Source organism: Dendrobates tinctorius, unplaced genomic scaffold (assembly GCF_039654945.1).
Source record: "Dendrobates tinctorius isolate UK_male_01 unplaced genomic scaffold, ASM3965494v1 ptg000060l, whole genome shotgun sequence".
In the NCBI taxonomy this organism is placed as follows: domain Eukaryota; kingdom Metazoa; phylum Chordata; class Amphibia; order Anura; family Dendrobatidae; genus Dendrobates; species Dendrobates tinctorius.
The window spans coordinates 86742497-87030854 of NW_027361728.1; the positions used below are offsets into that span (position 1 = coordinate 86742497).

Genomic DNA, 288358 nt, shown 5'->3' on the forward strand with positions numbered 1-288358 from the left:
AAACCCTCTAATTACCTCTTTTGGGATAGTGTATAGACTTATTCTGTTTGATAGATGATGGGCACTGTTCCCCTTTCTATGCAAGATATAATGCTTGTTATATGGAATATAAATACAGGAAATATATACATTAATCTCGGCATATGATAGTTCAGGTGTACTGGGGCAGGTTCTGCTTGTATTAGCATTTGTACTATTGCACTCTTTTGATTGTCCTTTACACTTGTTCCCCATTTTTGTCTTGTCTTGTCCATAATTTAATAAAGAGAAGTAATTTTATCAATACGGATCTATGGTCGCAATTTTCTACTGTGGTTTCCACAATTTTTGGTCCATGTAGTTTCCAGTAGCGGAGAGTCTGGACTGACTTACTGAGATTGAAATATATACGAAGATTTAAAAGTACCACAACACTGTATACTGTTGTACACTTCAAATACCTTTCCCTTTTTCTACTTTTTAAATTCTGGTGTAATACATAGAGAGCCTGTGAGTGTCTGTGTCTGACTCCAGAAGTTTAGACGGAAATTTACAATTACCCCTAGACTGGATATACCTGGTATGTGCTGATACAGTACCTTTGTTCAAAATTTTTTATTACGGTATCATCCAAAGTGAGTGAGCGTGTGTGGTTTACGCCTTCTATAATGTATATACGGTGAATGGGAGAGGCCAATTTTTACCCTACACTCGATATAGCTTGTATCTTGTTATACAGTACCTTTGTTCGACATTTAGTATTACGGTCAAATCCATACTGAGTAAGCGTCTGAGAGTGACTACGGGACTATGCATACGGAGATTTCAATTGTTCCCTACAATATATATACTTGCCATCTTGTTATCCAGTACCTGTTTTACAACATTTTTTATTATGGTCAAACCCAGACTGAGTGAGCGTCTGAGGGTGACTCCGGAAATATATACCAAGATTTCAAATGTGGCCAAAACTGTATACAGCTGTACGCTTCTGATACAGTAACCTTTTTGCTATTTATATTCTGATGTAATCCATAATGAGCCTGTGAACGTCTGTCTGTAACTCCAGAAATATATTTGGAAATTTAAGATTACCCCAATACTGTATACAGCTGTACGCTTGTGTTACATTACCCATTTACAGCTTTTCATATTCTTGTGTAATCCATACTGGGCCTGAGAGTGTTTGTGTCTGCCTCAAGAAATGTAAACGGAGATTCAGAATGTTTACACTATACTACTGTATATATACCTTGTATCTGGTGATACTGTACCCTTTTTCAACTTTTTATTTTATTGTGTAATCCATACTGAGCCTGTGAGCATCTGTGTATGACTCATGAAATATATACAGAGATTTACTGTTATCCCTAGACTGTATAGAGCTGTACGCTTCTGATGCAGTACCATATATCTGCTGGTATTTTGGGTCCATTTTCCAAAACTTAAGGAAGTATGGTGGAATTAAACGCAGACGTGGGCGTGGGGGGCCACCTGGTACTGATGGTGGTGGTGGTGCATCTGCTGGTAGTGCTAAAAACACAATAGCAGCTAAGGCAGGAGGTGTTGAGCCTGCATCATGGTGTAGTTCTGGAAGGCCTGTAAGGCTCCCTTTTCTGGGAGTAGGTAGACTGCTTTTAAAGCCGGAGCATCAGGAACTGTTTTTGGCTTACATTTCTGAAACATCCTCCAGCTCTATCGCCTCCTCTTCTGTAGTTTAAAAAAATGCAAGCACTGAGTCATCAGTGCCGGCTTCCGGTCAGGAGCAACCCCTTTCCTTGTGTCCTTCACCCACACCAAAAGTGAAGGATGCGGCAGCACACACTTCAGATTACTCCAAGGAGCTCTTTTCACATACCATGCCTGGGTTCATTAAAAATGGGGCCCATCATATACTGGAGCATTCCAAATGGGGGACATCAGACACTGGAGCAGCATTTACGTGGCCCATTATACACTGGAGCATTAGAAATGGAGCCCATTATATATGGAGCATTATTAGGACCCTTCACACACTGGAGCATCATCCATGAGGCCCATCATATACTGGAGCATTCCAAATGGGGACATCAGACACTGGAGCAGCATTTACGTGGCCCATTATACACTGGAGCATTAGAAATGGAGCCCAATATATATGGAGCATTATTTGGGCCCATAAGACACAGGAGCATCATCCATGGGGATCATCATATACTGTAGCATTATGTGGAGCTCATCATATACTGGAGCACTCCAAATAGGGGACATCAGACACTGGAGCAGCATTTACGGGGCTCATTGTACACTGGAGCATTAGAAATGGAGCCCATTTTATATGGACCATTATTTGGGAACATCATTCACTGGAGCATCATCCATTAGGCCCATCATATACTGGAGCATTCCAAATGGGGGACATCAGACACTGGAGCAGCATTTACTGGGCTCATTGTACACTGGAGCATTAGAAATGGAGCCCATTATATATGGAGCATCATACACTGGAGCATCATCCATGAGGCCCATCATATACTGGAGCATTCCAAATGGGGGACATCAGACACTGGAGCAGCATTTACGGGGCACATTTTACACTGGAGCATTAGAAATGGAGCCCATTATATTTGGAGCGTTATTTGGGCCCATCATACACTGGAGCATCATCCATGAGGCCCATCATATACTGGAGCATTCCAGATGAGTGACATCAGACACTGGAGCAGCATTTACGGGGCCCATTATACACTGGAGCATTAGAAATGGAGCCCATTATATATGGAGCATTATTAGAGCCCATCATACACTGGATCATCATCCATGAGGCCCATCGTATACTGGAGCATTCCAGATGGGGGACATCAGACACTGGAGCAGCATTTACGGGGCCCTTTATACACTGGAGCATTAGAAATGGATCCCATTATATATGGAGCATTATTTGGGCCCATAAGACAGTGGAGCATCATCCATGGGGCCCATCATATACTGTAGCAATATGTGGAGCTCATCATATACTGTACGGAACATTATATGTGACCAATTATTCTGTATGGAGAATTATATTTGGCTCATTATTCTGTATGGCGCACAATGTAGTGGCCATAATACTGTATGGAGTAATATACTGTCCTTTTTTTGAGCTATTGTACAATTTAAACTCGATCATTCATGTCATGTAAGCAGTGAAGTATTTGTCATTGTACTATACCTATATTTTTTTGCCGTATCGGAGCATCATGAGTTGTGGTATGTGTTAAAGGAGAGCACTGACACTCCTTGGCCCAGGGCACACGAAAACTTGGAGCCAGATCTACCCCCCCACAACTTTAGCCAAATAATCCCCAGTTTTCAATGCATAACTATTATTATGAAGTAAATTAAGGTTGACAAGCTTCAGTAATAAGAATTGATGTTTTTGGCATTGAAATGGGCACTGTAGGTGTGTTTACTGTCCTCCACTCCCTGCCGACTTTGCTTCCCCATTGACTTGCATTGGGTTTCGTGTTTCAGTCGGCCTCCGACTTTTACCTATAGTCGGCCGATTTCGTTCGACCCACCTTTTGTGAAAGTCGGGTTTCATGAAACCCGACTCGACCCTAAAAAAGCCAAAGTCGCTCATCTCTACTGACGAGTATACTCGCTCATCCCTACTTGTGATTAGTGTCCTCTGGGCAGACTTAGCAAAGATTATACATCTCTTACAACGCCAGTTACCAAGCTGTAGGCAGACGATAAAGGATCGCACCATTCACTATCCTCATTCTTACCACTCCCTACACACTGACACAGTCCATGCACACAACTCTGCCCTATATAAGTCAATGACATGCTTCCTGATTTGGTTCTTGATGTAAAGCATATCTCTGCCATTCACATATTATGTAAAAAAAATAAATTAACTTGAAATACAATCAGTACAAAAATTAGGAAAAATACCATAACAAGAATATGTTTAAGAAAAGACATTTATTGTTGGTACTGAAACAACGAATAAGCTGATAGAACTAATTTCAAAGGTTTTATTGACTGTGGAATCCTTTGACTTATAATATTGTATTTGTTGGGTGCGCTGATCGCCAGAGTGAAGCGGAAAGCATGCTATAATATCACAGTTCTGTAAAATCAATGCCGAGTTTGAAATATTTATAAGCTGATCTTTTACGTAATCATAAACTAAAGCTAGAATATTGACCTTCATGTGTCGCTATGAATGTTTTTTTTCTCGTGACATATTGTGCTTACAATCTATCAACATCCACAGCACTAAATCACATGCTTCTAAACTGTAATGACACTGAGGATAATAAGCAAATTAATTTCAAATGCAATTGCTGTCTTATTTTGAGTAGAAATCTGAACAATAAAATAAATAAAATTTCAAAACACATTTCATAATCCTTAATGTGAACATACATTACAGACTAAAGCAGATTAAAAAAATTCAAACCTAAAAATAGTTTGTGAGGCGTGATTGTTACAGTTACGTAATGACATGCCATCATTGTCTGGAATGAAACCGACTGTGTTCAAAATATTTGGCTGAGACACAGAATGATCGTTCTGTAAAAAATTTTTTGTATGAAACATTTTTCATCCTTCTATTACACACTTCACTTTTAGCAATACACTAGCCCTTATTCGCAAAATTAAATGGCTCTTTGAACAACTATAATATAACTCTAAGGGTATGTGCACACGTTGTGGATTCGTGTGCGGATTTTCCAGCGTGGAATCTGCAGAATCCGCAGGTCAAAATGCCTGTATTTAACCTGCGGATTTCCTGAGGATTTCTAGCAGATTTAGAGCGAATTTCGCCTGCATTTTTACACCTGAGGATTCCTATAATGGAATGGGTGTAAAAACGCTGCGGAATCTGCACAAAGAATTGACATGCTGTGTTTTCCATAGGATAGCATGGTACTGTACATCACTTGGAATAATGCTGAGGATCGGCAGGTCCAAATCCGCTGCGGATCCGCACACGTATCCGCAACATGTGCATGTACCCTAAATAGCAGAATGACCATTTACCAGTCGAATATTCCTTCAAAGGTTGTTTAAGCATCAGCTTATCTAATTGTTACTAGCCTTCCTTGTAAGGTGGGGCGTCTAAGCCCTAGGCCTGGCTAACCAGCTTGAACCAGAGGCATCAGTGAAGTGGAGCGGGACTACAAGTGGATCAATGAGGACCAGGACAGCAGATAATTTTTAATTGATAGGATGGAAATATATCTCTGGCCATAATAATGGAAAATTACTGCCTTAAAAACTGCTCCACTGGGAACCACTGATTTCAAATTACCCAGGTAATGGGGGCGTGTCTGGGAGCCGCACTCGATGGAAGCATAGAACTTCTGCTCCTGAGCCTGCCGTCCTTATAGAGAGGATTATATGCCCAACTGACATACAAATTGGCTAAAAAGAGGGAGAAGACATCGGCCAGAGTTCCACTGAAGATAGGGAGGATTCTACATCATCTTACCTTCTAGAATCACCACGTGAAGAGGGAAGCACATGTCACTGTGCTATTAAACAGACTCTGGCGCCATCTTGATAAGCTAGATAAACAGCCTGCACTTCGCGCTCTCTGGCCTCCGCTGCGCAGAGTGTTGAAGAAGGAGATCCAGGACTCTGATATTAGCTCAGGAAGAACGCCCAACGGAGGAGGTTAGTGAGGAGAGTTGTGTAAGGACAAAACACTGACAAGCTGGTGCTGCAGCAACAGGGTCCTAATGCCTGCACTCAAGGGCTGCAAACATGTGCTGAGCTTTCTGCAACACAGCTAAAGCACAGAAATAAGGTGGATTCAGGGTTTACCAAAGTAAAATTATCTCCACACGCTGCCTGTTTCTACCCTGACAATCTAAATACACTTGCAGGGACTTCGTCTGGTGTGCACTACATCACACTTTCCTCTTTTTCCTGTACCTCAGCAAACTCGCTTAATAGACAGCATGCCTTCAAAATCACAAAGGCAGCCATCTGCTAGGGGAAACACAAGGGGTCGGGGGACATGGTCGGACACTCCTGAAGGGGACCTGAGGGGCGCTTTGTCGTTCTCAGTACTGGCCTCACTTAATGACACCGAAGGGGCTTCACAGGACCCTATGTCAGATGCTGATTCCGGAGATGCAGATCTCCAACTAGACAACAAATCTCTGGAGCGATATCTCAGGCACCTTCCAACTAAGGAGGATTTCAAGTCCCTGGTGTCCGAGGTGAGGGATGCATGCAGGGCAGAGATTAAGTCCATGCGTCAGGATGTTAAGCTCCTTGCAGATAGAGTTGATGCTGTGGAAACAGAGCACGATGCCACTAGACAATATGTCTCAAAACTGCAGCGCCACATAGTTTCATACGCTAAAGTGCTGGGCGAGACAAATAAACTTTTGGAAGACTTGGACAACAGAGGGCGCCGCAATAACATTAGAGTGAGGGGTATCCCTGAATCAGCTGGTTCAGAAGATCTGTATACAGTACTCGAATCCATTTTTAATTTAATACTGGGTCAAACTTCATCCCATAAAATAAAGCTGGATAGAGCACATCGGGCCCTCCACTCCAAGGGAGCTCAATCTCAGCCCCGAGATGTGATATGCTGCGTCCATGACTTTCAAACAAAAGAATCCATCATGTCCAAGGCTCGTGCTCTCCATAAGCTTGAATTTAATGGAACCTCTATCCAACTGTATCCTGACTTGTCGTGGATCACCCTTCAAAGGAGAAGACATCTGAAACCACTTCTCACCGTACTGAAAAATAAAAACCTACAGTATCGCTGGGGGTACCCCTTTGCTCTCATTGTTGTGAGAAATGGACAGTCAACTACCTTACGCTCCTTCAAGGACCTTCCGGCTTTCTGCTCTGATCTGGAGATACCGCTCCCCGACTTGACGGACTGGGACTTGGTCTTGCCTCCCATGTCACCTCCGCCAATCTGGCAGAATGTTGAGTCCAAGAAGAGAGGTTCTTCTTCTCGGGAGATCACACAACTGGATCCATCTTGATCAAATATGCCTCCGCAACCTTTTTTTTTTTTTCGAAAGCTGGGATCTGACTGATCCTTTCCATATGACAGTCTAAAGTTTATGACTACACATCCTCTCTGACATTTTGGTAATTTCTTTTTAGCTGTTCTTCTGTTTTGGACGGTGGGTAAATGACAGCATAGTATATTTTGTTCTTTAGTGTTTTGCACTTACGGTGTTTTGGGTGTCTCTTACATTGACTTCCTCACAAGGGGGGGCAGTTCCTTCTTTTTTACCCAGTTCCTTTCTAGAAAAAATGATTAGGAAAGGTTGTGTATGCCCACCCTACCCACAGAGGGGAGAGATGAGGAGACAGACTAGCTCTTTTCCTCCTCTCTCTCCTCATTCTTTGGTAAAGCCATTGTTGTATTTTTTGGATTCTATCTGTAGTAAATTATTGTACTGTTTTGTCTTTGTCTCCCCTCTTTCCTTTTGTATCTCCTCCTACAGGTTTGTGGGGCATATGATGGTATTCTCTTGCACTCTCAAAGAAGTTTCGGAATTTGATGATTCTCAGAGGAGAGAATCACTCCATAGCATCCTGGGTAAAACGTTGTGCTCATTGTTTATTTCTCTTTTCTACCAAGATAATGGCTAAAATATTAACACTAAATGTAAAGGGTCTCAACTCTAATACTAAGAGGCGTATGGTCCTCAATGAGTTTCGGGTACTTCGTGCAGATATAGCTTTTTTGCAGGAAACCCATTTAAATCTTAGTGGAAATTGCAACTTTGCCAAACATTTATATCCCAAAATTTACTTAGCCTCTCCGGTCAAGAGAGAGGCTATCCTAATTTCTAGAACATGTCCTATACAAATAACATCAGAGATATTAGATCCCCAGGGAAGATATATTATATTACAAGGCACATACAAGGATATACCAATTACGCTATGTAATATATATGTACCTAACACCTTACAAACTTCCTTCCTTAATCGAATATTTTTGAAATTATCCAGACTACCCCTGTCCGCCTGGGTTATTGGAGGGGATTTTAATGTTATTTTTTCAGACACATTGGATAGACTCTCCATACACAGAATGCAGCCAAACAGATCTCAACGTAGATTATCTGAGGACTTTAGAAAACTAATACGCAGGTTTGGCCTTTTTGATCTTTGGCGTATTAACCATCCCACACAGCAAACCTACACCTTTTTCTCCCCTCCGCACGGTACTTATACTAGAATAGACTTCTTTTTTGGCAATATACAAACACTCAGACTGACATTAGACACAGATATTGGGATAATATCGTGGTCAGACCATGCACCTGTAATGCTCACCCTCACTCAATCCTCAGCACAGACTAAAGTATGCCATTGGAGACTCAACGAGACCCTGCTTAAGAGACTGCAACATAGAGAGGAGTTGGGGGGGAAGATAGCTGAATATTTTGACATTAATAAGGAGTCAGTTTCTGATTTTTCGACTGTGTGGGAAGCACACAAAGCTTTTTTCTGGGGTGACTGTATGGCCCTTGGTTCTCATATTAAAAAGGATAGAGCTCACCAGACGGGCTTGCTTGCTGCCTGGTTGAGAGATCTTGAAGCTAAACTTGCCGTTACCCCATCCAAAAGAATCTTAAGGGATATTGTCTCTACGCGCTCCCAATTAAAAGACATTATTAACTACAAAACGGAAAAAATGTTACTTTATAGTAGACAAAAATACTATGAAAAAGGAAATAATTCTCACACACTATTGGCGAGACAGCTCAGGGATGACAAAAGTCAGTCTTCAATATATGCTCTCAGAGATGAAAAGGGAACAATAATATATGATCCTGTTAAAATTGCAAATATGTTCCAGGGATATTTATCTAAGCTATATAACTTACCGAGCAATTTGCCACCGGACTCAGATGTGGGGAGGGGAGTTATGCAATCCTTTCTCCAAAAGTGCAATCTTCCTTCACTTACTTTAGAAGCTTTGTCTTCTCTTAACCGGGATATCTCGCAGGAGGAGGTTTTGGATGTCTTTTCTCTTCTTCCCAATGGTAAATCCCCCGGTCCAGATGGACTAACGTATTTCTACTATAAAACATGTAGCACCATACTAACCCCGCACTTAGTCAAGTTATTTAACAAATTCTTGACAGGCTTGCCAATTCCACCCACCATGCTTCACTCTTATATCACCCTTATTCCCAAACCAGAAAGGGACCCTTTAGAATGTGCCAATTATAGGCCTATAGCCTTATTTAATGCAGACTTAAAATTTTTTACCAAATTGCTGGCTCTACGGTTGCCTACCCTGCTTCCCCATTTAATTCATAAAGACCAAGTGGGTTTTGTTACATGCAGACAGGGGGGAGATAACACAAGAAAGGTAATCGACCTTATTGAAGTGATCAATAAAACTGAGAAATCAGCACTTTTACTTAGCTTAGATGCTGAAAAGGCTTTTTATCATCTTGGGTGGCCATTTATGTTTCAAACACTGGCTCATTTTGGCATTTCGGGACCTTTTGTAACCGCCCTAAGAAGTTTATGCACACATCCATCGGCGGCTGTAAGGTTACCCCATGCATTATCTCAGCCTTTTCCAATCTTTAATGGCACCCGTCAAGGTTGCCCACTCTCTCCGTTACTCTTCGTTATGTGTATAGAACCACTAACTGCGGCTAAACGCCTTGACCCGAACATTGGGGGAGTGATGGTTAGAGATAAAGAATTTAAACTGTCTTTATTTGCTGATGACGTGCTCTTAACTCTGACCCAGCCACATACAACCCTACCCAGTCTGCATTCACTTTTAAAACAGTTTGGCCAACTCTCGGGTTATAAAATAAATAAAGCAAAAACGGAGGCTCGTCCCCATAATATTCCAGACAGGTCATTAAGCTCCTTAAAAGGTAATTATAACTACAAATGGCAGGATACTGCCCTGAAATATTTGGGAGTGCAGCTGACCTCTAGATACAACTTATTATTCAAACATAATTACCCCCAATTGTTTTCGGAACTGAAACAAATACTTAATAAATGGAATAACTTACCACTATCCCTATTTGGGAGAATATCAACGGTTAAAATGGCAACTCTCCCTAAGCTACTATATTTATTTGAGACTCTCCCCATTGTGGTCCCTCATGGAGACCTGAAGGGTATTCAGTCTTCTATCATCCATTTTATCTGGGCCCATAAAAGGCACAGGATCAAAAACCAAATTATGTTAGCTAGCAGAGATAGGGGAGGTTTGGGTGTTCCAGATATCACCAAATATTATTGGGCAACTCATTTGAGATGTATCCCAGCCTGGTCTGCACCTAGAGCATTCTCTAGGTGGATGGAGATTGAGAAGTTGTGGATGGCTCCAATCCATCCCAACTCTTATCTATAGGCAACTACCTCAAATAAACTTGACTCGCACACGTTCGGACCAATAGCTTTCACTAAGAGGATTTGGAATACCTGTATGAAAAAATTCCCACTGATGTCGAAATGCTCTCCACTAACCTCCTTTTTGTTTAATGCCAAAATACCAGACAGCTTTAGGGGGAATTTGATTAAGTTGTGGTTTGATAAGCGACTTTTTTGTTTTGCTGATATAGTTGATAGTCACTCTAGATCCTTGTTACCTTTTGATAAGATACAATCGGGCTATGGCTTACCTTCAAACTCTTTCTATCGGTATTTACAAATTAGGCATTTTATGCAGTCTCTTTACTCCTCCTTAGTAGTCTCCGAACCAACTCGCTTTGAGAGACTCTGCAGGGCAGGAGTATCGACCAAGGGTCTTATATCTGATATCTATAGGATTTTATTGGACCCGTATCCGGAGGAGTCTCCAAGACACTCCTATATGGACAGGTGGGAGGATTTTTTGGGGGAATCTCTTTCTCCGGGTGTGTAGCAGAGGGTCTGGAGGAGAGCAGCTAAGACTTCCACTAATTATACGTATAAGGAAAACCAGTTTAAATTACTTATGTTTTGGTATCATACTCCTTCGTTATTGCATAAATTTAATCCTAATATATCTGGGCAATATTGGAGGTGCGGTTCTGATGATGGAGACCTAACCCATATTTTTTGGACTTGTTCAATTATACAAGGGTTTTGGAGTAGGGTCAAAACTTTAATCTTCGAAGTCACGGGGCTTCATTATCCATTAGACCCTAAATTCTACTTGCTCAATATCCCCCCATTCCAGATTGGAAGTAGGATTCAGCGGATTCTTTTACATCTGACCACAGCCGCAAGATGTTTAATAGCAAGGAAATGGAGGCAGGCTTACTCTCCGTCACTTAACGAGTTGCATTCCCGCATACAGGACATACGAAGTATGGAACATCTCACTGCTTTAATAAATAATACGTTTGAAAGTTTTCAAGCAACGTGGAATCTGTGGGATGTATACTGGGCTTGGAAGGCTTAGTATCGATATTTACTCAGCAAAATGTGCCATCTTTCCCTGGGATCTTTCCTCCCTCCCTCCCTCCCTCGTGTTTCACTGTCTTGTCAATTATATTTGTCTCTATTATGTTTGTTAATTGTTTTGCATTGAATGTTTACATGCATTGTATCTTGGTGTGTTTTCATTCTATAAATTTCTATTGGAAAATCAATAAATATCCAGTTATAAAAAAATTACCCAGGTAATGACCACCACTGTAAATGGTTTGATAATCTGCTAATATGTCATAGCTGCTGGACATTAAAGGAGTTTTCCCATGAACAAAGTGTTAGGCGCCGGGATTCTCCTGCTGCATGAGATGGGTCTCAAGCCTTGTCTGGTGCTGAGGTCTGTTATTCAGGCTCGGCTGCTGGGATGACTGCTCAGCACAGACTTTGGTCCCAGTGCCTTGCCCAGGCCCATGCTACATGTGTAGTTACTGCTGGCTCTCCAGCTAAGCCTATGGTGACCACTAATTTACACGTGCAGTGCTGTGCTCTGAAGCCTAACTCCAGATTTTACCCTACTGAGTGTCAGGGTCCTGACAGCGCCGGTGTACAGCCTCTGCCAAGCAGGGACTCACCCGCACCGTAGGGACCCCTGGGGACAAGAACAGCTGGAAAATAAAGATGCACAGGACCTGAACGTAGAAGTTTAGCAAGCCGGCACAGGACCTACGGTCATGTGAATGGTCATGTGACAGCAAGGGGGTGGGGCTTAGCATCCTGCTTTCAAAGAAGGTAGAAAACTCAAAGTCGGGCAAAGCGGGGGTCATGCACAGTACAGGCAAGCGAGGTACAGGAGGGATAAACAGACAGGAGGTCAGACAAAGCCAAAGGTCATACACAAGATATCAGTAAAGTACCAGGTATGAGACAGAATGGATAGTCAGGGCCAAGCAGAGATCAAAACCAAACAGATGTAGAAGGTACCAAGCAGAATCCAAAGCAATATCCAGAGAACAGACCGAGTCATACACAGAGAATCATGCAACCAGAACACAGCACAAACACACTCAGGGGTCACCACAAAATGCCAAGGGCGAAAGTATAACTGACGGGGGATGGGAGCTTCCTGAGGCTATAAGAAGCCTCCCCAGAACCAATGAGAGGTCACCATAATAGGTCCCAGGTGTGCAGGTGAGAGTCTGCACTGAGGTCAGAACATTAACCCCAGCAGTGCCGGTCACCCAGCACTGGTATCATGACACTGAGCATGTCCATGATATGATGCCTTCCCATTGATGCTTGGACATCAGGTGCTCTGGTGGTGTGGCAGCTTCAAGTTGGTCCACAGGCAAGGTCCTGTCTGAACTTAAGCGAGGTATAAAAAACTCTCAATGGCGCACGCCTGTGCGCTAGTGTCATGTGTGTTCTGTGTGTTGGTGGCTACTTTACCACCCTGTGTGTATGTGTGCTGCTAATAGCACTGTGAATGTTGGTCCAGAAAGGCAGTGTAGGGTGGGAAATTCCTCTTGAACTTAGCATCTGCACCGGGCACCCTCAGGAGCGTGTGCTAAAGCACAACCGTGTGTCAGAGCAGGGTCAACCACCAGCTTAGTCTTCCCTGGGGGGTTAAGTTACAGGGACCCCAATTAGCATTTTTCTATATGCCTGTGCAGTCCAACAGTCTATAGTCCTTTTTGCTTTGCTTCATAGTACCACTCAGTGGTGTAACAGAGGTTGTTACTTTGCGCTCTATGCACACTGATTAACATTTAACTCAGTGTGCTTTAAGTGTTTTCTCGCAGCCTTGCTCCACCATTGTGCTAGCTGTGGTTTCTCCATCACCGTACGGTGGACCCTGGGTTGCAAATGCACCTTATTATAATTTCTTATTTGGTGTGTTCCGCCAATCCTAACGGTATTCTAGCACCCGGGTCTGGCTAGCAATGGCGGACGATCAGCATCTTCAGCGGTACATCCAGCAGCTTGAGAGCAGGTTGACCACTTTTGAGTGGGCGTATACAGCTGTGGATCTTACTGCATTGGTAGTACAAACAGCCACCAAAACCGCTACTAAGGTTACTGCTGCGGTTTCTGTTTCCTCTATGCCACGTTTTTCACTTTCCAAAAAATTTTCTGGGGACAGCAGGGCTTGTAGAGGGTTTGTGAATCAGTGCTCAATCCACCTGGAATTGCTGGCTTCACAATTTCCAATATAGCATACCACAGGGGAATTTACTATTTCCCTTTTGTCAGGCAGGGCATTGGAGTGGGCTATGCCATTATGGAAACGAGAAGATCACCTGATCCGTAGCGCCTCTCGTTTTCTGGGTGACCTGAAAGAGGTTTTTTGGAGCCATAAGTAACTCATGATACCACGCTGCAACTCCAGGCTTTAGCTGAGGGTTCATCCTTGGTTAGCCAGTTTGTCATTCAGTTTCGTACTCTGTCTGCCAAGTTAGAATGCCCTAATAAGGTCCTAATACCGATATTCTGGAGGGGATTAGCAGATCATGTCAGGGATACTTTGGCCACTAGGGAGATTCTAACTACCCTGGAGGAATTAATATCAGTGGCCACCCACATCGATCTGCGGCATGTTGAGCGTGGTTTGGAGCTAGCCCATACTAAACCCCGGGTTCAGGGCTAGTGCTGGTACTGGGATATCATATGTGAGTAACACCAATATGTGCAACAACCTGTAGAATATTAGACTAAATTCCCATTTAAACAAAACAGCCTTGGCAGTTAAACAATCTTCACTTGACTATATGCAAGCTGATCGGCATTTGGTTAAGGCCTCTTTTGACAGGATTCTGATGAGAATTCTGTATGCAGAGGGCTATCATTAATAAGAACATTCTGAGCGCTTAGAAAGTTGTAATTATCGGCAGCACATCTCCTGTTTACACAGGATGATGTGCTGCCAAAAGCAATGATTTTTAATGTTGGTATGAAAGATCCAATCATCTGATGAACAAATGTTTTACTTGTGTTTCAATTGATTGCTGGCATGTTTATACAAGTTGGTAATTGGCAAACAAGTTCTAACTTTAGCTCTACACATGGTCATTTGTTATGTAATTCTTTCTACATGAAAAGATACACTATACTTTAGCATATCACTTGTGAATGCCAACAAGCATGAATCCTCCTTTTTCCTGTAATCACCATACTTTTTATTGATTGCCACCACCTTTTCTGATCCACCCTGACTTGCCTCCCATACCTGTCCTCTTATTGATTTTGATCCATACCATGTTACATACTAAATATTTTGCAACGGTTTTCTGACCACTTAAGTCTGCCAACCTCTTTGACTACCTCTTGTGAAAGAGTAGCCTACACAATTTATATGAATATCTTTTTCATCAGAATGCATTATTTTCCCCTCAGATGTAACCCAGCTGCTCTGGTGTAAATCCTGAAAAAAAAGTGCTTGGGCTATAATGCTTAAAGTGGTGGGAAGCAACGGAGCTGTAAAGCATGTTCTACATTTGTGGGTGTAATTATAAATTATGATTATAATGGCATGGATAGGTAAATAGGAAGTCTAGTAAGGAATTGTGACGTGACTAGACTGGATAATTAGCAAAAAGTAAATCCAGTACACTCAAGAGGATCTTGGAAGGTAAGAAACTATATTTAGTGCAAGAACTCAAAAAATATACTATCATACACTCCCACAGGATTTTAAACCAGGTTTCCTACTACTTCTAGGTCACATGCTTGAAGTGGCCCACTGTCTACGAAAGTGAACAAGCTGATCAGGGAGTCATTATCCTTATATATTTGAAAGTAGTACTTACCACACACCTAGTGATTACACTGTCTAAGATATCTCTTTTAAAAATTTCTCTGTGTACCCTACCAAGCAAAAAGTGTGCCAGGCACTATTTCCTGGTGCCCTCTCACGGTGACACCACTGTCACCTTTTTATGCTGTTCTGTTGGAAATAATAGTATGTTTTATCTAGTTAAACATTCTAAGAATCTTTAATTCTCTGTTACTTATAAATCATTTTAGCATATGAATGCACAAAAACTTAGGACAGTCTTCGTTATGAGTAGGAGACATTATTTTAATGGGTTAGGTATTGACCATTTTTGCTGGTGTAGTATCACTAAGGCCAGGTTCAGATTGCGTTAGTGCAGTCTGTTCAAAGTATGCATTAAACGGACTGCGCTAGCGCAACTGCCTTTTTTGGATCGTGTTATGCGATCCCGCAGTGACTGACCCTCGGACGCTGCAGATCACGTCCGAGAGTCCATCACAGAATGACGGCACATCGCTAACGCATGCCGATTATGGCATGCGCTAGCGATGCGCTCGTCTACAGAAGTCTATGGGTGCATTAACGCATCCGTTATATAGCGTTAATGCCGCTATGTAACGGATGCATTAAATGCACCCCCTTAACGTAATGTGAACCCAGCCTAATACTGTAACATACAGACACCACAGCACTAATGCTATATAACCTACTGTGCTACTTACATGCAAGAATCAGGACTTCAGGCCATGGAGAAAACTTCCATGCTTCGCTAGGAAGGAATAAGCAAATGTTACATGGCAACAAAGGAGAAACTGGGATGCAACTGTGGTCGGACAGATTATATCATTCATGCATTTTTTAAATTAACTCTTTATATGAAATGTCCCACAATCAAAACTTCCCATCACTGGTACCCCGATCAACCATAAGAATACTCTATGAGACTGGTGGAGATAGCCAAGCAAGCAAAAGATTTAATGTACATGTAGTAACTATACACAGAATATTCAATACTGTTTGATAACTGCCTGTCACTATAAAGCCAGTTGAAAATATTATTTTTGGTGAAGACATTTTAAAAGCTGAATATGAAAATCATATTTATTTTCATCTTGGACTTTTACATGTTTCAGTTAGATGTAAGTATTAATGTAATAATGCCTTTCAAGTTTTCTATGCTGTGTTTTAGAGTTAAATCTAGACTGATGTCTAAAAAAAAGACATACTACAAAGGCAAAGCTTTTATTTTCTATATACAGAGATCTTTAAGGAAACTGGGAGCATTTTACACTACAAAGGCATTTTCATCCAATATACCCATTAAAAAAGTTTAGGACTCCTTTATAATATAGAGTTGTTTTCATTTATAGTGCTTGAAAAATAAGAATATTGGGAAATGTATTCTGTGTAGCTGAGGATTACATTGCAATTATTTGTATTTTCCTCTTGGGTTTTGATTTTCTTTAAAACTATTGTCTTCTTATTTATTTTCAATTAATGCTTTCCTGTATGAAATAGTGAAATGATTAGTTAGTTGTATTCCACTTATTACAAAGTAGAATGTTTGATTGTGTAAATAGAATCAGGGGGGTTAATAAAATGTGTCAAATATTTGCAATATTTAATGGAAACATATCACAATGTTATTTGCTGCCCTTCTGAGCACAAACGGATAAGAAATTCTGCTGTGTGCAGAATTAAGTGTTAGGGGTAGGAGAAGGTGACTGAGCAGAACTCTACGTCCAGCTGATGGTGTCGCTGTAAGAGGCTACATTCATTTGCTATGTTTGAGATTTGAGATGGCAAAGGAAGCCAAATATAACCTGTTCTTGGTAGTACTACTGTGAGGATAGTTGATGCCAACAATGTCCTTATTAGCTAACACATTCTTATCCATGATTATATTTTTTTTTCTATCACTCTACCATGTCCGTTGCTCGTGCCACATTTGGGTTTAGCATACATTTTTGACACAAATATAACCTTTTTTGTTTCTAAACTGTAACAAACTTGGACAACTTTGAAAAAATATATGGAAGAGAATTAATTAAAAATGTTCACAGGTCACTAAAAGGGGCCATTGGGCCGTTTAGATTTAATCCCTTCAATAACAGGTTCCAATTTCATAAAAATACTTTTCTTTATTTTTATTAAAATTCCCACTCATTTAACTTGACAGTTTAAAAAGAAGATATTAAATCTGCCTGCCTAATAACATGCTTCTTTCCTAATACAACTGTTATCTGCAAAATTGTAATTATTTCTCTGTATTGATGGCATAGAGAATCAAAGATTGCAGAGGGAACACTATGGGAATGACCAAAAATACCAGGCTGTCACCACCATCAAAGACCTCGTAGTGGAAGAGCGATGATGCAAACTTGCTTGCAGTAGTAATGTTGTTCTGACATGCAGTAAAGTAGAACAAATACTGTTCCTTTCTCCTCATGAATTAGCATAGTTATTCATAGTTAGCATAGTTCAGTCATCATTTGCATGAGGACAGGACAGCCAGCTTTGTATATCTTGGCAGGATTAATATCGTTTTCTCAGGATAGTTGTTTTACGGCCCTCATGACTTCAACTTCAGTGAGAAAAACATTAAAGTCCTTGTTGATCGCTACCTGGGGCAGGTGAGCAATGGCCTCATTTTTTACATCAGCTGGGCTATTAAGGCTCCTGTTGAAGTTCTCAGTCCACCATTGCAGAATCTGTTTCTTTCCTGTCAGCAGCTTAGATCTATCTCCATTAAGGAGAGATGAGATGTTGGAGGATTGGGGTCCATATACAGCGTTTAGCACATCATAGAAGGTCGTTGATGTCTGCATAGCAATGGATTTCATCAGCCTTCTTTCTAAACCAGTTATACTGCATTTCATGTAACTTTATCTGTACTTTTTTCTTGTGCTGACAAAGGTATCTTTCTTGGCTAGCAACGTGGGGTTGTTTTGATGCGCTTTCCACTGTTGATGTTTCTCCTAGGAGTCCCTTTATTTCGTCATTGTTTTCTTCAAACTAATCTTGGTTACTTTAGGCTGCTGGTCCAATTAAAGGGCAGTATTGTAGATATCATATTTAAGAATTGTCCACTGTTCATTTACGTCGGTCTCGCTTGCCTGTGGTGTGTCTGAGAGTCTGCTGTCAGGGTCATTGGCAAATTCCCCTGCAACTCTTCTGCTTGACATCTTGTAGACATTCAGTCTTTTTGCAGTCTTCTGTCCTTGAAATTTCCTCAATGGCATAAAGTGAAGACTGCACTTAGACACAACAACACAGTGTTCGGTCCAGTCGGCACCACACATGGCTCTCATTACTCTAAAGTCTATCCTATCCCTCTTCCTGGCGATGACGAAGAAATTATATTCCAGTGCCTTGAGCACAGGTGCATCCATGATGTTCTCTTGTATGTGCCTAGACAGGGTGTTAGTGATTATGAGGTTATGTGTGACATACGTCTTGAGATGCAGAAAGCTATTACTGTTGCACTTGAAAATGCCATGTCTCCCAGTGACTCCTTCCCAGTTATTAAAGTCTGTTTCCAATCTGCCATTAATATCGCCAAGTATAATGAGCTTGTCTGACTGTAGGATTGCTGAGATAAATGTGTCAAGTTTATCATAGAACTTATCCAAAGGTTATATGTATTTACCATGGTGGCATCATAGGCACTAATCAGTGTAGCATGCTTATTGTTTGTAAGAGAAAGCTGACGTGTCATTAGGCGGTTACTGATTCCATCCAGAAGCTGGGCAAGTTTATGGACAAGGAGAGATTTGATAGCAAATTCCATGCCTGCTTTTCATTATTCAGTGCTGCCTCAACCACTCCAGAAAAGTCTGTATCCATCACTACGCTCTGTCAGTTGGCACTTATCTGCTAATAGGTTTTTGCTGAGAGCTGTTATGTCCACTTTGTAGTGAGTTAGCTCCTTAGCAACTAATACTGTTCTTCTCTCTAGTCTGTCTGCCTTGATACTGTCTATCAGAGTTTTCGCATTCCATGTGCCAAAGTTGAGTACCATCATTTTCTTCTTTGAGTGTTGACCACTAAGAGAGAAATCCACCAGCTGCAGTAGGCTGGTCAGAGTAAGGTGAAGCAGACTAAGTTTGAGGCACCTTTTCTAGCCCCTTCCCCAATGGAGGTGAGCAGAGAGATACCAAAATGGGCTGCTCAGACACCCAGGGGGCTGCAGAAATCCACTGCTTCTTCAGTCCCGTGGGTAGCGACTCTATGCCCTGGGCCACCTGTGTGTAGGTTCATGACTACAGCTTCAAGAGATTCCACATCTGCTGCTTTACAGCTCCTTCATCGCCACAGGACTTTGAAGCATGGTGTTTGCATGGTCATGATTTGCACTTAACTCGGATTAAAGTGATGAAGAATTGAGCAGGTTTTCAGTCTCATTCTTTTGTCCATGCTTATCGGTGGCAAGAACTAGTCGAGACAACTAGAGATAAGGTCTGGATGCAATGGATGGACGTTAATGTCCTATATGTGTCTTGGTGCTCCCTCTCAGGGCTCCATAATGCTTTGCTAGTCATCATTTTTCTGTCTGTTTAATCTTTGACGGCTTCTTCTGCAGAGTCCACTGAATCCAACCTTCAAATGCATGGGTAGGTAAACCCTTAAAGTCACCGTGGACCTCAAAACCAATGGATACTCTGGTTTGGCCCACCTGCCAAGGCAGTGTTCCAGGGTTTACCCACTGCCACATGCTAGAAGTTACTTGGAGGTACAGGTGAGAGTTGAGCACCAGATAAGGACCAAAGATGGGTGAGCTACCCTGAAAGAACACAGCAAGCCCTCCACCATAGGTGCTACCTCTATGTGGACAAACCATACTCTACATCTGGTATCAAGACATTAAACAATACAATTTTCACTTGCTGTGATAAAAATGTAGCGCATATAGAGCTTCCCATGGAGATTGTTGGATGAATCATTCATTTTCTTGATATAGACAGTTTAAATTCTCGGACCACCAACTTTTAAGGGAACCGGGGTTCAATATATCAAGTTATTCAGAAGTAGCGATGAGTGAATTTGTTTGGATTTTGTCCCCGAATCTGATTTTGACATATTCGAGCTATATTTGAACACTATTCGCTCCAAATGTTTGACTTATGATCAGTTTTGAACATATTCGGTAATTTCTACTCCCATTGACTCTAATGACGTTCAGCAGTGTTCAACGAATACTGAAAAAACAATATTCGCTTACGATCATATTCGGAACCAAATCTGAACAAATTCGCTCATCTCTATTCAGTAGATGAAGAGGATGCCAAATTACCATAAGTAGAAACTACACAGTTTATTAGAGTTATATATGCAACCAAGCCACTTATCTTAAATATTTGTTGTTAGATTGCCCCTTTCAGTTGGACAAAATAAAAGGATCACTGTCAGAAAAGTATTTGTATTAAGGCTTACTTTCCCTTAGAATCACCATATAATGAATACTATACTACTTTAATATATTTTATATTTCAATTATCTAGAAAGATCCTATTAAAACTTTGCCAAAGCGTCTTGGCTTTCAATCTCAAATTTGCACAAATAAAATTACTGAGAATGTTGTTTAAAGTGAAGATTCTTTTGCTTGCATGACTTCTGTTGAAATTAATAAATGAGAACACATTGCATGATGTACAAAGGATGGTCTGCTGACTCATGGTAATAATAAACAAATTCTTAGCTGTGCCAAGTATGTAAGCTGCAGACACTCCTTCCCAGCTACAAATCAAATCCATTTCTCCGCACAGAAAATAGACAAACTTGGCAATGTTCAATGTGCAGTGAACCAGTATCTATATAATAAGTGTGTCTAATGAATGTTTTAATGCTGTTACAAATTTATTGAGTTTGTATGTTTAGCAGATATTAATAGGCCAGATGTGAGATGAATTTACAGTATATTCTCCCAGTGGATCCAGAGCTGTTGTATGACTTTAGGCACAAGTCTCAGAATTTACATGTATATTGAATATATTGTAGATGGGTGTCAAGAAATTAGGAACTAGTTAAGCATTTTCTCCATGTCTAGCTTGATTGCAAATCATAAGTGCATTAACAAGATGACTACACAAGCACTGTGGGATATGGATGGTCTCAGAGGTTCTATACCTTTGTGTCATTGACAATTTTTCAGTTTAGTAACTTTGTAAGTGCTGTATTTATTTTTACATATATTTGGTTATTTAATCTTTTTTTTGTATAGCATTTTATTCAATTTTGTTTTCTTCATACTGGAAAGGCAGAATAAATACATCTAACCTCAAACCCCAAATTTTGTCATAAGTCTGATCTACAAGACCAAAAACACTCTCCAGATCTGATAGTAGTCTAGAAGACACTTCTTTAGGGAAAAATCCTGTGTCCAAAGCAGGTCCATATTTGGCACTAGGCACAAAAAATCCATTGGGTAGGATGGCAGGTTTCAGAGGTTTGGTGCCAGAAACCAAAATTTCTTTTCATGCTTCCTGCACACAGCCTTTCTTTGATCTGGAAGAGGATGGCTGCAAAGGAGTACTGCTGTGCTGTCAGTGCAGTGATTGCCACTGCTCTGATTGGTGGGACAGTAGTCTTTCACGTATGAAGCACCACTGAAGAATAAATGGTGTAGACTGTTCTGGTTACTTCCCCCACTCCAGTTCAAATTGTCCCATTACATTTTATTAGGTAAATGCACAAAAATTCATGAGTAGCTCTGTTTTGTACTGGGCCGATGCACACGTGAGATTTGGTTGCAGCATACTATGTTTGAGGGTATCATGAGGGCAGGGTGTTGGCAAGTGTCATCTGCTGGAAAGCGATGTGCCTCTACCTCCCTTTGCTGAATCAAAAAGCAAAACTGATGGTGCAACAGATAAAATTGTTGCTGCTGAGTTTCTGCACTGCTCTGAATAGCAAGAATAAGTGCTGTTTAGTACACACAACTGAAATGGATGAGAACTTGTAAGAACTTTTGACAAATAGAATGTTTCAATCAGCACTCAGATAGAAAGAGTAGCAGAAAGTCAGAGGAGGCTGCTTTACAAGAATATCAACAGGAGGCTGCTGGAAACATCACCAGTTCATCAGCAACAGGGTCCCTATGATGTAAGCATGTATACTTGTGTATATATACAGGGTGGGCCATTTACAGTATATGGATACACCTGGGTGGGCCATTTATAAAGATGCATCCAAAATGGCCGCCATGGTCACCACCCATCTTGAAAAGTTTTGCCCCTCCCATATACTAATGTGCCACAAACAGGAAGTTGATATCACCAACCATTCCCATTTTATTTAGGTGTATCCATATACATGGCCCACACAGGGGTATCCATATAGATGGCCCACCCTGTAGTATGGCGCCAATTCATCAAAGTGTTTACAGCAGAATACCGGCATGAAATGCCTTCAAATGGCACAAAAAGTGTTGTGCAACATGAATATGTATATGGTTTATGCAGTAGTGATATATACTGCTCAAAAAAATAAAGGGAACACAAACAGCCTGTGGCAAATGGAATAGTGTTCCCTTTATTTTTTTAAGCAGTATATTTATGTATATTCCTTATCTACTAATGATATATTCTGTATATTCGTGGGTGTGAATTTTTCAACGATCATATATATATATTTACCATATATATGCAATGCAAGTTATTCATCTGTGATTTATTTATATATATACTGTATATATATATTTATATATATACAGTGGGGCAAAAAAGTATTTAGTCAGTCAGCAATAGTGCAAGTTCCACCACTTAAAAAGATGAGAGGCATCTGTAATTTACATCATAGGTAGACCTCAACTATGGGAGACAAACTGAGAAAAAAAAATCCAGAAAATCACATTGTCTGTTTTTTTTTCATTTTATTTGCATATTATGGTGGAAAATAAGTATTTGGTCAGAAACAAGCAATCAAGATTTTTGGCTCTCACAGACCTGTAACTTCTTCTTTAAGAGTCTCCTCTTTCCTCCACTGATTACCTGTAGTAATGACACCTGTTTAAACTTGTTATCAGTATAAAAAGACACCTGTGCACACCCTCAAACAGTCTGACTCCAAACTTCACTATGGTGAAGACCAAAGAGCTGTCAAAGGACACCAGAAGCAAAATTGTAGCCCTGCACCAGGCTGGGAAGACTGAATCTGCAATAGCCAACCAGCTTGGAGTGAAGAAATCAACTGTGGGAGCAATAATTAGAAAATGGAAGACATACAAGACCACTGATAATCTCCCTCGATCTGGTGCTCCACGCAAAATCCCACCCCGTGGGGTCAGAATTATCACAAGAACGGTGAGCAAAAATCCCAGAACCATGCGGGGGGACCTAGTGAATGAACTGCAGAGAGCTGGGACCAATGTAACAAGGCCTACCATAAGTAACACACTACGCCACCATGGACTCAGATCCTGCAGTGCCAGACGTGTCCCACTGCTTAAGCCTGTACATGTCCGGGCCCATCTGAAGTTTGCTAGAGAGCATTTGGATGATCCAGAGGAGTTTTGGGAGAATGTCCTATGGTCTGATGAAACCAAACTGGAACTGTTTGGTAGAAACACAACTTGTCGTGTTTGGAGGAAAAAGAATACTGAGTTGCATCCATCAAACACCATACCTACTGTAAAGCATGGTGGTGGAAACATCATGCTTTGGGGCTGTTTCTCTGCAAAGGGGCCAGGACGACTGATCCGGGTACATGAAAGAATGAATGGGGCCATGTATCGTGAGATTTTGAGTGCAAACCTCCTTCCATCAGCAAGGGCATTGAAGATGAAACGTGGCTGGGTCTTTCAACATGACAATGATCCAAAGCACACCGCCAGGGCAACGAAGGAGTGGCTTCGTAAGAAGCATTTCAAGGTCCTGGAGTGGCCTAGCCAGTCTCCAGATCTCAACCCCACGGTTGGGCCTCCACAGCCCTTAACAAAAGCTGTCGGTGTTCCTCAACAGCTTGGGTCACTCTCCTGAGTGACCCCAGGAGGTCTTCATGACTTGGGATTGCTATGGTGGGAAATGGTCAATCTTAAATTCTGTAAATGCAACAAAATATATGGTACTTTTTTGTTAGTAATCACTTACGGTTTCTCGGTCCCTCCGGTTCTTCAGAGGATGACGGGCTGATGTTCCAGCCGGATCCTCGTGCATCCTCTTCGTCACTAAGCGCCTCCGGTGACTCTGGCTGTGGCTGTGGGTCTTCTAGTGACCCAACATTGCTTGCAGTGTCTGTAGGAAAAAACATTATTACCAATTGCACAGGTAAAATGTGGGTCTGTGCAGGTGTAAGCTGGGACTTTTCAGGGACTATACGGGGCTTGGTGTGTCTGTGCAGGTTCAATGTGGGTCTGTGCAGGCCTTGTCTGGGACTTTTCAGAGACTATACGGGGCTTGGTGTATCTGTGCAGGCCTTGTCTGAGACTTTTCAGGGACTATACGGGGCTTGGTGTGTCTGTGCAGGTACAATGTGGGTCTGTGCAGGCCTTGTCTTGGACTTTTCAGGGACTATACGGGGCAAAGTTCATGTTTCCTCGGGTGTCGGAGTTTGGAGGCAAGTGAAGGTCTGAGCTAAATAAACGTTCTCCAAAATGAGTATGCTCCATCAGAAACCCTTCCGTTCATGCCCACATCCACATAGATAAATTTATAGTTTGCGTTTACAAGGGCCATCAGGATGATACTAAAATATCCGTTGTAATTAAAGAAATAGGACCCGCAGTTGGGTACTTGTGTGATACTGACATGTTTGCCGTTCAAAGCCCCACCACAGTTAGGAAACTGCCAAAGTTCCTCAAAATCAGAGACACTCTTTTTCCAACCCTCCTCCGTATTTGTAAAGTCCATGTAGCTCCATAGACATTGGAAAATCGCTCTGCATGTCTCCGGAATAAGAACGCTCAGCAGGGGCCTTGAAATAGCAGCTTAAAAATGCAGGTCCTGAAGTGAGCAACCGGTGGCCAGGAATCGCAGCGTCACTGCCAATCTTTCATCTGCGGGGATGGCAGCACGCATTTTTGTATCCATCCATTCAAAATGTGGAGTAATTTTCTCCAGTAAATAGATGAACGATTTCTCAGACATCCGCAGATAGTTCCGGAAATCATGTGGATTTTTGTCCTGCAACTCTCTCACTAGTTGCATGTGTGACAATTCGGACCTCCTCTGCAGCCATTCTCTGGTCCACATGTGACATTTTCTTTTAGAACGCCTCTCCAGCATCTAGAACTCATCACGATGGCGAGCTTCCTCAACCGAAAAAGGCAGCCACCACAACTGAACACTTTGCCTTTTTCATGATGGAGCAAACTGAAAAAAAAAAGGAGAAATATTATAAAAGTTTCAACAAATCAAAAAACGCAAATATTATAACAACATGCAACGTATGATGCAAAATTGCATCCCATCCTATTACCGGGCATGCCAGTAAACGTGCTTTGACCAACTAAAATGGCTGACCATACAAAATCCTATGTACACAGATAGAAGCCAAGCCCTCCCTCCAGAGTAATAATAGCTGATAATCAGGTCTCCTAGAAATAAAGCAAATGGAAACGAATTTCAGATGCCAAAGATACATACCGTGAACACAGAGTTTAGGCGTCCAGTTAATCAATGTGGAATCACAGCCGGTGATCGCTACTAGGACAGCCGGTGAATGCTACTAGGATGGCCGGTGAACGCTACTAGGTTCAGCAAGCCAAGGACACACGCGGTCAGTAACAAAGAACTGAAGTGCTACTATGTCACCTTATTGTCATGATACATGCAGGATTATGTCAGATAAGAGCACAGGTAACCTTTTTTTTCCTCTCTCTAAGCTTTGTGCTTAGATAGTTTTGCCCCCGGTGGCCAGTATGGTCATTGCACTGTGTCTTAGAGATATTTTTGCCCCGGTGGCCAGTATGGTCATTGCACTGGTGTTTTAGAGATAGTTTTCCACGGGTGGTGGTTAGTGTAATTGCACGGGAATCACTATTAGGTGTGTTTACTCAATAAAGGTGTGTCAGTTGTGCTCACTGACGTTGGTGATATTGTTGGGCTTTTCCAACCATGCTGGGTGAAGGAAGGAGCTAAGAAGAGTCCAGGACAACTCAGTCAGAGTCCTGGAGTGGCAGCTATGGCGTCAGCGAGGAGTTCGTGTAAAGCATGGTGGAGTGGCAGCTATGGTGTCAGTGAATAATTCTTGCAAAGCTTGGTGGAGTGGCAGCTATGGTGTAGAGCTGCACTCAGGTGCTGGACTCTGTTGCTGGAAGCTGCACTCATGTGCTGGACTCCGTTGCTGGACAGCTGCACCCAGGTGTTGGACACGGTGGGAGGAAGATGCACTCAGGTGTTGGACTCTGTTGCCTGGAGCAAGTGCATCAGAGCAAAGCTAAGTGTTTACCTGTTTGTCACTTTTCCTCATTTTGGTGTTAGTGCAGCGGTGGGGCCAGTGCCTGCACCACCCAGCTCCCTAGTAAGGATAGGAGTAGGGTGTGCTATGGTGACAGGTATCCTGATCGGCGACAGGTGAGGAGCCTGTATAGGGAACTTTAGGAGTGTTAGTGGCACTGACTCAGGGGAGTGCAGGAGGTCTCCACATCCCCTGTTCCCTATCGCAGGGCCCACCGTTGTAAATGTTTCCCTATCCCCTGTGTATTGTTGTATTAGTCACCGGCCTGCGGGCCGCATCACACTGGACGGGGCATGTGACACTTATTTTAAAGGCAAGGCCACCAATCAGGATGCGCTAGCAACCAATCAGAGCTGAGAGGGCGTGAAAAAGGGAGCGCAATCTCCGCCTGTGTAAATACAGCGTCAAACAGTACATCCCTCATCGAGGAGTGAATCGTCAGAGAACCTGCAATGTGACAGGGTCCCAATGACTGCCGACATCGTTACAAAGGTTGCTACGGCGTGCCAGATCAATGCTGCGTCGTTGGGTAGATCGGACTGTTTGACATCTCACCAGCGACCACATAGCAATGCAGCAACGATCCCTACCAAGTCATATCGATGTTGGGATCGTTGTAGCGTCGCTATGTGTGACGGGGCCTTAAGTCCTTCTTTCAGCCGTGGGATGACCTCTTATTGGAGGTCAGAGGTCACATGCTCAGGTCCTATTGCTGCTCCGATTGGACCACTGGGAAGGTCCTGGAAGGCTGGAACTATAAAAAGTTTGCATGGCCGCCCAGCCATGCGCTGGTATAAAACTTTACTCGTGTGTGCGTGGATGTATGTATGTCTCTGGTGACTGACTCATTAAGATCCCCTACCCTCTGGTTGTGCACGTAGCAGGCTGTTTGAGATAGCTATCGCTAGTCTGTGCCATCCAGCACTAGGCACGAGTATACTGCGTCAAACTAGCAACGACTGCCAGTGTGAAGATGTGCGCAATTTGTGTGCTTTACAAGCCCTAGTTAGGGTGGTTAGTGGCGTCCTCCAGAGCGGTACTGCATGCAAGTTGTGTGCTAAATCTATTAGCGTATTCTCTCTCTGGCGCCACAGTTACAGCACCAAGCGCTAGTGGGTCTAGAGGGACACTAACGCTGAGAGTCCTATGACTGCACACTAGCGCTCACTTTGCCGAGGTCTGTGAGTTTAACAAGCTAAGGCATTTACATTCCATGTTAGTGAGATTCTGTGAAGAAACAGAGTCCGCCTCTGTACACACGGGTGATGTTAACCCGCGTGTGTTCATCTATTATACCACGTCGGAGATGTGAAGGAGAGTGTGTCAAATGGCTGACTACGGCCGTTTCACGCTACTCGAGCGCTTCCACGGGTCCACGACCCGTGGAAGCGCTCGAGTAGCGTGAAACGGCCGTAGTCAGCCATTTGACACACTCTCCTTCACATCTCCGACGTGACATGTAATTCAGTGTCAATAAACATTCATCATTATCCCGCTGAGTGCGACCTTTTTCTCTTGGAAACTACATTCGTCTTGCTACGAGGTCAAGCACCCGGGAGTCCTGGATGTGAGCTCTCCGCCTGCTGCCAGCCACGGACCTTAGCATGGTAACAGCGGTGCCGTCCAGTTTCTTGCATTGACTTCATATATATATATATGCCACACACCGCTGGTGTGTATAACACATATATATATGTACAGTATCTATACCCCCAGTACATAAAAAAATTCCAGCATCCAGATCAGTAATTAGATTAAAAAATTTTTTATTCCTTTATTCCAAAATTTAAAAAAATCATAAGATTCTCCATCATGATAAGAGACGCATCAGGACGTGTAGTTGGACGCGTTTCGGACAAAAAACCAGTCCTTATTCTAAGACAACACATAATACAACTGAACACATGCTTATAAAGGGAAACAAAGGAAGTCAGGGAACAATCAAGACTAAACATAGCCAGCTGATTAATAGGAGGTAGCAAGTCAAAATCACACTTACAAAACACTCAAAATCTCACTCCTAATATTCATACCCGTTGGAACTCTGCTTTGTAACAATAACATCCATTTTGCCTCTCGGTGTAATAATAAATCATTTAAATTTCCACCTACCCTTTTTGTCTGCACCTTCTCTATGGCATTAACCCTAAAGTTGCTGAGATCTCCTTTATGTATATGCAAAAAATGTCGAGAAGCAGCAGACAAACTGCGTGTGGTAGTGTGACCTACATCATAAACGTGCTCAGAAATACGACGTCTCAAGGTGCGTGAAGTATTTCCCACATACTGAATATTACAATCCACGCATGTTATGACATAGATCACACCAGTAGAACCACAGTTCAAAAAAGATTTTATTTTAAATTCCTTTCCATTAACAGAAGATACTATTTTTTCTGTGTTCCACATAAACCTACATAGCCCACAGTTTTTCTGAGCACATTTAAAAGATCCACAAGTGGGTAACCAATTAGTTATACTTGCTGAACTGTCTGAAAAATATTTATTAGCATGGCTATTGACACTAGTATGATCACTAGGAGATACCTTATTAGCAATAGTTTTATTCCTCCTTGAAACAAATCTAATCCCATCCTTCAGTATATTCTTTAATGTATCATCAACATACAAAATAGGGAGGAATTTTTTAATAATATGAACAATCCTGTAGTAGTCAGTACTAAAATTAGTTGAAAAAACAATAGGTGACCGACCCTCCACAGAATTTGGTGTTTTTCTGCTTTCCTTCTGCAAATAATCCTCTCTACTTTTTTCATCCGTTCTATGCTTAGCTTTCTGAATGTCTACCTTAGTATAACCCCTCTTTATAAAACGTTTACCAATGATCTCACATTGTTTATCGTATAAATTAGGCGTGGTACATGTTCTTTTCGCTCTTACAAACTCCCCTGTAGGTGTATTAGCTATAACATGACGTGGATGGCAGCTAGATGCGTGTAACAGTGAATTGCCTGCCGTAGGTTTTCTAAAAATATCACAATCAATCTTTTTTTCTTCCAAATTTACCGACAAAAGAATATCCAAAAACGAAATTGTCTTGGCATCAAATTGATATGTGAAACGTATATTGCATGGATTATTATTAATATAGAACATGAAATTCTCAATATTAAAAACATCACCATCCCACACAATTATAACATCATCAATAAATCTCAAAAAAAGAAAAATATCAGAAGAAAAAGGATTTTTTTCAGAAAAAATGTACTCCTCCTCCCACCAGGCCATAAAAATATTAGCAAGAGACGGTGAAAACTTGGAACCCATGGAACAGCCTTGCACCTGTAAATAAAGATCATCCAAAAAAGAAAAAAAATTGTTTTTTAACAAAAAATAGGTCACTTCAATCAAATACATCTGTAAATCTTCTGAAAAATTACTGTATTTCTGTAAATAAGTAGTAAGAGCCAAAATAGCCAAATCATGTGGGATGGAAGTGTACAAACTTTGTACATCACAAGTGAGCCAGCAAAAGGAACTTCGCCATTCCACCTGAGAAAAAATGCTAAGAACATGCTTGGAATCCTGCACATAGCTAGGTGAAATAGTGGCTAGAGGTTTTAATCTTGCATCCAACCATTCTGACAAATTTTCATTAAGAGATCCTATGCCCAATATGATAGGACGAAACAAAGGTGGAAAAACCTCCTTATGAACTTTTGGAAGTGCATGTAACAAAGGAACTCTGGGATATAAAGGACAGAAAAATTCACATTGTTTTTGATTAATAATTCCCAAACTAAAACCCCTATGTAACAATTCCTGTAATTCCATTCTGATGTTATCTGTAGGGTTATAATTAATTCCCTTGTATACTTCACTATTAAAAAGCATAGCCCTCACCTCTCTTTCATACAGCCCAGTATCTAATATGGTCACAGATCCCCCCTTGTCAGAATTTCTTACCACGATATTGACATTAGCAGATAACAAATCAAGTGCCTGTTTCTCAGTATGAGAAATGTTAGAACGACCATTCTGATTAGCATTATAGATTTTCATAAGTTCATCCTCAACAAGAAATTGAAAATCATCCATAACTTGCAATTTTGACTGCTCAGGATAATATCTAGGATTAGGGACTCTAGAGGAAAAATTAACATCAGTTAAATACATTAACTTAGAACCAGATTCAGACAAGTCCCTCAAATTCTTTAGGGTAACTTGCTCCTAGAAAGAAGTAGGCATAAATTCCTCAGGAACTTTATCAACATATTCATCATTGATATTGGAAGTTTTTTCACGTTCCACATCTTCTGCAAAAAAATGTCTCCTAAGAGTCAATCTTCTCATAAAGTGATTAACATCAAGCATAGTGTTGAATAAGTCCATTTTCGCTGTAGGCACAAAATTAAGACCCCTTTCAAGGATATTAATTTGATCATTCGATAAAATCGATGCAGAAAGGTTCAGGACTGTAAAATTATCAGTTGTATCTAAGCATGCTTGTTCCGCGCTGATCTCCTGAATTCTCTTATGATGGGAGTGTTTCCTCCCTGATCTCCTCTGACGTTTCTTTTTCCTGAACAGTTTTTTGAAAAACTACTGCTTTGGGAAATCCGCTGCCCCACATCCCGTGCACACATGGAACTGTTAGATGGTAAATTCTCAGTATCAGAAGTGTCAGTATTAACATCCGTATTATCCATATCCGTTGAGGAAAAGCTTACCCTATTATCTCTGCGTTTGAGAATAGAAGGGTGAATGTTATTACGTTTTCTTCTATAATCATGCCAGTCATAAATATGATTATTCTGGTAATCAGTTTTATCTCTTCTGAATTTCTTTTCCTTTATCACTGTAATAGAGTCCTCCATTTTGCTCAGATTGTCATAAATTTTATCTCTAGCCATTATAAAAGAAGAAGAATCTTTATATTTCACCAAATCACTTTCAATCATTTTAATAGATTCCTCCAAAGTTAACATCTTGGCTTCCTCTCTCTTCACAATCAAATTCATCAGCTTAGTAGAACAGTCACTAAGAATGTTGTCCCATTCTTTTACAAATTCAGGGTCATATTCCGTAGTAGGGCGCTTCTTAATGCGCAAACCTCTTGGAATCATATTGCTGCTTATATAAGCCTGTAAGGTTTTGTGGTCCCACCACACCCTGAGTCGTGATGACATAAGTTTTTCAAGTTCCCACATAAGTGGTTTCAAATCCTTTCCATCCTCAGGTGTAAAGGCATGGATAGTAGAAAAAATGTTGGCAGCCTTGTCTAGTCGTTGCCGACTGTTCACATTGAAAAAATCATCACTGATAATGTCATCAGAAATATTGGTAGCTATCTCCAAATTCATATTTATGAATAATAATGGATATGTCACAATCAAATTAAGGGGAGCACGAAAAATAGGGAATCCAAACAGTAAGGTAAAAAAAGAAAATTTTTTCAGCTCACCCCAAAGAAGACAGCTATAAGTCCGATCGGTGCACGGAATGTGGAAACAGGATCCCTCTGCAGCAAAGCGTAATATGGAAAAAAATTCCAGCATCCAGATCAGTAATTAGATTAAAAATTTTTTTATTCCTTTATTCCAAAATTTAAAAAAATCATAAGATTCTCCATCATGATAAGAGACGCATCAGGACGTGTAGTTGGACGCGTTTCGGACAAAAAACCAGTCCTTATTCTAAGACAACACATAATACATCTGAACAACTGACTTCCTTTGTTTCCCTTTATAAGCATGTGTTCAGATGTATTATGTGTTGTCTTAGAATAAGGACTGGTTTTTTGTCCGAAACGCGTCCAACTACACGTCCTGATGCGTCTCTTATCATGATGGAGAATCTTATGATTTTTTTAAATTTTGGAATAAAGGAATAAAATTTTTTTTAATCTAATTACTGATCTGGATGCTGGAATTTTTTTCCATATTACGCTTTGCTGCAGAGGGATCCTGTTTCCACATTCCGTGCACCGATCGGACTTATAGCTGTCTTCTTTGGGGTGAGCTGAAAAAATTTTCTTTTTTTACCTTACTGTTTGGATTCCCTATTTTTCGTGCTCCCCTTAATTTGATTGTGACATATCCATTATTATTCATAAATATGAATTTGGAGATAGCTACCAATATTTCTGATGACATTATCAGTGATAATTTTTTCAATGTGAACAGTCGGCAACGACTAGACAAGGCTGCCAACATTTTTTCTACTATCCATGTCTTTACACCTGAGGATGGAAAGGATTTGAAACCACTTATGTGGGAACTTGAAAAACTTATGTCATCACGACTCAGGGTGTGGTGGGACCACAAAACCTTACAGGCTTATATAAGCAGCAATATGATTCCAAGAGGTTTGCGCATTAAGAAGCGCCCTACTACGGAATATGACCCTGAATTTGTAAAAGAATGGGACAACATTCTTAGTGACTGTTCTACTAAGCTGATGAATTTGATTGTGAAGAGAGAGGAAGCCAAGATGTTAACTTTGGAGGAATCTATTAAAATGATTGAAAGTGATTTGGTGAAATATAAAGATTCTTCTTCTTTTATAATGGCTAGAGATAAAATTTATGACAATCTGAGCAAAATGGAGGACTCTATTACAGTGATAAAGGAAAAGAAATTCAGAAGAGATAAAACTGATTACCAGAATAATCATATTTATGACTGGCATGATTATAGAAGAAAACGTAATAACATTCACCCTTCTATTCTCAAACGCAGAGATAATAGGGTAAGCTTTTCCTCAACGGATATGGATAATACGGATGTTAATACTGACACTTCTGATACTGAGAATTTACCATCTAACAGTTCCATGTGTGCACGGGATGTGGGGCAGCGGATTTCCCAAAGCAGTAGTTTTTCAAAAAACTGTTCAGGAAAAAGAAACGTCAGAGGAGATCAGGGAGGAAACACTCCCATCATAAGAGAATTCAGGAGATCAGCGCGGAACAAGCATGCTTAGATACAACTGATAATTTTACAGTCCTGAACCTTTCTGCATCGATTTTATCGAATGATCAAATTAATATCCTTGAAAGGGGTCTTAATTTTGTGCCTACAGCGAAAATGGACTTATTCAACACTATGCTTGATGTTAATCACTTTATGAGAAGATTGACTCTTAGGAGACATTTTTTTGCAGAAGATGTGGAACGTGAAAAAACTTCCAATATCAATGATGAATATGTTGATAAAGTTCCTGAGGAATTTATGCCTACTTCTTTCTAGGAGCAAGTTACCCTAAAGAATTTGAGGGACTTGTCTGAATCTGGTTCTAAGTTAATGTATTTAACTGATGTTAATTTTTCCTCTAGAGTCCCTAATCCTAGATATTATCCTGAGCAGTCAAAATTGCAAGTTATGGATGATTTTCAATTTCTTGTTGAGGATGAACTTATGAAAATCTATAATGCTAATCAGAATGGTCGTTCTAACATTTCTCGTACTGAGAAACAGGCACTTGATTTGTTATCTGCTAATGTCAATATCGTGGTAAGAAATTCTGACAAGGGGGGATCTGTGACCATATTAGATACTGGGCTGTATGAAAGAGAGGTGAGGGCTATGCTTTTTAATAGTGAAGTATACAAGGGAATTAATTATAACCCTACAGATAACATCAGAATGGAATTACAGGAATTGTTACATAGGGGTTTTAGTTTGGGAATTATTAATCAAAAACAATGTGAATTTTTCTGTCCTTTATATCCCAGAGTTCCTTTGTTACATGCACTTCCAAAAGTTCATAAGGAGGTTTTTCCACCTTTGTTTCGTCCTATCATATCGGGCATAGGATCTCTTAATGAAAATTTGTCAGAATGGTTGGATGCAAGATTAAAACCTCTAGCCACTATTTCACCTAGCTATGTGCAGGATTCCAAGCATGTTCTTAGTATTTTTTCTCAGGTGGAATGGCGAAGTTCCTTTTGATGGCTCACTTGTGATGTACAAAGTTTGTACACTTCCATCCCACACGATTTGGCTATTTTGGCTCTTACTACTTATTTACAGAAATACAGTAATTTTTCAGAAGATTTACAGATGTATTTGATTGAAGTGACCTATTTTTTGTTAAAAAACAATTTTTTTTCTTTTTTGGATGATCTTTATTTACAGGTGCAAGGCTGTTCCATGGGTTCCAAGTTTTCACCGTCTCTTGCTAATATTTTTATGGCCTGGTGGGAGGAGGAGTATATTTTTTCTGAAAAAAATCCTTTTTCTTCTGATATTTTTCTTTTTTTGAGATTTATTGATGATGTTATAATTGTGTGGGATGGTGATGTATTTAATATTGAGAATTTCATGTTCTATATTAATAATAATCCATGCAATATACGTTTCACATATCAATTTGATGCCAAGACAATTTTGTTTTTGGATATTCTTTTGTCGGCAAATTTGGAAGAAAAAAAGATTGATTGTGATATTTTTAGAAAACCTACGGCAGGCAATTCACTGTTACACGCATCTAGCTGCCATCCACGTCATGTTATAGCTAATATACCTACAGGGGAGTTTGTAAGAGCAAAAAGAACATGTACCACGCCTAATTTATACGATAAACAATGTGAGATCATTGGTAAACGTTTTATAAAGAGGGGTTATACTAAGGTAGACATTCAGAAAGCTAAGCATTAGTGTTGAGCATTCCGATACCGCAAGTATCGGGTATCGGCCGATACTTGCTGTATCGGAATTCCGATACCGACTTCCGATATTTTTTCAATATCGGAATTCGGCATCGGAATCGGAAGTTCAGTTGATTGACGGCCTGACATCATCATGATGCGCGGTGTGTGCGCATCATGATGCGCTGTCATTTCGGGCCTTCCGGGGGTCTCTGCCGGCCTGCCGGGGGGCTGTGCCGGCCTGCCGGGGGGCTGTGTGGACTGCCCGGGGTCTGTACCGGCCTGCCGGGGGGCTGTGCCGGCCTGCCGGTGGTCTGTGCACCCTGTGGGGGTCTGTACCGGCCTGCCGGGGGGCTGTGCCGGCCTGCCGGGGGGCTGTGCTGATGTCCGGGGGTCTGTGCAACCATCGTCCGATGGGACTACAAGTCCCATCGGGCGATGCCTGCTACCATGACAGTGATTGACACATTAGCCAATGATGGGACAGTAGTAGTCCCATCATCCGGCTAATGTGTTAAATGTTAAAAAAAAAAAAAAAAAAATACTACATACATACTACATGCATGCTACATACATACTACATGCTACATACATACTACATATATACTACATACATACTACATACATGCTACATACATACTGCATGCTACATACATACTACATACATACTACATACATACTACATGCATGCTACATACATTCTACATATATACTACATGCATGCTACATACATACTACATGCTACATACATACTACATATATACTACATACATACTACATACATGCTACATACATACTACATACATACTACATGCATGCTACATACATACTACATGCATGCTACATACATACTACATGCATGCTACATACATACTACATGCTACATACATACCACATACATACTACATACATACTACATACTACATATATACTACATGCATGCTACATACATACTACATGCTACATACATACCACATACATACTACATACATACTACATACATACTACATGCTACATACATACTACATGCATGCTACATACATACTACATGCTACATACATACCACATACATACTACATACATACTACATACATACTACATGCTACATACATACTACATATATACTACATGCATGCTACATACATACTACATGCTACATACATACCACATACATACTACATACATGCTACATATATACTACATGCATGCTACATACATACTACATATATACTACATGCATGCTACATACATACTACATGCTACATGCTTGCTACATACATACTACATACATACTACATGCTACATACATACCACATATATACTACATACATACAATACATTCATACAATACATACATAGACATACAGTACATATAACATAGAGTAACATACTTACCAATACTTGTCACATTGTTCCCCGAAGCCATTGTCTTTTCCGGAATAAATATTAACATAACAAACCACAAAAATACTCACCCACGATCCGAAGCAGTCCACGAGTGTGTCCCACGACGATCTTGGGTAGAGAACTGCAGCATCAGATGATGCTGCCGTTCTCTACGGGCTGCAGGAATCCAATGACGGAAGGTAGGTATCCTTCCGCACTGTATTCCTCCGCCACTTAAAAAAAAAAAAGTCCCTAGTCTCACTTTATGCCATTGCTGCGTGGGAAATTCCCACACAGCAATGGCATAAAGTGAGACTAGGGACTTTTTTTTTTTTAAGTGGCGGAGGAATACAGTGCGGAAGGATACCTACCTTCCGTCATTGGATTCCTGCAGCCCGTAGAGAACGGCAGCATCATCTGATGCTGCAGTTCTCTACCCAAGATCGTCGTGGGACACACTCGTGGACTGCTTCGGATCGTGGGTGAGTATTTTTGTGGTTTGTTATGTTAATATTTATTCCGGAAAAGACAATGGCTTCGGGGAACAATGTGACAAGTATTGGTAAGTATGTTACTCTATGTTATATGTACTGTATGTCTATGTATGTATTGTATGAATGTATTGTATGTATGTAGTATATATGTGGTATGTATGTAGCATGTAGTATGTATGTAGTATGTATGTAGCATGCATGTAGCATGCAGTATGTATGTAGCATGCATGTAGTATATATGTAGTATGTATGTGGTATGTATGTAGCATGTAGTATGTATGTAGCATGCATGTAGTATATATGTTATGTATGTGGTATGTATGTAGCATGCATGTAGCATGCATGTAGTATGTATGTAGTATGTATGTAGTATATATGTAGTATGTATGTAGCATGTAGTATGTATGTAGTATGTATGTAGCATGCATGTAGCATGCAGTATGTATGTAGCATGCATGTAGTATATATGTAGTATGTATGTAGCATGTAGTATGTAGCATGCATGTAGTATATATGTAGTATGTAGCATGTAGTATGTATGTAGCATGCATGTAGTATATATGTGTTATGTATGTAGCATGTAGCATGCATGTAGCATGCATGTAGTATGTATGTAGTATATATGTGGTATGTATGTAGCATGCAGTATGTATGTAGCATGCATGTAGTATATATGTAGTATGTATGTTGCATGTAGTATTTATGTAGTATGAATGTAGCATGTATGTAGTATGTAGTATGAATGTAGCATGTATGTAGTATGCATGTTGTATGTATGTAGCATGTAATTTTTTTTTTTTTTTTTTTTACATTTAACACATTAGCCGGATGATGGGACTACTACTGTCCCATCATTGGCTAATGTGTCAATCACTGTCATGGTAGCAGGCATCGCCCGATGGGACTTGTAGTCCCATCGGACGATGCCTGCACAGACCCCCGGAGCCTGCACAGACCACCGGCAGGCCGGCACAGCCCCCCGGCAGGCCGGCACAGCCCCCCGGCAGGCCGGCACAGCCCCCCGGAGCCTGCACAGCCCCCCGGCAGGCCGGCACAGCCCCCCGGCAGGCCGGCACAGCCCCCCGGCAGGCCGGCACAGCCCCCCGGAGCCTGCACAGCCCCCCGGCAGGCCGGCACAGCCCCCTGGCAGGCCGGCACAGCCCCTCGGCAGGCCGGCACAGCCCCCCGGAGCCTGCACAGACCACCGGCAGGCCGGCACAGACCACCGGAGCCTGCACAGACCCCCTGGCAGGCCGGCACAGCCCCCCGAAAGGCCCGTACAGACCCCAGAGAGGCTGTACAAGGGCAGGAAAGGGTTTTTCTTATTCCGATACCGGAAGTCCCATAGACTTGAATGGGACTTCCGGTATCGGAATCGGCGATACCGATACTTTTTTTAAAGATCGGCCGATACCATCCGATACGATACTTTGAAGTATCGGACGGTATCGCTCAACTCTACTAAGCATAGAACGGATGAAAAAAGTAGAGAGGATTATTTGCACAAGGAAAGCAGAAAAACACCAAATTCTGTGGAGGGTTGGTCACCTATTGTTTTTTCAACTAATTTTAGTACTGACTACTACAGGATTGTTCATATTATTAAAAAATTCCTCCCTATTTTGTATGTTGATGATACATTAAAGAATATACTGAAGGATGGGATTAGATTTGTTTCAAGGAGGAATAAAACTATTGCTAATAAGGTATCTCCAAGTGATCATACTAGTGTCAATAGACATGCTAATAAATATTTTTCAGACAGTTCAGCAAGTATAACTAATTGGCTACCCACTTGTGGATCTTTTAAATGTGCTCAGAAAAACTGTGGGCTATGTAGGTTTATGTGGAACACAGAAAAAATAGTATCTTCTGTTAATGGAAAGGAATTTAAAATAAAATCTTTTTTGAACTGTGGTTCTACTGGTGTGATCTATGTCATAACATGCGTGGACTGTAATATTCAGTATGTGGGAAATACTTCACGCACCTTGAGACGTCGTATTTCCGAGCACGTTTATGACGTAGGTCACACTACCACACGCAGTTTGTCTGCTGCTTCTCGACATTTTTTGCATATACATAAAGGAGATCTCATCAACTTTAGGGTTAATGCCATAGAGAAGGTGCAGACAAAAAGGGTAGGTGGAAATTTAAATGATTTATTATTACACCGAGAGGCAAAATGGATGTTATTGTTACAAAGCAGAGTTCCAATGGGTATGAATATTAGGAGTGAGATTTTGAGTGTTTTGTAAGTGTGATTTTGACTTGCTACCTCCTATTAATCAGCTGGCTATGTTTAGTCTTGATTGTTCCCTGACTTCCTTTGTTTCCCTTTATAAGCATGTGTTCAGATGTATTATGTGTTGTCTTAGAATAAGGACTGGTTTTTTGTCCGAAACGCGTCCAACTACACGTCCTGATGCATCTCTTATCATGATGGAGAATCTTATGATTTTTTTAAATTTTGGAATAAAGGAATAAAAATTTTTTTAATCTAATTACTGATCTGGATGCTGGAATTTTTTTCCATATTACGCTTTGCTGCAGAGGGATCCTGTTTCCACATTCCGTGCACCGATCGGACTTATAGCTGTCTTCTTTGGGGTGAGCTGAAAAAATTTTCTTTTTTTACCCCCAGTACATAAAAGTATACACAGTATATATACATATTTACATAAAAGCCAAAAAAGCCAACAGCTCCAAAGTCTTTAAAAAATTGATAAAGTGTGCATTTACTACAGTCACATTGTCTCAGCAAGGACCCTTTCTCAAGACATATATATATATTTAAACATACATATCACAAGTGAACAAATCCATAAATAACATATTTTATGGCATCATAATTGATGGTCAACTATAACCAAGATTTTATATTGATGTTTTTGTTAACATTAATAGTTATTAGGGCTGCTCAACAGTTAGCAGGTCATGACAATAATTAACAAGTGTAAATGAGCCTTCATGGGTCGTATTCAAACTTAATGCCCTGGACAGTGTGAGCTCTAAATACAGCAGGGTCTCATCACATCCTCTGAGACTTATCTACTATTTTTTAAAACTTGGGATAGCAAGATGGGTGGTAATTTTATGTTTTTGTATCCATTAATACAATTTATTTTAAGCCATCCCACTTTTGTAGGGAAGGAGCAATGTGGCTGCTTTTTGCAGTCAACCTTCACTATGTAGTGTCTTCTTATCTAGCTGGTATCTTTTCTTTCAGTTATCTGGGCCCTTGCATATGTCTAAAGGCTAAAGAGTCACCGATTTTGTGATGCAGCAGCGATATTGCTAGCGATATCGCTATGTGTGATACTTACCTCCGACCGGCTCCCCCGCTGGCTATCGCTGATCGCACGAGAACGTCCTGGACTGTTTCTCGTCGGCCGCTTCCTGCTGGCACCGACGAGCGACGCATGGACGTGGGCGGGAGGACGTCTTCATCGCCGCGTCTGACAGGTAAGTAACGACCGCCGACCGCTGCTACGTCGCTGGTGAGATCTGCCTGTTTGGCAGCTCACTAGCGACCATTTAGCGATGCACCAGTGATCCTGACCGGGTCGTATCGTGGTCGGGATCGCTGGTGCATCGCTAAATGTGACGGGACCCTTAGTTTGGCTGGTGCTGATGCCATCTATCTACTGTATATCTATCTTTCTATCATGTCAATTAGCAATGTTTGAAAATATTATTTTTCATTTTTCATAGTAACATAATAAAATGAGAATATTCTCTGCAAACAAGAACATCCATTAAGAATTAGGGTTCAGGACTATGAATTAGAATTCCACACTAAACATCTCATCTTTTGTTCCCTGACTGTGAGACATTACATTTTCCATGTGACATTTTATTGATTGCTAATCAAAGGTGGCCTTGACAACGGCAATTTGTAATCATGGTGCTTTGCTGATAACATCAGTTTATTTCAGTTTAGATTCAGTTTAGAGAGACCCTTTGGTGTCTTGTCTAAAACTGCATTTAGACAGCCCGATTGTGGCCGTTAAGCGTTAGTCTGCTACATGTAAGCTGATCATCAGACGTTTAATAGCCTGTTTAGAAGTGCAGTAATAGAACATTTAGTGCACATAGACTGTCATTGTTCTCGGCAGCACATGTCCTGTTTATCTGTTTATACAGTACATGTGCTACGGAGAACGATGATTTTTATGCAAGTTTAAAAAGCATTTCACCAGATAAACTAGTGTTTTGCTATTTTATCAGTTAATTGGCAACCTTTTTACTCTGGTCAATTATCAAGAAGGAAGCAGAGATGAGCAGATCTCTAGAAATTCCAATTCACTAACTTTTCTGAATTTTTTCTAGAATATTTGATTCATACAAATAAATTCACACATATCTTGTTCTGCCTTGTTCCACGTATGACGCTGTGTGGATTCCAGCATATTGCTTAACCTTTCATCCACTCCCAGAAACAAGACTGTGTAGGTGCTTAAATCTGTTATTTATTGGAATGATATGGACAACCATGGGAGATGATAACAGATGGATAATTCAGCAGATTGTTGTACAAAATGTGGATGATTCAGGTAAAAACTACAAGAGACAGATAATACAGCATGTCAGTACAGGTAGACAGTACACAATACACAAGAACTGGCAGGTAATAGCAATGCAAGGTATTATCACAACAGTAGCAATGATGCAGGATGCTGTTATCATGCATTATATAAGAGCTGGGAAATATAACATTCCCAACAGCAAAGGAGAAAGATGTCTAAAACACCTAATGGTTGCAAGCTTGTACTGACTGAACAGAGGATGCTTAACTAGGGGATGCTTATAACAAACATGTAGTGAAATAACATCACAGGAGCTGAGCATGCATTGCAAACATCATGGAGGGCTGCATTATGACTGCTATCACAGATGCATAACTCATTATTGCATTAACCTTACTGGAATCCGCTTGTTATAGGCAAGGGTTTGCAGAGAGCTGACATGAGCAGGTGTGAGCTACTCATGAGACTGCTGGAAAAATGGTTCTGAACAATTAACCATTTGGGGAACAGAAAATTCCAAACACATGAATAGAAGAGAAGGGCAACTTATGACACCTAATGGCCATAGCTGTAACAGCACTTAAAAATATCTAGCTGCACAGAATGGGCAGAACATATCTCAATACTGAAAAGCTTCTGATTGTTCAGAAAATGCACATGAGACACAGGAGAGAGAGGACACTTTTGATCATAAGAGCTTACGCTCTACTGGAGACTGCCCCCTGAGGAGGCAACAAGCAAAGCACACATCGGGGCTTCGGTGCAACAGCTAGGCATATCAATTATGGGTTAGAGATTTTTTCACTACTTGTCCATATGCATATATGGCATTATATAATTGCTACATTGCAATGAGGGTGTCTGGCACAATTTCACAGGCTCAAACATTGTATGAACATTCTTTTCCCATTTTTGGAATTTTTGTGAGGAAACCTTATTATGTATGTTTTTTACATTGATTAATATATAAGATAAAGATTCTGACCTGGGCTTTTATGGTTTTCCCACTTTTTCTATTATGCTAATCACCTACCGCCGCTCCATGTTTGCACTGCTGCCCGCCTGTATTTTATTACAGATTAATTGGTGTATGGATTTATTCACATTATTATTGTTCTGTTTATGTGTACTTATTAATCAATAAAGATGTCTTTTGTAACTTTAAACATGAGCAGTCTTTAGTGTATATATATATATATATGTATATATTCTCACATTGAGGCCTATCCATACATTTACTGGGATGCTTAAACTCTCTATTGTCCTTTAGTTAATTCTTGTATAACTCTTTGAGAGAATTCTGTGGTTTAGGATTATGTACCTTGTAATACACCATCTTCTTTGGTATGTTCTTATAGGATAGTGAAACTTAGGCCATGTTCACGTGATCACTATTTGGTCAGTATTTTACTAGGGATGAGCGAGTATACTTGTTAGGATTCGGTATTCGGCGAGTAATGCGGTACTCGCGGTACACGAATCCTGGCGAGTATTCCATTACTCGCCTCGCAATATTCGGCATAGCCTGCACAGTCCCCGCACAGCCCAGCACATTCCCCGCACAGTCCCTGCACAGCCCACCACAGTCCCGCACAGCCCTGCACATTCCCCGCACAATCACTGCACAGCGCACCACAGTCCCGCACAACCCTGCACAGTCCCCGCACAATCACTGCACAGCCCACCACAGTCCCACACAACCCTGCACAGTCCCCGCACAATCACTGCACAGTCCACCACAGTCCCGCACAACCCTGCACAGTCCCCGCACAGCCCAGCACAGTCCCGCAGAGCCCTGCACAGTCTCACACAGCCCTGCACAGTCCCTGCACAGGCCAGCACAGTCCCACGCAGCCCTGCACAATCCCCGCACAGTCCCACACAGCCCAGCACAGTCCCTGCACAGCCCAGCACAGTCCAGCACATTCCCACACAGCCCTGCACAGTCCCCGCACAGCCCAGCACAGTCCTACGCAGCCCTGCACAGTCCCCGCACAGCCCGGCACAGTCCCTGCACAGTACCTGCATAGCCCAGCACAGCCCAGCACATTCCCACACAGCCCAGCACATTCCCGCACAGCCCTGCATAGTCCCCGCACAGCCCGGCACAGTCCCCGCACAGTACCTGCACAGTCCAGCACAGTTCCACACAGCCACCACAGTCCTGCACAGCCCTGCATAGTCCCGCACAGCCCAGCACAATCACGCACAGCCCGGCACAGTACCTGCACAGTCCAGCACAGTTCCACACAGCCACCACAGTCCTGCACAGCCCTGCATAGTCCCGCACAGCCCAGCACAATCACGCACAGCCCGGCACAGTCCCTTACAGGCCAGCACAGTCCCACACAGCCCAGCACAGTCCCGCACAGCCCAGCACACTCCCACACAGTACCTGCACAGCCCAGCACAGTCCCGCACAGGCCAGCACAGTCCCGCACAGTCCGGCACAGTTTTCGCACAGTCCCTGCCCAGCCCAGCACACACACACAGCCCATTACTCACATTTCCCATTGACTTACATTGGACTCACTACTCATTACGAGCACCTGAGTATTAGGAGGTACTCGTAACGAGAACAGCGAGTCCGAGTATTTCACTACTTGCTCATCTCTATATTTTACATCATTATTTGTAAGCCTAAATTCTTGAGTGGGTGAAAAATACAGAAGTGATGACGTGTTTCTAATATACTTTTCCTCTGATTGTTCTACTCCTGGCTTTGGCTTACAAATATTGATGTAAAATGCTGACCAAATACTGAATGTGACTCTGGAGATGGAAATGACTCTGCCGCACAAACTGTTCTCCATGGGGAACTACTGATCTCTGATGGTCCAAGAACTGACCACCACAGTACAAGGTATGATAATCTGTAAGATGTCATAGCTGGAGAGCATTATGACAAATTCTGCTGAAGGTGGGCAGAAAGACATTTGCTTGAACGGTGTGGAAAAAGGTGCAAATTTTTTTGGGTGACTCATATCTCAAAGCTTTCGAATTTGCGTTAAACCTTGTGTTAGGTGCCAGGATTCCAGGATTCTGCCGATGCACAGGATGGATCTCAAGCCGTGTCTGGTGCTGTGGTCTCCCATTCAGGCACGGCCACTGGAATGACTGTTCAGCACACACTTCAGTTCCAGTTCCTTGCCCAGGCTCGTGCTGCATGCGTAGTTACTGCTGGCCCTACAGCTAAGCCTATGGTGACTATTAGTTTACACGTGCAGCGCTGTGCTCTGGAGTCTAAGTTCAGATTTCACCCTACTGAGCATGTCCATGATATGGTGCCTTCCCATTGGTGCTCGGACATCAGATGCTCTGGTGATGTGGCTGCTTCAGATTGGTCCACAGGCAAGGTCCTGTCTGTCTGGACTTGAGCAAGGTATACAAACCTCTCAATGGCTCATGCCTGTGTGCCAGTATCATGTGTGCTTAGTATGTTAGTGGCTACTGTACCACCCTGTGTGCACATGTGCCGCTAATAGCACTGCAAGTGTTTTTCTAGTCAGGCAATGTAGGGTAGGAACTTCCGCCTGAAAGCATCTGCACAGGGCATCCTCAGGCGCATGCTAAAGCACACCGTGTGTCAGAGCAGGTTCAACCAACAGCTTGGGGGGTTAAGTTATAGGGATTATAGGGACTCCAATTAGTATTTTGTTTTCTATAAACCTGTACAGTCTAACAGGGTATAGTCCTTTGTGCATTGCTTTTTCGTACTGCTCTGTGGCGTAACCGAGCTTGGTACTCTGCGCTCTGTGCACACTGTGTGACATTTAACTCAGTGTGCTTAAAGTTTTTTCTCACAACCTTGCTCCACCATTGTACTAGCTGCGGTTTCTCCATCACTGCACAGTGGACCCTGGGTTGTGAATGCGCCTTATTATTATTATTTCTTATTTGGTGAGTTCTGCCAATCCTAACACCTTGAATTTGAGGAAATTCGACTTGAATTCGATCATCTGCCGCATCAATCTGCTTTTCTTTAACCCCTTTCTGACATCAGACATAATATTCCATCCATGTGCCCTGGGCCTATTTGATTCTAACAGCTGACACCTGGCACTAAGTGTCGGAGTGGTCAAAGACCGCTTTCGACACTTTAACCCCTGAAATGCTGTGATCAAACAAGATAACTGCATTCTGAGAGCAGGCAGAACGCTGACATCCCCTATGCCTTTGGATCAGAGACCCTGCGGCGTGATGTGGGGTCCCAATTGTTGCCATGGTGACCAGATGTCATCATGACGACATCCGACTCTCCAGAGATGGGAAACTTGGTGATCATGCTCAATGCATGATCAGCAAGTCTCTGTCAGTGCAGAGCTGACAGTTTCTGCAGCATGGGGTTGCGGCTTCATCTCCATTCTGAAGAAGTGATCAGCCTGCAAAAAATGATTGTTCCATAGCTGGACTAAGTAAAAAGTTAGAAAAAAGTAAAAAAAATTGTTTTTAAATATTTGTAAAAATATTTTTCAAAAATCAAAAATAATTACAAAATGAAAAGATATTGTATCAAAATAAATATTTGAGTGAATAAAGAAAACAAAAAACAATAAATGTACATACATTTGGTATCACCGCGTCCACAGTGACCCGACCTATAAATCTGTTCCACTAGTTAATCCCTTTAGTGAACACCACAAAAAATTAAAAAAATGTTAGGTATCTGGGTCCTTCTATGCCTATGCAGCAACCCAGATTCTCACATTTGTCTCTAGAGGCTAAGTCCTTTTTCCCAGCTTCTGAGCATGCTCATGGGACAAACTCTCATTAGAGTTCAGGAGTCAGGTGCTCAGGTCCTGCTCCTGATTTCATTGGTTCTGCTCGGGGCTCTGGAGATTTCCGGAAGGTCCCGTACGCTATAAAAAGTGCACATGGCTGTTCTGCCATGCGCTAGTATGTCTATACTTGCTGCTGTGTGTTTGATGATGCTTGGACTGGTGACTGACTCATTAAATATCCCCCTCCTTGGTTATTACGAGTGTGTGAGTGATTAGGTCAGCTAGTAGCAGCCCTAGCGCCAGCGCGCTCAAGCTCCATCTAATGCAGCAGCCAGCGTCCTGCTTTGCGCATGCTATATTGCGCTTGCAGTCCGTTTTGGCGTCCGCAGTTGCGACGCCGTGCACACGTCCAGTCACGGTAAGTCTGTTCGGCTGCAGTGACGTTAATTAACTACTCCGGTCTCTGGCTGCCGCACGTGTGCCGCTGAGTTTCTGGGAGGTAAATACAGACTCAGTGTTTTTGTATTTGTGTTTATGTTTGCAGCTCTGTGAGTGCAACAGAGCTTGCTTTTGTGCACCAGGTGCATTTTAACCCTGTACACATTACCGTCCTTGTGCTCTTCCTATTTAGCAGCGGTTATTACACCTGCCGCACGGTGGACCCCGGGCGGCGAACACGCTTTAATTTATATTTTTTAAGCGTGTTCCGCCGACCATAACAAAAACAAGGCAAAAAGCAATGCTTTATCATCATACCGCCGAACAAAAAGTGGAATAAAATGCGATCAAAAAGATGGATATAAATAAACATGGTACCACTGAAAACGTAATTTTGTCCTGTAAAAAAAATGCCATACAGCTCCGTCAGTGGAAAAAAGTTATGGCTCTCAGAGTAAAGCGATGCAGAAATAATTATTTTTTCTATAAAATAGTTTTTACTGTACAGAAGTGCCAAAACATAAAAAAGTATAACTGAGGTATCACTCTAATCGTACTACTGACCGAAAAATAAGACTCCCTTATGAATTTCATCACACATGGAGCAGCATAAGGGCCCCCCCAAAAGTAAATTCCTGAATTGCTGGTTTTGTTTGTTCTGATTCATAAAAATCAGAATAGAAAGCGATCAAAAAATGTCATGTGCCTAAAAATGGTACCAATCAAAATATCAACTCGTCCCGCAAAAAACAAGACCTCACATGACTCTGTGGGCCAAAATATGCAAAAATGATAGCTCTCAAGATAAGGTGATGCAAAAACTATGTTTTGCAATAAAAAGCGTATTTTAGTGTGTGACAGCTGCCAAACACAAAATCAGATATAAATCTAGTATCGCTCTAATCCCACAAACCCGAAGAGTTGCCTAATCACTTATACCGCACGAGGAATGGCATAAAAAATAAATAAAAACAATTATTCACATGCTGTTTATTTTTTTCATTCTGCCTCCCAAACATCGCAGTAAGGCTCGGTGCACATTTATCCTGCGCTATGCGCTGAGAGCTTGAACCACGATTTCCATGTAAATCTCTGAAATCCGTGATTCAGACGGTACCTCTGGCGGAAGAGGCACCATCTGACCTGTGATCCGGCGGTGTCTGTTTTTTTAAGATTGCATAAAAGTGCCGTCGGCTACAGTTTTGTGCACTTCTGAAAAGAATGTCACCGCTGAACAGAGGCCAGATGGAGTCCAGAGTAATTCTGCTGCTTCATTATAGTAAATGGATCCCTCGGGGGTTTCATCTGTATCATGTCACTCAGAGATTTAGATGATGTACAATAATAAAATATATTGTGGTACCGTGTTAGCCAGAAAAATCGATGTGAATACTTTTCCGCATAATGATGACAAAAGTATTCTCAGAGTGATACCTTTATTGGCTAACCAGAAAATAATATGTTTGCAAGCTTTCAGAGCTCCTTCTTCAGGCAGGATAACATATGAATTAATAAGAAAAAAGCACAACATTTAAGGGATACTACACATGTTGTGCTTTTTTCTTATTAATTCATTTGTTATCTAGCCTGAAGAAGGAGCCTCTGTGCTCTGAAAGCTTGCAAACATATTATTTTCTGGTTAGCCAATAAAGTTATCACTCTGAGAATACTTTTATCATCATTGGGCGGAAAAGTATTCACAGAGATTTAGATGGAAAACCCAAAGTAAGTGCACAGCATAGAGCACTAGATAAATTGGATCCCAAACATTTTGTAAAATGTTCCCAATAAAAGCTTCAACTCAATCCCCAAAAAAAGCAATTCCCCACTCAGGTCTTTCATCTGTTAACGGAAATATAAAGGCTTCCATGCTACTAGTAGCACAAAGGCTCTGAAAAAAAGCGAAATGGCTCCTCACTCGCCAAAAGAAATTCACCAAATTCTCCACTCTCAAATCCAAATGCCCCCCCCTCCCTTCTGAGCCCCACAGTGTACCTAAACAACATATTGCGTCCACGTTTGACTTGCCTCCCGAAGCATAGGCTGGGCATGTACTGGTGACTGTAACATACTGGTTACTACAGCATGCTGGTCACTACAACAGCAGTTTGCAATTTTCATTTGGCAATATTCATTGCTGCTTGTTTCTGGAAAATACCCATGGAGTCAAAATTGTCACTACACTTGTAGATAAATTCCCCAAAGGGTATAGTTTCCCAAGTTGGGTCACTTGAGGGGGGATTCTGCTCTTTTAGCAATTAGGGGCTAGGATGCTAATAGTGCGAGTCTCTCTGTATTGCTAAGTAGTACTGTGCAGCACATATGGGGTATTGCCACGTTCAGTAGAAATTGTCGGACAAATTCTGTTGTCATTTTTACCCACTTTTTGTATGAAAATGTGAAATATGGGGCTAAACCAAAATTTTGGTGGTAAAAATGTAGTTATTGTATAAAATTCTGTGACACACCCATGGTGTCAATATGATCACTGCACCCATAGATGAATTTATTGAGAGGTGTAATTTGTAAAATGAGGTCACTTATGGGGGGTTCTGCTGTTCTGGCACCTCAGAGGCTCTCCCAGTGGGACATAGCACCCGTAAACCATAACAGTAAAATCTGGTACGCCTTGCCTTCTGAACTTTGCACTGTGCCTCAAAAATATTCCCTGATTACATGTAGAGTATTGCAGCACTCAGGAAAAAATGGACCTCAGTTTGTTGTAAAAAAAAATCCTATTAGCCCTTAGAAAAATTAAAAACTTTGGGCTAAAACAACAATTTAGTGGTAAAAATGTAATTCATTTTTTCTTCACCGCTCAGTGGCATAAAATTCTGTAAGGCACATGTGGTATTAATATGATCACTGCACCCCTAGATGAGTTCATTGTGAAGTGTAGTTTGTAAAATGAGTTCACATATAGGAGGTTTCTGTTGTTTTGGCACCTCAGGGGCTCTGCCAATTTGACACCCTCAAATCATTCCAACAATATCTGAACTCCAATATGGTGCCGCTTCACTTCTGAGCTTTGCACTGGGCCTCAAAAGTAGCATTCCCTCACATATGGGGTATCGGCATACTCAGGAGAAGTTGCACAACAAATTCTATGATGCAATTTTGCCTATTACCCTTCTGAAAATGCAATATTTTATGCTGAATACATATTTGTGGGGAAAATTTGATTGACTTTCACAAATTGTGTGGTGCAATTTCTCATGTTTCTTTTATGAAAATGCAATATTTTGTGCTGAAAACATATTTGTGTGGAAAATTAGATTTTTTTTACTTTTACGGCTCAACGTTATAAACTTCTGTGAAACAACTGAGGGTTCAATATGCTCACAGCACATCTATATCATTTACCTGAGGGGTCTAGTTTCAAAAATGGTGTCACTTGTGGAGGATTTTCACTGTTTTGGCACATCAGGGGTTCTCCAAATGCAACAATGCGGGTGCCAATTGTACCAGCAAATTTTGCATTCAAAAGCTCAAATGGTGCTCCTTCCCTTCTGAACTCTGCAGTGCACCCAAAAAGTGGTTTTCTTCCTCATATGGGGTATCTGCCTACTCAGGAGAAATTGCACAACAAATTGTATGGTGCAATTTTTCCTGTTGCCCTTATGAAAATGCAATATTTTGTGCTGAAAACATATTTGTAGGGAATTTTTTTTATTTTCACTGCTCGACGTTATAAACTTCTGCGAAGCACCTGAGAGTTGAAGGTGCTCACCACATATCTAGATCAGTTCTGTGAGGTGTATAGTTTCCAAAATGGTTGTCACTTGTGGTTTTTTTTCACTGTTTAGGCACATCAGAGGCTCTTCAAATGCGACATGGCGTCCAACAATTGTTCCAGCAAATTTTGCATTCAAAAAGTCAAATGGTGCTCCTTCCCTTCTGAGCTCTGCCATGTGCCCAGTGTTTTTTTCCCTCATATGGGGTATTGGCATGCTCAGTTGAAATGACACAACAAATTTTGGGGTCCATTTTTCCTGTTACCCTTGTAAAAATTAAAAAAAATTGATCTGAAGTTTTTTGTGAAAAAAACTCAAATGCTATGTTTTTATTTTTTTTCAAAAAATTCCTGTGAAGCACCTAAAGGGATAATAAACTTCTTGAAGATGGTTTTGAGCACCTTGAGGGGGTGCAGTTTTCAGAATGTTGTCACTTTTGGGTATCTTCTTTCATATAGACCCCTCAAAGAGACTTCAAATGTGATGTGGTCCCTAAAAAAATGATTTTGTAAATTTTGTTGTAAAAATGAAAAATTGCTTGTCAACTTTTAACCCTGTAACTTTCTAACAAAAAAATTTTGGCTCCAAACTTTTGCTGATATAAATTAGACATGTGGGAAATGTTATTTCTTAACTATTTTGTGTGTGTTAGGGCTGGGGGAACGCACCAAATTATAAAATAATTGTAGGTGCGTTCACAGCCCGGGGTCCATCGTGCAGAGGTGGTACACTGCTGCTAAGTAATGGCGGAAGAATTAAGCGGTGTGAAACCAGTCACACGTGGGTTACGTTACCCAATGTGAACAGGGGCGAACTCTGTTAATGCACAGAGCTGCACAACCGCTGAACGTAGATGCCGGAGCCTGTTAAGCTCACAGAGCCCGGCCAAAAGAGCGCACAGTCTACGGCCACAGAACTCTACCCCAAGGATACGGGGTTAGAGTCCTCCTAGGCCCACTGAACGTGCGGCGTTGCTGCCGCGAACGCCGCTATAGACGCTGGCTATGGAGCACGTGCACTGAGGCATGCCGAGTCCCTGGTGAGGGCTGATGCCTGACTCAATCTGTCATACCTACACCTAAGTCTGGGTGCTAGCAGGCTAGGCTGCACAACACATGCGTACCAAGGGAAGGGGTTTCTTAATGAGTCATTCACCAGAGACATTCATGCATGCATACATCACTCACTCACTCCACATAGTCTGTAAATACAGTCTTATCCTAGCGCATGGCCAAGCCGCCATGCGAACCTTTTATAGCCGCGAGCATCCGGGACCTTCCTGGCTTCTCGGATGGGCCAGTCCGAACAGGAGCAGGACCTGAGCACGTGACCTTCAATCTCCAATGGGAGATCCCTCCACGGGCATGCTCAGTGGCCTGACATGAGGACTTAGTCCCTGGAGAATCGCGCTGCTGAGCAGCATGCATAGTCAAAGCTGTACCAGAGGTGACAGCAGCTAGCAAACCCACGGAGTTGGCCTGGGCAGAGCGCCGGGACCGACGACTCTGCTGAGCAGGCTCCACTGTGGCCGAAGAAGAATGGGAGACTGCTGGATGCAAGGCTCTGGATTCCTGCTGTGCAGTGGCAGGAACCCGATGCCTAACATTACCCCCCCTCCCATCTGAGCCTCGCTACGCTCAAACGCCGCAATGAGGAGCGGAGCGTGGATGTTCTCAACTGGCTCCCAGGTCTGAGCCTCAGGACCATGACCCTTCCAATCCACCAAATAAAACTTTTTGCCCCGCATCACCTTGCATCCCACGATGGCATTGACCTCAAACTCGTCCGAAGACAAGTCTGATGTCCCGGGAGATGACTCGGAGAACTGGGACAAGTGAACAGGCTTAAGGAGGGACACGTGGAATGTATCAGAGATAGCCAAGTGTGGTGGAAGGGCCAGGCGGTAGACCACAGAGCTGATCTGCTCGAGGACCTTGAAGGGGCCAATGTAGCACGGTGCGAGCTTAGCGGACTCTACCCACAGCCTGATGTTTCGGGCTTAGAGCCACACCAAGTTGCCAGGGGCAAAAGTCAGAGCAGGGCACCGGTGTGCATCAGCAGAAGTCCTCATTCTCTCCTTGGAATCCCGGATAGCATCCTGGGTGCGATCCCAAATGTCGCATGCCTCCACCGCCCAGTCTGCCACCCTGGAGTCTGTGGATGACACGGGGCATGGGCACAGGGACGCGCGGATGCTGGCCGTAATTTAGGAGGAATGGGGTCTGACCAGTGGAGACGGCCACAGCATTGTTCAAAGCGAACTCTGCCCACGGCAGCAAGGATGCCCAGTCATCCTGCCTGGCCAAGACAAAATGTGAAGATATGTGATCAGGGTCTGGTTGGCTCTCTCTACCAACCCGTTCATCTCGGGATGATAGGCCGAGGAGAGATTCAGCTCAATGCTGAGCAGGGAACAAAGCTCTCTCCAAAACCGGGACGCAAACTGAGGACCCCGGTCTGTTGTGAGTTCATTCTCTTGTTCACCAGTTGTGAGTTCCCCTTCCAGACTCCCTCTGGTGGTGACAGGAGGTGGTGAGGCTGGTTTGATCGGTGGAGGTCTGCCACCTGAGAATGAGGATGACGATTGGACCTCAGGATTCTCAGATTGGACAGCCGACGCCCTATTCAGTTGCTGGTGCTTCCTTCTGGCTTGTCAGCTCTTGGTTTTCAGCTCTGTTCCAGTCATCTAAAGCTAAGTTTTTCTGCTAATGTTCACACTTGATTTTGTTGCTCTGTTCAGTGTTTTGTGTGGTCAGCCAGCCCCGGCTGGGGGCTGTGCTGAATTTCCACTCTTATTTATCAGTATTTTGCCAATTGGCTTTTTGTCCCTTACTAGTTCAGTCTCTTTTTGCTCTGTCTCAGAATATTTCAGAGTGCTGATATAGTGGGAGAAGTCTAGTGACTTCAGGGTTAATTTTGCTATCAGAAGTGTTGGACATGATTTTTGTAGGGTTTTTTGAAGGTTGCAGACAGTGTCTTTCCTTTCCTTTCCTTTCCTTTCCTTTCCTGTCTAGTTAGTTTGGGCCCCATCATTTGCTCAGCCTATTTTCCTGCCTGTGTTTGTGCCTTCATCTTGTTTCACCATCAATACATGTGTGGGGGCTATCTATTCCTTTGGGGTCTGCTCTGGGGCAGTTAGTTTTCCCTTTTCTTGCTTTAGGCTTATTTAGTCCTCCGGCCATGAGGAGGTGTCTAGGAACATCATAGGCATGCTCCACGGCTACTGCTAGTTGTGTGGTAAGATCAGGGATCTGCAATCTGCATAGTTACCAACCTCTCTGGTTTTCTGTGACTTAGCTTGTTTTGCTTTTTTCTCCTCGGTGACCCATTCATAACACCGGTCACTGACAATCTTGTCCGGCATGGCATGCAGGCTGAAAACGTAAATGAACAACACTGCCAGGCCCCGCGCAGAAGGTAACCCGGGAGAGAGGTACCAGGTGCACCATCTTAGAGAAATGGTCGGTGACAAACCAAATGACTGTGCTGCCACTAGACTTGGGTAGCCCCACCACAAAGTCCATACCGACCATCTCCCAGGGCCTGTCCGTTACCGGCAGAGGAAAAATAAACCAAGTGGGCAGCTGCTGAGAGGACCTATTCTGGGCGCAAGAGACGCACGCCTAAATATAGTCCCTGATGTCACGGGCCATATGTGGCCACCAGTACGTCCTCGCCAGAAGCTCAGAGGTCCGTTTTGTCCCGAAATGTCCACCCACCATGGACGAATGAGCCCAAGAGAGGACCTCCGGTCGCAGACGGGCAGGGACAAATGTCTTGCCCAGATGTACCAACTCAAGGGCAACCGGAGCCACAGTCCTCAGGCTCTCGGATGGGACGATCAGCTGAAGCTCCTCCTCCTCTTCCTCCAATGACACCACAGAGCGGGAGAGCATCGGCCCGGACGGTCTTCTCCCCGGAGAGAAAATGGAGGGTGAAGTGGAACTGGGAAAAGAACAAAGACCATCTGGTCTGACAAGAATTTAGCCACTGGACTGTTTGTAAATACACCAAGTTTTTGTGGTCGGTGAACACCTGAAAAGGGTGGCGAGCCCCCTCCAGGAGGTGTCTCTACTCCGAGAAAGCCAACTTCATCGCTAGCAACTCCCTGTCCCCGATGGCATAATTCCTCTTCGCCGGTGTGAAGGTCTTGGAGAAAAAGAAGCATGGGTGCTTCCGACCTTACGTGTCCTTTTGAAACAGGACCGCTCCAGCACCGACGGAAGAGGCATCCACTTCCAGAATGAAGGGCTTATCTACATTGGGGCGATGAAGAATGGGAGCGCTAGCGAAATGGGACTTAATGGAGGAGAAGGCCTTGGAGACCACTTCCGACCACAACTTGGGGTTTGCACCCTTCTTGGTGAGGGCTACCAAGGGTGCTACCAAAGTCGAGAAGTGGGGGATGAATTGGCGATAGTAATTTATGAACCCCATAAAGCGCTGCACCACTTTGAAAGAATGAGGTTCCTGCCAATCCATCACCGCCTGTAGCTTGGCAGGATCCATGGCCAATCCCCGGGCGGAGATGATATAGCCCAGGAAAGGCAAGGACTCCTGCTCAAACACACACTTCTCCAACTTGGCATAGAGGGAGTTTGCCCGCAGGCGATCAAAAACTTTGTAAACACCTCTCCGGTGGGAATCAATATCTGGAGAGTAGATGAGAATATCATCCAGAGAGACTACAGCCGAGGTGGTAAGCATATCCAAGAAGATATAGTTCACAAAGTCTTGGAAGACGGCCGGGGCATTACAGAGGCCGAAGGGCATCACCAGGTATTCATAGTGCCCATCCCTGGTGTTAAATGCCGTCTTCCATTCGTCCCCATCATGGATGTGAATCAGGTTGTAAGGCCCCCGCAGATCAAGTTTGGAAAACACCCTCGCTCCCCGTAGCCTACAAACAGCTCTGATATCAGGGGCAGAGGATACTTATTCTTAACGGTGATGGCGTTAAGACCCCTGTAATCAATGCAAGGACGTAGTTCCCCACTCTTCTTCTTGATGAAGAAGAATCCCGCCCCCGCTGGTGACACTGACTTCCTAATGAATCCTCTTGCCAGATTCTCCCTGATGTATTGAGACATAGCCTCTGTCTCCGGGAGAGATAGGGGATAGACTCGACCCCGGGGAGGCTCAGCACCAGGCAAGAGGTCAATAGGACGGTCATAGGGGCGATGCAGTGGAAGGGTCTCTGCCGCTTTTTTGGAGAACACGTCCGCATACTGTCGATAGTGTTTGGGGAGCGAGGAGAGATCTGCGGGAACCTCGGTGGAGGCAACCTGAACGCACTCCCTCAGACATCTACCCTCACATGATTTACTCCACCCAATAATCCTCCCTGAGGACCACTCTTTATGGGGGGAGTGGTACAGCAACCTGGTGACCCCTAGAAGTACCTGGTCAATACACTCGGGCATGTCGAGGAGGGATATCGTCTCCTGATGAGATGGCGCCACTGAGAGTAACAAGGGGCGGTCTTGTGGGTTATCTGTGAGGGTAGAGTGGCGCCGTTCACCACTCTGACGGTGACTGGTGTAGACAGCATAACCAGGGGTATAGCGTGCCGTTGAGCAAAGGCTGATGACATAAAATTGCCCTCTGCCCCGGAATCCACGCAAACCTCCACCGCCAGACTGGAAGAATCAACCTCAAGTGTCCCCTTAAAGGACAGCTTGGAGGAAAATGCCGCTGATTCTAATGTGCCACCTCCTATGGCCACTAGGCGCGAGCGTTCTCCCAGCTGCTGTGGGCACCGGTTGGCAAGGTGACCGGACTGCCGGCAAACATGACAGCTCACAGGAGCTCGAGCGGACCGGGGCCTGGATCCCTCACTGAAAGCTCCCTGACGCTCGGACGCCCGATCGGAAGATTCCAGAGGTTTAGCAAAGCTAGGTGCCAACCTAAACCTCTGCCTACACTGGGCCCACTCCAACCTTCACTCGGCGAAGCGAAGATCAATACGGGTGGAGACAGTGATAAGCTCCTCCAGTGTAGCGGGAATCTCCCTGGTGGCCAGAGCGTCCTTCACATGGCCAGCCAAACCTCTCCAGAATGCCGGAATGAGGACCTTATCTGGCCACTCTAACTCTGAGGCCAGCGTCCGGAGCTGGAAGGCAAAGTGGCTGACCATGGACGAGCCCTGTGATAATGCCAGCAGCCGGAGAGCGGTGTCATGGGTGACTCGTGGTCTCAGGAAGACCTGCTTCAGAATGTCCAAGAACCGCGAGACACTCTGCACCACATGATCACCACGCTCCCACAGCGGTGTGGCCCATGCCAAAGCCCTGCCTGACAAGAGGGAAATAACACATCCCACTTTAGCCCGCTCAGAGGAGAATCGTGCGGCCAGCAGCTCCAGCTGTATAGAGCACTGGCTTACGAAACCCCGACAAGAAGCACTATCACCCGAGAACTTCTCGGGCAGCGGGAGGCGGGACAAAGTCGGGGCAGGGATGGCTGTGGTCACACGGGAGACAGCCTCTGTGGCTGCCTGAACAGCGACCGCAGTAACATCCACAGCTGAAGCTGAACACTCGAGAGCCGCCAACCTGCCCTGCAGCTGCCGGATGTACTGCAGTAGTCGCTGTTCATCTGCCATTACTAGCCAGACCCTGGTGCTAGGATAATGTTAGGGCTGGCGGAACGCACCAAATTATAAAATAATTGTAGGTGCATTCACAGCCCGGGGTCCACCGTGCAGAGGTGGTACACTGCTGCTAAGTAATGGCGGAAGAATTAAGTGGTGTGAAACCAGTCACACGTGGGTTACATCCCCCAATGTGAACAGGGGCGAACTCTGTTAATGCACAGAGCTGCACAACCGCTGAACGTAGATGCCGGAGCCTGTTAAGCCCACAGAGCCCGGCCAAAAGAGCGCACAGTCTACGGCCACAGAACTCTACCCCAAGGACACAGGGTTAGAGTCCTTCTAGGCCCTCTGAACGTGCGGCGTCGCTGCCGCGCACGCCGCTATAGACGCTGGCTATGGAGCACGTGCACTGAGGCGTGCCGAGTCCCTGGTGAGGGCTGATGCCTGACTCAATCTCTGTCATACCTACACCTAAGTCTGGGTGCTAGCAGGCTAGGCTGCACAACACATGTGTACAAGGGTAGGGGTTTCTTAATGAGTCATTCACCAGAGACATTCATGTGTGCATACATCACTCACTTCACATAGTCTGTAAATACAGTCTTATCCTAGCGCATGGCCGAGTGGCCATGCAAACCTTTTATAGCCGCAAGCGTCCGGGACCTTCCTGGCTTCTCGGATGGGCCAATCCAAACAGGAGCAGGACCTGAGCACGTGATCTTCAATCTCCAATGGGAGATCCCTCCACGGGCATGCTCAGTAGCCCGACATGAGGACTTAGTCCCTAGAGAAGGAGAATATCGCTGCTGAGCAGCATGCATAGTCATAGCTGTACCAGAGGTGGCAGCAGCTAGCAAACCCACGGAGTTGGCCTGGGCAGAGCGCCAGGACCGATGAATCTGCTGAGCAGCCTCCACTGTGGCCGAAGAAGAATGGGAGACTGCTGGATGCAAGGCTCTGGATTCCTGCTGTGCAGTGGCAGGAACCTGACACCTAACAGTTTGACATATCTCTCTGATTTAAGGGCATAAAAGTTAGATATTTGCCATATTTCTGTTTTTTCACAAATAAAGGCAAGTCATACTGAAGAAATTTTACCACTATCATGAAGTACAATATGTCACAAAAAAACATTCCTTGAATTCATTGAAATGTTCCAGAGTTGTAATCTCATAAAGTGACATTGGTCAGAATTGCAAAAATTGGCCCGGTCATTAATGTGCAAACCACCCTTGGGGTAAGGGGGTTAAAAATAAGCATTTTTATGAATGTTCATTTACAATATTCAACTAGTCTTGATGCACCTCCATCCATACAGAGAATCAGCACTGTATTAATTTTTCAGGGTTTATTCATACAGGGTATATTTTGTTGCAGACATTTCTGCGACTATCCCATTCTGAATAGAATTTGCTGAAATCATGTACTCGCTATTAAAACCAACTACATTCATATATATAGAGCTCATATTTAGTTGCATCATGTGAATTCATTCTTTCCAATTTTGTCAATCTAATGTCATTTTTATAAAATGATTACTATGTGAACAGATAATGGTGGACACACATTTATTGACCACAAAATGAACTACGTGTTTCTGTGATGTGACGGAAACATGTGCTTTCATGTTGTTTTACCATCAATTTGGAAAAGGTGCCGATTTGTGATAAAACTGTAAACTGGCATGGTTTTCAGACAATACATATATATGTCTCTACTCTGAATATATTTTAAGAAAATACAGTATATAACTTTCATTGACAGCCTACAGATGTATAATATAATAGTGTCAACCAATATACAGTAAATGATTTCAAGTGCAACCATGTTGCCCAAGTAGTAGAATTGGACAAATCGATTTAGTCCATCAGCCAGGTCAGTAGTCTCTGGCTGCAGGCAAGATGCTCCCAAATTTATAACTTTCTGTGATCACTTTATTAGCTTTTGATTAGGCAGACTGGTACAATATCATTGCAGCCTGACACACAGATGACATTGTGCCAGCAGGGCAAATCAGCTGCGCCTGGGATATATAGTAATGGTTAAAATTGTTGGCACCCTTGAAATTGTTCCTGAAAATTAAGCATTTCTCCCAGAAAAACTTGTTGTTATTATTATTATATTATTATTATTATACTTGTTATTGTTGTAATACACATGTTTATTTGCATTGGAACAATATAAAAAAAAGAGGAAAAAAAAGTTAAATTGGACATAATTTCACACCAAACCTCAAAAATGGGTGGAAAAAATTGTTGGCATCCTCAACTTAATATTTTGCTGCACAACCTTTGATTGCAGTTATTTATTTCAATCACTTCCTGTAACCAACAACAAGATTCTTACAACACTCAACTGGAATTTTGGACCACTCTTCCTTTGCAAACTGCTCCAGGTCTCTCATACTTGACTGGTGCCTTATCCCAACAGAAATTTTAAGATCTCTCCACATGTGTTCAATTGGATTAAGATCCAAACTCATTGCTGGCCACTTCAAAACTCTCCAGTGCTTTCTTTCCAATCATTTCTGGGTGTTTCTTGAAGTATGTTTGAGATCATTGTCCTGCTAGAAGATCCAGGCAAACCCAGCTTTCTGCCACTAGGCACAACATTGCGATCCAAAGTCCTTTGGTAACCTTCAGATTTCATGATGCCTTGCACACACAGTCTTGTCACCCAGTGCCAGAGGCAGCAAAACAACCCCTAAATGTCTTTGAACCTTCATCATTTTTTACCGTAGGTAATGTGTTCTTTTCTTTATAGACCTCATTCCATTTTCAGTAAACAGTATAATGATGTGCTTTACCAAAAAGCTCTATCTTGGTTTCATGTATCCTCAAGACTCTTTCCCCGAAGGATTTTGGCTTACTCATCCAGATTTTGGCAAACTGCTGTCTATTTTTTTTATTTCTCTGTGTCAGCAGTGGGGTCATCCTGGATCTCATGTCATAGCATTTCATTTTATTCAAATGTCGATGGATGATTCTCGCTGACACTGATGCACCCTGAGCCTGCAGGACAGCTTGAATTTCTTTGGAACTTGATTGGAGATGCTTATCCACCATCCAGACTATCCTATATTGCAACCTTTCATCAATTTTTCTCTGCTATCCAGATGCAGTTAGATTAGTTACAGTGACATGGGTTGTAAACCTCTTGATTATGTTATGCACCATGGACAAAAGAACATCAAGATCTCTGGAGATGAACTTTTAACCTTGAGAGTGCTGAACATTTTTCCACAATTTTGATTTTGAAGTCTTCAGAGAGTTCTCTCCTCTTTCTGTTCTCCATGCTTAGTATGGCAAGCACAAACACACAATGCAACACTTCTCCCTTTTTCATCTGGTTTCAGGTGTGATTTTTATATTGCCCACACCTGATATTTGCCACAGGAGAGTTTAGATGAGCATAACATGCTTGAAACAAAGCTGTTTACTCATAATTTTGGAAAGGTGACAATAATTTTGTTAAGCCCATTTTTGGAGTTTTGTTTGAAATTACTGTATATCCAATTTTCCTTTTTCTTCCCCTCAGTTTTTTTGTGTTGTTCTAATATACACAAAGGAAATAAACATGTGTATAGCAAAACATGTGTAATTGCAATAAATTTCTAGGAGAAGTACTTAATTTTCTGGAACAATTTCAAGGGTGATAACACTTTTGGCCATGACTGTAATTCTACTGAGTACCATAGATTTAATAAAAAATATGTTTTTCAGTAGCCACATGAACCATTGTCTACAGATGTTAACTATCTTATACGGGAGAGTGTTCTAACCATGCTCTATGATCTGTGTGGAGGCCATTGTGCATGAAGGGGAAGGAGGTGAACTGTGACCATCGCTTATTGTGAAAGGTGAATTCTGTGTTATCTACTGCATACAGAGGCATTACCTTACATTGTAATCCTTATTGTGATGACAATGAGACAAATATTGAGAAGTGATGCATATAAAACAGGAAGTGACAGCTAATTGTGAAGCTCAGTGCTTATTGTGCAAGATTTCAGGATATTTTAAGTTAAAAAAGTTAAATCCTTTTATTGAAACCTGCCTCCAAAAAAAGGCTACTAACCTACAGATATGGAATTAATCTGCAGGCGGGTGCCAGGCAATTTTAGTAATGCTATTAAAATGCAGATTAACCCCATATCTGCATGTTAATAGCGTTTTTTCTGGTGACAGGTTCCCTTTTATAAATATGCTTAGCATGAACATTTTTTTTAAACAAAAGATTTTTTTGCAAAGCTCTCCATGGCTCAGCACCACCCTACATCTCCTCCCTTGTTTCAGTGTACCACCTTACCCGCTCCCTCCATTCTGCTGATGACCTGAGGTTAGCATCCTCAATAATCAGAACCTCCCACTCCCGTCTCCAAGACTATACACGTGCTGCGCCAATTCTTTGGAATGCACTTCCCAGGTCAATACGATTAGTCCCCAATCCCCACAATTTTAAGCGTGCCCTGCAAACGCATTTATTCAGACTGGCCTACGGCTTCAGCACATTAATCTAATCTATCCCTGTGTGGCACAGCCAAAAGTTTTACCATAACCAGGTTCCCTGCATCATGTTCCCACATGCTTTATGCATCCATTAGCCCTCTGTGTCTGTACTGTTACACACTTAACATTATGGCTGGTCCAAACAATCAGGGCAATTGTTACCACCCACCTTTCGTGTCTACCTTTTTCCTCATAGATTGTAAGCTTGCGAGCAGGGCCCTCATTCCTCTTGGTATCTGTTATGATCTATGTGATTATTGTTATGCTGTAATGTATATTGTCTGTACAAGTCCCCTCTGAAATGTAAAGTGCTGCAGAATATGTCGGTGCTATAGAAATAAAATTATTATTATTATTATTTTCTTATTTCTTTTAAGAGGGAATGAATGTTGTCATCATGGTCCACTAGTCACATTTCAGTGGTCAGTCAGTAGATTGCGGTCAGAAACAGTTTCAAGGTCTTTTAGTTTACTGATGGTCACAACTAAAGAATACCAATCTGATGAAAATTCTGTAGCAAAACTCCCAACAAACTGAACAAGATTTCCCCTTTTAAAAAGAGATCAAAGTTCTAGTGATTAAGCTGCAGCTCTGAAAGATAGTCATTTACCAGGCTTTTGTCATCAACCTTTTCAATAAAAATACTAGGGTACTCCAGGCTATTTAACAATGATTCAGAAGAAAGCAGCAAAGATTGTTTCCTGGCTAGAATTCTGAGCCTTATAATGACAGAAAATAAAAGAGTGAAATGCACACTAAATAATTACATGTTATAAAAAGGATTTTATAAGATTAGCATATCTACTGCCTGAATTTAACAAATAGAAGCCATATGTCACAGATTATACATAGTTACATAATAACTAGATACAGTAATAGATTGCAAAGACCCAACTAGTACATATACAGTTTAAACTAGAAGTTTGCATACACTATATAAAAAGACACATATGCATGTTTTTCTCAATATCTGACATGTAATCAGAATAAACGTTTCCCGTTTTAGGTCAGTTAGGATTACTATACTGTATATCAATATTTGACAAAAGTCAAAATAATGAGAGAGAAAAAGAATGTTTTAATTCATTTTTTATTACTTACTGCAAAGTCAAAATTTTGCATAAACTAAGATTACTATGCCTTCAAGATATCTGAAGGTGCCTCGTTCATCTGAACAAACAATTGTACGCAAGTACAAACAAGATGGAACTGTCCAGCCATCATAACGCTCAAGAAAGAGACAGGTTCTGTTTCTCAGAGATGAATGTGCTTTGGTCCGACATGTGTATATCAACCCAAGGACAAAAGCAATCAACTGCACCTAGGAGAAAATAAATCCCTCTCTCCATAGACCTTTGTCACAATTAGAGATGGGCGAACCTGAACAGGAAAAGTTTGGGGCCCATATTCAACATCTAATGGCCGAGCATGGGCCCCAAACTCGGATTTCTCCCGGAAGTCCTTGTTACTGTTCATGTTTGCCAGCCTGAGCAAAGCTTGTTGAAAGGCTGATTCACAGCCAATCAACAAGCTTTCCTGTATGGGCACTTGTGCCTCAATCACAGCCATGTCAATTATTGCCATGGCTGTGACTGGCTGGCACACCGTGTAAAAAAAGAAGACATGGAATCTCATCTATTTTTGATAACCAGTGCAGGCAAAACCAACAATTGCGGGTTGTAGTGCTTGGCTGTCAGCTTTATCTTAGCTGGTAATCAAAATAAGATGGGTCCACATGCAAGTTTTTAAACTTATTTAAATAAATTATTTAAAAAATGGCAAGGGGTCCATCCTATTTTTGATAACCAGTGAAGCTAAAGCAGACAGCTGGTGCCTGGTATTCTTAAACTGGGAGGGTGCAATAGACATTGGCCCACCCCAACCTAAAAATAGCAGCCTGCAGCCACCCCAGGAAAGGCACATCCATTAGATGAATTCTGGTACTTTGCACAGCTCTTCCAAGTTGCTCTGATATGGTGTTATCAGCTGTTTTAGCAAAAGACTCACCAACTCACCGCTAACATCAAAAGACATACCAACCTTCTTTAACACATTTATTCCACAAAAATAAAAATAAAAAAGCAGTGTTTCTCAGCTCAGCTCAGCGTGTTCTGACTGGCATGAAGAACGGTCGTTTCACTGATGTGACTGCTCACCAAACCATCCGAATTGTTGTGAGACAAAGGCTTAATGTATTATGGGAGGAAACGTGAGTATAACTTTGCTTTTTAATTTTTGTGGAATAAATACTGTAGGTAAAAGAGGGTCGGGAGTTTCTATTTATTCGGTCGTCCATGACAGCACCACCTGAGAGAGGGGATCCGCCCTTTAGGAACAGGAAACCTACAGATACAAAAGGGTGGCACCTCTCCCACGCATCAGTTGGTTTCCTGTTCCTAGAAGACAGGACTCCCTACAGATCGTCCGTCATGGAGTCGTCATGGATTCCCAGGCCGGCTGACCGACCCAGGTAGCGGGGGGGTCTCCTACCTCGGTCAGTGCGGGGTCCCTGGAAGCACCACGGTGGGGCCGGGTAGGTCACCACGGCAGTGGATGGAACAGGTGGAGCAGAGGGTCCGGTGGACACCGCCTCCAGAACGCCAGCACCGGGTACGTATGCCCCGGGCCCTCCTGGTGCGCTCCCCGGGTCCGGTCCTCCTGGTCGACGTTGGCGCCTGGTTGGCGGTCATGGCGGCGCGCGCGGGGCTGGGAGGCATTCCGGGTGGGGGGCGCCGTGCCGGCTCCTTCGCGCGTGCTCCCGCAAAGCTCTGGTGAGCGGCGGAAGTGACGCAACGGAAGGGGCGGAGCTGAGAACGCCGAAACCGGAAGTCGGGTGTCGGCCGGCTTCCAATGCGCGCCGCGGGTGCACGCCTGTCCGGGGGGTCGCGGGCGGCGGCCTGGGTAAGGGGGGGGTGGAGCATGGGGGGGAGGTCACGGGAGAATCCCGGGTGGGTGGTGCCATGGCCAGATCCCTGCTGACCCGGACACCAAGAGGCCATATAAGGCAGGGGGGAAGCTGCTGGGGTGCTTCCGAAGGGCCCAGTGATGGATACGATGGAAGCCCCCATAGACCAGCAGGACGAGGCGCAGGAGCTCCCACAGAAACAGGCCACAACAAAACCACATACGAGTGGCCAGCAAAAGAAACAGAGACGAACAAGCGACCAAAGCCGCGGAAGTTCCTCCAGACTAAAGGATCCCCCTGCCTCCCTCCGTGATCCGGTACCTGTTTCAACTGCATGGGTAAGAGATCTCCGTGAATGTACCCTGATGCAGTGTTCCCTTATGTTTTTTCGCAGGGGAAGAAAGCTACGGGAAAACAGAAGCACAGGGAATGTGCCCTCTGTAGTTGCCCCCTACCAGATGGCCACCCTAAAAAGTTATGTCAGCCATGCATACGACAGACGGTAGGGGTTGATAGAGACAGGGAGTCCAGGGGTAGATTGTCAGGCCCTTATACTCTCCCCCGTTTACGCAGGTAGCGGAAGAGACACCTGACTTCACTTCAAGCCTGAGGGAGATAATCAGGTCGGAGATGAAAGTCTTATCTCAAGGGGAACCTTCTAGAAGAAGAGAGGCTAGTGTTTCAGGCTCGGAGGCCTCAGTCACCCCTAGGAAAGGCGATAATTCCTCGGCCTCCTCGGCCTCCTCGTCATCTTCCTCGGATGAAGACTCTAGCCGGTTCTGCTTCCCCTTAGATCAAATGGACAGACTAGTGAAAGCAATAAGGTCCACCATGGGGGTAGCAGACACAAAACGGGAACTCTCAGCACAGGACATAATGTTCGGGGGTCTAGACCCCAGAAAACGCAGGGCTTTTCCATTAAATGATAAAGTCCAGAGCCTAATAGACAGAGAATGGAAGAGACCTGAAAAAAGGGGCACCATGCCACCAGCTTTCAAGCGGAGATACCCCTTTGATGACCCAGTAGTAAGCAGATGGGATAAGGCCCCGAAACTAAACGCAGCAGTAGCCAAAGCGTCCAAAAAATCCTCAATACCCTTTGACGATATGGCCTCCTTGAAAGATCCGCTGGATAAAAAAGCAGATTCTTTTCTAAAAGGAACATGGGAGATGTCAGCAGGTGCACTAAGACCAGCGATAGCTGCCACCAGTACAGCCAGATCCATGATGGTCTGGCTAGATCAACTGGATTCCGAGCTAAAAGACGGAGCCTCAAGAGCATCCATTCGAAAAAATCTGCCGATCATCCAGAATGCCGCTGCGTTTTTAGCCGATGCTTCAGCAGACTCTGCAAGGATGGCGGCTAGAGCCGCGGGTCTATCTAATGCAGCGCGAAGAGCGCTCTGGTTAAAGCGCTGGCTGGGAGATATTCAGGCCCGTCCCGTCTCTGTTCCATTCCTTGCGAGGGGGAGTATCTATTCGGCCCTGTCCTGGACAAATTATTAGAAAAAGCTGGGGATGACAAAAAGAAATTTCCCAGTCTGCCGAATCCTTCTTATAGACGTCCCTTTACCAGGAAAGGATATTTCCGTAGAAGGCCGTCCAGAGATCAGGGCAGATGGGATGAGAAAAGAAGGAAAGGTACAGGATTCATGTTTGGAGGAGGGGGGTGCCAGGAAGGTCCAGCTCGTGACACGAAAAAGCCGCCCCAATGACTAGTTGCCCCGGTAGGAGGGAGACTAGCTGCCTTCTACCCAACCTGGTCGCTGATCTCTAATAGCATCTGGATACTGGGGGTGATAGCTGTGGGACTGCGACTAGAATTCTCTAGGGTTCCCCATGATCGATTTAAAATCACCCCACTCAGGTCTTCTACTTCACAACAAGCTGCCCTGGAGGCTGAGGTTCATGACCTGTGCGGCAAGAAAGTCCTAACAGAGGTTCCAGAGGGAGAATGGGGGAAGGGTTTCTACTCCCCTCTGTTCCTGGTCCGCAAGCCAGACAGCTCCTTTAGGACTATAATAAACCTTAAGGCCCTCAACAAGTTTCTGGTCATACGTCCGTTTAAAATGGAAGCAATTAAGTCCACAATAAAATTGCTGTTCCAAAACTGCTTTATGGTGGTGTTAGATTTAAAAGACGCCTACTACCATATACCCATCCATGCAGCTCATCAGCGTTTTCTCAGAGTGGCGGTTCAGTTAGATGGGTCAGTAACTGAGGAAGGTGCCAGGAAGGGCGCCGAAACGCGTAGGAGGAAATAAAGGAGTACACTGCTACAACATCTTGCATCCCAGGTGATTTGTGAATCTCGGCAGCGCGGACTGTAACACACCCTGCTTCCCACAACTTTCTGAAGATCTACGTGATTCTGACATTCTGGTGGTCCCCTACCTGGACGATTTTCTTATTGTAGGCAAAACAGCGAACCATTGGTTGGATCAGCTACAAAGGGCAATGTCTGCCCTAGAGCGGTTAGGATGGTTGCTGAACATCAAAAAATCTCGGTTGCAACCGATGAGAGTCCAACAATTCTTGGGCCTAATCCTAGATTCTGAGAAACAGGAATGCCGTCTGCCTCCAGAGAAGCTTGTTCGCCTCCACTACCAGGTCCTGAACGCCTCCAATAACCCCACCATGTCCCTCAGGAAAGCCATGTCCCTTCTAGGCTCTCTCTCCACCTGTATCCCGGAAGTCCAGTGGGCCCAGTTTCATGCAAGGAAACTACAGAGCGAGGTTTTATTACATCAAAAAATCCTTGGGGGTTACTTGGAGGGCCAGCTAACCTTGTCCCGTAACACAAGGGAGTCCCTAGAGTGGTGGCTAGACAAGGATAATTTATCTAAAGGGGTACCCTGGGAGTATAACATAACCCGCATAGTCACCACGGATGCTAGCCCTTCCGGTTGGGGGGCTCATATGGGTGAAATGCTAGTCCAGGACCAATGGGAACGTCATCAGTTAGGAATGTCATCTAACCTAAAAGAATTGACAGCAGTAGAACAGGCGGCTAAAAAGCTCCTTGTGTATCTACAGGGCCATCACGTGCGAGTGTTCTCCGACAATCAGGTCACCGTGGCGTATATCAATCACCAAGGCGGGACCCGTTCCAGACCCCTGATGATTGTAGCAGAGCGGTTGTTCCAACTAGCAGAGCAGCATTTTCTATCTTTAAAAACTCTACATATAAAAGGGAAGGACAACATCACGGCAGACTTTTTAAGCCGCAATCAGCTAAAGCAAGGAGAATAGTCCTTAAACACCTCCATATTCAACCTGATTGTACAAATGTGGGGACATCCAGAGGTAGATCTCTTCGCCACCAAGGAGAACAAAAAATTGAGACAATTCTGCTCCCTAAATCCCAGAGAGAATCCTCTGGCGGTAGGTGCCTTTCTGATAAAGTGGGACTTCAGGCTAGCCTACGCCTTCCCTCCTCTGTCTCTACTATCCCTGGTGATAAGGAAAATCAGAAAAGACAGAGCAAGGGTTATAGTTATCGCTCCATTTTGGCCCAGGAGGGCATGGTTCTCATGCCTCAGGACCATGTCGGTATCCGATCCTTGGGTTCTTCCGGACATCCCGGATCTCCTATCCCAGGGCCCAGTGTTCCATCCTCAGGTGGCTGGCCTACATCTGACGGCGTGGAGTTTTAACGGTCACTGCTAGAAGAGAAAGGCTTCTCCCCAGACCTAATTAACACCCTACTTAAAAGTAGAAAAATCATTACCACGAAAATTTATGTTAGAATTTGGAAAAAATTCCTTCAAAACTCAGGAGTAGTCGCTGGGGATTCAGCACCTATAATTCAGATATTAGAGTTTCTACAGAGAGGTCTGGACATGGGGCTTTCTACCAGTACCCTTAAAGTACAAGTATCAGCCTTGGGGGCCCTTTTTAGCTGCAACATCGCTGGTAATTACTGGGTCAGCAGGTTCATTAAGGCGGCAGGTAGAACCAGACCAATAGTGAAGGATAGATTCATGCCGTGGGACTTGAACCTAGTCCTCACTGCTATGACGGAAACCCCATTCGAACCTATCTCATCGGCTTCCATAAAAAACCTGTCCCTCAAAATAGCCTTCCTGGTAGCTCTAACATTAGCTCGCAGAGTAAGCGATATCCAGGCATTATCTAGGCGTCCTCCTTAATTACAGTTCAAAGAGGATAGGGTAATACTTAGACCTGATCCAGTGTACTTACCTAAGGTAGTTTCTAGCTTTCATAGGACACAGGAGATAGTCCTCCCATCCTTCCTCCCTAACCCAGCTAACGAGAAGGAAGAGAAACTACACACCCTGGATGTTAGGAGATGCCTCATAGAATATCTGGCAGTCACCGATCCCTGGAAGAAAGATAATGCCCTATTTGTCTCCCATCAAGGCCCTAGGAAAGGTTGTAGAACGTCGAAAAATACACTAGCCAGATGGATTAGAGAGGCGATTTCAATAGCATACACCTCAAAGGGCAGGTCGCCACCCGGGAAGCTGAGGGCGCATTCCACCAGGGCCATGGCGACCTCGTGGGCCGAAAGGTCAGAAGTCTCCATTGACCAGATATGTAAGGCGGCTACTTGGTCCTCTTCAAGCACCTTTTATAGTCATTATAGGCTAGACTTGGGTGCTTCCACAGATCTCTCTTTTGGTATAAGGGTACTGCAGGCTGTAGTCCCTCCCTAAATAGTTTTACTCTCTGTAATTCTCTCAGGTGGTGCTGTCATGGACAACCGAATAAAGTCTTAGTTACTCACCGGTTAACGGTATTTTTCGGAGTCCATGACAGCACCCGTATATTCCCTCCCTTTAGTTTAATTTGGGTGTGCACGTCTTCCTCTTGTATATGCCCACTGGTGATAAACATTTATAATAATAAGAATACTGTACATAAATCATGCATTAACCTTGGAAGTCCTCTTGTGCTCTGTAATCCAACTGATGCGTGGGAGAGGTGCCACCCTTTTGTATCTGTAGGTTTCCTGGTCCTAAAGGGCGGATCCCCTCTCTCAGGTGGTGCTGTCATGGACTCCGAAAAATACCGTTAACCGGTGAGTAACTAAGACTTTCAAATAAAGGACCTTGTGTGTTTAATTCAATTGAAGGACTTTAAAGGACAAAACTGTCACTGAAAAAGACTTGGGTGTATGGGTGAATGACAATCTCACATTTAGTGGCCAGTGTCAGGCAGCTGCTGCAAAGGCAAATAAAATAATGGGATGCATTAAAAGAGGCATAGATTCTCATGAGGAGAACATAATTTTACTTCTATACAAGTCACTAGTGCGACCACACTTAGAATACTGTGTACCGTTCTCATCTCCAGTGTATAAGGAAGACATAGCTGATCTGGAGAGGGTGCAGAGAAGAGCGACCAAGGTTATTAGGGAACTGGGTGGTCTGCAATACCAAGACAGGTCATTACACTTGGGGTTATTTAGTTTGGAAAAACGAAGGCTTAGGGGTGATCTTATTGAAATGTATAAATATATGCGGGGACAGTACAAAGACCTTTCTAATGATCTTTTTACTCTTAGACCTGTGACTGTGTCAAGGGGGCATCCTCTACGTCTGGAGGAAAGAAGGTTTAAGCATACTCACATACGCGGATTCTTTACTGTAAGAGCAGTGAGACTATGGAACTCTCTGCCATATGATGTTGTAATGAGTGATTCCCTACTAAAATTTAAGAAGGGTCTGGATGCCTTTCTTGAAAAGTATAATATTACAGGGTATATACACTAGTATCCTTGATAGTGCATTGATCCAGGGAGCTAGTCTGATTGCCGTAAGTGGAGTCGGGAAGCAATGTTTTTCCCCGATGTGAAGCTTACTGTTTTCCACATGGGTTTTTTTGCCTTCCTCTGGATCAACTTGTTAGGGCAGGTTAGGATAGGATATGGGTTGAACTAGATGGACTTAAAGTCTTCCTTCAACCTTAATAACTATGTTACTATGTTACTATGCGACTCTGTGTCTTAATTCAATTTGACTTTGGGGTTAGTAATGGGGGTGTCTTATAGCTGCCTCTCCATTACTAAACTCTGGGCTTAATGTCAGCAGCCATAAAACACCACTTTTACACCACTTGCCACCACACCAGAGCAAGTGAGAAGAGCAAGGCTAAGAGCCAGAATTGGTGCATCTTATAGATGCGCCATTTCTGGGACGGCTGAAAGCTGATGTTCTTAGTCTGGGAGGAGGTCAATATCCATGGCCCCTTACTGGACTATTAATATCAGCCCTCAGTTGTCTTGTTTATCCTTTGCTGGTTAGTAAATATAGGGGGACACCATGTCATTTTTGGGGGGGTCTCCCCTATAATAACCAGTAAAGGTCAAAGAAACAGCGGTGAGTTGATATTAAAAGCCTAGGAAACTTTAAGTCTATTGGCCCCTTCCCAAAATATTAACATCAACCCCCATTTGTCGGCTTTCCCTCAGCTGGTTATGAAATTTATGAGGACTCCACGCCATTTTTTTCAATTTATTAACAAGTACAGTAAAATACACACCCAAGGTAAACTTAGTTCACAATTTCAGTCTCCAGGTGTTCTAGCAGCTGGAAACTGGCAGTAACCTTAAAGTGTCCCTCAAAGTCTACCTTGAGGTTTCTGGACCTCACAGCTTCTGGAAACTTGATGGCTGTAAACTCTGGTAATAGTTTCATCAATAATAGATGAGTCCACACGCCATTTTTAAAAATTATTTTAACAAATAATTTGAAAAAATGGCATGGGGTCCCCCCATTTTTGATAACCAGCCAAGCTAAAGCAGACAGCTTGGGGCTGGCTTTCTCAGACAGGGAAGAGACCATGGATATTGGCCTTCCCCAGCCTAAAAATAGCAGCCCACAGCCACACCAGAAAAGATGCATCTATTAGATGTGCCAATTCTGATGCTTTGCCCAGCTTTTCCCATTTGCCTTGGTGCTGTGAAAAGAGGGGTAATATTTGTGGGGTTGATGTCCGCATGGTAATGTCAGCTGATATCAAGCCCAGGGGTTAGTAATGGTGAGGTGTATCAGATGCCGCCATTACTAATCCTGTAAGTTTAAGTTAAAAAACACACACAGTAAAATACTTTATTTGAAATAAACACTCCCCAACCCTATTTTACCCATTTATAATTTTCCAAATAAAAAAACAGTATTTTTCTCCTGTCTACAGATAATCCATAGGTCCCACAAAGAGGCCCACCTACTTACATCTGAATGCATTGCTGTGTGGCAGAAAGATGCGACCGCTCAGCCCTGCATTCGGGAGACACTGAGCTGAGCATAAGAACTCAGCTTCAGTGACCAGTGATGATGTCAATAAGGTGATTGGAATTTATTGGCTATGAACTCCGCTCTCCTTATTGACATCACTGCCTGGCACTGAAGCTGCATTCTGACACTCAGCTCAGTATCTCCTGTATGCAGAACCGAGCAGTTGCATCATGCCACCGCTCAGCAATGTATCCAGATGTAGCTGAGTGTAAATAATTAAAAAAATATTGCACATTCACCGGCAGGTGAATACTCTCATGAGAAAAATGCCTGCTGTCAAGGCTATCAGCGACACCAAGCATACGATGATGAAAGTAGTACTCTCATCATCTAGTGCCTATGACCGGCAGTAACCTTTTTACCATTTGACATAGCTGCTGGCTCACACGATGTCATCTGTGTGACTGCTCGGGAACCGCAGCACTTTGACCAGTGGTACACAGAGCATGGGAAATGCCAGTTGTTTGTACCCCCCATTCATTTGAATAAGGTCCAGGTTCGGGTTTGATTTTGGGTACTGTTTAGGTACCCAAACTAAACTTTTTTTAATGTTCGGCCTAACCCGACAAACCCGAACATCCATCTGTCCTCCCATCACTAGTCACAACTACTCTGAAATATTTTTGGACAGTGACAGAATCTTAGTGATTTAGGCAATGCATGCCACTATTTTTTATTTAAAATGAAACACCTGAGATTAAAGTGTATACTTTCAGGTTTAATTAAAGGAGTTGAACAAAAATATCTTGTGGAATGTTTAGGAATTGAAACCATTTTACTACAAAGCCTCCTCATTTCTGTACAAAAGTATTTAGACAAATTAACTTTACCATAAATAAAACTTCCATTTTTAATACTTTGCAGAGACTACTTTGCAGGTAATGACTGCCTGAAGTCTGAAGCAAAATGGAAAGGACCATGCATAAATTTTAGGATCACCACACAAGATACCAATATATATGACAAAATATATTTTATTGTTTACAGAACCAAAAAAACACCACACAATTAAAAACACTTAAAAAATCCAAGGGGCTGAAACAGATGTAGTACCAACAATACAATATAAGATGGTCATGGTAATAGTATAGCCACTGGCTGCTAGTAATTAAATATTACACAAACAGATACATAGTAATACAAATATGCTGCTAATATAGGCCCATAAGTGTCAAGAGGTGAGATCACATATCTTAATGGGGTGAGAGATATCAACAAACCCAAATCGAGACCTAATATGTAGTGAACTCCTAAATGCTGGATGAAAAGATAACACAGTTCAAAAAAAATTGTTATGTCTGTAAGCAGTCAGGCAGAATGAAACATCACCACAGACCAGTCCAGTCAGAGAGGAGTAACAGTCGCCCCGTCACCTATATGCGCAGTCAGGCATTCAGAGTGGCGTAGGAGGACTGCCTGAAGTCTGGAAACCATGAACATCACCAAACTCTGGGTTTCCTCCATTGTAATGCTTTGCCAGACCTTATTGCAGCTGACTTCAGTTGTTGCTTGTTTGTGAATCTTTCTGGGTTATGTTTTGTCATTATGGGAAATGAGTTCCCTATGGGGTTAAGATCTGGTGGATTAACGCTTCTTTGCTTCAAAAAATTCTTGCGTTACTTTTTAAATATGTTCTGTGTCATTGTCCATCTGTACTGTGAATTGCCATCCAATTAATCTTAAATTCACCAAATTTGCCCAATCAACATTCCCAAACTGGGAAATGTACCACATGTCAACAGTATATACCTTTTGTGGCTCCCTAAATCCTTAATAACAAAGTGGGTCCCACACAATGATACAAGAATAAATGTTTTATTACACCATAAATAAACAATCATAAAAAGATTATTTAATACATATGAAAAAGATTAAAACAGAAGGTGCTAGACCAGTGTGAGAGACCAAAATCCTTTTGAAGCACCAAAATCTATTTCCCATGTGAACATGGCTGTATAACATTATCGGGGAAATGAGACTCACTCCTAATTATATACATGAGCTAACTGTCCTCAGACATGACTCGCTATATTTAGAGCAAAGAAATCTTCAATATTCCCCAAGAAAAAAATTCCCAACCTTGGCTCTACAAAAGCCTAACCATGCGAGAAAAAACATGTGGGAATCTGCAAACATACCAAGTACAAATGGCGCTTCTTTGGATGTCCCTCACGCCCCAACGCGCGTTTCGCTGTGCTTCATCAAGGAGGCGTCTCCTTGTTTTTTCTCGCATGGTTAGGCTTTTGTAGAGCCAAGGTTGGGAATTTTTTGAAAAGAGGATGCTACATACTACAGAGTTGTACTTCCTAAAACAAGTACCCAGTTAGGTTTAGAATACCCTCAAATTAGAGCATGACAGTCTGCACATCAAGCCCATTTTGATTATATAACTGTATCTTGAATATCTTTTGGTAAACAGCTAAAATGCTAAACTTGAGTCACTGTCCAACTATTTCTGGACCTAATGATATATCAGAATATCTGCACATCATAGTCTCCCATTTAGGAATTTTTCATTTACACTACTTCAGAACAGAGCTTATTGCGACATAATTTCTCTTCAAGGAGGGACATTAAAAAGTCCTTGTGATTCTAAGCGTTTATAAGTGAATCAGTTTCTTTTTTAATAATATTTAATGGAAGCTAACCTCTGAACCATTCAGAGTCTATTAGATTGTAACTTGCTGTATTTGTCAAAGTAATGTATCCGTCAAGGATAAATTCCAACAGTAAGAACCAAACAATTGCCATAAGGGTACAGTCGATAAAACCCTCATACATTTGCTTTTTCTTCCAATGAAAGATGACTTAACACTCTTTTTTTACTTTCCATGTCGTTATTTGTAATTTTTCCACCACTAATATTTGCTGCATTATTAATGATGCTGCTAGGAATATTATAGGAGTGACTCTAATTTGGTAGCTGAGGGGCATATGCTTTTCATAAACGATGTAATTAGAAATGTTTCCAATCTGCAAATGAACCATTACCCTTACAGAATGATTAAATAGCAGTAAAGGCAATATTTCATCCCAGTCTTCTTGTTCTATCTAAACAGGACATAATAAGTCCTTCAGTGCAGTATCAAATACAAGTCTTTTAAAGCCCAACAATTAAATGAACAATTGGAGTATTTTTAAAATACATCACAATTAAAAATGAATGAATCGATTAGATGCAAATTAAATTTGTGTCAATTTTTAGGTGAACAGACAGATTATGCACTTAGTGCATAGCCTTTTTGAGTCTAGGAATAGCAATACATGATTTTTTGAGCAGAATTTGTCTGTGGCCCTCCTTTATATCTGATACATAGTGTATCTGAGCCCTTTTCTACCTAAATTTTGACAGTTCTTGCTTCTTTCATAAATGACAATGAAATTTTACATTTTTAAATAAAAATTAAAATTTTAGACTACTTAAATTATTATTTTTTTTAAATCCTTTTTAAATGTTGCCTTATACAGGAAAGAATGTTTGTTAACATTTTTGTCCTGGAAACTCCAATTTCTATTTGGTTTTGAATGTTTTATTGTCAGTCCTTAAAGTGGACTCATCAGTGATCTGGGAGACAGAGATGCTTCCAGGGGTCTTCCGCATGCTGTTCTCCTTCAATTCAGCACTTTTTCCATCTATTTCAACATTTTCTCTGCCCACAGACATCCATGTAGGGTCTGCCATAAAAATGCTCAGATTTACTTTATAGTCATTACTAGAATTGAACATCCGAGCATTAGGAATTGCACGGTTCGAGTAACAAGCATCCATGTGTTTTAGTGCTTGCTTATCAGCAATGATTTCTTATTTGGGAATAGGAAATATTTAACCTCTTTTCCACCTGAAACATATCTACACGTCCCTGTGACCTGGGACGTATGGATATATCTCGGCAATTGTGCGCGCAATCGCCGCCGGGTGTCAGCTGATTCTGACAGCTGACACCCGGTACTCAGTGCCATGAGTGGTCCTGCAACACTCCCGTCACTTTAACGCCACAAATGCTGTGATTTAACTTGATCTCAGCATTACGCAAGCAGGGAGGGAAGACAGTCCCTCTGCCCTTCGATTGGAACCCCGCGATGTTATTGAGGGGTACTGATCGTTGCAATAATAGATAATATGTGGCTGGACCACATGATTAGCAGAAAGGATTTAGATTCAGAAATGTGGCCTGGTGTATGAACCACTTTACATTCTGAAATGAGGACTCCTAGCTGGACCACACTATTAGCAGCAAGAATTTAGATTCTGAAATGTGGACTCCTGGCTGGACCACACTCTAGCAGAAAGGATTTAGATTCTGAAATGTGGCCTAGTTTCTGGCCTACACTATTTGCACAAATGACTTTGATTCTGAAATGTGGCCTGCTGTCCAGCCCACATTATTAGCACAAACTATTTAGATTCTAAAATGTGGCCTGGTCTCTGGCAGATATTAAAAGCACAAACGATTTAGATTCTGAAATGTGTCTGGGTATCTGGCCCATACTATTAGCACAAATAATTTAGATTCTGAAAAGTGGCTTGATCTCTGGCCCACACTATTAGCACAATTGATTTAGATAATGTAAGTGCCATTTCACACAGGATCCTATCTATGTGAACTATCTGACTACTTGCAGCAGAAGCAACAGAAGTAGCCTCTCTGTCTTGTTATACTGACAAAATGGCTCAAAAACAACATGTACACTTTTTATATGGAGAGGGACATGTGCCTTTGGCAGCCAATGACAGAAACCCTTGTGTCTGGACGTTGTAGATGGTTTCTGCGCCATGATTGGCTGCTGGAATCTCTACATATTAAGCTATTTAAAAAAATATACAGTTTGCTGCTCCTCTGACCTCTCTCCATCCCATCCCCTCATCAAACACATCCCCTAATACTCATCATACAGCATCACTATTCTAGCCAAATTCCTAACAAAAGCATTTGTGGAAACATGATCATTTAACAAACTTTGGCCGAATTTGCCGATTTTGAGGAAAATGCTTGGGAATCCCAACAAATTAGAATGGGCTATTTTCATGTCAAATTTGAGATTGGCTGACTTTTTCTGAACAAGTTCACTCATCTCTAAAAGTCAGTAAAAAGTTTAACAACTCCCCAGAAGTGACACCTTTGATGAATTGCTGTAGTCAACTTTCTTAGACTGGATGAATGATGTGGCAAATTAAGAAATGAAAAACACAATATAAAGAAAGCATAAAATATACCACTTGAAATGTAAAAGCCATCCAAAAGTACATAGCACATTACAATGCAATTTTCTCTGCTTGTTAGTTGGTTGCGTGATAAGGGAGTTTTGTGAAGAGAGCACCTTATTGTGGGAATATTTTCCACTTGCCACATTGTGTTAATATTCAGAGGTGAATGAGATAATTACTGCTGAAATCCATCCAAGAATTACACACAATATTTTTTGTTCACTTTTCAATTGAAATGCTGTCTTTACATTTGTTAAAAAGATTTGTAAAATAGCTTGAGACTTAATAAACGTTTAACGCGAACGGGAACAGTTCCTTTCCAGTTTTGAATTTGGAAGACTTTGATAAATAACCCTCTTTGTCTCCTTTGTGTTCATAGAATGAGTGGCATCTTCTTGGCAGAGTCATGTCTTCTGGGACAAGCAGCTTCTAATCTTGCCAAATGACATTGATGAATCCCTTTGTATCACAAGCCAGTTCTATTGGGTAAGAACACTCTTTTTATAACAGGAAAAAAATTATGTTGCATTGGAATTAAATGTGATTGTGCAAAACGATGTCTTAATTCAGTCAATAGGCAAACACTAACAGAAAGCTGAGAAAATACCAATCGTTTCTACCATTATTATCAGTAAAATCAGATGATCTTAATAATTTGTAATCCAAGACTCAATCTGATTATTATAGCATTGAAAATTTATTTTTTTCCAAAAAGATGCTAAATTTCTTGCTAAATATAAAAACCCACGTCAGATTTTCTCCAGAGATTCTTGACAACTTGCCTACTAAAAACAATGAAACTCCGGATAACAAACAGATACAGAAATAACATCTGATATAGTTGACAGAGCTATTATGCCATGATTTGTAGAAGCATTTACCACAAAGAGGAAACGTATGGTAACAAAATTCCTTTGGCTCGAGGGGCAAAATGAGAGCTCAAAAAATACATTTGAAAGAAAAAAGTTCAGACATTACTTGGAAGACTTAAACTAAAAACTGAAACTAAACTTAAAGTTCTTGAATTAGAGAGTTGTTCTTTTCACAGATAATGCTGATATATTGCTAAAATATGCATCAATGGTCTTATTATTGGGGTTACTACTGACACCATTGAAGAAGAAGTTGGAAATTGAAGGGATTGCTTCTCTTCTAAATTAGACAACAATCTTTTTATGGGTCCATTAATCATAGTAATACAGAAGCACCTAGTCAAATGAGGAATGTAGCTCCAATAAATAAAATCACAAGTTTATTCAAAATGGGTTAAAATATTACATAATTAACAACAATTAGAAAGCAAAGTTAAATAACAATATTCAAAGCACATTGGTGTCAGGACCAAATAATACAGTGGGGAAAAAAAGTATTTAGTCAGTCAGCAATAGTGCAAGTTCCACCACTTAAAAAGATGAGAGGCGTCTGTAATTTACATCATAGGTAGACCTCAACTATGGGAGACAAACTGAGAAAAAAAAATCCAGAAAATCACATTGTCTGTTTTTTTTTCATTTTATTTGCATATTATGGTGGAAAATAAGTATTTGGTCAGAAACAAAATTTCATCTCAATACTTTGTGATATATCCTTTGTTGGCAATGACAGAGGTCAAACGTTTTCTGTAAGTCTTCACAAGGTTGCCACACACTGTTGTTGGTATGTTGGCCCATTCCTCCATGCAGATCTCCTCTAGAGCAGTGATGTTTTTGGCTTTTCGCTTGGCAACACGGACTTTCAACTCCCTCCAAAGGTTTTCTATAGGGTTGAGATCTGGAGACTGGCTAGGCCACTCCAGGACCTTGAAATGCTTCTTACGAAGCCACTCCTTCGTTGCCCTGGCGGCGTGCTTTGGATCATTGTCATGTTGAAAGACCCAGCCATGTTTCATCTTCAATGCCCTTGCTGATGGAAGGAGGTTTGCACTCAAAATCTCACGATACATGGCCCAATTCATTCTTTCATGTACCTGGATCAGTCGTCCTGGCCCCTTTGCAGAGAAACAGCCCCAAAGCATGATGTTTCCACCACCATGCTTTACAGTAGGTATGGTGTTTGATGGATGCAACTCAGTATTCTTTTTCCTCCACACACGACAAGTTGTGTTTCTACCAAACAGTTCCAGTTTGGTTTCATCAGACCATAGGACATTCTCCCAAAACTCCTCTGGATCATCCAAATGCTCTCTAGCAAACTTCAGACGGGCCCGGACATGTACAGGCTTAAGCAGTGGGACACGTCTGGCACTGCAGGATCTGAGTCCATGGTGGCGTAGTGTGTTACTTATGGTAGGCCTTGTTACATTGGTCCCAGCTCTCTGCAGTTCATTCACTAGGTTCCCCCGCGTGGTTCTGGGATTTTTGCTCACCGTTCTTGTGATCATTCTGACCCCACGGGGTGGGATTTTGCGTGGAGCACCAGATCGAGGGAGATTATCAGTGGTCTTGTATGTCTTCCATTTTCTAATTATTGCTCCCACAGTTGATTTCTTCACTCCAAGCTGGTTGGCTATTGCAGATTCAGGGCTACAATTTTGTTTCTGGTGTCCTTTGACAGCTCTTTGGTCTTCACCATAGTGGAGTTTGGAGTCAGACTGTTTGAGGATGTGCACAGGTGTCTTTTTATACTGATAACAAGTTTAAACAGGTGCCATTACTACAGGTAATGAGTGGAGGAAAGAGGAGACTCTTAAAGAAGAAGTTACAGGTCTGTGAGAGCCAGAAATCTTGATTGCTTGTTTCTGACCAAATACTTATTTTCCACCATAATATGCAAATAAAATGAAAAAAAAACAGACAATGTGATTTTCTGGGTTTTTTTTTCTCAGTTTGTCTCCCATAGTTGAGGTCTACCTATGATGTAAATTACAGACGCCTCTCATCTTTTTAAGTGGTGGAACTTGCACTATTGCTGACTGACTAAATACTTTTTTGCCCCACCTTATCTATAGGAACATATGTAAATTTAAACTCCTATGTACTGCAATTACAGGTTTAAATGTATGAGACAAACCAATAGGGGACATGTGGTATACTTTATAATATGCATATATATAGTGAATGTTATCTATCTATGCTATATATTATATACATATATATATAAGTAGCTGAAGAGCCTGGCGCTGCCTGGGCATAGTAATTAACTGTGGATAGTTATAACAAATTATAATTATCCTCCATCCCATAGTCCCGTGCCCATATACCCAACATACCTATCCTCCATCCCATAGTTGAGTGCCCATATACTCATCACACATCCTCCATCCCATAGCCCCATGCCAATATACCCATCATACATATTCTCCATCCCATAGTCCCATGCCCATATACCCATCATACATATCCTCCATCCCATAGTCGAGTGCCCATATACTCATCACACATCCTTCATCTCATAGTCCCATGCCCATATACCCATCATACATATCCTCCATCCCATAGTCCCGTGCCCATATACTCATCATACATATCCACGATACCATAGGTCCGTGCCCATATACCCATCATACATATCCTCCATCCCATAGTCGAGTACCCATATACCCATCACACATCCTCCATCCCATAGTCCCATGCCCATATACCCATCACACACCCTTCAACTCATAGTCCCATGCCCATATACCCATCATACATATCCACCATCCCATAGTCCCATGCCCATATACCCGTCTTACATATCCTCCATCCCATAGTCCAGTGCCCATATACCCATCATACACATCCTCCATCCCATAGTCCCGTGCCCATATACGCGTCATACATATCCTCCATCCCATAGTCCAGTGCCCATATACCCATCACACATCCTCCATCCCATAGTCAACCATTATGACATCATAATGAGCGGCGGGGCTTGCAACCTATGATGACATCAGCGTCGCCATGGCAACCATTGTGACATCATAATGATGGGCGGGGCTTGATGCACACACACTTTTTCCCCATTATGTAGACAGGGGCAAAATTGTTTGGTGAATTGGAACACGCGGGGTTAAAATTTCACCTCACAGCATAGCCTAGGACGCTCTTGGGGTCCAGACGTGTGACAGTGCCAAATTTTGTGGCTGTAGCTGCGACGTTGCGGATGCCAATCCCAGACATACATACACACATACATACACACACTTGAGCTTTATATAATAGATTACATCCAAAATACAAGTAATGCTTCAAAGGCACCCACATGTATCCCAGCATGTCATAGACAAGTAAATAAATAAAATGATTGTGCATAAATCCTGTAATTCCTAATGACAGAAGTTTTAAAGTAATATAGAAATGATAAATCACAGATATTAGAAAAAGGGATTAGGAAATAATAATCAACCTTAGACAACCTTGTCACACACACCCCTGAGGAAGCAAGTTGAAACGCTCGTTGGGGCTCAGCAAGGTTGGTTATTATTTCCTGATCTCCTTTTCTAATATCTGTGACTTATCATTGCAATATTACTTTAAGACTACTTCTGTCATTAGGATTCACATTCAGTCATTAGCACTGCAACCTTGCAGCACTGGGGTTCTCCTCGGTTTAAATCCCACCAAGGACAACATCTGCAAGGAGTTTGTATGTTTTCCCAGTGTTTGCGTGGGTTTCCTCCATCTCCTCTGGTTTCTTCCCACACTCCAAAGACATACTGATAGGGAATTTAGATTGTGATCCCCATCAGGAACAGCGATGATAAGTATGTAAAGTGCTGCGGAATATGATAACGCTATGTAAGCAAAATATAATAATGATTATTTATTTATTTACTTATTTGCGACATACCTGGATAAATGTGGGATGCCTTTGATGCATTATTTGAATTTGGGTGTAGTTACTTATATATGCATATAATAGTCACTATGTATAGATATATGACATTGACTATAAAAATGCATATTATAAATTATACCACTTGTCCCTTATCGGTTTGTCCCATACATTTAAACCTATCCTTTTAATACATAGGAGTTTAAATTTACTTATGTTCTTGTGGATATTATTTGGTCCTAACACCACCGTGCTTTGATGATTGTGAGGTAACTTTGCTTTTTAATTGTTGTTGTTTATATTATGCTCTAACCCATTCTGAATAAAATTGTGATTTTATATTTTGGAGCTATATAAAAAGAATCTATGATTCTATGATTCTATGATTCTATGCTCTAACCCATTCTGAATAAAATTGTGATTTTATATTTTGGAGCTATATAAAAAGACACACATGCATATTTTTCTCAAAATCTGACATGAAATCAGAATAAATCTTATAAACATTTCCCATTTTAGGTCAATTAGGATTACCATAATTATTAATATTTGCCAAATGCCAGAATAATGAGAGTGAGAGAATGTTTTAAGGCATTTTTATTGCCTACTGCAAAGTCAAAAGTTTACATGCATTTGATTAAGTATTTGGTAGCAGTGCCCTTAAACTGAATGACTTGGGTCAAACATTTGGGAAATCTTTCCACAAGCTTCTAACAATCGTTGGTCGGAATTTGGACCTATTTCTCCTGACAAAACTGGTATAACTGATCCAGGTTTGTAGGTCGCCTTGCTTGCACCTGCCTTTTAAGAATTGCCCATAAATTTTCAATAATATTGAGATCAGGGTTTTGTGATGGCCACTCCAAAACATTGACTTTGCTATGCTTAAACATCTTTCTTACCTTTATGGCAGTATGCTTCAGGTCATTGTCCATTTGGAAGGCGCATTTCCGCCCAAGCTTTAATTTCCTGGCTGATATCTTGAAATGTTCCTTCAGTATTGCCACATAATCTTCTTTTCTCATGTTACCACCTATTTTGTGAAGTACACCACTCCCTCCTGCAGCAAAACAACCCCACAACATGATGCTGCCACCCCTGTGTTTCATGTTGGGATGTTGTTTTTAGGCTTCCAAGCTTTTCCTCCAACTGTAACGATGGTCATTATACCAAAAAAGTTTGATTTTAGCTTCATCATACCACAGGACATAACTATAAAAACTAAGGTCTTTGTTCCTGTGTGCATTTGCAAACATTAATCTGACTTTTTTATGTTTCTGTCATGATTTGTATGTGAATTCTGATTTAGTGCTGCAGGGGTTAATGCTTTTGGCCTCTCTTTGGTTCTGGGAGGATTTTAAATAGCCTCAATTGGGCTCTGTCAGTTGTCAGGGATACTTTTGAGCTTGGCTTAGTTCCTGACCCCTGTTTATCTGTGGATACTGTCTGCTTGTGTATGTTTGCTCATGTATGACCTGGTCCATTCCTGTTTCTGATATTGCTGCCTGCCTCTGTACTTGTTTTGCCTCTCAGTTATGACCTTTGCCTGTCCCTGACCTTCCGTTCCATTATTTCTTCCTGTACCGCGCTGCTATCTCAGGTTTCCAGACTGCTTTGTGACTGACCATGTCCCTGTCTTGCCCCTCCGGTACCTTGCCCTCTCCTGCCTTAGACATGCGCCTGCTCGACTACTCTCTGGGCATCTCTAGCCCAAGTGCCGCTCTCTGAAGCTCCGGTGTGTCACGTGGACCCGTCCTGTGTGACACGGCCCGCAGGCCGGTACTAAAACAACAAGACAAGGCACGTGTAACTGTCCTGTGTGACACGACCCGCAGGCCGGTAACTGAAACAGCAAAACACGGGGAAAGGGGCAACAGTTACAACGGTGCGCCCTGCAAAAGGGAACGGGGACATGGAGACCTCCTGCACTCCCCTGAGTCAGTGTCCCTCCACTCCTAACAATCCCTAGGCCAGTTCCGCACCAGGCGCGGATCAGGATACCTGTCACCCTAGCACACCCTACACCTATCCCTTTGCTAGGGAGCTGGGTTGTGCAGGCACTGGCCCCACCGCTGTACTAATACACACCAGGGAAAAATACAAACAGGTGAAACACGAAAAGACTTATCTTGCTCTGGTGCAGCACCAGGCAGCAGAGTGCATCACCGGATTAACTTTTCGCAGTGGCTCGACACCTCAGAGCCAGCTGCCACCTTCACCATCTCACTCTGCTGCAGACACCAGGCAGCCAGAGTTCAACACCAGTTCCAGCAGTGGCTCCAACCTTCAAGCCAGCTGTTAACTTCACCAGGTTTCTGCAGTGGCTTCATACCTCAGCCAGCTGCTCCCTTCACCATGGTTGGAATCCCAAAAAGATGCTATCACCAACAACAGCTCATAGACCATGTGACCCTATATAGGAAAAGGGAAAGGTCAAATGATCAGGGGCTAAAGGTTGCTATGATCCCAGTGACCACCGGGGGCAAAAGGCAAAGTAAAGAAAACATGAAGTGCAATGACCCTAATGGCCACCGGGGGCAAAACTAGAACTGATACCACCACAGTGCAAGAAAAAAAAAGGTTACTAGTGCATTTTATCTGTCATGATCCAGCATGGATCATGACAGTACCCTCCCCTTAATGAGGGGCCTCTGGACCCTCAAGACCGCTCCTCATCAGGGAACCACCTACAGCGGGGACGTCCAGATCCAGAGTACACCCCAGCAACTACCTGCAACTCAGGTTTATGACAAACGAGCACCGCTGGTATTGGCAATGTATGTTCCAGAGGCACCACCCATCTCCAAAGCACCGATCTGGGGAACGAGAGGTGTATGGGCAAGTATGTGGGTAACTCCAGCTGGTAAGTCTCCGGGCCCTGGATAGCCGACACCAGATACGGCCCGATCACCTGAGAATTCCAGACCCCCGCAACACACTTCCATTGGATGTTTTTGATGGCCACCCATACATGCTCGTTCACACACAGGTCCGGACCTGAACATTTATTGCCACACATTCGTTTGTCACAACACGGTGAACTCTCTCTGGAACTGACAACAGAGGCGTCCCCCTGTGTCACCACACTCACACCCCAGCAATTCAGCAAGGGAAACACCACCCCTCCTACTGTTATGGAAATATATATGTATATGTATTTCATCTAGATCTCACTTGCCTGCTATAGGCTATATGCTATATACTTATGTACTCATATATACTCTATATACTCATATGCACACAGATACATATTCACAGTTTGAACTTTATAATCAGTGGCTAAAGATGACCATGAAGTCCATCTGGACAACCAACGTGATAGCATTGTCTCGTGTCTTGAGAAATATCTAGCAGACATGGGAAATGAGGAAGTAAGGCCAGATGTGCCAGCCGATATCAGAACATTGCTGACACTGCAGGACAATGGGCCGTAAATTGTATTGCTAGAATCAGCTTTTTGGTAAACTTTCCCATATATGTTCATGTATTTAAACTGACCAATTAGATGAGAAGTTCAGCCTTTATGTTAATGAGTAACCACTTCTTTCTGTATGAACTAATAAAACCAAGTATATTCAATAAACTTCCAGAGTTCTGCTGGAAAGGATTGCTGCTAACTAGGCTTGGCGTCTTTCCTTCCTTGAGCGCTCAAATAAGACTCTGTCTAATTAGGACAGGCCGCAGAACACACAGAGATATATATATATCCATATCAATCAAATTTTCATGTCACTACTGTGAGGTCTGCGCCTCTCAGGGTTGGCTAATGGCGAGGGTTGAGCCTTGCCCTTACTCTCCTGCAGCACCTCCGCTGCTCTCACTGGAGAGGAAGGGGACGATTGTAGAGAGAGGACAGAGACAGTAGCCCCTAGACAGCAGCCCTCACACGACTGCTTCCAGCTGACTACTTCCCTAGTCCGCCAATCTAAAACCGGGTTGTGTTTTTTAGACCAAGGGGGCCCACAATGATAGGTGCTGGATTTCCCTCCAAGACGTAGAATGACTGGGACTTATCATGATGTTCACTATACAGAACAATGTCTTCTACGACTTGGTTTAACCCCCCCTGGCTCAGTGGGACAGAGTTAATGGCCTGGACGCAAATGGGGCGGTCCGGCGTCTCACACCTCAGACCATGAGTCTGTAAAAACTGAGCATCCACCAGACTGATTTCAGCTCCACTGTTCACAAGCACCAGTATGCCCTCAGGTACCTCGCCAACCATCACCTCTGCTGACATGGTACCTTCTGAGGGCGAGGAGGAAATATACACTCCCAGGTCGTCTTCCTCCACACGACCAGGGGGGCACGGCTTCTCTGGCAAAACAGAATTTTTGGCGTCAGTGCCAAGGACTAAATTATTAGTCTGCTCACTACAGGGACGTACCCCTTCACCTTGGGGAACACCAGGCAGCACCATGGGGACACCAACTCCACCCACCTGCCTGGGTACGTCCACCTGTATAAGCAAGTCCTGCTCCCCAGCAGGGACTCCACGGGACATCCTCACCAAAGCCGTATATGGACCCTCTAGTTGAGGCAGAGGATAGGCCTCAGACCCATAATTCCGCTGCAGGTACTGCTGAAACACATCATTCTGCTCCTCTCTAACCTCAGTGAGGGCCAGCAGCAACTGCTCACCGGTCTGCACTTGGCCCATGGCTCAACTGAGAAAAATGTTATGGTTGGTGATAATGTCACATGGACCTGTCCTGTGTGACACGGCCCGCAGGCTGGTACTAAAACAACAAGACAAGGCACGTGTAACTGTCCTGTGTGACGCGACCCGCAGGTCGGTATCTGAAACAGCAAGACATGGGGAAAGGGGCAACAGTTACAACGGTGGGCCCTGCGATAGGGAACGGGGATGTGGAGACCTTCTGCACTCCCCTGAGTCAGTGTCCCCTCCACTCCTAACGATCTCTAGGCCAGTTCCGCCCCGGGCACAGATCAGGATACCTGTTACCTTAGAACACCCCACACTTATCCCTTGCTAGGGAGCTGGGTGGTGGAGGCACTGGCCCCACCGCTGTACTAATACACACCAGGGAAAAATACAAACAGAGGAAACACGAAAAGACTTATCTTGCTCTGCTGCAGCACCAGGAAGCAGAGTGCATCATCTGATTAACTCTTCGCAGTGGCTCGACACCTTAGAGCCAGCTGCCACCTTCACCATCTCACTCTGCTGCGGACACTGGGCAGCCAGAGTTCAACACCAGTTTCAGCAGTGGCTTCAACCTTCAAGCCAGCTGCTAACTTCACCAGGTTTCTGCAGTGGCTTCACACCTCAACCAGCTGCTCCCTTCACCATGGTTGGAATCCCAAAAAGACGCTATCACCAACAACAGCTCATAGACCATGTGACCCTATATAGGAAAAGGGAATGGTCAAATGATCAGGGGCTAAAGGCTGCTATGATCCCAGTGACCACCGGGGGCAAAAGGCAAAGCAAAGAAAACATCAAGTGCAATGACCCTTATGGCAACCGGGGGCAAAACTAGAACTGAAACCACCACAGTGCAAGAAAAAAAAAAGGTTACTAGTGCATTTTATCTGTCATGATCCAGCATGGATCATGACACGGTGCTTGTCTCCACCCCCAAGCACTCCCCAGCAGTCACGTGGTTCAGGTCCTGTTTACGTGAAGCTCGCATCTCCACCGCTGCCGCCCCGCTCCACAGGTATCTTTGAGTATTGTTTGTTCAACTCAGGACACGTGCACTGGCTCAGTGAGCCAGTGCAGTGTGGGGTTCCTGACAGTTTCTTTTGGAGTAATGGCTTCTTCCTTACAGAGTGATCTTTCAGCCCATGTTGATACAGTACTCGTTTCACTGTGGATATTGACAAAATTTTACCAGCTTCTGCCATCATCTTCTCAAGGTCTTTTGCTTTTGTCCTTGGCTTGATATGCACATGTTGGACCAAAGCCATCTCTGGGACACAGAACCCATCTTCTTCTTTAGTGGTATGATGGCTGGACATTCACATTTTGTTTGTACATGCGTATAATTGTTGGTACAGATGAACGAGGCACCTTCAGGCATCGTGAAATTGTACCTAAGGATGAGCCAGACTCGTGCAAGTCCATAATTCTTTTCCTGATATCTTGGCTGATTTCTTTAGACTTTCCCATGATGCTACACAAAGAAGCAGTGTGTTTCAGGTGCGCATTAAAAAACATCCACACTTGTGTCTTTAATTAACTCAGATGTTGCCAAAAAACAGAAACTTCCAAATACATGACATCATCATATGGGCAGTCAAACAAATAAAGCAGCACTCTGTAGCGCCACAGCATGCAAATATGAAATATGAAAATGCTATTGCATTACTGCACTAGAAATATGAAAAATTGAGAATGATTAGCGCATAAATTGGCCAATTCATGTGTACCTGCAAGCCACGTTAAGGTGATTCTCATTTCCAGGACCTAACCTAATGCCAATCCTCTCTTAGACTAAAGTCTTCATCTGTATGGAACCTAATATGAATCCTCTCTTGGACTTAAATCTACACTGCTCAAAAAAATAAAGGGAACACTTAAACAACAGAATATAGCTCCAAGTAAATCAAATTTCTGTGAAATCAAACTGTCCACTTAAGAAGCAACACTGATTGACAATCAATTTCACCCTCGTGGTAGCATGAGATGGACTCTACAACCTATACAAGTGGCTCAGGTAGTGCAGCTCATCCAGGATGGCACATCAATGCGAGCTGTGGCAAGAAGTTTTGCTGTGTCTGTCAGCGTAGTGTCCAGAGTCTGGAGGCACTACCAGGAGACAGGCCAGTACACCAGGAGATGTGGTGGGGGCTGTAGGAGGGAAACAGCCCAGCAGCAGGACCGCTACCTCAGCCTTTGTGCAAGTAGGAACAGGAGGAGCACTGCCAGAGCCCTGCAAAATGACCTCCAGCAGGCCACAAAGTGCATGTGTCTGTACAAATGGTTAGAAACCGACTCCATGAGGATGGTCTGAGGGCCTGATGTCCACAGATGGGGGTTGTGCTCACAGTCAAACACCGTGCAGGATGCTTGGCATTTGCCACAGAACACCAGGATTGGCAAACTCACCACTGGCGCCCTGAGCTCTTCACAGATGAAAGCAGGTTCATACTGAGCACATGTGACAGATGTGATAGAGTCTGGAGACGCCGTGAAGAGTGATCTGCTGCCTGCAGCATCCTTCAGCATGACCGGTTTGCAGTGGGTCAGTAATGGTGTTGGGTGGCTTTTCTTTGGAGGACTGCACAGCCCTCCATGTGCTCGCCAGAGGTAGTCTGACTGCCATTACGTACCGAGATAAGATTCTCAGACCCCTTGTGAGACCATATGCTGGTGCGGTTGGTCCTGGGTTCCTCCTAATGCAGGACAATGCCAGACCTCATGTGGCTGGAGTGTGTAAGCAGTTCCTGCAAGATGAAGGCATTGAAGCTATGGACTGGCCCGCCGTTCCCGAGACCTGAATCCGACTGAGCACATCTGGGGCATCATGTCTCGCTCCATCCACCAACGTCACGTTGCACCACAGACTGTTCAGGAGTTGGTGGATGCTTTAGTCCAGGTCTGGGAGGAGATCCCTCAGGAGACCATCTGCCGCCTCATCAGGAGCATGCCCAGGCATTGTACAGTAGGGAGCTCATACAGGCACATGGAGGCCACACACAATACTGAGTCTCATTTTGACTTGTTTTAAGGACATTATATTCCACTTTAATTTTGTGTGTGGCTCTAAATCCAGGCCTCCAGTGGTTAATCAATTTGATTTCCATTGATGATTTTTGTGTGATTTTGTTGTCAGCACATTCATCTCTGTACAGAAGAAAGTATTTAATGAGCATATTTCATTCATTCAAATCTAGGATGTGTTATTTGAGTGTTTCCTTTATTTTTTGAGCAGTGTATATCTCTGCGGAGGGGTAGGGTCCTGCTGTGATTAAAAGCGCCTGAGGCTAAGGGGCGGAGTGCTGAGTCAGAAAGCTAATGAATACATGTTTAAAAAACTGACCTTCACATTCAAACATAAACTAGGTCTGAACATGTGCTTACCTAGAGTCACCAACTCATATACAATCAAACAAATAAAGCAGCAATCTGTAGTGCTATAGCATGCAAATATAAAATATGAAAATCGAAATGACGTTTGAGTTTTCATTGGCTGTAAGCCATAATCATCTACATTAACAGAAATAAACACTTGAAATAGATCACTCTTTTGTAATGACTCTATTCTATTATATGAGTTTCGCTTTTTGTATTGAAGAGCTGAAATTAACTTTTTAATGATATTCTAATTTTGTGATATGAACCTGTGTATATATAAAACATCATATATACAGTGGAGAAAAAAAGTATTTAGTCAGCCACCAATTGTGCAAGTTCTCCCACTTAAAAAGATGAGTGAGGCCTGTATTGACATCATAGTTAACAGAGGTGTTGAAGCTGAGATAAGAGGCATTTCTAACACTTATTCAAGTGAAGAGTATTATATAGCCCCTTACTAAATATTGGATGTCGAAATGTGTGTTGGGGCTGACACCATCACCCACAGGAGGTAAAAACTAATCTCTGCACTATTTGTACTATTTGTATAGGACTATTGGTTATTGATACAATGATTACTGTGCCATTGTGGCACCCTCTCATAGCTATGTAGCGTCTTATGAGGGTTTGTTGGGTTTTTTAGATATGTGCAGCCTCTTTCTATTGTAAATGTGGGTAGTGGTGTTTCATTTTGGGTTTCCCACTTTTTAAATCTGTATGTCATGTATGTCTTTTGGCTACTTAATAAAGGTTTATATTTTTATGAATTCTTTGGGTTCATATGTGTTCTTTCTCACATTAATTGACATCATAGGTAGACCACACCTTTGAGAGTCAAAATGAGAAATCCTGAAAATCACCTTGTCTGACATGGCAAGATTTTTTTTTGCAAATTGTGGTGGAAAATAAGAATTTGGACACCTAAACACATGCAAGATTTCTGGCTCTCACAGACCTGTAACTTCTTCTTTAAAAAGCACCTCTGTCCTCCACTCATTACCTGTAGTAATGGCACCTGTTTGAACGTGTTATCAGTAAAAAAGACACCTGTCCACAATCTCAAACAGTCACGATCCAAACTCCACTATGCTGAAGACCAAAGAGCTGTCGGAGGACACCAGAAACAAAATTGTAGCCCTACACCAGGCTGGGAAGAATGAATCTGCAATAGACAAGTAGCTTTGTGAGATGAAATCAACTGTGGGAGCAATAATAAGAAAATGGAAGACATACAATACCACTGTTAATCTCCCTTGATCTGGGACTCAACGCAAGATCTCACCCCGTGGGGTCAAAATAATCTTCCGAACGGTGAGCAAAAGCCCTAGAACCACAAGGGAGGACCTAGTGAATGACCTTCATAGAGGTGAGACCTCTATAACAAAGGCTACCATCAGTAACACACTACGCTGCCAGGAACTCAGATCCTGCAGTGCCAGACATGTCCCCCTACTTAAGCAGTACATGTCCGGGCTCATCTGAAGTTTGCTAGAGAGCATTTGGATTATCCAGAAGAGTACTGGCAGAATGTCATATGGCCTGATGAAACCAAAGTAGAACTGTTTGGTAGAAACAAAACTCGTCATGTTTGGAGGAGACAGAATGCTGAGTTGCATCCAAAGAACACCATACCTACTGTGAAGCATGGGGGTAGCAACATCATGCTTTGGGGCTGCTTCTCTCACTGTTCAGTTGTGTGCCAACTCTCACTGAGAGCGGAGCATATATATCTGGCTCCTTTGTCTGATGTAACTCTTCAAAGCATGCACTTGGCTCATATTTAGTTCAGGAACCAGTAATCATTTAGATCTCACTTTACGAGATCTCCCAAACATAAATACATATATACATGTATATATATATATATATATACACAGTATATATGTACATATATATATATTTCATGAATTTCACAATTAAAACAGTTTTAGGCAATTATTGTATTTTTCGCTTAGTGGGACTCACTTTTTCCCCAAAATTTGGGGGGAAATGGGGGTGAGTCTTTTGAAAGCATACATGCCTTACCAATACCATAGGTGTAGGCCACAGGCTGGGATGAGGGGTGTCCGGGTGTCTCTGGGTGCCCGGTGGTTGCTGGCAGGTGCTGTGGGTGTCTTAGGTGCCCAGCGGTGCTGCATTGGTGTCCGGCGCTGACCGGGGCTCTGCTGATATTTTACGACAAGCCAGAGCCCCAGGACTTCCACGGTTCCCTGTGCAGTGGTCTTGGGGACTATAGCTGCCACCGGGGGCGGCACATGCGCAGATTCTGGGCAGCACGGTGGCTCAGTGGATAGCACTGCAGCCTTGCAGTGCTGGGGTCCTGGGTTTTAATCCCACCAAGGACAACATCTGCAAGGAGTTTGTATGTTCTCCCTGTGTTTGCGGGGGTTTCCTCCGGGTACTCCGGTTTTCTCCCACACTCCAAAGACATACTGATAGGGAATTTAGATTGTGAGCCCCATCGGGGACAGTGATGATAATGTGTGCAAAACTGTAAAGCGCTGCGGAATATGTTAGCACTATATAAAAATAAAGATTATTATTATGTGATCTTGGGACCAAGATCTCAAGAGATGAGATTTCAGCACTGAGATCTCATGTCTCGAGATCTTAGCCCCAAGATCACCATCTGCACATGCGCCGCCCGGCAGCGGCAATATTTCCGGAGACCACCGCACAGGCAACCGTGGAAGCAGGGTCCCAGAGTCGCTGTTTGAGGAGGCTGAAGTGGGGTGATGCTGCAGGCCACAGGCTGCAGGCAGGAATGAGGGAGGCTCCGATATGCAGCACACTGCTGTGGGGGTCTTGAGCTGCTGCGTGGGTTTTTTGCTGCTGCGGGGGTCTTGTGCTGCTGTGGGGGTCTTGTGCTACTGCATGTCCGATGCTGCTGCCGGGTGTCTCTGGGTGCCCGGCGGTTGCTGGTCGGTGCTGTGGGTGTCTCCAGTGCCCAGCAGTGTCCAGCGGAGCTGCGTGGATGTCCATTGCTGCCCGGGACTCTGCCGACATTTTTCGACAGGCCAGAAATCCCCGCAGCAGCACAAGACGTCCCTGCCTGTGGCCTGCAGCATCACCCCACTCCTGCCTCCTCCAGCAGCGACTCAGGGACGCCGCATCACCCCAGCCACCACGCCCGGCAAGCAATAAGATGCAAGGATCATAAGAAGCACCACCATTTTATTAAAAAATATTTTATTCTTATTTTTGTCCTCATAATTTTTGGTGCGTCTTATAATATGGAGTATCTAACAATCTGAAATATATGGTATGTATCTATTAAAAAAATGAATAGCACACGTTCAAGAAATCAAGAAAAAGGACCTGTTAATGGGGCCTAAAATATTTTTCAAGAAATAAATGCAATTTCTAATATTAGCAAAATATTGCATGGTGCTTTGTTACAGTTAGAGAATATGAACACATTTACAGAAATAGCATTTGAAATGGTTGACAGACGTATTATTCTATGAGTTATAGAAGTGTTTACCACAATGAGTAAATATATGGTGACAAACTTCTTTGGCTCGAGGGGCTAAATTACATCCTAACAATTTAAAACTTTTCCTGTTATGATTGGATCACCGAGGAGGAGAGCAAGACCAAGCTAAGCCACAGAAAACCAGAGAGGTTGGTAACTAAGCGGATTGCAGACCCCTGATCCTATCCATACAACTAGCAGTAGCCATGGAGCATGCCTATGATGATCCTAGACACCTCGGCACACCCGGAGAGCTAACTAAGCCTAAAGCAAGAAAGGGGAAATCTAAACTAACCCGGAGCAGACCCCAAAGGAATAGATAGCCCCCAAACATTTATTGTCAGTGAGACAAGATGAAAACACTAACGCAGGTAGGAAAAAGGACTGAGAAAACGATGGGGCACACACTAACTAAACAAGACAGGAAAGGAAAGACACTGTCTGCAATCACGCAAAAAACCCTGCAAAAAATGTCCAACACGTCTGATAGAAAAATATTGAAAAAGCACGACTTTGCCCACTATATCAGCACTCTGGTATATTCTGAAAGCAGAGCAAAAAGAGGTCAATCTAATAAGGGACAAAAACAAACTGGCACAAGCAGTAACATATGGATGGACATTCAGCACAGCCCCAGCCGGAGCTGGCTGAACACACAAAACTGAAATAGACAAAACCAGATCAAATGTGAACAATAGCAAAAGAACACTTAGCTGAGCATGCAGGGACTGAGCTGGAAACTAAGACCTCAGGAGGCAGGAAAAAATCACCAGCAGGGATAGAGGGAGTCCGGCTGTCTTAAATCTAGTGAGAAACTTCAGATCTCCAATCGTCCTCCTCATTATCAGGTGGCAAGCCTCTGTTAATCAAATCAGCTCCATTACCTCCAGTAACCACCAGAGGGAGCCCAGAAAGAGAACTTGCGACCCCTCTGTCAATATAACCAGCTCCACTACCTTGACTAGTAACCAGAGGTAGGCCAGAAAGCGAATTCACAACAGTACCCCCCTTGAGGAGGGGTCACCGAACCCTCATCCACGCCACCAGGCCGATCAGGATGGGCCCGTTGAAAAGCACGAACCAATCTATCGGCATGAATGTCAGAAGCAGAGAGCCAAGAATTATCCTCCTGGCCATAATCCTTCCATTTGACCAAGTACTGGAGTCTCCGTCTAGCCAAACAAGAAACCAATATTTTCTCTACCTCATATTCCACATTGCCTTTAACCAATACAGGGTCAGGAGACGCTGCCATAGGAACTACTGGCTCCACAAACCTCTTCAATAGAGATTTATGAAACACGTTATGGATGTTAAACATATCTGGAAGAGCCAATCGAAAAGAAACAGGATTAAGAATCTCCAAAATCTTATAAGGTCCAATGAATCTTGGCTTGAACTTTGGAGACGAAACCTTCATAGGAATATTCTTTGACGACAACCAAACCATATCACTTACTTTAAACCAGGGACCAATGGTCCTATGCCGGTTGGAAAACTGTTGGGCTCTTTCCTGAAAGAGGGACAACTTATCCACCACTTGGTCCCAAATCTGCAGCATTCTCTCTACCACAGTGTCCACACTTGGGCAGGTTGAAGATTCCACTTGCCCTGAAGAAAATTGAGGATGAAACCCAAAGTTACAGAAAAAGGGCGACATCAAAGTGGCAGAACTAGCTCTATTGTCTAGTGCAAATTCAGCCAAGGGCAAAAATGAGACCCAGTCATCCTGATCAGCAGATATAAAACATCTCAAATAGGACTCCAAAGTCTGGTTTGTTCTCTCAGTCTGCCCATTGGTCTGAGGATGAAATGCAGAGGAGAAAGATAACTGAATTCCCAGTTTGGAACAAAAAGCTCTCCAAAATCTGGAAACAAACTGGACTCCTCTGTCCGACACAATGTTCTCAGGAATCCCGTGCAACCGAACCACCTGTTGTAAAAGCAAGGGCACCAACTCTGAAGAAGATTGCAACTTTGGGAGTGGTAAAAGATGGATCATCTTAGAAAATCTATCACAAATCACCCAGATAAGTCATTCTCTGAGAGACAGGAAGATTGGAAATAAAATCCATTGAGATATGGGTCGATGGCCTCTTGGGCACCGTCAGGGGCATCAACATCCCACTAGAACGAGAACAGGGTTTAGACCGAGAACAAGTCCCACAGGACTGCACAAAATTCCTGACATCACGAGATAAGGCAGGCCACCAAAAAGGCCGACTCACCAAATCTCTGGTACCAAAAATACCTGGATGACCAGCCAACGCAGAGCAATGAATTTCAGACATTACTCTCTTCCTTCACTGGTCAGGAGCATACAATTTTCCCATAGGGCAACGTTCCGGTTTGTCCTCCTGAAATTCCCCCAGGGCACATCTCAAATCGGGTGAGATGGCGGAAAGAACTCCCCCCTCATTTAGAATGGTAGTAGGCTCGTTCACAATAAGAGAATCCGCAAAGAAATTCCTAGAAAGGGCATCCGCCTTAACATTCTTAGTGCCCAGAAGAAAAGAGACCACAAAATTAAAACGCGTGAAAAACAAAGCCCACCTAGCCTGTCTAGGATTCAAGTGTTTGGCTGATTCAAGATAAGTCAAATTCTTGTGGTCGGTGAGGACCACAACTTGAGGTCTAGCTCCCTCCAACCAATGTCTCCACTCTTCAAATGCCCATTTCATGGCCAACAATTCCCGATTCTCCACGTCATAGTTACATTCAGATGGGGAGAATTTTTGAGAAAAGAAGGCACAGGGATTCATTTTAGAAGTCACCGGATCTTTTGGGGACAAAACGGCTCCTGCACCAATCTCAGAAGCATCTACCTGCACCTGAAATGGGAGTGAGCCATCAGGTTGCCGTAGAACCGGAGCAGAAGTGAATCTCCGCTTAAGTTCCTGAAATGCCAAGACTGCCTCTGGAGACCAATTCACCACATCAGCGCCCTTTTTGTTCAGATCAGTCAGTGGTTTGACAATACCAGAAAAATTACTTAAAATTTACGATAGAAATTGGCAAAACCCAAAAACTTCTGGAGAGCCTTCAAAGAAATGGGCTGAATCCAATCATAAATGGCCTGTACCTTGGCCGGGTCCACTTCAATAGCCGACGGGGACAAAATGAATACCAAAAATGAAATCCTCTGTACACCAAAAAGGCACTTCGATCCCTTAACATACAGGGAATTTTCCCTCAAAATACGGAACACAGTCCGGACATGTTCCACATGAGAATCCAAATCACTGGGAAAGATCAAAATATCATCCAGATAAATGATCAAAAACGTATCCACAAAGTCCCGGAAAATATCGTTCATAAAAGATTGGAAGACAGAAGGGGCATTAGTGAGCCCCAGGTACTCAAAATGTCCCTCCGGAGAATTAAACGCCGTCTTCCATTCATCCCCATGCTTGATGCGAATAAGATTATACGCCCCCTGTGGTCAAGCTTGGTAAACCAGCAGGCACTTTTAACTATGGAAAATAAATTAGAAATCAGGGGTAACGGATACTGATATTTAACAGTGATTTTGTTAAGGAAACGATAGTCAATACAAGGCCTTAATGAACCATCTTTCTTGGCCACAAAAAAACCAGCACCTAAAGGTGAAGAGGATGGTCTAATATGACCCTTCTCCAACGACTCCTTGATATAAGATTGCATAGCATCATGTTCGGGTACCGATAAGTTGAAAAGCCGACCCTTGGGAAATTTACCCCCGGGCATTAACTCAATTGCAGTCATAACTCCTATGAGGAGGCAAAGATGCAAACTTACTCTCACTAAATACATCAGAAAAATCAGCCAAATAATCAGTTATATCATGAGACTGGGGAGAATTGGAGAAAACAGGAGTGTCACTAAGAATACACTGACAACCCCAACTCACCACAGACACAGATTTCCAATCCAAAACAGGATTATGAGTTTGCAACCAGGGAAAACCCAGAACAGTGGTATCATGCAAATTGTGCAACACCAAAAATTTACAATTTTCTTGGTGGTCTGGGGCGACCCGCATTATCACCTGGGTCCAAAACTGGGGTTTATTCTCCACCAAAGGAGTAGCATCAATACCCCTCAAAGGGATAGGAGTCCACATGGGTATCATGGGAAAACCACAACATTTAGCAAAGTCTAAATCCATCACATTCAAAGCTGCTCCTGAATCTACAAAAGCCTTAGCGGAAAATGTAGACAAGGAACTGATCAAAGTAATTGCCAAAAGGAACTTAGGTTGTACACTGCCCACAGCAAATGTGTGCGCAAAACGTTTTTCTCGTTTAGGGCAGACAGGAATAGTATGAGAGGCGTCTCCACAGAAAAAACACAGCTTATTACACCTTCTAAACTCCTGACGTTGCAGCCTAGACAAAACCCTATCACATTGCATGGGTTCAGACGTTCGTTCAAAAGGCGGCAACGTCTCTCGTGTAGTTCTACGTTCACGTAAACGCCGATCAACTTGAATGGCTAATGACATAGAATCATCAAGACCAGAGGGAACAGGAAATCCCACCATAACATCTTTTACGGTTTCTGCCAAACCTTTCCGAAAGAGAGCTGCTAGGGCACCATCATTCCATGTAGTAAGGACCGCCCACTTTTGGAATTATTGACAGTATAACTCTGCAGAATCCTGACCTTGGTTCAATGCCAATTAGGTTTTCTCAACTTTATCAATAGCATTAGGTTCATCATACAACAACCCCAAGGCTTGAAGAAATGCATCCACATTAGTCAGAACAGGATCTCCAGGTGTCAGAGAAAAAGCCCAATCCTGGGGATCGCAGCGCAGCAAGGAGATGACAATCTTAACCTGCTGCACAGAACTCCCTGATGAGTTAGGCTTCAAGGCAAAAAATAGTTTACAATTATTCTTAAAATTCAAAAATTTAGACCGATCCCCAGAAAACACATCAGAAGTAGGGATTTTTGGTTCAACAGCAGATGTGTTAGGCGTCAGATTCCTGTAGCTACACAACAGGAGTCCAGAGCCTCACATACTGCTTTGCAGCAAGTCATTCCTGAGGCTAAGTCCCGCTGCCGCTCCACTGAGCATGCTCATGAGACGATCTCCCATTGGAGCTTGGAAGTCACATGCTCAGGTCCTTCCCCTGATCTGATTGGTCCATCTCAGAAATCTGGAAGGTCCCGGCAGCGCACGGCTATAAAAGGACCGCATGGCCGTTCGGCCATGTGCTAGTATAGACTTTACTTGCTAGGTGTGTGAATGGAGACGGATGTATGATTCTGGTGACTGACTCACTTGAAAACCCTTCCCTCTGATATTACGCATGTGGAAAGGGAATTAGTTCAGCAGTCAGTGGCAAGCCTTAGGCCACTGTGCACACCGTGCCTCTACACTAGCGTCCGATTGTGCTACTCCTCATGGCACTATCGTCTCGCGGCAGTGGCCTATGCCGCGCTGCAGTTGCAGCTCTCTTTGGCGCCTGCAGTAGTGATGCCACACACACGGTAGGTCTAGATGGACGCAGTTCCTTCTGCCTTGGGTCCTGCACCTGTGACCTGATACCGTGTGTGCATATATCTGACACCTGTGACGCTAACAGGCTCAGCCTTTTTGTGTTTACCCTTACTGGCATCTCTGTGATTAAACAGTGATTGCTGTGCTCACCTTGGTGACGTTTAGCCCCGTGCGCATTATACCGCCATATAGCACATCTGCCATTACTCAGCAGCAGTTATAACACCTTCTGCACTGTGGACCCCGAGCGGCGAACGCACTTTATTATTTATTTTATTTAGTGCGTTCCGCCGTTCCTAACATGATGATTAAGCGAAATAGGCGGAAATTCCCCACACTTTAGCAACGAGCTGCTCAACACGATCAGACAATTGCTTAATCTCCATTAAAGAAAAAATCCTACAGCCCCAGAGAAAAAGAGGAAAAAATATATAAAAAAAAAAGAGAAAATTCTGACACTTTTTTTTTTTTTTTTTTTACAATTCTTTCCTGCTTTTGAGTACCCTAGAATCTGCGGCTTAGGCTGGTGATTCTGTTATGATTGGGTCACTGAGGAGGAGAGCAAGACCAAGCTAAGCCACAGAAAACCAGAGAGGTTGGTAACTGCAGACCCCTGATCCTATCCACACAACTAGCAGTAGCTGTGGAGCGTGCCTACGATGATCCTAGATGCCTCAGCACATCCGGAGAGCTAACTAAGCCTAAAGCAAGAAAGGGGAAATCTAAACTAACCCGGAGCAGACCCCAAAGGAATAGATAGCCCCAAACATATATTGTCGGTGAGACAAGATGAAAACACTAACGCAGGTAGGAAAATAGACTGCGCAAATGATGGGGCCCACACTAACTATACAAGACAGGAAAGGAAAGACACTGTCTGCGATCACGCAAAAAACCCTGCAAAAAATGTCCAACACATCTGATAGAAATATACTGAAGTCGCACGACTTTGCCCACTATATCAGCACTCTGGTATATTCTGAAAGCAGAGCAAAAAGAGGCCAATCTAATAAGGGACAAAAACAAACTGGCACAAGCAGTGACATATGGATGGAGATTCAGCACAGCCCCAGCCGTAGCTGGCTGAACACACAGAACTGAAATAGACAAAACCAGATCAAATGTGAACAATAGCAAAAGAACACTTAGCTGAACATGCAGGGACTGAGCAGGAAACTAAGACCTCAGGAGGCAGGAAAAAACCACCAGTAGGGATAGAGGGAGTCGGCTGTCTTAAATCCAGTCAGAAACTCCAGATCTCCAATCGTCCTCCTCATTATCAGGTGGCAAGCCACTGTTAATCAAATCAGCTCCATTACCTCCAGTAACCACCAGAGGGAGCCCAGAAAGAGAACTCACGACCCCTCTGTCAATAAAACCAGCTCCACTACCTTCTCTAGTAACCAGAGGTAGGCCAGAAAGCAAATTCACAACAGTACCCCCCCTTGAGGAGGGGTCACCGAACCCTCATCCACTCCACCAGGCCGATCAGGATGGGCCCGGTGAAAAGCACGAACCAATCAAGCCAGAAAGCGAATTCACAACATTTTCCGTTCTACATTTTCTTTATTTTAATTTTTTATTATAGAAGTTCTGTTTTATTTACCGATTGCGTATTATTATAGTTACTCTGCTGTTACATGTTTACGTTCTTAACATAAGCATCATAGAAATGTGGGAACTTGTAAAATATCTTTTACAAAAGACAACATCTGGACATTTGGCAAGTTCTCTGAACATTTGTATGTGATTCCATCATGGCAGAACCATATGTTCCATCTGAAATAGATCTGTTTTACATTCATGAATAGTGATTTATAATCTCTCTACGTATCATGTATGGGCACTGTAAATGTCAGCAAATGTATAGCTTATACTAATACTTGAAATCCAGTTAATAGCTTTTCACATAGTAAGTGCAAAAACAGGAGTACTCCCAAATGCTTGGCCATGTGTATGTTTAATTTTGCCAAACTATCAAAAAAAGAGAGATAAATTGGTCTACACACAAATGTTTTAAGAATTATTTCAATGTGTTTTAACCCCTTTAAATCCCAAGTCTGTTTGCACATTCATGACCAGGACAAATTTTACAATTCTGACCAGTGTCACTTTTTCGTAGTAATAACTCTGGAACGCTTCAATGGATCCCACTTATTCTGAGACTGTTTTTTCATGTCATATTGTTCTTCATGATAGTGGTCTAATTTCTTAAATATGACTTGCGTTTCTTTGTGAAAAATATGGAAATTTGGCAAAAATTAAAAAAATTTAGCAATTTTTAAACTTTTTATTTGTATGTCCTTAAAATAGTTAATAAATAACATTCCCCACATGTCCACTTTACATCAGCACAATTTTTACTTTACTTTTACTTTACAATCAGCACGTAATTTTTTTGTTAGAAAGTTATAAGGGTTAAAATTCACGAGCAAATTCTATTTTTTCAATATAATTTACTAAATCATTTTTTTAGTGACCACATTACATTTGAAGTGACTTTGAGGATTCTGTATGACAGAAAATAATCAAAAGTGACACCATTTTAAAAACTGTGCCCCTCAAACTTCTCAAAAACACATTAGCAAGCTTAAGAACTTTTCAGGTACTTCAAAGGAATTTTTGAATGTGGAAAGAAAAATTGGGCATGTAACTTTTTTTTCACCAAAATTTTACTTTAGACCTATTTTTTTTATTTTCACAATGGGAAAAATGGACCCCATCACTGTTTGGGTGCATGGCAGGGCTCAGAAGGGAAGAAGCACCATTTTACTTTTTGAACACAAAATTTGCTGGAATAATTAGAGGACTCCATGTTGTGTTTGGAAAGCCCCTGATGGGTCTAAACAGTGGAAACCCCCAAGTGACACCATTTTAAATACTAGAGCCCTCAGGGAACTTATCTAGATGTGTGATGAGCACCTAGAACCCTTAGGTTCTTCTCAGAAGATTACAACATTGAGCCATGAAAATAAAAAAAAATCACATTTTTCCACCAAAAATGTTTTTTAGCCCTAAATTTTGCATTTTCATGAGGGTAACAGGAGAAATTTCACAATAAAATTTGCACAACAAGTACACTGATACCAAAAAAGTGGAGGAAAAGTACTGTTTGGGCACACAGAGAGCCAAAGAAACTACTGGGCATGGATCAAAAAAGATTGGTGATGGGACAATGGTGATAGAATAAAATATCGTTATTGAAAAGTGGGTGGCAAAAGTTGGCACTGTGTGCAAGAGTGCCTGCACAATTACAATGATAAGATTAAAAAGACAATTTAAAAAAGACAAATTGTGTACAAATGCAATTAATACAAAAGAAAGGGGTCCATGCATTTCAGAGAATTACATGGAAACTTCAGTGCAAGTGTTCAGTGCAGGGTGATTTTTTAAAAAGTTCTGTGAAAGCATGGTTGAAAAGCAATGTCTGACTTTCATTTGTTCAGTTTCATAGATTTTTGATTTATTATTACTTTTGTCAGATTCAAGTTATTTCTGTGACCATTGTGGGTTTTTCTGTCATTAAACGAGGGGTACCAACAATTTTGACCATGTGTGTATGTAACCTGGTAACCTGATGTATGGTAATAATCTGATGCATCCACTGCACAATTTTGATAGTGGACAAAATGCAAAAGTAACTACTCTTGCTACTTACAGTTTTTGTTGCAAAAAGATGTGGCTGGTGTTCATCGAAAGGTAATAAAGTGTTTTATTTATAAAATGATTATGGCCACTATTGAAGGGAATTTGTTCAGTTTCATAGATTTTTAATTTATTATTACTTTTGTCAGATTCAAGTTATTTCTGTGACCATTGTGGGTTTTTTGTCATTAAAAGAGGGGTACCAACAATTTTGTCCACGTGTGTATATACACATAGAATACATATATAAAGTATATGTCAGTGACATACACAAACACACATATATATATACAGTATTTATATATATTACATAGATAGATAGAAGAAAAGCTGGCTATTCAGCAGCCGCGGTAGTGGAAAATCACAGAGGGAGCCGACAGGATAGAAGAGATGGATTACACACAATCAGCGTCGGACTGGAACACCTTGGGCCCACCAGAGAAAATCATTCTTGGGGCCCACTATGTAGCTGCATAGAGTTAAATACCAGACCACCAATTATGCGGTAAAACACGCTAATATCCGGGTATAATATAAGGTTGTACATGTCTTAATTATGTAGCAGGAGTTGGGGTAGCCCCCTCATAGAATATAAAGCAGCCCCCTCACATAGTATAATGCAGCCATCTCATAGAATATGATGCAGCCATCTCATAGAATATAATACTGCCCCCCTCATAGGGAATAATGCACCCCCTCATAGGGAATAATGCACCCCCTCATAGGGAATAATGCACCCCCTCATAGGGTATAATGCACCCCCTCATAGGGTATAATGCACCCCCTCATAGGGTATAATACTGCCCCCCTCATAGGGTATAATACTGCCCCCCTCATAGGGAATAATGCACCCCCTCATAGGGAATAATGCACCCCCTCATAGGGAATAATGCACCCCCTCATAGGGAATAATGCTGCCCCCTCATAGGGTATAATACTGCCCCCTCATAGGGTATAATACTGCCCCCCTCATAGGGAATAATGCACCCCCTCATAGGGAATAATGCACCCCCTCATAGGAAATAATGCACCCCCTCATAGGAAATAATGCACCCCCTCATAGGAAATAATGCACCCCCTCATAGGAAATAATGCTGCCCCCTCATAGGGTATAATACTGCCCCCCTCATAGGGTATAATACTGCCCCCCTCATAGGGTATAATGCGCCCCCCTCATAGGGAATAATGCACCCCCTCATAGGGAATAATGCACCCCCTCATAGGGAATAATGCTGCCCCCTCATAGGGTATAATACTGCCCCCCTCATAGGGTATAATACTGCCCCCCTCATAGGGTATAATACTGCCCCCCTCATAGGGAATAATGCTGCCTCCTCATAGGGTATAATGCTGCCTCCTCATAGGGTATAATGCTGCCTCCTCATAGGGTATAATGCTGCCTCCTCATAGGGTATAATGCTGCCTCCTCATAGGGTATAATGCTGCCCCTTCATAGGGTATAATACTGCCCCCCTCATAGGGAATAATGCACCCCCTCATAGGGTATAATGCTGCCCCCTCATAGGGTATAATGCTATATAGATATATTGATATAGAGTTAGATAGATATAGATAGAAAGATAGATGTAGAAATAGATAGTAGATAATGGATAGAAAGTAGATAATGGATAGATATAGATAGAAAGATTCATAGAGATAGAGATAGATATAAAGATAGATATAGAAAGAAATATAGATAGATAGATATAGAGATAGATAGAAAATAGATAATGGATAGATATAGAGATAGATAGCAATAGATAGAAAGATATAGAGATAGATAGATATAGAGATAGAGATAGATAATAGATAGAGATAGATAATAGATAGAGATATACAGATATAATAATAATATAGACATATATAGATAGATATAGAGATATATATAGAGATAGATAGATATAGGAGATAATAGATATATAGATAGATAGATATAGAGATAGATATAGAGACAGATAGATATAGAAAGATAGATATAGAGATAGATATAGAGATAATAGCTAGATATAGAGATATGTATAGAGATAGATAGATATAGAGTTAGAAAGATAGATAGATATAGAGAGAGATATAGATAGATGGATAGATAGATATAGATAATAGAGATAATAGATAGATATAATAGATATAGAGATAGATATAGAGATAGATCAATAGATAGATAAAGAGTGAGATAGAGATAGATAGATAGATAGATAGATAATGAGATATAGAGATAGATATAGAGATATAGTGTTAGATAGAAAGATAGATATAGAGATAGATAGATATGGATATAGAGATAGATAGATAGATAGATATAGAGATAGATAGATATAGAGATAGATAGATATAGAGATAATAGATACATATAGAGATAATATATAGATAGCTATAGAGAGAGAGATATAGAGATAGATATAGAGAGAAACAGATATAGATATAGAGATAGATAGGTAGATAGATATAGAGATAATAGATAGATATAGAGATAGATAGATATAGATATAAAGATAGATAGAGATAGAGAGAGCGGTAGATAGAGAGAGAGAGATAGATATAGAGAGATAGATACAGAGATCGATAAATAGATAGAGATAGATATAGATAATAGATAGAGATAGATAGATAATAAATATAGAGATAACAGATAGATATAGAGATAGAGTAAGATAGAAAGATATAGAGATAGGTAGATATAGATAATAGAGATAGCTAGATAGATAGATATAGATATAGATAGATATAGAGATAGATAGAAAGATAGATATAGAGATAGATGTAGAGATAGAAAGATAGATATAGAGATAGAGCGATAGATAGATAGAGATAGATATAGATAATAGAGATAGATAGAGAAAGATAGATAGATATAGAGATAGATATAGAGATAGAAAGATAGATAGATATACAGAGAGATAGATATAGAGATAGAGAGAAATAGATATAGAGATAGATAGATATAGATATAGAGAGAGATAGATACAGAGAAAAGATATAGAGATAAATAGATAGAGAAAGATAGATAGAGATAGAGCGATAGATAGATATACAGAGAGATAGATATAGAGATAGATAGAGATATATACAGTGGGGCAAAAAAGTATTTAGTCAGTCAGCAATAGTGCAAGTTCCACCACTTAAAAAGATGAGAGGCGTCTGTAATTTACATCATAGGTAGACCTCAACTATGGGAGACAAACTGAGAAAAAAAAATCCAGAAAATCACATTGTCTGTTTTTTTTTCATTTTATTTGCATATTATGGTGGAAAATAAGTATTTGGTCAGAAACAAAATTTCATCTCAATACTTTGTGATATATCCTTTGTTGGCAATGACAGAGGTCAAACATTTTCTGTAAGTCTTCACAAGGTTGCCACACACTGTTGTTGGTATGTTGGCCCATTCCTCCATGCAGATCTCCTCTAGAGCAGTGATGTTTTTGGCTTTTCGCCTGGCAACACGGACTTTCAACTCCCTCCAAAGGTTTTCTATAGGGTTGAGATCTGGAGACTGGCTAGGCCACTCCAGGACCTTGAAATGCTTCTTACGAAGCCACTCCTTCATTGCCCTGGCGGTGTGCTTTGGATCATTGTCATGTTGAAAGACCCAGCCACGTTTCATCTTCAATGCCCTTGCTGATGGAAGGAGGTTTTCACTCAAAATCTCACGATACATGGCCCCATTCATTCTTTCATGTACCCGGATCAGTCGTCCTGGCCCCTTTGCAGAGAAACAGCCCCAAAGCATGATGTTTCCACCACCATGCTTTACAGTAGGTATGGTGTTTGATGGATACAACTCAGTATTCTTTTTCCTCCAAACACGACAAGTTGTGTTTCTACCAAACAGTTCCAGTTTGGTTTCATCAGACCATAGGACATTCTCCCAAAACTCCTCTGGATCATCCAAATGCTCTCTAGCAAACTTCAGACGGGCCCGGACATGTACAGGCTTAAGCAGTGGGACACGTCTGGCACTGCAGGATCTGAGGCCATGGTAGCGTAGTGTGTTACTTATGGTAGGCCTTGTTACATTGGTCCCAGCTCTCTGCAGTTCATTCACTAGGTCCCCCCGCATGGTTCTGGGATTTTTGCTCACCGTTCTTGTGATCATTCTGACCCCACGGGGTGGGATTTTGCGTGGAGCACCAGATCGAGGGAGATTATCAGTGGTCTTGTATGTCTTCCATTTTCTAATTATTGCTCCCACAGTTGATTTCTTCACTCCAAGCTGGTTGGCTATTGCAGATTCAGTCTTCCCAGCCTGGTGCAGGGCTACAATTTTGTTTCTGGTGTCCTTTGACAGCTCTTTGGTCTTCACCATAGTGGAGTTTGGAGTAAGACTGTTTGAGGGTGTGCACAGGTGTCTTTTTATACTGATAACAAGTTTAAACAGGTGCCATTACTACAGGTAATGAGTGGAGGAAAGAGGAGACTCTTAAAGAAGAAGTTACAGGTCTGTGAGAGCCAGAAAAATTGATTGCTTGTTTCTGACCAAATACTTATTTTCCACCATAATATGCAAATAAAATGAAAAAAAAACAGACAATGTGATTTTCTGGATTTTTTTTTCTCAGTTTGTCTCCCATAGTTGAGGTCTACCTATGATGTAAATTACAGACGCCTCTCATCTTTTTAAGTGGTGGAACTTGCACTATTGCTGACTGACTAAATACTTTTTTGCCCCACTGTAGATAGATAGCTATAGAAAGAGATATAGAGATATAGAGAAAAATAGATATAGAGATAGATATAGAGATAGATATAGAGATAGATATAGAGATAGATAGAGATAGATATATAGATATAGATATAAAGATAGATATAGAGATAGATATAGATATAGAGATAGAGCGATAGATAGCGAGAGATATAGATATAGAGATAGATAGATACAGAGAAAAGATATAGAGATAGATATAGAGATAGATAAATAGATAGGTATAGAGATAGATAGATATAGATATTAGATAGAGATAGATAAAGATAGATATATATAGATGGTAGCTAGATAGATAATAAATATAGAGATAATAGATATAGAGATAGATAGAGTAAGATAGATAGATATAGAGATAGATAGACATAATAGATAGATATAGAGATATATATAGAAAGATATAGAGATAGATAGATAGATATAGAGATAGATGTAGAGATAGAAAGATAGATATAAAGATAGAGCGATAGAGATAGATATAGAAAATAGATAGAGATAGATATAGAGATAGATAGATATAGATAATAGATAGAGATAGAAAGATAGATAGATATAAGAGAGATAGAGAGAGAGAGATATATAGAGATAGAGAGAGACAGATAGAGAGAGCGAGAGATATAAAAAAAAAAAACAAAACACAATACTCACCTCTCCTCCTCGCTCCCACGCTGATCCCGGCTTCAGTGTCAGGAGCTGCCCCCTCTGCCAGACACACAGCGGGTGCGCGATGTAGTGACGTCATCGCGCACTGGCTGTGAGCCAGGAGCAGAGAGGACTGAGGGCGGCGCCGGCCCTGATTTACAGCTGTAGTCTGCAGAGCAGCTTACTGGGCTGGGGGCGGGGCCTCTGGGGGGTGGAGACTGTGAAATGATATTCACTGCTTCACAGTGAATATTCATTTCTCTTTAGCAGCGGGGACAGGGGCTCCTGCCTCCTGACACCCGCTGCTGCTCCGCTGGCAGGGGCCCCCATAGCAGCTGCATGGTGTGCGACACACCACTGGCTGGGGACCCCTGGAGCAGCGGGGGCCCTAGGCAACTGCTGGCCCTGTATGCCTGCAGGTGCCAGGGCCCACCAGATGCCAGGGCCCACCGGAGAATCCTCCGGTTCTCCGGTGGGCCAGTCCGACGCTGCACACAATGAATACATATAGAATAGGTAGATATACAGATGTCTGTGACAAATAAATTTATTACAGTATGTGCAGCTTATTGTACATGTATTTAATTAATAAAAGATTATTTTTCTGAAAAAAATAGGGTGGGCTCCCGTGTAATTTTCATAACCAGCAGAGGGAAAGCCAATGGCTGGGTGCCGATGTTTATATCCTGGGAAGGGGATAATACCCATGGAGCCTCCAAGGCTATTAATATCAGCTCATAGTTGTATATTTAGCCTTTACTGGCTATTAAAATGGGGGACCTTAAAAAAATGATGTAGGGTCCCCCTATAATTAACAGCAAGCAAACGCTATGCAGACAGCTGCGGGCCATGGATACTGGCACCCCCAGGCTAAAAACATCAGCTCTCAGCCACCCCAGAAAAAGCGCATCTCTAAGATCCACCAATTCGGGCACTTAGCCTCGCTCTTCCCACTTGCTCTGTAGTGGTGGCAAGTGAGGTGATAGTTGGGGAGGTTGATATCACCTTTGTATTGTCAGGTGACATCAAGCCCGGCCCACAGCCGCCCAGAAAATGCACATCAATTAGATGCACCAATTCTGATGCTTTGCCCGGCTCTTCCCACTTGCCCTGTAGCAGTGGCAAGTGGGGTTCATATTTGTGAGGTTGATGTCACCTTTGTATTGTCAGGTGACATCAAGCCCATGGATTAGTAATGGAGAGGCGTCTATAAGACACCTGCTAATCCTATAGTTGTATGATAAATAAAGACACAGCCAGAATAAAGTCCTTTATTAGTTTTCCATTTTATTAAAAAATAACAAACACAGTTATACTCACCTAATGCCTAATTCCACTGAAGCCCTCATTCTCCTGTAATAAAACTAAAATAAAAAAAACAACAATATACCTTACCTGGGTGGCATGGTGGCTCAGTGGGGTCCTGGGTTCAAATTCCACCAAGGACAAGATCTGCAAGGAGTTTGTATGTTTTCCCTATATTTGGGTGGGTTTCCTCCGGGTAATCAGGTTTCCTCCCACATTTCAAAGACACACTGATAGGGAATTTAGATTGTGAGTCCCATGGGGGACAATGCCAACAATGTCTGTAAAGCGCTGTGGAATTATTGGTGCTACAGTTGTGGCCAAAAGTATTGACACCCCTGCAATTCTGTCAGATAATACTCAGTTTCTTCCTGAAAATGATTGCAAACACAAATTCTTTGGTATTATTATCTTCATTTAATTTGTTTAATTTGTCTTACTGTATATAAATGAGTAAAATAAATAAATACCTGTCTGTTGTTCAAAAAAACGAATCTGAACTGAGAAAAGTAAGTTAATGTGCATGCACAATGTAAGTACATATTAACACATGACCATTAACCAGAGTAAACAGAAAGCAAATAACACAAATATCCTGAATTAAAAAGTAAAAAATAAACTGCAAATAATGCATAAAGGTAATAATAATAATAATAATAATAATAAGAGTATTTAGTAAACATAATTTTGATCAAAATAATGTACAAGCCATCCCGCCACGTCACGGCAACCCTTGTGGGACAGTTCCTACTCTAGTATTTATAACCTTTTCACTTGCCAAGTGACGTGAATGTGAGCAAGGATCGAGCGGCTGAACCACTAGTAAAAGCTTAGGCCAGACAGGATGGTTTTCCCAGCTCAGAAAGAGGGCGGTCACACCCATATTTGTGCCAATGGATGCGATTTTTACCGCTAAGGAAACGCTTAGTGGCAAAAAACGCAGCATGTTCATTAATTTTGGGGCTTAGTCCGCGTTTTTAGCTATTTCCTATGGTTTAGAAGACGCGTGGAAAAAAACGCATCAAAAACGCACTTTTTTTAGCCTTAGGCTATGTGCCCATGGTGCGTGTTAAAACGCACACCAAAAACCGGACTCCTTCCCAGAAATCGCGCGTTTTTTTTCGCGCGATTTTACCGCGATTATTATCGCGATTTTGCCGCGATTTTCATGTGCGATATTCAAGCACTTTCCAAGCGATTTGAAGCATCGCTTGGAAAGGGATTGACAGGTTGGTCACACTCGTGAAACATAGTGTTTGACAAGTGTGACCAGGTTTTTACTATTGAGGCCGCCTATGCATTGTACAGACAATGTTGGATAATCAAGAAACCAAAGTTTTGGGGCAAAAAAGGTTCTGATTAGTAATAAAATGGTACTAATTGGTTGGTACAGGGAAACAATACATGGATATACTGACTGACATGGCAGTATATTATGTAGTTTTGACAGTATTACGGGCAGCACAAAACAGCAGGAGGAGATAAAGTAGATAGTACAAGTATGTAAAAACTGAGATTCAGAATCATTCCCCTTTTGACATGTAAAGCGCCATGGAATAAATGGCGCTATATAAATGCATAATAATAATAATAAACTGCCAGATAACTGCATAGTGGTCACATGTACTAGACAGTGGTAGTTATAAAAGTTGACAGATATAAGAGAAATGTTCAAACCTTTATCCATCTCCTTCTGCTTGAATTGTGCCAGGTCCACTTTATTTTTTTCCCTTTAATGTTCTTTTTTTTATTTTGCCTATTTGCATCCTGATCATTTTAACAGTCTTTTTTAGGGGGGTTGATGTAGCTATAAACAATCTTTTCATTTCAGACCCAAAGAGAAGGAAGACATTAATAATTTATTTAATTTTCTGTTTATGTTCTACTTGTGAAAAGAAGAGACTGCTCAGAAGTAAGTTTTACAGTAAAACTAAATGAATAAAAGTAAATAAAAAAGTCCATTCTAAAATACACTTTTACAAGGCTCTTATAAGGACCTTTAAAGCCGTAAACATTGGTAAGGAAAAATCTGGATTATTTTGTGAGCTATTCTAATGTTTTCAGGCTCTCCAATCCAGATGTACACTTACTGTGTGCTATGTTTACTGCCAATTCCATCAAAAGCATGAAATATTTATTCACTGGCCAAAAGTTAAGTTTTAAAGTTCCTTCTTGGCTGTATTTTCTCATGCTTTTTTTTTTTCATTTACACTTTATTTCATCTTAAACCATTTACTCTTTCAAATTGCAAATTTGTATTCCAGAGATAAGTATGTGACTTTTTTTGCTATCATCTTAAATAAATATTTCTTCTCTGGAATTGAGTTTCCTTCAGAACGCAGGTGTCAGGACTGGATGGTTAGTTTGCAGAGAGATCTCATCAAGATACTGTAGCGCAAAATAGAATATGTTAGCATTTGTTGAACGGCAGTCATGATACCGCATCTTTGGGTTAACCAAGATTTATTTGCCATTGTTTTGCCCAAGTTTGTTGCAAAGTCGGTGTATAGTGTTATGCCGCAGTGAAATGTCGATCTATACTTCAGGGTTTCCTTGGAAGCACTGTTATGATCTCATAGTGTCTTCTTTAATAACTATATGTTTACAACAAATTTGTCTACTTGTTTTTTTGTTCCTGCAGACAAATGGCAAGATAGTTGCAAATTGTTCCATGTCAACGTGTTCACTGTCAGTGGAGGCCTTATGTCATCCGCATCAAAGTCTACGCTCTGTAAATAGAAGATGTCTTGAAAATAAATGCCAGCAATTTTTAAAATGTTTTCACTTCAGCAGAAATTTAAATGGGCCTTTTAGCCATGATGCTGTTGTATATAAAAGGCAATGAGGCAGAAAATTGATTGAAATGACTCACCTAGATATTGAAATGATTAGGAAGCATATGTATCAGATAGATGAGAAGTGTTTCAGGCCATGGATCTTAAGCGTTTAAAAATATCCCAATTAAACACTGCTGTCAGTGTGACAACTCTTCATATTAGATATAGTCAAACGTGCAATTAGAATATTATGCTTTTTTAAAATATTTATATAACATTTTTCTAAAATTGTAAGAATAGGGGTAATATGTACCAAACACAATGCCGATATCTAACAATAAGAAAGCAAAGCAGAACAAATGTATACAGAATATTACAAAAAGAGGCCCAACATATTAAATATAAGGCATATTCCTTTACTAAAAATATTATTGGGGTTTAGAGCTCATATGTAGGGCTCTCACACAAAGTCTTTATATTTTTAAGGGCTTGTTTCATTTTTGTAAATCAGTAGGTCACGGGCGCTGTGTACACTTTTGAAATTACCAGTACATCACAAAACATGATAGTTCTTATCAATTAATTCTCTAATCATTAACCTGAGGTTCCAGTTGTTGATCTTTCATAGATAAGACATTTATAAAATATCCTATAAATATTCTAAAAATGTCTAGTTACATATTTTACCAAATCTTTCCTAGAATAAGGAATGTGTTATGAATGGGTCACCGAGGAGGATGGCAGGAAAGGCTAAGCCACCAGAAAACTCGAGAGGTTGGTAACTAAGCGGATTGCAGACCCCTGATCCTATCAACTCAACTAGCAGTAGCCGTGGAGCATTCCTATGATGCCCTAGACGCCTCGGCACAGCCGGAGAGCTAACTAAGCCTAAAGCCAGAAAGGTGTAATCTAAACTGCCCTGGAGCAGATGATCCCCAAAGGAATAGACAGCCCCCAAACATATATTGTCGGTGAGACAAGATGAGACACAAACACAGGCAGAGAACAGACTGAGCAAACGGTGGGGCCCAAGCTGTCTAGACAGGACAGGACAGAAAAGATACTGTCTGCAATCACGCACAAAACCCTAAAAAAATCCAACACATCTGATATACAAAAAACCTGAGGCCACACGACCTCACCCCTGCTAGATCAGCACTCTGGAATGAACTGGAAGCAAAGCAAAAGATACTAACATCACAGGGGACTGAACAAACTGAAACAAGCTGTAACATATGACAGGGGCCCAGCGCTGCCCCAGCAGGGAGTACGCTGAACCCTAGCAACAAAGCAGAAAGCAAAAAAAAGCACAACCAGATTAGATGCAAAGGATTAGCAAAAGAATCACTTAAGTGAACCATGCAGATCTGGCAGGAGACAAAATAACTCCAAATGCACAAGGAGGAAATCACCAGCAACCACAAAGGGAAGCCTGCTCAATGATATGCTCCCAGACATTAATCACAGATTCATAATTATCATCGTCAGGTGGCAAGCTTCCATCAACCTGACCACCTCCACTACTCCCAGTAACCACCAGAGGGATCAGAGGGAGCTCCGGCTCAGAAGTCTGAGCAAGGGAATTCACAACAGGAATGTTTTAAATGTCAAATATTGTAAGTCACCTATTGAATTCTTTACTCCAGCATTGTCATTATGGTGGTACATGACTGTTCTGTTGTGTTACTTCCCATATAGTAATCAACTAAACAATTAAGTAAATCCCCTAGATGAATTCTTTGAGAGGCATGGTTTCCAAAATGGGGTCACTTGTGGGGGTTACTGCTGTTTTGGCATGTCAGGGGCTCTTCAAATGTGACATGGAGTCAGCAACCTATTCCAGTCAAAATAGCTCTTTACCACCACATATGGGGTATTAGTGTACTCAGGAAAATCTCATTACCCTTGTGAAAATATAAATTGGGGCTAAAATAAATTTTTTATGGTAAAAATTAGACTGTTTTATCTACAGGCTCAACATTATAAAATTCTGTGAAACCCTTGGGGAGCTTCAAAATGCTCATCACACATCTAGATAAATTCATTGAGGGGGTCTAAGTTTCCAAAATGGGGTCATTTGTATGGAGTTTCCATGGTTTGGGCACCTCAGGGGCTCTTCAAATGCAAAATGGTGTAGGCTATCGATTCCAGACAATTTTGTGTTCCAAATGTCACATAGTGCTCCTTCCCTTCTGAACCCTGGCACCCACACAGTCGTTTTCTACCACATATGGAGCATTGGCGTACTCATGAGAAATTTCACAACACATTTATGGTGCATTTTCTCCTATTATCCTTGCGAAAATGAAAAATTTGGGACTGAAGTAACATTTTTGTGGGAAAAAGTAAAACTTTCATTTTTTTCTTTTCACATTGCTTTAGCTCCTGTGAACCACCTGAAGGGTTAACAAACATCTTGAATGTGGTTTTGAGCAGTATGGGGGATGCTGCTTTTAGAATGGTATCACTGTTGGGTATTTTCTGTTATATAGGCCCCTCAAAGTCACTTCAAATATGATGTGGTCCCTAAAAAAATTGTTTTTGCAAAGTTTGTTATAAAAACTATAAATTGCTGATTAACTTTTAACCCTTGTAATAATCTTTAATAATCTTTATTTTTATATAGCGCTAACATATTCTGCAGCGCTTTATAGTTTGCACACATTATCATCACTGTCCCGGATGGGGCTCATAATCTAGATTCCCTATCAGTATGTCTTTGGAATGTGGGAGGAAACCGGAGTACCCGGAGAAAACCCACGCAAACACGGGGAGAACATACAAACTCCTTTCAGATGTTGTCCTTGGTGGGATTGGAACCCAGGACTCCAGCGCTGCAAGGCTGCAGTGCTAACCACTGAGCCACCGTTATAACTACATAACAAAAATTATGATCAAAATATTGTGCTGACGGATAGTAGACATGTGGTAAATGTTATTTATTAACTATTTTGTGAGACATATTGTGCCGACTGTCCGGGGGTCTGAGCGGCCTGCCGGGGGTCTGTACTGGCCTGCCGGGGGGCTGTGCTGGCCTGCCGGTGGTCTATACCGACTGTCCGGGGGTCTGAGCAGGCTGCGGGGGTCTGTGCAGGATCGTCCGATGGGACTACAAGTCCCATCGGGCGATGCCTGCTACCATGACGGTGATTGACACATTAGCCAATGATGGGACAGTAGTAGTCCCATCATCCGGCCTATGTGTTGAATGTAAAAAAAATAAAAATACATACTACATACATACTACATGCTACATACATGCTACATACATACTACATGCATGCAACATACATATATACTACATATATACTACATGCATGCAACATGCATACTACATATATACCAAATATATACTACATGCATGCAACATACATACATACAACATATATACTACATGCATGCAACATGCATACTACATATATACTAAATATATACTACATGCATGCAACATACATATATACTACATGCAACATGCATACTACATGCATGCAACATACATACTACATATATACCACATGCATGCAACATGCATACTATATATATACCACATATATACTAAATGCATGCAACATACATATATACTACATATATACCACATATATACAGCATGCATGCAACATATATAATACATATATACTACATGCAACATACATACTACATACATACTACATATATACCACATGCATGCAACATGCATACTACATATATACTACATACATGCAACATATATAATACATATATACTACATGCAACATACATACTACATATATACTACATGCATGCAACATACATACATACTACATATATACCACATGCATGCAACATGCATGCTACATATATACCACATATATACTACATGCATGCAACATACATATATACTACATGCAACATGCATACTACATATATACTACATGCATGCAACATACATATATACTACATGCATGCAACATGCATACTACATATATACCACATATATACTTCATGCATGCAACATACATATATACTACATGCAACATGCATACTACATGCATGCAACATACATACTACATATATACCACATGTATGCAACATGCATACTATATATACCACATATATACTACATGCATGCAACATACATATATACTACATATATACCACATGCATGCAACATGCATGCTATATATATACCACATATATACTACATGCATGCAACATACATATAATACATATATACTACATGCAACATACATACTACATACATACTACATATATACCACATGCATGCAACATGCATACTACATATATACTACATGCATGCAACATATATAATACATATATACTACATGCAACATACATACTACATATATACTACATGCATGCAACATACATACTACATATATACCACATGCATGCAACATGCATGCTACATATATACCACATATATACTACATGCATGCAACATACATATATACTACATGCAACATGCATACTACATATACTACATGCATGCAACATACATATATACTACATGCATGCAACATGCATACTACATATATACCACATATATACTTCATGCATGCAACATACATATATACTACATGCAACATGCATACTACATGCATGCAACATACATACTACATATATACCACATGCATACTATATATACCACATATATACTACATGCATGCAACATACATATATACTACATATATACCACATGCATGCAACATGCATACTATATATATACCACATATATACTACATGCATGCAACATATATAATACATATATACTACATGCAACATACATACTACATACATACTACATATATACTACATGCATGCAACATACATACATACTACATATATACCACATGCATGCAACATACATACATACATATATACCACATGCAGCAACATGCATGCTACATATATACCACATATATACTACATGCATGCAACATACATATATACTACATGCAACATGCATACTACATATATACTACATGCATGCAACATACATATATACTACATACATGCATACTACATATATACCACATATATACTTCATGCATGCAACATACATATATACTACATGCAACATGCATACTACATGCATGCAACATACATACTACATATATACTACATGCATGCAACATGCATACTACATATATACCAAATATATACTACATGCATGCAACATACATACATACAACATATATACTACATGCATGCAACATGCATACTACATATATACTAAATATATACTACATGCATGCAACATACATATATACTACATGCAACATGCATACTACATGCATGCAACATACATACTACATATATACCACATGCATGCAACATGCATACTATATATATACCACATATATACTAAATGCATGCAACATACATATATACTACATATATACCACATATATACAGCATGCATGCAACATATATAATACATATATACTACATGCAACATACATACTACATACATACTACATATATACCACATGCATGCAACATGCATACTACATATATACTACATACATGCAACATATATAATACATATATACTACATGCAACATACATACTACATATATACTACATGCATGCAACATACATACATACTACATATATACCACATGCATGCAACATGCATGCTACATATATACCACATATATACTACATGCATGCAACATACATATATACTACATGCAACATGCATACTACATATATACTACATGCATGCAACATACATATATACTACATGCATGCAACATGCATACTACATATATACCACATATATACTTCATGCATGCAACATACATATATACTACATGCAACATGCATACTACATGCATGCAACATACATACTACATATATACCACATGTATGCAACATGCATACTATATATACCACATATATACTACATGCATGCAACATACATATATACTACATATATACCACATGCATGCAACATGCATGCTATATATATACCACATATATACTACATGCATGCAACATACATATAATACATATATACTACATGCAACATACATACTACATACATACTACATATATACCACATGCATGCAACATGCATACTACATATATACTACATGCATGCAACATATATAATACATATATACTACATGCAACATACATACTACATATATACTACATGCATGCAACATACATACTACATATATACCACATGCATGCAACATGCATGCTACATATATACCACATATATACTACATGCATGCAACATACATATATACTACATGCAACATGCATACTACATATACTACATGCATGCAACATACATATATACTACATGCATGCAACATGCATACTACATATATACCACATATATACTTCATGCATGCAACATACATATATACTACATGCAACATGCATACTACATGCATGCAACATACATACTACATATATACCACATGCATACTATATATACCACATATATACTACATGCATGCAACATACATATATACTACATATATACCACATGCATGCAACATGCATACTATATATATATACCACATATATACTACATGCATGCAACATATATAATACATATATACTACATGCAACATACATACTACATACATACTACATATATACTACATGCATGCAACATACATACATACTACATATATACCACATGCATGCAACATACATACATACATATATACCACATGCAGCAACATGCATGCTACATATATACCACATATATACTACATGCATGCAACATACATATATACTACATGCAACATGCATACTACATATATACTACATGCATGCAACATACATATATACTACATACATGCATACTACATATATACCACATATATACTTCATGCATGCAACATACATATATACTACATGCAACATGCATACTACATGCATGCAACATACATACTACATATATACCACATGCATGCAACATGCATACTATATATACCACATATATACTACATGCATGCAACATACATATATACTACATATATACCACATGCATGCAACATGCATACTATATATATACCACATTTATACTACATGCATGCAACATACATATAATACATATATACTACATGCAACATACATACTACATACATACTACATATATACCACTTGCATGCAACATGCATACTACATATATACTACATGCATGCAACATATATATAATACATATATACTACATGCAACATATATACATACTACATATATACCACATGCATGCAACATGCATACTATATATACTACATGCATGCAACATACATATATACTACATATATACCACATGCATACAACATGCATACTATATATATACCACATATATACTACATGCATGCAACATACATATATACCACATATACACTACATGCATGCAACATATATATAATATATATACTACATGCAACATACATACTACATACATACTACATATATACCACATGCATGCAACATGCATACTACATATATACTACATGCATGCAACATACATACATACTACATATATACCACATGCATGCAACATGCATACTACATATATACTACATATATACTACATGCATGCAACATACATATATACTAGATACAATACATTCATGCAATACATACATATAGACATACAGTACATATAACATAGAGTACATACTCACCATCACTTGTCACTTTGATCCCCGAAGCCATTGTCGTCTATGGAATAAAGATTAAAATAACAAAGCACAAATATACTCACCCCTGATCCGCAGAAGTCCACGGGTGTCCCACAACGATCTTGCGTGGAGAACTGCAGCATCAGCTGATGCTACCATTCTCTATGGGGCCCAGGAAACCAGTGTCGGGAGGTAGGTATCCTTCCGCCCTGTATTCCTCCGCCAGTGTAAAAAAAAAAAAAAGTCCCTAGTCTCACTTTATGGCAAAAGCTGCATGGGAAATTTTTCACACAGCAATGCCATGAAATGAGACTAGGGACTTTTTTTTTTTCTTTACAGTGGCGGAGGAATACAGAGCAGAAGGATACCTACCTCCCGACACTGGTTTCCTGGAGCCCGTAGAGAGCGGTAGCATCAGCTGATGCTGCTGTTCTCCACGCAAGATCGTTGTGGGACACCCGTGGACTTCTGCGGATCAGGGGTGAGTATATTTGTGCTTTCTTATTTTAATCTTTATTCCATAGATGACAATGGCTTCGGGGATCAAAGTGACAAGTGATGGTGAGTATGTACTCTATGTTATATGTACTGTATGTCTATATGTATGTATTGTATGAATGTATTGTATGTAGTATATATGTATGTTGCATGCATGTAGTATATATGTAGTATATATGTAGTATGCATGTTGCATGCATGTGGTATATATGTAGTATGTATGTATGTTGCATGCATGTAGAATATATGTAGTATGCATGTTGCATGCATGTGGTATATATGTAGTATGTATGTAGTATGTATGTTGCATGTAGTATATATGTATTATATATATGTTGCATGCATGTAGTGTATATGTGGTATATATGTAGTATATATGTAGTATATACTCCCGGACCCCAAAGACCGCAAGATCCTGAGCCGGTATAGACTCAGTGCCCACAGTCTGGCCATCGAATCCGGCCGACACAGGCAGAGCTACAAGCCCAGGGAGGAAAGACTGTGCCAACACTGTGACCAGGAGGCCCTGGAGGATGAGACCCACTTCCTGCTACACTGCTCCAAGTACTCAGCAGTGAGGAACACTCACTTCAGGAGACTCTCACATCTCTTCCCGGATTTCACCACCATGAAGGAGGAAGAGAAAACATACATTCTGTTGGGGGAAGAAGAGAGAGCAGTGGAGATAGCGGCGCAATATGTGAGCGAATGCCATAAACTGCGAGAAAGAGAATTATGATATGCCATGGACTTCTATGGCCCCCACCCTGGATATGCCCCAATCCCCATCCACCTTCCCTATGCCATGGACTTCTATAGCGTCATCCTGGATCTGCCCCCATGCCCCCATCCACCTTCCCTATGCCATGGACTTCTATAGCCCCATCCTGGATCTGCCCCATCCACCTTTCCTACAGCCCCTTCCCAACATCCCTACAGTCCCTATCCCTATTCCCTTCTGTACACCTGCTTTGGCAAAACTAATGTGTATTTAGTCCTGCCAATAAAGCTTCTTTGAATCTTGAATCTTGAATATATGAATGTTGCATGCATGTAGTATATATGTGGTATATATATAGTATGCATGTTGTATGCATGTGGTATATATGTACTATATATGTATGTTGCATGCATGTAGTATATATGTGGTATATATATAGTATGCATGTTGCATGCATGTGGTATATATGTAGTATGTATGTATGTTGCATGTAGTATATATGTATTATATATATGTTGCATGCATGTAGTATATATGTAGTATGCATGTTGCATGCATGTGGTATATATGTAGTATGTATGTTCCATGTAGTATATATGTATTATATATATGTTGCATGCATGTAGTATATATGTGGTATATATCTAGTATGCATGTTGCATGCATGTGGTATATATGTAGGTTGCATGCATGTAGTATATATGTGGTATATATATAGTATGCATGTTGCATGCATGTGGTATATATGTAGTATGTATGTTGCATGCATGTAGTATGCATGTAGTATATATGTATGTTGCATGCATGAAGTATATATGTGGTATATATGCAGTATGCATGTTGCATGCATGTGGTATATATGTAGTATGTATGTAAGTTGCATGCATGTGGTATATATGTAGTATGTATGTATGTTGCATGCATGTAGTATATATGTAGTATGTATGTAGTATGTATGTTGCATGTAGTATATATGTATTATATATGTTGCATGCATGTAGTATATATGTATTATATATGTTGCATGCATGTAGTATATATGTATTATATATGTTGCATGCATGTAGTATATATGTAGTATGCATGTTGCATGCATGTGGTATATATGTAGTATGTATGCAGTATGTATGTTGCATGTAGTATATATGTATTATATATATGTTGCATGCATGTTGTATATATGTGGTATATATGTAGTATATATGTATGTTGCATGCATGTAGTATATATGTGGTATATATATAGTATGCATGTTGCATGCATGTGGTATATATGTAGTATGTATGTTGCATGCATGTAGTATGCATGTTGCATGTAGTATATATGTATGTTGCATGCATGTAGTATATACTGTATGTGGTATATATGTAGTATGCATGTTGCATGCATGTAGTATATATGTTGTATGTATGTATGTTACATGCATGTAGTATATATGTGGTATATATAGTATGCATGTTGCATGCATGTGGTATATATGTAGTATGTATGTTGCATGCATGTAGTATGCATGTTGCATGTAGTATATATGTATGTTGCATGCATGTAGTATATATGTGGTATATATGTAGTATGCATGTTGCATGCATGTAGTATATATGTATGTTGCATGCATGTAGTATGCATGTTGCATGTAGTATGTATGTATGTTGCATGCATGTAGTATGTATGTAGCATGTATGTAGTATGTATGTAGTATGTATTTTTTTTTTTTTTACATTCAACACATAGGCCGGATGATGGGACTACTACTGTCCCATCATTGGCTAATGTGTCAATCACCATCATGGTAGCAGGCAGCGCCCGATGGGACTTGTAGTCCCATCGGACGATCCTGCACAGACCCCCGCAGCCTGCTCAGACCCCCGGACAGTCGGTACAGACCACGGGCAGGCCAGCACAGCCCCCCGGCAGGCCGGTACAGACCCACGGCAGTCCGCAAAGACCCCCGGGCAGTCGGCACAGACCCCGGGCAGTCGGCACAGACCACCGGCAGGCCGGCACAGCCCCCCGGAAGGCCGGTACAGACCCACGGCAGTCCGCACAGACCCCGGGCAGTCGGCACAGACCACCGGCAGGCCGGCACAGCCCCCCGGAAGGCCGGTACAGACCCCCGGGCAGTCGGCACAGCCCCCCGGCAGGTCAGCACAGCCTCCCGGCAGGCTGGTACAGACCCCCGGGCAGTCCGCACAGACCCCCGGGCAGTCCGCACAGACCACCGGCAGGCCGGCACAGCCCCCCGGAAGGCCGGTACAGACCCACGGCAGTCCGCACAGACCCCCGGGCAGTCGGCACAGACCACCGGCAGGCCGGCACAGCCCCCCGGAAGGCCGGTACAGACCCCCGGCAGGCCAGCACAGCCCCCCGGCAGGCCGGTACAGACCCACGGCAGTCCGCACAGACCCCCGGGCAGTCGGCACAGACCACCGGCAGGCCGGCACAGCCCCCCGGAAGGCCGGTACAGACCCTTGGGCAGTCGGCACAGCCCCCCGGCAGGCCGGCACAGCCCCCCGGCAGGCCGGTACGGACCCACGGCAGTCCGCACAGACCCCCGGGCAGTCGGCACAAACCCCCGGGCAGTCGGCACAGACCACCGGCAGGCCGGCACAGCCCCCCGGCAGGCCGATACAGACCCCCGCAGCCTGCACAGACCCCCGGACAGTCGGTACAGACCACCGGCAGGCCGGCACAGCCCCCCGGCAGGCCGGTACAGACCCCCGGCAGTCCGCTCAGACCCCCGGACAGTCGGTACAGACCACCGGCAGGCCGGCACAGCCCCCCCGGCAGGCCGGTACAGACCCCCGCAGCCTGCACAGACCCCGGGACAGTCGGTACAGACCACCGGCAGGCCGGCACAGCCCCCCGGCAGGCCGGTACAGACACTCGGACAGTCGGCACAGACCCCCGGTATATATGTAGTATGCATGTAGTATATATGTGGTATATATGTAGTATGCATGTTGCATGCATGTGGTATATATGCAGTATGTATGTATGTTGCATGCATGTGGTATATATGCAGTATGTATGTATGTTGCATGTATGTAGCATGTATATAGCATGTAGTATGTATGTAGTATATATGTTGCATGTATGTAGCTTGTATGTAATATGTATGTAGCATGTAGTATGTATGTAGCATGTATGTAGCAAGTAGTATGTATGTAGCATGTATGTAGTAGGGATTTTTTTTTTTTTTGTAAATTCAACACATTAGCCGGATGATGGGACTACTACTGTCCCATCATTGGCTAATGTGTCAATCACCGTCATGGTAGCAGGCATCGTCCGATGGGACTTGTAGTCCCATCGGACGATCCTGCACAGACCCCCGCAGCCTGCTCAGACCCCCGGACAGTCGGCACAGCCCCCTGGCAGGCCAGCACAGCCCCCCGGTAGGCCGGTACAGACCCCTGGCAGTCCGAACAGACCCCCGGGCAGTCGGCACAGACCCCCGGACAGTCGGCGCAGCCCCCCGGCAGGCCGGCACAGCCCCCCGGCAGGCCAGCACAGCTCCCCGGTAGGCCGGTACAGACCCCCGGCAGTCCGCACAGACCCCCGGGCAGTCGGCACAGACCCCCGTTAGGCCAGCACAGCCCCCCGGTAGGCCGGTACAGATCCCTGGCAGTCCGAACAGACCCCCGGGCAGTCGGCACAGACCCCCCGGACAGTCGGCACAGCCCCCCGGCAGGCCGGCACAGCCCCCCGGCAGGCCAGCACAGCTCCCCGGTAGGCCGGTACAGACCCCCGGTAGGCCGGTACAGACCCCCGGCAGTCCGCACAGACCCCCGGGCAGTCGGCACAGACCCTCGGCAGGCCAGCACAGCCCCCCGGTAGGCCGGTACAGACCCCCGGCAGTCCGAACAGACCCCCGGGCAGTCGGCACAGACCCCCGGGCAGTCGGCACAGCCCCCCGGCAGGCCGGCACAGCCCCCCGGCAGGCCAGCACAGCTCCCCGGTAGGCCGGTACAGACCCCCGGCAGTCCGCACAGACCCCCTCGCAGTCGGCACAGACCCCCGGACAGTCGGCACAGCCCTGCGGCAGGCCGGTACAGACCCCCGGCAGTCCGCTCAGACCCCCGGACAGTTGTTACAGACCACCGGCAGGCCGGCACAGCCCCCCGGCAGGCCGGTACAGACCCTCGGACAGTCGGCACAGACCCCCGGTATATATGTAGTATGCATGTTGCATGCATGTAGTATATATGTGGTATATATGTAGTATGCATGTTGCATGCATGTGGTATATATGCAGTATGTATGTATGTTGCATGTATGTAGCATGTATGTAGCATGTAGTATGTATGTAGTGTATATATGTTGCATGTATGTAGCTTGTATGTAGTATGTATGTAGCATGTATGTAGCATGTAGTATGTATGTAGCATGTATGTAGCATGTAGTATGTATGTAGCATATATGTAGTAGGGATTTTTTTTTTTTTTTTGTACATTCAACACATTAGCCGGATGATGGGACTACTACTGTCCCATCATTGGCTAATGTGTCAATCACCGTCATGGTAGCTGGCATCGCCCGATGGGACTTGTAGTCCCATCGGACGATCCTGCACAGACCCCCGCAGTCTGCTCAGACCCCCGGACAGTCGGTACAGACCACCGGCAGGCCGGCACAGCCCCCCGGCAGGCCGCACAGACACCCGGGCAGTCGGAACAGACCACCCGCAGGCCAGCACAGCCCCCCGGCAGGCCGGTACAGACACCCGGGCAGTCGGTAAAGACCACCGGCAGGCTGGCACAGCCCCCCGCAGCCTGCACAGACACCCGGGCAGTCAGTACTGAGCCCCGGCAGTCCGCACAGACCCCCGGGCAGTTGGCACAGACCCCCAGAATGTCCGTACACCCCCCCGAGAGGCTGTACAAGGAGAGAAAAGGGTTTTTCTTATTCCGATACCGGAAGTCCCATAGACTTGAATGGGACTTCCGGTATCGGAATCGGCGATACCTGATACTTTTTCGTATCGGGCCGATACCATCCGATCCGATATTTTAGGGTATCGGATGGTATCGCTCAACACTACTAATGAGTGGACATCCTCTGGATTCATAGATCAATAAACAATAAGGCCACACTTTTTTTTTGCTAATTTTACCATTACATTTTCATTATCAGGTAAATATTAGATTAGACAGATTTTATTGAAAATAACTTATCAGGTAACTTGTACTTTCCTTAACAACCAAAATCTGGATTTTAGAACTTTTCTGATGACGACCTTTATTTTTTGTTTAATCGTTACTTTATTAGCATCATCTTCCATTCTAGTTGGATTTTATTATACAAGTGTTTGATCTTCCTCTAGCTGAGCACATCACCAAAAAAAAACTATCAAGTGTGTATGCAGCTACTTTAATAAAAAAAAATCCAAGGATAAATAATAATTTTGTTCCTGGACAAGCTTATTAGATGCGTAGAACATCACACTATTAGAGGGCGAAAAGAAAGAAACATTTTTTTGTTCTGCCAGTATCTGAATAAACAGAAAAATTTTCTATACCTCGAATGACTTACCAATACTATTGATTTTTTTCTTAAATAATCACTGTTGTTTTAACAATCTTTGCTTAAATTAAATAGTACAAGCAAGTATAATAAAGTTTTGGAATACTGTATATCTATCTTATAGTATAAAGGTGATTTTTTTCTCCCATTATGAGCCACTTCGTTTTCTCCCCTTGCCTCCACATCTTATTCAGTCTGTATAACTGACAAAATCTACAGTGGGGAAAAAAAGTATTTAGTCAGTCAGCAATAGTGCAAGTTCCACCACTTAAAAAGATGAGAGGCGTCTGTAATTTACATCATAGGTAGACCTCAACTATGGGAGACAAACTGAGAAAAAAAAATCCAGAAAATCATATTGTCTGGTTTTTTTTTCATTTTATTTGCATATTATGGTGGAAAATAAGTATTTGGTCAGAAACAAAATGTCATCTCAATACTTTGTGATATATCCTTTGTTGGCAATGACAGAGGTCAAACGTTTTCTGTAAGTCTTCACAAGGTTGCCACACACTGTTGTTGGTATGTTGGCCCATTCCTCCATGCAGATCTCCTCTAGAGCAGTGATGTTTTTGGCTTTTTGCTTGGCAACACGGACTTTCAACACCATCCAAAGGTTTTCTATAGGGTTGAGATCTGGAGACTGGCTAGGCCACTCCAGGACCTTGAAATGCTTCTTACGAAGCCACTCCTTCGTTGCCCTGGCGGTATGCTTTGGATCATTGCCATGTTGAAAGACCCAGCCACGTTTCATCTTCAATGCCCTTGCTGATGGAAGGAGGTTTGCACTCAAAATCTCACGATACATGGCCCCATTCATTCTTTCATGTACCCGGATCAGTCGTCCTGGCCCCTTTGCAGAGAAACAGCCCCAAAGCATGATGTTTCCACCACCATGCTTTACAGTAGGTATGGTGTTTGATGGATGCAACTCAGTATTCTTTTTCCTCCAAACACGACAAGTTGTGTTTCTACCAAACAGTTCCAGTTTGGTTTCATCAGACCATAGGACATTCTCCCAAAACTCCTCTGGATCATCCAAATGCTCTCTAGCAAACTTCAGACAGGCCCGGACATGTACAGGCTTAAGCAGTGGGACAAGTCTGGCACTGCAGGATCTGAGTCCATGGTGGCGTAGTGTGTTACTTATGGTAGGCCTTGTTACATTGGTCCCAGCTCTCTGCAGTTCATTCACTAGGTCCCCCCGCGTGGTTCTGGGATTTTTGCTCACCGTTCTTGTGATCATTCTGACCCCATGGGGTGGGATTTTGCGTGGAGCACCAGATTGATGGAGATTATCAGTGGTCTTGTATGTCTTCCATTTTCTAATTATTGCTCCCACAGTTGATTTCTTCACTCCAAGCTGGTTGGCTATTGCAGATTCTGTCTTCCCAGCCTGGTCCAGGGCTACAATTTTGTTTCTGGTGTCCTTTGACAGCTCTTTGGTCTTCACCATAGTGGAGTTTGGAGTCAGACTGTTTGAGGGTGTGCACAGGTGTCTTTTTATACTGATAACAAGTTTAAACAGGTGCCATTACTACAGGTAATGAGTGGAGGAAAGAGGAGACTCTTAAAGAAGAAGTTACAGGTCTGTGAGAGCCAGAAATCTTGATTGCTTGTTTCTGACCAAATACTTATTTTCCACCATAATATGCAAATAAAATGAAAAAAAAACAGACAATGTGATTTTCTGGATTTTTTTTTCTCAGTTTGTCTCCCATAGTTGAGGTCTACCTATGATGTAAATTACAGACGCCTCTCATCTTTTTAAGTGGTGGAACTTGCACTATTGCTGACTGACTAAATACTTTTTTTCCCCACTGTATATTGGTAAAAAAAAATAGAGGGAATACCAGCTCACAAGGGAATCTGTTTAAGGTCTCTTTCACACATCAGTTTTTCGCTGTCAGGCGCGATCCGGCTATTTTTTCGAAAACCGGATCCGGCGAAATGCAATGTCGGATCCGTTTTTTCCCCATTGACTTGCATTAGTGCCGGATCGCGCCGGATGGTCATGCGTTTCGTCCGGTTTTGGCCGGATCCGGCAATGTGTCGCAATCCGGCATCTGGAAAAAACGGCAACTGTAACGTTTTTTGTCTCCGGCGAAAAAGCCGGACACGCCGGATCCGGCGCTTCCGGCTTTTTCACACAATGAAAGTCTATGAGCGCCGCAATGTGCCGGATCCGGCAAAAGCCGTATCCGGTGGCCGGATCCAGTTTTTTAGATCTGAGCATGCTCAGTAGCCCTGCCCACAGCAAACATATATAAAACCATGACAGTGGGACCCTCAGCCACAGCCAATATGCCAGCCAAGAGAGGAGCCAGCCGCAGGAGAAGCCAGGAGAGTACCGAACCACCAGCACCACCCCAAATGGAGTCAAGGGACCTTTATGAACAGGCAGAGTGGAATCCAGCAGCAGACGACAGACGGTAATTATCAAATCCCCCATTCCTCAAAACTAGGGCCATTGAATAGCAATATATTCAGTGGCCCTTTGTTTCTCTTTATTCACCAGCAGAAGATGCCCTATAGATGCAGCAGCACCAGCAGCAACAGCAGCACCAGCAGCAACAGCAGGAGTGGAGACTGGCCAGCAGGAGGACACCACATCTTCTTCTGGGAGCCCTCCCTCACATCGTCAGCGTTTGACGGTAAGTTTTTATTTCCAAAATCCATCATCTCTGGAATATATGTCTATTAATTGGCTTTTATTTCAAAACAGGAATCACAAGCTGAAGAGGAGCTCCCAGAAGAAGAAGGAAGGGGTGGACAGATACACTACACTACATCACACTACACACAACACATAGAAAACAATGTAGCTCAGATATCACACAGCAAACACATATGCCTATATCAAACCACATAATTTTTTTGCTTTTCTTTTCTAGTCTTCCCAATCTGGTGCTCGGCCAAGAGGTCCTCGCAGTGCCTCCCAGGGTCGTCGGCGACAGCGGCGCAGCGGTCACCAGCGTGTAAGTATAATAATTTTGATTTGATTTTTTTGCACTTTTTATTTCATTTCTTTAACTGTGGAGGCTAATTATGTTAATTATCTCTTTTTCTTTAACAGCCTTCACAGCGTGCTCCCGATTCTTAAAGTGAGGATGGAGGGATTGATGTCGACCGCCTCATCGATCTTGTTAGAGAAAGGGAGCCGCTTTGGAATATGGCTGACCGCCGGCATGCTGATCTAATTGTGACCCGACAGCTCTGGGAGGAAATCTGTTCGCTCCTTGTGGACCGCTGGGAGGACCTTGAAGCTCGGGCCCAGATTAAAGAGCGTAAGTATATACAGTTCCCTTTGCTTGATGTCAAGCAGTGTTTCCCGAACTCCAGTCCTCGTGGTACCCACGGGTCATGTTTTCATGATTTCCTTTTGAGCAACACTATGGAAATCCTGAAAACATGACCCTTTGGGAACCACGAGGACTGGAGTTTGAGAAACACTGATGTTGTATACTAACCACTTTGTGCTTTCTCGTTTCAGGGGAGAGAATTGTGAAGTGGTGGCGGTCTGTGAGGGATCGTTTCAAGAAGGAGTTCAATAAAGAGATGCGGGCCCCGAGTGGATCTGGAAGACGCAGGAGCAAGTACATGTACACCTGAGCCATGTCATTCCTCCGGGATACATTCCTCCGGGATACAATGGTCACCAGAAGGTAAATAGGAAACATCCCATGGATAAAAATTTTTTTACATGTCTAAATTTTTTTTCAGCCAGGGCCAATGGCATGTCAGTATATTAATTGTATTTTTTTCTCTTTGTTCCACAGCACGGTGGCCAGCACTCGGGAGCCTGCACGTTTGGACCCTTCTGCAGCGATCCCTGAGGAGACCGCCACCGAGGGACACTTCGAGCACCTCGGCACATCTGCACCTTCCCAACATTCCCTCACATTTGACCCATCTGTCCCATCCACCAGCGCAGGAGCATCGTGGCTGCCTACATTACATGAAGCTGCTAGTGAGGAGATCGCTTTCCCTTTACCCCACCCTTCTGCCCCTGCCACCTCTAGTACACCTACGGGTACTGGGTGGCAGCAGCAGAGGGGTCAGGAAAAGAGCTATGCCCCAGAGTTCTTGCATCTGAATGCATCTTTCCAGAACTGTCTCAAAGTCTTGTCAGAGCAAATCTCCGCAGGCTTTCAGCTGATCAACTCCAGCATTCTGGAGTTGAAGACACTTCTGCAAACAATGCATTCAGAAGCAAATCTTCTCCAAACCACACCTTTTTCAGGTCTGTTGTGGAGCGCATGGAAACGCTATCTCCTACCCAGCAGATGCATGTAATGCATTCGTGCCACGGTGCTCTACAGCTGGTTACCTCTCTACATACACCTCCCACCACAGTAGTTCCTCCACCTGCACCCCTTCCAGCCACTGCCCCTCCTCCCCCTCCTATTCCATACCAGCCACCTACCCAGTACCAGCAACCTCCCCAGTACCAGCAACCTCCTCAGTACCAGCAACCTACCCAGTACCAGCAACCTCCCCAGTACCAGCAACCTCCCCACACCAACCTCCTTCCCCGTACCACTTCTCAACCACATCATCTGCTACTACAGTCCCTGCCCAATCCTCCTCTCCACCACCCACCACCTGTTCTGCCACCCACATGACCACCCATTCTCTTGCTTTTTCCACCCCTTCACCTCTAACTGTTCCTTCCCCACCACGATCCCAGTCCTCTCTCCACACTCCCAGTGTCGAAGTGTCCCGTAGCCCCTCCAGCAGTATTTCCACCCCACACTACACTAATTTATAAATGTGTGTATGCAAATAAAAAAGAATAATTTTTTGGGCAATTAACAGTTTATTAAAAACAAAAATTTTTAAATAAAAGTTAAATTATTGGTTTACACTGGTTGTCTGTCTTTTATTTCTGTGGCGAACTATTGTATTAAAAAAGGTTATGTACAGGGTAGACAAAAGATAAAAAGGTATACAAAACCTGGTACATAACTGTGGGTAAAAGGTAAATAAATTTTACCTTTTGGCCACAGTTGTGTTCCTGGTTGTGTTTTAGACAAAGTATTTCACCTTTTACCAAAAGTTGTGTATCTTGTAGGGAATTTCACAACTTTTGTTAAAAGGTGATAGACTTTGCCTAAAACACAACCAGGTACACAACTGTGGTCAAAAGGTAAAATAGGTAAACCACAACAAGATAGACGACAAGATAGCCAACTTTGTTTGGAAAAGGTTTATACTGTTGGTACAGAAGGTACACAACTTTGGTTAAGGGCAGAAATTTATCAAATTCTGTCATCCTGCCAGCCTATTCTGCCTTGAGGTGACATAAAGTATTGTGCAAAATTGTCCCTCATTCGTGACACCGTCACAGAACTTCTATTGGTAAGGTTCTGGTAATCTTGCAAGGTTGTTTCTTCAGAGGTGTCCTCAATGGAAATGGGTTCCTTGCACATAACAAAATTGTGGAGTACCACGCAAGCTTTGATCACCTCGTCCACAATTTCTGTCTTGAGGTTGATCGCAGTCAATAGGACACGCCATTTGGCTGTCAGAATACCAAAGGAGCATTCCACCTTTCTTATTTCTCTTGTTAGGCGGTAATTAAAAATGCGTTTTGTTGTTGTCAATCCTCTGCTACAGTACAGTTTTAAAAGGTGTTCTGACAGCTGGAAGGCTTCATCCCCTACACATACAAAAGGCATAGGTGGGCCAGATGTTTGCGGCAGCGGTCTAGGGGGTGGGAACTGGAAGGTGTTTCCATACAGTCTACGCCCCATGGCAGACAGTTTGAAAACTTGAGAGTCATTGGAGCGGCCATAGGCCCCAATATCAACAGCAATAAATTTGTATTCCACGTCAGCGATGGCCATGAGGACAATGGAAAAATATTTCTTGTAATTGAAATATTCCGATCCCGATCCTGCTGGCTTTACAATGTGGCTATGTTTCCCGTCCACAGCGCCCAAGCAGTTCGGGAACTGACATATCTGTAGAAACTTTTCAGCAATTTCTGTGGGCTCTGGTAAAAACTCGTCAACTAAGGAGTCCCACAGTGCACGGCATGTGTATTTGACGATTCCAGATATGGTGGAAATCCCCAGTCTGTACTAGAAATGCAGTGACGAAAGGAATTCTTCAGTTGCAAGAAATCTGTGGGGAAGTAAAAAGAAAAAAAATAGTTTAAAATTAGAGTTGAGCGACTTTTGGTTTTTTAGGGTCGCGTTTCGTTTCGTGAAACCCGACTTTTCCAAAAGTCGGGTCGAGCGAGATCGTCTGATTATAGGGAAAAGTCGGGGTCGTCCCGAAACACGAAACCCAATGTAAGTCAATGGGGAATAAAAGTCGGCAGTGAGAGGAGGACAGGAAACACACCTACAGTGCCCATTTGAATGCCAAAAGCATCAATTCTTCTTATTTAAGCTTGTCAACCTTAATTAACTTCATAATACAAGTTACGCACTGAAAAATGGGGGTTATTTGGCTAAAGTTGTGGGGGGGAGGGCTGGCTGCAGGTTTTCATGTGCCCTGGGCGAAAGATCGCCCCTTTAACACATACCACAACTCATCAATGATCATGCTCCGATACGGCAGAGAAATAGCGGTATAGTACAATGAAAAATACTTCACTTTTTACATCTCATGACGAGGCCCATCTATTTCTCCATACAGAATCATTGGTCCCATATAATGTTTGAAACAGTATATGATGAGCTCCACATAATGCTACAGTATATGTTGGTCCCCATGGATGAAGCTCCACTGTCTTATGGGCCCAAATAATGCTCCAAACATAATGGGCCCCATTTCTAATGCTCTAGTGTATAATGGGCCCTGTAAATGCTGCTCCAGTGTCTGATGTCCACCTTTGGAATGTTCCAGTGTATGGTGGGCCCCATCTATCATTCTCCAGAGTATAGTGCTCCCCAAAAATTGCTGTCCCAACATTGAAAACAATCAAATAAGTCTCCTCGCTAGGGAATCCCTGGACTAGTCTGGACTCCTCGTCGTCCCCATCTTCCATCTCACTGCACAGTATTTCAACCTTGCAAGTGCTGTGATCTTGAGCAAGCAGGGGGGGCCCATTCGTTGGCGACGGCACTGGCACAGGGCCCCTGATAGTACGGTGGTGTGTCTGATGGCGGGTGGGCCGAACCTGCACTTTCATCTGCAGCTTCCTCTTTGTCACTGTGTAAGATGGAACTGTATATGGGAAGGGTAACCTGAGTTTCATCAGGGTCAGATTCAGGCCGTGTAGCGTGAGAGGGGAATGTAGTGGTCTGGGTCAATGTACCAGCAGATTCATCGAGCAGTCGCTGGGCATCAGTGCACTTGTGTCGCCCCCAGGAGTACGGTCGCCACAGTGGCATTACCTTCCTCCTAGGGAGTGTGATGTCATGCTTGGGAGCAACGAAGGATCTCTCTAGCAGGTTAACTGATTGGGCGGCGTTATTCCCACGAGTCATGACCCTCCAAACAGCGTTCATGAAGGCAAAGTGTTTGTTTTACGTGGGCAGTATGGTTGCAAAGCTGAACCTTAAAGGAATGTCCAGAAGGGCACCACCAGGAGTGGAGCCTACGGTTAAATTCGACTCCACCTGGGAAACCTCAACCATGCCAGCTACAGAACAGATGCACACATTGCAAGCTTAATTCCGTTAACGAACGAGACTCCGTCATGCCCCGCGGTCCGAGTCCGGCTTACTAGAGGGACACGTGAGGCTCTGGAACATGAGATTGGCCAATAACTGGTGTGTCATGCCCTTACATGTCCGTGGCTGCATGTGCGCTACACTGAAAAGGCCAGCGTTTGTCGCTTACAGGTGCAGATAACCCGCTGAACAACGTTAGTGATGGGGATCACTGAGTGATTACAATTATTACCCGCGAACAATGATTTCCCAGTAAGTGCAGGTCAACTGCAGTTCTGGAATTAGGCCTAACCGTCATTCCTGAAAAAATGAAAAACTTACGTGTGCAAACCACAGGTGCTGTAGCTTGCCAGCCGTTCTCACGCCCAGCATGGATTACACGTGATTGCACAAAGGTTAGAAAGGGTACCGTATCCCCAGATAACATGTATGGATAGCGTACACATTCAAAATATATGTCTCAGGAGGCAGGCTCAGATGGTGTCAGGCCCAGTATGGATTGCACGTGATTGCACAAAGGTTGTAAAGGGTACCGTATCCCCGGATAACATGTATGGATAGCGTACACATTCAAAATATATGTCTCAGGAGGCAGGCTCAGACGGTGTTAGGCCCAGTATGGATTGCACGTGATTGCACAAAGGTTAGAAAGGGTACCGTATCCCCGGATAACATGTATGGATAGCGTACACATTCAAAATATATGTCTCAGGAGGCAGGCTCAGACGGTGTCAGGCCCAGTATGGATTGCACGTGATTGCACAAAGGTTAGAAAGGGTACCGTATCCCCGGATAACATGTATGGATAGCGTACACATTCAAAATATATGTCTCAGGAGGCAGGCTCAGACGGTGTTAGGCCCAGTATGGATTGCACGTGATTGCACAAAGGTTAGAAAGGGTACCGTATCCCCGGATAACATGTATGGATAGCGTACACATTCAAAATATATGTCTCAGGAGGCAGGCTCAGACGGTGTTAGGCCCAGTATGGATTGCACGTGATTGCACAAAGGTTAGAAAGGGTACCGTATCCCCGGATAACATGTATGGATAGCGTACACATTCAAAATATATGTCTCAGGAGGCAGGCTCAGACGGTGTCAGGCCCAGTATGGATTGCACGTGATTGCACAAAGGTTAGAAAGGGTACCGTATCCCCGGATAACATGTATGGATAGCGTACACATTCAAAATATATGTCTCAGGAGGCAGGCTCAGACGGTGTTAGGCCCAGTATGGATTGCACGTGATTGCACAAAGGTTAGAAAGGGTACCGTATCCCCGGATAACATGTATGGATAGCGTACACATTCAAAATATATGTCTCAGGAGGCAGGCTCAGACGGTGTTAGGCCCAGTATGGATTGCACGTGATTGCACAAAGGTTAGAAAGGGTACCGTATCCCCGGATAACATGTATGGATAGCGTACACATTCAAAATATATGTCTCAGGAGGCACGCTCAGACGGTGTTAGGCCCAGTATGAATTGCACGTGATTGCACAAAGGTTAGAAAGGGTACCGTATCCCCGGATAACATGTATGGATAGCGTACACATTCAAAATATATGTCTCAGGAGGCAGGCTCAGACGGTGTCAGGCACAGTATGGATTTGACGGCCCAGATTACACAGCGGAGGAGCAGGGAGAAGTAAAGATTGCAAATGCTGGGGCCCTGCCCAAGCAAGGGGGGCCCACTCGTGGGCATCGGTACTGGCACTGGGCCCCTCATAGTACAGCGGTGTGTCTGACGGCGGGTGTGCACCACCACCATCAGAGACACTTGATTGCACTATGAGGGACCCTGTGCCAGTGCCCGCGCCCAAGAGTCGGCCTACCCACCTGTCCAGGGCAACGGCACTCGCACGGTGTCGTGCGCTAGGTGGTGACCCCGGCTATGGGGGGGGAGGCAGCACAGTTAAGGAGTTTTAGAAAGTGGCATATGTTGATGTTGGACATTCAGCTGATGCAAAAGGCGAAATAGGTCAAGTCCCAGGAAGAGGTGGACCAAAGCAAGCCATTTTTCTGTCACCCTATGTGTCATCAGGGGAAGGTGGGACAAAATCCTTGGAAACCCATGCATGGTTCATTTTAATGAAGGTTAGATCATCCACATTTTGGGTTGACAGACGGGTCCTTTTTTCTGTCAGGATTGATCCAGCTGCACTGAAGACTCTTTCCGATAGCACACTTGCAGCTGGGCAAGCGGCCCAATAGTCAAAGGGGAATGACGTGTGTGGGAGAACATCGATATGGGAGGAAAAGTAGTTTAAACCATGGTTGACAACTGCTGTCTCCTGTCACTTTCCATCGATGCAGTATTACCAGTTGTGTGAGCGGTATTTGAAAAATCAGTCCACAACATTGTCATGAAACCCCTGTCTCCAACGCCACTTCTGCTGTGTGCACCACGAACACCTCTGCCAAGCTGCCCCCGGCCCGTACGGCTCGTGTGAGAACCATCACCGCTGCTGTGTGCTGGGAATGACTCAAGCAACCGATTTACCAGAGTTGCTTGTTTATTAGCCAATATTAGGTCAAGGTTCTCCTGTGGCATGATGTTTTGTAATTTGCCTTTATAGCGTGGATCCAGGATGCTGGCCAACCAGTAGTCGTCATCGTTCATCATTTTGGCCATGCGGGGGTACCTTTTTAGGATCTGCAAGGCATAATCTGACATGTGGGCCAATGTTCCCGGTGTCAATGATGCACTGCGAGTGCTGGTTGGAGGAGCACTTTCTGGCAAATCCACATCCCTCCAGTCACGCACAAACCCTGTACTAGACCTTGCCACACCAACATTTTCACTTGCCCCACGAGATGCATCCTCCTCCCCTAAGTAATCATCCCCATCATCATCCTCCTCCTCCTCTTCTTCCTCCACCTCGTCCAGGAGAGGTCCCTGAGCAGACAATGGCTGAATGTCATCAAGGATTCCCTCCTCCTCTTCCTCCTCATCAACATTGGCTGCAGACGCCTGCTCCTTAAGGTGCGTCAAAGTTTGCATGAGCAGACGCATAAGTGGGATGCTCATGCTTAGGATGGCGTCGTCTGCGCTCACCAGCCGTGTGCATTCCTCAAAACACTGAAGGACTTTACAGAGGTCTTTCAGCTTCGACCACTGCACACCTGTCAACTCCATGTCTGCTCTCAAAGTGCCTGGCCGTGTATCCTCCCACAAATGCATTATGGCCTGCCTCTGCTCGCACAGCCGCTCCACCATGTGCAGGGTGGAGTTCCACCTTGTTGCAATGTCGATAATGAGGCGGTGGTTGGGAAGGTGGAGCAATCGCTGCAGCTTCTGCATACGAACGGAGTGTACAGGCGACCAGCGGATGTGCGCGCACAGTCTTCGCACCTTCTGGAGCAGGGCTGTTAACTCCGGATAATTTTTGAGGAAGCACTGCACCACCAGGTTCAAGGTGTGAGCCAAGCAAGGTATGTGGCTGAGTTTTGAAAGGGCTAAGGCTGCCACAAAATTACGGCCGTTATCACTAACTACCTTGCCTGCCTCAAGATGTACACTGCCCAGCCATGACTCAGTTTGTCGCTTCAAGTACTCGGCCAGCACCTCGGCGGTATGTCTGTCGCCCAAACACATCATCTGCAACACAGCCTGCTGACGCTTTCCACTAGCTGCTCGATAGGGGGACACATCGTGTGCAACAGTGGCAGCTGCAGATGGAGTGCTCGTACGACTGCGCTCTGTGGACGAGCTTTCGCTTCTGGAGGAGGAGGAGGAGGAGGGTGGAACGCCTACAGCCAACTGTTTCCTTTACCGTGGGCTAGGCAGCACTGTCCCACCACCGCTGTCCCCTGTGGACCCTGCATCCACCACATTAACCCAGTGCGCAGTGATGGACACGTAACGGCCCTGGCCATGCCGACTGGACCATGCATCAGTTGTGAGGTGCACCTTTCCGCTCACTGACTGCTTGAGTGCATGGACAATGCGGTCTTTCACATGATGGTGGAGGGCTGGGATGGCTTTGCGAGAGAAGAAGTGGCGACTGGGTAGGTCATAGCGTGGTACTGCATAGGCCATGAGTTCGCGGAAAGCTGTGCTTTCCACCAACCGAAAGGGCATCATCTCAAACGAGATTAGTTTGGCAATGTGGGCGTTCAAACCCAGTGTACGCGGATGAGAGACTGAGTACTTTCTTGACCTACTCATAGTGTCTGGGAGGGTGAGCTGGACTTGAGAGCTGCATATGGTGGAAGTAGCGGTGGACAGGGTGGACTGAGAGAGGGTTGATGATGGTGATGGAGTTGGTGTTCTTTCTGATGGCCTAGAATCAGTCTTTCGTTGATATAACAGTGGGATTCCCCGACTGCTGTGGCCTTGCAACGACACCTCAACATTTGCTGCTGTGCTAACCGGTGGGCTTACAGTGGGGGAAACAATGTAGCGTTGATGACTACCTTCGTTGTGATCAGTTGCACATGTGGCACTTGAGGTTTGGTGTTGTGTCCACGCTTGCAAGTGCATGCTGGTTAAATGTCTAAGCATGCAACTGGTATTCAAATTTTTCAGATTTTTCCCTCGGCTAAAGGTCTTTGCGCACTTCTTACAGATAACCTTGGCCTGATCATGAGGATTTTGTTCAAAAAAGTGCCACACTGCACTCTTCCTACTTTGGCAGACATTTTGCGGCCTAGCACGCTGTGATCTTTTGACCCTCTGGACAAGCTGTCCAGCAACTCTTTTGATGTTTGGAACCTGTCTTTGGAGTGCTCCGGGCCTGCCAGATAACAGCTGTTGCGATGTCGATGTCTGCTGTGGATGCTCCTCATCTGAGCTATTGGAAGCAGCACCCTCTTCCCCCAATGGATGCCAATCTGAGTCAACAACTGGGTCATCCATCACCTCCTCTTCTATGTCATGTGCACCTTCCTCTGTGTCACCGTGTATGGTGGTATAGTGTGCGGGAAGGGGCACCTGAGTCTCATCAGGGTCAGAATCTGGCTCTGTACACTGCGAGGACAATGTAGTGCTCTGAGTGAATGTACCAGCAGAATCATCCATCAGAGTCTGTGCATCAGTGCACTCCATGTCAGATTCATCTTGGCCTGGGTAATTCACCATTTCACTTGATAATCCAGGCATGGTATGTGAAAACAGCTCCATGGAGTAATCAGTAGTATGGCCTGCGTCATCCTTCAATCTTGGTTGGGGTGAAGGACACAAGGAAAGGTGTGGTTCATGAACATGAGCCTCCAATGACGACTCAGTGCTTTTACTTTTTACAACTGAAGAAGAGGAGGCAATAGAGCTGGAGGCTGAGTCAGCAATGTAAGACAAAACTTTTTCCTGATGCTCTGGCTTTAAAAGCGGTTTGCCAACTCCTAGAAAACTAAGCGTTCGAGGCCTTATGTAACCAGACGATGACGCAGGCTCAACACCTCCTGCATTCGGTCCTATTTTGCTCTTGCCACTACCATCAGATCCACCACCAACACCATCATTACCAGCTGCCAACCCCCGCCCAATTCCACGGCCTCTTCCACCAGCCTTCCTCATTTTTGGTAGAAATGTAGACAAAATCCAACAAACTATATAGTATGTAAAACAAGGTACAAGGTGTCTATAGGACAGGGGATATTTTGAATTTCTGCACACACTTTTGGACACTGGACACTTTTGGATTGTGTGAGGCCCACTGATATCTGAGCGCTATGTGACAGGCTCGATGGCACAGCTGTGACCTAAGTGACTAGAGAATAAGTGAGATTTTGAATCTCTGCACACACTTTTGGACACTGGACACTTTTGGATTGTGTGAGGCCCACTGATATCTGAGCGCTATGTGACAGGCTCGATGGCACAGCTGTGACCTAAGTGACTAGAGGATAAGTGAGAGTTTGAATCTCTGCACACACTTTTGGACACTGGACACTTTTGGATTGTGTGAGGCCCAATGAATATCTGAGCGCTATGTGACAGGCTCGATGGCACAGCTGTGACCTAAGTGACTAGAGGATAAGTGAGAGTTTGAATCTCTGCACACACTTTTGGACACTGGACACTTTTGGATTGTGTGAGGCCCAATGAATATCTGAGCGCTATGTGACAGGCTCGATGGCACAGCTGTGACCTAAGTGACTAGAGGATAAGTGAGAGTTTGAATCTCTGCACACACTTTTGGACACTGGACACTTTTGGATTGTGTGAGGCCCAATGAATATCTGAGCGCTATGTGACAGGCTCGATGGCACAGCTGTGACCTAAGTGACTAGAGGATAAGTGAGAGTTTGAATCTCTGCACACACTTTTGGACACTGGACACTTTTGGATTGTGTGAGGCCCAATGAATATCTGAGCGCTATGTGACAGGCTCGATGGCACAGCTGTGACCTAAGTGACTAGAGGATAAGTGAGAGTTTGAATCTCTGCACACACTTTTGGACACTGGACACTTTTGGATTGTGTGAGGCCCAATGAATATCTGAGCGCTATGTGACAGGCTCGATGGCACAGCTGTGACCTAAGTGACTAGAGGATAAGTGAGAGTTTGAATCTCTGCACACACTTTTGGACACTGGACACTTTTGGATTGTGTGAGGCCCAATGAATATCTGAGCGCTATGTGACAGGCTCGATGGCACAGCTGTGACCTAAGTGACTAGAGGATAAGTGAGAGTTTGAATCTCTGCACACACTTTTGGACACTGGACACTTTTGGATTGTGTGAGGCCCAATGAATATCTGAGCGCTATGTGACAGGCTCGATGGCACAGCTGTGACCTAAGTGACTAGAGGATAAGTGAGAGTTTGAATCTCTGCACACACTTTTGGACACTGGACACTTTTGGATTGTGTGAGGCCCAATGAATATCTGAGCGCTATGTGACAGGCTCGATGGCACAGCTGTGACCTAAGTGACTAGAGGATAAGTGAGAGTTTGAATCTCTGCACACACTTTTGGACACTGGACACTTTTGGATTGTGTGAGGCCCAATGAATATCTGAGCGCTATGTGACAGGCTCGATGGCACAGCTGTGACCTAAGTGACTAGAGGATAAGTGAGAGTTTGAATCTCTGCACACACTTTTGGACACTGGACACTTTTGGATTGTGTGAGGCCCAATGAATATCTGAGCGCTATGTGACAGGCTCGATGGCACAGCTGTGACCTAAGTGACTAGAGAATAAGTGAGAGTTTGAATCTCTGCACACACTTTTGGACACTGGACACTTTTGGATTGTGTGAGGCCCAATGAATATCTGAGCGCTATGTGACAGGCTCGATGGCACAGCTGTGACCTAAGTGACTAGAGGATAAGTGAGAGTTTGAATCTCTGCACACACTTTTGGACACTGGACACTTTTGGATTGTGTGAGGCCCAATGAATATCTGAGCGCTATGTGACAGGCTCGATGGCACAGCTGTGACCTAAGTGACTAGAGGATAAGTGAGAGTTTGAATCTCTGCACACACTTTTGGACACTGGACACTTTTGGATTGTGTGAGGCCCAATGAATATCTGAGCGCTATGTGACAGGCTCGATGGCACAGCTGTGACCAAAGTGACTAGAGGATAAGTGAGATTGGATTGCTTTTAAAAAAGCAGTTTGCGGAGCAGTGGGTAAACAGCAATGCCAGCCTGTCAGGAAGCCTTAGAAGGCAGCCCAACAACCAACACCACTGATACACCACTATATAGCCTCCCCTTGCACTGCACACACAGTGACTGGTGTGTTGTGCAGGCCAAATCGCTAGCAGCAGAAGCAGTTTTTTGGTCTTCTTCCCTGCCTAACGCTCTCCCTACAGAATCAGCAGCAACCTCTCCCTATGCTAAGATTGGCAGAAGTAAGATGGCGGTCGGCGTGCACGCCCTTTTATACCCCCTGTGACGCCCACCAAAGCAAGCCAATCACTTGCATGCCCTTCTGAAAGATGGTGGTGACCCGTGCCTATGTCATCACGTTGCCCACAGTGTCCGTGGATCCTGATTGGCTGAAAAAGAGCGCAAAACAAACTTTTGAAACGTGACTTTGGCGCGTAAGTCGCCGACCTCGTGGCCGACCTCATCCTAGGGTCGGGTTTCGTTTCATGAAACCCGACTTTGCCAAAAGTCGTCGACTTTTGAATTTTTTCGACCCGTTTCGCTCAACTCTATTTAAAATCACAGCATTACATACCAAAACTCAGCTATAACACTTGGAGTTACAAACTACCACCAACAAGATTGCAGTGAAAGTGTGCTCTGATGCGAGCATATCCAATAAATGTGGCTTACCTTAAAGTCACCATCAGACGCTCTGCGGGTGAAACGGAGAAGCGGCAATAGGTGTCCGCTTTTCTTATGAGTTGTGCAATGCGCTCCACCAAGTAATCAAAATTCTCCATTTTCATGCGAACATATGCAAAAAATTTCTCCGGGTTTCGTCTAAGGTCCATGCAGAGTGTAGAGTAGACCCCACGCGTCATTCTCTTGGCTGTGATGGGGTGGATCCACAAATGGCGTCGCTGATGCCTGATGCGCTGCTGTCTCGCTCTCTCCTTCTCCAGAACAATCACCCTCAAACGGTTTGCCTCCGCTGTAAAATCCACCACATTCTTTAATATATTTGCATTCACAACATCCATCTTCGCCAGTCACTTGCTCTTCTCTCCAACCTGCAGTTTCTCCTCTACAACCTGTCAAAGATGGGCTGTAGGAACACGGTATATATAGTTTTCAGCAGCCAATCCCATTTCGAAGCCCCCAAGGGGCATTTTTAAAAACCGGATCCGGCGTAATCCGGCGGAAAACGGATGGAAAAAAGGATGCAACGGATGAGACGGATCCGGTTTTTGGTCTGATGACCAAAACGGATCCGGCAGAAAACTGGATTCGTCACATCCAGTTTTCCATAACATTTGCCGGATCCGGCGCTCCGGCGCGATGCCGGATTGCGCCTGATGGCGAAAAACTTATGTGTGAAAGTAGCCTAAGACTGCTTATTGAAGTGTATGGACTGAATGAAAAGCAGAGTGAAAAAGAGAGACACAAATACACAGAGAAGCCTGCTGTTTCTTAGTAAGTGTTCTTCGTTCCTCATTGCTGTATTAACAGCTACACTCAACAGTATCACTTTATTAAGCTGCTGCTTCTTAACACAAACACAGCAGAACAGGAATCTCTTATATTTTTTGAGTTTGCATTGTATGATATACATCATAAGATATAGTCTTTATCCACTAGCTCAGAGATGAGTGAATATTAGAAAAATAGCCTTCAGAGGGGAAAACTGGATAATTATGTAGTAAACAAGTTATATAATGGCCAGAATTATTATTCCTCCAGTACACAATACAGTGAAAATGCACTGCTATGTAATATTGCCATGTCATCATTGAGGCAACGCAATTATCTATCATAATGAGTTGTAGATATAAGTCTTCCATTTTTTGTACTAATGCAGTCCTGAGCCTCGCCTCTAAAAAGAAACAATAGATAGTTGCCAATGTGTGGCCCATGCATGTTTGATAGGATTTATATCAGAAAAATTGGCTGAAGCCTCTAATAAATCAGTTGAGATGCATGGTGGCCTACTAGATTAAGATTTGTGACTAGTGTTGACCATTCCGATACTGCAAATATCAGGTATCGGCCGATATTCGCGGTATTGGAATTCCGATCCTGAGTTCCGATACTTTTAGCATATCGAATACCGGAATCGGAAGTTCCCATAATGCTATGAGCCAGTTTGATTTGATTCAGCCAATGAGGAATCCTAAGAAGTATGGGCACATCCTGTTAGGCATGTAGGCATGTTAACTAATGGCATGGCTGTGATTGGCTGCTGAAATGATGTCATGATGAACTATTAAAGCTGCCGCCGCCATTTTGGGTTCACTCTGCCGTGAATTCAGTTAGGGACAGGACGCTGCTCTTCTGACTCTGAGGGACAGATAGAGATAGCGATTTGCTATATAGTGCTTTACCCAGGCTACTGTAGCAACCCCTGTGTGAAGCTTTCTTTTGCCTTGCAGCGCTGTTCAGAGCTGTCTGCAAGGTCTGTGTGTGTGAGTGCAGCTCACAGTGTAGTGTGTTCTGCAGCCACCTCTGGTTGTAGGCCGCTGAGCGTGCGTCACTGCCTCATACATTGTCCTTTTTTGCTGTAGTGCTGCTTATTTTTCCTGAATTTCTCCTATTAGTGAGCTTCCATCCGTATCCAGCTAGATTGGATGCAAACACTATATAGGAGTAGATAGAGGAGCTGTTTTGCTGGCTTGTGCCTTGCAGCCCAGCCAGATTAGTATTTGCCTATTTTTTGGAGCCTCATCTATTGCATTGTAGGTTACCTTCCTGCATTGTAATAGCTCCAAAAAGTTTGTGATACTATCGCTTTTACATCTTTGGTCACATCTAGAGATGAGCGACTTTGCCTTTTTCTGGTTGAGTCGGGTTGCATGAAACCCAACTTTCGCACCAGTCGGGTCGAACGAAATCGGCCGATTATCGTGAAAAGTCGAAGGCTGACTGAAACACGAAACCAAATGCAAGTTAATAGGGAAGCAAAGTCGGCAGGGAGTGGAGGGCAGGAAACACACCTACAGTGCCCTTTTGAATGCCAAAAACATTAATTCTGATTACTGAAGCTTTTCAACCTTAATTTACTTCATAATACTAGTTACGCACTGAAAAATGGGGGTTATTTGGCTAAATTTGTGGGGGGGGTAGGGCTGGCTCCAGGTTTTCATGTGCCCTGGGCCAAAGAGCGCCCCTTTAGCACATACCACAACTCATGATGCTCCGATACTGCAGAGAAATAGCGGCATAGTACAATGAAAAATACTTCACTTTTTACATCTCATGACTGATATCCATTTTTAATAGCTCCAAAAATGGACAGTATATTACTCCATACAGTATTATGGCCACTGCATAGTGCGCTATACAGAGTAATGAGGCCCATATATTTCTCCATACCGAATCATTGGTCCCATATAATGTTCGAAACGGTATATGATGAGCTCCACATAATGCTACAGTATATGTTGGTCCCCATGGATGAAGTTCCACTGTTTTATGGGCCCAAATAATGCTCCATACATAATGGGCCCCATTTCTAATGCTCTAGTGTATAATGTGCCCTGTAAATGCTGCTCCAGTGTCTGATGTCCACCTTTGGAATGCTCCAGTGTATGGTGGGCCCCATCTATCATTCTCCAGAGTATAGTGCTCCCCAAAAATTGCTGTCCCAACATTGAAAAGAATTAAATAAGTCTCCTCGCTATGGAATCCCTGTACTAGTCTGGACTCCTCATTGTCCCCATCGTCCATCTCACTGCACTTGGCTGTTAGGGCGTACAGATGTGATGTCATTGCGCTCTCTGATCAGACTATCACTGTCAGGAAACGCGGAAGACGTCATGGCGGTGGAGCAGGGAGAGGTAAGTATTTCAACTTTGCAAGTGCTGTGATCCTGAGCAAGCAGGGGGGGTCCCATCGCTGGCGACGGCAGTGGCACAGGGCCCCTCTAATAGTACGGCGGTGTGTGGCGGTGTGTCTGATGGCGGGTGGGCCTCCCGCCGGCACAGATACTTTTGCTTACTATGAGGGGCCCTGTGCCGGTGCCGTCGCCCATGAGTATGCCCCCCCACCAGCTCAAGGAACCTGCACTTTCATCTGCACCTTCCTCTTTGTCACCGTGTAAGGTGGTATAGTATGCGGGAAGGGGAACCTGAGTTTCCTCTGGGTCAGATTCTGGCTGTGTAGAGTGTGAGGGGAATGTAGTGGTCTGGGTCAATGTACCAGCAGAATCATCTAGCAGAGGCTTGGCATCAATTGCACTTGTGGCGTCCCCAGGAGTACGGTCGCCACAGTGGCATTACCTTCCTCCTAGGGAGTATGATGTCATGCTTGGGAGCAACGAAGGATCTCTCTAGCAGTTAAACCAACACACAACACAATTCCCACTTCACGCCAACAGGGAGACCTCTGAACCTGACTGCTGAGGAGCTGCTCTCTGTGGTCGGGAGGAGGTAAGTTAGGCCATTCTGTGCAGGGAAGGGGAAGTGTGTGGATGTGAGAATGGGAGCTGGAGGATGAGCAGATTTAAGGCTCACTCCTAGCTGGAGCGCATGGTCCAGATTCCGGTCTCCAAGTTTGTAGGGACACTGATGTTCCTGCAGCAGAATCCGGAGGAAGTAGCAGCTGTAAATGCTCTGTAGCCAACTGAGGCTCGGAGGCCCCAGCATCGACGTGTGTGAGCCAGAAGGAAAAGGCTACGGCTGCCAGCCATACGAGAAAGTTCAAAAAGAGAGTCAACAGGGGGAACTTCATTGAACTCAGCACTGCGAGTACTTCAGATAAGCGCTAGAACGGAGGCCACACTACCTATCTGCAGAGAGAGAAATCCAAATTGGCTTCCAGGCTGACCAACTCCTTCTCCATCTGTACTCTGGGTCCTGGACAGCACCTACCAAGTACAGGTAAAGGAACTGCACGACTGTGTCTGTCATCTATCTCCTGCACCTGGCGCATGGCTCAGCTACATCCTGCACTGAACACCATCTCCCAACTCTTTCATCTGCCCTGCGACTACGGCCCTTCCTGTGCAGGTCTTCTACATCTTAGCTGCACTACAACATCTGTCCCACAGAAGCGACACTGCAGCGCTGGTCAATCTAATCAGAAACCAGAGGTGGCGTCACGTATCATTCACCTATAACCGTACTTCACCCCTTTGCATGGACGCCCAGGGCCAGGGTCACGAAACGGGTCACCACCATCATGGCACATCCCTGTGAGACACCAGCCCGGTACCGATTGACCCCACTGCCCTGGCTGGCCACCCACACTCCATGTCAGATTCATCTTGGACTGGGGAATTCACGATTTGACTTGATAACCCAGGCATGGTATGATAGAAAGAGCTACATGGACTAATGTGAAGTGTGGCCTGCTGCCTCATTCAGTTTGGGTGGGGGTGCAGGACACAAGGAAAGGGGTTCTTCCTGACCAGGAGCCAGCACTTGACCACTCAGTGCTTGCATTTTTTGAAACTTCAGAAGAGGTGGGCATTTTTGATGGAGTCTGTTTCGGCAATGTAAGCCAAAACCAGTTCCTCATGCTCCGCTTTAAAAGCGGTTAACCTACTCCCAGAAAAGGTATCATTCCAGGCGTTCCAGAGCCAGACCATGACGCAGGTTCAACACCTCCTGCCTTAGCTGCTATTGTGCTTTTGCTACTACCACCAGATGCACCACCACCATCATCACCAGCCGGCCCCCCCGCGCCCACATCCGCGGCCTCTTCCACCAAACTTCAAAATTTTGCACAAAATAGACACAAAATAACATCAGATATATGGCACTCTATCAGAAATGTACAGCTCTATTCAGTCAAACGATAATTGTCAATCTCCATATATATTCCATCAGTCACACAGAGACGCTCACAGGCTCAGTATGGATTAGACAAGAATATAAAAAGTAGACAAGGTGTACAGTATCATCAGATAGCAGGTATATATAGTATAGTTTAAACATTAACAATTTACGTCTATATATCAGAAGTAGTGTTGAGCCACTACGCTAGTGTTTTGGTTCGTCACAAAGGAGGCAAGTTCGTCGAATGTTCGTCGAACCCCATTGAAAACAATGGCAGGCAATAACAATGGCAGGCAAACACAAACACATAAAAAAACACATAGAAAACAATTACAAAACACCTTAAAAGGTGTCCCAAAGCAGAGAAAATGCTCAGAAGACAAAAATTACATATGTAAAAGGGCAACTACATTTAGAAAAGAGGTGGAGGAGACACAGATATAGGCTTGTCATTCCCTTATGAAGTCAAGAAAGGCTGGAATAAAAATGTAAAATATCAACCAAAAAAAAAAAATTTTGAAATCGAACACGATCATATACCGTCGGACTTCCCACCAATAAATTATGCCAACTGGCGATCGGGCGGCGTTATTCCCACAAACCTCCAAACAGCGTCCATGAAGGCAAAGTGTTTGCTTTCCGGGAGCAGTATGATTGCAAAGCTGAACCTTAAAGGAATGTCCAAAAGGGCACCACCAGGAGTGGAGCCTGCGGCTTAATTGGACTTCACCCGGGAAACCACAACCATGCCACCTCAAGAAAAGATGCACATATTGAAAGCTTTGTCGATTGTGTGTGTGGTGTGGTATGTCCGTTTGTAGTTGTGCTAGCAATTTGTCAGCTTTATTAAATTAACGAATGAGACTCCGGCATGCCCCCGCGGTACGCGTCAAGCTTACTAGAGGGATACGCGAGGCTCTGGCACTATCATGGTCTATCATGGCGTTACATGTCCAGGGCTGCATGCACGCTACACTGAAAGGACCAGATTTTGTCGCTTACAGGTGCAGATAACCAGCAGAACACCGTTAGTGATGGGGATCTGTGATTCCAATTATTCCCCGCGAATGATGAATTCCCAGTAAGTGCAGGTCAACCGCAATTCCTGAATTAGGCCTAACCGGCATTCCTGAAAAAATGCAAAAAATTACGTGTCCAAACCACAGTTGCTGTAGCTTGCTTAACGGCTCGGCAGCCGTTCTCAGTCCCAGTATGGATTCGACAAGATTCTAGAAAGTTGATAAAGGGTACAGTTTCACCGGGTAACACGTATATACAGTGGGGAAAAAAAGTATTTAGTCAGTCAGCAATAGTGCAAGTTCCACCACTTAAAAAGATGAGAGGCGTCTGTAATTTACATCATAGGTAGACCTCAACTATGGGAGACAAACTGAGAAAAAAAAATCCAGAAAATCACATTGTCTGTTTTTTTTTTATTTTATTTGCATATTATGGTGGAAAATAAGTATTTGGTCAGAAACAAGCAATCAAGATTTCTGGCTCTCACAGACCTGTAACTTCTTCTTTAAGAGTCTCCTCTTTCCTCCACTCATTACCTGTAGTAATGGCACCTGTTTAAACTTGTTATCAGTATAAAAAGACACCTGTGCACACCCTCAAACAGTCTGACTCCAAACTCCACTATGGTGAAGACCAAAGAGCTGTCAAAGGACACCAGAAACAAAATTGTAGCCCTGGACCAGGCTGGGAAGACAGAATCTGCAATAGCCAACCAGCTTGGAGTGAAGAAATCAACTGTGGGAGCAATAATTAGAAAATGGAAGACATACAAGACCACTGATAATCTCCATCAATCTGGTGCTCCACGCAAAATCCCACCCCATGGGGTCAGAATGATCACAAGAACGGTGAGCAAAAATCCCAGAACCACGCGGGGGGACCTAGTGAATGAACTGCAGAGAGCTGGGACCAATGTAACAAGGCCTACCATAAGTAACACACTACACCACCATGGACTCAGATCCTGCAGTGCCAGACTTGTCCCACTGCTTAAGCCTGTACATGTCCGGGCCTGTCTGAAGTTTGCTAGAGAGCATTTGGATGATCCAGAGGAGTTTTGGGAGAATGTCCTATGGTCTGATGAAACCAAACTGGAACTGTTTGGTAGAAACACAACTTGTCGTGTTTGGAGGAAAAAGAATACTGAGTTGCATCCATCAAACACCATACCTACTGTAAAGCATGGTGGTGGAAACATCATGCTTTGGGGCTGTTTCTCTGCAAAGGGGCCAGGACGACTGATCCGGGTACATGAAAGAATGAATGGGGCCATGTATCGTGAGATTTTGAGTGCAAACCTCCTTCCATCAGCAAGGGCATTGAAGATGAAACGTGGCTGGGTCTTTCAACATGGCAATGATCCAAAGCATACCGCCAGGGCAACGAAGGAGTGGCTTCGTAAGAAGCATTTCAAGGTCCTGGAGTGGCCTAGCCAGTCTCCAGATCTCAACCCTATAGAAAACCTTTGGATGGTGTTGAAAGTCCGTGTTGCCAAGCAAAAAGCCAAAAACATCACTGCTCTAGAGGAGATCTGCATGGAGGAATGGGCCAACATACCAACAACAGTGTGTGGCAACCTTGTGAAGACTTACAGAAAACGTTTGACCTCTGTCATTGCCAACAAAGGATATATCACAAAGTATTGAGATGACATTTTGTTTCTGACCAAATACTTATTTTCCACCATAATATGCAAATAAAATGAAAAAAAAACCAGACAATATGATTTTCTGGATTTTTTTTTCTCAGTTTGTCTCCCATAGTTGAGGTCTACCTATGATGTAAATTACAGACGCCTCTCATCTTTTTAAGTGGTGGAACTTGCACTATTGCTGACTGACTAAATACTTTTTTTCCCCACTGTATGTAGCATAGTTTACACATTAAAAGCCTATGTCTATATATCAGGAGGCAGGCTCAGACGGTCTCAGGCCCAGTATGGATTAGACGTGATTGGACAAAGGTGAGAAAGGGTACCGTATCACTGGATAACAGGTATGTATAGCATAGTTTACACATTAAAAACGTAGGTCTATATAACAGGAGGCAGGCTCAGACGGTCTCAGGCTCAGTATGGATTAGACGTGATTGGACAAAGGTGAGAAAGGGTACCGTATCACTGGATAACAGGTATGTATAGCATAGTTTACACATTAAAAACCTATGTCTATATAACAGCAGGCAGGCTCAGACGGTCTCAGGCCCAGTATGGATTAGACGTGATTGGACAAAGGTGAGAAAGGGTACCGTATCACCAGATTACAGGTATGTATAGCATAATTTACACATTAAAAACCTATGTCTATAGATCAGGAGGCAGGCTCAGACGGTCTCAGGCCCAGTATGGATTAGACGTGATTGGACAAAGGTGAGAAAGGGTACCGTATCACTGGATAACAGGTATGTATAGCATAGTTTACACATTAAAAACGTTGGTCTATATAACAGGAGGCAGGCTCAGACGGTCTCAGGCCCAGTATGGATTAGACGTGATTGGACAAAGGTGAGAAAGGGTACCGTATCACCGGATTACAGGTATGTATAGCATAATTTACACATTAAAAACCTATGTCTATAGATCAGGAGGCAGGCTCAGACGGTCTCAGGCCCAGTATGGATTAGACGTGATTGGACAAAGGTGAGAAAGGGTACCGTATCACTGGATAACAGGTATGTATAGCATAATTTACACATTAAAAACCTATGTCTATAGATCAGGAGGCAAGCTCAGATGGTCTCAGGCCCAGTATGGATTTGACCAGCTTGTACAAAGTTGAGAAAGGGTACATTATCACTGGATAGCAGATATATATAGCATAGTTTAAATATTTAAAATCTCCATGTTCTCAGTATGGATTAGACAACAATCTAAAAAGTAGAAAAAAGGAAATGTATTTGAAGCGTACACCAGTATACACTTTTGGTGGTATTTTTAAATCTTCAAATATATATTTCTGTCTCAGTAAGACAGTCCAGACTCTCCACAATAGGAAATGAGATGCATACAATTACTGACATAAATTCTAGTGACTGCAGAAATCTAGGAATTCCTTTTCACGGGATAAACTTCCGTCACAATTCTCAGAGGCGATGCAGACCCTCAATTAATTAGTGTGTGGAGACAGCAAAAACCTTTCTTTGTGAAGAAAGTGTTGCTGTATCGCAGTACCGTTGATCCCATCGCCATTACTCATATCCATATAATTTTGATCACAGGGAGAGATGTAAACATGGTGCAAACTGCCTATCATGCTCTGTCACGTAACTTTGGAGTGCAAAAGACAGAAGCCACAGGCCGTAGGCGATTCATTTGGATTGGCATGAGAGGGCACATTTAAAAATGTGCGCTGGAATGTCACACGTCTGTGGGTAGGAAAACTGTGAAAGCTGATGAGAAACCACCACTGCATCTCATTGTGAGTCGACGTCCATAAGAAATGGAGGCCATTGATCATCTGAAGCTAGATCCTGGCCAGCGGGACAGGGCATAGCTATGTCTTAACCATCATCTTCATCAGTTCACCAAATTTGTAGTGGCAGGATTTGAAAGCCCAGACTACACAGCGGAGGAGCAGGGAGAGGTAAACATTGCAAATGCTGGGGCCCTGCCCAAGCAAGGGGGGCCCACTTGTGGGCGTCGGTACTGGCACTGGGCCCCTCATAGTACGGCGGTGTGTCTGACGGCGGGTGTGCACCCCCACCGTCAGAGACACTTGATTGCACTATGAGGGACCCTGTGCCAGTGCCCGCGCCCAAGAGTCGACCCACCCACCTGTCCAGGGCAACGGCACTCGCACGGTTGCGTGCGCTAGGTGGTGACCCCAGCCATGGGGGGAGGAGGCAGCCCAGTTAGGGAGGTTTACAAAATGGCATATGTTGAAGTGGGACATTCACCTGCTGCTAAAGGCGAAATTGGTCAAGTCCCAGGAAGAAGCGGACCAAAGAAAGCCATTTTTCTGTCAACCTATGTGTCATCAGGGTAAGTTGTGACAAAATCCTTGGAAACCCATGAATGGTTCATTTTAATGAAGGTTAGATCATCCACATTTTGGTTCGACAGACGGGTCCTTTTTTCTGTCAGGATTGATCCAGCAGCACTGAAGACTCTTTCCGATAGCACGCTTGCAGCTGGGCAAGCGAGCTCCTGTAAGGCATATTGTGCCAATTCAGGCCAGGTGTCCAGTTTAGCTGTCAAATGGGAATGACCTGTGAAGGAGAACATCGATATGGGAGGAAAAATAGTTTGTAACCATAGTTGACAAGTGCTGCCTCCTGTCACTTTCAATTGATGCAGTATTACCAGTCGTGTGAGCGGGACTTGAAAAATCAGTCCACAACATGGTCATGAAACCCCTGTCTCCAACGCCACTTCTGATGTGTGCACCACCAACACCTCTTCCAAGTTGCCCCCGGCCCCTACGGCTCGTGTGACAACCATCACCGCTGCTGTGTGCTGGGAATGCCTCAACCAACCGGTTTACCAGAGTTGCTTGTTTGTTAGCCAATATTAGGTCAAGGTTCTCCTGTGGCATGATGTTTTGGAATTTGCCTTTATAACGTGGATCCAGGATGCTGGCCAACCAGTAGTCATCATCGTTCATCATTTTTGCAATGCGTGGGTCCCTTTTTAGGATCTGCAAGGCATAATCTGACATGTGGGCCAATGTTCCCGGTGTCAATGATGCACTGCGAGTGCTGGGTGGAGGAGCATTTTCAGGCAAATCCACATCCCTCCAGTCACGCACAAACCCAGTACCAGACCTTGCCATGCCAACATTTTCTCTTGCCCCACGAGAAGCATCCTCCTCCCCTAAATAATCATCCCCATCATCATCCTCCTCCTCCTCTTCTTCCTCCACCTCGTCCACGACAGTTCCCTGAACAGACCATGGCTGACTGTCATCAAGGCTTCCCTCCTCCTCTTCCTCATCATCCTCGGCTGCAGACGCCTGCTCCTTGATGTGCGTCAAAGTTTGCATGAGCAGACACATAAGTGGGATGCTCATGCTTATGATGGCATCGTCTGCGCTTACCAGCCGTGTGCATTCCTCAAAACATTGAAGGACTTTACAGAGGTCTTTCAGCTTCGACCACTGCACACTTGTCAACTCCATGTCTGCCCTCAAAGTGCCTGCCCGTGTATCCTCCCACAAGTGCATTACGGCTTGCCTCTGTTCGCACAGCCGCTCAACCATGTGCAGGGTGGAGTTCCACCTTGTTGCAACGTCGATAATTAGGCGGTGCTTGGGAAGGTGGAGCAATCGCTGCAGCTTCTGCATACAACTGGAGTGTACTGGCGACCGGCGGATGTGCGAGCACAGTCTTCGAACCTTATGGAGCAGGCCTGTTAACTCCAGATAATTAGTGAGGAAGCACTGCACCACCAGGTTCAAGGTGTGAGCCAAGCAAGGTATGTGTCTGAGTTTTGAAAGGGCTATGGCTGCCACAAAATTCCGGCCGTTATCACTAACTACCTTGCCTGCCTCAAGATGTAGACTGCCCAGCCATGACTCAGTTTGTCGCTGAACTTAGTCGGCCAGTACCTCCGCTGTGTGTCTGTCGCCCAAACACATCATCTGCAACACAGCCTGCTGACGCTTTCCACTAGCTGATCGATAGTGGGACACATCATGTGCACCACTGTCAGCTGCGGATGCAGTGCTCGTGCGACTGCGCTCTGTGGACGAGCTTTCACTTCTGGAGGAGGAGGGTCGAACGCCTACAGCCATCTGTTTCCTATACCATGGGCTAGGCAGCACTGTCCCACCACCGCTGTCCCCTGTGGACCCTGCATCCACCACATTAACCCAGTGTGCAGTGATGGACACGTAACGGCCCTGGCCATGCCTACTGGACCATGCATCAGTTGTGAGGTGAACCTTTCCACTCACTGATTGCTTGAGTGCATGGACAATGTGGTCCTTCACATGAAGGTGGAGGGCTGGGATGGCTTTGTGAGAAAAGAAGTGGCGACTGGGTAGGTCATAGCGTGGTACTGTGTAGGCCATGAGTTCACGGAAAGCTGCGCTTTCAATCAACCGATAGGGCATCATCTCTAACGAGATTAGTTTGGCAATGTGGGCGCTCAAACCCAGTGAACGCGGATGAGAGGATAAGTACTTTCTTGTCCTAGTCATAGTCTCTGGTAGGGTGAACTGGACTTGAGAGCTGCATATGGTGGAACTAGCGGTGGACATGGCGGACTGAGAGAGGGTTAATGATGGTGATGGAGTTGGTGTTCTTTCTGATGGCCTAGATTCAGTCTTTCATTGCAATAACAGTGATTCCCTGACTGATTTGCCCTTGCGACGACAACTCAACATTTGCTGCTGGTGGTGTGCTAACCGGTGGACTTACAGTGGGGGGAAACAATGTAGCGTTGCTGACTACCTTCTTTGGGAGCAGTAGCACATGTGGTACGTGAGTTTTGGTAGTCCGTGCACGCTTGCAAGTGCATGGTGGTTAAATGTCTTAGCATGCAACTGGTTTTCAAATTTCTCAGATTTTTCCCTCGGCTAAAGGTCTTTGCGCACTTCTTACAGCTAACCTTTGCCTGATCATGAGGATTTTGTTCAAAAAAGAGCCACACTGCACTCTTCCTACTATGAAAGACATTTTGAGGCCTTGCACGCTGTGCTATTTTGACCGTCTGGCCAAGCTGTCCTGCAACTCTTTTGGTTTTTGTAACCCGTTTTTGGACTGCTCCGGGCCTGCCAGATAACAGCTGTTGCGATGTCGATGCCCGCTGCGGATACTCCTCCTCCTCTTCTGAGCTATTGGCAGCGGCACCCTCTTCCCCCAATGGATGCCAATCTGGGTCAACAACTGGGTCATCCATCACCTCCTCTTCAATGTCATATGCACCTTCCTCTGTGTCACCGTGTATGGTGGTATAGTATGCGGGAAGGGGCACCTGAGTTTCATCTGGGTCAGATTCTGGCTCAGTACACTGCGAGGACAATGTAGTGCTCTGAGTGAATGTACCAGCAGAATCATCTATCAGTGGCTGTGCATCAGTACACTCCATGTCAGATTCATCTTTGCCTGGGTAATTTACGATTTGACTTGATAACCCAGACATGGTATGTGAAAACAGCTCCATGGAGTAATCTGTAGTGTGGCCTGCCGCATCCTTCAATTTTGGTTGGGGTGAAGGACACAAGGAAAGGTGTGGTTCATGAACATGAGCCTCGAATGATGACTCAGTGCTTTTATTCTTTAAAACTTCAGAAGAGGAGGCGATAGAGCTGGAGGCTGAGTCAGCAATGTAAGCCAAAACTTGTTCTTGAAGCTCCGGCTTTAAAAGCGGTTTACCTACTCCCAGAAAAGGGAGCCTTTGAGGCCTTGTGGAGCCAGACGATGACGCAGGCTCAACACCTCCTGCATTAGGTGCTATTTTGCTTTTGCCACTACCAGCAGATCTACCACCAACACCAACACCATCATTACCAGCTGCCAACCCCCGCCCACTTCCACGGACTCTTCCACCACACTTCCTCATTTTTGGGGAAAATGTACCCAAAAAAACACCAACTATATGTTACTGTAAAACAAGGTACAAGGTGTATATAGTAGTGGGGAGAATTGGAATCTCTGTAGACTTCAGGACACAGTTGGATTCTGTCAGGCCCTATTTATTTTACACCGCAATGTGACAGGCAGATTCTGGATGGTGTAATAAAGGTGGATAGAGGGCTGTGGAGAACTGGAATCTCTGTAGACTTCAGGACACAGTTGGATTCTGTCAGGCCCTGTTTATTTTACACCGCAATGTGACAGGCAGATTCTGGATGTTGTAAGAAAGGTGGATAGAAGACTGTGGAGAATTGGAATCTCTCTACACTTCAGGACACAGTTGGATTCTGTCAGGCCCTGTGCCTATAACACCGCAATGTGACCGGCAGAAATTGCCTAGTGTATGACAAACTACAAGGTGTATATAGAATTGGGCAGAATTGGAATCTCCCTAGAGTGTAGGTCTGTAAAAAAGGACAAACTCCTCGGCTTTTCCTTACAGAGTCACACACTTAGATAGCTTCAATTTGGCCGTGATAACAGCTGTTACATGGTACTGAGAGAGGAGCGTGCACGTACACCACTGTACGGTGTATGTAAAATTGTCAAGCTCCGTGTTTTTGTATACGGACTGACACACGCTATCTCTCTCTAGTTTTGAATGTAATCAAACAGCAAATATACTAAACTGCTTGAAAAATGGACAAAACTATAAGGTGTAGGTCTGTAAGAATGGACAAACTCCTAGGCTTTTCCTTACAGAGTCACACAGATAGCTTCAATTTGGCCGTGATAACAGCCATTACACGGTACTGTGTGAGGAGTGTACACCGCTGTACGGTGTGTAAAAAAATGAACGCTCACTACCTCACCAGGGCAAAACAATACAATTTGGATTGCTTTTAAAAAAGCAGTTTGAACACCAGTGTGCACACAGCAATGCAGCTAGCCTTAAAAGGCAGGCTAATCACCACCAGCGCTACTGCACAAAAACAGAAATCTTCACCTTTCACTGCACAGTAACTTATAGTGAAAAGTGATAGCAGCAGAAGCAGTTATTTTTTCTTTTTGCCTTCCTAACGCTTTCCCTACAGAATCAGCAGCTGCAGCAGCTCTCCCTATTCTGAGATCAGCATGAGTAACATGGCGGTCGGCGTCCCCGCCCTTTTATACCCCCTGTGACGCCACACAAAGCAAGCCAATCACTTGCATGCCCTTCGCCAAGATGGTGGTGACCGCTGTCTACGTCATCACGTTGCCCACAGTGTCCGTTCTTCCTGATTGGCTGAAAAAGGGCGCTAAAGCATCTTTTGAAACGCGACTTTGGCGCTAAAGTCGCTGATCTCGTGGCCAACCTCATGCTAAGGTCGGGTTTCGTTTCATGAAACCCGACTTTGGCGAAAGTCGGCGACTTTTGAATTTCTCCGACCCGTTTCGCTCAACTCTAGTCACATCCTTTTTGTTTTTTTGAAAAAAAACACGTAAGTAAAGTTCACCAAACACTCCACTTTACAGTTGTGTTGGCCACATTAGCTCATATTAAAGTGTAGTCCACACACTTTATAAAATTAGTGTTTCTTATACCTGTTAGCAGCTGTTCAGGAATAAGCACACTAAGCCCTTAGTACTTTTCTGCCTATCTTTATCAGTCTACCAAGATGAAGAAGGCAGGGAGTAAGGCACATGGTCATGGGGGTGGATTTTCAGCAGGGAGAGGACGTGGGGATTCTGTGCCTGCTGCGGGCACCAGTGACTCAGCATCCCCCAGTTTTAACAGGGAACAGTCCTTTATGCACAGCTTTGTAGGAGCTCACCATACCCCACTGCTGCGGGAGGAACAAATTGAAGCAGTTGTCGGAAGGATGGCAGCTAACGCATCGACTTCAATTACTTCCACATCCTCTCAGGTCCAGAGAACTGAAGAGCAACCATGTGTCTCTTCACCACCTGCCAAATTGCCCAGGCAGTCAGAGAGCCCTGGACAGGAGTCATCTCATTCTCTTCTTCTGTTCTCTGAATCTCTTGGCTTGGAAAGAAGGGGCCAGCCAAGCAGCATTCTAGAATGTGAAGAAGAGGGAGTATGCAGTGATGCGCAACAGCTTTGTCTCTCTGAATCTGAAGAGGCGGGTGGGCCAGTGCCTATGGTCAGCAGACCTCAGTACGCATCTGATGATGAGATTCAGGTGCCACTTTCTGGTGCATACTATGCTGGCGAGACTACCCAGGAGAAGCAGGTGTTTGAAGAGGGTAGTGTAGATGATGAGGACCTTAACCCATCATGGCGTGAGGATCAGGAAAGTGGTGGGAGCAGCTCTGAGGAAGAGATTCCCCGAACGGTCAAGACAGGAGGGAGAGGGAGGGGGCAGACTTGGTTGCCTGTGGCCTCCACTTTGGCACCCATTAGGAGCATTCCTCTTCCAAAACCCAAAAGGGGCGCTCCCAGAAATTGCAGTGCGTGGTCCTTTTTTGACACAGTTGCAGATGACATTTGCTTTGTCAAATGCAAGCTGTGTAATCAGAAAGTCAAAAGAGGGAAAAGTGTCAGCAACCTCAATACCACAAATATGTGGAAACATGTGCGGACAAAGCACATGGTGGACTTATAAAGACACAGTAAAGATGTAGGCCAACCTACAGTACCACCTACCAACTCTTCAGCTCGTGTTGTTGCCTCTTCCACCAGCTCACACACAGCTGGTTCGGCTTCCTCACAGGATCACCATGGAAGAACCTCTGGCACTGTTGTACAGAGACCCAGTGTAATTACACCCACAGCACCATGTTCCCTGTCATCCTCATACTCCCAGGCCACTCTACAGCCATCAGTAGCACAGGCATGGGAGAAAAGGCGGCTATACTCGGCAAACCATCCCCGAGCACAGGCTCTGAATGCTGGCATTGCAAAACTACTGTCCCTTGAAATGCTCTCATTCAGGCTGGTGGAGAATGACACCTTCCATAACTTCATGGCATTGGCAGTCCCACAATACAATGTGCCCAGCTGCTTTTATTTCAGCAGGCAAGCCGTCCCTGCCCTGCAAAAGCATGTGGAGGGAAAAATTAAACATGCACTACTAAACGCCGTCAGTAGCAAGGTCCACCTGACCACCGTTGCGTGGACCAGTAACCATGGACAGAAACGATACCTTTCCCTCACTGCCCATTGGGTAAATGTTGTGGATCCGGTACAGATCTTGAGAGTGGCGCTGTACGTGTTTTGCCAACGCCAAGGATTGCAGGAATCCATTCTGTACACATTGACTCCTCCTCATACTCCAGTTCCTCAGAATCAGCGCTGCAGGAGCCGTCACGGTCTACCTCCACAAGGACCCGTGAACGCTTACCTGTTACGATCGATATGAGCACAGCTGTGGCCAAACGTCAACAGGCAGCACTGAAATTAATTTATTTGGGGAAACAAAGCCACATAGCGCAGGAGCTCTGGAATGCCATCAAGCAGGAGAGCGACGTGTGGTTTGTGTCAGCGAATCTCCAGCCAGGCTTGGTAGTGTGTGACAACGGCCGAATTCTGGTGGCAGCTCTGGGTCTAGGCAACCTCACTCTCATCCCATGTCTGGCACATGTGCTGAACTTGGTCATGCAGAGTTTTCTGAGGGACTATCCGGATCTTGATGCACTGCTGCACAAGGTCCGCATAGAGTGCGTTCACTTGTGGCGTTCCAGCATGGCAAGATCGCGCATTGCAGCTCTGCAGCGCCCATTCTGCCTTCTGGAACATCGCATCATATGTGACCTACCCACCAGGTGGAATTCAACGTTACATATGTTGGAGCAGTTGTGTGAGCAGCAGGCAGCAGTAATGGAGTACCAGCTGCATCAGGCGCAAACAAGTTGCACTGCGCGCCGTTCACACTTCACCACCACTGATTGGGCCTCTATGAAGGACATCTGCCACGTTTTGCGTGCCTTCAATGATTCCAAGCGGATGGCGAGTGCAGATGATGCACTAGTCAGCATGACTGTCCCCCTTATCTGCTTGCTTCAAAAAACACTGCAAGCGCTAAGGGAGGAGGTTTTGGAAGAGGTGGAGGATGAGGAGTCACAAATGCCATCTGCTTCTGGACAGTCTGCGTAATGTGGTTCCTCACAAAGGCCTAGGCAGAGGAAACTTTGTGAGGAGGATGAGGAGGAGTCAATGGAGGAGGAAGACATCTCTCCAGAGGAGGGAGGTACTCAATGCTCTAGTAGTCAGTATGTAGAGCGAGGGTGGGGTGATGCAGAGCAGGCAGAGATGACGCCTCAAGCAGGGGACAGTGTTTCTTGGCCAGTTGGGAGTCTGCAGCACATGGCTGATTTCATGCTGCAGTGCCTGAGAAACAACCGCCGCATCACCCACCTTCTCAACACGGCTGATTATTGGGTGTACACCCTCCTAGATCCTCGCTACCGGGACAACTTACAAAGCCTCATAACACCGTTGAACCAGGAGCGCAAAATGCGGGAGTACCAAGACACACTGGTGCAGTCCGTCATGTTCTCCATTCCACCCGACAGCAGTGCTGCTAGTGCTTTACAAAGAAGCTCTGTGCGTCGAGGCAGTGGAGGAAGCTCTGCACAAAGAGGGAGCAGAGGCAGCGCCTCAGCACTAGGCAAGACCAGTATGGCCCAAATGTGGCAAAGTTTTGTGTGCCCGCCACAAATGCCTACACCATCACAGATGGCTCCAGTCAGCAGGAGGCAACGTTTCCGTCAAATGATGACAGACTACATGTCTTGCCCTCTCAGTGTACTCCCAGACGGCTCTTTCCCCTTCAAGTTTTGGGTCTCTATGCTGGATACATGGCCAGAGCTTAGCCAGTATGCATTGGAGGTGCTGGCTTGCCTTGCTGCTAGTGTATTATCGGAACACGTCTTTAGTGCCGCAGGTGGTGTACTAGCAGACCGTCGCATGCGACTATCCTCCGATAACGTTGACCAGCTTACTTTTCTGAAAATGAACAAGGCCTGGATCTCGCCGGAATTTGCCAGTCCTCTCCCAGATTAAATAATTTGTTGGCAACAGTATCCAGGTCTCCTGTTGTGTTCATGTTTCTACCAACTGAACTGTAATCCCTGGGCTCCAACACCACCAGTAGCTGCTCAGAAGTGCCATCTGCACAGAGAAAAACACTAGCTCCTGTGTTAGTGGGGTTCAGTAACGCCAGCTGCTCCCCTGCTGTGTGTCCGGCAATATCTCCTGCTCCCTCCACATTTATCCCAACATCAGATATTAAACTTGCTCCAAATAGGCCTCAGCCTACTCCATGATAGACCCTGGGCTCCAACACCGCCAGTTGCTGCTCAGATATGCCATCTGCACAGAGAAAAACACCAGCTTCTGTGTTATTGGGGTTCAGTAACGCCAGCTGCTCCCCTGCTGTGTGTCCGGCAATATCTCCTGCTCCCTCCACATTCACACAACAAATGATTTAAAACTTGCTCCAAATAGGCCTCAGCCTACACCATGATTGACCCTGGGCTCCAAAACTGCCAGTTGCTGCTCAGAAGTGCCGTCTGCACAGAGAAAAACACTAGCTCATGTGTTAGTGGGGTTCAGTAACACCAGCTGCTCCCCTGCTGTGTGTCCAGCAATATCTCCTGCTCCCTCCACATTCACACAACAACTGATTTAAGACTTGCTCCAAATAGGCCTCAGCCTACACCATGATTGACCCTGGGCTCCAACACCACCAGTTGCTGCTCAGAAGTGCCGTCTGCACAGAGAAAAACACCAGCTCCTGTGTTAGTGGGGTTCAGTAACGCCAGCTGCTCCCCTGCTGTGTGTACAGCAATATCTCCTGCTCCCTCCACATTCACACAACAACTGATTTAAAACTTGCTCCAAATAGGCCTCAGCCTACACCATGATTGACCCTGGGCTCCAACACTGCCAGTTGCTGCTCAGAAGTGCCGTCTGCACTGTCAACATATGCTCCAGTGTTATTGGGGTTCAGTAACGTCAGATGATCCCCTGCTGTGTGTCTGGCAATTTTGCCTGCTCTGTCCACATTCACACTACTCCATATTTTAAACTTGCTCAAATTAGGCCTCTGGCTACACTCTGTTTCTACTGTAATCCCTGGGCTCCAACACCGCCAGTTGCTGCTCAGAAGTGTCTTTGGCACGGGTACTCCCTCCTGCACAGCCTGGTTCCAGCACGCCAGCTGTTTCCGGGAAGTGTCAACGTCACTTTGGCACCAATACATTGTCCTGTCGTGTTGCGGTCGGGTTAGTCAACTCTATGGTGCCTGCAGTTTAGGTGCTTCCTATATGGGCTGCGGGATCTGGCAATAATGGCTGGTTCCGTAGTGCCAATAGGACAAGCACCCCCTGTAGGACTGTGGGTTTCGGTAACTGCGGCCAGCTCGCGGCCTTGCAACTTTGTTTCTCAGGGGTACTTTCTGCTACCCATCCAGGTTCCTGCACCGTCAGTTGGTTCTTGGCAGTGTCATTGGCTTTTGTTCCTTCTGCTGCCCCTCCGGGTTCCAGCACCACCAGCTGGTTCTCGGCAGTGCCTTTGGTTTAGGTACCTCCATCTCGGTATCTGAGGTCCAGAAACGTCTGCTGGTCCTTGGTAGTGCTTTCTAGCACAGGTACCTCCTGCTTAGTAACCGGGTTCCAGTACCGTCAGCTGGTCCTCAGTAGTGCAATTGGCTCTTGTTTCTTCTGCTGCCCCTCCGGATTCCAGCACCGTCAGCTGGTTCTCGGCAGTGCCTTTGGCTTAGATGCCTCCATCTCGATATCCGAGTTCCAGCAATGTCTGCTGGTCCTTGGTAGTGCTTTCTAGCACAGGTACCTCCTGCTTAGTAACCGGGTTCCAGTACCGTCAGCTGGTCCTCGGTAGTGCAATTGGCTCTTGTTCCTTCTGCTGCCCCTCCGGGTTCCAGAACCGTCAGCTGGTTCTCGGCAGTGCCATTGGCTTAGGTGCCTCCATCTTGGTATCCGAGTTCCAGCAATGCCTGCTGGTCCTTGGTAATGCTTTCTAGCACAGGTACCTCCTGCTTAGTAACCGGGTTCCAGTACCGTCAGCTGGTCCTCGGTAGTGCCATTGGCTCTGGTTCCTTCTGCTGCCCCTCCAGGTTCCAGCGCCGTCAGCTGGTTCTCGGCAGTGCCTTTGGCTTAGGTTCCTCCATCTCGGTATCCGAGTTCCAACAATGTCTGCTGGTCCTTGGTAGTGCTTTCTAGCACAGGTACCTCCGGCTTAGTAACCAGGTTCCAGTACCATCAACTGGTCCTCAGTAGTGCCATTGGCTCTTGCTCCTTCTGCTGCCCCTCCGGGTTCCAGCGCCGTCAGCTGGTTCTCGGCAGTGCCTTTGGCTTAGGTGCCTCCATCTCGGTATCCGAGTTCCAGCAACGTCTGCTGGTCCTTGGTAGTGCTTTCTAGCACAGGTACCTCCTGCTTAGTAACCGGGTTCCAGTACCGTCAGCTGGTCCTCGGCAGTTCCTCAGCCTTCTTTCACCTTCTGCTACATTTCCAAGTTCAAGCTTTTTGAAATGGTTTTTGGTAATCACTCTGGATCTCCCTGACGACGACCCTGAAGACCACCCCAAAGAAGACCAAAAAAATGACCCTGAAGAAGATGACCAAGAGGACAAAGAACATGAAGACAACCACCAAGATACAGAACAACAAGAGACAGAAGACCAAGAAGCAGAAGAACAAAAAGCAGAAGAACAAAAAGCAGAAGAACATTAAGCATATGACTAAAAATCAGAGCAAAAGATATTATCTAAATTATAAGCAGAAGAAGACTAAGCAGTAAATGGGGGTGAGTCTGTTCCTCCTCGTGGTACCCCTGGAAAATGCCTGCTTCTGCAGGCCAAACTGAATGCGGACAATCCTGTTGTAAATCTTTTGTGACAGGAAGAACGGAAGGTGTAATCTTCAAACTTTTATAGATAACAACTACAGGAATGCCTGTCACAAATAAGAATATGATGAAGAAGAAGAATAGGAAGATGAAGAAGTAGAATATGAAGAAGAATAGTTGAATAAGAAGAATATGAAGAATGTAAAAAAAAAGAATAATTGGAAGAAGGTGATGAAGAAGAAGATGAATAAGGTGAAGAAAAAGTTGATGAAAACGATGATGCTGCTGCTGCTGAGGATCATGAAGGAGAAAGTGTGGGAGAGTATAAAAGAAGGTGAAGAGCATGGAAGTAGTGAAACATATCTGAAAAAATATAACAAAGGTTAACATAGTCAATATCTTTGTAGCTCCGAACATTTAAAAAAAAAAAATTATTCCTGCTATTCCATTTGATTGGGCTAAACCTCTATGGCTTTAAAGTTTACTCCACCTCCCCCAATACATTCTACATTATTCTTAGTTGTTTTTCTTCATGTAGAATTAGCCTACAAGGAAAGAAATGGTTTATTTTAATTCCGATATTTCTGTCCCATTGACTTGCATTGGTTTCCTGTATCGGAATCGGCGATATCTGATACTTTTTGGGTATCGGTCCGATCCAATCCGATCCGATATTTTACGATATCGGAAGGTATCGCTCAACACCATTTGTGACATAGCAAATGCCGCTGCTCATCACTAATTTATGAACAGGGGTTATCATGCTTCCGTCCCACCTTGACTCTGCCAACTTTGTTGGGGCAAGGGCAAAGATGGCTTAAACATGCCAAAAGTCGCATTTTTTTGGCAAACTCATCAGCTATACCTTCACTCTCTTATCCTTTAGCTAAATCAAGACAAGGAAGAGCAGCTGCAGCTCTAAATTCCTTCAAATGGCAATAACTTCCATAAGAAAGGAAAACCAGTGCTGATTGACTGCAGAATGGAGCCAGTACCAACACAGCTGGAACAGCGCCGACATCAGACATGAGTATAAGGCCGGGATCACACATGCGAGAAACTTGAGTCTCGCATCTCGAAAGCGGAGTGTTCAGCTGCATGTATTTCTATGCAGCCACACGGTCCACTCCCGAGAGCCGGTGGCAGTGACGGGTATTAAGATACGAGACTCGTCCGAGTTTCTCGCATGTATGATCCCGGCTTAAGTGTTATTATTTTACTTGGGAAAATATAGGGCTTCAGACTGGGTTGTTCAAGTAGTAAAATATTGACAGTGTTTGCTTATTGTATTCCTGCTGCTCTCTTGAGAAAATCTTTTTTTATTTTAATTTTTATGATCCTTACCAAGGAGATGTTGCTCGCAAGTATCTCTGGGGGTATATCTTTATGCATCTCTGATTATAACTCTGTGAGAAAAACCCACTTTCTTAAAGACCATAAAAAGTAGCATCTATTAAAGAGGTCCATATTTCTGGAACTAGAGATGAGCGGATGTATAGAGTTTGCATGAATTTCATAAAAATCATTGTTCCATACAAATTTAAAAACTCTGCGATTTGGATCTCAAGGTTCTGCAAAAAATAAATAGTTTTTCACACACAGCTAAACACTCGGTAAGCATGTTTTTGGCATCAGGCAAGGCGGTGCTGGCTTCCCGATAATGCCTTGCAGAAATTAGATGTTTTTCTCTAGCCCAGCAATCCGGGGGGCTATCACAGCTAAGATATAAGATAAGGCCAGCCAAGGAGCAGTATTTTATGCTTGTACTGTATACAGATAGGAGCTCAGAGTACACAGTGTTGGGATAGAAAAAGGTCTAATACAATAAGTCTGTACTGCTTGAGTGCTGATGTACCTGAACAAAATGGAAGTTTCCGTCTGTGAATACTAATTCAAAGATTCAAGTGATATATAGGAAACTGCTATAGCAGTATAATCACTCAATGTGACCTTGAATTGATTGATCTGTGACATACTGCTGTAACAACAATTATTTTTCTGTTTCTCACAGTGCAAGAAAGGAGGGTCAGTGGTAAACCCCTTCATTGCTAGTTTTCCAACTAAAACCAAACTCTGAATTCAAGGCTTCAATAAAAGTGTGATTCATGTATTTTCAGACATGTATGTCAATTTTTTTGGTCTATTTTTATTATAATCATTTTATTTTTATAAAAGAAAGAAATCTTCAGAATCCTGAAACTGAAACACAATTGTTTGCTTACCGAACTTTACACATTGTTGAAAATACATAATTTTTTAACCTACTTCATTGCTTTAATCGTCTAACATTAGATGTGTACAAACGTCACGTGAATGCAGTGGCCATTTGCAGGTGCTGGACTTTGGGACGTGAGTCTACCAAGATTTTCTTGTCCCATACAACTTTGGAAAAGCAAGTGACTTTATGTTTCTTTTTTTAACTTTAATGTAAAAGAACTCATTTATATTAAAAACCATCTTAATTTTTGGTTGTGAACCTATGTGTAGTAACTGCGCAATCTAGCATTTTCAGTTTTATTAAAATAAAATGCAGTTTGGCTAAAGGGAAAATGATCTTCAATTTTTACCCCTTTGCCCCCCAAGGTGTTTTAAATTTTAATGACCAGGCCAATTTTTACTGTTCTGACCAGTGCCAGTTTATGAGGTAATAACTCTGGAACGCTTCAATGTATCCCACTAATCCTGAGAATGTTTTTTCACGACATATTGTACATCATTATAGTGGTAAAATTTCTTCAATGTACCTTGTGTTTATTTGTGAATTTTTTTTTAGCAATTTTCAAACTTTGAATTCTTAAATCAAAGAGATGTGCCACACAAAATAGTTAATAAATAATATTTCCCACATGTCTACTTTACATCAGCACAATTGTTGAAACAAAATTTTTTTTTACGAAGTTATAAGTGTTAAAAGTTCACCACTGATTTCTCCAATTTCCAACAAAATTTCCAAAACCAATTTTGTTAGGGACTACCTCACACTTGACGTGACTTTGAGGGTCTATATGACAGAAAATACCCAAAAGTGACACTACTCCAAAAATTGCACCTCTCAAGGTGCTCAAAGCTTCAAGTTTCTTCAGGTGCTTCACAGGAATTTTTGGAATGTGGCAAAAAATGAACATTTAAGGCTGGTTTCACATTAGCATGTTTTAGCGCAGCGCATCATGCACGTCTATGCGCATGTGCCCCTATGTTTAACATTGGGATGCATGGGCTAGCATTTGCACGCGTTTGTATGCGTTTTCATGCGCATGCGTTTTTTGTAGGCGCGCTGGACACAACCTGTTGCATTTTTGGTCCGTCCAACCTGTGTAAAAAAAATGCATGTGCACGGAATGCGCCAAAATAACACATTACAGTCTATGGGAACGCAGGCGTGCGCATAGACATGCTCACGTCTGTGTTTAAAATTGCATGCGTTTTAAGAGTTAACATGGCTAGAAACACATGCGCCTAAAAAAGCAAATGCATGCAAAACGCATGATGTGTTTTTTGCATGCGTTTCTATTGCACACGAAGCGCAGCGCTAAAAAACGCTAGTGTGAAAGTAGGGCAATTTCTCCTGAGCATGTCAATACCTCATATGCGGAGGCAAACCACTGTTTGGGCGCACTGCAGAGATTGGAAGGGAAGGATCGCCGTTTGACTTTTTGAATGCAAAATTTGCTGGAACAATTAGCGAACGCCATGTTGCATTTGAAAAGTCCCTGATGTTCCTAAACAGTGAAAATCCCCCACACGTGACACCATTTTGGAAACTACAGCCCTCAGGGAACAGATCTAGGTGTGTGGAGAGCATATTGAAACCTCAGGTGCTACACAGAAGTTTATAATGTGAAAATTAAAAAAAAAATCACATTTTCCCCATAAAAATGTTTTTTAGCCTCAAATTTTGCATTTTTATAAGGGTAACAGGACAAATTGCACCATTCAATTTATAGTGCAATGTCTCCTGAGTACATTGATACCTTATATGAGGGACTAAACTACTGTTTGGGCGCACGATGGGGCTAAAAAGGGAAGGAGCGTCATTTGACTTTTTAACAGTAAAATTTTCTGGAATCATCAGCTGACACCAATCCAGTTGGAGAGCCCCTGATTTGCCAAACAGTTGAAACCCCAAACAAGTGACAAAATTTTGGAAACTAGACCCCTTAGGGAACTTATCTGGATGTGTATTGAGCACCTTGAGCTCACAGGTGCTTCACAAACGTTTATAACGTTAAGCTGTGAAAATAAAAAAATCTAATTTTTCCCAGATAAATCTTTTTCAGCTCCAAATTTTGCATTTTCATAAGGGTATCAGGAGAATTTGTACCATACAATATGTTGTGCAATTTCTCCTGTGTGCACAGATACCCAATATGTGGAGGAAAACAACTGTTTGGGTGCACAGCAGGACTTGGAATGAAAGGAGTGCCATTTGACTTTTTGAATGTTAAATTTGCTGGAATAATTAGGGGTTGCCATGTCGCATTTGGAAAGCCCCTGATGTGCTTAAACAGTGGAAACCCCAACAAGTGACCCAATTTTGGAAACTAGATCCCTCAAGGAATGTATTTAGATGTGCACATTGAACCCACAGGTGTTTTACAGAAGTTTATAACGCTGAGCCTTGAAAATAAAAAAAAATCTCATATTACCAACAAAAATTTTATTTTAGCCCCAAATTTTGCATTTTCATAAAGCTAACAGGAGAAATTGCAGCATACAATTTGCTGTGCGATTTCACCTGTGTACGTCAATACCTCATATGTGGGAGAAAACTTCTGTTTGGATGCAAGGCAGGGCTTGAATGGGAAGGAGAGTCATTAGACGTTTTGAATGTAAAATTTACTGGAATCATTAGCGGACACCATGTCCCGTTTGGATAACGCCTGATGTTCCTAAGCAATGGAAAACCCCCAAAACAAATGACCCCATTTTGGAAACTAGACCCCTCAAGGAATTTATTTAGATTTGTGGTGAGCACCTTGAACTCCCAGGTGCTTCACAGAAGTTTATAACATTGAGCTGTGAAAATAAAAAATCACATTTTCCCCACAAAAATTTTATTTTAGTACCAATTTCTTATTTTCACAAAGGTAAAAGGAGAAATTGCACCATACAATTTGTTGTGCAATTTCTCCTGAGTTTGACAATATCCCATATGTGGAGGAACACTACTTTTGAGGCACAATGCAAAGCTCAAGGGAAGAGGCGCCATATTGGAGTTCAGATTTTGCAGGAATGGTTTGAGGATGCCATGTCACATTGGCAGAGCCTTTGAGGTGCCAGAAGAACAAAAAAACCATATGTGAACTCACTTTACAAAACTACACTCCCCATTGATTTATTCTAGGGATGCAGTGATCATATTGACACCACAGGTGCCTCACAGAATTTTATACCGTTCAGCGGTGAAGAAAGAATAAATTGCATTTTTGGCACTAAAATGTTGTTTTAGCCCCAAGTTTTTAATTTTTCTAAGGGCTAATAGAATTTTTATTTTACATTAAACTAAGTTCCATTTTTTCCTGAGTGCACCAATACCCTACATGTAATCTCGAATTATTTTTCAGGCACAGTGCAAAGCTCAGAAGGGACAGCGCACCATAATACAGTGCACATTTTACTGTTATGGTTTGCACAAACCCACTCGGAGAGCCCCTGAGTTGCCAGAACTGCAGTACAGAGCTGAAGTAGCCCCCATAAGTGACCAAATTTTACAAACTACACCTCTCAACAAATTGATCTAGTGGTGCAGTGATCATATTGACACCACAGGTGTGTCACAGAATTTTATACTATTGGGCAGTGAAGATAAAATAACTACATTTTTACCAACAAAATTTAGCTTTAGCCCCAGATTTTACATTTTCAAGCAAGAAGTGGGCAATACCCTATATGTGATTGTACAGTACTGCTTAGCCATAATGAGAGACTCGGGAGGGACGGAGCACTATTTGCTTCCTGGAGCACAGATTTTCCTAGAATAGTTTGAGGACTCCAAATACAGAGCCCCTAAATTCTAGAAGTGTAGAATCCCCACTCAAGTGACTTAATTTTGGAAATTATACCCCTTTGGAATTTATCTATAGGTGTAGTGATGATTGTGGCTCCATGAATGATTTCCATAAACAAGCAGAAATGAATGTTGCCAAATGAAACTTGCAAACTGCCAATGTAGTGACCAGCATGCCCAGCTCATGCTTCTAGAGACATGCATACGTAAGTTAGGTGGGCTCTCATAGTTTCAGAAATGCTAAACATGTGGACACTATAAGTGGTTTAGGTACATTGTAGGACTTTGAAGGGAGCGGGGTATTTAAATTTGGGAGTGCTGTATTTGCTGAATTTCTTTTAAGGGGCCAGGAGCCATTTCACTTTTCCAGAGCCTTTGTACTACCAGTAAGGTGTAAGCCCATATCTTTCCATTAACAGATGACAGACTTGAGTGAGGTCTTGCCTTTTTAATGGAGATTGATTTGAAGTTTTTATTGGGAACATTTATCTGCTGCTCTACGCCGAGCACTTACTATTTGGTTTCCATCTAATCTCCGAGTGACGTGATTCAGATGAAACCCCTAAGGGATCTATTCACAATTATGAGGCAGCAGAGTTACTCTGGACTCCATAAGGCCTCTGTTCTGCGTTGTCCTTTTCAGAAGTGCACAAAACTGTGGCTGATGGCACTTTTATGCAATCCTAAAAAGACGGACACTGCCGGATCACAGGTCTTTTGGCCTCCACAGTGCCTCCATCTGCCTCATTATAGGGAATCTTCCACAGGGGGCTCCATCTAAATCAGGTATTTCAGAGATTTACATGGAAATCCTGGTTTAATCGCTCAGCGCAGAGCACAGGATAAATGTGTGCCGAGCATCACTGCGATCTTTGGGAGGCAGAAAGAGCAAAACAGCATGAATTGGTTTGATTTTTTATGCCGTTCTTCATGCGGTAAAAGTGATTAGGCGACTTTATTCTTCGGATCAGTGCAATTACAGTGATAGCAGATTTATGTCGTGTTTTTATGTTTGGCTACTGTCACACACTAAAAAACGCTTTTTATTGTAAAAACTAGTTTTTGCATCACCATATTTTAAGAGCAATATTTTCCATATTTAGGCCCACAAAGTCATGTGAGGGCTTGTATTTTGCTAAGGGTGGGAGAATATTATAACAAAAATATCCCCTCTCCACCCAAAAATTAAAAGAAAGGTGAAAAAAACAAATACAACTGCAATCGTTTTACTTTTTGCCTACCTTTTTCAATAATCCATTTAGGCAATGGTACACCAAATAACTATGCTGTGGTCTGTTGCAGCATTTTTAGTCAGTTTTCCTTCCTCTTTGTTAGGCGTCGGGTTCCTGCGACTGCACAGCGGGAATCCAGAGCCTTGCATCCAGCTGTCTCCCATACTCCACCGACCGCTCAGGGACCTGCACAGCAATCTCAGCATTCCAGGCGCTCTGCTCAGACCAGCTCTGTAGAACTGGTTGTTGCTGCCAACTCTGGGTCAGCAATAGCAGCGCAGGCTGCCCCTCAGCAAGCCACTCCAGTGGCAAAGTTCTCTCGTCACGCTACTGGGCATGCTCATGAGACGATCTCCGATTAGAGATCGGGAATCACGTGCTCAGGTCCTTCTCCTGATCTGATTGGTCCATCCCAGAGATCTGGAAGGTCCTGCACGGCTATAAAAGGCCCACATGGCCACTCGGCCATGCGCTAGTATAGTCTTTACTTGCTATATGTGTGAATGGTGATGGATGTATGATTCTGGTGACTGACTCATTATGATTCCCCTCCCCCTGATATTACACATGTGGATAGGGAGCTAGAGAAAGAGTCAGCGCCAGTCAGTGGCAAGCCATAGGCCACTGTACACACCGCACCTCTACACTAGCGTCTGGTTGTGCCACATCACACACGGCACTATCTCATAGCGGCCGTTTCTGTCGCCGCACTGCAGTCAGCAGCACTTACCGGCGTCCGCCGTAGTGACACCGCACGCACGGTAGATCTAGATGGACACCGACCCCACTCTTGGGCACGTGTCCTGTGACCGGATACCGTGCATGCAATTCTGCTGAGACCTGTGAGTCTAACAGGCTCGGCATTTATGTTTATGTTACTGCGCCGCTGTGAGCTAACAGAGTCCGCTCAGCGCACATTGGGTGACGTTGAACCCGTGCGCGTTATACCGCCATATTGGCCGTCTTCCATCTTACTAGCAGCAGTTTAACACCTCTGCACGGTGGACTCCGGGCGGTGAACGCACTTCCTGTTAATTATTATTAGTGCGTTCTGCCATCCCTAACATTATTCTAGCCCCCGGGTCTGGCTAGTAATGGCGGACCTGCAGAAGCTACAGCAGTACATTCGGCAGTTGGAGAGCAGGTTGGCGGCTATTGAGAGCTCCACCTCAGCTGCGAATGCTACTATGGCTGCTGCCCAGACAGTCGCAAAGGCTATCTTGCGTGTGCCCACATCCACGCCTGTGCCGACAATGTCCCGCCTCCCATTGCCTGATAAATGTTCTGGTGACAGCGCCACCTGTAGGGGTTTCATGAGCCAGTGCTCTATCTAGCTTGAGTTACTGGCCGCGCAATTTCGTACAGAGCGGGCGAAAGTGGGGTTTATCGTCTCCCTCTTGTCGGGCAAGGTGTTAGAATGTGCCACGCCGCTGTGGGAGCGTGGTGACCACGTGGTTCTGAGTGCTGCTCAGTTCTTAACCTCTCTAAAGCAGGTCTTTTTCGGACCACGGGTCACACACGACACCTCTCTCCAGTTATTAGCTTTAACACAGGGCTCCCTCTCGGTTAGCCATTACGCCGTCCATTTTCCGACACTGGCTTCTGAGTTGGAGTGGCCTGATAAGGCTCTCATCCCTGTGTTCTGGAGGGGTTTGGTGGGGCATGTCAAAGATGCCTTAGCTACCAGGGAGGTTCCTGTAACTCTGGAGGAGCTGATTGCTATCTCCACCCGCATTGAACTCCGTTATACTGAGCGCGGGTTGGAGCGAGCTCAATCCAGACAGAAGGTTAGGTTGGCTCCAACCTTCTCCGTACCTCTTATACCCACGGAGGTGTCTCACACCAGCTCCAAGTCGAGTTCGGTGCAAAGTTTTGCACGCTGTTACGAATGTCATCAGTTTGGTCATCCGGCTAACAGGTGCCTGCAGCGCTCGAAAAAAAAAGCACATACCATGGTAGTAGGTGGGGGGCTACCTGATATGAAAACCTTTTCCCCCAAACCAGTATTCCGAGGGACATTAGATAGCGGGGCTTCCACCTGGGAGGTAGAGGTCACGGTGGACTCTGGGGCAGAAGGAAACTTCATGTCCTCATTCTTTGCCCAAAAGCATGCTATTCCGCTAGTACTACGGCCTCGTCCCTTGACCATCAGGGTGGTTGACGGTGCGCCTTTACCATCCCAGGTTACACACCAGACGGCACCTCTTGGTTTCTCTCTCACCCTCTCATCACGAGTCATTGTCCCTGTTCATTTTGCCAGATGGCATCGACCAGGTGCTTCTCGGACTTCCATGGCTCCATCACCATTCCCCTCATATAGATTGGTCTTCGGGGAGTATACTGGGTTGGAGCAAGGACTGTGACGGAAGGTGCTTGAGGGGCAGTGTTCAAGTAGCCTCCACGGAGGTGCCCACGGATCTTTACGCGCTCCCTGGACACTACCGCAGACGTCTTCTCCAAAAAAATCAGTGGAGACGCTTCCGCCGCACCATCCTTACGATTGCCCAATAGACCTATTGTCAGGTGCGGAGCCTCCTAGAGGCCGTGTGTATCCTCTATCTCTCCCAGAGACAGAGGCCATGTCACAATATATCCGGGAGAACCTGGCAAGAGGGTTTATCAGAAAATCGGTGTCACCGGCTGGTGCAGGGTTCTTCTTCGTGCAGAAGAAGAGTGGGGAGTTGCGTCCCTGCATTGACTACAGAGGTCTCTACGCCATTACCGTAAAAAAAAAAAATACCCTCTTCCTTTGATCTCTGAGTTGTTTGACAGGTTGCAAGGGCCCGGATCTTTACGAAATTAGATCTACAGGGGCGTACAACCTAATCCGCATACGCAAAGGAGATGAGTGGAAGATAGCCTTTAATACAAGGGATGGACACTGTGAGTATCTGGTCATGCCCTTCAACCTCTGTAATACACCTGCTGTCTTCCAGGACTTCGTAAATGACGTCTTTCGCGATATGCTCTCCACCTCGGTGGTGGTCTATCTGGATGACATTCTCATCTTTTCTCCAGATGTGGCCTCTCACCGGAGAGATGTCTGCAAGGTCTTTGACCATTTGCGGGCGAATTCTATCTTCGCCAAGCTGGAGAAGTGCCAGTTTGAGCAGGAGTCCTTGCCGTTCCTGGGCTATATCATCTCGGCCCAGGGGTTGGCTATGGATCCTGCCAAATTGCAAGCGGTAATGGATTGGCAGGAGCCCCATTCTCTAAAAGCAGTGCAGCGCTTTTTGGGGTTCGTTAACTATTACCGCCAGTTCATTCCCCACTTTTCCACACTGGTAGCTCCTTTGGTTGCTCTCACTAAGAAAGGAGCCAATCCTAAGGTTTGGTCAGAGCAGGTCTCCATGGCCTTTTTGTCTCTGAAAACCCATTTTGCTGGCGCTCCCATCTTCCACCATCCCGAAGTGGATAAACCCTTTATCCTAGAGGTAGATGCCTCATCCATTGGTGCAGGAGCAGTCCTTTTCCAGAAGGATGCTCAAGGTCGGAAGCATCCCTGCTTCTTCTTCTCAAAGACCTTTTCACCGGTGGAGAGAAGCTACTCCATCGGGGACAGGGAGTTGCAGGCCATGAAATTGGCCTTTTCCAAGTGGAGACATCTCCTGGAGGGAGCCCGGTTTCCCTTCCAGGTATACACTGACCGTAAGAACCTGGTTTATTTGCAAACGGCCCAGCGCTTGAACTCTCGTCAAGCTAGGTGGTCGCTCTTCTTCTCCCGCTTCTGCTTCACCTTGCACTACCTGTCTGGAGAGAAGAACGTCCGTGCAAATGCTCTTTCTCGCTTGGTGGTCTCAGCAGAGGAAGAGGAGGCTGAGCCTCGGCTAATGGTTCCCACGGAGAGCCTGAGGACCGTGGCTCCGGTCGCTCTTGAGACAGTTGCGCCGGGCAAGACCTTTGTCCCTCCTCGCCTGCGGCCGGAGGTCCTCGCGTGGGCACATGTGTCCAGGGTGGGCGGTCACTTTGGCATTAAGTGGACCACAGAACTCCTGGCAAGGTCTTATTGGTGGCCGCGTATGGCTCGGGACACAAAAGAGTACATTCAAGCATGCGTCTCTTGTGCTCGGAACAGGTCCTCTAGGCAGAGGCAGGCTGGGTTATTGTATCCCTTGCCGGTGGCAGACAGACCCTGGGAGATGGTCGGCACGGACTTTGTGGTCGGTCTGCCCAAATCTGGTGGCAGCACGCTCATCTGGGTGGTCATCAATCATTTTTCTAAAATGGTGCATCTGGTGCCACTTGTGCGGCTGCCTTCCGCTCGTGGCCTCGCCGCACTGTTCATAAAGCACGTATTTCATTTACATGGTATGCCAGACAAAATTGTCAGTGACCGAGGTCCCCAGTTTGCGTCTCGATTTTGGAGGGAGCTCTGCAGCCTACTCAGTATCGAGCTCAATTTGTTGTCCGCACATCATCCCGAGACGAACGGGTTGGTTGAGAGAGCCAATCAAACTCTGGTCACATACCTGCGACATTTTGTCTCTGCCAGGCAGGATGACTGGGCATCCTTACTACCATGGGCTGAATTTGCCCTCAATAACGCAGTGGCTGATTCCACTGGTCAGACGCCGTTCCTTCTTAATTATGGCCAGCATTCGCACGTCCCTGTCCTGATGCCAGTGTCTTCCACTGATTCCAGGGTGGCTGACTGGGCAGTGGAGGCTTGCAACATTTGGGATCGCACCCAGGATGCTATTCGTGCCTCTAAAGAGAGAATGAGAGCGTCAGTCGACACACATCGGCGTCCCGCTCCAACTTTTGCCCCTGGCGACTTGGTGTGGCTCTCTGCTCGTAATATCAAGCTGCGGGCTGAGTCCTCCAAGATCGCTCCACGATACATTGGTCCCTTCAAAGTCCTCGAGCGCATCAGCTCAGTGGTCTATCGTCTGGCTCTTCCACCACACTTGGCCATCTCTGACGTCTTCCACGTGTCCCTTCTCAAGCCTGTTTGCATGGTTTGGTTTTCCAAGTCATCTGCCGGGACATCAGAATTGTCCTCGGATGAGTTTGAAGTCAATATCATTGTGGGACGCAGGATTGTGCGTGGCAAAAAATTTTATTTGGTGGACTGGAAGGGTCATGGTCCGGAGGCTCAGACCTGGGAGCCAGTGGAGAACATTCATGACCCGCTCCTGATTGCGGCGTTTGAGCGTACCGAGGCTCAGAGGGGAGGGGGGGTAATGTTAAGCGTCGGGTTCCTGCGACTACACAGCGGGAATCCAGAGCCTTGCATCTAGCAGCCTCCCATTCTCCATCAACCGCTCAGGGACCTGCACAGCAATCTCGGCGTTACAGGCACTCTGCTCAGACCAGCTCTGTAGGACTGGTTGTTGCTGCCACCTCTGGGTCAGCAATAGCAGCGCAGGCTGCCCCGCAGCAAGCCACTCCAGTGGCTAAGTCCTCTCGTCATGCTACTGGGCATGCTCACGAGACGATCTCCCATTGGAGATCAGGAGTCACGTGCTCAGGTCCTTCTCCTGATCTGATTGGTCCATCCCAGAGATCTGGAACGTCCTGCACAGCTATAAACGGTCCACATGGCTACTCGGCCATGTGCTAGTATAGACTTTACTTGCTATATGTGTGAATGGTGATGGATGTATGATTCTGGTGACTGACTCATTATGATTCCCCTCCCTCTGATATTACGCATGTGGATAGGGAACTAGAGAAAGAGTCAGCGCCAGTCAGAGGCAAGCCATAGGCCACAGTGCAAACCGCACCTCTACACTAGCGTCCGGTGGTGCCACGTCTCACATGGCACTATCGCAGTCAGCAGCACTTACCGGCGTCCGCAGTAGCGATGCCTCACGCACGGTAGGTCTAGACGGACACCGACCCCAGTCTTGGGCCCATGTCCTGTGACCGGATACCATGCGTGCAATTCCACTGAGACCTGTGAGTCTAACAGTCTCGGTGTTCATGTTTATGTTACTGCACCTCCGTGAGCTAACAGAGTCCGCTCAGCGCACATTGGGTGACGTTGAACCTGTGCGCGTTATACCGCCATATTGGGCGTCTGCCATCTTACTAGCAGCAGTTTAACACCTCTGCACGGTGGACCCCGGGCGGTGAACGCACTTCCTATTAATTATTATTAGTGTGTTCCGCCGTCCCTAACACTCTTGGCATTAGTTTTTACTCGGATCTTTTTAGTTGGGGAAATTCATGTGCTTTATTCCAAAAATTTGTATACAAATTATCACAGTAAATTGAGACATTTAACTGTGTCGGTCTTTTTAGGCACATTTGATTCAATTGTCAAATCAATCACTTACATGCCACACTGACATTATGGACAGGCTTTAGTTGAATTATCCTTTTTTTGTCACATAAACCCTGTCAGTGTCTAGCCTTTCTAGTTGATGTCATATTTTTCTGGGGTTGGCTAGGTTTGGCAACAAGGTTTAGAAACTAGGCAACGTTATCCCTGTGTCAAAAATGTATGCTAAACCCAAAAGTGGCTTGACATACAGACATGGTAGGGTGATAGAAAGAAACGAATATCAGAGATAAAAATATGTTAATGGCTAGCAGAAGCAATACTACACTCACTGCTGGCAGTAACCATCCAGGGAGTAGTAGTAGCATTGCAAGTCATAATTTGCCCCTGGCAAACTTATTGATTGGGAGGAAGCATAGGGCATAATGGAGTATATGTCCCATCACGCTTATCAATCACAGTAGAATTTTGTAGCCTCTGACAATGACACCATCAGCTAGAGTCAGTATTTTACTCAATCTAGATGCTCAGCCATGATAACACTTAATGTTGTGCAGAGCCGAATTTCCATTCTATTAATGATAGCTGTTTTTGTTATACCTCATAGTTCTCTAATCCATGGCACCCTGGGGGCTAAGAAACATAATACACTAGAAGAAGATATTCCATTTGATTTCTTGGAAAAGATGAACAACCAGCCTTTGTTCTAAGATGACATTGGGGCAGTATGAGATGGAGAACATCATTTTAATGGCAAGCTGTGTTGCTGGCTCTGTGAGCCATGATGGTAGGGTCACTGGTAGTGGCCATAGCCCTTTAAGCCAGAGCAAATTTCAAGGTGCCAATCAAGCAGGAGGATAAGGCGCTCAGGCAATTTCCCACACTTAGGCACTTGTAAGCCGAACCAGTGATTACATTGATAATAATGATTATTCTGTGGTGTACAAGACCTGTGAACCAAACAGAGCTACCAAGGAGGTGATATCATCAGTGGAGCAGGTTATTGGCTTCAGCAATACACAGTGCTGACACTGTATGGCTATAGCTATGCCTGAGGGAAAATATGCTCTTCATGCGGTCAGCTATGGAGCAAGTGATGTCTTGAATGTTGTTCATGTAGCTGGATTAACCATGCCTGAATGCTCAGATGGTGGTCATGGTGTTAGTGAGTCCTATGTGCGGACATCTCATGTATGGGAATTATTTTCTTTGTTCCCGGAAGACCAATCCGCTTACAGCCTAACACATATCAACTAGGAACTATATCAATCCATAACTACATGGCATCACCTGCTTATGTGGAGATAATGGGCTGAACAGCAAAAAGAGCAAGACTTAATCTGTCCTCTCTCCTCTTCTCAAGATCATCTATTTTGCAACCATCCCGCACCCACATTCGAAGTTCATCAAAATTGATGCCAGACTACCCGAATTGTGCTGCCTTTTGAAAAAGAATTGCATGTGCTCAGATTTAATGAAAGATAACTAGGTGGCATTTTTTATTGTCCTATAAAGCCATTAATGTCAATCTTGGGCACAAAATATTATTGTTTTCAGCAATAAAATGTAATGTGTTACATATATCATTTTTTAGATATAAAGTACAATTAACTCACTTTCTTTATTATAATTTTGGCGGAAGTTCATTTTTATTGGGACTGCAGCTGGGGTGAATTTTTCTGGTAACACAATGCTCAGTAAAATAGTTTAAAATTATCACATCAAAATATTTGAGTCCTTAAGTGAAATTTTCTTTTAAAACATTATGATTTTTTTCCACAATTATTGGGAATTCTTTTGGGTGGTGGAATTCGTATATCTCCAAGAAAATCAGCAAATCTTTTGCACAGTGGATGGTTGCCAATCACACGTATGACCTAGTGAACACTATATGCTCCCTGCAGTGTCATCACTTCCTTGCATGTGTGGCCCTTGCAGCTTAGGCATTTTTTCCCTGCCCTTCATGTCATCACCGTAGTACTATTGTTGCTAGTACTAATCTGCCAGATTTCTCCTTATTTTCCCTGTACTAATTCACTCAAAAGTCACACCAGCCATACTTCTCCTGGCTTCCCACTTTGTTTCATAGTTCTAGACAATACTACTTATACTGGGAAATATATTATTTGGAGGATACAAAAACATGAAACATCTTCCAAAATATGGTTAATTTTTTAAAAGGCTTGCCATAGCTTCTTCACTTTGAACCCAATGCCCCTATTTAATCTTTCTACAAAAAGGGATTGATTTTTGGATGGCTTGATAAAAAGCCTTTGTATTTGCCTAATCATTTTGTGATTATTAAACCAGTTGCAAGCTCCTAAAAGAGATCATTTTTCAATCCTAGTTGAGAAACAATAACTTCACATTCAAGCAGTAAACCTGTTTTGTCTTCTAATTAAATTGATAATTTTTGGATGGCTTGTGAAAAAGTTATCACTTTTTCATTTATCAAAGTGGTAAGTCCCCACAGAAATAACTTTTGCACCCAACTGTATGAAAATGCCATGCTTTTTTCCATTTGCAGTGCTTGTATATAATCAATAACAAGGCATGCATCTGTCCCCCCCAAAAGGGTAATTTTTGGACTGCTTATACAATATAAGCAGACAACGAAAATTTAAACTGCTGTGTGTGATTAAATAGGCTACCACCGCTTACTATACGTTTTACCCCTCAACAGAGAGGTTGAGGTAATTAAAAAGTGTTTGCAATACAGGGCTCAAGTTTGGTTTAATAGACTCGAGGGGGGAAGTCAGAGTGCCATACACATATCTTCCCAGCAATTAGAGGCTTTTTAAAAATTAAATAAACTTGCCATGAATCAAATTACTTTTGAAAGCTTGGTGAATCTGGCAAATTAGAAATTGAAAAGATACACTCATGCCTATTGGGAACCATATTGCAGATTAATATGAGCGAATCAGACCAAATTCAAATTCACCTGATGGCACTCCAGACCCCAGAGCATAATAAAAGTAAGATGTAAAAGATATAAAATTCTTTACACTCACTTTCCACTCAACTCTGTGACCCCTGTGCTCCTCACTGTCATCCATCCAGTAGCCACCGCATCCTTGGATTTTCTGTGCTCATGCTGAAATCCCACACTGAGCCAGGACTTCCGGCATTGGTGGGGTCTTTCACAGAACCATCTTGGACCCTCAACAAAGCCAAAAGTCCCCACCCAGCGTGAGAGGTCTGGGGATTTCAGCTGGTGAGCAAGTGATGTGAAGATGTGGCGAGGATGGTGATGTGCAGGGGCTCGAAAGATGAGTATTTCTACATTTTGAAGGCCTTTTCCAATTCAGATTTTACAATTTTCATGCAGAAACAAATTGCAAATAATCCACATTTTAGCAAATGCAAGTTTTTGTATAATTTGAGAAGAATTAAATTTCTCTCGATTTTTCTTTACTCATCTTTAGTGACAGGTTTATAAAAAAGACAAAACAAACAAACAAAGCAAATAGCAGCAGGAATAAATGAAAAGCAATATAAATAACAAGAGTAAAACTGGCGATTTGTGACCTGCTCTATAAGAAAGGAATTTGCAAGGCAAAGCTAATAAATGTTTCATCATTCTATAAAAAAATGTTTTAAAGTCATAGCACTATAATCAATATGCACATACACATATGTAAGTAGATATTATGAAATTCTAACCCTTAAGTTTTCCCTACAAATGCTTAAAGCCTACAATATCAGACATGGGGACAGTTTCCAATGCTAACATATGGTATTTTGTATAGTAATTCATTATTCAAATCACTGGTTAAACTTAAAAAATGTTTTGGGACATTCAAATCTTGTTAATGAATAACGATGAATTAAAGGGTTACTCAGGGGAGATAAAAAAATTATTCTAAATTCTAAAAATTATTCTAATGGACCAGCCTTCATAAATATTAAAGATAACATGAACAATGCTGTTTGTAACCCTCTGAGTACCTGTAATTCCGTATGACACAGGAGCTGCTACTCACTGCCCTCCCCCCACCATTATGGCACACAGATTAACAGGTGTGCCCTGCTCACTGCTTCTAGTAGCAGCAGCCAGCTCCCTGATAATGTATCCTTGTATGCAGGGCTAGTAGCAGGGAGCAGGCCATGCCCTGCCATGCCCCCCTATCTTGAACTGCAGACAAGGAGACATTATCAAGGGGTGGGTTGCAGCTACAAGAAACCAGGAGCAGACCACGCCCCCACCAGCCCCCTCACCTCTGACTGCAGTGAAGGAGACTGTGACAACACATTTAATCTTAATTATCCAGATGTCTATGTTCAGTAGGCCATGAGACATAGGCTATTATTTCTATGTTGACTATTGAATGTATGTTTTTCTTTGGTTGGTCAAGAAACACTGACTATTGTTCATATGAGTCTGGATATTGACTTTGATTTGCTGTTTGCTGCATCTCATTGTTTGCTATCTTTGAGGGACAGGGACATAGGGTAATTAAACAATTGATGTTTGTTAATTTGTTGATTACACATTGTACCAGGCCAGCTAGTTTGCTGACCTGAGAAACAGAGAAAGGTGAACTATTCAGATTGATTAAATACTCAAACAATGCGAGTGTCATGCACAGTGTAGGAAAGGCTAAGTGCATCACAAAGGGATAAGGGAAAGGGAACCAAACACTAGGTATGGGGTGAGTGGAGACCCCTAGACAGATCTAATGTTACCCTGTCTGCCCTATCATCCCTATATAGGTAATGCACCGATCGCCGAGCAGGATACCTAATCCCTGCCTGACCCTCGTGATAATCCCTGCATCGGGAAGGACAGGATGTCACTATTCAATCCCCACTACCACTAAAGACAGATGTGACACACAATCAAGGGGGATCACTTAGCTTGAGTAGACTCAGAGAGAAACACAGATGGCCTCTAGCAACACCAAGGAGGAAGATAGCTGACTGCAATAGCTCCAAGCTGCAACAGGGATCAGGAAATAAAAATACCAACCACCTCTTACAGTGGCAAACTGGGAGTTAAATACACCACGGTCCAGGAGTGTCAACTAGAGCTGGGGGAAGTTGCCACAGGGTCCTAAAGTCAGAAGGCCTAGGAAGAAGTCTGCAAAGCAAACTGCTGATACCTTCTGCAGTCAGATGCACATCAAGGGTCTGCAGCCTCTGACGCACCCATGACAGCGAGATAATCTTATCACACCTTCCCTTTGACCTGTGGATGATGGCTTGAAAGACAGTTGTGAACTATATAAGGGGGACATGCCTCTGTATCAAGTGAGACTTGACAGAACACCACCCAGGACACCATGACGACATAAAAGAACCCTATACCAGGACAACATGGATCAAGAGGGATCAAGATTTGACATTCTACAGGATGTCAGCTTAGGGGACCAGGGCCCCAGCTGAAAGAATACAGATCTGCTCCTTTGACTATCACTGACTGTGAGATATGGGAAAATGATTTCTAACATAGTAACATAGTAACATAGTTTTGAAGGCTGAAGGAAGACCTTATGTCCATCTAGTTCAGCCTATTTTTAGTGCAGCTGTTCTGCATTGGTGATCCTGGGAAAGGCAAAAAACCCAGAGAGTAGAAGCCAATTTTCTCCATAGGGAAAAAAATTCCTTCCCCTAAGCTGGGTCAACCATCTACCTATAATATTCTCTTATTCGTAACCTTCTATACTGTTACTCACAAGAAAAGCATCCATTCCTTTCTTAAATTCATTCAGTGAGTTGGCCATCACCACTTCCTCAGAAAGAGAATTCCAGAGCCTCACTGCTCTTACCGTGAAGAACTCTCTTCTATGCTGGTGCAGAAATTGTCTTTCCTCCAAACGAAGAGATTGCCCCCTTGTTCTTGTCACAGTCCTTGGTACAAACAGTTCATTGGAGAGATCTCTGTATTGCCCTCTGATATACTTGTACATATATATTATGTCTCCCCTAAGTCTTCTCTTTTCTAGAGTAAATAGACCTAATTTTGATAACCTTTCTGGGTATTGTAGTGAACCAACTCCATTTATCATTTTAGTAGCTCGCCTTTGAACCCTTTCAAGTTTAGCAATGTCTTTCTTGAGCACCGGCGTCCAAAATTGCACACAATACTCCAAGTGTGGTCTGACGAGTGATTTGTACAGTGGGAGAATTATGTTTTCATCTCGTGTCCCCAGACCTCTTCTAATGCATCCCATGACCCTATTTGCTTTGGTGGCAGCTGCCTGACACTGGGCACTCCAATTTAGCTTCTTATTGACTAAGATGCCTAAGTCTTTTTCCATGTCAGATTTCCCCAGCAGTTTCCCATTTAGTAAGTAATTATAGCATCTGTTTCTCCTTCCCATGTGCATAACCTTACATTTATCTGTGTTAAACCTCATTTGCCATTTTTCAGCCCAATTCTCCAATTTACTCAAATCTGTCTGTAGTTGCAAACTGTCCTCCTTTGTGTTAACTACCTTACATAGTTTTGTATCATCTGCAAATACTGATATTTTACTGTGTAAGCCATCCACTAGATCATAAATAAACATATTAAATAGTAGGGGGCCCAATACAGAACCCTTTGGTACCCCACTAGTAACCCTGGCCCAATCTGAGTATGCACCATTAATAACCACTCTTTGTTTTCTATCACTAAGCCAGCTACCTACCCATCTACACACATTTTCCCCTAGCCCAAGCTTTCTCATCTTACTTGCCAATCTTTTATGTGGGACAGTGTCAAATGCTTTAGAGAAGTCGAGATAAATGACATCCAATGATTCTCCTTGGTCCATTTGAGAGCTTACATCCTCATAGAAGCTGATCAGGTTAGTTTGACAGGAGCGATCCTTCATAAATCCATGTTGATATGGAGTTAAACATTTATTAACATTGAGATATTCCATAATGGTATCCCTTAGAAACCCTTCAAAAATGTTACCCACATCAGATGTTAAGCTTACCGGCCTATAGTTTCCAGGTTCCCTTTTACACCCCTTTTTGAATATTGGTACCACATTTGCTTGCCGCCAATCAAAAGGAACAGACCCTCTTTCTATAGAGTCTTTAAATATAAGGAATAGAGGCCTGTCTATCAGATTACTTAACTCAGTTAATACCCGAGGGTGAATGCCATCAGGGCCTGGTGACTTGTCAATTTTAATTTTACTAAGGAGGTGCTGCACTTCTTCCTGGGTTAGGCAGGTAATACTTAATGGGGAGTTTACATTATCACTCTGCATTTCCCCTGGCAAATCCTTTTCCTGTGTGAACACTGTTGAGAAAAAAGTATTTAAAACATTTGCTTTTCCCACATCGCTCTCTATGATTTCACCCTCATTGTTCTTTAAAGGGCCGACATCATCAATTTTAATCTTTTTACTGTTTATATAATTAAAGAATAGTTTAGGGTTTGTTTTACTTTCCTTAGCAATGAGTCTCTCAGTTTCCACTTTTGCTAAATGTATTAGTTTTTTACACATTTTATTTTTTTCTCTATAACTTTTTAATGCTTCTTCATTGCCTTCTTGTTTTAGCTTCCTAAATGCCTTATTCTTGTTATTTATTGCCATTTTTACATCCTTATTTAGCCACATTGGTGTTCTTCTAAATTATATCATTTTGATTTCTGATGGAATTCCCCATCAAAATACAGTTTGGCCCAAAAATACTTGCTTCATACCACTCAGCACCCTCCCTTGACATTCATTCCCCAGGATCAATGTTTTTCTTTAATTAACGCTAGTTTGAAGCTCTCTCCAGGGTGGACATATATCCTGCGTCCAGCAGTTAGCACAGGGGTGTGAACTCTCCTGCAGGACCAGCCAAACTGGATTCTTTGTCGGACTCAAGCACATGGAGACATTGTAGCACCACAGCAAGTCTTGAGGTATTCAATATGGAAAATGACCTATAATAACAATGCAATATCTCTGAGACTAGCCGAGCACATAATCGGAATCGGCATTCCTTTACTCACACGCCCATACCATTTAGCCACCTCCAGAGCCCTGCATTATGGAGTTTTACAGCATAGCAAGAGACTAGCTGAGCACATAATCGGAATTGACATTCCTTTCCCCACACGCCCATACCATTTAGCCACCTACAGAGCCCTGCATTTTGAGTTTTACAGCATAGCTACCAGGAGTTAAATACAGTAGCCAAATTTGGTCTGCATGCACAGATAAAATACTATGGAACCCAGTAGCGGCGCCACCGACCCATCTGGAGCTACGGGCGGAAAGTTATGGGCCATCCATGGTTCTGCCTGGAAAATCATACTCTTAGATATGAGAGAAGGAAGGCAGCCCAGCCCAGGGGTGGTTGCAGAGTGTGGGAGGGAGCAGCCTAGGAGATAAGAGTCAGCTCCTAAATTTGAACTTAGTTTTCTACTGGCAGGAGGATCCATTAGCTGATGCGGCAAGGAAAGCCCATAACTAAGATTTGGACATGTGATCCATCAGTGCCTCCCTGTGGTCACTTGCTACATAACACAGTAATTGCAACCTATCTGTACCCTATCCTTGTGCTACACTCTTGACTGTATACCTGTATATTGTTCTGTAAATAAATGCCTGTATATTTCTAGTGTGCCTTTTTGGTGATTAAATATTAAATTAATTTTGGGCTGCACTTTAATCTCGATACATGAATCCCCACATCCGCATGCTCCCTTGGTTATGATACGGTACCCAGCTTGGTTTCTGATCTAATATAAGCCTGATATTGGATGGGGCTTATTTCGAACGAGGAACTGGTGGCAGCATACAGTGTTGTTTTAGTGAGAAACTCTGGCCGGGAGGTTTATATATACTGTATATATCCCAAGCCTGGACTGGTGATATATATCCCCCTTACTGGAAGCGACTCAATAACTTGTTCCTATAAGGGAAGCCTTTCCAGCGACTATTTGCTCTCGATGCAGTTCCCTGATTGACCTAGGGCAAGTGGTGGCCCCAGAGAGTTAATTCCTGCTGGGTCCTTCTCTCCCCTCCACCGAGATGAGCAAAGTCAACACCCCCTTCCCCTGTGCGATCCATTACACTGGCCCCCATGAATACGCTTGGAGAAGCCAGGTTGGGACCATGCAGTCCCTTGGCTCCATGGAGATGTTCAGAGAATAGAGGTTGTGATCCGCCGGTCATCTGGAGCCCATGGAGATGTTTGAGGAAACCAGGTTGGGATCCTCCCATCACCTGGAACCCATGGGTACATTTGGGAAACCAGAATTTTTACCCTTCGGTCATCTGGCACCATGGAGATGTTTGAGGCCATGTGCAGACGTTGCGGATTTAATTGCGGTTCCGCCGCGGTTTGTACCGCGCGGAATAGCCTAAAATCCGCAGTGTAGTGCACCTATAATGGGAGTCTATGGGATCCGCAGACTTGATGTGCACATGCTGCGGAAAAAAACGCACAGAAACGTAGCGGTTTATTTTCCGCAGCATGTCACTTCTTTTCTGCGGTTCCACTGCGGTTCTGCACCCATAGACTCCCATTCTATCTTTCAATTCCGCAGCAAAACCGCTGATCAAAGAAAGATCTGTGGTTTTGCTGCTGATTTGCTATCCAAAAACACAGGAAAGGGAAGTGACGGAACAGGAAGGAGGAAGTGTATGCTGTATGAAAATAAAATGGAGTCGTACCGTCGTATGGGGATGGATGTGAGGCGCATGGTTGAGTTGGTAAGTTATGTCTATGTGTGTCAGTCTGTGTGTGTGTCAGTCTGTGCGTCAGTCTGTGTGTCTGTAGTGACAGATTGTGGTCATTCGTCGGATAGGACAGCTCTCCCATCCAAATATGATGGGAGAGTTTTCCCATCGTCAGGCGGATGACCACAATGGGTTAAAAAAAAAACACATGTAACAAACAGTACATACAACACACAACATGTACACATACTTACCACATACCACTTTCGCCTGCCCGAAGCCTTCCCTCACTGGTATCCCATTAAAATGTAAAAAAAAAAAAATACAACAAAAAAAAAAGGTTCTGTCCCACGATGTCCTCCGGTGATGCACTGCAAGAGTTAAATTGCTCCTGCAGTGTGCGCTGGTCGGCGGTGGGTTCCCGGCGGTTCAATGAACTCCGGGACCTCACTTTACGGTCCGGGAGCTCACTTTACGGCCCGGGAGCTCACTTTACGGTAATTGACCTGTCGTTATTGCCGTAAAGTGAGTCCCGGAGTTCATTGAACTCCGGTTAACTCACTTTCACGTATGCGCAGTCACACTGCAGGAACTTTCTCCTGTCAGTGTGACTTTTTAACCCGTGGAGAGCAGTCACAACTACTGATGTGACTGATCACCACTAGAGATCGACGTGGGACACTCGATTTTAAATGGATTGCGTCGGACTGGTTGGTATTTTAGTGTTTTTTTATTTTATTTTTTTTACAGGTTATGGTTTTTTATGGGTAAGTATGGTTAAATGAAGAACATTAAAAAAAATTTTCTGTGTGTTTTGTTTTTCATATTAAACTATAGGATTAATAATGGATCGGCGTCTTCTTGACGCCTCTCCATTATTAACCCGGCTTAATGTCACCTGTCAATCAAAGGTGACATTAACCCTTTATTACCCCACATCCCGCTGCCACGGTGCGGGATGTGGGAAGAAAGGGGCTAAGTGCCGGAATTGGCGCATCTGATAGATGCGCCATTTCTGGGGCGGATGCGTGCTGATATTTGTAGCCGGGGGGGTCAATATCCATGGCCCCTTCCTCGGCTATGAATATCAGCCCACAGCTGTCGGCATAGCCTTTCTGGCTAAAAAATATAGGGGGACCCCACGTCATTTTTTTTGGGGGGGTCCCCCTATTGGAATAGCCATGAAAGGCTCTGCTGACAGCGGCGGGTTGATATTCATAGCCTGGGAAGATGAAACTCTTCCCAGGCTACAAAAAATCAGCACACACTTGCTTGCTTTTCCTCTCTGGACTTGAAAATTGGGTGGGAGCCCACGCCATTTTTTTTCAAGTCCAGACAGGGACAAACAGCAACTACGTGTTGTTTTTTTGTAGCCTGGGAAGAGGTTAATCTTCCCAGGGTATTAATATCAACCCACCGCTGTCAGCAGAGCCTTTGATGAATAACAAAATATATGGGGACCCCACGTGATTTTTTTTGGGTGGGGGGCCACATATTCTATTAGCCATCAAAGGCTCAGATGACAGCGGCGGGTTTATATTCAAAGCCTGGGAAGATTATCCCCTTCCCAGGATACCAAAAATCGAGCCCCAGTTACTGGCTTTGCCGTTCTGGACTTGAACAAAATGGCGATGGCTCACGCCATTTTGTTCAAGTGCAGAATGGTAAATCAAGTAAATGTGGACTGTTTTTTGGTATCCTGGGAAAGGGGATAATCTTCCCAGGCTTTGAATATCAACCCCCCAGCTGTTTTAAAAAAAACATCCATAGCGATCAAATTTGGAAACCAATGGAGGCCTGTATTTGGATTTAAAAAAACACAAAGGAATGTGGAATCTAGTTCTAATTCACCTTAGTATTGTGTGTTGCCTCCATGCATGTGTTTCAGTTCAATACTACGCATGGCCCTCAAAATAAAAACCAGCCCACACCATTATTAATAACCCACTGCTAAAACAGTCATGCTGAAGGATGGCGCAGGCACCAGGCTCACACTCTGCACATGTGACATACATGACAGAGTGTGGAGACAACATACAGAGTGATCTGTTGCCTGCAGCATCCTAAAGCATGACATGTTTGGCACTGGGTCAGTAATGGTGTGGGGTGGTTTTTCTTGGTCGGGCCACACAGCCCTCCAGGTGCAGTTGGCCCTAGGTTCCACAATGGCAGACCTCATGTGGGTGGAGTGTGTCAGCAGTTCCTGATAGATGATGGCAGTTAAGCCATGGCCTGGACTGTCCATTCCCCATAATCCGATTGACACCCTGGGACATCATGTCTTGCTCCATCCACCAATTTTACGTTGCAACTCAGACTGTCCAGGAGTTGACGGATAGGTGTGCCCGATGCTATCACATGGTGAGGGAAGTGTGTGTACGTGAGTGTGTGTGTGTGTATGACATTTTGTGTATGCTAACAAACTAAATATGAAGATATAAATAACATATTCTTATCCATTACAGATAAGAGACATGCCTGCTATCTGGGACCCGGCCGATGAGGCCTACAAAGACAAGTATACACGTGATATGTGTTGGTCCAGAATCTGCCGTCAGCTGTATTCGGAATTTGATGGGTACACCGGTGCCCTGCAGCAGAAAATTAGTAAGTAATTTTTTGTATGTTGGTTAGACAGACCAAATCGTCATTTTTCAACGTATTGCACGGATCATAATGTGTTTGTTCTTTCAATTTTAGCTCGTGATGTGAAGCAACGCTGGAGATCGGTGAGAGATCGGTTTCAAAAAATCCAATCTAAGATTGGCACCAGTGGGTCTTCACCGGCCAAAATTAAATTCAGCCTGTATCAAGACATGTGTTTCTTGCTAACCAGCAGGACTTTGAGTAGGTGAATATTTAGATATAATTTCAATGTTGTTATGATGACTAAAATTAGAATTATCACTGAAAAGTCTGTTTTTTTTTCTATCACAGCACTGATGGCAACATTTCGCCTCCTCCTGAAGATGCCAGCCAAGAGGCCACAGGATCCACAGATTCAATGGACGGGTCTTCATTCTGTGAACTTGAGTCTACAAGTACATCAGGTGTAGCGTCGGATGCGTCTTCCTCAGGGACGGCATCTTGTTCAGAGAACCAAAATACTCCTGCCCCAAACAGTCAACCAGCTGCCAATCCGTTGACAGTAACCGAGCCACTGGCCAATAAAAGCAAAGGCAAAAAAAAATGGATCAGACTACAAAAAGCGTTAATGACACCATAGATCTAATAAATAAATCTTCCAGGGAAGATCACTTGGATTTTTTTGGTGCCAGCAAAGCTTGGTTACTGTCAGCGGAAAGGCAGACTAAGTTTATGACAATAGTTAATGCAATATTGTCAGAATTTGAAGACCCTTCGCCGATTGCACCTTTAGCTGATATTGTAATGGGGGCCACACAAAGTGTTCGTGCAAGGCGTCCACCACCACCATTGCCGCCTCCACAACCACCAATGCCACCACCACCACCACAACAGCGTGATGACCAACAATATCATCGTCCTCCCAATAACTATTCCTATTATGGAGATGTTAACTCGGAACACATGACTTACAACCCAGATTACATCTTGCTCAACTAGTTGAGGGCATAAAACAGGTCCTGGATGACAAAGTCCTCCATTAAATTCACAAGTTCTGCGTTGCTGACAAGAGACCTGCTGACACCGGTTTGGGATGCCATATTTGGACAACCCTCGTGTTTGTTGCACTTTTTCTTTGTTGTTTAAAGATTATATAATTTAAAAAAAAAAAAGACTATGTTGGTCATAAAGTCTTTATTGGTTTTCTAATAAATTCATATTTTCAATTTCTTTTATTATTATTTGTGGAAAAATATCATAAGGGGTATATAACATTGTTTTTGGGATACAGAAACTCTAATTTGTTGCAATTGTCTTTGTCTTCACATCAGTTTTCTTCCCTCCTCTGCTGATCCGGCTGCGCTTCACCGACACAGGAGTATTGCCAGTGCACGGCACCTTCAGGACTCATGAAATATTCAGTGAAGGCTTCTCTCACACTCACATCGCTGTTTGATGGCCTTCCCTGACAGACGTTGGTCACTGGATTAATTACTGGCTGCTGGTACTCCACATCTATGTCAGTGCTGTACTCCCAGGCATAGTTGTGGAGTACACAGCATGCCTTAATCACAGTGTCACCGGTGTCAGTATCCAACTGGATGGCAGTGTGAAAGATCCTCCACTGACTACACATGATCCCGAAGGTGCATTCCACATATCTGCGTGCACGACTCAGCCGATAATTAAAAATCCTCCGCCGGGCATTCAGTCCCCTCCGTGGGTATGGGCGCAGCAGGGTGATCATTAAGGGAAAGGCCTCATCCGATACCATCACAAAGGGCACTGGATGTGTGGAACCCGGCAAAGGTCTTGGGGCTGGGAGCGTTCCGCCATCTTGAAGAATTTGCTGACCAATCTATGACGTTCGCAACACCCGAGAATCCCCAGTACTACCATAGGCACCAACGTCGATGGCAACAAATTTGTAATGTGCATCAGCCACCGCCATCAGGACCACAGAAAAATACTTCTTATAATTAAAGAAGCGTGATCCTGATAGTGGTGGCTTCTGCACTCCTACATGTTTACCATCTACTGCACCTATGCAGTTTGGGAAATTGGCCACAGCCTGAAAGCCTGCTGCGACCTGCAGCCAAGTCTCCTTGGTTGGGGAAGGCATCACCATGGGCTGCAATTTCTGCCAGATCACATTACATGTGCACCTCACAATTTGAGAGATGGTGGATTTACCAACTCTAAATTGGAGGTGTAGGGATGAATAGCTCTCTCATGTGGCCAAATATCTGTAAATGAAAAAAAAAAAGTTATTTAGATATGAATGCCACTAAAAGCTGGAAACACTGCAGTGTCTCCAGGACATGTGAAAAGTGTGACCACATGTACCAGAGACACTAACAGGATGAAAAGGCCTAGGACGCCAAAAATACACAAAAATGAAACAGTATACTTACCGCAAGGTGATGAGCAGCCTTTCCTCAGCAGAGATGGACTTCCTCATCACTGTGTCCATATACGTAAGGTCTCCCATTCTCCCATTATGCTCAGTAGCCGGTCAAGTGTCGGGATGGTGAGCCGGCAAAAGGACACAAATTTCTCGGGATATCTGTTTAAAAAAATATTACGTTACATCAGATACAGATTTATTGTACTTACCAAAGTTATACATAACAAATTCACGTCACATATGGGTAACTTACCTTTTCAAATATTGGTATAGCACACGAAAGTGACCCTTTCCTGTACATTCTGCCACAATGGGGTGGACCCACATTCTTCTGGTTTTCTTTCTGGCCTGCAAGTAAGAAAAAAAAATCTGGGTTAAGGTCCCGTTACAGTCTGCGACGCTCCAGCGCTGACGAAAACGATGTGACCAAAAGATGGGTGGTATATCGCTACATGGTCACTAGCTGTCAAACAGGCAGATCAATTCAATTACACAGCAACTATATGGCAAGCCGTAACCTCAGCGGTCATTGGGACCTTGTCACACAGCAGCTAATCTGACGACTCCCGCCTGCGTCCTTGACTTCTGTGTCACCATCGCAGTGGCTCATTGGCAGCAAACATAGCAATGCATGAGGCCAGCTGAACAACAGCGATCAAAAAATGGACAGGACATTGAAGCTCAATCCGCAATATCCAGCAGGGGGACGGTCGCCCATATCCGTCACATCTAGCAAGATTGCTGGCGAGTTCGCTGTTGCGTCACAACAGCTGTGATGTTTCAGCGATGTGGCTAGCCATCTCACTATGTGTGATGAGGACTCACAAACAATATTTTTACATACAGTGTTGCTTACCTGGAGTCTTTGCTGATTCAGATAATTAAGCAATACTCCCAAAGCTTGGAGGCGTTGTGGCCTGCGTAGCCATACATTAGTTTCACCATGTTCTTCGCCATGCTGTGGGCTTCGTTGTTCACTCCGATCATTTTCAATGTTAGCAGTCATGATTACGAAAGTGTGCCGAATCCAAAATGGAGAAAGAGGTTGGACTAGGAAGTGACATCATTTTTTTTTCTATTTTGAAGTTTCTTCTCTTTATTTTTGCTTTCAAAAAAGGCAGACAAATCAGGTAGAAAAACTCAAGCAAAACCGCACAAAATATGCATGAAATCAGCATAGAAAATGCATGGAAAATTGTTTGAAAAACGCATCAAACACGCTATAAAACCGCATCAAAACCGCAGACATTCCACCATGCGTTTTCTGCCAGCAGCTGCAGTTTTTGTGCAGAAAAATGAGACCAAAAATATGCAACGTCTGCACATGGCCTGAGAAGCCAAGTTGGGACCATTCGATCACCTGGCCACATTCTTCAATAGACTGTCAACTTCCTAAGCTTGTCTTTACCTTCTCTCTGTGGGTGCCCACCAAGAGCAGGGTGCCACAGGTTGAGGTAGTTGGCCCTGGAAACCCCAATGTCGTAGTTTCACTAATCCCAGCGAGCCAGAGGAAGGGTAAGACTAATTTTGCACCATCTTTGGTATTTTTCTGGGACTGTTCTATATGTTTTTGTCTGTTGGTGGTTCAATAAAGTATTGCCACTCTGTTTTATCCTCACTCTGTGTTGTCTGAGTTGTATTATGCCCATGGGAAAAGGAGAGTGGGCGTTCAGTGGGATGAGTCCTGGTTCATGTGGTCTCAGCCCAGTGGGTTAGAGCACTCAGTGACCTTCATGTTTTCACAAAGCATTATCAAGGGACTGGCTGCTGCTCCTAGAAGCAAGGAGCAGGTCACACCTCCTGATCTTTGATGTAATGTCCCAAAATGGAGAGGTAGCAAAGAGAAGCAGCTCCAATGTCACACAGAATTACAGGTACTCAAAGGGTTACAAACAGCACTGTTCATGGTACCTTTATTGTTTATAAAGGCTGGGCCATTAGAATATTTTTTATCTCCCTGGAGTACCCCTTTAAATCAATTGTTAATGAGAATTTAGGATCGGAATAAAGCAGTATAGCTCAATGATGTTCTGATACTCTTTTGTCCTGATAGCATGTATATGTTGGGCCATAACACAAAAGCTAATACATATTTCAGTTTTTTCCATTTCAATTTTTACCATTTTAATTTTGATGCTCTAAAGTTATCGAATGCCCCTTTTACATATCAAATCATTGACAGTATGAAGCCATTAAACTGAGCAAAATAAACTATGGAGGTCCACTTCTTTTAGTTACACTGAATACTCAGGAAGATTGAATTTTTGTGTGTGGCTACACAGTAAATACTATACATCAAGGTCACTTAGCTGCGTCTTCTTCAGGAATGCTGCAGGTTGACAAGTCCAGGAAACAGCAATTAGACAATGAATGTAACCATATTCCTGAGAAACCCTGTTTTTACAACAGGTATCAGCAATGACACTTGTGGCATATACAATTAGTATCAATGCCAATCCCATTTTCTCACACAGCAAGAATTGCCTCCAGACAATCAGAAGATGAAATCGTCTTTTAGTGAAAAACTTTTCTCTAAGCCAAGAGAGCCATCAATAAGGTAAATTATTCATTCCATACTATCTGATACATTACAAAGCCAAAAGCTATTAGATATTTGGATTGATAGCCCCCCGATTGAATAGATTGGTTTCTTTAATGGGCTCTAAGACTGAAAAGAATAAATGTACATTGAAACGCTAATTGAAACTCTAAATGAATTCATGGTGAATCTTTGTGACATTTTGTTCCACTTGCATAATCAAGTCAAAGTTAGATACATGAATTAAGTATCTGTGATTTTACTTCATGCTAAATGGTCTTAGCAGTAGGGAAGTTAAATCCACGGTATGATCACTTTCTAAATGGTCTAGGCATGTGGGAATGAGTTACAAATTATTATTTAGAGGTTCTTTACTACAAAGGGTGAAACTTCAAGCAGAAAATGAGAACCGCGGGCTTGCAGCAAAATAACTTTTCCTTTTTGAAGGTTTGTGCTGGAGCTAGGAAGTATACACCCAAAATGTTCCGGTGTTAAAGGAGATACCCAAGACTAAATAAATGCAATTTTTTTTAAGTTAGAAGCGCTTGTGTCTAAGCCACTTTAGGTAATTTATTATTTGTAGCAGTTTAGTGCATCAGAGGTTAATAAAAGCTATTGTGTGTTTAATTTTTGGCGTGCTTGAGGAAGGCCACATAAAATTAAACATTACTTCCACCTTTAACCTGATGGACGAAATAAAGTGATATTTCTCTTAATTTACACTTTTGTATTTCTGGATACTGGTGGTTCAGTCATCGCTCTTGATTACTTGCTGCAGCACTGTCATCCCAATGCAGGAATATACTAGCAGCTGCAGCCAATCACTGGCTCAGGCCAGTCAGCTAGTATTTAACTGAGTTGCCATTTTCTATTTTTTTTTAGATGGACCAGAGTGTAGAGACCAGCAGTAACCAAAGTAATGTTGGATCGAGATTGGTGACAGATGGTAAGATTGATATAACATTTTTAAAAAATGTCAGAAAAGAAACATCAATTCAATGTAACATAATATTCAGTAAACTTCTAAACTCCTCTTGGTGGTGGCGGTAGGGTCCTGGAATTTTATCGTCTAACCCTTTGTATATACAGAATGTGTAATCACAGAATAAAGGGTCTATATGGAACATACAGTATTAATAAATAGCTAATTTCATAACATGCCATGACATGCAAGTATGTTATAGATTGCTTTGTATAAAGACTTCATGATGTATATGTGTTCTCAAGTGAGTGCACAAGTTGTCACCAATAGCTTGATGTCAGTCCTGATTGGCAAGCTGTATGACCAAGATCACATAAATTTCTGACTCCTCTGATCAGTAGTGACTGGAGGTTGACAGCGGGAGCGGGCTTCTTCTGTCAATTAGCAAGTGCAATAATATTGTTTATTGTAGCCCATGAGTTTTAGGCCATACTATAGTTTTTCAGCTAGTGATAGCCTGACAGGAAATAAAGATTTGGAACACATGCGTATTCCAAAACATTATGTTAGTGGTCAGCTGATTGCAGCTTTAAAGGGTTTTTCCAGTTTCGGAAAACCACTATCCCCTTGGTGCAGTTGATTTTAAAAATCAAACAGTGCTTTACTCACCCTCCCTCCCTGGGCCTGGCACTGACTCTCTGAAACTGATCCCAGGGTCTTTTATTGTTTGTAGTGCTTACTGATAGCTCTGAGCAGCTTGTGCTGTCAACTCAGATACTCACTTATTGGCTGCAGCACTGGCAAAGTAATCTCAGCTCATGGACGATAACAGCCACTTGAACCAGCAGCAGAAAACTTTTTAAAAAACAAACTCCTGCCAGAAGAAAGAGGTTTTCCAAAAAGTGGAAAACCCCTTTAAGACTCCTATAAGTGCACAAAAAGTAAAATTAAGTAAAACAAAAAAGATCTCTTTTACCCTTTGAAAATAATTTAACATTAAAAAATTATATATTTGGCAAAACCAAAAGAATAGTGCTATTTATATTATTTATATTGCTCAGAGCATGCCAAAAATAAACAAATGGATTTGCTGGGTTCTTCTTGGCAAATAGTTAAATGTTAGTCACCATTACTGACAGCACCATCAATTTTCTAACTTTATATGTATTCTGCGTAAAAGCTGTTCTCTATTATTACCTAATGTGCATTTATTGTGAGCCAATCCTCATCCAATCCATAGATGGGATAACTAATCTGTAACTCCCCTGGAAATATTGTGATTTTAATTATGTAAATAAACATGTGCATTGATGTTGGTTATGTAAATAGTTTTGATTCTTTTTTTTCCTCTGCTTTTTCTGTAATAGAGTGTTTGAGAAGTAATACTTTATGAATGACTACACTGTTTGAAAATAATTTAAAAAATAACTTATGAGCATCACAATTAGGGAAGAGTCTAAAATCTAAAGCTGATCCTACAGAAAACAAATGGCTATGTAGAGTAAAAGAAAGACTAAACAATATTATTCTTCTCTGAATGCAGAAAAACACAAATTACATTTTTCTTTGAAACATGATTTAATTTAGCAAAAGTGCTAAAATGTAGTTAAAACCAAGTAAAAAGTGCTGAAAACAACGGCAGAAGTAAAATAATAGAAACTAATAACTTGAATATTTGGACTCCAAAAGTTGCTATTTCTGAACAACAAAAAAAAACTTTATCCAACAGAAAATAAAGTCATCAGCTACAAACAAATTGTATATTTAGAAAACTTACAGTAAATATTGAAGTAATTAAAGGGGCAAATTTCTGGCACAAAGTTAGCCAAGCAATACGTTTGTTTAAACTTTGACTAGAATGTCTAAAGATTAGTGATGAGCGAGCATGCTAACCACTACTCGGCCGAGCATCTCACTGATCGAGATGCTCGGAGCTCGCCGATTATTTCCGGGATTTCTTGGCGGGAGCTCGGATCCCCGCCCTGCATGTTTGGCGCTCTTTAGAGAGCCAATGAACATGCAGGGATTGTCTGCCACACATTGTAATGCCACAGCCATGTTGGTTGTGGCATTACACTGAACGGCTGACCGCACAGCGTCATCAGGTCTATATCAGACCTGGCGCCAACAGGCTTCTCACAGTCTACTATGGAATCAGGCAGTGTAGGGAGAGTTGCTGCTGAGCTAGGGAGAGATTTGCTTGGTTCTTACTTAGTGTGGGTATACCAAATAATATACACTTATCCATCTCAACTAAAATTCCTTCTGAGGACTAATAAAGTTGCATGGTTATCAGTGCTAGGCAGGCAGGCAGTGTATGTGGCAGACTGCAGTGCATATAGCAAGAGGGTCCATTTCAGCTCTGTATGCTGCTGCTATTACAAATATTTGTAGACAAAGCCCCAGGTATCAGGGGCAAGGAATAATTTTTTTACAGGCCAGTTATTAAAAACTGTGGGTTGTCCGTCACACAGATCAGAGATAAAAAGTGCGCTCAAAATTCTGACATTCTGGCCTCCCTTTAAATTTTGTTGCAGTGTGTTAGCGAAGTTATTGACACCAGTTTGCTGGTAAAAATAGTTACCTACAGGCCAGCTATTTCAAACTGTCCGTCACAGGGATCACATATAAGTTCACTCCAAATTCAGCCACTTGTAGTGAATGTGGAAAATATTGTCCTCCATTTAAAATGGGCAAGGCTTGTGGCAAGGGACGAGGAACTGGACATGATGGTGATGTGATGGTGCATGCAGAGGCCGAGGCCTTGGCCGTGGGCAAGCTGAAATTGTGTCACAACAAACACCCATATCTTCTCGCCCGACCTTCCTGTCCGAAATACTAGGGGATAACAGCACACCACTATTGAACCCAGAGAAGTATCAAATGGTTGTTGGTTGGATCACAGATAATGCTTCCAGTCACTTTGCCACCATCACCACTACTCTGACTTCCACATAGTCAAGTCTCAGTAGCCGTGAGTGTGGACCGCATATTCCTCACCCTGATCCTCCTTCCTCCCACTATGCCAAGTGCCCCGAGACAACTGATCCCACACTTTGACACTCAGAAGAGCTGTTCCCTTTCCTATTTATAGATATGGGCCCCTCGCCCCTACCACTTGTAGCGGGGCAAGATGCGATCGCATGTAGCAATGCCCAAATATTTGAGCAGCCACGATCACACAAAGGCGACAGAGGGAAAGTGTCACAAGAGGTGGACAATGATGATAAACAATTTCCAGAAAGTCAGGAGGAGGACCAGGGTGCGGAAGTGGAAGACGAGGTGATGGTGATATAGTAACTGACCCAAGCTGGCAGGACAACATGCATAGCAAGGACAGCAGTACACAGGGGGAGGGAGATGCAGCACCCCAACAGGCAGGAAGAAACAATGTGGTGGCCGCAGTCAGAAGGTAGACAACCATTCCTCGCAACACCAACATGATGGAAGTTGCCAGTCCAACTGTTAGGTCTTCCCATGTCTGGTTGTTTTTTAAAGCCTGTGCCGATAACTCCAAAAGGGCCATTTGAACACCAGCATCAGCAAGGGTAGCAAAACTACCAGCCTGACCACCACCAGCATGATCAAGCACAAGGCAGCAAAGCACCCAACTTTGTGGGCCAAACCCCAAGGTCTAGGAACAGTGTTTGCGGGTAACACCACTGTTTCCCGCAGTTGTACACGCAAGCCAATTCCCTGTCCATGGTGCATGTGAAGTTGCATCCTGCCCTGCACCTGTCGTTGCACACACTCAACTAGCACAGTCGGCAAGCACGTCCATGTACTCATCCCAGCACAGTGTTCAGTTGTCCATATCCCAGTCCTTGGAGCGCAAGCACAAATATACAGCCAACACCCCACAGACCACACTGTTACACCCGGTCCCCATTCTGGCTCTGCGCCCCGGTCTGCCACTGGCTCCCATTCAGGCCACTCACCTCGTGCCTTGCACGCTGTCCCTGTGCTGCAGCAGGCTCCCTGTGTGTCCCATGCTGCTTCTCAGTGTTCTGCTCCCTCCCTCTCCTCCAGCTCCTGGCGTCTGGCCAGCAGCTCTCTGAGCAAAGCTATTAGAGCACGCATGCGTGTTCCCCTGGCTTCTTAAAGGGACAGCGTGCATTTTTCAAAATCTGGCAATTATCCAATGGCAGCGCACTGGCTGCTATTTCTGGCCTCTCCTCCATAGAGAGAGCTCTGGAGCAACAAGTATCAACCATTGCTACATCCGTTTCTGTTGCTAACCTATCTGCGTTGCGTTTGCTGTCTCTGTGTATTCTCTCATGCTATCTGTCTCCACAGATTTTCTGTATCCAGATAACCCTGGCTATCTCTGCAGTCATCTGTGCAAAAGCCATCCCGTTCCGCCAACAGCCATCCGAGTCCGAGGACTGTGACATGAAAACTGGAGCCTGCTATCTACCAACTACCCGGATCTGGGACCCGCCTCATTATGGACTCTGCTATTGTTTCTGTTATCCCTTTTGGTCCAGCTGGGACAGCTGCCCTGTGTCTGGGGTCTAACTAGAGGTAGCACCTGTGTCCTCCGGGTATTCCATTCTGGTCCTGTCTGAACGACTTTACTTTGGGTAGCCGGGGCTCACTAGTTACGCCCCCTTCGGAGCACTACCTCTATCAGGGCTGCCCCCACAGCTCCTGCACCTCATCCTCCTCCTCCTCTTCAGCCTCCATCTCCGAAATGACCACATCAGTCACAAGATGGAAGCACTGCCTCAGCCAAGCAGCAACAGGCTGTTCAGAAGCTAATATGCTTTGGTGACAAACCGCACAATGCTGAAGAGTTGTGGACAGCTCTGAAAGAGCAGGCAGATCTGTGGCTGACGTGCCTGAACCTACAGGCAGGCATGGTCATGTGTGGCAATAGCCGGAACCTGGTGGCAACTCTGAGGCGAGGCGAGCTCACACACGTACCATGCCTGGCCCATGTGCTTAACCTCATTGTTCAATGGTTTCTCAAAAGCTACCCAAAGTTGCAGGATCTGCTTGTCAAAGTGCGCCGCCTGTGTGCCCATTTTAGAAAGTCAGCTACAGTTTTTCCAGCTTCCAGCTCACCAACTGATGTGTGATGTCCCCACGCATTGGAACTCAACACTGCAGATGCTGGAAAAGATTTGTGAGCAGAAGAGTGCAGTTGTTGACTACCAGCATCAACAAGGCAGTCTATATTCAGTTCAGACACCACACATAAGACTTCAGGAGTGGACATGGATGTCAGACATATGCACCATCCTCCAAAAGTTTGAGGACCTCCATCAAGATGGTGAGTGGTGAGGATGCCATCACACTTCTCTGTGTTCTGAAATGCTCTCTGCTCACAATCAAAGAGGATGTATTGCAGGCGCAGCATGAGGAGATGGAGCAAGGAATCATACAGGGTGATTACACACAGTCCAGCCTCATCTCATCCCAACTTGGATTGGGTGACAATGATGAAGAGGAGGAGGAGACCCACTTCCTAATAATTGGAGCATTTTTTCATGAAGCCCTCCTCTACGTCTCGTTAAAGGGGTATTGGGGTGCGTCCAAATTTTTGGCAGCCCTTGCATTCACTGCATAGGCAAACACTATGGGAGACCCACTTCCTAATAATGGGAACATTGTTTCATATTGCATCAGCAATATTAGGTGCTTACTAGTTTACAGGTTCTACAGGTATTTTACTAAAATGCAATAATCCAGATATCCCCTATAAAGTAGTACCTAACTATAATGGGCCATAAATATTGTTGGGGAGGAATAATTCTTCAAAACTCCTCCAGCCAATTCAAATTGCCTGTTAGGGCCTGCGGAGCGCACCAAATAATAAAGAGATAAGGGGTGCGCTTGCAGCCTGGGGTCCACCATGCAGAGATGGAACCTGCTGCTGAGCAATGGAGGAACGAGATGGATAATGAATGCTAGCTCACACGTGGGTTAACTTCACCCAGTGTAAATGCAAGTGAACTCTGTTGCTTCACAGAACTGCAAGGACAGATGCCGGAGCCTATTAAACTCACAGAGCTCGGCCGAGTGAGCGCTGATTCAGGTCACAGAACTCTGAGCCCGAGACACAGGACTCGAGTCCCTCTAGACCATCAGTGCTCGGCACCGTGGCTGCGGTGCTAGCAAAAGGACATAGTGTAAAGGCGCCAAGTGCACACAGGACCGCTTCGGCGGACTCCATTAACCACCCAGAGTGGGGAGAAAAGCACTGGAACTGTGCACGGCGCCGCTCTGGCATGTAGTGCTACCTGGCTCGGTACGATAGTGCCCTACAGTGGGCGACACTATCGGATGCTAGTGTGCTGAGGAGTGGACCGCACTGTGGTGTATATACACAAGCCACTGGCTGGCACTGACTCTAACCTCTAAACCCTAACCACATTCGTAATATCAGAGGGAGGGGAGTCATAATAAGTCAGTCACCAGTCTCATACATCCATAGTCACTCACACACATAATAACAGTCTATACTAGCACATGGCCGAGTGGCCATGCGTCTTTTTTATAGTGGCGTCCTTCCGGGACCTTCCCTGTAGTGGACCAAACCGAGCAGGAACGGGATGTGACCTCTGACCTCCAATGAGAGGTCGTCCCACGGGCATGCTCAGTAGAGTAAAAGCAGGACTTAGTCCCAGGAGTGTCTGCTTGCTGCTAACTCACGCATGATACAATAGCAGAGCCAGGAGAAGCAACCAGACGCCTAGCATTAGGCTGGGCAAGGCGCTGGGACCGACGTCTCTGATGAGCAACCTCCTCTCTGGCTGGAGAGGAATGGCTTGAGATTCCCCCTGTGCAGTGGGGGAAACTTGACACCAAACATTGCCAGTATAATTATCTGGTCAAAAAACCACTTCTGCTTCAACAAGATTAATAGATACTGCAGAGATACGCCCATCAAAAAAACATTTTTTTTTCCGGTGAGGTTTTTTTATGGGCGTATCCCAATACCCCTTTAACAAGACATAGAGGAGAGCCTCATGAAAAAATGTTACAATTATTAAGAAGTGGGTCTCCTCCTCCTCTTCGTCATTGTCACCCAATCCAAGTTGGGATGAGATGAGATGAGGATGGACTGTATGTAATCACCCTGTATGATTCCTTGCTCCATCTCATCATACTCCGCCTGCAATGCATCCTGTTGTGAACTCCCTTGCTTGGATTTCTGAGTCAAAGCTCCCTCTGCTCCCTCTGGTGGTAACTGAGAGTAGTGGAGCTGGACAGGTGGATGGAGGTTCTCCACCTGACAATGATAATTGGGAATCTGGGATTGCTGACTGGGAGCATATAATGGAGCTGGCAGCTCTTGAAGGCTGCTGGTGATTTTTTCCTCTGTGTGCATTTGGAGCTCTTTTGTCCCCTGCCTGATCTGCATGTTCAGCTAAGTGATTCTTTTGCTAATCCTTTGCATCTAATCTGGTTGTGTCTTTTTTTTTGCTTTCTGTTTTGCTGCTGGGTTCAGTGTGCTCCCTGCTGGGGGCAGCGCTGGACCCTGCTTCATATTTTGCAGCTTGTTCAGTTCCCTGTTATGTTAGTATCTTTTTGCTTGCTGCCAGTTTATACCAGAGTGCTGATCTAGCGGGGGTGAGATCGTGTGATCTTTTTTTGTATTTCAGAAGTGTTGAACTTTTTCAGAGTTTTGTGCGTGATTGCAGACAGTATCTTCTTCTGTCCTGTCCTGTCTAGACAGCTTGGGCCCCACCGCTTGCTCAGTCTGTTCTCTGCCTGTGTTTGGGTCTCATCTTGTCTCACTGACAATATATGTTTGGGGGCTGTCTATTCATTTGGGGATCTGCTCCGAGGCAGTTTAGATTTCATCTTTCTGTCTTTAGGCTTAGTTAGTCCTACGGCTGTGACGAAGTGTATAGGGCATCGTAGGAATGCTCCACGGCCACTGCAAGGATCAGGGGTCTGCAATCCGCTTAGTTATCAACCTCTCTGGTCTTCTGGTGGCTTAGCCTGTTCCTGCCATCCTCCTCGGTGACCCATTCATAACAGCATTCTCTTTAATTATACTAGCAATTCAAATTGGCTGGAGGAGTTTTGAAAAGTTATTCCTCCCCAGCAATATTTAAGGCCCATTATAGTTAGATATTACTTTATAGGGGATATCTGGATTATTGCATTTTAGTAAAACACTTACTAAAAGTTATATTTTAAATAGGGTTTTTTTTTAGTAAGTAGACTGTCAGGAACACCGCACTGCACTTGCTCACTGAGCCAGTGCACGTGTCCTGAGTAAGACAAACTGTGCTCAGAGATACCTGTGGTGCGGGCAGCAGCAGAGAAGATGCGTGCTTCAGACCCACAGGACCTGAAACACGTGACTGCTGGGGGCATGGCCTAAACTCCAGAGAGCTAGGAGCTGCAGGAAAAGTCCTAGAATGGTAACTACGGAACAAAGTTACTAATTGGCATAGACAGGGACATAAACCTGATCAGGCCAGGGTCAAAGCACGGGATAGCACGACAATTACCAAAGGGCAGGACAGAACTGATAGTCAAGATGTAGCCAAGAAGTCAGAAACCAGAGAAGCAGATATACAGTACAGAATCAACAGGCAAACTCACAACGGGGAGCAGAACCGGATCAGAACCATATAAGCAAGCTATAAGACAACGAACAGGCACACAGGGGTCACAACACTCGGCCAAAGGCAAAAGTATAACTGACAGGGTTTGGAGTTTCTCAGGGCTATAAAAAGCTATGCCTGAACCAAAGAGAGGCCACAATAACTAACCCCAGGCGTTCAGGTCAAAGCCTGCACTGAGCTCAAGACATTAACCCCTGACGTGCAGGTCAAAACCTGCACTGGGATCATGACATAGACTCTACATGTATAAACCCCTATAAATGGAGTGATTCTTAATATAACCTCTGCACAGTGTATTCTTCGTTTTCTGTTTGTATGTGTTGCCATCTCCTTTTTTTAATTATGTCCTTTTTAAAATAATTGTTAAATAAAAAACAATACTTTTAAGACACTATTTTGCATTTGGAAGAATCTTTTTTCCCTTATCGGTTCTTAGTCTTTACGGTCCTCTGTTTTACTATTTTGGGCACATTAGGTTCATATGCAAATAAATACAGAGTTCAATGAGTACTCGTCGGTTTAATTTTCATTTCATAAATCGATAGTACACATGAAAATAAGCAACTTTGTAATGTTTCATATTATAGAAATCTTTTTTCTCTGCCAGGACTGATCATTCATTCTAAAAATTCTCAATTCATGAGTATAATCCGTGTTCAGCGAAGACAGGCTTTCCCACTTCTGACACAGAAGATGGCGGCTGTTATGCATACAAGTCTATGTTGGCGGTAGGAGGGAGGAGCTAGAGGCAGAGCTCCTCTCTCCTCCTACCTAAATAGAATCTCATCTGTAACAGCTGCTGTCTCCTAACTCAGTAATATATTAATATATCCTCACTGAATACAGATTTTACATCAGAATTGAGAATTTTGAGAATGAATGAACAGTCCTAGTGGAGAAAGAAGCAAATTTATCTAATATGGTATATTACAAAGCTGCTTTTTTTCATGTGTATTATTGATTATGAAGAATTAAGACAATTCTTGTGCTTTAAAGGATTGGTCAAAATGCCAAAGTAGTTTTCATCCTAAATCCCTATCTATTTAGCCCCAAAATTTAAACTATTTTTTAATATATTTGCAAGGGCAGCGCTTGTCACTGCATGATGGGAATTCTGACAATGCGCTCTATTGCTGGCTCGTTACTACCAATCTGAGCTGGCAACAGAGAGCGAGCTGTCTGTGTGGACACTGCTCAGTGACAGAGCAGGAACTAGCCCAGCCCCTGAAACGAGCATCACTGATGAAGCTTTGTTTGAGTGAGAGGGCAGAAGCTGCGGCACTGATCGCAGCCTCTGTCCCATGATGACTCTTTGTTTGAAAATCCCAGCATGCACTGAGCATTCCCAAACAAAGCATCATGAAAAAGAAAGAGAAAAAAAATAAAAATCGGTTAATGTAATTTGGGAACGATAGGGATTTTTTAAATTCAAATATATTGGAAAATAGTTTAGATTATAATACTAATTATATAGGAATTCAGGAGGAAAATTACTTTGGATTTTGGACCACCTCTTTAAGATCTATTTCTGCTTTATGTCATTTTTTCCCACAGTTACTTCCTAGTGGAATAAGATGACCAATATTTTCCATGAACATATTTACCATTCTAGCCAAACCAATCATTACTATGATATATCCGTAATTAAAGGTTACACTGCATTTCTGTGGTTTTCCACTGCCAAAAAATCAATCAGTTTCTCAAACATAGATACTTTATCGGAGGATAGTTTGGCCACCTAATGTTATAGATATGGCATGGAAAATATTGCAGTTCCTTTCGTGCCATGTGAATGGGAGACGTACTGTCTACCTTGGCAGAAATCATCTCCTTTTAGATTTATTTGCACCTCTTTGCTAATGAGGATGTACAGAGTCAGAGTTCCAGAAATTGTCAGCAACTTGCTAATTCAATCTATGTACACACAGGACTGAAGCTGCTAGGTGTCTAATGATACTGGATTTATTTATCTAATCCATAACACAATCCATAACAACTGACACAAGTCCACATTTGTGCCTTCATTCATAATTGCACATTGCAGTCTGGTAGCTGATATTATCTCACCGCATTGTTACAATCCCTCACTGCTGCTGTCCTACCCACAGCACTCCCTCGTCTCTTCCATCTGTACATTCTGTAGTGACTGGATTACACAGTATACTACATATACTGTATATACATATATAACATTAAAGTGATAAAAGTTCCATTTGGAATATTGTGAAACCATCAAAGATACAAAAGAAACAGTTGTGGAAATACAACAAGCACTGGTATTTTCTCATTTCTGGATGGTTTTTAAAATGAATCGTCTTTTAATTTTGACTTAGTTGTGCTATTTATTTCCTTTCCTAATGAAGAGCTTTCTAGTCAGTAATCTAATTAGCAATTGTTCTGCACTCAGCACATTAATGCAACATGTCTCTGTGCTGGAGTAACATGATATATTTGTCAGTAATTCCAGCTCAACATATTGCCGTTGCAAATACTACTTACACATGCTATAAATTGTGATTACAAAGTGGAAAACATGGCTTGTGGAGACTGACTACCTACTATAATGCATTTATAGTAATAGGGGGTATTAACCCTTAAGAGACCTGTCAATTTTTAATTTTTCATGCTTTTATATTTTCTCTCAAAAAATAATTTTTCCGGAGGGAGGAAGTGCGGGCACCAAAAATTGACACGTCATGTTTTTTTCTTTTCAGCGTTTACTAAATAATTTTATGCTTTGCTTGATCTGACTTTTTCAGACATGACAATACCAAAAACATTGATAATTGCTTTGTATAGGCTGCATTCACACTATGGCCATTTAACAAACAGAACCTACTGTATTTTTCGGACTATAAGACGCACCGGACCATAAGACGCACCCCAATTTTCAGAAGGAAAATAGGGAAAAAAATAATAATGTGTCAAATGGGGGTCCGTCTTACAGTCCGAATTCAGCTTACCTGGGAAGGGATCCGACACAGGTGGAGGAGTGGTCACAGGGGTCATTCAGTGGTCCAGGCTCATGCGGTGGCGGCAGGTTGGTTGTGCTGGAGCAGCTGGGCTGTACTGGGGCTGCTGGGCTGGGGCAGCTGTGCTGTGGCAGCTGTGCTGGGGCAGCTGGGCTGGGGCTGGGGCAGCTGGGCTGGGCCAGCTGTGCTGTGCTGGAGCAGCTGTGCTGTGCTGGGGCAGCTGGGCTGGGGCTGGGGCAGCTGTGCTGTCCTGGGGAAGCTGTGTTGTGCTGGGGCAGCTGGGCTGGGGCAGCTGTGCTGTGCTGGGGCAGCTGTGCTGGGGCTGGGGCAGCTGTGCTGTGCTGGGGCAGCTGGGCTGGACTGGGGCAGCTGTGCTGTGGCAGCTGGGCTGTGCTGGGGCTGGGGCAGCTGGGCTGTGCTGGGGCAGCTGTGCTGTGCTGGGGCAGCTGGGCTGGGGCAGGTGGGCTCTGTGGGGTGAGGGTGGCTGCTCTCTGTGCTCCGGTGCAGGTGCGGTGGCTCCGCCGGCATTTCCTCCAAGCCCAGAGGCCCCCACACATCCCTTGCTGGCTGCCTCCATGTTGCGGTGGCCTCTGGGAACATGGACTCTGGGAAGATGGCCGCTGGTCCGGGGACAGCTCATGCGCAGGTTCAGATCTCGTCCCGAGATCTCGGGGGACGAGATTCAAATCTCGGCAACGAGATCTCGTCCTCCGAGATCTCAGGTTGAGATCTGAACCTGCGAATGTGCCGTCCCTGGACCAGCGGTCATCTTCCCGGCGTCCATGTTCCCGGAGGCCACTGCAACATGGCGGTGGCCAGCAAGTGATGTGTGGGGGCCTCCGGGCTTTGAGGAAATGCCGGCGGAGCCGCCGCCCCTGCTCCGGAGCACAGAGAGCCACTACCCCTGCACCGGAGCACAGCCCGCTGCCACCACCGCACTACAGAGCCCCTGCGGCAGCCGCACCAGCCTCACAGGTTAGTACATTGCGACCATAAGACGCACCCCCTACTTTCCCCAAAATTTTTTGGGGAAAAAAGTGCGTCTTATGGTCCGAAAAATACGGTAAGATAAAGACAAAATAAGCAAATACCCTGTTTTTGGTAAGTAAATATAGTGCATGTAAATAAAATGGTACTTAGTTAACAAAGTATTGCTAAAAAAATGCAAAAGCAATCCCGCGGTATCAAGGTGTTCCCCAATGGGGAAGGTAGCTAACTTGTAGTCCACCTCACTATGTGGGTCACAGGATATAAAAATTGATAAGGGTAGAGAAGGACCTGGGTCCCAACTGTTCAGACATTTGCCCGTGGAAGGCTATATAAACAAAATGAATGACATAAAAAAGATGAGACCTACCTCTGTTTGTACAAAGTACAAAAAACTAAGCCAAAACCCCCAAAATTGGTCCAGAAAATATGTTGGTGTAAGTGCAATGCATAATTGTGCACTCACACTGTGTACATTTAACAAGCAGAACATAAAATAAAAGCAGAAAGAACAAATACCCTGTAGTAAGTAAATAAATAGTAATAGTACATGTAAATAACAGAGGGTATGTAGTTGACTCTATTTTGATCAAAACAGTATAAAAGCACCACCATGACAAGGTGTACCCCAAACGGGACGGTACCTAAGTCTTGTAGTTCACCTCATTATGTGACAGCAGACGTAACAATAGAAAATGGCAGAGAAGGATCTGGGTCCTGACTGTTTAGCTATCTGCCCATGGAAAGCTATATAAACAAAATGAACAGTTCAAAAAGTTAACCACTACCCTGCTTTACAAAGTACAAAAAACATAATTGTGGTATGTTAGGCATCAGGATTCTCTCACTGCGCAGGATAGATCCCAAGCATTATCTGGTACTGTGGTCTCCCATTCAAGTCCAGCTGCTGCGATTGTTGCTCAGCACAGACATCGGTCCCAGCATTTTGCTCAGGCTCGTGGTATATGTTTGGTTACTACTGGCTCTCCAAGTCCATGATAACCAGTGTAATACAGGTGCAGCCTTGCACTCTTGAGTCTAAGTCCAGAGATCACCTTACTGAGCATGTATGTGATGTGGCGCCTTCTTATTCGTGGTCGGACGTTAGCTCCTCTGGTGATGTGGAAGCACCAGATTGGCCTGCGGGCGATGCCTCGATCGACTGGGCATGAGTGTTTGGGGTGAAGCCTAGCGTATAAAAGGCTCTCAGCGGTGCACGCGGCCACGCTAGTGTCACTTATGTTTGGTGTATGTAGTTACTCTACCACTCTGTCTGCAGGTCTGTATGTGTCTGTCTATGCTCAAAGACCATACAAATTGGCAGGCAGGTAGCACACCTATGCGGTTTTGTACCCATGGCTCATCGTCTTAGTCTTTAGTCTGCTACATGCTTAGGGTGCTGGTTAGGCACAAGTTTAGTAGAGTCAGGTCTGGGATAACTAGCCACTTGGCTTTGCATCTGTTTCGTTCTTGTGTGCGGTTAGCATAGTTCAGTTACAGCACAAGCTCAACCTTTATGTTATACTTCTCTATTAAGGCAACAAGGTATTGTACCTAGCGTCATAAGATTTCTTTCTTTCGTCTCAGCATCGGCTTCATTCGTGTGTGCGGTTAGCACAGTTTAATTGCAGAGCTAGCTCAAACCACGTGCTAACTTCCCTGTGACATTAACAGGGTATAGTACTTAGCATATTTAATGCATTACCTCTCTGTAAAGTTACAGAGCTTGGTACACAGTGTTCCGATCCCACTGTATGGCATTAACACAGTGTGTTACATCTCTGCACGGTGTACCCCAAGTTGCAATTGTGCTTTATATTATATTTTATTTGGTGCAATCCACCAACCCTAACAGCACACTAGTGCCAGGGTCTGGCTAGTGATGGCAGATGAGCAAAGGCTCCAGTGGTACATCCAGCAGCTAGAGGGCAGGTTGTCCACTCTTGAGTGGGTGACTTCGGCTGTGGACCTTACCGCAGTGGCAGCACAAGCAATCAGCCAAGCTGCCACTATGGTTTCTGCTGCGATTCCTGTCCCACCTTTTTGTATTACTTACTGCCCAATAAGTTCTCGAAGAACAGTAAGGCTTGCAGGGGCTAAGTGAACCAGTGCTCAATTCACCTGGAACTACTGATCTCATGATTTCCATCCGAGCAGGCCAAGGTGGGATTGAGGCTAAAAGAAAAATTTTTGTGAAAAAAACAAACTTTTTCATTTTTACGGCTCAATTTGTGAAGCACTTGGGGGTTCAAAGTGCTCACTATGCATGTAGATAATTTCCTTTGGGGGGTCTAGTTTCCAAAATGGGCTGACTTGTGGGGGAGCTCCAAAGTTTTAGGCACACAGGGGCTCTCCATATGCGACATGGTGTCCACTAAAAATTGCAGCTAATTTTCCATTCAAAAAGTCAAATGGCGCTCCTTCCCTTCTGAGCCCTTCCGAGCCCTGCCGTGCACCCAGACAGTGGTTTATGACCACATATGAGGTATCAGTGTACTCAGGAGAAATTGCCCAACAAATTTTAGGATCCATTTAATCCTGTTGCCCATGTGAAAATAAAAAAATTGAGCCTAAAAGAAAATTTTTGTTGGAAAAATTTAAATGTCCATTTTTTCCTTCCACGTTGCTTTAGTTCCTGTGAAGCATCTGAAGGGTTAATAATCTTCTTGAATGTAGATTTGATTAGCTTGAGGGGTGAAGTTTTTAGAATGATGTCACTTTTGGGTGTTTTCTGTCATGTAGGCCCCTCAAAGGGATTTCAAATGTGATGTGGTCACTAAAAAAATGGTTTTGTAAATTTTGCTGGAAAAATGAGAAATTGCTGATAAACTTTGAAACCTTATAACTTCCTAACGAAAAAATTTTTTTCCCAAAATTGTCCTGATGTAAAGTAGACATGAGGGAAATGTTATTTGTTAACTATTTTGTGTCACATAACTCTCTGGTTTAACAGAATAAAAATTCAAAATGTGAAAATTGCAAAATTTTCAAAATATTTGCCAAATTTTGATTTTTTTTTTTTACACATAAACACAACAATTATCAACCTAAATATACCACTTTCATGACATCCAATATGTCAAGAAAAAACAGTCTCAGAATAGCTAGGATCCGTTGAAGTGTTCCTGAGTTATTACCTCATAAATGGACACTGGTCAGAATTGCCAAAAATGGCCAGGTTATTAAGGTCAAAATAGGCTGGGGGTGAAGTGGTTAACTGACAGGGCGTTGAAGTGGGCTACGCTGTTATGTGAGCATAATAACCAGGAGGTCCAGAATGTCTCTTGTTTTCTGGATGCTCTGAGACAGGTCTTTTTGGTACCTCAGGTTACTCATGATGCTGCACTCCTGACGTTAATCCAGGGTCTTCCATGGTCAGACAGTTTGCCATCCAGTTTCGGACTTTAGCTTCCGAGTTGGTGTGGCCAGATAAGGTCCTGATCCCCGTATTTTGGAGGGGTCTTTCTAACCATGTAAAGGATGCTTTGGTCTCTAGGGAGATTCCTACTACACTGGAGGATTTAATATCTGTGACCACTCACATCGATCTTCGACACACAGAGCAAAGATTAGAGCGAGCCCACTGTAGACAAAGGATTCTGCTAGCTCCAAACTTTGCTAACCCTTTAAAATTTCCAGCTCTGTCAAGTGATCATGTGAAGCTCATGGAAGTTTCTCAAGTGGAATCTAACTCCCGTCCCGTACATCCACAACCGACTTGCTTTGTCTGTAGGCAGGCTGGCCAGGCAGGCATCAGGGAAAATGACCATGTCTGGTGGCTATCAGAGGATGCTCACTAGACACGGTAGACTTGTCCTCCAAGTTAACCTTTAAGGTTTCCCTGTCATATGGATCAACTACTCTCACTACAGAGGTCTGCGTGGATTCCTTGGCTGAGGGCAATTTTTTGTCTTCCACCTTCGCCCAACGGCACGCAATCCCCTTAGTGATGCTCCTGAAGCCAGTCACCATCCAGATGGTTAATTGGTCCATCCTTCCTACTCAAGTCACTCATCAGATTATACCTCTTATCCTCATGATGTCTCCAAAACATCAGGAGATAATCTCTTTTCTAGTAATCTCTGAGGGCACGGATGAGGTACTTCTGGGCATACTTTGGTTGCGCAGCCATTCACCTCATATAGATTGGGCAACAGGGAGCATACTAGGATGGAGTAGTTCGTGTGAGGGGCAATGTCTTAGGGCTCAAGTTTAGATTGGGTCATCTGAGGTGACAACTGACCTAAACCCCCTACCTTGGCTTTATTGGCAGTACGCTGACGTATTCTCTAAAAAGACTGCAGAGACTCTTCCTCCTCATTGCCCCTATGATTGCCCTTTAGACCTCATTCCTGGGACAGAGCCTCCTCGAGGGCATGTCTACTCTCTTTCTCTCCCGGAAACTGAAGCTATGTCAGAATACATAAGAGAAAATTTGGTGAGGGGGTTTATCAGGAAGTCAGTGTCTCCTGCTGGGGCTGATTTCTTCTTTGTTCAAAAGAGGAATGGAGGGTTCCATCCTAGCATTGACTATAGGGGTTTGAGCGCCATCACTATTAAGAGCAAATATCTTCTGCCATTAATCTCCGAGCTCTTCGATAGACTGCAGGGTGCAAGGATATTTACGAAGTTGGACTTGCGTGGGGTCTAAAATCTTATTCATATATGTATACAGCTCTGGCCAAAATTAAGAGGCCACCACATCAAAACCTTGCCATGGGAAGCCCATTCTCCAGACATGAACCCCATTGAAAACCTCTGGAATGTAATCAAGAGGATGATGGATAGTCACAAGCCATCAAACAAATAAGAACTGCTTAAATTTTTGTGCCGGAAACAGTATGAGACTGGTGGCAAGCATGCCAAAACGCATGAAAGCTATTTTTAAAAATCATGATTATTCCACAAAATATTTATTTCTGAACTCTTCCTGAGTTAAAACATTAGTATTGTTTCTAAATGATTATGAACTTATTTTCTTTGCATTATTTGAGGTCTGAAAGCACTGTTTTTTTAATTTTGACCATTTCTCCTTTTCAGAAAAAAAATACAAAATGTATTGCTTGGAAATTCAGAGACATGTCAAGAGTTTGTAGACTAAAAGAACAATTTACATTTTACTCAAAAATATACCTATAAAGAAAAAAATCTGACAAACTGAACATTTGGGAGTGGTCTTTTAGTTTTTGCCAGGGCTGTATCTAATATGATTATATATATATGAAATAAAATCATTACATTTATTACAATGTAGTAAAAATTACATTCAGAAAACATGAAAGAACCCTTCTGCTTTATTCATTTATGGCTCCAGCAGGCTTTTGTAGAGAGAAGTTATACTGTAGTAAATTCTGCATTGCAAATCAAGAATACTTTTAAGAAGATTTTGTGGTTCTAAACATGGAATATTACAAAGCAAACATGTGTTATCAGTGGGATGTAGCTCAAAATGCTGTTTTAGTTTTCTGAACTCTACTGTTCTGCCTTCATACATGTTGACACGGTGTACAATTCAGCATACAGCATAAACCACTGCTCTGTGTTCCAAATAAGCACTGTTCTTTGAAGTCTAACTTGTTTATTGGTGAACAGAATAGAACATGTGCGGTAAAACTATAAGGAATACAAATGACATGGGTAAGTATTGGGCAGATGATCACACAGCTAACACAATTATAGAAAGTGTACAGTGATGCAAACATTACATAGGAATAAATAAGTCTCTGATTACATTCACTGTGAACTGGCATCTAAACAGTTAATGACATCTCCTGGCTGCTAAACAGTAAATAACACCTCTGTAAATCACTGCATTGCAAGAAAACACTGATATGCTTTACCCAGATAGCGACTCAAGTAGAGAAGTTACAGGAAAACAAAGGTTAACAGGAGGACAAAAAATAACACGTGCATCCTATGAGATACACAAAAGGAAAATGGCATCTCCCTCATCCCAGAATACACTGCTTTGTTCCCACAATGCATTGCTTCCATCCCACATGCATTGCTTCTGTTAAAGCACAGGCTGTAAATGCTATTTAAGACACAGCTATAAATTCAGCCACCACTAGATGGTGGTATAACAAACCCAGCACATAATACAAACATATTGCCATATTCAGAGCACATAACTCAACACACTGCCCTATATCAAGAGGGCAGAACAACTACAGTGGCCATAATGTCATTACTATTTTTATTATGGTTTTTTTGGAATGTGGAAAGGAACATTTAACTTTTTCTCACAAAAAATTAAATTGGACCAAATTTTTTTTATTTTCACAAGGCTAACAGGAAAAATTGGACCATGAAATCTGTTGTGCAATTTCTCATGAGCACGACAATACCCCATATGTGTATGAAAACCACTGTATGGGCTCAAAGCAGAGCTCAAAAGGGAAGGAGAGACATTTGACTTTGTGAATGCAAAATTTGCTGGAACAATTAGTGGATGCCATGTCACGTTTGGAGAGCACCTAATGTGCCTAAACAGTGCTACTCCCCCACCCCACAAGTGACCCCATTTTGGAAACCACACACCTCAAGGATTTTATCTGGGGTATAGTGAGCATTTTAAACCCACAGGGACAACACAGAATTTGATAACATTACATTGTCATATTTTATATGTCACCATTAGTGTTGAGCTCAAGTGCTCGCTACTACAGTTTGCATCGAGTGCTCAGGCATTCACCCAATATTGCGGGTGCTTAAGTGACAAGCTTGAGTTGCTTCCCCACATGTTTCATGGCTTTTAGACACCCTCACCAAAACATACAGGGATCCGCTATACTCCGTGCATACTTAAGCACATGATGTAAACCCAAATAGTGATCACTTCCACTCAACACTAGCCATCATATCCTTTTTCTTTTTTACTTTTGAAAAAAAAAACAATTCTAACCCTAAAACACCCCTAACCCTAATACAGTCCTAACCCCAACCTTAACCCTAACCCTTACCCTAAGTCCAACTGCAAAGGATGAAAACATAAAAAATATATATATTTCATCATTTTTATCTAACTAAGGTGGTGACAGAGGTGGGTTTGATTTACAATTTTTTAATTTTTATCACTGTGATAAGATCTATCACAGTGATCAAAAGGAGCAAATGGGAAAAGTTTCTTCTTGCTTCCAAGTACCGGCTGACAGATCTTGGCAGGTTAACTGCACATGCGCCAGTCATTTTTTTCCTAGATGATGACGACGTGTCGGGGACAAAGCAGGAGGGAGCAGGGGATGGCTAAGGTACAGGGGTTCTTGGGGGGGAGCATAATTTATCTCTCCTCTGACATGAATATCATGTCAGAAGAGAGAGAGAAATCATTGAAACAGCCAGCACACTTTTTTGTAATCACCGTTATTCATTGAATAATGATGATCACATGATTGGGACCGGAAAATCCAGCCCGGGAGTAGCTGAGACCCAGAGATTTTCAGACTCTGGGGGGGCGCTACAGCCTTGCTCCTGATCGTCGTTTTAAAATTGTGATGAGGGAATAAGTACTCTTAGTTGTCGCCGTTTTAATGTGTATCGGTGGTCGCTAAGGGGTTAAAGCATGATACACCAGAGATAAAAATGCATCATCAGATAACGCACTCTAAAACACATTGAAAAAAACTGAGGTGAAGAAATTCTGCAGTGTCAAAAAACACTGATTGTGTGAACGTGTCTTAACAGTCGCGTAGTCACATGCTGTCGAAATTAAAAGGGAAACATATTAAAACTCAGCATGTAAAATTATACGCTTCAAAAAATTAAAATAATCAGTCATTTACCACAGCAGTAGTTATTTACATCTGTCTCCACTGCTAGATTTTCTGGCATATTTTTGAGAAGGAAAGTTATGTAATTATTCCATTTCTGTGAATAGAATACTTACTTCTGATTTAACGAAACAATCCTTTCTACAATGGGAATGTTTATCTATTTTAGAAATACTCTCAGACACATGATATATGACATTTAATTAAAGGACATTAAAACTGCTTTGTATGATTGTATATTCCTTAAATAACTTTCTGCAATATTCATGTATTTTTCATAGAATATGAATCAGACTTTATTGCTTTAAACCTTCGGAAATGTTTTAGATATTTGCAGTTTAGGATAAAACATTTGCATTCATTGTGCACTAACAGCAGCGGTATCTCTGGGGAGTATTCTGTGCCTGACTCCAGTGTGATAGATGGACTGCTCGGCTAGAAGCTTCAAGGTAAAGCTTTGCATGTTTACAATTTGCATTTCTTTTACTGTATTAACTATTTTTGTTTTTTAATGTGGCCAATATGGATCACTCACTACTAGCATTGGCAGATTGCAGAAAATAAAATAATAGAGTGCAATCACAACCTGGAGGCCAGCTAGTGCACAATGGCGGAGCTAACCAGTGAGCGATCACCTTAGGCACACTGTGTTAAACATCACACAGTGTGAATAGAACTACGAGTACCCGATTCAATTAGTTCACCGAGAGGTGCTGCTAAAGAAAGCTAGGCACTAAACCCTGTTAAACGTCACAGGGGAAGCTAACTCGTGGATTGAACTCTCTCTGCAACTAAACGGAGCTAGCTGCACACATGGATGAAGCAGATGCTGAGTCAAGGAAAAGACTCATAATACGCTACAAACAAAATTATGTCGTTTTCCCAGAGACGTATGGCCTAAGGATTGGACTTGCTCTGTAACTCAACTGTGCTAACCGTACACATGAAGGAAACAGATGCTAAGCCAAGAGTGAGTTACCAAATCCAAACCGTACCTGCCTATGAGTATAGTCTCTGCGCATAGAGCGACACGTGGAAACCGAGTGGTTGAGTATCCACTGAGACACACCCCACATAAGTGATACTAGCACGCCTGCTTGTGCCGCTGGGAGCCTTTTATGCACTAGGCTCCACGTCGAACACTCCGCCAGCCATCTCTATTTTATTTGCATGCCAAAAGCAACTCCAAAACAGCACAGGTGCCAATCTTTCAATTATAGTGTTTCTCTGTAAGCTCCAGTCCTGGTTTTGGCATATAAACACTGATGCACAATAGTGGCTGCTCTTAAAAGGGCTTTCTCAACATCAATAATGTTTAAAATTGCAGAGTGCTTATAAAAATGTTTACAAAAAAAGGGATTTTTTATTTTAATGCTTTAAATGGACCTTGTACCAAGTCAAAAGTGGACAATTTTTGCTTTTGTTTTATTCCCAAGTTTCCCTTGAATATTCGTTTTTATTCTTCATCTCTTCTATTTTTCATATGACAATCAGAATTTTTCAAAGCAAATTACATGTGGTTTTGCATGTTGCCAGCCATTCAGATGACCAGTTGTGGAGCACAAGAGGTATGAACCCTTCTGTAACATTTCTATGCTATAATAAGGCATATAAGCTCTCTTTCAAATTGGTGGTCACAGACTTCATACGCATATCCGCCATAAATTTCTTTTTTTAAGTGCTCAATTTTACCAAGGTGTTGTTGCTCACCGGATTATTTGAAGGCGTGTCTTTAGACAGCTTTGCATAATTAGCCTTTCAGCAACACCTCCTTGGTAAATGAAGACCTTAAAAATTAGCACTTGATCAAAAAGGCCCCTAACTATGGAACTGTATGATGGATTTAAAAAAAACAAAAAAAAACCAAATATTCAGTGGGCATCAGGGATAAATAGAAGTAATACTGGACACTTTGACTTGATGACAAATCCTCTTTAACTCTCACTGACTAGGTTACCTACCACTGCTAAAAGTAAAAAATATACTGCAAATAATGCATAAGGGTAATAATAATAATAATAATAATAATAATAATGTCAGTTCAGATTTGTTTTTTATTCATTTCATTGTGCATTCAGTGCATATATGGGTGTGACCGGCCTCTTTCTGAGCTGGGAAAGCCATCCAGTCTGGCCTAAGCTGTTAATAGTGGTTCAGCCGCTCGACCCTTATTCACATTCACGCCACTTGGCAAGTGATAAGGTTTTAAATACTAGAGTAGGGACTGTCCCACAAGGGTTGCCGTGACGTGGCGGGATGGCTTGTACATTATTTTGATCAAAATTATGTTTACTAAATACCCTTATTATTATTATTATTATTATTATTATTACCCTTATGCATTATTTGCAGTATATTTTTTACTTTTAGTTCAGGATATTTGTGTTTTTTGCTTTTTGTTTTCTCTGGTTAATGGTCATGTGTTAATATGCACTTACATTGTGCATACACATTAACTTACTTTTCTCAGTTCAGATTTGTTTTTTATTTTTTTTATTTTTTACCTACCACTGCTGCAGTTTTTTTTAGTATTTTCATTAGCGCACAATAAGCACTGAATTAAAGCTGGGCAACTCACTAAAGTGCACAATACGGAGAGTTTTAGTGTCCCTGCTCTTCTATGATGCTGCTGCAGCACCAGGGAGCGTTTGGGAGAGCGGTGCAACTACGGTTCGAACTGCCAATCTTCAGTAGCACACTGGTCCTCGGCAAACAGGTTTAGGGAGGAGGATCCCCGCAGAGTGTCTGGGCTGGAACCAAGGGGACCGCCATCTGAGTTCCTAAGGAAACAGTACCCGGGGAGCAGAGGAGGAGAGTGGACTGCTGAGAGTGACAGGACAGCAAGGGGAGGGGCGAGTATAAAAGGGACAGGGAGCGCGCAGGGGAGTCAGTTGGTGATATGTCAGACATGGAGCAGGAGAAGGAGGGGGCGTGAGAGAGCGGGAAGGACACTGACAGTGGAGAGAAGCGACCAGCAGCAGAGGGTAGATACGCAGTGGCCATCAGGAAAGAGGTGCCGAGCCTACCGACAGGGGACTGTCTCTCCACCCCAATCCCGGGTTACGGCCTTCCCCCGGTCATCCTCATCCGTTACTGCTGAGCTCGAGCCCTCTGCGGCCTGTCCACTCCCTCTCCAGGCTGCTGCGATTCCTCTTCAGCCCGTGGTTGCGGCCTGCCCACTGCCACCCGCGGACGCTGCCGGTTAACGGCAGCCCGTGGTTGTGGCCTGCCTATCACCGCTCACAGCTACCTTCAGTCGGCGGTGGGGGCCTGTTCCTCATCAACAGAGACACTCTGCACACAGCCCCAGGCTGTGCACGCGGCCAGTAAACCGCCACTCTTGAGCACTGCGACACCACCCTGCTTGGGGATAGGAGTCCCATTGAACTCGCTAACAAGTCAACCCCGCTGTTACAACAGGGGGTTACTTCATCTCAGGACTCCATCAGGGACTGTTGTGCCCCAACTCCTCCTGGGCGCTGGGGCGCCCGAAGACTTCTCCAAATCTTCAGCAGCAGGGCCCAGCGGCTGCGACGCCAAGGCAGTCTCATCAAAGACTCCACAGCAGCCTCATCAAAGATGCCACAGCAGCCTCATCAAAGATGCCAAAGCAGCTTCATCAGCAACGCAGCTTCCACAGAGACGCCGAGGGACGTCAGGACGGATAAGTGACATTATAGAGTATAAGGACTCGTAGACGGCCATACCGTGGCCCCATAGTAACCGGCCTCGGCCGGGTTAGCCGTGTTCTTTCCAAATAGTGTTTGGTTGTACTGAGTCCCAGCGAGGACAACTGTTGTTACCCCTTTTTGGTTGCTTAGTATAGCCCTAGCGGCTTTAAATTATAAAGAGTTTGCTTTTCAAAGTTCAACCAGTCTCGCGTCTCATCACTGCATACTGCGAACCTGCTGTTACCTACACAGGAAACAAGGGATAGGATAGTGGTGCGCTCCAAAAGATGACAAGTGAAAACAAACTTTTAACCCTTTCATAATATATGACTTAAACTTATATCATACAGTATATTATGACTTTGCCTTTGATGAAGGCTTACACACCTAGCCCACATCTTTACCAGCCCATGATGGCTGATTTAATCAGCCATCATGTGCCTCTAACCGCTGCGGGTGGAGTGGAGCCAGCAGCTGTTAACATGTTAAATCTCGATGTCAATCTCTGACATTGGCATTTAACAAACGCTGAAAGGGATGCATCATCCACACTCCCATCGATGCACCCGTGACATGATTACTGGGCACCATTGGATTGCTTTGACAGCCAATGGCCTGCAGAAGACCCTTGCATCTGTCATCATTATCTTCCTGTGAATGCTGAATAATGGCCAGGTTTTTTTTTTATAGAAGACCGTGATTTTAGCTACACATAGAAGTGCCACTACAATGCTATGTATAGCACAAGCGATCAGACAAAGGCAGCTTTAAGTCCCTTAAGGTGTTTATTAAATCAAGTAATAATTGTAAAAAAAGAGTTTTTAAAATATGAAAAATTTTGAACCCCACCAAAGTTCAAATCACTTCCCCCTTTTGTACCATTAAAATGAAATAATACAATTTTTTGAAAATACACATTTTTTTGTATTGCTGGGTTCATAAACATCCAATCAAAATACAAAATAAATTAATCGAATTGAAAAATGGAATAACAAATAAAAAATAAAAATGTCAGAATTACGGTTTTTGGCCCCTTTCAACATTGCAATAAAATGCAATAAGAGGCAATCAAAACATAATATCTAGATCAAAATTGTATGAGTAAAAATGTCAGGCCAAGGTGCCAAAAAACAAGCCCCCACACAGCCCCATATGATGAAAACTGATAATTGTCCACGTATTTGAAAATGGCAACACAGCAAAAATGTTTTATCTTGCAAATTTCCAAATTTGTTTTCACTACTTAAATAAAAAAGCTATATGTTTGATATCTCTGTATTCATAATGACCTGGAGGATCATATTACTAGGTCATTTTACCATATAGTGAACATGGTAAATAAAAACCCCAAAAAACAATAGTGAAATTGCACTTTTTTGCCATTTCAACACACTTGGAATTTTTTTCCCGCTTTCCAGTGCATTAACATGATAAAATGAATGGTGTAATTAAAACAAAACCTTTTCTGCCAAAAAAACAAGCCCTGATACAGCTACAGTATATTGATGGAATAATAAAAAGTTATGGCTCTTGAAAGAAAAGGAGTAAAAAGAAACAGAGAATGACCACAGTGTGAAGGGGTTACGGTAACTAATATATATATATATATTTTTAATCTATTTTACTCATTTATATAGCGTTATTAATTCCACTGTGCTTTACAAACATTGCAAACAATCTAAATTCCCTAATATACTCATTATACCTCTGCTCCTAGTCTAGTAGTTTTTTATAACACTATTATGTGCCTCCAACATCTAACTCCTAATATCATAGGAAAACAATGGCATGTTATACACAAAAGTCATTTTCTTATGCTTTGCTGCTCTCTTTACAATGTTGAACAGCTAATTATGGGCAGGGTTACATTATGATTGACAGCTCTCCTTCTGATATCACAACACACAACCGTCCATCTGTATTTTAAACATAACTTTGACAGCTTTCACAAGTACATTTCTAAAAATTTACTTTTTTAGAAATACCAAGCAAGATCCACGACGCAGGGAACAGCAGTATAATGGAGAAAACAGATGTATAGGTTGAAATTACAATCCACCTTCACTGTCTACGGACGATGATGGTGGAAATAACAATGTTTGTAATGTCCCTAGCAGAACTCTCAGAGTGGAGAATTGTTTGCATTTGGAGCATAGTGTCCATTAAAGGGATTGTCTGTAGTGATGGGCGAGCACTAAAATGCTCCGGTGCTCGTTGATCGGGTTGAACAAATTGGAATACTCGGGCACTCGGACAGAACAGTGAGCCCAATGTAAGTCTTTGGGAGACCCGAGCATTTTTACCGCAATCCACCTGGGGGTCCTTTAAAGGTCTGAAAACGTCTGAAAATGATGGAAACACTGCTCAAATGACACGGGGACATCATGGGGATCACCCCTGGACGCATTGCTGACTCCTAGTTCACAGCTTTAAGCAATTTTTTCAGAGTTTCATGCCATTTTTACCGCTGCACCAAGAAACATACCAAAACGAAACCAAAACGGATTTTGCTGGGAAATATGTAAAGGTACATCCTTTTCAGGTTAATCACTTGTATATAAGGCACAATAATTAACCCCAGACCAAAATGTTCCTCCACCACTTGGGCTATGTTCAGATGCAGCTTTTTTTAAGCGTTTTTCAACTTTAACATTGCTTTCAACCAATACAAATGCATTCACTGGGAAAGGTCATTGTAACATTTACCAACCCTAGCTGGCCATGTGGTTTGTGACACATAAGCAAACACATCTTGTTTCATTTATGAAGGATGGACTCTTAAAGTCACATAGCCTAGGGGCATCAGGCTGTATTAATCTTCTTAAAGGGTCATTATTAATCAGTGAGTCTCCTAAACTGTTATTGCCTATGCAGTAAGAGGATGGGCTGCCAAGAATTGAGATGCACCACAATACCCCTTTCACGAGAGGTACAGGTGGGCTTCCTGAAAAAATGTTGCATTGAATGAAAGGCCTGGCCTGCTCCAAAGTTACATGCGTCCCAATAAGCTTTTGTAGCCACGTACTGGATGTCCACTGAAAAATCCACATCACTTTATTCATTTCGTAATCCCAAAGTATTTTCTTATGCATTGTCTGCAAGACCTGCGCTGCTGCCAAGTTATCTGCAATCCAATATACTTTTGAAACCACATACTGGATGGGCACAAGAAAATCCACTTCACATTATTCATTTTGTACTCGCATTCTTTTTTCTTATGCATTGACTGCAAGGCCTGCCCTGCTACCAAGTCATATGCACCCCAATAACCCCAATCCCCCTTGGAAGAAACATGTAGGAGGGCCTCTTAACCAAAAATGTCCCATTAAAAAGGAGCAGGTCTCCTTGACTTGGAATGCCCATACACTAAGTATGTTGGCTGTCAAACATTTTCCCCTGTGAGGTACACCTCAATCATTTTCACAACAAGTAGTTTCCACCCAGCAAAACACCCACCCTTGTTCTGAAGTCGACCCTGGCAGTAAAAGCACGAAACAGATTAACGCTGGTGATCGAGTGGCGGCAGATGATGAAAGTGGAGGAAAGCCTGATTAAAAACTATGCCCAATGTAAAGGAGTGAGTCTCCTAGACTTGAAATGCCATGCACAAAGTGTTTGGGCTGGCAAACATTTGCCCCTGGGGGTAGATATGAACATAGTGTTTAATTTTTTTAGGTGTGGGGCATCATAAACACCGTGCAAAACTGTAACGTGGTTTCATACACAGTTGCTGCTGTGAGGATGCAGGTTTTTAGTAAAAATATGGCAGATGAATGGTTGGATGAAGTGATCTGCAAAAGGGGCATGGTGATGACAGGAACGGGAAAGTAAATGATGATTAAGCGCAGTGGCAATGTGAGGCATGAGATTCATGATACAGCCAACAATGATTTGTCATTTAGCCACCATAAATTACCATAATCGGTTTCATGCCCATCATAAGATCAGTGTACCAGATGCGCGTCTGAGACTCGGACTAAAAAATGCCCGTCCAAAATATGTTGCAAAAGACGAACGTGTTTTTATAAAGGGTAAAGTGCAACATGTTCATGAGATGCTGATTTAGAGAAAGCAGATCAGTGTTGGATGAAAATGAAACAAACTGATGTATGCTCATGAAAAACTAAGTTTAAAGAGGAGTGCACCGTCAGGAACTATAAAGATACCCGTGCAACAAGATTCTTCATCTTCACCCATACATATTAACAAAAATATACAAATATCACAGTCTAAAATTAATTGTCCGAGTGTAACCAACACTGTTAACGAAATGCCACAAAATGTAAATAACCACGACCCTTTGAAAAAGCTGATTTCCTCTTTACAACATAAGGACGATGATGGTATTGATGACGACTTAGAAATTTTACACATCCACACCAAGAAGATGAACATCACAGCTGCAAAAAAAAGTTCCAAAAAGGCAGTAAATGTCTTCAAAATCATTTTCTTTAGGTCAAAGTTTACCTCTTACTAAAGTGGTACCGAATGAGGCATACACAGCTCTCTGGTATCCTCAGCATGAGATGCTTGACAGATGATGTATTCTGATTTGTCTATGTTCACTTTTTGAAAGCAAGCATAAAAGAAGGATGATTATGCAGGAAGACGTGTGATTTAGGTCAGTAAGGAGGTGATGTCAGATACAGATAGGAAGATCTGCGTGTTATCGGCGTAGTGATGATATTGCAAACTGTGCCATTACATCAGCTGGCCCAGGCCGAAGGTGTCAATGGAGAAAAGTAGGGGTCCTAGAACAGAGCCTTGGGAAACAATGAAATACAGGTGTCGAGGTGAGGAGGTGGCGTGGTAGAGGGAGACAATAAATGTCCCCCTACCAGTCTTCTTGTTTTGTAAAGTCTCTGCCCTTAACCCAAAAAGGACATTTGCACCACCGGCCATGGCCGCATTTGCAGGGGTAGTAAAACTACCAGCCTTACCACCACCAGCGTGATCAGGCACATGGCAGCAAAGCAACAGACTTTGTTGGTTGAACACCAGGCTTCATGAACAGTGTATGCGTGTGATACCACTGCTACTTCTGCTGTTGTGCGTGCAAGGCAATCCCCTGTCCATGGTGTATGTGAAGATGCCTCCTGGCCTGCACCTGGTGTTGACCACACTCAAATTGCACCGCAAACAAGCACATCCACATCTTTGTTCCAGCGCAGCCTTCAGTTGTCCATACCCTAGTCATTGGACTGTAAGCGGAAAGATGCAGCCAACAGCCCACAGGCCACAGTACTAAATTCACAAATTTGTGTTCTACTTGAGCTGGAAATGTTGCATTCTTGGCTCTTGGGAAAAAGATGCTTTCCACAACCTGATGGCGGTGACCGTAACAAGGTACTCAACCCAGCACTATTTCTCCTGGTCTGCCGTCACGATATTAGACAAGTAAGGACGTGTCCCACAACATTACCCGTGCCATCAACAATGCAGGTACGGGAAAGTGCACCTAACCACAGATACGTGGACAAGTGATTGTGGACAGGGACAGTACATCTTGCTGATGGCACACTGTGTTTGTGTAGAAAAAGTCATGACCCAGTCGGATGTTGTTAGACCATATTACAGATGTATGGAGGAGACAGTTTGGGGAAGGCTTTGTATGTCATATTTACGGATTAGAACAGTAGCCTATTCGCAATAGGAAGATAGTGAAGGGCATGGCAGAGAGGAGAGGCTGTGGAATAATGAAGGGACAGTTGGATTACTCTGGCAGCAGAGTTTTGGATAGATTTCAGTGGTGCAACAGTGCTAGATAGGAGGATACACAGTATAAGGTTGCAATACGCGAGGCGGGAGATCATGAGGGTATGCACAAACATTTTTTAAGTTTCTTCTAATGTACGGATCCAGGAAATGTTTTTGAGTTGTAATGGACAGGAGGAGGCAAGGACTTTGATATGTAGTTTGAAAGAGAGGGCAGAGTCGAGGATCACCTCGAGGCCACGAACATGCGGGAATATTTGTCCCAGTGTTCCATCCCAGCATTACACAGGCACGTGTCCCACAACATTACTCGTACCCTCCACAATGCTGGTACTTGGAAAGTCCACCTAACCACAAACATCTGGACAAGTGCTTGAGGTCAGGGATGATACATCTCACCGAGGGTACACAGGGTTAATATAGTGGAATCCGGGACACATTCAGACCTTGGTATGGTGGCCATCCTCACAAAAACAGAGTATTGGGTGCCCTACATCAATCTGGGTTGCCTCCACAGTGTGCAGCTCCTGCACCTCCTCATCCTTCGCCTACTCTTCAGCCTCCAGCTACAAAAGGTAGCACATCAGTCACAAGCTGGAAGCACTGCAGCACTGCCTAATGAAAGTGGGAAAAGGCTGTGCTGAAGCTAATATGCTTCTGTGACAAATGCCACAATGCTGAAGAGTTGTGCACAGCTCTGAAACAGCAGGCATATCGGTGGATGAGACTGCTGAGCCCACAGCCAGGCATGTTAGTGTGTGACAATTGGTGGAACCTGATGGCTGCTCTTTGGCGAGGCTATGCCTGGCTCATGCGCTTAACCTACTGTAATTGGTCAACGTTTTTTGAAAATCGACACGGAGCTGGCAGATCTGCGGGTAAAAATACAATGCTCTAAATAGCCATTTTAGAAAGTCAGCTACAGCTTCATCCGCCCTTGCCTTGATTCAGCAGCGCTTGCTGCTTCTGTCTCACCGACTTGTGTGTGATGACCCAAGGCCTTGGAACTTTACACTGCAGATGTAGGAAAGGATTTATGAGCAGAAGAGGGCAGTTGATGACTAATCTACCAGCATAAACAAGGTTGTCAGTATTTAGTTCTGTCTTCACACATAACATCTGAGGTGTGGACATGGATGTCTGACATGTGTACCATCCTCCAAAATTTTGAGGAATCCACCAAGAGGGTGAGCATCAATGACACCATAATTAACGTCTCCATCCTGCTTATCTGTGTTCTAATTAGAATATTGAGAGTTATCATAGAGCGAAAACATACTTACAGCTTAACAGTTTCAAACACAACAGTCCTAAATAACAACGATAACAATAATCCAATAATTAAACCCAAATAAAACTACCCTGCTCATGACAGCTTACAATCTACACTAAGCAAAAGCGATAACAATAATTTTACCCAAGCAAAACAATCCTGCTCGTGACAACTTACAATCTAAAATGAGGCTGGGGAAATTAAAAAACACAGGGGTGTATTTACAAGAAGGTATTTACAATGGTGTATGTACTATGATCTTACTGAGGTTCATTGTAAGTGTGGTAGGCCTGAGGACAAGGAGGAGGAGGACAGCATGGTCGGTTGTCCCCTTGGTGACGACACAGAAGTCTTGCATGTTAGCAATCCTAGACACATTGGGCTGACTTTAGGTTACGCTGCCTTTCCCGTGACCCTTGCACTCTCAAAATTTTGGATGGCAGACATGCAATACTGATTTTTGACACTTCTAGACCCACGGTAATCGGAGAACTTTATATCTCTTAGCCCTGAAGCAGACAGGTGTACTAAAATGTTGCAGTGCCAGAGAGCCCTTATAGCAGAATTATTAATAAAATTAATATCTCAAACACTGGCGGCAGAGGACACAGTTCTTTGGCCAACCAAGGAGTACAGGTGAGAGAGACACAACTCCTATACAGTAGAGGCAGTGGAACAATGGCAAAGTTCTTGCAGAGCTTTAACAGACCCTCTCATCACCCTGGCACAGAGGTGCAGGGTACTGTCACAAGGAATGCAATGTTCTGGAAGATGCTGAGGGAGTACCTTGCTGACTTTACCAACGTCCTCTGTCATTCCTCTGTGCCTTATAAATATTGGTTATCCAAGCTGGACATGTGGCATGAACTGGCTCTCTCTACTGTGGACGTGCGCTGTACTCACGGTCAAGGAGCGCATGACGCCTCGCTCTCTGGCGTTAACTGGGCAAACAGCATCTTGCTAAATGGCAGTACCGCTTTTAGTGGCGGTAGACTACGGGAACAGTCAACAGTCCTTTGCAGTGCCACTGCTCTAAGGACGGAGCATGTTACTCAGCCTCCTATGCGCTGCTTGTCCACGCCAAAAATCATTGCTGTCTTGCCCGCTTTCTCTTATGCTGGCCTCCTGCCTCTAGGTCACCAGGTCTGTCTGTCTGCTGCATTTTTCCGCAGCGTCGGCGCTCAGGGTGCATATTGCACTGCCTCCCTTGCTGCTCACATGGTTACAGCAGGGGACTCACTCCTTCTTCTCTTTTTTTCCCTCAGCTTCCCGATTTGTTCCCTGTCTAAACACAACCCCTTGTTCTGTGTAATGGGAGCTGTTCCTTCCGCTGGTAACAGGGGACGCAGCCAAAACAGGTCAAGAAGCGGCACTGCACAGGTACCTGCGGACCGGTCATCCTGACTCCATACATGTCTGGCAAATCAGTTCTTTAATGCAAGCAGCATAGAGGGCATGTACTTCCAAATTTCAAGAGAAAATTCTACAGTACATCCACAACAGTTTCAATTTGAAGAGCTTTGTGGCTCATATCATTCCACAAGATGACACTAGTTTGATACTTTAAATTTTTGGTGGAAAATAATTTCACCACTCAAAGGTTGTGTATGTTTAGAATTATGTAACATCATTGGTGTGATTAATTAATCATACCTATTAGCTTCACAATATATTCATCTTTTTCTTCAAGGCTATTGAATATAATGTGTTGTAAGAGTTAAAGGAAATTGTTGAATTGTGTTTTACCTCAAATGTGAAAATACTTGTCAATTGTCATCTTTACTATTTCTCCATTCCGTGTGCTTGAGAAAGTCACAACAAGCAAAACGTGCGTTGGAGCTGGAGATTTACTGGGCCATTTATTACTGGTATTTATAATCCTGGTTGCATTCCTTATGCACTTCACTTCAGATTCTTTTTCTGATCACTATTGCACTTTATATTAATTATTTCTAGGATTATGTATGATCTATTTTATGTATTTTTGGCCCCTGTATTTATCATGTGATTATTATCTCCTTATATTATGGTAATGTATTTTGTCTATTGTTTGCTGGTTCCTTTGTTCTTTTTTAAAAAAACTATTAATTAATAAAACTATTATAAAATTTTCATATATTTGGATTTTTTTCTTGGTCTGTTCACGTTTTTTGAGAAGGTTGTATATTATGTATAGTGAATATCCTAATATGACTTATGAATATTGAGTGAGTTGATCTCACTAAGTTGTTGGTCTCATGTAATGTATGTAAATCTCATACTTGCAGTCATGCGCTCACTGATTCTGGAGAATCCTCACAGCACGCAGCTCATATGCTGTGAGAATTCACAAGTCTGCAGCCACATAGAGTAACTGCAGACTTGTATCCTAAGGCTGGACAACCCATCTTTTATTTGCAAAAAATAAAAAATAGAAAACTTTCAACTGACAAATTTCCATTACTTATTACAGAGGGTGAAACATTATTAAGAATCTCTAGCAGCAAAATTGATGTTCAAAACAAGATATTGGTAGATTATATTCTCAATAAAAAAAAGAAATGTAACAAGTAATGAATGATGACATATTTGTTTATTTTTCCATTTTTTCATATTTTTTATTATAATATTCTTGGTTGATATAAAAAGACATGATATAATATTGTCTATTCTTCTACATGTGATTGGAAACAGCCACAGAACAAAGTCCAATATTTGAATGGTAGAGTGCCTAAATAGATGACAGAGCTAATAGTACATATTTGATGGTCTTAGCAAGGCAGGTTTGAAATTAAAGGGAATCTGTCAGCAGATTTGTGTGATGTAATCTGAGAAAAGAATAATGTAGGGGCAGAGACCCTGATTCAAGGCATGTGTCACTTACTCAGTAGCCTGATGTCATTTAAATTCAATCAGTGTTTTATTAGCAGGAGATTATCACTGCAGACTAAGCGTCACATGCAAACCAATCCAGCTAATCTGTGTAATTGCAACCCACCACTGATTGCCAACATGCTAACCACTTACACAGGAAGCTACCAATCAGGGCTGTGAGTGGAGTTATGCACTGTTCAGCATTTTTAGCATTTCTACATCCACAGGATAGAAATAAGTGATTTTAGCAAAACTGCACCAAGCAGCCCAGTTGGTGATGGATGGCTGGAATCAGTTTCTCTGTCCTTACATCATTCCGTAGCAAGAACCTGCTGACAGATTCCATGTAAAGTCTATGATGGTCTATCGCATATTTGTCTTGTTTTTATGATCCTAATAATGTTTATTCTGCTCTAAAAGTAAATCTATGGATGATTCTGTGATAAACTGATGCCCTGGGAAATTACTTACTTTGCGATTTGGGTTAGGTGGTCCAGATGGCTTAATTTTAAAGACCGCACCAAATTGAAAAACATGGGTTTGTTTTGTGCAACCTTTAGATGTTATGGATCTTAATGTTCTGTAATTAAAAAAACAACAAAACAACCATCTTATTTCTTTTTTATTCTACTGTTTTACAGCTCTATTTTATCACTATGAATGACCGGCATGTGAGATCCCTGTTGATCAAGTTTTACTGTCAGAGAAATCAAAAGCTTTGAGAATTATTGTCAGAAGCAACCAGCATTCATGTAATCAATCCTTAATTTCATCGGAATCAGAGACTTGCCCTTAGCAAATTTTAACCTCTACTTCGTATGGATGGTCCTGCCTGACCTGACCGTGGAATATGCCAAAGGCGTATTGTAGATTGAATTGGTGAAATTGCCAATAGATCATTTTCCAGTGTGTCGTTAAAGAAACCGTATTCAAGTCATGGTGTAAATGAAAGGAATATTGCTAGGATGTGAATGATGGAGCTGGAGCACTTTGTGCATCGCCTGCTGAATGTTTCCTCACACAGATGTCCAAATTCTGGGCAGGTAGAAAACCATCGCCCCACGGCAGCTCGCTGCATTGTGGCTGGACGACAGCGATACAGAAAAAATTACTAAAGTGTTCTATTCCACTTATGTCTCATGGTTGGTGACGGTCACTGGAGTAATATAATTTATAATTCAAAGATATCATAATCTAAGCAAAAAGGATTGTCGGCCATGACCACATCCTCTTACACTGTTGCATCATTTTCATTTATTGCTTGGAGTTGCCTTAACAAATATCATATCTAATTCTCTCGCAAGGAAGCAAAGTTCATGGATACAATGTAAGCTAGGAATACTTCATTGAAAAATCTATCATTGGTAGAAAAACAGAAAGAGAGCCGAACAACATACACCCACACAGAGTCGTTTCACATCCACAGCCACTTAATCATACAGTGCATAGTGTGCAGGAGGAAGCCTACTCATTCAGAACTGAAGCAGCTTCTAGGAATCAGACCAGAATGTAGCAAACATATACTACCGCAGAGATTTACGCAAACGGTAGGCAGATATTGCCTTTATTATTCTGGGATTGTTATATAGAACAATGTGGTATTTCAGGTTAAACAATGGCCTCTGGCTGCAATATTAACTTCTTATGGTGTTTCATGAACCCGAGTATGGCTATGTTCACATAGACTGTATTCACGTTTTCTGGCTAAAAATCCACAAGTAGAAATTAGTTTTATCTTGGGTGTGATTGAGTAAGAGCTAGTGATGAGCGAGCAGGCTCGGTAATGCTCATTAATTACATTTTGAACCGAGGAAGGGGCAATTTGAAAACACTTTACTATCTTCTTATAGCCTTTTCCTGCATTGTGGCCCTCCACCATTTTCATTTTCAGAGTGCTAGGTAGCTGCTTAGAAGAACCCATGGCTACTGATTTTTGGCACAAGATTAGAGGAGGCTGAATTTTTATAAAGCTGAGAAATTTGCATCACTTGGCCTTTCCTAACCCATGATAGTGAACAAACCATAACCCAAACAGGCTAGTTATGGTCTGAAACCTTGATCAAAGTTATCTGAGCACACAAATCTCCAAGGGTGCCCAAACCTTTGCATTGGCCCATTTTCCTTTTTGTAATTTTTAAAATGTAAAAAATAAAAACATTTTTATTTTGCCTAAAACATAAAAGAAGTGTGTAATCTTAAACTTTAGGCCTTTTAGAGATAATTCATCTTCAACTTGCTTAATTGTTCACAATAACAGTAATTTTGGCCAGGAGTACCCAAACTTTTACATGACACTGTATGTATATACAGTGAAGGAGATAATTATTTGATCCCTTGCTGATTTTGTAAGTTTGCCCATTGACAAAGACATGAACAGTCCATAATTTTAAGGGTAGGTTAATTTTACCATTGAGAGATAGAATATCAAAATTAACATCCAGAAGATCACATTGTATAAATTATATAATTGTATTTGCCTTTTGCAGTGAGAAATAAGCATTTGATCCCTGTGGCAAACAAGACTTAATACTTGGTTGCAAAACCCATGTTGGCAAGTACAGCAGTCAGACGTGTTTTGTAGTTGATGATGAGGTTTGCGCACATGTCAGGAGGAATTTTGGTCCAACCCTCTTTGCAGATCATCTCCAAATCATTAAGGTTTTGAGGCTGTCGCTTGGCAACTTGGAGCTTCAACTCCCTCCATAAGTTTTCTATGGGGTTTAAGGGGCCTTTACACACAGCGATATCGCTAAAGTGTCAACGATTTTGTGACGCAGCAGCGATATCGCTAGCGATATCGCTATGTGTGATAATTACCTCCGACCGGCTCCCCCGCTGTCTGTCGCTGATTGTGCGAGATCGTGCAGCTCAATTTCTCGCGAGGCGCTTCCTGCTGGCGCCGACGAGCGATGTGTGGACGCGGGCGGGAGGACGTCAGGATCGCCGTGTCTGAAAGGTAAGTAACGACCACTGCTGCGTCGCTACATCGCTGTGAGATCTGCCTGTGTGGCAGCTCACTAGCGACCATTTAGCGATGCACCAGCGATCCTGACCGGAAGGTATCGTTTTTGGGATCGCTGGTGCATTGCTAAATGTAAAGAGGCCTTAAGGACTGGAGACTGGCTTGACCGCTCCATGACCTTAATGTGCTTCTTTTTGAGCCACTCCTTTGTTGTCTTAGCTGTATGTTTTGGGTCATTGTCTTGCTGGAATACAAAACCACAACCCATTTTTAATATCCTGGCAGAGGGAAGGAGGTTGTCACTCAGGTATATGGCTTCACCCATTTTCCCATTGATGCGGATAAGTAGTCCTGTGTCCTTAGCAGAGAAACATCCCCAAAACAAAATTTTTCCACCTCCATGCTTAACAGTGGTGACGGTGTTCTTTGGGTCATAGTCAGCATTTCTCTTCCTCCAAAAACAGCGAGTTGAGTTAATGCCAAAGAGCTCAATTTTTGTCTCATCTGGCCACAGCACATTCTCCCAATCACTCACAGAGTCATCCAGGTGTTCACTGGCAAACTTCAGATGGGCCTGCACATGTGTGTCTTCTTGAGCAGGGGGACCTTGCAGACACTGCAGGATTTTAAACCTTTACGGAGTAATATGTTACCAATGGTTTTCTTGGTGATTGTGATCCCAACTTCCTTGAGATCTTTAAAAAGTTCACCCCAGTAGTTTTAGGCTGTGTGCCCACGTTGTGTTTTTTTAAGCATTTTTGAAGCGTTTGTGCCAGATCAGACACTTCAGAAACGCTTAAAAGAAGCTTCCCGTTCAATTTAATGCATTTTTGGCTTTTTGTGCCAATGCATGCGTTTTTTTCTGCTCAGAAAATGCTTAGCGGCTAAAAACGCAGCATGCTCATTATTTTCCGCATAGGTCCGCGTTTTTAGTTATTTCCAATGTTCCCAGAAACTGCGCGGAAAAAACCGCATCAAAAACGCGCGTTTTTTGTGCAAAAATTGCGCAAAAAACGTGCGGAAATAAAATGCGTGGTTTCTGGGAAGAAGTCCGGTTTTCTGAGCGTTTAAAAATGCTAACATGGGCACATAGCCTTAGGCTGATCTCTCACCTTCCTCATGATCAAGGATACCCCACGAGGTGAGATTTTTGCATGGTGCCCCAGATCGATGTTGATTGACAGTCATTTTCTTTCTTCCATTTTCTTACTATATCACCAACCGTGTGTCCTTCTCACCCAGCATCTTACTTATGGTTTGCAGCTCATTCCAGCTTTGTGCAGGTCTATGATCTTGTCCCTGACATCCTTAGCCTAGGTCTTGCCCATGTTGTAGAGGTTAGAGTCTGACTGATTAATTATGTGGACAGGAGTCTTTTTTAAAGGTAAATATGTAAGACTGCTGTCTTTAATGCAGGTAATGAGTTGATTAGGAGCGTCTAACTGGTTAGTAGGAGCCAAAACTCTTAAGGGTTGGTATGGGATCAAAAACTTATTTCTCACTTCAAAAAAATATATATAATTTATACAATGTGATTTTCTGGATTTTATTTTTGATATTCTATCTCTCAATGTTAAAATTAACCTACTCTTAAAATTATAGGCTGTTCATGTAATTGGGCAAACTTACAAAATAATTATTTCCTTCATGCTATATACATACAAGTGGTTCTCATAAAATTAGAATATCATCAAAAAGTTAAACTCATATATTATATAGAGTCATTACAAACAGAGTGATCTATTTGTGCAACTTTTTCTACCACACTTTTTCCTTTCACTCAACTTTCCATTAATATGCTTGGATACAGCATTCTGAGAACAGCCAGCTTCTTTAACATTGACCTTTGTGACTTACCCTCCTTGTGGAGTGTGTCAATGTCTGCCTTCAGTTTTTAGAAATAATCTTGACTCCATTAATTAGGCGAACATCATCGTTCCTATTGGATACCGTTGAATTTCTCAATCTAACACACAATCATGGCCCAGTCCCAAAAGAGGCCCTACTGGTCACTTTTGATGTAAAGGACTTATATATGTCCATTCCCCATCAAAATGGCATAGAATCGGTTCGGAGGCTACTCATCTTGTCTAACTTCGACACAGAACAAATTAATCTTTGTTGTGACTTACTATCCATCCTTTTGACAGAGAATTTTTTTCTTTTTGAGGACAAATACTATCTCCAGATCAAGCGCACCGCTATGGGCTCAAATACAGCGCCTCCATACGCTAATTGCTATATGGCCCACTATGAGGATAGTATTCTGTACCCAGATGACCTCTTCCGATATTTTCTGCATCTGGAATGATTCTGTAGATACACTGAATTCTTTCTATGATCAACTCAGAACATCATGGCCTGGGTTAGACTTCACAATGTTACATAGTTCCTGAGAAATACATTTTCTAGACACCCTTGTCATCAAAGATGACACGGGCAATCTATCAACTGATCTATATGTGAAACCAACCGATCGTAATAGCCTTCTCCATTATAGTAGTTTTCACCCAACAAAAATGAAGGACTCTATACCCAAAACACAATTCATGAGAGTCAATAGAATTGTGTCTAACCTTAATATAAAAGAGAAACGCATGCAAGAAATGCAGTCCAAATTTGTAGAGAGGGGTTATCCCCCACGTACATTAGATTGTTCTACTACACCAAATTCCACCAATTCAAAGACAAGGGACCGTATTCCCTTCGTTCATGATTACCATCCCTTAGCTTACCGGATCCATAGGAGCATACGCCGCCATTGGCATATTCTCAGTACAGTCCATCCAAATACTAATGAATTTAAAGAACTGTTCATTCCCTGTTTCAGAAGACCACGCAACTTTGGATATATTTTAGTTAAAGCCAGCGTTGGACCATCTTGTCCACCATTAAAACAAAGTTTCCTACAGACTCCAAAATTTGGCACGTTCCCGTGCTTACAATGCACACAATATAACAACCTTTTGAAAGGTAATTCTTTTTTTCACCCACAGACTGGCAAGAGATTTGATATAAAAGGGCATTTTACTTGTAACACCTCATTTGTTGTGTATTTGATCAAATGCCCTTGTGGTTTGATTTACGAGGGTGAAACAACTCAATCCATCAAGGACCATATCTCAAAACACAAGTCCACGATCAGGTGTAAGAATTTATTACTCCCATTACCGTATCACTTCATCACAGTGGGCCACACCATAGCCCAACTAAAATACCAAGTGATTGAGCAGGTTGATATACCACAAAGAGGTGGTAACTGCATGAATCTTTTAAAAAAACGTGAGGCTTTTAGGATACATGAGCTCCAGACATTGGCCCTTATGGGGTTAAATAGAGACTATGATATCCAATCATTTTTACCTTGATCTATTGTAGCTGTATTATGCGATGCTGTATATGTCATTCTCTAATATGTATTATTCTTCTTACAGAACCTACAGCACTGAGCACGTATTTTCCTCATGGAAAGAATTCATATACATAGTTGCCTTTCCTTGAACCACCATATCCCTAAAGAACACCATTAGTGCCGTTTGGAATATTCACTACTACTTCAACATGCACAGGCATTATTAGGAGCACCTCCTTTATCCCTAGGACTTTTCTAAGTTCTTTTTCTATAGAACACACCACCAGAGGAGCTTTATCTTGTGTAACAGACACCTCCTGCCAGTGACACGCTCACAACATTGCCGGGTAACACTGTGACGTCACTATTGGGACTGCCCAGCTTCCTGCTCTTGGTACGCACCAGATCATTCTGGAGCACACAGAGACGTCACCTCCGGCCTCTCACTTCCTCTCCGGCTGCCATCTTGGCCTCTATTTCTAGCTGCAGCAGACGCTGCCTACAGCGCTTCTGATTCGCAGTGGATGCCGTGTCACTGCCCCATACCAAGCACATTCACCAGACTGGTAAGTTTTCGCTCCTCTCACCCCCTCAGGACCTTCATTCATAGCTGTTCTGGTCTGTAACAGTGGCTATATCTCTTTCTCACTCCACAGACTCTGCACTACTGTGCTTTATGCCCCTATCCCTGGGGGATATGCATGCATGCACTACTTTTTATAACTCTCACAATGGACTAAGTCCACCCATCATTAACAAGAGGTGTTATCTCTCAAACAGGACTTCCAATCTTTTGGCTCTGTATTAGAGCACTGTGTAAACCACAACAGTACAATACTTAGGTATGTCATCATGTGTTAGACGTAGGGTTCTTGCAGCTTCACAGAGGGAATCCAGAGCCTTGCATCCAGCGGCCTCCCATTCTCCACTGACCGCTCAGGAGCCTGCACAGCAATCTAGGCGTCCCAGGCGCTCTGCTCAGACCAGCTCTGTTGGACTGGTTGTTGCTGCCACCTCTGGGTCAGCAATAGCAGTGCATGCTGTCCTGCAGAAAGCCACTCCAGAGGCTAAATCCTCTTGTCGCGCTACTGGGCATGCTCACGAGACGATCTCCTATTGGAGATCGGGAGTCACATGCTCAGGTCCTTCTCCTGTTCCGATTGGTCCATCTCAGAGATCTGGAAGGTCCCGGAAGCGTACGGCTATAAAAGGCCCGCATGGCGGCTCGGCCATGCGTTAGTATAGACTCTAATTGCTACTGTGTGTATGATGATGGATGTATGGACTGCGAATGACTCATTAAGATTCCCCTCCCTCTAATATTACGAGTACGTTTAGGGATCTAGTTATAAGTCAGCGCCAGTCAGTGGCAAGTTTCTGGCCACACGGCACATCCTCCACAGTGCTAGCATCTGACAGTGCACCCCTCTTGGGCACTGTCACATTGCGGCTGAGTCAGTTGCCACGCTGCTGTAGCAGCACTAGTTGGCGTCCGCGGTAGCGACGCAGCACGCATGGTAGGTCTAGACGGACATCGCCCTGAGTCTTGGGCTTAGTCCTGTGACCACATACCGTGAGTGCACTTTGCTGAGTCCTGTGAGGTCAACAGGTTTGGCATTTATGTTCATGCCTTAGGCTACTCTGTGAATCAACAGAGTACGCCCAGCGCACATCGGGTGATGTATAACCCGCGTGTGTTATACCGCCATATAGCACATCTGCCATTGTCTAGCAGTGGTTTTAACACCTACTGCATGGTGGACCCCGGGCGGTGAACGCACTTTCTATTATTTAATATTTAGTGCGTTCCGCCGTCCCTAACATTATACTAGCACCAGGGTCTGGCTAGTAATGGCGGACCTGCATCTTCGGCAGTACATTCGGCAGCTGGAGAGCAAGTTGGCAGCTATTGAGAGCTCCACTTCAGCTGCGAATGCTACAGTGGCCGCTGCCCAGGCAGTCGCAGTCGGTTTCGTGAGCCAGTGCTCCATCCAGCTTGAGTTACTGGCTGCGCGATTCCCTACAGAGCGGGCTAAGGTGGGGTTTATCATCTCCCTCTTGTTGGGCAGGGCACTAGAATGGGCCACACAGGTATTTTTGGAACCACGGGTAACTCACGACACATCTCTCCAGCTATTAGCTTTAACACAGGGCTCCCTGTTGTGAACTCATTTTCTGGTCTGCCTCTGGTTTCTGGCGAGGGAGCTGGTTGTGCTGACAGAGGAGTTGTGAGTTCTCTTTCCTGGCTCCCTCTGGTGGTGGCAGAAGGTAATGAAGCTGATCTAATTAACATAGACCTTCCACCTGATAATGAGGATGAGGATTGGACATCTGGAGTCTTAGACTGGATTTAAGACAGCCGACTCCCTATTCCCATGCTGGTGATTTTTTCCAGCATCCTGAGGTCTTAGTTTCCTGGTCAGTTCCTGCCTTCTCAAGGTAAGTTGTTCTCTGCTTATGTTCACATTTGATTTGGTTTGGTCTATTCAATTTTTTGCGTGGTCAGCCAGCCCCGGCTGGGGCTGTGCTGAATTTCCACTCTTATGTCATTGTATGTGCTAGTTTTCTTTTTGTCCCTTATTCGATTGGCCTCTTTTTGCTCTCTTCTCTGAATATGCCAGAGTGCTGATATAGTGGGAGAAGTCTAATGACTTCAGGGTATTTTTTGCTATCAGAAATGTTGGACATTTTTGCAGGGTTTTTTGGCGTGATTGCAGACAGTATCTTTCCTTTCCTGTCCTTTCTAGTTAGTGTGGGCCCCATCATTTGCTCAGCCTATTTTCCTATCTGTGTTTGTGCTTTCATCTTGTCTCACCGTCAATACATGTGTGGGGACTGTCTATTCCTTTGGGCTCTGCTCAGGGGCAGTTTAGATTTCCCCTTTTCTTGCTTTAGGCTTATTTAGTCCTCTGGCTGTGACGAGGCATCTAGAATCATCGTAGGTACGCTCCACGGCTGCTGTTAGCTGTTGTGGTTAGGATCAGGAGTCTGCAATCCGTGTAGTTACTAACCTCTCTGGTTTTCTGTGACTTAGCTTGGTTTTGTTTTCCTCCTCGGTGACCCATTCATAACAGCTCCCTCTCGGTCAGCCACTACGCCGTTCGTTTTTGGACACTGGCTTCCGAGTTGGAGTGGCCTGATAAGGCGCTCGTCCCTGTGTTCTGGAGGGGTTTGGCGGAGCATGTCAAAGATGCTCTAGCTACCAGGGAGGTTCCCGTAACTCTGGAGGAGTTGATTACTATCTCCACCCTCATTGATCTCCGTTATATTGAGCGCTGGTTGGAGCGAGCTTAATCCAGACAGAGAGTTAGGTTGGCTCCTGCCTTCTCTATACCTCTTGACCCCACGGAGGTGTCTTGCACTGGCTCTAAGCCACGTCCGGTGCGAAACTCCACACGCTGTTATCAGTGCCGGCAGTTTGTTCACTCGGCTAACACGTGTCCACAGCAGTCAAAAAAACGATCACGCCCCGTGGTCGTAGGAGGGGGTCTAGCTGATATGAAACTCTTTTCTCCCAAACCTGTATTCTGAGGGATGTTAGATAGCGGTGCTTCCATCTGGGAGGTAGAGGTCACGGTGGATTCCGGGGCAGAAGGAAATTTCATGTCTTCATCCTTCGCCCAAAAGCACGCTATTCCGCTGGTTCTACTGCCCCATCCATGACCATCAGGGTGGTTAATGATGCGCCTTTACCATCTCAGGGCACCCACTAGACAGCACCTCTTGGTCTCTCTATCTCACCTCGAGACCTTATCCCTGTTCATTTTGCCAGATGGCATCGACCAGGTGCTTCTCGGAGTTCCATGACTCCGTTATCATTCCCCTCATATTGATTTGTCTTCGGGGAATATACGGGGTTGGAGCAAGGACTGTGAGGGGAGGTTCATGAGGGGCAGTGTCCTAGTAGCCTCCACAGAAGTGCCCGCGGACCTTTCCACGCTTCCTACACACTACCGGCAGTACGCGGACGTTTTCTCCAAAAAGTCTGCGGAGACGCTTCCGCCGCACCATCCATGCGATTGCCCGATAGGCCTATTGCCAGGCATGGAACCTCCTAGAGGCCGCGTGTATCCTCTATCTATCCCGGAGACGGAGGCTATGTCACTCACAATATATCCGGGAGAACCTGGCAAGAGGTTTTATCAGAAAATCGGAGTCACCGGCTGGTGCAGGGTTCTTCTTCGTGCAGAAGAAGAGTGGAGAGTTGCGCCCCTGCATTGACTACAGAGGTCTCAACGCCATTACTGTAAAAAACAAATACCCTCTACCTTGATCTCTGAGTTGTTTGACAGGTTGCGAGGGGCCCGGGTCTTTACGAAATTGGATGTACGGGGGGTGTACAACCTGATCCGCATACGCAAGGCAGACGAGTGGAAGACAGCCTTTAATACCAGGGATGGCCACTACAAGTATTTGGTCATGCCTTTCGGCATCTGTAATGCACCTGCTGTCTTCCAGGACTTAGCAACATAGTAACATAGTTTTGAAGGCTGAAGGAAGACCTTATGTCCATCTAGTTCAGTCTAGTTTTAGTGCAGCCGTTCTGCATTGTTGATCCTGGGGAAGGCAAAAAACCCACAGAGTAGAAGCCAATTTTCTCCATAGGGAAAAAAATTCCCTCTCCTAAGCTGGGTCAACCATCTACCTATAATATTATGTTATTCGTAACCTTCTATACTGTTACTCACAAGAAAAGCATCCATTCTTTTCTTAAATTCATTCAGTGAGTTGGCCATCACCACTTCCTCAGGAAGAGAATTCCAGAGCCTCACTGCTCTTACTGTGAAGAACCCTCTTCTATGCTGGTGCAGAAATTGTCTTTCCTCCAAACGAAGAGAATGCCCCCTTGTTCTTGTCACAGTCCTTGGTACAAACAGTTCATTGGAGAGATCTTTGTATTGCCCTCTGATATACTTGTACATATACTGTATATTAGGTCTCCCCTAAGTCTTTTTTCTAGAGTAAATAGACCTAATTTTGATAATCTTTCTGGGTATTGTAGTGTACCAACTCCATTTATCATTTTAGTAGCTCATCTTTGAACCCTTTCAAGTTCAGTAATGTCTTTCTTGAGCACCGGCGTCCAAAACTGCACACAATACTCCAAGTGTGGTCTGACGAGTGATTTGTACAGAGGGAGAATTATGTTTTCATCTCGTGTCCCCAGACCTCTTCTAATGCATCCCATGATCCTATTTGCTTTGGTGGCAGCTGCCTGACACTGGGCACTCCAATTTAGCTTCTTATTGACTAAGATGCCTAAGTCTGTTTCCATGTCTGATTTCCCCAGCAGTTTCCCATTTAGTAAGTAATTGTAGCATCTGTTTATCCTTCTCATGCGCATAACCTTACACTTATCTGTGTTAAACCTCATTTGCCATTTTTCAGCCAAATTCTCCAATTTACTCAAATCTGTCAGTAGTTGCAAACTGTCCTCCTTTGTGTTAACTACCTTACATAGTTTTGTATAGTCTGCAAATATTGATATTTTACTGTGTAAGCCATCCACTAGATCATTAATAAATATATTAAATAGTAGGGGGCCCAATACAGAACCCTGTGGTACCCCACTAGTAACCCTGGCCCAATCTGAGTATGCACCATTAATAACCACTCTTTGTTTTCTATCACTAAGCCAGCTACCTACCCATCTACACACATTTTCCCCTAGCCCAAGCTTTCTCATCTTACTTACCAATCTTTTATGTGGGACAGTGTCAAATGCTTTAGAGAAGTCGAGATAAATGACATCCAATGATTCTCCTTAGTCCATTTGAGAGCTTACATCCTCATAGAAGCTGATCAGGTTAGTTTGACAGGAGCGATCCTTCATAAATCCATGTTGATATGGAGTTAAACATTTATTAACATTGATATATTCCATAATGGTATCCCTTAGAAACCCTTCAAAAATTTTACCCACAACAGATGTTAAGCTTACCGGCCTATAGTTTCCAGGTTCCCTTTTACACCCCTTTTTGAATATTGGTACCACATTTGCTTGCCGCCAATCAAAAGGAACAGACCCTGTTTCTATAGAGTCTTTAAATATAAGGAATAGAGGCCTGTCAATCACATTACTTAACTCCCTTAATACCAGAGGGTGAATGCCATCAGGGCCTGGTGATTTGTCAATTTTAATCTTACTAAGGCGGTTCTGCACTTCTTACTGGGTTAGGCAGGTAATACTTAATGGGGAGCTTACATTATCACTCTGCATTTCCCCTGGCAAATTCTTTTCCTGTGTGAACACTGTTGAGAAAAAAGTATTTAAAACATTTGCTTTTCCCACATCGCTCTCTATGATTTCACCCTTATTGTTCTTTAAAGGGCCGACACCATCAATTTTAATCATTTTACTGTTTATATAATTAAAGAATAGTTTGGGGTTTGTTTTACTTTCCTTAGCAATGAGTCTCTCAGTTTCCACTTTTGCTAAATGTATTTGTTTTTTGCACATTTTATTTTTTTCTCTATAACTTTTTAATGCTTCTTCATTGCCTTCTTGTTTTAGCTTCTTAAATGCCTTGTTCTTGTTATTTATTGCCCTTTTTACATCCTTATTTAGCCACATTGGTGTTCTCCTGTTCCTAGCCCTTTTATTTCTGTACGGTATGTCTAGCTCGCAGTGGGTGTGTAAAACTGATTTAAATATTTCCCATTTATTTTCTGTGCTCCTATTTTTGAGGACATTGTCCCAATCAATTCGGCGAAGGTCCTCTCTAAGCTGATCAAACTTTGCTTTCCTGAAATTCAGCATTTTTGTAACCCCCTTCCAGGGCACCTTACTGAAGGACAAGTGGAATTGTATTATATTGTGGTCACTGTTCCCTAGGTGCCCATCGACTCGTATTTCTGTTATTCTATCTGGCCTGTTGCTTAAAATTAAGTCCAGAAGGGCTGTCCCTCTAGTTGGGCCCTGCAAAAGTTGTGACAGATAATTATCCTTGGTCACTGACAGAAATTGGTTTCCTTTCTGAGATACGCAGGTTTCAGTTTCCCAGTCTATGTCAGGGTAGTTGAAGTCCCCCATAATAATCACCTCATTGTGATTTGCTGCTTTGTCTACTTATTTCAATAATACATTTTCAGTGGCTTCTGTTATATTTGGTGGCTTATAACAAACCCCTATGAGGATTTTATTACTTTTCCCTCCTTGTATCTCCACCCATAGAGACTCCACCTCTTCATTTCCCTCTTGTATATCTTCTCTTAGTGTGGGCTTTAAAGTGGACTTTATATATAGACAGACTCCACCCCCTTTCCTTTTTTACGATCACTCCTAAACAAATCATATCCTTGCAAGGTAGCCGCCCAGTCATAGCTGTCGTCTAACCATGTCTCAGTTATTCCTACTATGTCGTATTTTTCCTCATACATTACCAACTCCAGATTTTCAATCTTCTTGGTCAGGCTTCTTGCGTTGGTCAGCATGCAGGAAAGAAGTTTTGCTTCTTTTTTCATAGCTTCCTTCTGAGTACCCTGTCTTGGGTCCTCTTTACCACATCTAGTATCCTTGATTAGTTTGTCCTTCTGCTGCATGTTCTTGTCTGCTGTTTTTCCTCCCATCCCCTCTTCTTCTAGTTTAAAGCCCTCCTGATGAGTGTGGCAAGTCTTCTGGCGAATGTGTGCTTCCCAGGTTTTGTGAGGTGTATCCCATCTCTTGCGAGAAGTCCATTGTAGAGGTAATTCACGCCATGGTCCAAGAATCCAAATCCTTGCTGCCTGCACCACCGTCGTAGCCAGTTGTTCACCTCTAGTATCCTATTCATCGTAAATGATGTCTTTCGCGATATGCTTTCCACCTCGGTGGTGGTCTATCTGGATGACATTCTCATCTTTTCTCCAAATTTGACCTCTCACCGGAGAGACGTCTACAAGGTCTTTGACCGTTTGCGGGCGAATTCTCTCTTCGCCAAGCTGGAGAAATGCCAGTTTGAGCAGGAGTCCTTGCCGTTCCTGGGCTACATCATCTCAGCCCAGGGGTTGGCTATTGATCCTGTCAAATTGCAAGCAGTAATGGACTGGCAGGAGCCCCATTCTTTGAAAGCGGTGCAGCGCTTTTTGGAGTTCGTTAATTATTATCGTCAGTTCATTCCCCATTTCTCCACATTGGTAGCTCCTTTGGTCGCTCTCACCAAGAAAGGAGCCAGTCCTAAGGTTTGGTCAGAGCAGGTCTCCATGGCCTTTCCTTCTCTGAAGTCCCATTTTGCTTGTGCTCCTATCCTCCACTGTCCTGATGTGGATAAACCCTTTGTCCTAGAGGTGGACGCATCATCCGTCGGTGCAGGAGCAGTCTCTTCCAGAAGGATGCTCAAGGTCGGAAGCATCCCTGCTTCTTTTTCTCAAAAACTTTCTCACCGGTGGAGAGGAATTACTTCTTTGGGGACAGGGAGTTGCTGGCCATGAAACTGGCCTTTTCTGAGTGGAGACATCTCCTGGAGGAAGCCCGGTTTCCCTTCCAGGTGTACACTGACCATAAAAACCTGGTCTATTTGCAAACGGCCCAGCGCTTGAACTCTCGTCAAGCTAGGTGGTCACTCTTCTTCTCCTTCACCTTGCACTACCTGTCTGGAGAGAAGAACGTCTGTGCAAATGCCTCTTTCTCACTTGGTGGTCTCAGCGGAGGAAGAGGAGGCTGAGCCTCGGCTAATGGTTCCCACGGAGAGTCTGAGGACCGTGGCTCCGGTCGCTCTTGAGGCAGTTCTGCCGGGCAAGACCTTTGTCCCTCCTCTCCTGTGGCCGGAGGTCCTCACGTGGGCACACACGTCCAGGGTGGGTGGTCACTTTGGCATTAAGCGGACCACAGAACTCCTGGCAAGGTCTTATTGGTGGCCGCACATGGCCCGGGACACAAAAGAGTACATTCAAGCATGTGTCTCTTGTGCTCGGAACAGGTCCTTTAGGCAGAGGCTGGCTGGGTTACTGTATCCCTTGCCGGTGGCAGACAAACCCTGGGAGATGGTCGGCATGGATTTTGTGGTCGGCCTGCCCAAATCTGGTGGCAGCACGGTCATCTGGATGGTCACCGACCATTTTTCTAAAATGGTGCATCTGGTGCCAATCGCGCGGCTGCCTTCCGCTTGTGGTCTCGCCGCACTGTTCATAAAGCACATATTTCATTTGCACGGTATGCCAGACAAAATAGTCAGTGACTGAGGTCCCCAATTTGCCTCTCGATTTTGCAGGGAGCGCTGCAGTCTACTCAGTATCGAGCTCAATTTGTCCTCCGCATATCATCCCGAGACGAATGGGTTGGTTGAGAGAGCCAATCAAACTCTGGTCACGTACCTGCGACATTTTGTCTCTGCCAGGCAGGATGACTAGGCATCCTTACTACCGTGGGCTGAATTTGCCCTGAATAAAGCAGTGGCTGATTTCACTGGTCAGATGCCGTTCCTTCTTAATTACGGCCAGCATCCGCGCGTCCCCGTTCCGATGCCAGTGTCTTCCACTGATTCCAGGGTGGCAGACTGGGCAGTGGAGGCTCGAGACATTTGGGATCACACCCAGGATGCCATTCGAGCCTCTAAAGAGAGAATGAGGGCGTCCACCGACACACCGATGTGTGCGCCCCGCTCCAACTTTTGCCCCTGGCGACTTGGTGTGGCTCTCTGCCCGAAATATCAAGCTGCGGGCCGAGTCCTCCAAGTTCACGCCACGATACATTGGTCCCTTCAAGGTCCGCGAGCGGATCAGCTCAGTGGCCTACCGTCTGGCTCTGCCACCACACTTGGCCATCTCTGACGTCTTCCACGTGTCCCTTCTCAAGCCTGTTCACATGGCTCAGTTTTCCGAGTCATCTGCTGGGACATCAGACCTGTCCTCGGATGAGTTTGATGTCAATGCCATTGTGGGACGCACGATTGTGCATGGCAAAAAATTTTATTTGGTGGACTAAAAGGGTCATGGCTCCTGATCATGGCATTTGAGCGTACCGAGGCTCAGAGGGGAGGGGGCCCTAGGAGGGGGGTAATGTTAGGCGTCGGGTTCCTGCAAATGCACAGCGGGAATCCAGAGCCTTGCATCCAGCAGTCTCCCATTCTCCACTGACCGCTCAGGAGCCTGCACAGCAATCTCGGCGTCCCAGATGCTCTGCTCAGACCAGCTCTGTAGGACTGGTTGTTGCTGCCACCTCTGGGTCAGCAATAGCAGTGCAGTCTGTCCTGCAGCAAGCCACTCCAGAGGCTAAGTCCTCTTGTCACGCTACTTGGCATGCTCACGAAACGATCTCCCATTGGAGATTGGGAGTCAGGTGCTCAGGTCCTTCTGTTCTGATTGGTCCATCTCAGAGATCTGGAAGGTCCCGGAAGCGCACGGCTATAAAAGGCCCGCATGGCGGCTCGGCCATGCGCTAGTATAGACTCTAATTGCTACTGTGTGTATAGTGATGGATGTATGGACTGCGAATGACTCATTAAGATTCCCCTCCCTCTAATATTACGAGTACGTTTAGGGATCTAGTTATAGAGTCAGCGCCAGTCAGTGGCAAGTTTCTGGCCACACGGCACATCCTCCACAGTGCTGGCGTCCGACAGTGTGCCCCTCTTGGGCACTCTCGCATTGCGGCTGGGTCAGTCGCCGTGCTGCTGTAGCAGCACTAGTTGGCGTCCGCGGTAGCGATGCCGCACGCATGGTAGGTCTAGACGGACATCGCCCTGAGTCTTGGGCTTAGTCCTGTGACCACATACCGTGCATGCACTTCACTGAGTCCTGTGAGGTCAACAGGCTTGGCATTTATGTTCATGCCTTAGGCGACTCTGTGAATCAACAGAGTACGTCCAGCGCACATCAGGTGACGTATAACCCGAGTGTGCTATACCGCCATATAGCGTGTCTGCCATTGTCTAGCAGCAGTTTTAACACCTACTGCATGGTAGACCCCGGGCGGCAGAAGCACTTTCTATTATTTAATATTTAGTGCGTTCCGCCGTCTCTAACATCATGCTTGTTAATATGACATTTCATTATCATTAGCTTGGTCTTTTGTGTATTTATCTCCACCTAGACTTGTTCATATATATGCTATAATGTCTGTTATGTTTAAATACATCATTATTGAATTTGTCTAGTGAACAAAATTCCAGTCTTGTTTATTGATCAGTACAGTAAATCAGCTCATAATTCTGGACTAAATTTCTTATACAAGTTACCTACGTTTCTGCTTTAAAAGGTCAGTGTATTGTGGTCCCACCATGCTGTGGACTGAGGAGAGCCAGGAGGAGTGTGACTAGGTGCCTCCCCAATACTGACCTCGGATGCACAGCAACTGACGGTGCTGTGATCTGAGGAGAGCCCAGAGAGGCATGAACAGGTACTACACCAGGGCAGACCTCAGTCACACAGCAGCTGACCCACAATAAGATATGAATGTGCTGGTGGATACGACTAATATACCGACAGGCAGGTATAGAACCCAGTTCAGATTGCATGAGCATGGAGAGCTTCAGGAAGAACTGGCTCTCTGGCAGGCACGACTGACTGGAATATAGGATCAATTAGGACCCAGTTCAGACAGGATGGACAGGAATGGCTTCAGGAAGAACTGCGTGTCTGGCAATGGGGTACTGGACCGCAAATGCATACAGACAGGGAACCACAGATGTATACAGACAGAGAACCAGAGATGCAGACAAACAGGGAACCGCAGATCCAGACAGACAGGGAACCGCAGATGTAGATTCACAAAGAATAGACTGGGTCAGGTAATGATAAGTACACACAGGACAGCCAGAGCCAGACTCACACAAAGTACTCACAATGAAATAGCAAGAGTAAATTCAAACCACTAATGCTGCACAGAGGCAACACAATAGAGATAGGTACTGGTTCAGACACTGCAGGTTTTAGAGACAAGTACAGGTTCAGTAATAGTGATTTTAGGAAAACATCCAGAATTATACATAAACAACAAGTACAGATATAGGTATAGATTCAGGGTTCAGGTCTAGGTACTGAGTCCCCAGGGTGGCAAGAACAGGAAAGAACGTGGCAACTAAGAAATCGCACAAACACGCAGAAAGAGAATGTTGCTAAGGCACCTCACAACATGTGGAGGTGCCTTAAATACTAAGTGCCTCCAAGCAATTGGCTGAGGACACAGTAGGAGGGCATGCACTGTCTCTTTAAAAACCAGGAAGATCCAACACATGTGCCCTAATCATGCACAGCAAGCAGATGACCATAAGTTCACTGCACATAGCAAGCCGAGGACAAGTAGCTCACTGCACAGCCTGGGATGGTGAGTAGGTCAGTGTCCATTCATGGTGGGGGATGGGAAGACATGCAGGTACGCAGGCAGTGATGTTACAGTGTGACTTTCTTCATACACTTCTGCAGATGTTTTTGCTTTATCAGTGTCATTTTTGTATAATTACTGCAAAATTATTTAGATTGTGCAGTCCTATGTTTTCTACGGAATTATTAACTTGCAAGGCAGAGTGCTAACCGAATATCAGATCAAACTCTGGCATGCTGTGAATTTTTCCCCAGAACAAGTCTGTCTGAGGAAAAAATGTGCTTGGCCTCATAGCATAACATTGGTCCGGGTGTAACCCGATGTTTCAATAATACCGTCGTCTGCACAAACCCTAAATATTATTTCTGCTAGGATGATCTCAGACTTCAGAGATCCGCTTCATGCTTTCCAGGTTGTAGACACTCTTTTGTGCCTGAGTGTGTTTTTCTATTTTACGATTCCTGGAAAATTTCCTGCAATGCATAATTAAAATGAGCTAGTAATATATTGCGCACATTAGAAGCTGTTATCTTTACAAAATGACATTTGATAGATACAGATTTAGATGGATTTTTGCTGTGCATTTGTTTTTAATGGTATCTTTCTGCAATGTCAACCATTTGAAAAGTAAATAATTAAAAACTAGAAGCATATTCATCACAAGGGGAATTACTGCTCTACTGCGGGACATTTTATATATCCATTGCCGATCTCTCTGATCTGGAACTCTAATGGCTTTTTAACAGACCCTTAAGCATATATTTCTAAAAATTAAACATTTGCTTTCAGGCATTTCCAATTCTTGTGTCACAGTACATTACATTTCTTTATTTTACATTTATATACACTCGGTTCCAATACATGTTCAGTTCTATCCTGTATTTCATAGAAACAACATGAATATTTTCTACAAAGAGTACGTAAATAATATTTATGAACATTTGTGAACATGCACACAGCAGAAATGAGTTTTTTAAAGTGAAATTCTGGTTGCAATTGTCACAATTTTTTCAAGGAAAGCATAAAGCAATATTCTTACAACTTTTTTTATGTTTTGGCTAACTAGGTGCAAATACAAGTGTTTGAAGCCCTTTGGAATAAGTTATTGAAATGAAGTGCATCAGTGGAGGCAAGTAATAGATATGTTATTTTTAAGGAACTTAAGCCATAGTTGTGAAAAATCTGCGCATTTTTTTTACTTTTTCTGTAACATGTACATGTATATAGAAAAAAAAAATGCATGAAAGACGGGGATTTATATATCTTTGCTGCAGATCTATAGTTTACAACAAATAAATTTATAATGTAATTTGCACCATTTTGATGAATGTGCCGAATTTTGCTCCAAATGAAACGTCTCAATTTTCCTCCAAATGAAACGTCTCAATTTTCCTTTGTAAAGCGCCGCTCTAACCTCCGGATTGATAAATGTTTCCCATTATGCTCAATAATCAGGCATGACGAAGACACCTAATGTGTTTTGAAAGAAAGCTTTTTGTCTTATTTATTTTGCCTATAAAATGTATACCTTTAACAACGCACTCTGTAATATCGCTTTCCTATTGTTTCTATTGAAGTAACTGGATTGAGATTTTTCCAGTTACAGCCACAGACACAAACGCTGCACAAATGTTGTAAACCCACAATAGACACATTAGTCAGTGTATTCATGATGATTCATACATTTTAAAATAAAATTGCATATCAGAAAATGTTATATGGTTCTTGCAGAAACCATTGCGCTGTATGTGGTCAGACTCATGTGGACAGACTATTTTCGTTTTTGATATTAATACAACTACGACTATCCCCTCTCCAGTCCATACTTAATGCAGCAGCCAGGGTCATCTATCTGGCTAATCGGTACTCAGACACGTCTGCTCTTCGCCAGTCCTTACATTGGCTGCCCATTCATTATAGGATCCAATTCAAAGTACTTGTTCTCACCCACAAAGCTCTCCACAGTGCGGCACCCCCCTACATCTCCTCCCTCATTTCTGTCTATCGGCTTACCCGACTGCTGCGCTCTGCAAAAGACTTTCGACTAACCTCTGCACTAATCCGTACCTCCAACTCCCGACTCCAAGACTTCTCCCGCGCTGCGCCAATCCTCTGGAATGCTCTACCCCTAGAAATTAGGACTATCAACAATTTGCATAGTTTCACATTTGTTCAGAGAGGCCTATCACGTTCACTAATCAATGTCATTCTATGTGTAAGTGTGCATGTGTAGCCCATTAACTATCTCCATCCATCCCTCACTCCCTCAACATGGCTGGACCATCATTGTAAATACACCATTGTAAATACACACCTGTACTCTGTATCTCCCCCACCTCATTGTAGATTGTAAGCTCTCACGAGCAGGGTCATCTTATTTTGCTTTAATTATTGTTTTGTTAAAGTTGTTACTTATGACTTGTGTTTTGAAACTGTTAAACTGTAAAGCGCTGCGGAATATGTTGGCGCTATATAAATAAAGATTATTATTATATAGCTACATGCAAACGAAATGTGAGGTTTTGTAAGCCCATCCACCATCAATGTAGGCCTAATTTAGATAGGAGACTGGTTCTACAGATTCACCTCCACATGTGTTTATGCCTCAAATAAATTGGAAAAGAACAGTATCCAGATAGACCGTGTGTGCCACTGGTTCCTCTGTGCAGTAGTCTGTGGGGAAAAGTGGGTTAACTACCATTAACAAGAGGTGACATAATACCTTGATGACTTACAAAGTGCACAAGAAAGGAAGGGAGACAAATTTTGCATGCCAGTCTCTAGGTGGGTGCAAAGTATAACTTTGCCTTGTGAAGAGTGCACTGAAGCAGTTCTCCCTAAGGCAAATTGTTACATTTTGCTTCTCTCTCTTCCCTCAAATAGTTCAAGAGAGTTGGCAGCAGATCATATCAGGCAGTTCCCTCTGCTTCCTGTGTATTCTTGTTTCACAGGGTTGCTTACAACTTTTTGGGAGTGTGGATGCTTCTAGGTAAATTTTCAAATATGGCGCTTAGCACTAATTGTTGTCAGTGCTGGCATTAGGGGCAGGCAAACTAGACATTTGCCTAGGGCCTCCACTCACCGAGGGGCCCCAAGCTAATAGTGGCATACCACGAGGCCGCAATGTGGCTCATAAATCATGAGGGCCTTACACAAATGCCGACTCCACCCCACATTGCACATTCAACTGTATTGGCATTATAGATGCCGATGCAGTTGAAAGCAATGATGGAGGAGGGAGTGTCAGGTGACCCTCTCTCTCCCATCATTCTCCCTCTATATCTGATGCAGTGGGCATGATGACGTCACTCCATCACACTCCATGCTGTACCAGGCAGTGGAGCTGCTGAGTAGATGTGCTGCATAGACCGGAGCAGCATGGGTGAATATTGTTTGGTTTTTTTTCAAATCAGTAAGTACTTGGTGGCCACTATACTGAAAGACTATGGGGCTTCAATATATTCTATGGTGCTGCATTATACTTCATCAAGGACTATGGAGAGTTCATTATAATATATCAAAAACTAATGGGTGCATTATGCTATGTGTACTATATAGGGGCTGCATTATACAGTATGGAGGACTATGGGGTGCATTAGACTGTATGGAGGACTACAGGGAGTGCATTATACTGAATGGAGGACTATGGGGAATGTATTATACTACATAAAGGACTATGGGATTCATTATACTATAATGAGGACTATGGGGAGTGTATTATCCTATATGGAGGACAATGGAGTGTGCATTATTTTATACTTTATGGAGGACTATGCAGAATGTATTATACTATATGGAGGACTATTGGAAGTGCATTTTACTATATGGAGGACTATGAGTTGCATTATACTGTATAAAGGACTATGTGATGTCTATTATATTATATAGAGAACTATGAGAAGTGTATTATACTATATGGAGGACTATGGGGAGCGTTATGTATTCTATGGAGGCCTATGGGACACATTAAACTATATGCAAGACTATGGGGAGTGTGATGTACTCTATGGAGGACTATGGGGCACATTATACTATATGGAGGACTAAGGGGTGTGCATTATACTATATGGAGGACTATGGGGTGTGCCTTATACTATGTGGAGGACCATGGGGTGCATTTTACTAAATGAGCAAAATGCTGCCTATTCATCAAGTGATTGGATTGTATGTGCCAGAACAAAAATAATTGTTTGCAGCACAACATCGCCCGGTGAAAACTGCAGAGGTGATGCTGATAACATGATACTGTATGGGGACAAATTGGTCTACTAGTGATCGTTCTATGCCCATCATTCTTACTCAGCCTGTGTAAAAAGGCCGGAAAATAAGCATCGGAACGATAGTTGTGGTGATACAATGTTCTGCACTACCGTGATCTCTGTGCTTCAAATAGTGTCTGGAGAAAGGATCCTACAAACATGTACCATGGTGTCATTCCTTACTTGCTTCACCATTACCTTCTATATTACAATTTGAGGAGGGAATTGAAGTGCATCTATTTATCTATCTATGTCATATCCGTGGATGTAATAATCACAGGAACGCAACATGCCGAAGGGGGCCCGTCAATGCCAGCACCTGTATCAGCTGGATGTAAGTCCTCGGATGCATATTTCGCTGAAGTGTATTGCATCACAAACACCCGCTGGCTCCCTGCACTGAAATGCTCTCTGCCGGCCAATCAGAGGCTGGAAGCTGATGTTGGCATGCCCATCATGAGCGGTGTATGGCAGTGACATCATGCGCAACCCAAGACTGACACAACGAAGTCATCTTCATGCTATAGAAGAGCACGATGCATGTCGTGTAAGTGGAGGAAGGTAAGAAGAATTATTTATTTTTTAAAGTGTTGGAAAAGAGTGGCAGAATGGACATTACATCAGAAAGGGGCCCAGGATACACATGTAGCACTTACCATCCATTGCACCACCACCACTTTAACTCAAACATTTCATTGATCCTGTACTGTGATCTAATTGTTCCCTCACATTTACAGTTTTTCTCTATTTTTAAATCTTGGTACACTTGTGCAATGCAACAAATGATTTTATATTAATCAAAACCGAAAGAAATGAACATAAGTGTAAGTTGGTATACATGCAACATGTAGAAGCATGTTCACACTTGGTGTTGGTGGGATGGCTTTTACACTTTTTGTAATAAAACTAACTAATACTTATAACTAAGTACCCTATGTTATTAATATACAGTATTGCATTTTACTTCTAGCAGGGTATATGTTCCTTTTGTTTTTATCTTGTTATTTATATACAGTATATTGCATTTTACTTCTAGCAGGGTATATGTTCCTTTTGTTTCTATCTAAGGTTTTGTCTGTTCAATGAGCAGTGTGAACATGGATCTATGCATTGCATGAATACCAACTTAAACTCCAGTTCACTTCTCTTGGTTTTGCTTTAGGTCTTTTGCATACAAGAACGTGGCCTTCTTTTCTTTGGGCTGGACATTCCGTTTATATAGCTTCCCATTGCTGTCTGGGCACAGTTAGGCCTTGCTCATGCTCAGCCCTTATTCACATTGAGGTCATTTTTGACACATGGTAAGGTTTCACTACTAGAGGTTAGGACTTTCCCAACTGGGTACACCTTGGTGCTTGTGGGATGGCTATTACTCTTTTTTTGATCTAAAACAGTGGTTTCTATGTACCCCATGTTATTTATATGCACTATTACTTTTTCCTTACTATTTGTTCATTTTGTTTCTGTCTTAGGTTTTGTCATTCTTAGATTAGTCCAATTTGTAGAGATTTATATTGGTTTCACACAACCAGCATTTACGGTCGGTCCGAATATACTGATCAAATTCAATGTGCCTAAGAGGCTGTGGCGTTAAGGTGGTAAGACCCCTGAATGGTCTGTATATGCCGACCTGGACCATGAATATCAAAGTATGAAACCAGCTTTAAATAGTGTTTTTTGAAATTTCTGTCTTGTTGAGGAGAATAGGAGCTGTTCTGCAGTTCAGTCAGCGGCCGGGACACATAAGAGCCGCGCATTGCAACTCCATTATAATAGAGAGCCAACCGAAGCTTATAACAGTTGATCGGTGCTATTGCCGAGTGTTGGTTCCCAACCCATCTGCTATTAATGCCTTACCTTAAAGTTAAGTCATTAATATCCTATGACAGAACGGCCCCTTCAACTTTTACAAATGCATTAAATTTACTTTTTGTTTTCCTCATCTATCCTAGATCATTGGGACAATTGAGCTATTACATAACAGTCAGTATTTAGAAGAGCCAGAAAGCTGGGTGCTGTTATTTTCTTACAGAGCTGGGAAAATCATTTCTACTTTAACTTGAATACATGAATATTAATCAGGGGCACAGCAGGTTACATGAAGCAGTAAAAGCGTGGACCAGATAATGTACTAAAGTCTGATAATGGACTTGCGCTTTTAAGAGGAAAGACTGCTGTTTCCCTCACACGGCATGGTGAAACTACACAGAACAATGACTATCTTGTTAGCACTTTGCTATTTGACATTGCTGCAGTAAATCAGTGATGAGACTTGGTGACATCCATTATTGTAATTGTGTACATATCATTAGCATACTCTTTTTCCCATTGGCAATTTCAGTTTTTCCAATTGCTCACCCTGAAATAAATTGTAGTCCTTGTCATCGGCCTTGATGTTCACCCTTTAATTATCAGCTATGTAAATAAGGCAGACCTTCTGCAATATGATAAGTAGATGCCCAACATTCTCTACAAGTTATCAGGTCTGTGTGATTGATGACTTGAAGGAGGAGATGGGGGGAATATTTATGGTGCATGATTCATTCGCTTTCATTGGTTGCACAGTTCAAATTACTCAGATTCAGTTCTTAAATATTGAATAGCGTGGCTTCAGAATCTATAGTATCACTTTATTTCTTGTCCATCTGCAAATTGTCTCTTCAGAGAGGAAGAGGACTTGAACTCCTTCACCACATATTTGACGTAGCAATCTGTAGTGTGAATATACAGAATGCATACAGACCATTACAGAGCATTTCTGGTCATATTGTTCAGGCAGACAGACAATGCTCATAGTGACACAATCTTGAGAACTGTTTGTTTATTACCTGAAACCCTTTCATCTCACATAGTGACACAATCTTGAGACTTGAAACCCTTTCACCTCACAAACAGTTCTAAGTTTCTATATCTTTGATGTTTATTATTGTAAAATTACTTAACCTCTGTCTGTGGTGGTTTTATCTAAATCCATGTCAGCTTTTCTCATCGTTTGATGTTCACCTAGTATCTCAGTTCATCCTACCGTAAAAGCTGGCCACTGGAAGGGTAGGGTGAAACTAGAGTTACGCATAGTGTAAATCACTATATAAGGCCACAGAATCATGACTATGACAGAAGCAAAAACTTGGATACCTGCACGTGTACAGTGTGGATACCTGCATAGTTGGGGACGGCCGTGCAGTGTTGTGATTTCCCAGGCGTTCTCTGTCTTGGTATTGCTTCTCTATAATTCCAGATGGATGATGTTTAACCCCTTCACCCCCAAGGGTGGTTTGCACGTTCATGATCGGGCCAATTTTTACAATTCTGACCACTGTATCTTTATGAGGTCATAACTCTGGAACGCTTCCATGGATCCCAGTGATTCTGACATTGTTTTCTCGTGACTAAAGTTGAGCGATACCGTCCGATACTTCAAAGTATCGTATCGGATGGTATCGGCCGATCTTTAAAAAAAGTATCGGTATCGCCGATTCCGATACCGGAAGTCCCATTCAAGTCTATGGGACTTCCGGTATCGGAATAAGAAAAACCCTTTCCTGCCCTTTTACAGCCTCTCTGGGGTCTGTACGGGCCTTTCGGGGGGCTGTGCCGGCCTGCCAGGGGGTCTGTGCAGGCTCCGGTGGTCTGTGCCGGCCTGCCGGTGGTCTGTGCAGGCTCCGGGGGGCTGTGCCGGCCTGCCGGTGGTCTGTGCAGGCTCCGGGGGGCTGTGCCGGCCTGCCGGGGGGCTGTGCCGGCCTGCCGGTGCTCTGTGCAGGCTCCGGGGGTCTGTGCAGGCATCGTCCGATGGGACTACAAGTCCCATCGGGCGATGCCTGCTACCATGACAGTGATTGACACATTAGCCAATGATGGCACAGTAGTAGTCCCATCATCCGGCTAATGTGTTAAATGTAAAAAAAAAAAAAAAAAAAAAAAATTACATGCTACATACATACAACATGCATACTACATACATGCTACATTCATACTACATACTACATACATGCTACATTCATACTACATAAATACTACATGCAACATACATACTACATGTATACTACATGCATGCTACATACATACTGCATGCTACATACATACCACATATATACTACATACATACTACATGCATGCTACATGCATGCTACATGCTACATACATAACACATATATACTACATGCATGCTACATACATACTACATGCTACATACTACATATATACTACATGCATGCTACATACATACTACATGCTACATACTACATATATACTACATGCATGCTACATACATACTACATGCTACATACATACTACATATATACTACATGCATGCTACATACATACTACATGCTACATACATACTACATATATACTACATACATACTACATACATACTACATGCATGCTACATGCATGCTACATACATACCACATACATAACACATATATACTACATGCATGCTACATACATACTACATGCTACATACATACCATATACATACTACATGCATGCTACATACATACTACATGCATGCTACATACATACTACATGCTACATACATACTACATACATACTACATGCATGCTACATACATACTACATGCATGCTACATACTACATGCTACATACATACTACATATATACTACATGCATGCTACATACATACTACATGCTACATACATACCACATACATACTACATATATACTAACTGCATGCTACATACATACTGCATGCTACATGCATGCTACATACATACTACATACATACTACATGCTACATACATACCACATATATACTACATACATACAATACATTCATACAATACATACATAGACATACAGTACATATAACATAGAGTAACATACTTACCAATACTTGTCACATTGTTCCCCGAAGCCATTGTCTTTTCCGGAATAAATATTAACATAACAAACCACAAAAATACTCACCCACGATCCGAAGCAGTCCACGAGTGTGTCCCACGACGATCTTGGGTAGAGAACTGCAGCATCAGCTGTTGCTGCCGTTCTCTACGGGCTGCAGGAATCCAATGACGGAAGGTAGGTATCCTTCCGCACTGTATTCCTCCGCCACTTAAAAAAAAAAAAAGTCCCTAGTCTCACTTTATGCCATTGCTGTGTGGGAATTTCCCACGCAGCAATGGCATAAAGTGAGACTAGGGACTTTTTTTTTTTAAGTGGCGGAGGAATACAGTGCGGAAGGATACCTACCTTCCGTCATTGGATTCCTGCAGCCCGTAGAGAACGGCAGCATCATCTGATGCTGCAGTTCTCTACCCAAGATCGTCGTGGGACACACTCGTGGACTGCTTCGGATCGTGGGTGAGTATTTTTGTGGTTTGTTATGTTAATATTTATTCCGGAAAAGACAATGGCTTCGGGGAACAATGTGACAAGTATTGGTAAGTATGTTACTCTATGTTATATGTACTGTATGTCTATGTATGTATTGTATGAATGTATTGTATGTATGTAGTATATATGTGGTATGTATGTAGCATGTAGTATGTATGTAGTATGTATGTAGCATGCATGTAGCATGCAGTATGTATGTAGCATGCATGTAGTATATATGTAGTATATATGTAGCATGCATGTAGTATATATGTAGCATGTATGTAGTATGTATGTGGTATGTATGTAGCATGTAGTATGTATGTAGCATGCATGTAGTATATATGTAGTATGTATGTAGCATGTAGTATGTATGTAGTATGTATGTAGTATGTATGTGGTATGTATGTGGCATGTAGTATGTATGTAGCATGCATGTAGTATGTATGTAGCATGCATGTAGTATGTATGTAGTAGGTATGTAGTATGTAGCATGTATGTAGTATGTATGTGGTATGTATGTAGCATGTAGTATGTATGTAGCATGCATGTAGTATATATGTAGTATGTAGTATGTATGTAGTATGTATGTGGTATGTATGTAGCATGCATGTAGCATGCATGTAGTATGTATGTAGCATGCATGTAGTATGTATGTAGCATGCATGTAGTATGTATGTAGTATGTATGTAGTATGTATGTAGCATGCAGTATGTATGTAGCATGTATGTAGTATGTATGTAGTATATATGTAGTATGTATGTAGTATATATGTAGTATGTATGTAGCATGTAGTATGTATGTAGCATGCATGTAGTATGTATGTAGCATGTAGTATGTATGTAGCATGCATGTAGTATGTATGTAGCATGTATGTAGTATGTATGTAGTATATATGTAGTATGTATGTAGCATGTAGTATGTATGTAGTATTTTTTTTTTTTTTTTTTAACATTTAACACATTAGCCGGATGATGGGACTACTACTGTCCCATCATTGGCTAATGTGTCAATCACTGTCATGGTAGCAGGCATCGCCCGATGGGACTTGTAGTCCCATCGGACGATGCTTGCACAGACCCCCGGACATCAGCACAGCCCCCCGGCAGGCCGGCACAGCCCCCCGGCAGGCCGGTACAGACCCCCACAGGGTGCACAGACCACCGGCAGGCCGGCACAGCCCCCCGGCAGGCCGGTACAGACCCCCACAGGGTGCACAGACCACCGGCAGGCCGGTACAGACCCCGGGCAGTCCACACAGCCCCCCGGCAGGCCGGCACAGCCCCCCGGCAGGCCGGCAGAGACCCCCGGAAGGCCCGAAATGACGGCGCATCATGATGCGCACACACCGCGCATCATGATGACGTCAGTCTGTCAATCAACTTTGAACTTCCGATTCCGATGCCGAATTCCGATATTGAAAAAATATCGGAAGTCGGTATCGGAATTCCGATACAGCAAGTATCGGCCGATACCCGATACTTGCGGTATCGGAATGCTCAACACTACTCGTGACATATTGTACTTCATGTTAGTGGTAAAATTTCATTCAAATAACTTGCGTTTATTTGTGAAAAAAGCGGAAATTTGTAGAAAATTTTGAAAATTTCGCAATTTTCCAACTTTGAATTTTTATGCCCTTAAATCACAGAGATACGGCACACAAAAAACTTGATAACTAACATTTCCCACATGTTTACTTTACATCAGCACAATTTTGGAACCAAAATTTTTTTTTGTTAGGAAGTTATAAGGGTTAAAAGATGACCAGCGATTTCTCATTTTTACAACACCATTTTATTTTTATGACCACATCACATTTGAAGCCACTTTGAGGGGTCTATATGATAGAAAATACCCAAAAGTGACACCATTCTAAAAACTGCACCCCTTAAGGCCGGTTTCACATTAGCGCTTTTTAAGCGCACGCACGGCCGGGGGTAGCTCCGCCCCCGAGCCGGCTCTCTGCCCGGCGTGCCCGCCCCTTGCTTGTATCACCGCCTACTAGCGGACAGCGGCGCCTGCGATCGGCGCACCCTATCTTTAGCATAGGGTGCGCAGATCGTGCGCAGGCCGTGCGCTAGTTGCGCTTTGACCTGCGCTGCGCACTTTTGACGGTTCGCCGTGCGCGCCAAAATCAAACTTTTCGGATTTTGGCGCGCACGGCGCACCGTCAAAAGTGCGCAGCGCAGGTCAAAGCGCAACTAGCGCACGGCCTGCGCATGATCTGTGCACCCTATGCTAAAGATAGCGCTAATGTGAAACCGGCCTAAGGTGCTCAAAACCACATTCAAGAAGTTTATTAGCCCTTTAGGTGCGTCACAGGAATTTTTTTAATATTTAAAAAAAAAATGAACATCTAACTTTTTTTCACAAAAAAATACTTCAGATTCAATTTTTTTATTTTACCAAGGGTAACAGGAGAAATTGGACTGCAAAAGTTATTATGCAATATGTCCTGAGTACGCTGATACCTGATATGGGGAGAAAGACTGTTTCGGCGCATGGCAGAGCTCAGAATGGAAGGAGCGCCGTTTGACTTTTTCAATGCAAAATTGGCTGGAATTCAGATCGGACGCCATGTCACGTTTGGAGAGTCCCTGATGTACCTAAACAGTGGAAACCCCCTACAAGTGACCCCATTTTGGAAACTAGACCCCCCAAGGAACTTATCTAGATATGTGGTGAGAACTTTGAGCCCACAAGGGCTTTACAGAAGTTTATAACGTACAGCGGTACAATTAAAAAATCATATTTTTTCCACAAAAATGATCTTTTCACCCCAATTTTTATTTTCCCAAGGGTAACAGGACCCTAAACGTTATTGTGCAATTTTTCCTGAGTACGCTGATACCCCACATGTGGGGGTAAACCACTATTTGGGCGCATGGCAGAGCTCGGAAGGGAAGCAGCGCCATTTGACGTTTTTGGCTGGAATTGAGATCGGACACCATGTCGCGATTGGAAAACCCCTGATGTACCAAAACAGTGGAAACCCCCACAAATGACACCATTTTGGAAACTAGACCCCCTAAGGAACTTATCTAGATGTGTGGTGAGCACTTTGTACCCCCCAGTGCTTCACAGAAGTTTATAACGCCCGGGCGTGAAAATAAAAAATTCGTATTTTTTCCACAAACATGATCTTTTAGTCACCATTTTTTTATTTTCCCAAGGGTACCAGGAGAAAATGGACCCCAAAAGTTGTTGTCCAATTTGTCCTGAGTATGCTGATACCCCATATGTGGGATAAAACTACTGTATGGGCACACGTCGGGGCTCGGAAGGGAAGTAGTGACGTTTTGGAATGCAGACTTTGATGGATTGGTCTGCGGGTGTCATGTTGCCTTTGGAGAGCCCCTAATGTACCTAAACAGTGGAAACCCCCCACAAATGACCCCATTTTGGAAATGAGACCCCCTAAGGAACTTATCTAGATGTGTGGTGAGCACTTTGAACCCCCAAGGGCTTCACAGAAGTTTATAATGCCAGGGCATGAAAATAAAAAAATCATATTTTTTCCACAAACATGATCAATTAGTCTCCAATTTTTTTATTTTCCCAAGGGTAACAGGAGAAATTGAACCCCAAAAGTTGTTGTCCAATTTGTCATGAGTACGCTGACACCCCATATGTGGGAGAAAACTACTGTATGGACACATGTCGGGGCTCGGAAGGGAAGCAGTGACGTTTTGGAATGCAGACTTTGATGGAATGGTCTGCGGGTGTCATGTGCGTTTGGAGAGCCCCTGATGTACCTAAACTATTGAAACTCCCCACAAGTGACCCCATTTTGGACACTAGACCCCCCACGGAACTTATCTAGATGTGTGGTGAGCACTTTGAACCCCCAAGTGCTTCACAGAAGTTTATAACGCTCGGACGTGAAAATAAAAAAATCATTTTTTTCCACAAAAATGATATTTTTGCCCCCAATTTTTTATTTTCCTACGGGTAACAGGAGAAATCGGACCCCAAAAATTGTTTTGCAATTTGTCCTGAGTAGGCTGATACCCTACATGTGAGGGTAAAACACTGTTTGGGCGCATGGCGGAGCTTGGAAGGGAAGGAGCACCATTTGACTTTTTCAACTCTGAATTGGCTGGAATTGAGATCAGACATCATGTTGCATTTGGAGAGCCCCTGATGTGCCCAAACAGTGGAAACCCCCAATTCTAACTCCAACCCGAACCCCAACACACCCCTAACCCTAATCTCAGCCCTAACCCTAACCCTAATCCTAGCCCTAACCCTAACCCTAACCCTAGCCCTAGCCCTAACCCTAACCCTAACCCTACCCTACCCTAACACTAACCCTAGCCCTAACCCTAACCCTAGCCCTAACCCTAACCCTAATGGAAAAATTGAAATAAATACATTTTTTTATTTTATTATTTTTCCCTAGCTAAGGTGGTGATAACGGGGGGTTTGATTTACTATTTATGGCGGTTTTTATATTTGGCAGCTGTTGCACGCTAAAAGACGCTTTTTATTGTAAAAATAGTTTTTGCATCACCGCATATTGAGAGCTATAATTTTTCCGTATTTTGACCCACCGAGTCATGTGAGGTCTTATTTTTTGTGGGACGAGTTGACGTTTTTATTGGTACCATTTTCGGGCACGTGACTTTTTTTATCGCTTTTTATTCCGATTTTTGGGACGCAGAATGAACAAAAAACAGCAATTTCTTTTGGGGGGGTGCGTTTACACCATTCCGTGTGCGGTAAAATTGATAAAGCGGTTTTATTCTTTGGGTCAGTACGGTTACAGCGATACCTCATTTAGGTCGTTTTTTATGTTTTGTCGGTTTTATGCAATGAAAACTATTTCATATAAAACATAATTATTTTTGCATTGCTTTATTCTGCGAGCTATAACTTTTATATTTTTTCGCTGATGATGCTGTGTGGTGGCTCGTTTTTTGCGGGACAAGATGACGTTTTCAGCGGTACCATGGATATTTATATGCGTCTTTTTGATCGAGCGTTATTACACTTTTTGTTTGGCGGTATGATAATAAATCATTATTTTTTGCTTCGTTTTTAATTTTTATTTTTTAAGGGGTTCGCTAAAGGGGTTAACTAATGGGACAGTTTTATAGGGCGGGTCGTTACGGACGCGGCGATACCTAATATGTGTACTTTTATTGTTTTTTTTGGTTTTTTTTCCAAAAAATGGATTTATTTGGGGGAATATTTTTATTTTTTTCTAATTTATTTGGCGATTTTTTAAAAATTATTTTAACACTTTTTTTTATTTTTTTTTAACTTTATTAAATAGTCCCAGGTGGGACATCGCTGATCTGTCACATCACAGATCACTGTGACAGATCAGCGATCTGTCACAGGCAGTGCAGAAGGCTTTCTCATGCCTGCGCTTTGCAGGCACTGAGGAAGCCAGCTTCCTGCAGGCCCCCGAAGGCACCCGTCGCCATCTTGGATTCGGGGGCCTGCAGGAAAGGAGCCCCCCGCAGCAGCACTGCACATTGCGCTGCCGTGGGGGGCTCAGGGAAGCACGGAGGGAGCCCCCTCCCTGCCAATGCTTCCCTTTAACCCCCGGTACACCGAGATCATGTTTGATCGCGGTGTGCAAGGGGTTAACGTGTCGGGGGCGTTCCATGACCTCCCCTGACACATTGTGCCAGGTGTCAGCTGTGATAATCAGCTGACACCCGGCCGCGATCAGCGGCGCTCACCACGTGGGCGCCGCTGATCGCGGTAGACATACTATCCCGTCCATGGGGATAGGGGCCCGAGTCCCATAGACAGGAAAGTACGTCGGATGTCAGGAAGGGGTTAAAAGCATCTGGGTGAAGGATTATGTGAGTATATGTATTAAATCATTATATGCATTTAATCTTTGTATGTACTTAACCTTTGCATGTTAAAATATGCAAAAGTGTACACATTCATACTATTCCTTTAATTTTGTACTTTGAAATAAAATTGCGTTATATCGCAAGTAGTAGTCTTCTTCGTATCCGAACCTCAGTGTTAAAAACTTGGCAATACATAATTTGGCGCATTCGGCAGGATACGCAGAAGGTTCAGAAGATTTTTGTTAATATTAACAGGACTCTGTGTGATAGTGTGATATTGCGTAAAACATGCTTCTCTTTAAGAAAAAGGTGGCTCTATGTGAATCTATTGAGATTCCAGGCTGGAAACAGGCTCCCTATCAGATTTTGGCAAAAAAGTGCTCACACAGTGCTGGTTTGGGTGAAGCATGGGACAAATGTCTGAAGGATGCTGAACCTGCTGATGTTGTTGCATGCTTATAGAAAGTGAAAGTGGAGAAGTGGATTGCACGCAGATGTCATCCAAGTGCAGTCAAATGGATGAATGGATTGCTTTCTTACTGAAAATATTGTCATCTGTAGAGTTGAGGGAAACTGGTCGGTCAAATTCAGAATTAGTCGACTTTTGCTAAAATCGGGTTTCGCCGATCGAAACCCGACCATAGCGTGAGTTCGGCCATGAGGTCACCGACTTGAGTGCCAAAGTCGCATTACCCACAATGCTTCCAGCGCCTTTTCTCATCCAATCATCAAGGACGCACACTGTGGGCAACGCGATTACATAGGCAGCGGCCCCCACCATGTTAGAGAAGAGCATTCAAGTGATTGGCTGGCTTTGTGTGGCGTCACAGTGCCTATAAAAGGCCGTGACCGCCGACCGCCATCTTACTTCTGCCGATCTTTGCATAGGGAGAGGTTGCTGCTGCTCGTTCTCAATAGGGACAGTGTTTAGAAAGGCCAAAATACAAAAAAATTGCTTCTGCTGATAGCGAATGTCACTGTACAACACAACAGTATAGTGTGCAGTGACAGGGGACGATATATTTGTGTGCAGCAGCTCTGTTGGTTATTAGGCTGCCTTATAAGGCTCCCTGATAGCTGCATTGCTGTTTGCACACTGCTGTGCAGAGTGCTTTTTTAAAAGCAAAAATATTTTTATTCTTTTTTTCTGCACAGTTACCAATAGAGTTGAGCGAAACGGGTCGAAAAAATTCAAAAGTCGCCGACTTTCGCCAAAGTCGGGTTTCATGAAACGAAACCCTACCTCAGCGTGAGGTCGGCCACGAGGTCGGCGACTTTAGCGCCAAAGTCGCGTTTCAAAACATGCTTCAGCGCCCTTTTTCAGCCAATGAGGAAGAACGGACACTGTGGGCAACGTGATGACATAGGCAGCGGTCCCCACCATCTTTGAGAAGGGCATGCAAGTGATTGGCTTGCTTTGGGGGACATCACAGGGGGTATAAAAGGGCGTGCACGCCGACCGCCATCTTACGTCTGCTGATCTCAGTATAGGGAGCGATGCTGCTGCTGCAGATTCTGTAGGGAGAGCATTAGGCAGGGAAGAAGAAAAAAAATCAGCTGCTGCTGCTAGCGATTTTGCCTGTACAACACACCAGTCACTGTGCAGTTCAAGGGGAGACTATATTTTGGTGCATCAGCTCTGTTGGTTGTTAGGCTGCCGTATAAGGCTACCTGATAGCTGCATTGCTGGTTTCACACTGCTTTGCAAACTGCTTTTTTAAAAGCAATCCTTTTTTTTTTGTCCTGGTGAGATACTGAGCGTGCATTTTTTCACACCGTACAGCGGTGTACGCTGCTCTTTCAGTACCGTGTAACGGCTGTTATCACGGTCACAGTGAAGCTAAGGGTGTGACTCTGTAAGGATAAGTCGAGGAGTTGTTCCGTTCTTACAGACCTACACTCTACGGAGATTCCAATCCTGCCCTGTCCTATATAACATTTTTCACACCTGCCAAATTCATCCTGTCATACAGCAGTGTGATATACACTGGGCCTGACGCAATACATCAGTGTCCAGAAGTGTGTAAGGACATTCCATTTCACCCATCCTATATAACATTTTTCACACCTGCCAAATTCATCCTGTCATACAGCGGTGTGATATACACTGGCCTGACACAATACATCAGTGTCCAGAAGTGTGTAAGGACAATCCATTTCTGCCGTCCTATGTCACATTTTTCACAACAGCCAAATTCAGCCTGTCATACAGCGGTGTGATATACACTGGCCTGACACAATACATCAGTGTCCAGAAGTGTGTAAGGACAATCCATTTCTGCCGTCCTATGTCACATTTTTCACACCAGCCAAATTCAGCCTGTCATACTGCGGTGTGATATACATTGGGCCTCACACAATACATCAGTGTCCAGAAGTGTGTAAGGACAATCCATTTCTGCCGTCCTATGTCACATTTTTCACACCAGCCAAATTCAGCCTGTCATACAGCGGTGTGATATACATTGGGCCTCACACAATACATCAGTGTCCAGAAGTGTGTAAGTACATTCCATTTCTCCCGTCATATATCACATTTTACACACCAGCCAAATTCAGCCTGTCATACAGCGGTGTGATATACACTGGCCTGACACAATACATCAGTGTCCAGAAGTGTGTAAGAACAATCCATTTCTGCCGTCCTATGTCACATTTTTCACACCAGCCAAATTCAGTCTGTCATACAGCGGTGTGATATACATTGGGTCTCACACAATACATCAGTGTCCAGAAGTGTGTAAGGACATTCCATTTCTCCCATCATATATCACATTTTACACACCAGCCAAATTCAGCCTGTCATGCAGCGGTGTGATATACACTGGCCTGACACATTACATCAGTGTCCAGAAGTGGTAGGAGAATTAAATTCTCCCCTGTCCTATATACACCTTGTACCTTGTTTTACAGTTCCATATCATTGGTGGAATTGTGGGTACATTTTTCAAAAAAATGAGGAAGTGTGGTGTAAGTGGCCGTGTTAGTGGGCGGGGGTGGCCAGCTGTTAATGATGGTGTTGGTGTTGAATCTGCTGGTAGTGGCAAAAGCAAAATAACACCTAATGCAGGAGGTGTTAAGCCTGCATCATCGTCTGGCTCCACAAGGCCTCGAAGGCTCCCTTTTCTGGGAGTAGGCAAACTGCTTTTTAAGCCGGAGCTTCAGTTTTGGCCTACATTGCTGACTCGGCCTCCAGCTCTATCGCCTCCTCTTCTGAACTTGTAAAAAATAAAAGCACTGAGTCGTCTTTGGAGGCTCATGGTCATGAACCACACCTTTCTTTGTGTCCTTCACCCCAACCAAAATTGAAGGATGCGGCAGGCCACACAACAGATTACTCCATGGAGCTGTTTTCACATACCATGCCTGGGTTATTTAAGTGAAATGGTGAATAACCCAGGCCAAGATGAATCTGACATGGAGTGCACTGATGCACAGCCACTGATAGATGATTCTGCTGGTACATTCACTCAGAGCACGACATTGTCCTCGCAGTGTACTGAGCCAGATTCTGACCCTGATGAAACTCAGGTGCCCATTCCCGCATACTATACCACCGTACACGGCGACACAGAGAAAGGTGCAAATGACATTGAAGAGGAGGTGATGGATGACCCAGTTATTGACCCAGATTGGCATCCATTGGGGGAAGAGGGTGCCGCTGCCAATAGCTCCGAAGAGGAGGAGGAGCATTCGCAGCAGGCATCGACATCGCAACAGCTGTTATCTGGCAGGCACGGAGCAGTCCAAAAATGGGTTACAAAAAGCCAAAAAGTTGCTGGACTGCTTGGCCAGACGGTCAAAATAGCACAGCGTGCAAGGACGCAAAATGTCTTCCATAGTAGGAAGAGTGCTGTGTGGCACTTTTTTGAACAAAATCCTAATGATCAGGCCAAGGTTCTCTGTAAGAAGTGCGCAAAGACCTTTAGCCGAGGGAAAAATCTGAAAAATTTGAATACCAGTTGCATGCTTAGACATTTAACCACCATGCACTTGCAAGCGTGGACGGAACACCAAACCTCAAGTACCACATGTGCAAATTCTCCCAAAGAAGGTAGTCAGCAAGGCTACATTGTTTCCCCCACTGTAAGCCCACCGGTTAGCACAGCAGCAAATGTTGAGGTGTCGTTGCAAGGCCAAAGCTGTCAGGGAATCACAATGTTATATCAACGAAAGACTGAATCTAGGCCATCAGAAAGAACACCAACTCCATCACCATCATCAACCCTCTCTCAGTCCGCACTGTCCACCGCTAGTTCCACCATAGGCATCTCTCAAGTCCAGCTCACCCTGCCAGAGACTATGAGTAGGACAAGAAAGTACTCATCCTCTCATCCGCGTACACTGGGTTTGAACGCCGACATTGCCAAACTAATCTCGTTAGAGATGATGCCCTATCGGTTGGTGGAAAGCGCAGCTTTCCTCGAACTCATGGCCTACGCAGTACCACGCTATGAACTACCCAGTCGCCACTTCTTTTCTCGCAAAGCCATCCCAGCCCTCCACCTTCATGTGAAGGACCACATTGTCCATGCACTCAAGCAATCAGTGAGTGGAAAGGTGCACCTCACAACTGATGCATGGTCCAGTAGGCATGGCCAGGGCTGTTACGTGTCCATCACTGCGCACTGGGTTAATGTGGTGGATGCAGGGTCCACAGGGGACAGCGGTGGTGGGACTGTGCTGCCTAGCCCACGGTATAGGAAACAGTTGGCTGTAGGCGTTCGACCCTCCTCCTACTTCTCTAGAAGCGAAAGCTCGTCACCAGAGTACAGTCGCAGCAGCACTCCATCCGCAGCTGCCAGTGTTGCACACGAGGTATCCCCCTATCGATCAGCTAGTGGAAAGCGTCAGCAGGCTGTGTTGAAGATGATGTGTTTGGGCGACAGACACACCGCGGAGGTACTGGCCGACTACTTTCAGCAACAAAATGAGTCATGGCTGGGCAGTCTACATCTTGAGGCAGGCAAGGTAGTCAGCGATAACAGCCATAATTTTGTGGCTGCCATAGCCCTTTCAAAACTCAGACACATACCTTGCTTGGCTCACACCTTGAACCTGGTGGTGCAGTGCTTCCTCAAAGATTATCTAGAGTTAACAGGCCTGCTCCAGAAGGTTCGAAAATTGTGCTCGCACATCTGCCGGTCGCCCGTACACTCCAGTCGTATGCAGAAGCTGCAGCGATTGCTACACCGTGCCAAGCACCGGCTATTTATCGACGTTGCAACAAGGTGGAACTCCACCCTGCACATGGTTGAGCGGCTGTGCGAACAGAGGCAGGCCGTAATGCATTTGTGGGAGGATACCCGGACAGGCACTTTGAGGGCAGACATGGAGTTGACAGGTGTGCAGTGTTCAAAGCTGAAAGACCTCTGTAAAGTCCTTCAGTGTTTTGAGGAATGCACATGGCTGGTAAGCGCAGATGACGCCATCATAAGCATGAGCATCCCACTTATGCGTCTGCTCATGCAAACTTTGACGCACATTAAGGAGCAGGAGTCTGCAGCCGAGGTTGACGAAGAGGAAGAGGAGGAGGAAATCCTTGATGACAGTCAGCCATTGTCTGCTCCGGGACCTCTCCTGGGCGAGGTGGAGGAAGAAGAGGAAGAGGAGGAGGAGGGTGATGATGGGGATGATTATTTAGGGGAGGATGCTTCTCGTGTGTCCAGAGAAAATGTTGGCGTGGCAAGGTCTGGTACAGGGTTTGTGTGTGACTAGAGGGATGTGGATTTGCCAGAAAGTGCTCCTCCACCAAGCAGTCACACTGCATCATTGACACCGGGAACATTGGCCCACACGTCAGATTATGCCTTGCAGATCCTAAAAAGGGACCCCCCGCATTGCCAAAATGATGAACGATGACGACTTCTGGTTGGCCAGCATCCTGGATCCACGCTATAAAGTCAAATTCCAAAACATCATGCCACAGGAGAACCTTGACCTAATATTGGCTAACAAACAAGCTACTCTGGTAAACCGGTTGGTTGAGGCATTCCCAGCACACAGCAGCGGTGATGGTTCTCACGCGAGCCGTATAGGCCAGGGGCAGCTTGGAAGAGGTGTTCGTGGTGCACACATCAGAAGTGGCGTTGGAGACAGGGGTTTCATGACCATGTTGTGGACTGATTTTTCAAGTCCCACTGGTAATACTGCATCGATGGAAAGTGACAGGAGACAGCACTTGTCAACTATGGTTACAAACTACTTTTCCTCCCATGTCGATGTTCTCCCTCACAGGTCATTCCCCTTTGACTATTGGGCCGCTAAACTGGACACCTGGCCTGAATTGGCACAATATGCGCTACAGGAGCTCGCTTGCCCAGCTGCAAGTGTGCTATCGGAAAGAGTCTTCAGTGCTGCTGGATCAATCCTGACAGAAAAAAGGACCCGTCTGTCGACCCAAAATGTGGATGATCTAACCTTCATTAAAATGAACCATGCATGGGTTTCCAAGGATTTTGTCCCACCTTCCCCTGATAACACATAGGTTGACAGAAAAATGGCTTGCTTTGGTCCTCCTCTTCCTGGGACTTGAACAATTTCGCCTTTTGCATCAGCTGAATGTCCAACATCAACATATGCCACTTTCTAAACCTCCCTAACTGGGCTGCCTCCTCCCCCCATGGCTGGGGTCACCACCTAGCGCACGCAACCGTGCGAGTGCCGTTGCCCTGGACAGGAGGGTAGGCCGACTCTTGGGCGCGGGCACTGGCACAGGGTCCCTCATAGTGCAATCAAGTGTCTCTGACGGTGGGGGTGCACACCCGCCGTCAGACACACCGCCGTACTATGATGGGCCCAGTGCCAGGACCGACGCCCACGAGTGGGCCCCCCTTGCTAGGGCAGGGCCCTAGCATTTGCAATCTTTACCTCTCCCTGCTCCTCCGCTGTGTAGTCTGGGCCGTCAAATCCATACTGGGCCTGACACCGTCTGAGCCTGCCTCCTGATCTATAGACATATATTTTGAATGTGTACACTATGCTATCCATACATGTTATCCGCTGATACGGTACCCTTTCTCACCTTTGTGCAATCACGTGTAATCCATACTGGGCCTGACACCGTTTGAGCCTGCCTCCTGATCTATAGACATATATTTTGAATGTGTACACTATGCTATCCATACATGTTATCCGGTGATACGGTACCCTTTCTCACCTTTGTGCAATCCCCATCACTAACGGTGTTCAGCGGGTTATCTGCACCTGTAAGCGACAAACGCTGGCCCTTTCAGTGTAGCACACATGTAGCCACGGACATGTAAGGGCATGACACACCAGTTATTGGCCAATCTCACGTGCCAGAGCCTCGCGTGTCCCTCTAGTAAGCCGGACTCGGACCGCGGGGCATGACGGAGTCTCGTTCGTTAACGGAATTAAGCTTACAACGTGTGCATCTTTTTTGTTGCTGGATGGTTGAGGTTACCCGTGTGGAGTCAAATTACGCCGCAGGCTCCACTCCTGGTGGTGCCCTTCTGGACATTCCTTTAAGGTTCAGCTTTGCAACCATACTGCCCATGTAAAACAAACACTTTGCCTTCATGAACGCTGTTTGGAGGGTCGTGACTCGTGGGAATAATGCCGCCCAATCAGTTAACCTGCTAGAGAGATCCTTCGTTGCTCCCAAGCATGACATCACATTCCCTAGGAGGAAGGTAATGCCACTGTGGTGACCGTTCTCCTGGGGGCGACACAAGTGCACTGATGCCCAGCCACTGCTCAATGAATCTGCTGGTACATTGACCCAGACCACTACATTCCCCTCGCACTCTACACGGCCTGAATCTGACCCTGATGAAACTCAGGTTACCCTTCCCATATACTGTTCCATCTTACACGGTGCCAAAGAGGAAGCTGCAGATGAAAGTGCAGGTTCGGCCCATCCGCCGTCAGACACACCACCGTACTATCAGGGGCCCTGTGCCAGTGCCGTCGCCAACGAGTGGGCCCCCCCTGCTTTCTCAGGATCACAGCACTTGCAAGGTTGAAATACTGTGCAGTGAGATGGAAGATGGGGACGACGAGGAGTCCAGACTAGTACAGGGATTCCCTAGCGAGGAGACTTATTTCATTGTTTTCAATGTTGGGACAGCAATTTTTGGGGAGCACTATACTCTGGAGAATGATAGATGGGGCCCACCATACACTGGAACATTCCAAAGGTGGACATCAGACACTGGAGCAGCATTTACAGGGCCCATTATACACTAGAGCATTAGAAATGGGGCCCATTATGTATGGAGCAGTATTTGGGCCCATAAGACAGTGGAGCTTCATCCATGGGGACCAACATATACTGTAGCATTATGTGGATCTCATCATATACTGTTTCAAACATTATATGGGACCAATGATTCTGTATGGAGAATTAGATGGGCCTCGTCATGAGATGTAAAAAGTGAAGTATTTTTCTTTGTAGTATACCACTATTTCTCTGCCGTATCGGAGCAGCATGAGTTGTGGTATGTGTTAAAGGGGCGCTCTTTCGCCCAGGGCACATGAAAACCTGGAGCCAGCCCTACCCCCCCACAACTTTAGCCAAATAACCCCCATTTTTCAGTGCGTAACTAGTATTATGAAGTAAATAAAGGGTGACAAGCTTCAGTAATAAGAATTTATGCTTTTGGCATTCAAATGGACACTGTAAGTGTGTTTCCTGTCTTCCTCTCACTGCCGACTTTTCTTCCCCATTGACTTACATTCGGTTTCGTGTTTCAGTCGGACCCCCGACTTTTCCCTATAGTCGGCCGATTTCGTTAGACCCAACTTTTGCGAAAGTCGGGTTTCGCGAAACCCAACTCGACCCAAAAAAAGGCAAAGTCGCTCATCTCTATTTACCAATCGTTCATTTTTTCACACTTTTTTGTGCAGCAGCTCTGTTGGTGATTAGGCTGCCTTATAAGGCTCCCTGATAGCTGCATTGCTGTTTTCACACTGCTGTGCAGACTGCTTTTTTAAAAGCAAAAATCCTTTTATTCCTTTTTTTCTGCACAGTAGATAATGAGCGTAAATTTTTTCACACACCGTATAGAGGTGTATGCTCCTCACACACTACCGTGTACCGGCTGGTATCACAGAGAAATACATGCTATATGTGTGTGACTCTGTAAAAAATACTCGGAGATTAACATTTTTCCATACATACACCGTATAGAGGTGTCTGATTCTCAAACAGTATCAGATATCTGGTGTTCTTATTACGGTCACATCTACACAGTCAGCGTGTGTGTGTGACACTCCATAAATACATATAAGGACATTTCCATTTCTCTATACACCGTAATGAGCTGTCCGATTATCAAACAGTATCTGATATCTGATATCTGGTGTTCTTATTACGGTCACATCTACACAGAGTCGGCGTGTGTGTCTGACACTCCATAAATACATATACGGACATTTCCATTTCTCTATACACCATATTAAGCTGTCTGATTATCAAACAGTATCTGATATCTGGTGTTCTTATTACGGTCACATCTACACAAAGTCAGCATGTGTGTGTGACACTCCATAAATACATACTGTATATGGACATTTCCATTTCTTTATACACCGTATTGAGCAGTCCGATTCTTAAACAGTATCGGATATCTGGTGTTCTTATTACGGTCACATCTACACAGAGTCAGCGTGTGTGACATTCCGTAAATACATATACGGAGATTGACAGTTTCACAACAACGTATACAGCTTACAGCTGTACACCTCTGATACAGTACCATATATCTGCTTGTTGGATTACGGTGAAATACATACTGGGTGAGCGTCTGTGACTCACAAAATATATACGGAGATTTCACTTCTTACATACACCTTACACAGCTGTACGCTACTCATACAGTACCATTTCTCTGATGGTATTTTTGGTACATTTTCCCAAACATGAGGAAGTCTGGTGGAAGAGGCCGCGGACGTGGGCGGGGGGGAGCAGCTGGCACTGATGGTGTTGGTGGTGCATCGGCTGTTTCTGGCAAAAGCACAATAGCAGCTAAGGCAGGAGGTGTTGAGCCTGCATCATCATCTGGCACAAGAAGGCCTTTAAGGTTCCCTTTTCTGGGAGTAGGTAAACCGCTTTTAAAGCCGGAGCATCAGGAACAGGTTTTTGCTTACATTGCCAAAACAGCCTCCAGCTCTATTGCCTCCTCTTCTGAAGTTACAAAAACTGCAAGCACATAGTTGTCAGTGCAGGCCTCTGGTCAGGAAAAACACCTTTTGTTGTGTCCTTCACCCACACCAAAAGTGAAGGATGCTGCAGCACACACTTCAGATTACTCCATGGAGCTCTTTTCACATACTATTCCTGGGTTATCAAGTCAAATCCTGAATTCCCCAGTCCAAGATGAATCTGACATGGAGTGCACTGATGCACAGCCACTGCTAGATGAATCTGCTGTTACATTCACCCACAGCACTACATTGCCCTCGCAGTCTACTGAGCCAGAATCAGACCCTGGTGAAACTCAAGTGCCCCTTCCCGCATACTATACCACCTTACACGGTGACACAGAGGAAGGTACAGAGGAAGGTGCAGATGACATTGAAGACGAGGTCATGGATGACCCAGTTGTTGACCCGGATTGGCATACATTGGTGGAAGAGGGTGCTGTTGACAATAGGTCAGAATAGGAGAAAGATCCGCAGCAGGCATCGTCATCGCAGCAGCGGTTATCCGGCAGGCCCGTAGCTGTCAAAAAACTTGGCAAGAAAACTAAAAGAGTTGCAGGACAGCTTTGCCAGATGGTAAAATTAGCACAGCATGCAAGCCCTGAAAATTTGTACCATAGTAGGAAGAGTGCAGTGTGGCACTTTTTTAACAAAATCCTACTGATGACGCAAAGGTTATCTGTAAGAAGTGCCGAAGGACCTTTAGCAGAGGGAAAAAATCTAAGAAATTTGAATACCAGTTGCATGCTTAGACATTTAACCAACATGCACTTGCAAGCATGGTCGGACTACAAAACCTCAGGTAGCACAAGTGCACCTGCTCCAACTGAAGTTAGTCGGCAACGCTCCATCGCTTCCCCCACTGTCAGGCCACCGCTAAGCACACCACCATCAAGAAATGTTGAGGTGTCGTCGCTAGGCCAAAGCAGTCAGGCAATCACAATATTTTCATGAGGAAACACTGAATCTAGGCCATCAACACCCTCACCATCACCAACCCCCTCTCAGTCCGTCATGTCCAATGCTATTTCCCCCGTATGCAGCTCTGAAGTCCAGATCACACTACCAGACACTCTGAGTAGGACAAGAAAGTACTCATCCTCTCATCCGCGTACACTGGCTTTGAACGCCTACATTACCAAACTGATCACATTAGAGATGATGCCCTTCCGTTTGGTAGAAAGTGAAGCTTTCCGAGAGCTCATGGCTTACGCTGTCCAACTCTATGACCTACCCAGTCTGCACTTCTTTTCTCGAAAAGCCATCCCTGCCCTCCACCGGCATGTGAAAGACCGCATTGTCCATACACTAAAACAATCAGTGAGTGGAAAGGTGCAACTCACAAAAGATGCATGGACCAGTAGGCATGGCCAGGGCCATTACGTGTCCATCACTGCACACTGGGTTAATGTGGTGGATGCAGGCTCCACAGGGGACAGCGGCAGTGGAACAGAGCTGCCTAGCCCACGGTATAGGAAACAGTTGTCTGTAGGTGTTTGACCCTTCTTCTCCTCCTCCTCCTCCAGAAGCGAAAGCTCGTCGACAGAGCGCAGTCGCACAAGCACTCCATCCACATCTGTCAGTGTTGCACATGAGGTGTCCCACTATCGAACAGCTAATGCTAAGTGGCAGCAGGCTGTTTTAAAAATGATATCTTTGGGCGACAGTAGACACACCGCAGAGGTACTGGCTGAGTACTTGCATCGACAAACTGAGTCATGGCTGGGCAGTCTACATCTTGAGCCAGGCAAGGTAGTCAGTGATAATGGGCAGAAGTTTGTGGCAGCCATAGCCCTTTCAAAACTCACACACATACCTTGCCTGGCTCACACCTTGAACCTGGTGGTGCAGTGCTTCCTAAATAATTATCCAGAGTTAACAGCCCTGCTCCATAAGGTGCAAAGACTGTGCTCGCACATCCGTCGCTCAAACGTCCACTCCAGTCGTATGCAAAAGCTGTAGCGATCACTCAACCTCCCCAAGCACCTCCTAATCATAGACGTTGCTACAAGATGGAACTCCACCATGCACATGGTTGAGAGGCTGTGCAAACAGAAGCAGGCTGTAATGCATTTGTGGGAGGATACACGAGCAGGCAGTTTGAGGGCAGACTGGAATTGTCGGGTGTGCAGTGGTCAAAGCTGAAAGACCTCTGTAAAGTCCTTCATTGTTTTGAGGAATGCACACGGCTCGTAAGCGCAGACGGCGCCATCATAAGCATGAGCATAACACTTATGCGTCTGCTCATGCAAACTTTGATGCACATTAAGGATCAGGCATCTGCAGCTGAGGAACAACAGGAGGAGGAGGAGGGAAGCCTTGATGACAGTCAGCCATTGTCTGGTCAGGGAACTGGCATGGACGAGGTGGAGGAAGAAGAGGAAGATGAGGAGGAGGATGAGGGGGATGATTATTTTGGGGAGGAGGATGCTTCTCAGGGGGCAAGAGAACATGTGGGCGTGCCAAGGTCAGGTACAGGGTTTGTGCATGTCTGGAGGAATGTAGATTTGCCAGAAAATGCTCCTCCACCCACCATTGGCAGTGCAGCATTAACACCTGGAACATTGCTTGCCCTGCTGGTAGTGTGCTATCTGAAAGAGTCTTCAATGCTGCTGGATCAATCCTGACAGAAAAAAGGACCCGTCTGTCGACCCAAAATGTTGATGATCTAACCTTCATTAAAATGAACCATGCATGGGTTTCAAAAGATTTTATCCCACGCTCCCCTGATAACACATAGGTTGCCAGAAAAAAGGTTCGCTTTTGTCCTCCTCTGCCTCTGACTTCTCCAATTCCTCCATTTGCAGCAGCTGAAATTCCAGCCTACACATCAACATCTGCCATTTTTTAAACCACCCTAAATGGGCTGCCCCCCCCACCCCAGGCGTCATCACCTGCCGCACCCGGGCAAGTGCTCTTGCCCTGAACAGGTGTGTGGGCCCACCCTTGGGCGACGGCACTGGCACAGGGCCTCTCATAGTACAATAAAGTGTCTCTGATGGTTGGGGGGGCCCACTCACCATCAGACACACTGGCGTACTATGAGGGGCCCTGTGCCAGTACCGGCGCTCACGAGTGGGTCCACCCTGCTTGCTCAGGGACACAGCACTTGCAATACCCATCTCTCCCTGCTCCACCGCTGTGTAGTCTGGCCAGTTAAATCCGTCACAGGGACGGCCACTACAAATTTGGTGTACTGATCGATCATGGTTAAGATGTAGCTATGTCCTGTCCTGCTGGCCTCTACCTTCAGATTACCAATGGCTACCACTGGTAATGGACGTTAACTCCCAATCGGATACAGTGGTGCTTTATGATCACCTTTCACATTTTTCATAGTCACAGACGTGTGACATTCCTGCCACCATTTTTCAATGTCTCCTCTCATGCCAATCCAATAGAATCCCCTACAGCCTGTGGCTTCTGTGTTTTGCACTCCAAAGTGACCAGACAGATCATGATAGGCAGTGAGGACCATGTCTACAGCTCTCCCTGTGATCACAATTGATGGAGACAAGTTACGGTGATGGGATCGACGCTACTGCGATACAGCAACCCTTTCTTCACTAATTTGCGTTTTAGCTGTATCCACAGTTAAAGTTATTGAGGGTCAGCATCGCCTCTGCGAATTCTCCTGGGAGGTTTTCCCGTGATTACTAATTCCAAAACATCTAAAATCACTCGACGTTAAGTCTGTACTTTTATCCTTCTACCTTCCTCTAGCGGACAGTCTGGACTGGATGACTGACACTGAAATATAAACGAAGATTTCAAATACTCCAACACTGTATACTGATGTACATTTCAAATACATTTCCCTTTTTTCTCTTTTTTATATTTGGGTGTAATCCATACTGAGCAAGTGTGAGTGTTTCTGACTCTGGAAATATACACTGAGTTTTACAATGCCCCCTACACTGTATACAGCTATACGCTTCTGATCCATTACCCTTTTACTGCTTTTTATATTGTGTAATCCATACTGACCTTGAGAGCGTCTGTGTCTGCCTCCTGAAATAAATAGGGACATTCTTAACAGGTCAAGGAAATTGTTATCCTCTCTTGCTGACAACTTTATCTTCCAAAAGGTAGGGGAGAAAATAAGGGGAACTGCTACCTTGGATCTAATCCTTATAAACAGGGAGGAAATGGTTGAGGAGGTAAAAGTGGCTGGGACCCTAGGAGGTAGCGACCATGCTATTTTAGAATTTTGGATAACTAGAGGAGGAAGACCTGTGAAGACTCAGACTTAGGTTAGATTTCAGAAAGGCTGATTTTAAGGGATTCAGAAAGAGAATTGGAGGGATCCAATGGCTGGATATCCTTAAAGACAAAAATATCCAGGAAGGATTGGAAATCTTGAAAAATGAAATTCTCAAAGCACGATTGTTAACAATTCCGAAAATAGGGAAGAATAGGAAGCATTTAAAAAAGCCAGGATGGATGAACACAGAACTTAAGCACATGCTAAAAAGGAAGAAAAAAATGTTTATAAAATGGAAAGAGGGAGGCATATCTAAAGAAGAATATAATGCTGTCTGCAGAACCTGCAGGGCACAAATCAGATTATCTAAAGCTGTCAATGAATTGAGGCTTGCAAGAGATGTCAAAAGCAATAATAAAGGATTTTGGGGATATGTCAAAAGTAAAAGAAAAGTCAAAGATGCTATAGGATTTTTACAGGATGAAAATGATGAAATGGTAAGACAGGATGTTGAGAAGGCCGAACTTTTAAATTCCTATTTTGCTTCTGTTTTCTCTCAGAAAGGAAACGTAACATCAACTGTTCTTCACTGTGCTATTAAGGGAATAGAAGAATCCAGGATATCTATAAACAGAAAGATAGTGAGGAAACACTTAGCTAACCTAAATGAATTCAAGTCTCCAGGTCCAGATGAATTACACCGCAGAGTACCGAAGGAGATAGCAGAAGAAATTTTTGAACCCCTCTCCATAATCTTTGAAAATTCTTGGAGAACAGGAGAAGTCCCAGAAGACTGGAGAAGAGCAAATGTTGTTCCTATCTTCAAAAAGGGGAAGAAGGTGGACCCAGGCAACTATAGGCCGGTGAGTCTGACTTCTATACCAGGAAAGATCTTTGAACAAATTATTAAACAACATGTATGTCAGTACCTGGATAAGAATGAAGTGATTAAACAGAGTTAGCATGGGTTTGTAACTAATAAGTCATGTCAGACTAACTTAATTTCCTTCTATGACGGAATCACTGATTGGGTGGATCAAGGAAATGCTGTAGATATAGTATATCTTGACTTCAGCAAAGCATTTGACAAAGTATCTCATACAATCCTTATTGAAAAAATGACTAAGTATGGAATGGACAAGGCAACTGTTAGGTGGATTCATAACTGGCTTAGTGATCGGACCCAAAGAGTGGTCGTAAATGGCTGCACATCCAGTTGGAAGAATGTCTCAAGTGGGGTACCACAGTGCTCTGTCCTGGGCCCTGTATTGTTCAACATCTTTATCAACGATTTAGATGAAGGAATTGAGGGTAACTGATTAAATTTGCTGATGACACAAAGCTAGGAGGGATAGCTAATACTAGAGAAGAGAGAGAGGATTCAAAAAGATATAAATAAACTGGAGAAGTGGACAGCAACTAACAGAATGGTTTTTAACAGGGAAAAATGCAAAGTACTACATCTGGGAATAAAAATGAAAAAAGCATATACAGAATGGGAGGAATAGGGCTAAGCAACAGCACATGTGAAAAAGACTTGGGTATACCAATATATCACAGACTGAATATGAGTCAACAGTGTGATGCAGCAGCAAAAAAAGCAAATGCAATTCTAGGATGTATTAACAGAAGCATACAGTCTAGATCATGTGAAGTCATTATTTCCCTCTACTCCTCTTTGGTCAGATCTCATCTGGAATATTGTGTCCAGTTTTGGGCACCACATTTTAAAAAAGACATCAACAAACTGGAGCAAGTTCAGAAAAGAGCAACCAGAATGGTGACCGGTCTGCAAACCCTGTCTTATGAGGAAAGGTTGCAGGATTTGGGATTGTTTAGTTTGCAAAAGAGAAGACTGAGAGGAGACTTAATAGCTATCTACAAATATCTAAAGGGCTGTCACATTGTAGAAGGATCAACTTTATTCTCATTTGCACAAGGAAAGACTAGAAGCAATGGGATGAAACTGAATGGGAGGAGACACAGATTAGATATTAGAAAAAACTTTTTGACAGCTAGAGTGATCAATGAGTGGAACAAGCTGCCACGAGAAGTGGTGAGTTCTCATTCAATGGAAGTCTTCAAACAGAGGCTGGACAGACATCTGACTGGGATGATTTAGCGAATCCTGCTTTGAGCAGGGGGTTGGACCAGATGGCCCAGGAGGTCCCTTCCAACTCTACGATTCTATGATTCTATGATTCTATGATTTACAATGTTTAAACAATACTATATGTACCTTGTATCTGGTGATACAGTAACCTTTGTATACTTTTTATATTCTTGGCTAATGCATACTGGGACTGAGAGCATCTGTGTCTGCCTCATGAAATGTCTACGGAGATTTAGAATGTTTAAACTATACTATATATACCTTGTACCTGGTCATACTGTACCCTTTTTCAACTTGTTACATTATTGTCAAATCCATACTGAGCGTGTGAGCATATGTGTCTGCCTCCTGAAATACATACGGAGATTTTTGTGTATTTTAAGTATACTATATATACCTTGTATCTGTTGATCCAGTACCCTTTGTGTCCGAAATTCATCCTCCACCCACCACTCAAAGTGCATCATTGACACTTGGAACATTGGCCCACATGTGTGATTATTTCTTACGGATCTTCTTTTTATATTTTGGTGTGATCCATACTGAGCCTGTGAGAGGCTGTGTGTTACTCTTGAAATATATATGTAGATCGCCAAATGACCACAACACTGTATACAGCAGTACGCTTGGGATCCATTCCCCTTTTACTGCTTTTTATATTGATGTGTATTCCATACTGGGTCTCAGAGCGTCTGTGTCTGACGCCTGAAATAAATACGGAGATTTTGAATGTTGAAACTATACTATATAGAGTATATCTTGTATATGGTGATACTGTACTCTTTTTCTACTTTTTAGATTGTTGTCGTATCCATACTGGCCATGACAGCATCTGTGTCTGCCTCCTCAAATATATACATAGATTTATGATGTTGAAACTATACAATATATCCCTGTTATCTGGTGTTAAAATGAAGCGCCATGCAGGGCCGCCAGGGGTTTCTCAGTGCCAGGCCTTTCAGGCTCTTTTAAGTGGGAAGTATGTCATGGTGGTGATTGGGACCCGGTCTGTTGCCCTGGGTGTCCAATGAAGAAGATGATAGTTCAGATGAGGAGGAAGCTGGTATGATAGTTAATTTGGAAAAGGGGGATCATGTCACCACCCTTGGTACTAGGCTAGGGTAGCCGACGCTGCAATGCAGATCCTCTGGGCCGGTGTTAAAGCAGCAAAGATGAAGCTCTCCACGGGCAGAGCTGTATCCTAGGGCAGTTGAGATGGTGTTTGTGAGCCGCTGACGGTGATGGTGAGTGTAGCGTGTGTAGCAAGCGTGTTGTAAAAGACACCAATGACACACTTCGGTGCATTTTCTGAGTTTTTCCTCAAAAGTTTTGTGCACCAGATGACCCGATTGGTACTGTGTCATCCGAAGGAGGGGTCCGGCAAACTCCAAGGTAGATCAGGAACACCTGTACAAGACTCCTCCTTGTGTATCCTTTCTAGGTGGTGTCTCTGTGCTGATCTCTCCCTTCCTACCTGCTGTGCACCTTCGCAAACAGTGTCCCAAGCCGGCAGCCACGGATCACACCGGGCAACGTGGGTCAGGCTCCGGCGTCCTTTATTCCAACTGTTGCCTTTTTGAGTATTGAATGTGGCTGCGACTGAGGCACTTAAAGTTACCTCAGCCTCCGTCATTCTAGCTGAGCCTTGTATTTCTCCACTACCTTCAGGAGCCACCTTCCCCAATGAGGCCTGGTCCTTCCTTCTCCAGAAACGGGCTTCACGGTGGTTTATTGCACTTCCCGTGCCCCAAGGACCACTTCCTTCCAGTCTAGAAGCTTGGACAAGATTTTTCTCTTTTCTCTGACCCTCAGCCCTCTCACAGCAATCCTGCTCTTACTCTGTCCTGTCACCGACTGACAACTCTCTAGAAAGATCCATTTACCTCAGCTAGCTCCATCCATCAACTGTCAGCTTGCTCTCTCTGATTGAATGCCCACAATCACTCCACTACCTAAGCTCCTCCCACTGTACCTACCTTCTACACTAACCCCCAACACCATTTCCTAGTCAGTCTGGGATGAGGCCATCCTCCCGCCACCCAGAAAGCACTGACTAACTAGTGTGTGTGCTGAGTGCAGGGTTAGGAGTCCTGAGTGGTGATCCCTCCTTACCTGAGGGTGGGATATCACACCTTTGGATGAGGTGCAGTACCTCTGTGGTAACCATACCATCAGGGGCGCCATAGTACCCTTTCTCAACTTTCTATATTGTTGTCGGATCCATACTGGGCCTGAGAGCGTCTGTGTTTGCCTCTTTAAATGTATGCGGAGATTCAGTATGTTTAAACTATACTATATATACCTTGTATCTAGCAATACTGTACCCTTTTGAAAAAAATGTTATTATTGTCTAATCCAAACTCAGCCTGTGACTATCTGTGTCTGACTCATGAAATATATACGGAGATTTGCAATTATCCCTAGACTGTATAGAGCTGTCCGCTTCTGAAACAGTACCATATATCTGCTGGTATTTTGAGTCCATTTTCACAAAAAATATTGCGTATGGTTGAAGAGGCTGCGGACGTGGGTGTGGGGGGGCCAGCTGGTACTGATGGTGGTGGTGGTGCATCTGCTGGTAGTGCCAAAAGCACAATAGCAGCTGAGGCTGGAGGTGGTGAGCCAGTGTCATCAGCTGGCAAAAAAAGGCCTTTAAGGCTCCTTTTTCTGGGAGTAGGTAAACTGCTTTTAAAGCCAAAGCATCAGGAACGGATTTTGCCTTACATTGCCGAAAAAGCCTCCAGCTCTATCGCCTCCTCTTCTGAAGTTTAAAAAAATGCAAGCACTGAGTTGTCAGTGCAGGCTTCTGGTCAGGAACCACCCCTTTCCTTGTCTTCTTCACCCCCACTAAAAGTGAAGGATGCGGCAGCCCACAGTTTAGATTACTCCATTGAGCTCTTTTCACAGTCTATGCCTGTGTTATCAAGTGAAATTCTGAATTCCCCAGTCCAACATGAATTGGAGATGGAGTACACTGATGCACAGCCACTGCTAGATGCTTCTGCTCGTGCATTGACCCACAGCACTACATTCCCCTTGCACTCTACAGAGCCAGAATGTGACACTGATGAAACTCAGGTGCCCCTTCCCGCATACTATACCACCTTACATGATGACACAGAGGAAGGTGCAGATGAAAGTGCCGGTTCCCTGAGCAGGTGGGGGGTCCTACTCGTGGGCAACGGCAGTGGCACAGGGCCCCTCATAGTACGCAAAATTGTCTCTTCCAGTGGGAAGGCCCACTCACCATCAGACATACCATCGTACTATGAGGGGCCCTGTGCCAGTGCCGTCGCCCATGACTGTGCCCTCCATGCTTGATCAGGGCCACAGCACTTGCAATACTTACCTCTCCCTGCTCCACCGCCGTGACATCTTCTGCCTTTCATGCCAGTGACATTCAGGTTACAGAGCGCGATGACATCACGTCTTTATGCCCTCTACCGAAGCAGTACAAGTGCAGAGAGCTTTAAAATGGCAATGCTGAGGAGTCCAGAGTAAAGCAGTGCCCAGCGAGGAGAGGTATTTAATTTTTTTAAATGTTGGAAGCATTTTTTAGGGAGCAATATACACTGGAGAATGAAATATGGGGCCCATAATACACTGGAGCATCATCCATTTGGCCCATCATATACTGGAGCATTCCAAATGGGGGCATCAGACAATGGAGCAGCATTTACGGGGCCCATTACACACTGGAGCATTAGAAATGGGGCCTATTATATATGGCGCATTATTTGGGCCCATGAGACACTGGAGCATCATCCATGAGGCCCATCATATACTGGAGCATTCTAATTGGGGCAGATTATATATGGAGCATTATTTGGGCCCATCATACACTGGAGCATCATCTATGAGGCCCATCATATACTGGAGCATTCCAAATGGGGGACATCAGACACTGGAGCAGCATTTACGGGGTCCATTATACACTGAAGCATTAGAAATGGGGCCCATTATATATGGAGCATTATTTGGGCCCATAAGACAATGGAGCATCATCCATGGGGCCCATCATATACTGAAGCATTGTAAATGGGGCAGATTAGATATGGAGCATTATTTGGGCCCATCGTACACTGGAGCATCATCCATGAGGCACATCATATACTGGAGCATTCCAAATGGGGGACATCAGACACTGAAGCATCATTTACAGGGCCCATTATACACTAGAGCATTTGAAATGGGGCCCATTATATATGGAGCATTATTTGAGCCCATGAGACACTGGAGCATCATCCATGGGGACCAACATATATTGTAGCATTATGTAGAGCTCATCATATACTGTATGGAACATTATATGGGACCAATTATTCTGTATGGAGAAATATATGGGGCTCATTATTCTGTATGGTGCACTATGTGGTGGCCATAGTACTATATGGAGGAATATACTGTGCGTTTTTTGAGCTATTGTAGAATTTAAAATAGATAGCAGTCATGTCATGTAAGAAGTGAAGTATTTTTCATTGTACTATACCACTATTTCTGTGCCGTATCGGAGCATCATGAATTTTGTTATGTATTAAAGGGGCTCACTGACACTTTTTGGCCTGAGGCACATGACAACCTGGAGCCAGCCCCCCCCACAACTTGAGCCAAATAACCCCCAGTTTTCAATGTGTAACTATTATTATAAAGTAAATTAAGGTTGCCAAGCTTAAGTAATAAGAATTTATGTTGTTGGCATTGAAATGGGCTTGTTTACTGTCCTCCACTCCCTGCTGACATTGTTTCACCATTGACTTGCATTGGGTTTCGTGTTTCAGTCGGACCCCGACTTTTCCCTATATTCGGCCGATTTCGTTGGACCCGACTTTTAAGAAAGTTGGGTTTCATGAATCCCGACTCGACCAGAAAAAAGGAAACGTCGCTCATCTCTAGTCATCTGTACAAGCTCCCACAATATATTTTCTTGTTGTTCTACCTTTCTATAAAAGACATCAGAACTTGCATTAAAACTACTGAATTAAAATGAATAAGTGGGACAGACTTTTATTGTACAGTATGAAGCTAATATATATTTTTGATGATTCTACATAAATAAGTCTCTGAATTGAAAACTGTTCATGGTGTAAATATAAAGAATCTTCAAGAAACTATAAAAACCTGGAAGAATCAATGATTCTAGGCAATATTGTCTATTATTAACAGTAAACATAATTAAAAATTGTATGGATTTTTTTGTAAAATGGCCTACTAATCCTTTACTGCCAGTTATGTGAATCATTATGGGCTTGACATCTCATGAGTCTGAGGCTTATAGGGTTTTCACAGAATATGTTTTATTAAGGATTCACTGTTTTAATCTATAATTAAACTGAGTTTGGATGCATTCATTAAGTCTAAATATAAAGTCAAAATCAGCTTTACTCATTTCTAATACATTAGCCTAAGATAATCCTCTGTGCTTAACGTACGTTACTTGTTTTAAACTTTTTCCAGCAGATGTTATTCAGTTTTCTATGTACTGGGTAATGGTTAAGTGTCACACAATTTATAATTGTTTCCCAATTATTACGCAAATCACTTTTATCTGAGCCAGACGTGTGACAGATTCTGTATAATAGGGTCAAATAATGGACATTTGCTAAGAGTATGCACTTTGTACATTCAAAGGAGGAAGCAAAAAAATTTACTTATCAAAGTGGAGAGAATAATAATGTAGAAACAGAAGTAGGGATGACCGAATGTGCTCAATACTCGATGTGCTCGATACTCGCCGAGCATTAGCCAGTGCTTGATTTCAAACTCGAATACCTGCCCCATCATGTTTGGCGCCTGCTTAACAGCTAATAAGCAAGCGGGAATTGCCTGCACATCATTGTAATGCCATAGCCATCTAGTTAGTGGCATCACTGTGACTGGCAGTCCTTGTGACTCCATCAGGGATTATAAAAGGACAGGCGCCACCTGTCTCAGCACACTGACACCATTGTACAGCTCTGTGACAGTTCTTGGAGGGAGAGAGTGCTTGTCCAAGCGTGGATGTGCACAGTTTAACGAATCAGAGTTCTGTAGTGTTGATACTGGTGCTGAAGCTGAACCATCATACTAACAGTCCTATTAAGGGCTAATTTTGAGCTGTGCTGTTTGTATCAGATACAATCTGCATTTAACCTAGGAAGGGAGAGAGAGTTGCAGGACAGGAGCAAAGAGAGAGGCTGAATAAAGTCTACAGGCAGACATTACAGCTTTGCAACCACTTTTTTATTTTTGGGGTGAAAAAATGAACTATTGTTAGCGTGGCTGGTCTGGAGCCGGAATCTCCAGGAGTGGACCCTCTGGGCCGTGGCACCGAGGGGCCCCGGGCGAGCTGCCAGGTGGAACCGGCCCCTATACAGGGACCGTTAGGAGCAGGCCCAGGGGTTCGAGTACCACGATAGCCAGTACCGAGAGGAGTGGCTCAGGATGGACTGGAATAGGAGTTTGGGACTGAAGTGTAGATGACAGGACAGAGCTGCAACCCAGGAGACAGGAGTGGAGTGAGGCTGTAGACTGGAACGTGGAGGGACTGAAGGGTAGATGACAGGACAGAGCCGGAACACAGGAGACAGGAGTGGAGCAAGACAGTAGACTGGAACGTAGAGGGATGGCTGGAGCAGGAACACAGGAGACAGGACGAGAGGAGGACGGAAGGACTGGAGCAGGATGGAACTGGAACACCGGAGGCAAGACTGGAGTAGGACGGAAGGACAGGAGCAGGATGGAACAGGAACACCGAGGCAGGACGAGAGGAGGATGGCAGGACTGAAGCAGGATGGAACAGGAACACCGGAGGCAGGACTGGAGTAGGATGGCAGGACTGGAACAGGATGGAACAGGATCACCGGAGGCAGGACTAGAGTCGGCTGCAGGGAGCACACGAGAACGGGACAGTGAGACTGCAGAGAGCACACGAAGAAGGGAGGCCCAGTGTGCTAGGAAACACAACGATCAGGTGCCTCCCTCTGGGGGAAGCAGCCTGATATGCCTCTGTCTGGTCTGCCATTGGTCAGGAGGTGCTTCCGGGTCAGGGCATAGCCGGAGCACAAGAAGCAGAAGGAAGGCGCGGCCTATGGCGCATGCGCAATGCATGCAGAGATGCCGTCGGCCGCGCGCCTGTCAGAGGTGACCGCCGTGGCTGTTGGGAGGCAAGGGGCTGCGGTGTGGGAGCAATGGCCGGGTGAATATGCAGAGACGGCTTGGGAACGGAGGCCGGGTGAGTATGTCGGCACGGTGTGACAACTATATTGTCATTCATATAATATTACGTGGTCTGTGGTACATTTTGGTGTTACATACCAGTTCAAAAAAGTGTTGAAACATTTTTCTCTAATCAATTACTCATTCATATATTATTACGTGGTCTGTGGTACATTTTGGTGTTACATAACTGTCAAAAAAGCAGTGACTTTTTTTTCCTGTATGCAATTACTCATTCATATACTATTACATGTTCTGTGGTACATTTCGGTGTTACATAAGAGTCCAAAAAATTGTTGAAAAAACTTTCTTTACTCAATTACTCATCGATATACTATTACGTGGTCTGTGGTAAATTTCAGTGTTACATAATAGTCTCAAAAAGCATTGAAACATTTTTCTGTGTTCAATTACTCATCCATATGCTATTATGTGGTCTGTGGTATATTTTTGAGGCATATAACGCTCCAAAAAAGTGTTGAAAAAAGTTTCAGTATTCACTTACTCATCCATAGAGTATTCCATGCTCTGGAGTACATTTCTGTGGCATATAAGACTCCAAAATAGCGTTGAAAATGTTTCTGTATTCATGCACTCATCCATAGAGTATTCTGTGCTCTGGGGTACATTTCTTTGACATACTGTATACCAGTTCAAAAAAGTGTTTAAAAATGTTTCTATATTCAATTGCTCATCCATATATATTATTACGTGCTCTGGAGTACAATAGAGTGGTATGTAACATTCCAAAAATGCATTTAAAAATGTATCTGGATTCAGTTACTCATCCATAGAGTATTCCGTGCTCTGGGTGTATATTTCTGTGGCATATAACACTTCAAAAAAGCGTTCAAAATTTTTTTGGATTCAATTAGTCATCCACACAGTGTAACGTGCCTAGTGGGTGACAAGGATGACAGAATCACACAATAATCCCTAAGTAGTCACGGGAGGAATGTCTAAGCAAGAGGAAGCTGGCGCAGCAGTAGGTAGCAGTAGCGTGTGGTCCGGAACCAGCCATTTTACTGGAACCACCAAGGCCCAAATCCAGGTGGCAGCCTTCATCATTGGGGTTCTAGCGGACAGCAGATGGGAAAGCCATGTTTTTGCAACTGGTGAGCGTACTGCATACTTTAAGCTGGTCAAAAGAGAGAAGGAGGTGAGCCAGAACCAGGGATGGAGAAATGCTATTGGCTCGCACCGGAGGCAGGACTGGAGCAGGATGGCAGGACTGGAGCAGGATGGAACAGGAACACCGGAGGCAGGACTGGAGTAGGACGGCAGGACTGGAATAGGATGGAACAGGAACATCGGAGGCAGGACTAGAGTCGCCCAGTGTGCTAGGAAACACAACGATCAGGTGCCTCCCTCAGGGGGAAGCGGCCTGATATGCCCCTGTCTGGTCTGTCATTGGTCAGGAGGTGCTTCCGGGTCAGGGCATAGTCGGAGCACAAGAAGCAGAAGGAAGGCGCGGCCTATGGCGCATGAGCATTGCATGCAGAGACGGCATCGGCCACGCGCCTGTCAGAGGTGACCGCCAAGGCTGTCGGGCGGCGAGGGGCTGCGGTGTGGGAGCAATTGAACATTGTTGAGGCTGGAGCCAAGTCCCACCTTGGCATAGCTTATGTTCTACTAATGTCGAGGATTGCTGGCCCTACTTCTAGTAGGATTTCCTACACCGCTTCCTGCACTCCCTCCTCCTCTTACTCATCCTCCATCTCCAATATGCCATCTCAGAGCATGTTGTTCACATCAGCCGGAAGCTGGAAACTCTACAACACTGCCTTAGCAATGGGGTAACAGGCATTGCTGAAGTTAATTTGTCTAGGAGACAAACTGCACACCATGGCAGAGCTATTGAAAGGAATATGAGACCAAACAGATCTGTGACTCTTGCCTCTCATCCTACAACCAGACAT

At 43.7% G+C, this 288358-nt stretch overlaps 1 long non-coding RNA gene across 1 annotated transcript; it reads left to right on the top strand.

The window, feature by feature from the left end:
- The first annotated feature begins 17628 nt into the window (after positions 1-17628).
- LOC141092807 (uncharacterized) lies at positions 17629-194987 on the top strand. Its single transcript, XR_012232933.1, has 3 exons — positions 17629-17745; positions 77275-77381; positions 194931-194987. It is a non-coding gene; the product is annotated as an uncharacterized lncRNA (long non-coding RNA).
- The last annotated feature ends 93371 nt before the right edge of the window (positions 194988-288358 follow it).